This window comes from Erinaceus europaeus, chromosome 7 (genome assembly GCF_950295315.1).
Source record: "Erinaceus europaeus chromosome 7, mEriEur2.1, whole genome shotgun sequence".
NCBI lineage: Eukaryota > Metazoa > Chordata > Mammalia > Eulipotyphla > Erinaceidae > Erinaceus > Erinaceus europaeus.
The window spans coordinates 34235522-34523879 of NC_080168.1; the positions used below are offsets into that span (position 1 = coordinate 34235522).

Sequence of the window (288358 nt, forward strand, 5' to 3'; positions counted from 1 at the left end):
TGCGTCCAGCATTTTTTTAAGTCAATGTAAAACAAAAATTCAGTCATTCAAATCACTCTCTTACAAAACAGATCTCACCATGTAGTATCATGAGTCCCCAGAGGGAGTCCTAGTCCAAAAAGCTCCTCGAAATTCCATTTAGGGTGCTTCTGACTGTTCCTGCTGGATTGCTTCAGGCACCCATTTTTAAAAGTGTCTTCCCATCGAAGAAAGAATCCAATCAGGAGAGTAGAACTAACCACGTGTCTCCATTCTTGGGGACTGCCAGGGTACTCGAGAATGCTCCTCAAATTAAAGTAGTCCTTCTCCATGGAAAACATTTGAGAAGAAGTCCAGAAAGTCCCAGTGGAAATCCCCATGCATATCCCAAGGTCTACGATCACGGTCATAAAGAACCAAATTGTGGCCCAGAGCAAAATGTAGTCCTTTTCCTCAGGAAACATGGGAGAGGGAATCCAGAAAGTCCAAGGAGAAATCTCAGTGCATCTCCCAAGCTCTATGATTAGGGTCACAAGAAACCAAAGTTCCCGGTCAGGGAAACAAAGTGTGGCCCAGAGCAAAATGTTCCAGAGACAGAGTAACTGTTTCATGATGAAACAGTAGAGGCTTTGGCAAACCTCTTCATAAGTAGAAGAGAAGACCATAGTGCATAGGTAGGCAAAGTCTTCACTTATCTGGGAGTTGCGCAGGTCTGGTCCCACGTTGTAGGCACCATATGTTGTTTTCACCGGGCTGCTTCACGGGCGGGTAACAGACGACCTGGTGTTGTTAAAATTCGGAGGCTCCAGCTGGCCGGGCTAGCTTCACGGGCGGGTAACAGAGACGACCAGAGACATACGGCTGGGCAGGGAAGCTGTATTTCTTTATTCAGGAACAACGATTCATAAACTAAGACAAACTAATCACCAAACAGAACTCTGCTGTCTCTTCGTGGCGGCGCAAGCACTCTTTCTAACTCTCCAACTCTGGAACTCTGGAACTCTGGCGGGGTTCCTCGGGGCGGGGCCAAGCAGGCCCGCAAAACTAACAGGACTGATCCAATTCTCTTGGCGGGGTAGAACTAGAACCCAATGTAAAGCATACAACAATTCCCCCTTTTCTTTTTAACTAAATGACTACAGTATCAAGGGTGTGGGGTGAACAGAAACCTCTATCATACAGGCATTTTTAAAAAAGTAACTGGCACAAGCATGGAGAAACATGTAAGCAAGTAACAAGAACCAGTGTGCTGCCAAGGGAAGGCCTGAGGGGGCCATTTCTGCCTCTGTGGGCAAAACTTTATCAGCTTAAAAAAAAACATTTCTTGCCTCTGGGGGGTGGGGAACGGCCTAGAGTCCCAAAGGCAGCTGGCTGCAATTTACTTACTATGAAACAAAACTTGTTATTAGCATATTTCTAATAGAGAAGGAATTTGAGACTTTTACATATCAACAACGTCTTTTAACCTTTTGTTACACCCATTCAAGATGGAGTCAGGAAAGGAAACCTCAGGCATGAGAATAATTAGCATAGCCATTGTGGGATCTACCATTTCTAATAGAGAAGGTAATGGAGAGTTTTACATATCAACAAGTCTATTTAACCTTTTGTTTAGACCAACTTAGTTAAAATATATTGCTTGTTAACTAATTTTTACCTTAGACTTTAAATGTAAGTTAATTTTATCTTTATGAGAATTACGTTGAAAACCTTTTTCATTTAACTTTGTCTAGTAAGAATTTAGCCTTAAAGTTATTGTTTACCAAACTTTAAACATACACATAAACATGGTCATTAATACACAAGGAGAGAAACCTTTGTTACGAAGACATGTCATTTTAAACACGAATTTAGATATGTACTGTCTTAGTTGTTGTTGGGGGGGGTTCACCATCCGGAGGTGGCTTCCCGCAGCTTCACTTCTAGGAACTGCAGGTTGCAATCTCTGTACAAATCTCTGTGTACTCCAGCTTGTCTGCCTTCAGACTGGATTGGCAGCTGGAGATCTCGTGTGCCCAGTTTCGGCAGGGAGCCCCGGGGTCCGGGAGGTCCGGGATCGTTCCAGAATTTATAGCAAGAGGGCAGGTGGGCCAGCTTTGTAGAAGGCGTGGGCCTAGGTGCCCAGGGGTGGCGGCCATGATAGGCCGCCGCGGCCCTGCCATGTCTGCTGTCCTGCTCGCAGTGGCCGAGCAACATGGAGGGATCACGCGTCCAGTGCCCTGCGCCACGCAGTGGAGAGCTGGCTCCTGTGGGCTGGCCTTCATGCTGGCATTGGGCTCCTGCGTGTTGGCATCAGGCTCCTGCATGGTGGCATCGGGCTCCTGCGTGCTGGCATCAGGCTCTTGCGTGGTGGCATCGCGCTCCTGTGTGCTGGCGTCAGCCTCCTGCGGGCTGCGGGGCTGCGGGGCTGCGGGCGCGGTGCGCGGGGTTGTCTGGGCGCAGCCGGCTGGCTGGCTGTTTAACCAGGTGGAAACAACAGCTCTGCGCCTCGCTTCTCGCCCGCTGGCTATTCCCGCTGGCTGTTCTGAGTTCGCCCGAGCGAGTGGAAACCACAGAGTGGTCCAGAAATAAATGTTCCAGAAACAGCAAAACAGTCTCGTGAAGAAAGAGCAGAGGCCTTTGGAGATCTCTTCACAAGCAGAAGAGAAGGCCATAGTGCATAGGTAGCCAAATTGTCTTCACTTATCTGAGAGATGTGCAGGTCAGGTCCACGTGGGCGCCATTTGTTGTTAATATTCGGAGGCTCCAGCTGGCCGGGCTAGCTTCACGGGCGGGTAACAGAGACGACCAGAGACATACGGCTGGGCAGGGAAGCTGTATTTCTTTATTCAGGAACAACGATTCATAAACTAAGACAAACTAATCACCAAACAGAACTCCGCTGTCTCTTTGCTGGGTTGTACACAGTATCTCTTTATTCATGCAGGACACAGCGCAATCTATACCAAGCTAAGCTAAACTAAAAACTACAAACAATCTTGTCCTTATAAATATACTAGCCCAGTAGGGTGGTGCTTGTTAACAGAGGTTATGTAAATAGAATACAGTGTTATGTAAATAGAATGCAGGGGGGATTAAACCAAATGAAACAGAAGGGGGTTTTAAAGCATACCAACAGTCACCTTCCAAAAAAATGTACCATAGTCCTGTCTTTGTTTCTGAGAAAAATATCTTGCTGTCCTCACTTAGATGGGCAAAATGGAGGGGAGCGGACATTGGCACACCTGGCTGACCACCCCACTACAATGCTAAAGGACCTTCTTTTAGCCCCTGGTCCCCACCTGCAGGGGGGAAAGCTTTGGAAATGGTGATGAAGGGCTGCAGGTTCTTCTTCTTTTTCTAGCGTTTGCCCTTATTCCGTAGCCAGTCAACAGCGTCAGGTTGAGCCTGATGTAAAGTTTCGAGACCTCCTTTGAATCTGGAGAGGTGGCAGTTGTTGACTATGTGGGTTTCTCCCCCTCTCTGTTTCCCCCTTCCCTTTCAATTTTCCTCTGTCTCTATCCAATAAATAAATAAAATTTGTATAAATTCTAATAAAATAAAGAGCAAAATGTTCAACCTCAGTAGCTCTAAAGCACAATATTGTGCTTCTCTTAAGAACCAATTCCACGAAGGTAATGCTTTGCTAGTCACCCCAGGGTGCTGACTCAGCATCTATCAGGTGTTTTCCTACTTAAGAAACTAATACTCTCCCTGCTCACCACACTGAGACTGTATCCTAATATGCAGTAGTATACATTCCGAGGAGAGGGTGGGGGGAGGAGGAGGAAGAGGGAATGCACAATGTTACAACCCACAGACTACTTCTCTACATTCATTCACATACATACCAAGTACTCAACAAAAAAGAACTGTTGTGGTGATGATACCAAGGTATAGACTGCAGGTGACAAAGAGAGTTCACAGTTTTACTACAATGATACTTCTGTTATCTAAAAAGCACCAACAAATGCTAGAGGGGTGGGAGCCACTTCATGGAATTTGACAATGTAAAACAAAAAAAAAGGTAACCAAGGAGCAGGGGACCACAGGGTCATGAAATATAAACTGGAGCAAAACCCTGCAATCTCATAGGGAAGAAATGAGTGGAGACCAAGTGAGTGAAAGATTGAAGATGAACAAGTGGAAATGAGTCTAACGCCTCTCAAGTCGTATACCACATGCCACTAACCAGACTCATCACTTCTTCTTTTTCCACTTACTGTTATTCTTCTTCTCCTCCTCCTCCTTCTCCTCCTCCTCCTCCTCCTCCTCCTCCTCCTCCTTCTACTTCATGTGACTCTGTGATACTTGGTTTTCCTTGGCTTTTAATACCCCGTGTCCTCAGTTTTTGCCAAAATGCTGAAGCTTGGGAGGTCGGGCGGTAGCGCAGTGGGTTAAGCGCACGTGGTGCAAAGTGCAAAGACCAGCGTAAGGATCCGGGTTCAAGCCCCCGGCTCCCTACCCTCAGGGTAGTCACTTCACAGGCAGTGAAGCAGGTCTGCAGGTGTCTTATCTTTCTTCTCCCCACTCCCATCTTCCCCTCCTCTCTCGGTTTCTCTCTGTCCTATCCAACAACGAATGACATCAACAACAACAATAATAATCATAACAAGGCTACAGCAACAAAGGGCAACAAAAGGGAAAAAAGTGGCCTCCAGGAGCAGTGGATTCATGGTGCAGGCACAGAGGCCCAGCAATAACCCTGGAGGCAAAAATAAATAAATAAATAAAATAAAAAATGAATTTAAAAAATGCTGAAGCTTTTACTGCTGACTTGTTGAATCTATTGCTATTTTTCCTCTGTCCAAAACCCTAGGTTAGTACCTTCTGCAGCTCTAGTGTTGGATCTTAGTATCTTCATTCCTTTCACAGGGGTTGCTTGGTTCAACAAAAGATACTTCCCCAAGGAAGATAGCAAAACTATATGAAAAGAAGGCTATATATGTGAAGGAATCTTAATCATACAGGTTAAAAAAAATTCTACCACTTCTAAATGAAGGAGGACTAAAAAAAACATGTAAGACCCAAAAGTCAGAGGATTCAATGAGGATGATGATATCAAACTAGCCACAAAGTTTTATATGTGAAAGAATATTGGAGCGGGGTCAAGTGGTAGTAGACCTGGTTGAGCGAACACATTATTGCACAAGGACCCAGGTTCAAATCTTCAGCCCTTACCTGTAGGAGGAAAGCTTCATAAGAAGTAAAACATTGCTGCAGGTGTCTCTCTCTAGCTCACCTTTCTCTCTTGATTTCTGTCTTTGTCCAAAATAAAATAAATATTTTTTTAAAAAAAGAATAGACTTCCCTGGGCAGACAACCTCACCAGTGTGTCCCAAAGTCTCACCTCTTCAGAGCCCTAACCCAATAGGGAAAGTCAGAAACAGGCTGAGGATATGGGTTGAACTGCTAACAGAGGAGAAGCAATTACAGAAGCCAGACCTTCCACCTTCTGCACCCCATTAAGAATTTTGGTCCATACTTCCAGAAGGATAAAGAATAAGGAAGCTTCTGGGAGTCGGGCTGTAGCTCAGCGGGTTAAGCGCAGGTGGCGCAAAGCACAAGGACCGGCATAAGGATTCCGGTTCGAACCCCAGCTCCCCACCTGCAGGGGAGTCGCTTCACAGGCGGTGAAGCAGGTCTGCAGGTGTCTATCTTTCTCTCCTCCTCTCTGTCTTCCCCTCCTATCTCCATTTCTCTCTGTCCTATCCAACAACGACAACAATAATAATAACTACAACAATAAAACAACAAGGGCAACAAAAGGGAATAAATAAATAAAATAAATATTTTTTTTAAAAAAGAACTCTGTTTAAAAAAAAACTAAAAAAAAAGAATTAGGAAGCTTCCAATGGAGTGGATGGGACAAGGAACTCTGGGGGAGGGAACTGTATGGAATTGTATCCTTGTTATCTTAGAATCTTGTTAATCATTATTAAATCACTAATAAAAATTAACAAAAAAGAATATTGAGGAAGGATGGCTTTGGGTTCATAAGGAGAGAAAGAAATCAGTATTGAACATTGTTCTTTAGGTTTCTGAAAAGGCAAGAAAGGACAGAGCAATGGGGGACCTTCTCCCATTTGCCAGAAACTGTGAAAAAAAAAACATGGCATGCAATGCACAGGGGGCTCCCAGGAGTGAAATTCAGGGAATATAAGTGCAAATGTGGAACAGATAAGGAATGGGAGGGGTGTGTTTTACCCATAATCACCAAAGACTGAGAAGAGACATGAATGAATAAATGAAGTGGGGAGGGGGCAGAGGGTGTGAGGCAGTAGTGTTGAGTTGGTTAAGTACTTATTTTTGTAGAAAATGCAACAAAACATAAAATGTATCAAACAGGGCTCAGGAGACGGCAAACAACTCCCATGCCTGAGGCTCTTGGCAAACAACTCCCATGCCTGAGGCTCTTGGCAAACAACTCCCATGCCTGAGGCTCTCCCGCTCCTGGTTCAATCCCCAGCACCATCATAAACCAGAGCTGAGCAGTGCTCTGGTCTCACGCTCCCTCTCTGTATTTTTCTTTCTGTATCTCTTTCACCAAAAATAGATAAATGAAAGCATAAATAAATAATGTTTAAAAATGTTTCAGAGAACAAGTTGCTGCTCATTGATGATAGAGTAATAGTAACATGTCACAGAGAAAGCAGAACTGCCTTATTCGTACTTTGGCCCCCATACTTCTCAGCAGAAAAATGGTTGGAGAATTAAAAGCATCAGACAAGTATACTCACAGAAAGATTAACTAGTCAAGAGAGAGTTCACTTGTAGGGCACAAGTCTTGAGTGTGAGGTCCTGGGTGTGAACCCAGGGCACTATGCAGAACTGCCCTAGATGACGCCCAGGGAACTCCATGGGTAGTGGAGAGTCTTTGTGGTGTCTCTCTCCTCTCTCTCTCTCTCTTTCTCTCTCTCTCATGAAACAATGGGGCTGAATGGGGTCCTTAATGGTACATATATGAGGCTCTGGTTCTTTCCTCTGTGCTACAAACAGACAAAGAGAGAGAGCAACTTGAAACCCAAATTATGTCAAAATTTTGAGAGGTTACTTAATCCCTGTATGTTTGTTTAAGTGGTCAGATGAATCAAAGTGAATTATGTGCAGTGACCTTGAAATAACTGGTAGATAAAACCATGACCTATAATCCTTTGGTAAACAGGTAAACAGAGCTAGAGTGTCAGAGACAGATAATCACAGAATCTGGCTTTCAGAAAGATGGAGCCACGTGAGTCTGACTTCATTCTCAGGGAACTTTCTGGATCTACTCTGAAATGGACTGTTGATGAGATGCTAGGTACCTATTGATGAAGGACCAAGAGGTTCCTAAGAAGGAATTGAGTTCTCAAAAAAAACTAAGCTCATTCTCTTTTGAAATGAGATTGCTGGTCTGAGAATCTGACGAGTGCTATAAACAGAGAACAGGCCTTTCACAGGACACCATCTGTACTCCCTCTGTGGAACGGATGGAGAAGTATAAACACATGACAACACAGAAGAGAGTTTACTTGACTGAACAAAAGCCCAGTGAAAACGGTGTTGATTAATTTTTCTCCTAGTTTTCTGCTTGGCTTACTCTGTTCAATAGTTTAATCAATGATTTACATCAAAACAGATGCAATGTTTATCAGATTTGCAAATAATAAAAGAAATTATCTTAACAGGAATAGAGTGCATCCATAAAACTGAATAAGAATAACAAAATTTGCAAAAGGGTAAAAAAATAGTTAAGACCACTTTAAAAGTCATACAGCATTTCAACTGAGTGCTGGTCTATGAGTCATAAGTAATTTTTTTTTGTCCCCTTCTTTGTGTGTTAACATTTGGTACATCTCCCTTAGATAGCTTCTCAAATTACATAGTAATCATTTATTTATGCTTTTCTCCACTAATAGATTGTAAGTACCTCCAGATTGGGGGTCCACTGTCTTTTTTATCTATGCATCATCCATATTATATAACACTGAAGCAGTGCTTTCAGTGAATAACAAAGCATTTATTGAATCTATGAATGAACTAGATAGCAAATATCTAGTAGGTATCCACCTTCTTCACAGAAATGGAAAGTGTCTAGCATAATCATGGGATTTCAGTGGGAGATCTGATGAATGCCTTCCTGCAGTGTCTGTGATGAGTACTGAGACACAAATTCTAGAAATGTCCTTAAATGTCTTAAAATGCCTTAAGCTTGAGCCTGTCACATATTTTAAGACATTTAAGTCATAAGTAATTTTTGCTGATTCCTAAGAGTCTATGATTTCATAAGCATTAATAATTCTTAAATCACCCAACTGTGTGCCAGCAACAGCCACAACAAAAATAAAAACAAACCCAAAAGGTCACTTATCCTTTTGGCTAGCTGTAAATCCATAATGAAGAGATTTTTTTTTTTTAAGTCTGACTTCTTCTAAACATTGTTCCAGCAGTCTTGCAATTGCATCAAAGTTACCCATGTAGAGACTTTCAATAAACATATGCTACCCAAACATACATCACATTGACATGATCAAGAACAACTGTTATGGTGCCAAGGATAAAACAGTCATATGGAAAATTCACTTTTTTTTTTTTTGGCTGCCTGCCTCAGTTTCTCCTTCTGCTCCTTTGGAGGAAAATGCTCAAGCATTCTTGCATTTCTTGTTAAGGATCCTTCAGTATAAGAGGTGATGACACCAAGACTTCCACAAACTGTTCTGTGGATGGCTCTGGGTTCCTTATGAAAATATAGACCCAAATTCCCAGGTGCAGAAATGGCCCTGGGTGCTGTGACCTTTAGCAATCTTTTCCTAAAAGCAAAGAATAAGGTGTCTGTGTGGGGCCAGGTGGTGGTACAATGTGCAAGGACCCATGTTCAAGCTCCTGATCCCCACCTGCAGGGGGAACACTTAACGAGTGGTAAAGCAGGGCTGCAGGTGTCTCTCTGTCTCTCTACCTCTCTATCTCTTCCGGCCCTCTTCTATCCAATAAATAAAGATTCTTCTTCTTCTAGCGTTTGCCCTTCTTCCATAGCCAGTCAACAGCGTCAGGTTGAGCCTGACGTAAAGTTTCGAGACCTCCTTTGAATCTGGAGAGGTGGCAGTCGTTGACTATGTGGGTCATAGTCTGTCTGTAGCCGCAGGGGCAGTTCAGGTCGTCTCTGGCTCCCCAGTGGTGGAACATAGCGCCATAGCGCCGCACCGGCCATGGCCTGTTCGATAGCGATTGAGGAGGGCCCAATCATAACGTGCTAGGTCAAAGCCGGGTTGACGCTTGCAGGGGTCTGTGATGAGGTGTTTGTTCTTTACCTCAGCTGACTGCCAACTCTGTTTCCAAGAGTCTGGAACAGAGAAGTTCAGTGTAGGCGTAGGGGACCAGATTGGATGATGAGACGTCAAGCGTTGGACAGGGTGGGCGAAGATATCCGCGTATATTGGCAGGTCCGGTCGAGCGTAGACGTGGGAAATGAACTTAGATGATGCCGCATCCCGACGAATATCTGGTGGGACGATGTTGCTAAGAACTGGCAGCTATGGAACGGGGTGGAATGGATGGTTCCAGAAATTATCCTCATGGAGGAATATAATTTGGAATCGACCAAGTGGACATGGGGGCTACGGAACCATACTGGGGCACAGTATTCTGCAGTGGAATAGCATAATGCCAGAAATGATGATCGTAGTGTGGAAGCGCTCGCGCCCCATGAGGAGCTGGCCAGTCTTGCAATGATGTTATTCCTCGCGCCCACCTTTGCTGCAGTTTTTATGAGATGTTCGTGAAATGACAGGGTGCGATCGAGAGTAACGCCAAGATAGACTGGCTGGGCTTCATGCCGGATTCTCATATCGCCAAGCTGCACATTAAGCTCACACGAGGCCGAGGCATGGTGTAGATGGAAAACAGATAATACCGTTTTTGCAGTGCTAGGGATTAGTCGCCATTTTTTACAGTAATCAGATATCAGAGACATGTCTTTCGTGAGTGTTTCCTCGAGGATGTCAAACTTGGATGCCTGAGTTGCACAGCAGATGTCATCGGCGTAGATGAACTTCCTTGAAGAAGTTTCTGGAAGGTCATTGATGTAAATATTAAATAGTGTAGGAGCCAGAACAGAGCCCTGGGGGAGGCCACTTGAGACAAGTCTCCATCTGCTAGACTTGTCACCCAGATGCACCCAGAATCTTCTGTTTTGGAGAAGAAACGATACAGTGTTTGCCACCCATGGAGGCAGGCATCTTGAGATCTTGACTAGGAGACCACGGTGCCAGACCGTGTCATAGGCTGCTGTGAGATCAACAAAGACAGCACCCGTCTTTAAATTCTTTTGGAAACCATTTTCAATGTAAGTTGAGAGGGCCAGGGCTTGTTCGCAGGTAGATCTTCCTGGGCGGAAACCAGCTTGGGCGGGTGATAGGAATTTCTCTGTAAGAGGAGAAATACGTGACAGAAGCAGCCTCTCAAGGAGTTTGTAACACACGGAGAGGAGGCCAGTGTTGGTTCTTTCTTTGGTTTCAAAACTGCTATTATCTTCACACGATGCCAAATTCTGGGCATAGATTCAGATTCCAAGATGTGGGACAGGAATGTAGTGAGCCACTTTGCCGCGGGGCCCAAGTTAAGAATGAGTTCTGGGGTGATGTTATCACAGCCAGCAGCCATTCCCAGTTTAACCCTCTTCAAAGCGTCTTCCAGCTCAGACAGTGTAAAGGGAGAGAGTTTTGGAGATGGACAAGATAACTGGAAGTGGGATGACCACTCATGGGAAATTTCTCTTTTCCAGACTGGGTCGATCTTAGCACGTCCAACTTGAGTTAGGTGACTGGCCACTGAGTTAATAAAGATAATAAAAGACAATATAGGGGGTCCAACCTGTGGGCTGAGGGGTAGAAAATGTGCAGAAATTAAATAGGGGCTTTTAGGTGCCAGGCAATGGTGCACCTGGTTGAGTGCACAGGTTACCTTGTGCAAGGACCCTGGTTCAAGCCCCTGGTCACCACCTGCAGGGGGGAAGTTTCACAAGTAGTGAAGCAGGGCTGCAGATATATCTGTCCCCCTCCCCTCTCAATTTCTCTGTCCTATCTAAAAAAATAAAATAAAATATTAAAAAAGAAATGGGGCTTCTGATCATCATTTATTAACAGAAAGAGCTAAGGGAAGCTGTTAAGGTGCCAAGAGGGGGCCAGGTGGTAGCACACCTGTTGAGCATATACACATTACTATGTGCAAGGACCTGGGGTTGAGGCCCCGTTTCCCACCTGCAGGAAGGGAGCTTCACGAGAGGTGAAGCAGGTCTTCTGGTGTCTCTCTCTCTCTCCCTCTCTGTCTCTCCCTACTCTCTCAATTTATCTCTTTCTTATCAAATAAAATAGAAATTTTAAAAAGGAAAAAGATGGCTTCAGGGAGCAGTGGATTTGTAGTCTCAGCAATAGTCATGGTGGTAGCATAGGTAGGTAAGACAAGGAAAGCTTTCTTGGAAGAGATCCACTGAGGTAGCTGGGAGAAGAGGTTTTCTTCTTTTTAAAAAAATTTCTTTATTGGGGAGTCAGGCTGTAGCACTGCGGGTTAAGCGCACATGGCGCAAAGCGCAAGGGCCGGTGTAAGGATCCCGGTTAGAGGCCCCAGATTCCACCTGCAGGAGGTCGGTTCGCAAGTGGTGAAGCAGGTCTGTAGGTGTCTATCTTTCTATCCTCCTCTCTGTCTTCCCCTCCTCTCTCCATTTCTCTCTGTCTTATCCAACAACAACAACAGCTATGACAACAATAACAACTATAACAAGCACAACAAGGTTAACAAAATGGAAAAAATAGCCTCCAGGAGCAGTGGATTTGTAGTGCAGGCACTAAGCCCCAGCAATAACCCTGGAGGCAAAAAGAAATCTTTATTGGGGGAATTAATGGTTTACAGTTGACAGTAAACACAATATATTGTACATGTATAACATTTCCACATAGCAATACAACCCCCACTATCTTCTTCCTCTGCCATCATGTTCCAGGACCTGAACCCTACCCCCCCCCCAGACACACACACCAAAGAGTCTTTTACTTTGCTGCAATACACCAATGAGAGGAGGTCTTCTAGGGAATCCATGGCAGTACTTCCAGGACACAGATTGGACTCAGTGAAGATCACAGAAACTGAGACCATCTGTCAGCTTTCATTTCAACCTATCCCGCCCTCTGCCACTACTTGGGGAAGATAATTTGAGTTGGTAGAATTTGTTAGAAAGTCTTCTTCCATACAGAAAACTACAGATTTCTTATTATGTTCTGTTCTGACCTGGTGTTTCATTCACCTTTGGACAGATTTACTATTGTATCATGTATGTTGACTATGTACAAAAGTTTAATGTATCACATACAAATTTGGCCCTGAGACAAACATAACTTCCTGCAAGTGTCTGGTGGTGTAATGCTTCTGGTACAGAAGGACAAACTGACCACTCACGTCCTTCCTTCTGGCCTTTGGGCTGCTAGCTAACTTTATGGCACAGCAATTCTATATGGTATGGACAGGTATCTTTATTTATTACTGGGCAGAGACAGAGTAATTAAGAGGGGAGGGTAGATAGAGGGGGAAAGAGAGACACACCTTGAACCTTGATTTACCACTTGTGAAGCTTTATCCCTACAGGTGGGGACCAGGGGCTTAAACCTGGGTCCTTATGCACTGTAATGTGTGAGCTTAATCAGGCGCACCACCACTCGGCCCACGGGAAGTATCTTTAGAATAGTTCTTGCCTCCAAGAATTATAACTTAGCTTGGAAGGATAGTCAACATATATAATTTTAAGGCTGTTACATAGCAACGAATGTTAAGTTCAAATATCTAAATCATAGAATATTTTTTTTCTTGTTAGAATCAGCATAGCTTTTTGTATAGACTAACCATAGGGTTTATATTCTTTTTTTTTTTTTCCTATTTTACCATAGGAACCCAGACAAATGTGAATTGTTTCCTTTCTATGTTTTTGTATAAAGAGCCCAGAACATTATTGGAGGGAATTCTTCCTTGGGGCAGTGAGATGACTCCCAGTGATTCAGATAAGGAAACAGTAGGAGAAAAAAAAAAAAAAAGGAACTTAGGAAGGGTTACCAGCTCTCCTTGTAATGGGACAATGATATTAACTTGCCATCTTCCCCTCTCAAGCCAGAGGTGTGTCCTAGTGCATCACCACTTACCACTGCAAGCTACTTACCTTATTTACTTCTTGCCACCAAGGTCATCACCAGGGTTTACTGCCTGCATGGCTCCACCATTGCTGGCTGTAATTTATTCTCTATTATTTTTTTTAATAGAGAGAGAGGGTGGAAGAGGCAGAGAGAAAGATAGCACTGCTCCATGTTGGTATGCTTCTAATTCTGCTTCTAAAAACCCCTTCTGTTTCATTGGTTTAATCCCCCCTGCTTAACACTGTATTCTATTTACATAACCACTGTTAACTAAGCACTACCCTGCCTGCAGGGCATTGGTTTAATCCCCATTGGTTCATGATGTGTTTTTGCTCCGCCCCCTCTCCTAGTACACCCTGATTTGCACCAGTCACTTTTGGCTCCACCCACTCTACGTCACATCCTGCTTCAACCCTACTTGGCCAGTATATATATATATAAGGACAGGATTTGTGAATAGATGGTTTAGATTTTGCTGTGTTCTGCATGAATAAAGAGATACTGTGTACAGCTCAGCCATGAGTCTCTGGTCATCTGACTCCCACCTGCAAAGCTAGCCCGACAGCTCCACATCTCAGGAAGCTCCCTCTCCCCCTTGCAGGTGAAGACCTGGAGCTTGAAGCAGGGTCCCCAGGCTGGGTAAACCAGGCAAGCCACCGCTTGGCCCCATCACTTACTTTTTTAACTCCAACTCTATCTATAGCCAAAATGTTTGCAATGAAACCCGAAAGAAGGGGGCAATGTCTATAAAAGCATGAGAAAATTAAAATTGGGGCCAGGTGGTGGCGCATGGGGTTAGGTGCATGTAGTACAAAGTGCAAGGACCAGCACAAGGATCCTGGTTCTAGCCCCCAGCTCCCCATCTGTGGCGGGGGGCGGGGGGGGGGTCGTTTCTTAAGAAGTGAAACAGGACTGCAGGTCTCTCTCTCTCTCTTTCTTTCTCCACCTCTCTCAATCTCTGTCCACCAGGAATAATGGATTTATAGTGCAGGCATTAAGTTCCAGCAATAACATTGGAGGCAAAAAAAAAAAAAAAAGGAATAAAAGAAAGAAAGAAGGAAAGAGAAAAGTTTTGAGGTATCCTTATGTGTTTTGGTTTCTTAAAGAATATTTCCCCCCTCTGGAAGAATAATGCATTTACTTCAGAGTCTGAATTCCTCTCAGTGGCCTGTGGAGAGGCCTTGACTATACAGACTGGAGACACTTTCCTGTCTCTCATTATCTCTGAAAAGCAGGAGTGACTTCGGGCATGTTGTTTGTCTGACTTAACCCAACATCACTTTTTGCAATTATAAAATGATGTAACACCATATTTTGCCTGATTTCACTCTGAGAGGACAAATGTTTGGCTTTATCTCAGAGAATAACCAGCATTTTTGTAACAGATAGATTTTAAGAAAACACTAAAAATGTAACAAAAAATTAAGCAGTTACTAACTTAATTTCTTGAGTTCACATAGTTATGAAGAAAAAGATTTTCATCCTCACCCTGCATAAAATATAGTCTTTGTTCTTCCTTCATATTTGAGAGGTTAAATAAATAAGACCTTGGGAGGAGTAGAGAAATAGCATAATTTTAGCACTCACAGGAAAAGATTTGTACAGCTCACACCCATTTTCCTTCAGTGAAAGGATTCTAGAAGGCGCAGCCTGCTTAGGAGAGAACATGGCACAGGGCAAAGAGCACACACTGGGAGCAGAATGGCTGAAAAGTAAGATAGCTCTGACATCTTGTTGGCTGCATGGTCTTGGGCATGTTACATAACTGTGATGTCGCTCCTTTGCACAGACATCTGCAGAGTGGGAAGCTAACCAAACAGAGCTACCACACTGAGTGTCAACATTTTCAGGTTACAATTTGAGAAGCAAAGTAGCAGATAGACGAATGAATGGGTGGAAGTAATGGTACCTCCTGGGCAGAGGACAAAGGCAAAACCTCCAAGTTGAAAACTAAAGTGAGAAATCCAGTTGATGAGAGACAACACTGGAGAGAGAGGCAGGAGTCAGGGCATGAGGGCATGTGTGCTATTGTAGGGGTCTGGGACTTCATGGCAGGGGGTATTGTGAGTGTGAAACTATTGATGGACTTTAGTGAAAGTCATTACTTCTTTTAATTTATTTATTTGTTATTGGATAAAGACAGAGAAATTGAGAAGGGTGGGGGAAATAGAGAGGGAGAGAGACACCTCAAGTTCTACTTCACCACTTGTGAAGCTTTCTCCCTACAGGTGAGGATCATGGGATTGAACTTGGGTCCTTACGCACTGAATTGTATGCATTTAACCAGGTACACCACCACCTGGCCCCTAAAGTTCATTATTGTTATTACTCTTATTTTTTTCCAGAGCATTTCATGACTCTGGCTTATGGTGGTATGGGGGATTGATCCTGGGATTTTAGAGGCTCAGACATGAAAGTCTCTTTGCATAACCATTCTGCTATCTACCCCAACCCTGGTCATAACATCTTCGTATTATGTGTGTGTGTATATCCATGTCCCTACATTTGTATGAATATATGTGTGGCTTTGGCTTCAGCCTGGAGAATGGTTTGTAAAAGAAGCAAAATGAAAGTCACGAAGCTGCACGGTCAGGGCAGAACTAACAGCGGCTTATAACCAAGAGAGTAAGAGACAGCAGACTGAATAAACTCCCTCAAGTGGGAATGCCAGGATGTCATGCCAGCATGGACGATGGGGTATCTGCACTCACTACCCCATGTCTGGCTTAGCATCTTGCTATGACTAGACAGAGAAGGAGAACTATTAATGCATGTTACATATGAGGAGTCTTTGTCACATTGAAGTGGCAATAAAAAGTTAATGTCAGGCTTTCAGAACTGAACTATGGATAGAGCTCCCGTAGTCCCTATTGTAACAAGAGTGTAGTAGGTCAAGTCCTGGGAGGCTTAGACAAAGAGCATAAAGATAATTCAATTCTCTTGGCTATGTATCCAGGAATAATCAACCTCCTCCACCCCCCAACACCCAGTATTCCTACCATTTTTTTTAGATGAAGTTGAAGTATTTATTCACAGAAGCACATAGAATAGCCGTTTTTTGAAACTTATACATGTAAAGACACAGAAACTTACACACACACACACACACACACACACACACACACACCTCAGGAGAGCTGAGGAGGTCCCCCCCCCAAGTGCCAAAAGTGCCCCATCACTTGAGAGACCTGTTCCTAATCCCTAATTCCATTTTAATCTCCTCTCCCTCCCTGAGCAAACGTTTTCAAGATCTCAGCATCCCTGCAAACACTGTTAACTCCTCATTGAGATTATAGCCATTTCAGTGAAATGATTTCTCATCATAGTTTGGATTTGCATTTCCTGGACAATTAATGAGCTTGGAAATTTGTTCCTATTCTTATTGATCATTATTATGTCTTCTTTGGAGAAATATCTATTCATTTCCTTAGCCTATTAAAATTGGCAACATTGAGTTACTTATCTTTTTAAAAAATTTCTTTATTGGGAATTAATGTTTTACACTTGACAGTAAATACAATAGTTTGTACATGCATAACATTTCTCAGTTTTCCATATAACAATACAACCCCCACTAGGTCCTCTGTCATCCTTCTCTTTTAAAATGAGTTACAAATGAATTATCTAGATTTTTATGGTTGAGTTCTAAGAGTTTTTAAAATAGACTGTGCATACTAAATCTATATGAAATATGGGATTTGCAAATATTTCCTCCCATTTAGTGGTTTGTGTATATGCTTCTGCCCCTCCATTCCCCAGCTATCGGTGTCTTTTGGAACATAAATGCTTTCAGTTTTGATGAAGCCCAATTGATTCATCTTTATTAGACTTCTGATACAGTGCTTGGGTCTGTGCTGACAAGAATTGGAAGGTGATAACAATTGGAAATAAATGAGAAACTAACAACTCTATAATTTAGACCGCTAATAAAAATATTTAGAAAATCGCTTTTCATTTGACAGTATAATTTCTATTAGTAGAATATGAATCACATACAACTCATCCTCTGTTCCACTCAACTGAATGAATTTAACAGAACAGCAAAGGGCATCGTTCAAGAGGAAACCTATTAGTATTTATACCATGTGAAATATGACTTCTAATTTGCTTAAGCATGTCTATCAAAATCTAAATGGAACACTTAAAATCTGCAACATATAAAAGCAATACTCTGTGAAGTGATTCCTGAGCTGTGAAAATCAGTCTTTCAGCCCTAGTATCTTGAAGCACAAATACTGGATAGATTGCTAGGTTGAAGAAGTCATCCATTTTCTCCAGAAATTTGTATTTGATTCATATGCGTATATTCCAGGGAACATAGGATCCAGGTTTATCTCTTGGAATCTAGAATAAAATAATACATTTGGTTGCTTTCAACTTGAAAAATGCTTGTGACGGGTAAGAAACAGCAAAACAGAAAGTGGGATAAACTCCACCTGCAGGAAGCCTAGCAGGGTGTGGCCACTTGAGAAATGACTAAGGGGCAGGGCAGGGCAGGGCAGGGCAGTGAGGGGAGTCATCGTCTCCTGGCTGAGGAGAAAAAATCCAAAGTGGACTCAGTCTCAGTTCCCCCACAAGAGTCAAAAGGAGAGAAGTTGTAGGAGGGCACTTTCCAAGCAGGAATAATTTGCGTATAGTCAGAGACCTCATGCGTAGCATGACTGCTATCCACTATGAAGACATCACTGGAAACAACCAAGGGGCACTGAGGTGTTTTCTCAGCAGGTGTGCTGTTGGAAGAATGCCTGCTAGTGGAGGTTGGATCAGGAGGGGTTCTTCCCACTGTATGGCTCAAATTAGGAAGGTGCAGCATTACTAGGACCCACTAGGGTGTAGGGAGATACCATTAGAGCAAAGGGATGCATTGGATCGACCTTCTCGTGGTGCATCCTGTGAGTACCCATTCATTGGGGAAACTGAGGATCCTTCCTAGCCGACTGAATCCACATGGATCTCAGTCACTTTCAAAGCCAGCAACAAGCAGCTCCTGACAGCTTTCAACCTGACGCTGTTGACTGGCTACGGAAGAAAGGCAAACGCTAAAAGAAGAATTAGAGCAAAATCCATCTGTGTGGAGGCTTTAGGGCCAAGCAGCTTCTGAGATTCTGTTCTGAAATGAGGTATCCTGAGAAGAGAATTAAATCAGGGGTGTGTGCGTGTGTGTGGGGGGACAAACTGATATTGGAAGAATGAACTTAAAAATTTTTTTCCTGGTAGTGTAGAGCTGAACCAGCCAGCCACACCACCACAGGCCAGGTAGGATCAGGCTGGTAGAATCCAAAGGCTACTCTGCTCTTCTGCTCATGTGTCCTTGGGATTCCCATCACTGGTTATTTATTTATTTATTTATTTATCTATTTATTTATCTTAAAAGATTTTATTTATTTATTAATGAGAAAGATAGGAGAGAGAGAGAAAGAACCAGACATCACTCTGGTACATGTGCTGCTGGGGATTGAACTCAGGCCCTCATGCTTGAGAGTCTAGTGCTTTAGCCACTGCGCCACCTCCCAGACCACTTTATTTATTTTTGTTAAGGATTTTATTTTTCTTCCTTTATTGGATAGAGACAGAGAAAAAAACAGAGGGAAGGGAGAGATAGAGAGGGTGAGACCTGTAACATGGCTTCATCATTTTATGAAGCTGACCCCTTGAAGATGAGGGCCAGGGGCTTGAATGCAGGTCCGTGAATAACCGGATATACCACTGCCCAGCCCCATTGCCCATTACTTAATGGAGAAGTGCCATAGTGGGATAATGGGACTTAACCACAAGGATTCAGGACAGCAATTCAAAGCATAATGATTGGAACATACCATTGTTGTGAACTTGTCTTCACAGGCCATTCTAATCTTCTCAGGGGTCAGTGGACTGTTGAGCATAAACGGCCCACACAGGCCTCTCTCTTGTCTTGCAGCCTTCACTGCATCATGGATGGCAAAGAACACTGAGCATCCCAGGAACACACCCGGCTCTCCCAGACCCTGGAAAAGAAACAGGTCAGCTCTCTCATAAGGAAGCAGTGATATGTACATGTGAAATGTTATATATGTAACTTTCATTTAAAAAGTAAGCTTGAGGGGCCCGGTGGTGGTGTACCTGGCTAAGCACATACATTACAGTGAGCAAGGACCTGGGTTCAAGCCCCCACTTCCCACTGCTGTTGGGAACAGTGGTGAAATAGTACAGGCACCAAAACTCAGCAATAACCCTGGTGGCAAAATAAATGTGTAAATAAGTAAGTTAATATTTTTGATGTAGTGTTCCTACTCTTAGGACTCTTATGAAAGAAAATGATCCCAAATGGAGAAATCAGATATGGAGACAGATGAAGATGGTTAATGAAAAATCAAATGTAACCTGAGAGCAACAGTAATTCCTATCAGGTTCCAAAATTATATCAATTAAAAAATTTTAATGTTGCTTTTTTAATCTTTTTATTTTATCTTTTTAATTATTGATTGACCAGACACAGAAAGAAACCCAGACAGAAGAGAAAGATAGAAAAGGAGAGAAAAAGAGAGATAGCTGCAGCCCTGCTTCAACACTTGTGAAGCCTTCCCCCTGCGGGTGGGGACCAGAGGCTTGAACCTGGATCCTTGAGTTTGGTAAAACATATGCTTTACCAGGAGTACCACCACCTTTGCAAATTTCTTTGTGATAAAAGTGTTTAGTAGATTTTTAAAAACCATTTTATGTGGGGGAGACAGCGTAATGGTTATTGCATAAAGCTCGTACCTGAGGTTCCAAGGCCCCAGGGTCAATCCCCCATACCACAATAAACAAAAAATGAGCAGTGCTTGGTATAAAATTAATGCTAACAATTTACTTTAAAAATAAAGATAAAATATTTTATTTTCTTAGAGGCAGAGGGGGGAAGAGGGAGAGAGAGAGAGAGAAAAGGCCACAGCACCGAAGCTTTCTTCAATGCAGTAGGGCCTGGGATGAAGCCTGAGTTATGCACATGGCAGAAGAAAGCACAATCCAAGTGAGTTATTTCAGCAGCTGTAGTGGAACTTTTATTTCTACAATCCTCCTAAACCACTGCCAACAACCAAGAGTTGAATGTCACTTCCCCAAGCCCACACAGATAGCACGTCATCAGGCATTCAGCCAGAGAGCGTGACTCACCTTAGAAGAATACAAGGTGTTTGAATTTTGTGATGGAGGCAACAAAGAAATGTTCAGCTCTGTAGGGATGTCACAGATGGCGGGGATTTTATATTGGCTTGGACCGCGAGTGTACAGGACACCCTGAGGAGAATAATTCAGTTCCTCTGTTGTGTAAAGGCCCATGCCTTGGATAAATGCACCTTCAATCTGAGAGGATGAAGAAAAGCAATTTCCACATATGAGGGAATACAAACAACAGAAGCATTTCAACTTCACACTGTTGTGTGTTCAAGGTTTTAACAGAGAGTTGAAGTGGATTTTCAGTGTGCCTCAGAGCCTAGCTTACAAAATTTACTGAAAAAGCATTTCTACACATCTCATTTAGTGCTAATTTCAAAGTCTCAGGCCCTGAGCTTGAAGTTTAGTTTATTAAAATTTTAGCTTTATAAATGGGAGAAGATATTTGCATATTACACATCAGACAAGTGACTGACATCAAAAATCTATACAGAATTGGTACAGTTCTACAAAAGAAGTAAAAAAAAAAAAACAATAAAAAGTTGCAGATGAGGGGTCGGGCGGTGGCGCAGTGGGTTAAGCGCATGTGGCGCAAAGCGCAGGGACCGGCGTAAGGATCCCGGTTCGAGCCCCCGGCTCCCCACCTGCAGGGGAGTCGCTTCACAGGTGGTGAAGCAGGTCTGCAGGTGTCTATCTTTCTCTCCCCTTCTCTGTCTTCCCCTCCTCTCTCCATTTCTCTCTGTCCTATCCAACAACGAATTGCGTCAACAAGGGCAATAGTAATAACCACAACGAAGCTACAACAAGGGCAACAAAAAGGGGGAAAAAAAAATGGCCTCCAGGAGCGGTGGATTCATGGTGCAGGCACCGAGCCCAGCAATAACCCTGGAAGAGGAAAAAAAAAAAAGAAAAAAAAAAAAAAGTTGCAGATGCTACCATGATGCCAATGTGAATTCCCTGGGCAGATGACCTCACCAAAATGTCCCAGACCCTCACCTCCCCAGAACCCTGCTCCACTAGGGAAAGACAGAAACAGGCTGGGAATATGGATCAACCTGCCAATACTCAAGTCCAGCAGAGAAGCAATTACAGAAGCCAGAACTTCCACCTTCTGCAACCCATAAAGATCCTGGGTGCATACTCCCAGAGGGATAAAGAATAGGAAAGTTTCCAATGGAGAGGATGGGATACGGAACTCTGGTGGTGGGAATTATGTAGAATTTTAACCCTCTTATCCAACAGACTTGTTGATCATAATTAAGTCAAAAAATTAAACAGAAAGGTTTCTAAAGAAGAGGTACACATGGCTTATAGACACATGAAGAAACAGTCCACTTCACTAATCATTAGAGAAATGCAAATTAAAATTACACTGAGATACCATCTCACACCTGAGAGAATGACTTCCATCAACAAACCAGGAAATGACAGGTGTTGGAGAGGTTGTGGAGAAAAGGGAACTCTGCTTCACTGCTGGTGGGAATGCAGACTAGGGCAGCCCCTTTGGAAGACTGTATGGAGAGTCCTTAAACAATGAAAGTACGTTATGATAAAGCAATACTATTTTAGGCACTTACCCAGTGGACACTCAAAGACTAATTTGAAGGGACATATGCACCTCTATGTTCATAGAATTATTCAAAATATCCAAAGAATGAAAGGAGCTTAAAGGCCCATCAACAAATGATTAACTAAACAAATTTGGGATAAATACTGCATGGAATATTACTCTGCAATCAAAAAAGATGATATTGTGTCCTTTGGGACAATAAAGATGCAACTAGAGGTGATTATGCTTAGTGAAATAAGTAAAGAGATGATAGACAACTATCAGATGGCTTCACTCATATGTGAAATCTAGAAATCTGATTACATGAACTTCTCAAAACAGAAAAAATCCAAACAAAACAGAAGCAAGTAAACTGTAAGACCTGTGAGAACTCTGGGGTTCTCTTTGAGAGGTTAGAGGGTGGACACAGAACTTTGGTGGTGGGCGTGGTGTGGAACAACACATTGTAATCTTACAGTCTTGTACAAACTATTAATAAACAAATTATTTATATAAAGCTGGGTTGTTTTTAGCTCTAAAAGAGACCTCCAAGCTCCTGTTGCCAAGTAGCCTCCTTGTTTTTGCCCACAAGTAGACGAAAGCCTCTCTGCACAGTCTGTGGCCAGCCAGCCAAGAGAGGTCCCCAAGACCGGAGAGTCCCCAAATCCCATCCCATCATTTCCTCTCCAAGAGCTGGATGGTTTCACATTTCTGGACTCATTTATCTCACTTCTTTTTTTTTTTTTAATTACTGACTCTAGTTTGTTTTTATTTTTTGATAGAGTCAGACATTTGCTGAAGTTTATGTCTTCCTATAGGCAGATTTCTCTGGTCTCTTCCTACCCAGAAGGCCATTTTCTTTCCTTTCCTTGGCTCACTCACTCACACCCACACTATCCCTAAAGTGCACTATGTGGGAGCTACTTTCTGCCCTAATCCAGCTTTCTAGTCCTAGTCTCAACTCTGATACTATCTTCTCAGACAATACTTACAGTCTACCTACATATTAGCTGTCAGGCTCAGGAAAAAAATTATTAAAGTCATGAATCACAAGGAACATACCTAAAATAGACCTCCTAGCTTGTTTTCACATGAAGACCCTTAATTTTATATGCTCTGTTCCTACCTTTGGGTTCCTGTTTATTAAAATTAGTCCTGTTTTATATCTTTCCGCCTCTCAGCCACCAAGTTGCAAATACTACCATAATGCCAACCTGATCCCTCTGGGCAGACAACCTCACCAATGTGTTCCAAAGCCTCGCCTCCCCAGAGCCCTATCCCACTAGAGAAAAAGAGAAACAGGCTGGGGGTATGGATCCACCTGTCAAAGTCCATGTCCAGTACAGAAGCGATTACAAAAGCCAGACCTCCCATCTTGTGCACTCAATAAAGAATTTTGGTCCACACTCCCAGAGGGATTAAGAATAGGGAAACTTCCAATGGAAGGCATGAGATACAAAAATCTGGTGGTGAGAACTGTATGGGATACAGGGATATACCCTGTTATCTTACAAAAATAAAATAAAATAAAATAAAATTTGCTTTGACTTCCCCAACCTATTCATTATTTTCATTCTCCAATCAATGTCATAATAGTACAGAACTTCAAGTTATTAATATGTGCTCAATTTGAGGATGTGAGTGGAACCACCTAAAGAAAGTGAGGAAAGGTAAAGAAAGTGAGGAAAGGTTCCAGGTGGGTCCTGTATTCTACAGGTAGGAAGAGAGAGAGACTCCCTAAAGAGGATGTCACCTCACTTTCCTTGTAGAAATATAGCCCTGGTATAGGTAATCTTTGCTTCTGAGAGATGCTAGACACTCAGAATATTTATGAAAAATAGCACTTTTTTTTTTAACCAGAGCACTGCTCATCTCTGGCTTATGTTGGTGCAGGAGATTGAACCTGGGACTCTCAGGCAAGAGAGTTTCTTTGCATAATCATTATGCTATCTCCCCCAATCTCTTGCCATTATTTTTAACTTAACTAAATGTCTGTGGGCAAAATGGGCTACCTGTCAACAGGTCCAGCTATAGTTATTAGACATTTGCTATCCCAACCCAATTTCAAATCCTCTGATGCTAAAGCCCACCAGCACCCAAAGCTTAGCACCCACCACTGTGCTCTACTACCCCAGAGGTGTGGGCTCTGATTTGTTACCACTGGGATTCTCCTTGGCTCATTCAAGCTCCCCTATTACAGAGACTGTGTGCTTCTTCAAAAACAACCAAAACTGGTGGCCAGGTGGTGGTGCACCAGCTTAAGCACACATAGTCCAAAGCACGAGGACCCGAGCAAGGATCCTGGTTTGACCTGTAGGGGGGTCAGGGGTCACTTCACAGGCAGTGAAGAAGATCTGCAGGTGTCTATCTTTCTCTCCTCCTCTCTGTCTTCCCCACCTCTCTCAATTTCTGTCTGTCCTATCCAACAACAACAAATGGAAAAATGGCCTCCAGGAGCAGTGGATTCATAGCATACACACCAACCCCAGCGATAACCCTGGGGAAAAAAATACCTTTGCTTCTTTTCTGTTTTTTTTTTTTTTTTTTGCTTTGTTTTGTTTTTTTGTTTTATTTTAAACACAAGAGTTGAGTTTTATGGTTGACCTGAATAGAAATATTCTGATAGAAACAAGGTGATGAATAAGCTGAGTGGAATGTACTTCCTGTAGTTCTTGGCTTTTACAGACAGGAAGCAAGGGGAATCAGCTATACATACCTGGCCTTTGTCAAGGGCAGGATTTAGACTGTAGCCAATATCCATGACAATGTCTGTTCTGACGTTCTAGCAATAAAAAAGAAGAGAAAATTTGTTAATTTTAATAAATGAAACTTAGAGGGAGCTGAGAGTTCCTTGGACAGGATGGTGTAGGTATAGACCTCTCTTGGGACTGTGTTCTATTTCAGGATGAATAAGCAAGGAAGAATTTCACGATGTCACAAAGTTGATTACGGTTAACTTCAAAGTTGTACAAGTGCTCTTAATCCATTTAAGCACTGCTGTGGTTTTTCTTGGAGATAGTTGGAGAGCAAAAGTATTTACTTGACTTTCATTCTGGCTGACTTATGTAACATGTTGAGTTTAATCTGACAAAACAGACATGACACAGAAACAGTGCCTACTGCCCTCCTGATCCTGCTTGCAACCCTGTATGGTTACCACACAATCTATTAAGCAGAACCCAAAATGAATGGATGATGTTTGCTGAAACATAGAACTCAGGGTGCAACAACAACAAGAAATCTGTCATATGCTGTTTTAGATTTTTTTTTTTTTAAGAACAGAAAGTCAGTCAATCTAGTTTCACTGTCTCATGGCCAAAGATCATCTGACAGTCTGCAAACGAGGAGTAGAGCAGGCAGCATAAGGGGTTGTGACACCTCTGCTCTCCATCAGACCTGCGTCTTTTTTTATGTGACACAGTGGTGTCTGCCACAGCAAGCAGACCTGCTCATAATTATTGATGGAATGAAGGGAACCCTTTGTTTGATCTGAGACTTTCTTCTAATATTTTTTTCTTAAGAAAATTAGGTGCCTTCTAACTGACTATAGACACTTACAAAATTGTTCCAGACTAGTATAGAGATATTGAATTCCATTTAAGTGGTCAGGTGTCACCCAGGAGGTGGCACCATGGCTAGAACTTTGGACACTTATTAAAAGCATGAGTTCCCAAGCTCAATTCCTGGCATTAAATGTGCCAAAGTGATGTTTTGGTTCCACTACCTCCTCAATAAAGTATAGATAGTTAGATAGGTGATAGGTAGGTAGGTAGGTAGGTAGGTAGATAGATAAATAGATGGAGGTCAGGACTGTAGGTTGTGTCAATGGCTTCTATGAAGGCTTTCTATAGGCTACACTTCTTCCTTGAAGTGGTTTCCTTCCTGAATCCACGTAAAAAGAACAAGGAAATAAAGAAGAGGCCACCAGTTGTCTTCCAAGGATGAATCCATATCACTGATGCCATTGCTAAATTTTCATTTTCCTTTGTTATTATTTTCCTGGGGCCAAATGCTCCTGTAGTTTTCTGAGAGATGGTGAATACGGAAATGCTAAGTGCAAGTAGAAGACTTTCCCCACTGTTACTGACCTTATGGTCACCTGTTAGGCAGTCTACTTCAACCTCAGAACAGGCAGCTCCATAGACAAAATATTCAAAAGGATGGCCTTCCCCAGTCTCCCAGTTCATGTCTGACTCATAACCCCTGGAAGAAAGAGAATTCTTGAGAAATGTTATGAATTCAAGTCTCCTAATTACAAGCCCATTAGAAGCTGTACACAATCTGTATGCACAGCAGACCAAAGAAGTTCACTTGTATAATGATGTGTCAGCACATAATGCCTGCAACAAATCTGTTGAATAAATATCTACTTCTTATTCACTTTGTTTTATCTGATGAAAGAAAAAAACACACCCAGCTGCTCCTTACCAATTATTCCTTATCCCTAGAAGTTAGGGACTGTCTGCACAATTATTTTTGTCTTTGTCTATTGTCTTTGGCTAGTATTGGATCACACAACCCCAGTATCATCAGATTTGAGGGATTCAGTCTGCATTTTACACCACACACTGTTTTCTGGTCTATAGGTGACTATTGGTTTCTTTCTGATTCCATGATTCTGTTTTCTACATGAGGAATAAGGTCCCTTGGTTTTTTTGTTCCTTGCTGCTATTCTGCCCTCCATGGCTTGGAAGGTTCCCTGCATGTCTTTAAGGACTTGGAATGAAAGCTACTACAAAAGAGAATTATGAGCCAACAGCTTGCTAGGACTTTGCATCCTTCTCTCCTCTGCTACCCCAGCCATTCAATGGAGGTGGCATTTAGTTCCTAAGTCAGTTACTCCTAAGTCAGTCCTGATGGATTTCACCTGAAAATAGTTTGATAAATTGTGTTCCAATGCAAATGAATTTTAGTTCCACATCTTGTCAGCATATGGTTATCGACAAATTTCTTAGTTTGGGGCAATCTAGGAAATGTGAAATAATTCTTTCTCTATTTTGTCTTTAATTTATATACAGTTGCCTCCCAGAGGGATAGACAGTGTATTCAACAGAGTCCAACGCTGTGGTGAGGTCCAAGCATTAACCCGAGGGGACCCTTTAGTGCTCACTAGTATCAGAAGCAATTCAGCTGGGTTTTATTCACATGTCTAAATGAGCCTCTCTGAACTATTGGTTGAGTATTTCTAATAACAGTGGGTTAATAGAAGGCACAGCATCAACTTCCAGCAAAATTGCAAACAGAAGTGATACTCTTCCTCAGGATAGCAACTGCTGCTGGTTTTCATATTGTGTGATTGAAAGGACTATTTACCTGAAGTATCCAGTGGCGGAAAGACTGATGCTTTCATTAAAAGCAGCTTGAGCCTGCGAAGGAAGAGGACCAGAGGATGCATCGAGGGTGTTTGAAACATCTCTTGAGACTTGGATTTTAATTTTACAATGTGTTAAATAAAGCAAAGATCAGGATTCATTTATTCCTTTCACCGTTCTCTATCTCCCCAGGCATTTGTGGTCACTTCCTGTGGCAACACCATTTAGCCAATGCTTCCGAGCATAACGAATGACAGTCATGATCAGTTAAATGTACAGGCAGGAATATCTGGGCAAATGCATGTTCTGTTTATGGGGACATCCACTCACTAACCGGGGAAGGTTTAGCCTATTAATATGGAACATATGGAACTGGGTGCTTGGAGGTTGCTGGGTTCTCAGTTCCCCACAGGAGGTTTGATTTGAATATCAAGTTATCCATGTGAGTCTTGGGGGGGGGGATAGTTTTGCTGACATTAACACCAAAAATTCTCCTGACTCTGCAGTACTCACATTGACTAATACAGTGAAAAATAGAGGGGTGGTTGGGGCTGGTTGGCAACACGCCAGGTTGAACACACATGTTACCATGCAGAAGGACCTAGGTTCATGCCCTCCACTTCTCTCTTGTAGGAGAGACACTTCATGATTGGTGAAGCAGGTCTGTAGGTGTCTCTTTCTCTCTATCTCTTCCTTTCCTCTCAATGTTTCTCTTTCCTATCAAATAAAGTAGGAAAAAAGTGTAAGACAATTTAAATAAAAATAGAAGTGGGGTTCAACTCCCTAAGTCTGAGAAGAAAAAGGTGAGAAGTGACACAATTACAGAATGAAGTGGGCTGGACAACAGCATTCACAGAGGTAGAGGACTGAGTTTCTGAGCACTTTCTCAATAGCTTTTTCTACTCAGACTCTCTCAGGTGTCACAGAGCAGAGGGCAGAAATAAGTATGCCCAGAAATGACCGAGAAGTTCCATAAACATGACTTACAGAACCAGTCCTAGGTGAAGTAGGACTCTCCAAGTGCCATTTCCCCCAGATTGATGTTCTTCATGGGCCCTTCTGGGACAGTCAGCATAGTACATTGTCCCAGTCTCAACATCCCACCCTACAACACTTAACTATTCTCTGACCCAATACTTAGAAATTTTACTAGTTGGCTTTAGGGTGGGTATCTTCTAACTAGATTACAGGTGGGTCAAAGGAGGCAGTTCTTCTCATTCTAACCGATCCATACTACTAGTTGAAAACATACATTCAGTGGTTCAGTCTGCTCTGTCTAATCCAGTGTTCATGTGATTTTCACTTTTATTGAAAGAAGTTAGTGTCTTTTTCATTTAGGAATAGTAAAACATGAAGAAGGCTGGACAGCGGTGCACATGATTAAGTGCACATAGTACTAAGCACAAGAAATCTGCACAAGGATCCCGATTCAAGCCCCCAGCTCCCCACATGCAGGGACGTTGCTTCACAAGAGGTGAAGCAGGTCTGCAAGTGTCTGTCTTTCTCTCTTCCTTTCCATCTCCCCCTCCTCCCTCAATTTCTCTCTATCAAATAAAAATTGAAGGAAAAAACGCACACCAACCACCAGCAATTGGAGGCAAAAACCAAACAAAAACCACTATAGGGGCCAGGTAGTGTTACATCTGGTTAAGTGCACGTACTACAATGTGCAAAGACCCAGGTTCAAGCCCCCGGTCCCTACCTGCAGGGGGAAACATTCACAAGTGGTGAAGCAGGGTTGCAGGTGTCTCTCTATCTCTCTCCTCTATCCCCCTCCTCTCTATCTCCCCCTTCAGTTTCTCTGTCTTTATCCAATAATAAATAAATAAGACAAAATAAGATTAAAAATAATTTTACAAAAGCAGTATGAATTAAATCTTACTTAAACAAGAATTCTGTGTAAAAGAATAACCTTTTTTAAAAAAATTATTTATTTATTTTGCCTTTTGTTGCCTTTTTAATGTTGTTGTAGTTATTATTGTTGTTATTGATGTCGCTAGTTGTTGGATAGGACAGAGAGAAGTGGAGAGAGGAGGGGAAGACAGAGAGGGGGAGAGAAAGATATACACCTGCAGACCTGCTTCACTGCCTGTGGAGCAACTCCCCTGCAGGTGGGGAGCCAGGGGCTCGAACCGGGATCCTTCTGCTGGTCCTTGTGCTTTGCGCCACGTGTGCTTAACCTGCTGCACTACTGCCAGACTCCCAAGAATCACCTTTCTAACAGGGAGTTTGCCCAAAGTCTGCACTGAGATCGGATTTCCATGTGTTGAGCCAAAGGACCTGTAGACCTGTAATATGATAGAACCTTCTGATACTGGAGTCACACACCTCCTCCTCACCTTCCCCTCCCTTTGTTTTCCTAACAAAAAGTCCATAAAAACAATAGTTCTTACCCAGTCCTCCCAAGTGCCTTGAGGATTCTTGCTGATGATGGGTTCAAGGCGCTTCAGCAGAGTTTGACAAGCATTCTAGGGATGATTTTGCTTGAATTAAAAGTATGATCATAATTTGTGCACACCAATTTCAAAATCACACAATATGTGCTGTTCACAGACTTTACTTAAGAGCCCCACAGAGGAAATAAAGAGACCAGATCTTTAAGAAGGTGATGGTGAAGAGTGACGAGTGAGCCAGAATTAAAGATAAAGCACCCTGGTAAGCCAGGTCCAGAGGTGAGGGCTTCACCAGAAAAACTACTGGTAGACTACCAGTCAGTGCTTTAAACATAGTGTGTTCAGACTGGCTCTATAAGAAAACTCATTCCAACGGTATGAAACCAGAGTGAAGGGAAATGAAATAGCCTCAAGACAGAAGCTTGGGATGGCCAAGGCAACCAGTGTGAGCCTGGGTGACCAGAGCCTGGAACTAGAAAACAAGAAAGAGGCCCATTTTGAGAAGAATTGCAATAACTGCTGGCCATAGGCCTATGAGAATCAAGGATGGCTGGGAGGTGGCATTCCCAGCATGGGAGAGAGACCTGGAAAGGGTCTGAGACCTGGAGAGGATCCAGCAGGTGTGGGAAGGAGGTAACAACTGGATTAATTGTTGACATTTTCTGAGTTCCCTCCATAGAGCTGTGACGATGTCGGCCTTAATGGGGTACATGATTTGGGTGCATGGCAATGACTTTTACCTTGACTGCTAACCCATTGAGATCTGCCACCACGGAACCCCCGGATGCATTCGTATTAGGAATGGTTTCTGTGCTAGTTCCACGCAGATGGACATTGGACATCGGCATCCTTAGTTCACGGCTGACCACCTGTATTTCAGAACAGTGTTTCTTTTCAGAGAGTTTGACAAGACCTTGAAGCTTTTGCATGCTTGCATGGTAGCACATGTGTGAGACCTTCATGCAACAGGGACAGATAATAAAACCATGAGTTCTCCAGCTACAGATGTTTCCCTGTTCTCTCTTCTCTCTCTCTCTCTCTCTCCCCCTTATTACTGAGGCTTTACCACTCCAAAATGACTTTTACAGAGAGAGAGAGAGAGAGAAAGAACATAGCACCAAAGCTTTCTCTAATGCAGAGGGGACCGAACTTGAACCTGGGTCACCCACATAGCAAAATAGCCCAACTATCCAAATAAGCTATTTTGCTAGCCCCCAAATGTTTCTTTTATGTATGTATTTATTTATTTATTTTGTATAGAGACAGAGAGAAATTGAGAGGGAGAGGGGAGATAGGCACCTGCAGCCCTGCTTTACCACTTGTGAAAATTACCCCTGCAGGTGGGGACCAGGGGCTTGAACCTGGGTCCTTGTACACTGTAATGTGAGCCCTCAAGTGCACCACTACCTGGCCCCTTCAAATATTTCTCTTTTCAAAAATTAATTAGTTAATTAAAGCTGTAGCTGGTCTGGATTCCAAGCCCTGAATACAACTTTCACTTTGATTTTTCCAAGAACAATGAAGAGGAGGTGAAGATCCAAGCCAAGGGAGGGAGAAATGCTGAAATGTCTTTAGATAATGAAACTGATACGCTTGGGGCCTCTCCTCACACTCCAGGCTTAATCTGCTAGCGGTGGCTGCAACCGCACCCCTGGAGATGCTCAGGAACAGCGTGCTTCTTGTGAGAGAGGGCAATGATGAGGGAAAACAGCAGCACTAAGATGCCACCACTGAGGAGGGTGCCAGGCCCCTGACCCTTTGTTTTAGGAAACCAAAGAAGGTTTTTTTTTTCTTTCTGTAATGCAAAATCACATTAATTATGTCAGATAATTCAAGGTTCTCCTCTTTGCTGCAAAGCAGTAAGACTCAGTAGAGTTTTCCAAACAGCAATTAGAACACAGCCCTGCACATGGTGGGGTTTCAGAAGGCCATCCACACTAAGTGTGCAGGTTCAGAGAGTAAGGTCTCTGGTGGTCCACTAAGGAAATGACCCCCATGAAGGGAAAGGTCTGACCAGATAATTCTCAGGGGCCTGGTGGCATGAAAGGAAATGCATATCCATCATCTCTCTGATCAGAAATACATGGATGTAAGGAATAAAGAAGTGCTATGATTCACCTACCTAAATTTTTTTTCCACCAAAGTTACTGGGACTCAGTACCTGCACCATTTTGCTATTCTTGGCAGCCATTTTTTTTTATCTGCCTCTTTCTTCCTTTTTTCTTTATTCCTTTTTTCCATTCTTTCTTTCTTTCTTCATTTCTTTCTTTCTCTTTCTTTTCACAGAAGTGAGAGACAGAGGAAGAAAGATACCTGCAGCACTTCTCAACCTGGGGGCTGGGGGCTAAAACTCAGGCCCTCTCACATAATAATATAATATATAATTATATAATATATATTGTATATGCATTCTGTCAGGTGAGTCCCACCCCAAATTGTCTAATTTTTAAAACATGAAATGTTATAGTATTGTAATGAGATGATTTTCCTGAGAAGCAATTTGGTAATATGCACCAAATTTGAGATATGCTCTGTGACTGTTAAGTACATTTCTGGGAATCTGTTTTAAGAAAATAATTATGGACATGATCATAGGCTTGTGCACAGAAGTATTCGTTGAAGTGTTGATAATTGAGTACGGTTAACATTTTTTAAATTTTTACTTTGTTTTGCCTTTGGATAGAGGCAGTGTGGAGGGAGGGAGGGAGGAAAGGAGGGAGGGAGGGAGGGAGAGAGAGAGAGACTATAACACCGAAGCTTCCTTCAATGTAATACGGGCTGGGCTAGAACCTGGGTTTCAAAAATGGCAACGCAGGTGCCCTAATCCAGTGAACTATTTCACTGGCCCTGGTTAGGTAAGTTATATATACAACAACAAGCAAAATTTTAAAATCAGAACTGCAAAGAATTTTTGTTGACGGGAGGAAGTGCTCACTTTACATGGTGAAAAAAAAACTTAAAAAATCATATAAACATCTTATGCATATACAAACTATTGTATTTACTGTCGAATATAAAACATTAATCTCCCAATAAAGAAATTTTTTAAATTATATAAACATCATATTGTCATTTTCATTGTTTAAGAAAATACAAAATCAAAAGCCCTCAAAACAATGACTATTACAGGGCTGGTTAAGCACACATGTTACAATGCGTCAAGACTCAAGTTCGAGCCCCCAGTCTCCACTTGCAGGGGGAAAGCTTCACGAATAGTGATGCAGGGCTGCAGGTGCCTCTTTGTCTCTTTCCCCCTTCCTTCTTGATTTCTGACTGTCTGTCTATATCCAATAAATATATAAAGATAATAATAATAAAACAATGACTATTACAAGGTGGTGAACTTCTGATTGATTTTGATCAGAAAATTATTTGTCTCTATCCAATAAATAAGTAAAGATAATAATAAACAATGACTATTACAAGGTGGTGAACTGTGTAGGATCTTTAAACTATTTTTCTTTTTCTTTCCTCTTCCAGTTTTTATTTTGTCATTACTGGGACTTCATTGCTCTGAGTCAGCATTTTCAGATGGAAAAAGAGAGACAGAAGGAGAGAGAGAAATACACATAGCACTGAGACTTTTTCGAGCACAGTGGAGGCTGGGCTCGAATCTGGGCCACATATGATTAAATACATCAAGTGAGGGTTCTAAAAATGATGGACCACATCAAAATTTGCAATATGTTTACATCTAGCAAAGGATAAAAAACCTACCTTGTCATTTTCTTCTAGAGCCAAAGAGAAATAGCAAATAACCCCACAAACTTCTTTAGCAATAAGGTGACCTGAGACTCCCCGGTCACATTCTTCCAGGAGGCTCAGTCACCAAAATGGCTTGTTTTCTGAATTTCTGATAACAGTTCAATGGCTCAAGATTCAAACCTCCTTTTACCTTTTTTTTCTCCTCGGAACAGAAAATGTACGTTCATAGGTTCTCCCTCATAGGCATGCCTACGAGATTACACATGCACCTTAGTCTAATATTTACATTCCTACCTGAATCATTTTAGTGTGGACCCCTTGCCCCATTTCAATCCCACCATGAGTCACCAGCACAGAGCCATCCAGGTAAACATGAATCAGGGCAGCGGCCTAAGAGGAAGAACAGAAGATGAAAACAGTAATCATAATGTGTTTTTACTGATGTTCTCACAGGTCATGTGAATTAAAATATCTCCCCTGGAAGTCAATTCCTCATTTCCACTTTGTACTCAAATATACACAGATACTTCTCTCTCCCTAAAAGCACTGAGCAGAGACAGGGCAAGGTAGGGGTAAGGAAAGACTGGCCCCCACCCCTGGCCCCCTACTCCCAAAGGCCAGTATGTTACCATGTGTCACTGGATGGCTTAGCATCTATGACAGACTGCATCTGCTCTCTTTTTTTTAAATGATATTTTTAGATTTTTTATTATCTTTATTTATTGGATACAGACAGAGAGAAATTGAGAGGAGAGGGGAAATAAAGAGGGAGAGAGACAGAAAGACACCTGCAGCCCTGCTTCACCACCCACAAAGTTTCCTCCTGCAGGTGGGAAGCAGGGGCTTGAATGTGAATCCTTGCGCATAGCAATATGTGTGTTTAACCAGGTGTGCCACCACCTGGCCCCCTATGCTAAGTGACTATTTCCTCACTGGGACCTGTGAGTATACTGTGAGATGCCTTCACAGATTCTTCAATTTAGGGTGTGTGTGTGTTTTCTTTTCCAAGGGGGACAATTTTATCTATTTGATTTATTTTACCACTAGGGTTTCTTGTTTGTTTTGTTTTGCTGAGCCAGCATGGCCATACTGCTTCCTGCAGACGAGTAAGAGGGAGAGAGTCACCACAGCACTGTCCCACCATTCAAGAAGCTTCCCCTGTGCTTGGTGCTCCTGTGAGGTGGTAAGGGGCTCTTAACCATTGCCCTCTCAAATGGGGAAGCATGTATTCTACCAAGTGAATTATCTCCTGGCTCCTGGGGGGGGGCAGTTTTGAAGTAAAAAGTTGACATCACTAGAAATTCAAATAAGATGGAACTGATAAACTTTTTTGTTTTGCCACCAGGGTTATTGATGGGGCTTGGTGTCGGCACTACTAATCCACTGCTCTCTGCCACCTTTTTTCCCATTTTTCTTCTTTCTATTTTTATTTGATATGACAGAGAGAAAGTGAGAGAGGAGGGGGAGGTAGTGAGAGATAAAGACAGACACCTGCAGACCAGCTTCACCACTCAGGAAGCATTCCCTCTGCAGATGAGGAGCAGGGGCTTGAACCCAGATCCTTAAACTTGGTGATAGATGCACTTAACCAGGAACGCCACTGCCTGGCCCCAACCTTTTTTTTTTTTTTTCCTTTGCTATAAAATGAGCTAAGTGAACTTTCTAAGTTACCCTAACAGAGAATTCTAGAACTTTAGCTGGGAAGGAACTTAGAACTTAACCTTATTTATACCACCCCATGAAGGGATCTGAAGATACAAAGTACCGACAGAGAACTAAAGGCTGCAATGATCAGAAATATTCAAGCCTTTAAGCTACACATGTTTTAGAGTGAACAGGAAGGTACCTTCTTGCTACAAAACAGCCTGTGCTAAATTAGGGGATATGGAGATGTCCTAGCGGGCTGCAGAAGACCAAGAAAGCTTCTTCTGTTTGCACCGCCGGTATAATGACAACATTCCCACACACAGTCCTGGAGAAGACGTTTCTAAGGTTTCACTGGCAAATGGCAACCTCAGTTTTGGCCTGGGCCTATCAAAAAAGTTCTGTCATCTGGGATAGATTGTATAATAGTTATGCAAAGAGATTATCATGCCTTGGGCTCCCAAGTCCCAGGTTCAAACCCCTGCACCACCATAAACCAGAATTGATCAGTGCCCTGGTTAAAAAAAAAAATCTACATTTCTGTGCACAGTGATATATTTATTTTGATTTCATAGGGTCTTCAGAAAACTTGATAACATGCTAATTCCCACCTAATGAAGCTCAAATTTCTATGAGTCTGCTCATCAGTAGCTGTCAATAGAATGGCATGTCGGTCTCTAGAGATGCCCAAGAGAGGACTATATTCCAATACAGATTCCCTACCTGCTAGAATACACTTCATAGCTCTTCTGTCTTCTCTCCTCTCTCCCTTCCCCCATATCTCCTCCCCTCCCCTCTTCCCTCCCTTCTCCCCTCTCTTCCACTCTCTACTCCTCTCCTCCCTTCTCCCCTCTCTTCTCTCCCCTCCCTTCTCTTCCCCCTTCCCTTCCCCCCGTCCTCTCCTCTCCTCTTCCTGGTCAATTAGGAATATCAAAGGAGATCACCTGAGATAGCAACAAGACAGGTCTAGAACAACTTTAGGAACCCACCAAATCACCAGTGAGTGCAAACAAATGTGGCTCGTGGACAGAGAGGAGCGTAAGGAGAGATTCCTGGGGCTAAAGCCCATATCTACCCCCATATCTACTGGTAACAGTCCAGCAGTTTACGGGTTGAGGAGCCACCTCCAGTATGTTTTACCAGCAAAAAGACTGCTGTAGGTAGAGGACCTGCCTAAAACTAACCAAGTGTAACTGTGAGTCTTTCTTGATACTGCCCTCGGAGGCTGGAGCAGCAGGGAGGAGGCCCTGTGCTGACATGGGGGGCGCAGGGAACTGGCCAGAAAACTTAGGAGAATATCTATACTCCAGTGGTCTAGAGGTGGAGCTGTATAGTAGAAGTCTTTCCATATTGTTCTCCTGATGAGAACACGGTGAATAATTGCTGCAGAATCCACACATACTATAAAACGGTACTTGTATAGAAAGTCACAGGGCCCAGCAGTGCTGCCCACCTGGCATCTGGCAGAGCAGCTGAATTGAGCCCAGGGCTTTGGACCCTTGGGGCATGGGAGTCTCTGTGCATAACCACTGTGCTATCTCTCCCCCCAGCCTGATTTATCTCTTGGTCAGAAGTGAGTGATTAAGCTAAAAAGCCTGCTTGCAAAATATACTTCATAGTTTCTTTATGCTATCCATAGGTGCACAGTGCCCTATCAAGTGTCTGAGTGGGAAACAACCACTCCACATAAGCTGCTTGGCAGTAAAGAAGAACTCCGCCTACCTGTTCAGCAGGTATGAACTAGTTAGTGACATGCTGCAGCATTTTTTTTTTATCTCCAAGGTTATCGTTGGTGCCTGGTGCCTGTACTATGAATCCAAGGCTCATGTGGACATTTTTTTTTTAATTTTTGATTTTTTATAGGACAGAGAGATATTGAGAGAGGAGAGGAAAATAGAGAGGAGGAGAGAAAGATAGACACCTACAGACCTGCTTCACTGCTTGTGAAGCGACTCCCTACAGGTGGGGAGCTGGGGGCTCAAACCGGGATCCTTACACCGGTCTTTAGGCTTCATACTATATGTGCACCACTGTCTGGTCCCTGAATAATTCTTCTTCTTTTTTAAGTATTTATTCTTTTTTGTTGACCTTGTTGTTTTATTGTTGTAGTTATTATTGTTGTTGTCATTAATGGATAGGACAGAGAGAAATGGAGAGATGAGGGGAAGACTGCCGGGAGCCAAAACCTTAGCTAAGTCTCTCACATAACCGGTGAGCAGACATTCTGATCATTGGAACTGAGATTACCATCTAACTGTTTGGAAAGTTGTTCACCCACCTCCCTCCCCCCACTACCTTAGCAGAACTTCCTCATGGTGTGTGCTTAAAATGCGGCTGCAAAATAAAATTTTCAGAGCTTGATCAGAAACCTGTCTTGCTTTCGTTCTTCGTGTCTCTTGTCCCCTCCATTCTCTCGCCCCCTACCCTAGGTTTCCATCAATAACCCCTCAGGCCGGGGCACCTGGCACCCGACGTGGGACCTTTTTGGGTCTGGGGTCCGAGAGAACGTCGCTCCCCGATGGTTGACCAAGGAGCATAGGACCGCCACTTCAGAGAAGGAGTGAGTGAAGGTTCGCATTGGATCGCCGCTCTAGCCCAGAGTGAGTGAAGATCTGTGTGGTGATCGCCGCAGATTCGCCCGTCTGTGAGATTGATCCATTTTGAGGTAAGAAAGAGCGACGCAATTATGGGACAAGCATTGAGTAAACATGATTTGTTGCTTAAGGGCCTCAAAGAGTCCCTCAAGACATGAGGAGTAAGGGTTAAGAAAAAGGATCTCAAGAAGTTTTTTTTATTTTGTGAGTGATGTTTATCCATGGTTCCCCTTAGAAGGGATTATTGATGAAAAAAGATGGGCTAGAGTAGGAAACTGTTTAAGAGAGTTTTATGAGACTTTTGGTCCAGAAAAGGTTCCAGTCCAGGCTTTTTATTATTGGAATTTAGTAAATGATATACTCAAAGTCCATAAACATTGTCCTGATGTACAGGGAGTCATGAGAGAGGGAGAAAAAGTCTTACAATGACACTCCCGGCCACCTTCTGTTTGTGAGTCTGTCTCTATTCCCATGCCTAATTCAGGAGACCCCACCCCTGAGGCTGCCAAGATCAAAACGGCTCCTGCTAAGACCCCTCCTGTTAAGATTTACCCCTCTTTGACAACCTTAAGACCCCCTGCCAAAGATGGGCCTAATGATAGTCTTTCTCCTAAAGAGGCCTTATCCCTTGATGAAGAGATGGCCAAATATCATAGTCCTGACCGGCCACCGCTAGGCTCTTCTTTGTCCAGACCGCCTCCCTATGCCACCACCCCTCCATTTTGTGCTCCGGTCCTCGACTTGGCCGACACCACCAAGGCTAAAACTCAACTAGCACAAAAAAAAGCTTCCCTTAGAAAATTAGTAGAAGAAAAACAAGACCATTTACAATTAGTTAAAGAACTGTGGGCTCTTGATTTGGCATTATCTTAAAACTAGCCAGCAAAAAAAAAAAAAAAAAAGATCCAGGTTTTTCCCTCTGGCTACCACCAGAGCTCTCAGAAAGTGTTAAACCAGTTCTGAGTGAGATCTTATCTGGCTAGCAAGCTATTCTCTAAAGAAAAAAGAAATCAATCAAACAAGACATTCTCTCTAACTTAAAAACTATTAATCAGAGAACCAGCACACACTTTTGATAGAAATTTAATGAACTATTTCTTTAAAACTGTAAAATGTACCTTAGCCCAGAAAAAGAATTTCAAAGATTTTTCTCTGCACGCAGTAAACTAAGCCCGTCTGTTCCATCCGTGCAGCCAATCACGGCACAGAGCTACTGCTCCACAGATTGGCAAAGACTGCAGTGAATCATTCCCTAGACACAAACGCCCCTCCTGGGGGGGGGGGGGGTAGAGAGTCTGTGAATTAGGAATCCAAAAACCAGAGCGGTTTTTCAAAGGGAAAATTTTTCTTTTCACCAAGAATGTCTGTTTTAAGTCTGTACCTTGTCTCCATTAATGTGTGTTAACCCCTAAGTAACTAAAGGTTGTTTTAAGTTTTAAATAAGATTTAGTTAAGCTAAATGTGGTTTTAAAGATCCCGACTCACAGAGTTGGCACACCTTTACCAGAGTAAAATTTAGGACAGTTTTGTCCTTCTGATAGCTAATATCAGCCTCAATTCATTAGTTAAAAGATTTTCTGAGATCTCTAGGCATGGTAAAATGCCCCTGCAGTCTCTCTCCCTCTTGTGAGAATTGTAAACCTTAACAGCACCCCAATACCAACTGCCTCTGTTTGTTAATTTGTTAATTCCATGCTTGAATTGGCTTTCTAGTAACCCAGTCAGTGTAGAGCAGTGGCCTTGCCAGGAAAAAAGGGTTAAATGTGGTATTCCTGGCCTGATAAAAATTTTTCATTTGGCAGATGTGATTCAACAAAATTATTTAGAGTAAAATGGTCATCTAAAAGAAATGTTAACAGTAAAAATTTATTTTGAACATTTCAGCTATGAGGTTTATCTTAGCTTTTTAAGTTACTATCCAAATCAAAGTGAAAGATCAATTAAGTTGTGTACCCACCCTTGTTCATAGCTGCCCAAAGGGTGTAATAGCTTTGTGATAAGCAAAGATCCTAACAAACAAAGTTTAACATTTTACTTAAAATTGTTTAAGTGATTTAAAAAAAAAAAAGTTTTTAAAATAGTTTCTCAACTAAACAGGCAAAACTGGCTTGGGTTGGTAAAAGATAACACAATGGTTATGTTAATTATTTACATTCCAGAGGCTTTTGCTCTGATAAATGAGGTTTAATTTAAATAAGATATGTAAAATAAATAAATAATTTTTTTCCAAATAAAACTTATCAAATAAATATGGGGCGGCCTAATATAGAGCTGTATAGATGTTTTAGCTAACCTTTTTACATTTTATTCAAGAAGTATGGCCCTGGTTTCCCTAAAAAAGAACTCTAGATATTAAAACATGAGAGACTAGGTAAAAAGTTAAGAGAGTTTTATGTCTGATATAGAAAAAAATGTTCCAGTTAAAACTTTTATTTTAAAACTTGTTAAGAGATTTTTGGATCTTACTCATGAGTTAGTTACTTTTGCTTTTACAGTGACTTACTCCTTCTAATAAAGTTGTTGCTGAGATAACTCCCCTATTAAAAAAAAACTACAAAAATTATTATCAAATAATTGGCTTTTGAGAGTACAGATTCTACATGTCAAACTTTAATCAGTTCTTTTAGAGAGTAAAAAAAAATTATCTGGTTTGTTTTAAGACACTGTCAGAGGTTTATTCTTGATAAATTAAGGTAATACATGGTGCTTCTGGTCTGATAGATTTGTTTTGGCAAATCCTGATTTAACAAAATTAGTACTTTGAACAATTAAGCTATGAGGTTTTATTTTAGCCTTTTAAGTTGCATATTAGAGTTCTAAAGAGCAAAATCTATTAAGAGTTTTATATCTATGCTTACTCATGATAGCTTTGTGATGAGTAAAGATCTTAGTAAACTAAGTTATAATAGTGTGCTTAAACTGTCTAATCAGTTTAAAATAATGCTAAAAAATGGTAAACATTTTATCATGTCAACACATTAGGTATTGACTTTCTATAACATACTGGTATATTTTAATAAAGAGCCTTCTAAAATCATATACAAAAACTCAAGCCAATTCTAACCATTAGGTCATCAATTAACTTGGTACAAGTTCTCTCCCTAAGTAAATAATTATAGGTACATCTGCACATGAAGAACTGACTGCTCATATGGTAAGATTTAAAACTAAACATTTTTCGTTTTTTATTTATGGGTGTGTGATGACTCCTAAAGTCACACACATCCTAAAATTTTTTCTCATTTTTTTACAAGCCTCTTAAAATTTTAATGCTTGACCTGCCATAGTGAGGGCACTTTACTGGCTCCTTCATTGTTTAATTAAGATCCTGCTATTCAGACTTTTAAGATTAATCCCCATTGATAAAAGCCAATGCTCTCTGGCAGATTGATGTAATTCACCTGCCCATGTTTAGTAAACAAAAACATTTTTTTTTTCTCAGTTGATACTTTTTCTAAATTTATGTGGGCTACAGCTCAAACAAGAAAAAGCTCAAAAACCTTAGGAGTCATATGCTCTATTTTGCTTCAATAGACATCCAATCCATGTATTTTTGTTTCCTTTAGAACATTAAAAGCTCAAAAAATAAATTAAAAAAGAAGGGGAATGCACCTTTAGTTGGCTAAAGAGTCAATGAAGTAATTATACTAAGCCTTTTTAATATTTACAAAAATTTGAATTGTCCATTTGTTATATCTCATTGACAAAGCCACCCACTCTCCCAGCCATAGAGACATATTCTTTTTCTTCTGTTTTTCAACACTGGATGTCCATGTTTTGTTTTCCTTTTATTATGGTGGATGACATTATTGCTCTTGCAAAATCCACAGAGTCCCTGTTGGCAAGTCCTTACCACAAAGGACGCCATGGCAGTATATAGTCCAGCTAACTTGACCAGCCTATCCAAGTCTTCTCTTTCTGCTAACCTACCACTGCTGACTTCATCCTTACATGTTTATTGACTGCTCACTTTTCTCAAAATATTCCTCATGTTCAAGGAACCTCACCTTGACTTCTAATGTGTATGCACCTCCTCTGTGTTTTGGTACAACACCACCCTATATTTTCATGTCAATTCTTCTCTACCTGGTCCTTGCCTCCTAGTTTTGCTTGTTCCACAGCTGACCCTCTATGAAGAAGAAAAATTTCATCAGCTGGCGCTGACCAGACCAGACGTGCTGTTTCTTCCCCTGGACATCACATCCACTGACTACTTCCCTTAGACTTGCTGGTGGCGCGCTAGGACACTTTGATGCCCCTTATGGGACCCCTGATTAGTATTTTGTTAATGATTACCTTGGGACCCTTTATTTTTAATAAGATTATTGGCTTTATAAAACAACAAATTGACTCCTTGGCATCGAAACCCTTACAAATATATTACCACAGACTTGATTTGGCTGACAGAGGCTTGGCTGAACCTGAGGGTGACAGACCTCTTTTAGGAGCTGCATAAAACTCTCAGACTTATGCATGCCAGCCTTGGCGTGGCATGGGCACCGGTAAGGGGTGCAAGGCAAAGCACTGCAGGGGGAGGACCCTATAGTCTGCCTCTGACTCCCCCGTGAAGCAAACCTGATTTGCATGGAGGTTGGTGTCAGTCATTAGAACTCTTCGCCGTGAGTTTTCCTCACCTTAGAAACAGTGGCTCTTCCTCCTCTCCCCAAAAAAGACACCAAGAGCCGTATAAGATGTGGGAACATCAGTTCTATATTTACCCCGCAGGAGAAATCAGGTCAATACTTCTCCCCTCTGGTTAATGCCTGATTATCTCTTGATAAGATTCCTAGCCTGATTATCTCTTGATAAGATTCCTAGCTTTTACCCTCAATTGCCGCCTCACTTAAATTGTAAAAAGGGAGGACATGCCGGGAGCCAAAACCTTAGCTAAGTCTCTCACATAACCGGTGAGCAGACATTCTGATCATTGGAACTGAGATTACCATCTAACTGTTTGGAAAGTTGTTCACCCACCTCCCTCCCCCCACTACCTTAGCAGAACTTCCTCATGGTGTGTGCTTAAAATGCGGCTGCAAAATAAAATTTTCAGAGCTTGATCAGAAACCTGTCTTGCTTTCGTTCTTCGTGTCTCTTGTCCCCTCCATTCTCTCGCCCCCTACCCTAGGTTTCCATCGATAACCCCGCAGGCCGGGGCAGAAGACAGAGAGGGGGAGAGAAAGAGAGACACCTGCAAACCTGCTTCACCGCCTGTGAAGTGACTCCCCTGCAGGTGGGGAGCTGGGAGCTCAAACCAGGATCCTTGTGCTTTGTACCACCTGTGCTTAATGCGCTATGCTACCACCCGACTCCCTCTTCTTCTTTTTTAAATTTTTATTTATTTAATGGATAGAGATAGCCAGAAATTGAAAGGGAAGAGGGATATAGAGAAGAAGAGAGACAGAGAGACACCTGCAGCCCTGCTTCACCATTCACAAGGTTTTGCCTCTGCAGGTGGGGACAGCAGATTTGAACCTGGGTCCTTGAACACTGTAACATGTGCACTCAACCAGGTGGGCCACCACCTGGCCCCGAACTAGTGATATACTGGGGAAATGGGGACATACACGTGTCTTTTCTGAGGACAAAGGCACATATATTCATAGTCCAAAATAGAATGTGAGAACCTTGAGGAAGCTATCTTAGCCATGGTGATCACATGCAGGAGACCTGGATACATGCAGCAGAGTGTGTTTTGCTGTCTACTGGCATGTCACTACTGGAAACATTATTTTGTGTTCCTGGTTGCTCGTTCTCAAACAATGCACATAAGGAATAGCATACTCTACAAAGATTCCAGAGCTGGTAGTGCCTGGGGTGCACAGCAATGCCAAGTGATACTCATTGCATTGCCCTTTGCTAGAATGTGGGTCCTCTGGAAGTAAGGACCATGTACTAAGGCATCTTTTGAAATACAGCATAGCAAGTATCAATGAAAGTTTGATAAATAACTTTGCTATGGCTTAGCTATTTTATCCGTTTCTCAAACTTGAAGATCCTGTCTTTGACCTCCTGAGTTCTTGCATGCAATTTCGAAGTGGCCGCTGAGTGACATTCACAGTTGACATGTGTGACTGAGTCACCAGGAGAGGGGACTGTGTGCCTTCTGCATTGTGTGGCCCTGCTGGTAGCAGCAGTCTGCCCACGTCTCCAGGGCAGAGTTTCTATTAGAGGTAGCTGAGTGATTTGTCCTTTGTTCTGCTGCCATTCTTCCTGGGCCACTGAAAATGTCAAATTTGGTTCAGTTAAGTGGCACCACCGGATGGCTCATTGTTAGTACCACAAAGGATAGTTTCACAAAGCTTGATCTACAAAATCTGCACAACTGTAACATAGGAACAGATGGTTTTTCTAGAGGCTTGGGGGCTTAGGCTGTGAAACTTAAATCTTCAGGCAGTGATTCTGGGTAGGTATTGGAGAGGAATTTGCTTTAGAGGCTTCAGTATCTCAGCTGTTCAAACATCTGGGTTCATACTTGGTGCCAGTGGCCAGACCAAGGCACCAGAAATAAACATGTTAAATGGATACTCTGTGCCTTTCTGTGTTACTAGTCTCAGAAGTCAACAGAACCCAGGGGAGGCCTGTCTGATCCTCTCAGTTGGTGGAAGCACGAGGGCTGGAGTGAGGACACTCAGCTAGACCAGCCTGCCATCGGGGCCTTGTGCTGCCACCCCTCGCTAAATGTTCTCGGGCAAGGGAGCAGACCTCGAGATGGTCATCATGCTGTAATACCACTCAAACACAAACAGAAACAACAGTGAACTCATGTTGTCCACCTGTGAGAATGGCTCTCAAAGACAAGGAACAGCGAGAGTTAGACAAGGTGCAAGAAAGGAAGACGTGTACACGGCAAGTGGGAACACAGACCTCTACAACTACTATAAAAATCATTATGGAGAGTTGTCAAAAATTTAAAATAGGAATTATTGGGGGCTGGGTGGTGGTGCACTGGGTTAAGCACAGATAGTACGAAGTACAATGACCCCCTCAAGGATCCCAGTTTGAGCCCCCTGCTCCCTACCTGCAAGGGGGGGTCACTTCACAAGTGGTGAAGCAGGTTTGCAAGTATCTTTCTCTCTCCCTTTCTAGTTTCCCCTCCTTTCTCAATTTCTCTGTCCTATCCAAAAAATTTAAAAAATTACCACAGGATCAGTGGATTTGTAGTGTAGGTACCGAGCCCTAGCAATAACCTTGAAGGTAAAATAAAATAAAATAAAAATTCTATATAATTCATTTACCCTACCCATTTGGGTATGGACACATACCCAAAGACCATGCAAGCACTACTTTAAAATGACTTATGCATCCCTATGCTCCTGCCAACATTATTTTCAATAACAAGAGTTAAAAGCAACCTGGTATGTACAAATAATACACACTATAAGTCTCTGATCTAATCACAAACAACACAACTCAGTTTTAAAATATGAAATACAGCTATTTGCAATAACACAGGTGAAGCTAGAGTCCATATGCTGGTGAGATAACTTGAGAAAGACAAACACTATGTTATTTCACTCCTAAGTGATACATAGAGAAATAAATGCATGAACAAGATAGAACAAAGGATAAACTTGTAGACTGTAAAAGTTATCAGCAAGGAAGGGCAAAAGGGGGTGGGTGGATCTGGCAAAAGGAACCAATTATAAACTTGAAATCCCCATGAATGTTGTATATAATTCAATATTACTTCCAATGCTGCTGTGTGAATTAGACAACCACATAGAAAAACGAAACTAGACCACTTAGCACCACGGACCAAAGTTATCTCAAATTGGATCAAAGATCTGGATTAGTCCTGAAGCTATAAAGTGCATAGAAAACATATTGGTGAAAAACATTTTAGGACCTTGACACTAAAGATGTATTTGGAGACTTCACCCCATGGCCCAGAAACAAAAGTAAGATTGAACAAATGGGAATACATCAAACTGAGGAGCTTCTATACATCAAAAGGAAACTCCAAAAGGATAAACATGAAAACCAGCAAATGGGAAAAGATATCAGCACACTACACTTCAGACAAGCAGTTGATATCAAATATCTATAAAGAACTCATACAGCAATAACAAAAGAACAGCCCAATATAAAAGTGGGCAGAAGATATGAGTAGAAGGTTCTCTAAAGAAGAGATGCACATGGCCCACAGACATATGCATAAATGTTCAATTTACTCGTCATCAGAGAAATGAAAATTAAAACCACGCTGAGATTCCATCTTGCACCTGTGAGAATGGGCTCCATCAACAAAACAAGAGAAGGTCAGAGAGAAGGTTGGAGAGGATGTGGAGAGAGAGGAGCTCTACTGCACTGCTGGTGGAAGTGCAGACTGGTGCAACCACTCTGGAGAACAGCGTGGAGAATCCTTAAACAAGTACAGATGGAGATGCCATAGTACCCAATGATTCCACTGCTAGGCATTTACCCAAAAGATACAATAACACTGATTGGAAGGGATAAGTGCACCCCCATGTTCACAGCAATTCTATTCACAGTAGCAACAATTTAGAAAGAACCAAAATGCCTTTCAACAGATAACCTGATAAAAAAGCTATGGGACATATACTCAGTGGAGTGTTATTCAGCAGTAAGATAGATGATATTGTGTCCTTTGAGATAAAATGAGTACAACTGGAGATAATGCTTAGTAAAAGTTAAGTAAGAAGGTGAAGGACAACTACAGAATGGTTTCATTCATACACAGAATATAGAGAACACATGAATGTTAAAAAAAAAAAAAGAAAAAAAGGCAACCCATATTCTAAGACTGTGGGAGAACTATAGTGGTTGTCTAAGGGAGAGGGGTGAGGGGTGGGGACACAGACCTTTGGTGACAGGAGAGGTGAGAAACTATATTCCTAATGAAAAAGAAAGAAAGAAAGAAAGAAAGAAAGAAAGAAAGAAAGAAAGAAAGAAAGGAAGAAAGGAAGAAAGGAAGGAGGAAAGAAAGTAAGAAAGAAAGAAAGAAGAAAAAAGAAAGAAAGAAAGAAAGAAAGAAAAAAAAAAGAAAGAAAGAAAGAAAGAAAGAAAGAAAGAAAGAAAGAGAGAGAGAAAAAGAACTGAGAGGGACCAGGTGGTGGCACACCTGGTTGAGTGCACATGTTTCAGTGCACAAGGACCAGGGTTCAAGCCCCCGGTCCCCACCTGCAGAAGGAAAGCTTTGCAAGTGGTGAAGCAGGGCTGCAGGTGTCTCTCTTTCTCTCTCCCTCTCTATCTCCCCTACCCTCTTGATTTCTGACTGACTCTATCCAATAAATAAAAATAATAAAAAAATTAAAAAGAAAGAAAACTGAGAAATGTTATACATGTATCAACAATTGTATTATTGTAAAGCATTAATTTAAAAAGCAATGTTTCTTAGCCCTACCCCACTAGGGAAAGATAGAAACAAGCTGGCGGTATGGATTGACCTGCCAATGCCCAAATCCAGCAGAGAAGCAATTAAAGAAGCCAGACCTTCCACCTTTTATTCCAGGTCCAGTCCTCTCTTCCCCTCCAAGCCACACATAACCCTATTACTACATCCAAATATATTTCCCCTTTCTGTCCTCTATCTCTGGGTGCTGATGGAGCTGGAGTTCAGAGCCCTCTTATCGTCTTCATCCTATTATTTCTCTGCCCCCCACCCCCAGCCAACACACACACTGAGAGAGAGAGAGACAGAGAGAGGTGGAGGGAGAGGGAAAGAGAGAGAGAGATGTAAGAACATAGTTACGATACACAGGCATATGTATACATTAAAAACATAGGTCGTGGGAGCCGGGCGGTAGTGCAGCGGGTTAAGCACAGGTGGCACAAAGCACAAGGACCTGTGGAAGAATCCTGGTTTGAGCCCCCGGCTACCCACCTGCAGGGGCATCGCTTCACAAGCGGTGAAGCTGGTCTGCAGGTGTCTATCTTTCTCTCCCCCTCTGTGTTCCCTCCTCTCTCCATTTCTCTCTGTCCTGTCCAACAACAACAATAATTACAACAATAAAAAACAACAAGGGCAACAAAAGGGAAAAAATAAATATTAAAAAAAACATAGGTCATAGGCAATCAGGATGTTAAACTACAGGAACATATTCAGATTCTCCTCACAATTTCAATAGTTATGGAGTGACTGAACTAAAATTGTGGTTTTTAAAAATTACTTAAGTTACCATGCACAAGGACCCAGGTTTAAGCCACTGGTTCCCATCTGCAGGAGAGAAACTTTATGAGTAGTGAAGCAGGGCTGCAGTGTCTTTCTGTCTCTCTCTATATATCCCTCCCTCTTCTCAATTTCTATCCTATCAAATTAAAAAAAATAAGAAGAAGAAAGAAATGGCTGCTGGGAGTGGTAGAGTCATCATACAGAGACGGAACCCCAGCGATAACCCTGGTGGCAATAAAAGCAAACAAACAAACAAATCACAAAATGCCTCCAACTTTCTATTTCTATCTCACAGCCAGCAACACAGAATCATGGGGCTGTTGGTGGAGGGGTCTTGGTCACAGCAGTCCGACCATCTTACTTCATACCTGAGTGATCTGAGGCCTGGAGCGGGTTCAGTTAGCCAACTGATTACAGGGCTGGGAGAAGGCCCCAGTTCTGACCACCCTGGAAAATGCTTTTCACCAACCCTTGAGGTCTGGGTGCCTTGGACAAAGGATCTCTTTCTCACTCCCTCAAAAATAAAGCAAACATAAAAACAAACAAATACAAACAACAATAGTAAGCACCAACTAGCTTGACCAAGCACAATTTTGGTGAAAGTTAACAGGCTTTACAACCATGTAATGAGAGTTTTCTTCACACCTTTGATTTGCTTATGGAACTGACCTGACCAGCAGCGAGGGACAAAAGACCCACAGGAAACTTGAGGGGGACCACAGCCAGTCCTTTCTTCTTCCAGTAGTTCTCTGCATTGAACTTTTCCACAGCTGTTTTCCTCAGGGAGTAAGAAGACATGGCCAGGCATTCTTTCCAACACTGGATCAGATTCTCAGCATTAATCTCTTGTTTGTAAGGTGTCTGATCAATTTCCTTGTACATGTTTATTGTTCGAACCTATAAAAGAAAAAATATATATTAAAGGAGGGGAGAGGAACCCTATGACCTAGTCTCTTCCATCCACTGTTTTCCTAGTCCCACTATGTTCACACAATAAGATCCATACTGAGTTCTTACTCCTTAGCTCACATACTGACTTCTTACCCCTTAGCAAAGTCTTTGTCAGCACATGATGCCTTCTTCTTCCTTCCCTCAGTGCTTTTATCAAATATGATAGCACTTAAATGCTTCCTATGCTTTACTGCATTAAAAGTTTACAAGAAGTAATCCTTTGTTTATGTCATAGACAACTCAGCCTAGGCCAAGTAGTTGTGCTTTGTTTTGTTTTGCTTTCCTTGATTATTTGCTTGTTTTGCCAAAGCACTGCTCAGCTCTGGCCTATGGTGTTGCTGGGGATTGAACCTGGGAGTTCAACACCAACATTGCCTGTCATGGCATCTCCCCAGCCCTACTCCAGGTCTTTGTTAAGTCTACATTGTAAACTGTTATTTCTAGTTGTATTTGTGAATATTTGTTGAGAGGTAACTCTGAATTTGGATTTTAAGCAACATGCTTTGCATTATTCAACTGTTGTGGCAAGGTAGGACCACACACTTACAAAGAGGGAGACAAAAGTTTGTAAACAGAACTGATGATTAGATTGAAGAATGAATGAAAAAGATTCTATCCCAGAATGGATAATCTTTGTGTGAAATACTTCCTGAATTCTTTGAATTATTCATTAATACCCCCAGATGAGACCAAAAGGTGCAAAGTACTGAATGGCATTCCCCATTAAGAACACTCTCAGGGGGCCGGGCAGTAGCACAGTGGGTCAAGCTCAAGTGGCGCAAGGCGCAAGGACTGGCGCAGGGATCCCGGTTCGAGCCTCCACTCCCCACCTGCAGGGGAGTCGCTTCACAGGTAGTGAAGCAGGTCTACAGGTATCTCTCTTTTTCTCCCCGTCTCTGTCTTCCCCTCCTCTCTCCATTTCTCTCTGTCCTATCCAACAACAATGGCATCAATAACAATAATAATAATCACAACAACAATAATAACTACAACAACAACGACAAACAACAAGGGCAACAAAAGGGGAAAAATGGCCAGAGCAGTGGGTTCATAGTGCAGGCACCGAACCCCAGTGATAACCCTGGAGAAAGAAAAAAAAAACAGAAAAGAAAGGAAGAGGGTGTGGAAGGAAAGAGGGAAAATATTACTACTGGAAGTGCTAGATTTATCATGCTGGCACAAAGCCCCAGTGTATAGCGCTGGTGGTGAGAGAGAGATACGAGAGAAAAGAGAGAGAGATGAGAGAGAAAGAGAGGAAGAGAGAAGAAGGAGGAAGAGGAGGGGGAGGAGGGAAGAAGAAGAGGAAAAAGAAGGAGGAGAAGAGGAAGAAGAATGTAGGTGTGTTAGGGGTTCAGACTTTCCCAAGGACTACTGCAACGCAAGACAAAGGGAGGCATGGCACGGAAGAAGCTGCATGAGCAGCCAACAGAAAGGTCACTGACGCTTTCACCTGCTCTCACAGAAAGCCATGGAGTTCTGGAGTTGCTAACAGACACAGAACCCATAGACACTGTCCCTGAGTAGTGGCCACACCTGGTAAGCAGAGGACAGACAACCCACTGGGAGAAACCACTGTAACTCTCTGCCTCTCCTGCTTTCCCATATCTCAGCGGAAGGCACAGAGGACAGTATCTCCACTCCAGAATTCTAGGTGGAAAAGATACAGGGAAGGGAACAGAGCTTCATAAGGTATAAAGGTGGGGCTGAGCTCTTAAAAAATTTGAATGGAGATAATGTTAGTAACAACTGCAACTTTATGGCAGATGCCTGGGCATGAAGGCAGCAGAGGTAAAAATAATAATAAAATAAAATAAAAGGTTTGACAAAACTTGTTAGCAGCACTTTTTTAAAAATGCAGACTAGTTTTTAAAAAAGTATTATTTATTAATTTTAATGAGAGAGCTTATAGAGAGAAAGACACAGAAGAACTAGAGCACTGCTCAGCTTTGCCATATGGTGGTGCTGGGAATTGAACCTGGTGCCTTGGAGTCTCAGGCATGAAAGTCTTTTGCATAACCATTATGCTGTCTCCCCTGCCCAGCAGTAGTAGTTATATCTCCAGCCAAGAGTCTTCTCACTAAATAAGTTAGAATCCAATGTCCACTTGTCATATCTGATATCTCATTACCTTCTTCAGGAATTTTGAGGCAGATAAGGATCTTTGAATGTTGGGGTCCTAGTTCTATGTTAACTAGCTTGCTGATACCTTGGGCAAACTTTGGATTTCAAATTCCTCCACCACAATCACTGCCATATATATATATATATATATATATATATATATATATATATATCATATATGCAATGGTCGGAATTCTGTGCCACTGCCATCTTTCAGGACGAGGTCAGAAAGGCTGCTGAACTTCCTACGATGTACAGCTCAGCCCCCAGCAGGCTTATCCAGTCTAAAGTAGCAATAGGGCTGGGTTTGTGGTCTATATATGATTTATTATTGGATACAGACAAAGAAATTGTGAGGAGTGGGGAAGATTGAGAGGGAGAGAGAAACACAGTCAGCCCTACTTCACCACTCGTGAAGATTTCCTCCTGCAGGTGGGGTCCAGGGGCTTGAACCTGGGTCCTTGCACCTGTGATGTATGCACTTAATCAGGTGGGTCACTGCCTGCCCTCCCCCACCATCTCTACAATCCCTCTCTATAGGCGACCCCCCCACACACCGCCTTCAAAAGTCAACTCTCTTGTGTACATGGGAATCAGTTGGCATTACCTCCTCAGGAGACAAGCCACACCTGGCAGCAACTTCTGTGAGACAGGCCTCAGTGATCAGCCCTGACTGAGGAAAGCCAAAGCCACGCAGAGCTGTGTTGGACGGCAGGTTGGTTTTGCAGGCCCATCCCCGGCAGCGCAGGTTAGGGAACTTGTAAGCGTTCTCCATCTTCAGGATTCCGAGTTCAATTACCTGGGAGAAATCCAGAGCAGATGTCAACAACCCCCTTGCCTGTCCTCAGATCTCAGACCAGTCCAGGGATGACCCACACCCTCTCCAACACATCAAGTTGGTGAAAATAATGCCCATGTCCTAAATTCAATGCATTCTGATGTGGAATAATTTGCAATGATTTGAATAATTTTCCTTTTGAAGTCACTCCTTTTATCCCTATGTTTTGGAGCTAATGCATTTGTCTCAATTTTCAAATACTTTCAAAGACCTTGGAGGCATTCATAAAACCTGCACAGGGTCTTCAGAATGTAATGAATTTTTTAAAAAAGTCTGGAAAACAGAGAAAAATAATAATTTGGTATTTTATTGAAGGCATTGATTCTCAACCAAGGAACATTTTGCATCCCTCTCTCCTGGCGCATTTGGCAATCCCTGGAGACACTGCAATGGTCAGAATTCTGTGCCACTGCCATCTGCCAGGATGAGGTCAGAGAGGCTGCTATGATGTACAGCTCAGCCCCCAACAGGCTTATCTAGTCTAAAGTAGCAGTAGGGCTGAGTTTGTAGTCTAATAATTGTATTAGGGAAAGAGAGCTCCAAGTACTGGAAACAGGTCTCTCTCTCTCTCTCTCTCTCACACACACACTCACACACTCATACACACACACACACACACACACACACACACACACACACACACACACATCCAACATCTCTGGGTTCCCTCTGAGGGCTCTAGTAAGTAACTTGTGGCCATTCCTGTAGTAAGGGTCTTTCTGGTTTTATAATCAAATATTATTTACCTATTGAACTTTTTTTTAACTAAACACTTCTAGTTTTCCCCAGAATGTGAACTTGCTTCATAAAACACTTACAAATAATGACTCATCCAAGGTGGCACCACCATTGCTGTAATGCTCCATATCCAAGGCCAAGATTCTGCCATCATTCATGAAGCCAGCCTGGACAACAAAACAGAATTCTGGTGCTGGAGTGGAGGTGGGGGTGCTCTAATATTGTTACAAGTGAACCCTCTACATCCAGATGAAATAACTCATTGCCTCGAATCTGGAAACAGTTTCTTTTTATTTTTTATTTTAATTAAAATGTGATCATTTTAGTATTCTTGTAGAATATCTTAATTTTTTAAAGTTTTTTAATTTTTATTTATAAAATGGAAATACTGACAAGACTATAGGATAAGAGAGGTATAACTCCACACAATTCCCACCACCAGAACTCCGTATCCCACCCCCTCCCCTGATAGCTTTCCTATTCTTTAATCCTCTGGGAGCATCCCAGGGTCATTATGGGATGCAGAAGGTGGAAGGTCTGGCTTCTGTAATTGCTTCCCCACTGACATGGGCATCTGGCAACAGTTTCTTTTCTTTTAAAAAAAATTTTTTTAAATATTTATTTTCTCTTTTGTTGCCCTTGTTTTCTTTTCTTTTCTTTTCTTTTCTTTTTTTTTTTTTTTTTTCTGTTACCAGAGCACTACTCAGCTCTGGCTTATGGTGGTGCCGGGGATTGAACCTGGAACTTGACGAAGCCTCAGGCATGAGAGTCTGTTTGCATAACCATTATGCTATCTACCCCCAGGGGATATAGAATTTTTTTTCTCCTTGTTTTCTTTTTATTATTGTTGTTGATGTTGTTGTTGGATAGGACAGAGAGAAATGGAGAGAGGAGAAGACAGAGAGGGGAAGAGAAAGATAGACACCTGCAGACCTGCCCCACCGCCTGTGAAGCAACTCCCCTGCAGGTGGGGAGCCGGGGGCTCAAACCGGGATTCCCTACTCCAGTCCTTGCACTTTGCGCCACATGCGTTTAGCCCGCTGCGCTACCGCCCAACTCCCAGCAGTTTCTTAAATATAACATCAAAAGCACAGGCAGCAACAAAATTGTAAATGGTCTGATATATTATCCAGTAATACATAAAAACGTCAAGACTTCCATGTGTCAAAGGACATAATCAATAAAGTGAAATCCAGAGAATGGAAGAAGCTATTTGCAAACCATTTTCACTTAAGGGGCTAAGGCCCAGAATCTAGGAAGAACTACTGACTTCCATTCATCTCCACACCCCACATAAGTCCACTCTGTGTGTCCCATCTTTTAACCTGAGATTCTTGCATTTTTCCAGTGCCTTCACATGTGTAAGTCTTCAATCTCAGGCAGAACAAAGTTCACTTGAATAAATCTTTCTTAAACTAAACCAAACTCAAAATAGAGCTCAGTGGGAATGCAAACTGAAATAACATTCGTCATCTTCTAAAGCATGTGCTGCAAATATTTCTGTTCTGATAGAGGTAAGAGATCTGGTGTGCTCAACCAGATCTGTCATCTCTCACCCTGGACACGTTTCCCAACTGCTCCTGCAATTAGGAGGCAAAGTACTGACCAGGAATCTAGTTAGAACTAAGGCCATGGAGCAGACACACCTCTTAAACATGTGTCATGCTCCCTCTTCCTCTGCAAAAGACAGAGTAAGGAACTCTGTGTCCTTAATGTGGTGATGGCCAACGGAAGTTTCTATTTCTGCATGTTCAACATGGAAGCCACTAGGCACAGCTGATGACAGAAAGTGAAGTGTTATACAATTATGGAAGTAAACATTTTAATGTGTTAAAATTAAATTTAAATAGCTATATGTTCCCTAGTGAGTTCTTGTCTTTTTTTTTTTTGTTTTCCTCCAGGGTTATTGCTGGGGCTCAGTGCCTGCACCATGAATCTACTGTTCCTGGAGGCTATTTTTTCCCCTTCTGTTGCCCTTGTTGTTTTTTTATTGTTATTGTGGTTATTATTGCTGTTGATGATGTCACTGTTGTTGGAATGTCACAGACAGAAATGGAGAGAGGAGGGGAAGACAGAGAAGGGGAGAGAAAGTAGACCCCTGTGGACCTGTTTCACCACTTGTGAAGCAATCCCCCTGCAAGTAGGGAGCTGGGGGCTTCAACTGGGATCCTTAGGCCGGTTCTTGCGCTTCATACCATGTGTGCTTAACCCACTGCACTACCACCCGACCCACCTCTAGTGAATTCTTTTAAAAAATATATTTATTTATTTATTTATTTATTCTCTTTTGTTGTTCTTGTTGTTTTATTGTTGTAGTTATTGTTGTTGTGGTTATTGATGTTGTCGTTGTTGGACAGGACAGAGAGAAATGGAGAGAGGAGGGAAAGATGGGGGGAGAGAAAGATAGACACCTGCAGACCTGCTTCACCACCTGTGAAGTGACTCCCCTGCAGGTGGGAAGCCGGGGGCTCAAACCGGGATCCTTACGCTGGTCCTTGTGCTTTGTTCCACCTGAGCTTAACCCACTGTGCTACCGCCTGGCTCCCCTCTAGTGAATTCTATCATGGACTGTGCAGTCTGAGAAAATGAGGTAGCATTACTAATGGAAGAAACCTGAGTTCTTGAATGATCCTCAGTCCTCCCTGGGCTGTCAACTTTGACAACAAATAGCAAAAGAAATGTCTCAGAGTCTGAGAGATTCCAGTTGTTTACTGCAGCATTCATTTCAATCTGACAAGCAAATCTAGTTCTGGTAAAGCAAATAGTAGAGACTGTGGTGATGCACCAGGTCCCCAGTCCCCACCTTCAGGGGGAAGCTTCACAAGTGGTGAAGCAGGGCTACAACTATCTCTCTCTCTCCATCTGTCTCTCTCTTCCCTCTAAATTTCTCTCTGTCCTATCAAATTAAGTTTAAAATAAATTAAAAAGAAAAGAAAAAGGCAGGCAACCTGAAGCATGGGATTCATCGTGCTGCCACCAAGCCGTATTGATGATCTTGATGGCAATAAAAGAACAATTATTATTATTACTATTATTTTCTGCTGTGGAAAATTTTCTAAGAACTTCTGGATCAGAATCACCTAAAAACTACTTGTGAATCCCGGCTTGAGCCCCAGGCTCCCCACCTGCAGGGAAGTCATTTCACAGGCGGTGAAGCAGGTCTGCAGGTGTCTATCTTTCTCTCACCCTCTCTGTCTTCCCCTCCTCTCTCCATTTCTCTCTGTTCTATCCAACAACATCATCAATAATAACTACAAAAAAAAACCTACTCTTGATAATTTGAAACATGAGGGAGAGAGTGGCAAAAAAAATGTGATTTTTACATACACTATTTTTATGGGAGTTATTCTGTTTTTTCCCTCTTTCATACAAGGGGATACTATGTTTATTAGACCTCCTTTCATGGACTTGTATAATCCCATATATGTTTCCCAGTTTCTACTCTGTGGCACCAGCAAGTGGTAACTAGCACTTGTCCAAACTGACATTTTTAAACAAGGGAGAAAGTGTCCATTGAAGTCTGTAAGCAAACAAGACAAGGAAGGGAGGTAAATAGAAACACAGTTTGCTGGCTTGCCAATTGTTATTCCCACTGCTGCCCTCTGCGTTTGTAATAGTCTGTTTACAGCATATGTTCTTCTCCATCACATTCTCCAACTTACCCTGTACTTTGCAAAGTAAGGGTGCCGGCCTCCAGTTATTAACATGTCTTCTCCTCGTTCCAGAATGCAGCGGACTGGCCGGCCATGTCTGTTAGAAAGGAGGGAAGCAACAGAGAGACATGTTACAAAGCTACTGAGCCAGGAGCCTTGGCCTCAGGTGCCCACACAGCCTCTCTTCTCTCTGAGCCAGACTTGATTTATTTATTTTTATTTCTTTATTGGAGGATTAGTGGTTTAAAGTTTGGGCCAGACTTTAATGACAGCAGGTGCTTTAATGACAGAGGTGCCAGAGGACCTGAGGCATTGTTTGGGGGGGCAAAAGGGGGGTGGTATTTTGGAGCCTCAGGCATGAATCTTTTGCATAACCATTATGCTGCCTTTCCAGCGGGGTATTTTTACTTTGATAACAACCTCCACTATATGCAAACAACTCCCAAGCCATGTTATAGACTATTAATACACAGAGGAATTCTGAGGATATCTGATTGCCAAGTATAGCCTGATAGGGGATTAGGAACCAAGTCATTTTTACTTCATGGGTTAGAAGAATTGGGCTACATAATTCACCATCCAAGTTAAGTCTTTTTTTGTCTCCAGGGTTATTGCTGGGGCTCGGTGCCTGCATCATAAATCCACTGCTCTTGGAGGCCATTTTTTCCCATCTTTGTTGCTCTTGTTGTTGTTATTGTTGCTATTGCTGTTGTTGTTGTTAGATAGGAAAGAGAGGGGGTCAACTAGGAATACCAAAGGAGACCACCTGGGACCGCAACAAGACAGAACTGGAATGACTTTAGGAACCCACCAAATCACCATTGAGTGCAAACACGTGTGGCTCTTGGACAGAGAGGAGCCTAGGGAGAGATTAAGTGGCTGGTAACAGTCCAGCAGTTTACCAGTTGAGATTCCACCTCCAGTCTGTTTCACCAAAAAAAAGATGGCTGAAGGGAGGAAAGAACTCCCCTGAGACTCACCAAATGCAACTGTGAGTCTCCATTGCTACTGCCCTCAGAACCTGGAGCAACAGCAGGGAGGCCCTGTCCTGACATGAGGGAACAGGGAACTAACCAGGAAACTCAGGAGAAGATCTCTACTTCAGTGGCCTAGCAGTGGGGCTGTGAGAGTCTCTTTGCATAACCACTGGATTATCTCTGCCCCACCCTGCTTTATCTCTTGGTCAGTAGTCAGTAATTAAGCTAAAAAGCCTATGTATAGCTTAAAAGCCCTCAGGCTCCCATGGGGAAGAAAAAGCACAAAAGAGGCTTTTAAGCCACTGAGCTCCAACTCAGGGATTAAAATACTATTGAAACAACTGTCAACTTCCACCACTGTAAACCCTTTAATTACCTTACTTAGACACAAGTCAATCCAGGCAAGAGTGATCAGTAATTTGAGAAGTACTGAGAGAGGGACCTCATAACATAATATATAAAATGGTTAAACCAACAAGAAGAAATATTGGAGAAATGAACAAGGACAAGTGTCTAGATAAAAGCCCCCCAAAGGGTGAAGCACAAAATAATGAGGTCAACATGTAAACACTAGTTAAGGAGATAGCACAGAGGGAAATGGAGAGAGGAGGGGAAAACAGAGAGAGGGAGAGAAAGATAGACACATGCTGACCTGCTTCACAGCTTGCAACCCCCATCCCCACCCTTGCAGGTAGGGAGATGGGGTTTCACACCGGGATCCTTATTCTGGTCCTTGTGCTTTGCACCATGAGTTTAACCCACTGTGCTACCCCCTCCCAAGTTAAGTCTTCTAAATGTACCTGCACCAGAGACAATTAATTCCCTATGTTAATGATTTGAGATGTTCAAGGAATAATGGATATGCATATGCAAAGGTAAGCAAAATGAAAAAAAAAAATCTCCACTTAAGCCAGAAATAGATGATAGATAGATAGATTTTTTTTATTTTTATTTTTAGTCTGTCCTTACTTGTTTGCAACAAATGCAGTGATAGCTGCCATGATGCCAGTTTTGGTCACCTTCCCCCCGAATGCCCCTCCGACACGCTTAACATGACACATGACCTTGTTAGCTGGGAGTTTCAAGGTGGAGGCCACTATGTCCTGTGAATGAGAACAGTTGTCATTAAGCTGGTCCTTCTTCAGCCAAGGTGGGACAACCCTCACACGTCTTGCTACCATGTAGCATATGATACACAAACTAGGTGGTTAGAGGGTACAAGTGGTGGCACACCTGGTTAAGTGCTCACATTACAGTGTGCAAGGACCCAGGTTCAAGCCCCTGGTCCCCACCTGCAGGGGGGAAACTTCACAAGTGGTAAAGCAGGGCTGGAGGTGTCTCTCTTTGTCTCTTCCCTTCTCTATCTTCTTCTCCCTTCTAAAAATTTCTGTCTCTATTCAATAATAAAAAAATATAAAAAAGAAGAAATTAATACAGAAAGTACAGAAGTGGTAACACCAACGTGAGTATAGCTACTAGTACTCCAGAACCCTTTAGTTTCTAAAATGACATTTCTGTCTCTAATGGTTTTCAGTATATTTTGTTGACAGAAACTATTTAGGCTACATACCCACCCCACCCCCAGAGTGATACCACATTACCTGTATGTATTTGGGAAACTGTGTGGACACATAGACGTCTATTTCTTGATCCTCCCCTTTGGGGGAAACAAGCATGCTCTGAGTTTCCATATAAAAATGTTCTTGTCCTCCCATGTGTATCTCACCTGTCAGAGGAAAAGATGCCAGTCAAGGAGGCTATGGGATATGGCAGGTAGTGTTCTCTGGCTGTTCTCCCATTACAGAGAAGGGCCACTGACGGTGATTCTCTTGGGGTAGCAGGTTACATGGTTAAAGTTGACCAAGAGCAGCATTCGACTTTCATTACACCTGCAGAATTGAAGTAAACTTCTGTGGAGGGCATCTGTCATGTCTGCCCAGTCAGTAGGTTACAGCGTCTTAGGGGAAGATGTCTGATTTTCTAGAGGTAAAATGCTATGGTAGTGAGACTCCCAGTTCCATGACTAGATGGAATAGATGAACTTCTCCCTACTCCTCCTACTAAGTGTAGCCAACAATCTTGGACACTATATTTTCACAAAACACAAAAAGATTCTGGAAGATGTCAAAAAGAAGGCAGACCAGATAGGAACTTTGGGACCCAAGGAAAGACATAATGGAAAGTCATGGGGCAGTAGTACAACTATTTACTTTTATTGCTTTCTTCATAGTTTCCTGACTAGGAAAGCCAATAATACAAAAGTACCAACAGGCAAAGATGGGGGGGGGGGTGCGGCGGGGGCAGGGGGAAGTAGCCCGTATGAGAATCTGCACTCACTTGTTGATGATAACTGTCCTGTAAGTCAATGTTTCCCCGGTGGAATGATTTGGAGAAAAGTAAAAAACATAAACAACACACTTCTCATTTCTTTGTATGGTTGTACGTTTAGGTTTTGACCGTGTGGGAGAATTCTCTCACTTCCCTTTAACTAAAGATATTATCAGTGTTAAAAAAGAAAGAAAGAAAGAAAGAAAGAAAGAAAGAAAGAAAGAAAGAAAGAAAGGAAGGAAGGAAGGAAGGAAGAAAGGAAGGATGGGAAAATAAAAGAAAGAAAAAAGAAGGGGTGGGTGGTGGTACGCCCGGTTAAAACACATGTAGTAGTAATGCAAGGACACGTTCAAGGATCTGGGTTCAAGCCCCTGCTCCCCACTTGCAGTGGGGACACTTCACAAGTGGTGAAGCATGCCTACAGGTGTCTTTCTCCCCTTCCCATCTCAATTTCTCTCTGTCTTACTAAATAAAAAAGGAGGAGGAAGAGGTAAAGGAGGAGGAGAAAGAGAAGGAGGAGAAGGAGGGAGAGAGAAGTCTGTTCTCTCAGACTGAAACCATAAAGGGGAAACCTAACAAGACAGAAACTTTTTTTTAGTTTATTGTATTTTATTTATTATTGGATCAATAAAGAGAGAAATTGAGAGGGGAGGGGGGGAAAGGGAAGGAGACAAGAGGGATACCTACAGCTCTACTTCACTATTGGTGAAGATTTCCCACTGTAGATGGGGACCAGGGGCTTGAACCTGGGTCCTGTGTACTGTGGTGTGTTCACTTAACCAAGTGCACCACACCCTGGCCCCCAGACAGAAACTTCTATACAATAACCACTCCAGCCAAGCACTATAGAAAACAGCAGCCTCATTACTATATGTAAAAGTTAAGTTGGCAACATAGACATTTTAGGAATTCAGTTACTTTTTTTTTCATTTTTTTTTTGGTTAGTGATGTAAGATTGTTTCACAAAATTAAGAGATTTTTGGTTTATAACTTCATACCATTCAAAAAACTTCTGACTCCCAATAGCCACAAAACCCAATAGACAGTGTGGATGCTTTCTCTCCTAATTCTCTTCCTCCTCCTCCTCCTTGTTATTATTTTTATTATTTTGTTTTAGTCATCTATCTTCCACACATGAAGGAACTATAGTGGTTACTGGGGGAGGGGAATACATAGAGCTATGGTGGTGGATGCTGGGTAATATATGTACCTATAACCTTCTAAACCATTATTAAGCCACTAATAAAATTATATTAATTTCTTAATGTTTTTAAAAATCTTCCTGAATCATTCTTGTGCTTATCAGTAAGGTCTACGGCAGGTCACAGGTTAAAATTCAAGAGACAGATCAACAAAATTCTCAATATAGTAGTTTAATTCTCACCCACTTATTATGGCAAGAACTGAGGTAAGAATATATTTTGGCTGAAGGGGAGGAATCCTCTCAAGCACAGATATTTCCAACAGGCTCACACCCATGAACTCTCAACACTAAAAATTCTCCTTCTACTCCCCAAACAAATTCATTCCCACTCAGAATTGTCGAAAAGCAGATTCCTGGTTCCTCTTGGGAATTTCAAAGAAATCCATAGGCAAGCATCTATCTTATCATGAGAAAATCTAAAAAACACTTGATTTGACAAATGATAGTATGTTGTCTCTATAATAGATAACCCTTCTAGAAACAACAAAACCATCTAAGCCTAGTGACAGTATTACACACAGTAACAGATCTCTATGTGCCACACACAGAGATAAATGCCAAATGCCCATGGATTTATTTCTGATAATCCGTATAGCAGATTCATATAGTAGATCAGCATTCTTCTAGGCACATGACTTTAGAATCAGTAGACTGTTGAAGAGTAATGGTGATAGTGGACAGCCCTGTCTAGTCCCTGGTCTGAGGGGAAATGCCTTCAGCTTCTGACTTTTCAAAGTTAACCCAATCACCAAATAATGTGATGATAACAATAACTATCCATTGTCTTCTTGAACCTTAAGACAGCAGCAACCTCACATTTCCACTATAGAGCCTATATTTCCCCCAACCCTGGAACCTTAGGGTGGGGCCCACTTTCCTGCATGCTTCTCTCAATTCAAATCAAATAATATTGCATCTGCGGATCGCAACCCAATCAATGCAACGAGTGCCACCTCAGCATGCTTCACTTCAGACTGTGTCCAGAGACTTCAGGTGTGGAATGACAACCTTTCAGTTTCATCACTCGGGTGACACCTTTCCTTTCATAGTATTCTCTAATTCCATTCCAGGTGGTCCACTCCCCAATAAAGTCCCCAAACCTAAATATAGTCCAGGTCCCCTGAGATAGAGCATATGTTCACATGTGCCCATAAACTAGGGAAAATATATACCTGAAAGCTGAAGTACACAAGAGCCTGCATGGAATACCCCCCCCCCAACACTTCATCTGCATTATTCCGGTCTTTAGGTCTATGGTTGTTCAACAATTTGTTTGGCTTTGTATATTAACTCACTTTTCAGCCACCAGGTTCCAGATGCCAGCGCAATGCCGACCAGACTTCCCTGGACAGACGACCCCACCAATGTGTACTGGAGCTCCACTTCCCTAGAGCCCCACCCTACTAGGGAAAAAGAGAGGCAAACTGGAAGTATGGATCGACCAGTCAATGCCCATGTTCAGCGGGGAAGCAATTACAGAAGCCAGACCTTCCACCTTCTGCAACCCATAACGACCCTGGGTCCATACTTGCAGAGGGATAGAGAATGGGAAAGCTATTGGGGAGGGGATGGGATATGGAGATTGGGTGGCGGGAACTGTGTGGAACTGTACCCCTCTTATCCTATGGTTTTGCTGTCTCCTTTCTTAAATAAAAAAAAATTTAAATTTTAAAAAAATATCAGTAGACTGAGCCCTGAGATGTATCCTGCCAAGTCACAGAACCAAGAAGACAGTGTGCGGAAGAATGCTGGCTAAGAGACTGCATGAGGTCTCTTTTCTGTAGCTTCCAGATGACTTTAGTCAGCCAGTTCCTAGCCAGATTCAGGTGGAACACAGCTAAGGCATTAAGACACAGGATGAGCTCGTGTGGTGACCCCAGCAGGAGTCTGGCGATATTAACATGCAAATGACGTCACCCTGAGGCGGTACTTCAGAGAAGGGAATGTATAAAAGCAAGGGACTTTGAGCACATTGCTCTTTTTGGCTGCTGCTTCTTCTCCTGGTAAGAAGCATCTCGGCAGAGGTGTGCCGTGGCTACTTCTCCTGGGAACTGAACACGTGTGACTCTGCTAGCCCGTAAACTCTTAGCCCCCTCTACAGCCATGAGCAACTTTTACCAGAATTGATAATTGTTTATCTTATGGGACTAAACTTTTGATAACTATATTCAGACTTTATAGACCTAGAGTGCTCTTAACCCTTGATGATAAGTGCTTTTTTTTTTTTTTGCCTTCTACTTGTTTCAACCTAATAAACCTTGTATTGTTTAAACCAGTTCCCAGCTTCCACTGAGAATTCTTTTATGCGTCACAGGCAGCCACCAGCACCCCAAAACTCCTTTTTTAAGTTAAATAACAACACTCTAGTGTTTGGACAGAGCTCTGGTTGGAAGTTCAGGGATAGTTTGTCTTAAGACAGATTGATTCTTCCTTTGCTTGGAACCAGGGCTGGAGGAAAAAGTATGGAAAAAATATGCAATGCAAACATGCACTAGAAGGCAGTATCTTGGAAATTCTCTTAACAACAGATAATGTCAGATAACTTATTCTCTGCTCTGAGATAGGGTACAGACAGCTCAACCCCACCTCACAGAAATATCTGGACAAGTTGTACTTTGCAAGGCAGGTATTAGGCACAGCTTTCACAAGTTGGATCACAGCAGAGCATAGCAGTGTGTATGGAGACATTTAAGACCCTTGACAGTCTAAATTTTGTAAAAAGTTAATCATTGGGCAAAGCAGACTAAGGACAAATGGGAGATTCCTTAATGTTTCTGCAAGTTTTTGGTACACTGAAAATTATTTCAGAATAAAAAGTTACTTTGATCGGCAAGATATAGTTGAATATTATCTAAGAGGGAAAGGAAGGGAAACTCAGCCTTTTTTTTTTTTTTTTTTTGGAAACGCAGTCTTAATCAGATGCATATGTAGTGGAAGAAAGCCTGGAAAGGAGAAAGATGAAAATAAAGGATGAAGAAAGCAGAGAAGGAAGAAAGAAAGATGGAGTAAAGGAGAAAGAAGTTAAAGAGAAAAGATGAAAGAGAAGGAAACAAAAGCGTTGAAATTTTTCCTTTTGCAATCAAGCAGCCCAAGAGGCTGTGTTGTGGCACACCCGGTAGAGTGAACACATTATAATGCACATGGTCCTGGTTCAAGACTTGGTCTCCATCTGCAGGGGGGACACTTCACAAGTGCTGAAACAGTACTAACAGTGCTGAGTTGGTCTCTCTCTCTCTCTCCCTTCCTCTCTCTCCCTCCCCCTTCCCTTTCAATTTCTTTCTGTCTCTATCCAAAAATAAAGAAGCAAAAAAGTTTTTTTTAAATAAAATAAAAGCAACCAAGCCCATTACTACTTTTGTTACTTAGGAACTATTGTATGACCATATTCAAGTTTCTCAACCACTCTGGGCCTCAAGTTTCCAGACCTGTAGGGTAGCCATGAACAGAAAGAGTCAGTATAGACAGGTAGACAATACACAGGTTAAACGGGCCAGTGCTAGGGGCTCCCACTTTGCCTCCCTCCACCCTCCTGCCAGAGGAAACACCTGTGAATGAGGAGTCTGTTGCCAAGAGAGACACCCACCAGAGCTGACAGTCAATGTCTAGAAGGTGCAAAACTCAACACACGTGGAAGGCTCCTAGGGTTGCTTCCCCTTTGCACTCTTACCATTTTTGTTCAGATATTTTTACCTTCAAGAATTTGATCAACTACTTTAAATGCTTCATCGACATTTCCATATTCCAGTTTCCTCTCCTCTTCCAGGAAGGAGTTGTGTTGTATGGCCTCCTAGAAAAAGAACAGAAGAGTGAAACAGCCTGGACAAGACCCCCAACATCTGGCATTAGCCACACACAGTGATGCATCACCTGAGGTTGGGTGGCATTTCTCCTCAGGTCCCGGGATCCCAAAGACTTTCTGTTGGGCCATGAACATGATGAGTGGAATTGTTGGGACACGAATGTAATTAGCACATGGCTGACATCAGCCTGATGAGCATACAAGGGACTTACACAAACCCACAAGGCATTGTGGGTATATAGGAAGTTTATTTAATCGACTTTCTGCCGGAAGTCGCTCCCTGTTCCTGCTGCCCTTGTTGCTCTCCTCCCCAGGACTGCCATGTCACTTCCCTGTAGCCATGCCCTGGTAACATGGCTCTTGGCCATCATGACTAGCTTGTCTCTGCATCTTTGCCTATTCTGCTGTACCTAAATAACTGCAATATAAAAATGCTAACTTTTAAGCTGATAAGTCTGTATGTCCCGTGAATGATAGTATAAACATTCAAATGGCCCTTGGCAGAAAAATGACCCTCTACCCTCGCCGTAGAGCAGAGGTATCCACTGAGGCACAAGAAACAGAATATGCTTCAGAAAGTCCTGGAATTCATATTTTGTAGGTAGATTATGTCCTTGATTCTAAAATTAATTTTAAAAGGTCTTTTTATTTATTATTGATGTGCACAGCAGAGAGGATGGAAGTCAGAGCATCACTCTTGCACATGCAGTACTGGGGATTGAACTCAGGACCTCGTGCTTACACGTTTGTCACTTTAGCCCCTATACCACCTTTGGGGATGTTCTACAACATGTTTTATACAGCTGAGGCCACATAATACAGGGATTTAGAAATTGGGGGTAGGGGAGATAGCATTATGGTCATACAAACAGATTCTCATGCATGTGACTCTGAGGTCCCAGTTTCAATCCCCAGCACCATCAGAAGCCAGAACTAAGCAGTGATCTAGTAAAGGAAAAAAACAACACAGAACAGTAATAGCAAAAAGCAAAACATCAGGCACTGGACCCTGGCTGAGCTGTGGCCATCTTCCCCATTTATAGACTACTTGACCATGGGCTGATCGATTCACCTCTCTGAGCCACACCTATGAGCTGGAGTTATTAGCTGTATATACAGTTCCAACAGAGTTCTGGTAAGGGCAAAATGTAACAAGGCTTGAAATATGCCACACAAGTACTCATTAATGTTAGCTGAAGACATTCTAGTGATAAGGATTATGGAACCCCTGCCTGTCAGTTCCAGACCCCTTTGAGGGGAGCACAGTGTTTGCATAGGTCAGTGAGCACCTGAGACCTCCCACCCGACCTAGAAGGAAGATTTCATTGAAGACACAATCTGGGTACCACAGATTCACTTATACAATGGTTCTTATCAGCTACCTCAAAGTACCCACTAAAAAGAGACAATGCTGTATACACACAACAAGGGATGTATCTACAATCATCAAGAGTGATTTTTCAGGGTGGGGGTAGACAGCATAATGGTTATGCAAAGAGTCTCTCATGCCTGAGGCTCTGAAGTCCCAGGTTCAATCCCCCACACCACCATAAGCCAGAGCTGAGCAGTGCTCTGGTATTTCTCTCTGTGTCTTTCTCTGCATCTCTCTCAGAAATAAAATAAATAAAATACTTTTTTAAAAAAGTGATTTTCAGAGGCCAGGCGGTGGCACACCTGGTTGAACATACATGTTACAATGCACAAGGACCCAGATTCGAGCCCCTGGTCTCCACCTGCAGGAGGAAAGCTTTGCAAGTGGTGGAGCAGGGCTACAGGTGTCTCTCTGTCTCTCCCTCTCTATCACCCCCTTCCCTTTCTATTTCTGTCTGTCCCTATCCAATAAATAAAATAAAGATAATTTTTTAAAAAGTGATTTTTCTTACCTAGCCTTAGGAATTTTGTTAATATATTTTATTTGAGAAGGAGAGGGAAAGGGAGAGGGAGAGGGAGAGAGAGAGAAACAGAGAGAGAGAGAGAAACACTACTCAGGTTTGGCTTTTGGTGGTACTGGGGGATTGAGCTTGGAACTTCAGTCTCAAACATGAAAATCTTGTTGCATTACCATGATGTGACTCCCTCCAGTTCCCTAGCCTTAGAGATTAATCCGGCTATAATCCCTGACACATATGACATGACACAACAGATCTTGCTGGCATTATCTATCATGAGCTATTTGTAAAAATCCCACTCTGCTGTAGGTTAGAGATTCTCCTAACTCTAGTTCTCTCTGGCCACCGCTGGGTGTCTACACCTAGCAGCACACGTTGTAAGCAAATGCCACTGGATCCTACCATTCTGTCTTTCAACACATGTATGGCCGTTGCCACCATGGAACTCAGGTTCTTAGATAAAGTGTCTGCTGATTACTCCTATTATTAACTAGCTGTGTGACCTCAGAAAACCCTTTTTAAGACTGCTCACCAGAATAGGACAACAAACCTCATCAGATTGTTATTAACATTGAGTTAATTAACGTATGAAGCATGCCGAGAACTGTGTGACCCCACAGTAAGCTCTGTTTAGTGTTAGTTAATGTTGCTATTCATAATAGTTGATGAGAAAGTCTGGTTGGGAGTGTATTTTTTGTTGCCCTTTTGTTGCCTTATGTTGCCTTGTTGTTTTTTATTGTTGTAGTTATTATTGTTGCTGTTATTGATGTCATTGTTGCTGGATCAGACAGAAAGAAATGGAGAGAGGAGGGGAAACAGAGAGGGGGAGAGAAGGATAGACCTGAAGACCTGTTTCACCACCTGTGAAGCGACTCCCCTGCAGGTGGGGAGCCAGGGGCTCGAACCGGGATCCTTACGCCGGTCCTTACGCTTCATGCCACATGTGCTTAACCCGCTGTGGTACTGCCTGACTCCTGGGAGCATATTTTTCTTACCATGGTCACCAACTTGATCCCAGAAACCAAGAATTTTGACAAGACTTTCTTCATTCAAACTATTAAAAACTGTAAACAGTATGAGCTAGCTTAAGCCTTAGAGATAGTGACAGGAATATATCTGTGTCCATCTTACTTTGATTGATAACATACTTCTTATTGGAACCAACTCCTATGACTTTTCTTATTAATCAAAGCTCTAGATATTCAAGGTTGAAGTTGTATAAATTCTAGCTTTGAAATATTCATCTTTTTCAACATCACTTGTTACCTGCTCTTTGAGTCAGTTTGAGGCAAGACCGTGAGTATTTCTCAGACTGGAAAACAACATGCAAGCACATTTCCCTGCTATAAATAGACGGAGTCCACTCTGATCTATTTGACTGACCTTATGCTCTGGCAGTAGTGTGATGTTGTTATTCTCCATAAAATCCAAGTTTGGTATTTGATGCCAGTTTTTTTTTTCAAATTTTTTATTTTTATTTTTATTTATTTACTGGATAGAGACAACTAGAAATGAGAGGTAATGGGGGAGGTAGAGAGGGAGAGAGACAGAGAGACACCTGTAGCCTTGCTTAACCACTTGCAAAGCTTTCCCTCTGCAGGTGGGGACCGAGGCTCAAACCTGAATCCTTGTGCTTTTTAACAGGTACTCTCAAGCAGGTGCGCCACCACCCAGTCCCAGCAGCAGTCTTTTCTAGCAGACAGTAAGAGATCTGCTATTTGGAGTTGGGGAGGGCTGGGAGATAGTGACATCTATTGGTTTGCTTATGTTTTTATCTGGCTGCAAAGTGGAGGGAGAGAAGGAAAGGGATTCAGCCACTAGCATTGAATAAAGTATTAGAAACAAAATTTTGATGACGCTTAATGTAAATGATTGCTTATTAAGAAACAATTCTAACTCAGAAACAAAATGTTGTGAAGGGTTATATAAAACCATCATAGTAGGCAATGTATGAATGAAAAGAGTTTATGGAATGAAGACAGTAACTGAATTTGAAACTGTAAGGAGAAAACGCATGCTTGGGCTTGAAACTGACCAGGAAAACTTGGAAGAAACGATCACTCTTTGACTTCAACTAAACTTCTATATTTTGGTCATCTTAAAATGATTCTATTTTGGGAGTCGGGCGGTAGCACAGCGGGTTAAGCGCAGGTGGCGCTAAGCACAAGGACCAGCGGAAGGATCCCGGTTCGAGCCCCCGGCTCCTCACCTGCAGGGGAGTCACTTCACAGGCGGTGAAGCAGGTCTGTAGGTGTCTGTCTTTCTCTCCCCCTCTCTGTCTTCACCTCCTCTCTCCATTTCTCTCTGTCCTATACAACAACGATGACATCAATAATAACTACAACAACAAAACAACAAGGGCAACAAAAGGAATAAATAAATAAATAAATAAATTTTTAAAAAAAGAAAAAAAATGATTCTATTTTAATTTTAAACCACTGAGAACCCTATCCAGAGGGGTCGAGGTGGTGGCACATTGGGTTAAGTGCACATAAGCGTAAAGACCTGCTCAAGAATCCTGGTTCCGCACCTGCAGGGAGGTTGATTCACAAGTGGTGAAGCAGGGCTGCTGGTGTCTCTCTGTCTCTCTCCCTCTCTATCTCCCCCTCCCCTCTCAATTTCTCTCTGTCCTATCCAACTAAAAGAGGGAGGGAAAGAGAGAGAGATGGGGGAGGAGGGAAAGAAGGAGGACCCTATCTAGACACAAACTCTGTTCCTAGACATAAAACAGCATAATGGAAAACACAAACAAGGCAAAGTTCTCCTGGAGACACTAAGTTAGGCTGCCTCCTCATTATCTCACTGAAAAAATTCTGACCACTTAGAAATCAACTTATCCATTGCATTGTGACAAAAAGGGGGAGGGGCTCCCAGATTCCCAGAGTACATGAAGTCTGTACGTACTTCATCTAATTGATTCATGTTTTTATCAGAATTATCCAATTTTCAGTTTTTATTAGAACCAACAAAATCTATGCAGAAGACCCTATCATTCCATGAAGATGAATCTTAGACTGTTTATACATCTTTATACATCTCCTGTCTTCAAAGTGGGGTAAGAAATGCAGCCCTCCAACTTGTTTAAGTTGCTAAGATCCTCATAGGCATGGTAGGATCGACTCCTTATGCTCATGAAAGCACCTAAAAATAATGTCTCCAGTGTCAGCAACTACACAGAGCATCTTGTTGGCTGCCACCATGTGCGTGAAGGGCTTGGCTGAAGGTGAAGACAGAGCCGTGGGGCTCTCCTCCTCCCAGGGACATTGCTGGCTGCCCATCCTGCATTCCTCTCACCTGCTTACCACCAAGCAGGTTCCACATTTCTGTTTGGGTCTCTTCCATTGCCCCCATATAGCATGTACACTTTATTTTTAAAATTTTTTCCCTTCCATTGCCCTTGTTGTTTATCATTGTTATCATTGCTGTCATTGCTATTGGATAAGACAGAGTGGAGAGAGGAGGGGAAGACAGAGAGGGAGAGAGAAAGATAGACATCTGCAGACCTGCTTCACTGCCCGTGAAGCAAATCCCCTGCAGGTGGGGAGCCGGGGCTGGGACCATGATCCTTACTCTGGTCCTTGTGCTGTGTACCAAGTGTGCTTAACCAATTGCGCTACCACCCGACCCCCCAGCAGGTGCAATTTAATACACTGATCTTCTCCCAGTAGCAGTCCACAGCTCTCCATTCCTGTGCTCAGTCATGAGTCCAGAGGTGGACATGGGACTTAAATGGGATGATGAGGCCGCCTGTCAGGACTCGTGCTTACAATGCTGGGACTGTAGTGCTGTCTCCTGCTCTGGGACAGGAGCAGGAAGCTCCAGCTGTCCACCCAGGACAGGTCACAGGGACAGAAGCCTGTACTGTGGGCAGCAGTGAGGAGAAACAGGAAATCTGGTTTCTTGAACACTGATACAGTTTGAGTCTAATAGAAACCTTGCACATGGGATGCCACCAGGAGTCAGATTTTCTTTCCTGTGACTTCAGCCAAAAGCATTTTAATAACTGCATCACACTCTTAAAAATCAATATTTAGTTAATATGAGAGGGGAATAATAGAATGAATGTCTCGAGATTTTTAATGCAGAGGCTTCAGTTCAAAGATACATTCCTTCCATCTAAGCACTTAAGGTATCAGATTAGTCAACTGAATTTTAACACTGGGCTAAAATTACTAATGCACTTTTAATAATAACTTTTTAAAATATTAAATCACCTATAATCTTAGACCAGGTAGACCAGAAGCAACTGGTCTTGTCAGTATATAAGATACAGTTATTTGTAAATAGCATTAAATGACCTAAACCATGGTAATGTCTTATATGATACCGTAAATCCTAACCATATTATTTTCAAAGTCAACCAAGTTCTCAAATATCTTGACTATAATAATAATTATCTTTTGCCTTTTTAAACTCTAAGATATCGGGGAACCTTCCTCATTCTCTGTAAAAAATCTGTATTTCCCCTAGTCCTGGGACATCTGTAGCTTTGCTTATTTTCCTTTATCCTTCGATCCATACCATTTAGTATTGTACCTGTTGAGCTCAACCAATCAATACAACCAGGGCCATATCAACATATTTTTTTATTTTAATGAGATAAAAAAGACAGAGAGAGGAAAGCCAGAGCACTGCTCAGCTCTGGCCTATAGTAGTGCTGGGGATTGAACCTGGGACCATGGAGCCTCAGGCATGAAAGTCTTTTGCAGAACCATTATGCTGTTTCCCCAGCCCACCCTTGAATTCTTTACCTCGATTGTCAGAATCAGTGGCTTCAGATCTTGGTAGACAATCTTCACTTTCTTCGCAGCCTGCTTTGCCTGAACCTCAGATTCTGCAATCACTGCACAGACCAGCTGTCCCACGCAAGACACCTGCAGCCCAGAAAAAGCTTTGTTCTCAAGGAGGGCAAGGCCGGGTCCTCTCCTTTCATACAATGTCCTCCTCCCTCCATGGTGTTAGACATACAGAAGTTAATAACCCCTGTGCATGGGCTGGAACTGCAGCACAGCAGGTAACCAGATGTGGGAAGGGAAGTGTGCTTGTCAGAGGTGGCCCTGGGGGAAGTTCAGGGCTTGGTGCCATAGAGGTTGAAGAGGGGAGAGAGAATGCTGCCAACTCCAGTCCCTGACCAATCCAGTGGGGTTGCTGAGGGCCAGCTGGTCTGGGAGAGTCAGTCCCAGCATGGCCTATGGTTACATCTTGATCAGGGCCATTTTGAGAGGCAGCTTCTACCTTCAAGGAGAAGGAGGACCAGGAGTTCAGCAGAGCCCATTTCACACAAAAGCCTCAGATGGTAGCCAAGGGACAGCCTAGCAGAGAAGGCCCTTCCTCACTTCACCTGGAGGTGACCCCAGGAGTTCACACAGTGACCAGGGTAGACAGTGGATGGAAATAGAGAGGGAAAAGAACAGGTTGGTGAAGGGTGTGGTGTGTTGACACCTCTCATGCAGAGATGTGAACTTGTACACTTGTGACAGCAATCATCTTATAAATCAACATTTCCCCAATAAGATGAGTCATTTAGAAAGGAAAACAAAAAACACTGCAGCTTGGTAACTGGACTCACTGTGTCTGTCACACTCTTTCTCCCTCTTTTGTCATGACACAGTGTGAATGGCTGTCAAGATTTTTTCTGGGATGAACACATAGTTGTATCCTCAGAAAAAAATGGCAGCAAGATGTTAAATATTACTTAAGCAACCACACACGTGGTTTGGGTGTGGGTGAGTGGAGGAAAAGAGAGATAAACAAAACAAAAATATGGCGGCATGTTGAACCTCTCAGCTTCAGCAATAATGAGCAGTGCAACGGTGAAGCTAGGAAGAATTGTATAATTCTGTTTTCATATATGTTCAAAATTCGGATGAATAGATTTTTAAAAATTTTTGCCAGGACTGGGCACAAGTACATAAATGATTTAGCTGCTCATATCACTATTTTTTTCTCCATTGGGGAGGTGGGTAAAAGAGAAGAGAGAAGTGTCACAGAATAAGAGCTTCCTCCAGTGGCATAGCACCTGTCAGGTGTTGCCAGGGCTCAAACCTGAGGTAAAAGATTATTAAAAGATGTGCTATACATACACAGTTGAAAAGGACTTCAGGGAGTCGGGCTGAAGCCCAGCGGGTTAAGCGCATGTGGCGCAAAGCACAAGGACCGGCATAAGGATCCCGGTTCGAACCCCGGCTCCCCCCCTGCAGGGAGTCGCTTCACAGGCAGTGAAGCAGGTCTGCAGGTGTCTATCTTTCTCTCCTCCTCTCTGTCTTCCCCTCCTCTCTCCATTTCTCTCTGTCCTATCCAACAACGACAACAACAATAATAACTACAACAATAAAAAAAACAACAAGGGCAACAAAAGGGAATAAATAAATAAAATTTAAAAATAAATAAAAAATAAAAAGAAAAGGACTTCAGTGAACAGGGGCTATCATTCAAAGCAGCTCTGTTCTGTGCTTGGTTTTGCCCTCTGACCCAGCACACAGACACGCCCCTGGGACACCCGGCTGAAGCACGCCCACCTCACAGAGCAGGCACACTTGGGCAGCCTGGGCTCACTCATCTAGTTGAGGGCTCGCTCATCTAGTTGACATCTGTACAGAGGTCATCATTTTCACTGTTTTCAGTCGGTGCCTCACACTGCAACCTGTCTTTGGGGCAGTTTCATCCTTGGCTTCAGAATCTCATTCACCATCTTTCAGCTTGATCAGTTCAGTCTATCAGAGTCGGGGGGAGGACTGTTTGAGACTGAGAAGCATCTTGGGGCAAACGCGTGAGGCATGCAGAAAAAGTATCAAACGCTGCCATTTCTGGTGACTGACCACACAGTCGCGTGGTTTTAAACATCTGAAACTGTCACTTTGGCATCAATGGTCTATCATTGTGCCTCTGCTCTTGACTCTGTTCTGTGGGAAAAAATGTGAAGGATTTGCAGGGAACCAGATGGGGAAGTTTACACACACACACACACACACACACACACACACACACACACACACCTTAACGCATAGTAAAAAGTACATTCAAGGACAATTGTGTCCAGTGCTCTAGACTTTGACTCATGTGGACAAGGAACATTTCAGTAACAATGACCAGTCACAGTAGGTGCTCACTTTAATAATGTCTGCTGTCTCCTCTGCACCCTTTTGAGGGAAATATGTGGAATGAGATGAGTCAAAAAGAAAAGGACAAATACCAAATGTTCTCTTATTAGTGGGACTTAATAGAGGACAGGGAGAGAGAGCACAAAGTGAAACATGGACTGGACATGGGGTATTGCACCAGAGCAGACAACTCTGGGGAAGGGGGGCAAGGAAGAGAGGGAGAGAACTTTGGGGGCCTATTACATAATAAAATTGCATGCATATGTCAATGACTGCACTGTAAAGCATTACCTTCCTCAATAAAAAATAACAAGGAGTTGGGTGGTAGTGCAGTGGGTTAAGCACATGTGGCACAAAGCACAAGGACCAGCTTAAGGATCCCAGTTCAAGCCTCCAGCTCCCCACCTGCAGGAGAGTTGCTTTACAGGCTGTGAAGCAGGTCTGCAGGTGTCTGTCTTTCTCTCCCCCTCTGTCTTTCTCTCCTCCATTTCTCTCTGTCCTATCTAACAATGATGACATCAATAACAACAACAACAATAGAAAACAGCAAGGGCAACAAAAAGGGAAAATAAAATAAATATATATATATAAAGAATTTTAAAAATGTTTAAATAACAAATAAATAAATATGCCTGTTGAGAGATCAGTAAGATAGCTCATCTGTGAGGGTGCCTGCTTTGCTGTGTGAATAACCTGGGTTCAAGCTTACAGTCTGGACAGCAGTAGAGTAATTTCTTTTTTCTTTTTTCTTTCTTTTTTTGCCTCCAGGGTTATCGCTGGGGCTCGGTGCCTGCACTAAGAATCCACTGCTTCTGGAGGCCATTTTTTCTATTTTGTTGTCCTTGTTGTTTATTGTTGTTATTATTGATGCCGTCATTGATGGATAGGACAGAGAGAAATGGAGAGAGAGGAGGGGAAGACAGAGAGGGGGATAGAAAGATAGACACCTGCAAACCTGCTTCACCACTTATAGAGCGACTCCCCTGCAGGTGGGGAGTCAGGGGCTCGAACCGAGTTCCTTACACCGGTCCTTGCGTTTTGTGCCATGTATGCTTAACCCACTGCGCTACCGCCCAGCCCCCAAGTCATTTTTATGTGGTGATCTCTCTCTCTCTCTTTCTCAGTCTCTATCTGAAAAAGTGACTTCGGAGAAGTGAAGCTATGGTGATAGGGGAAATGCCTGTTGAGTATATGGAAATGAATGAATGAGCAAGTCAGAGCAGGTCCTAGATTAAAAGGTAAAGGGAGGTCTCATGGGAGAGCAGCACCTGAACTTGGACTTGGGCTTTGAGCACACTAGACTGGGAAGATGGTGAAGGATTAGCAAACCAACTTTCTCATTGTTCTTTCCTTATTTACCTTTTCATTCTTGTTAACAACTTTCTATCTTAATATTAGAAAATATAAAATATCAGCGTATCATTTGTTCCCTTATAAGTGATCATCTTCTTTAATATGAAAGTGTCTATATTTTCCTTCATTCAATATTAAAATATAGTGTTTAAAATACTGTGCACCAAATGAAAGCACCAAGGATGGGGATGATGGTGGAGCAGCACTTTGACCTCTCTCTCTCTTTCCCTCTCTAAAAATATAAAATTAAAAAGATTGGGTCAGGGTTTTCAACAGGAAAGCAATTACAGAAGCCATAACTCCCACCTTCTGCTCCCTATAAAGATCTTTGGCCCATGCTCCCAGCAGGGAAGAAATGACAGAGGGAAGATGACCAGAGGGCTCTGAACTCCAGCTCCATCAGGGCCCCAGAGAGAGAAAAGGAAATAGAGACATTTGGATGTAGTAATAAGTGTATGTGTGACTTGGAAAGAAAGAGAAGAAGAGATCTTTAAAACATGGACAAAGGTATACAAATATAGACTAAGAGTTGTAGAAATAAGTTAACCAATATCTGCAACCTTAGGAGAACTGCTGTAGCTTCCAGTGGAGAGACTGGGGATTCAGAACTCTTGTGGTGGGGATGGTGTGGAGTTATACCCTAGTTGTCTTGTAATTTTGTAAATCAATATTAAATCAGTAATAATAACAATAATAATAAAAGACTGGGTGAGGGAGGCAGCTCAGTGGAATCACAATAAGCGATCCCACAAGTTACCTTGTATGTGTCCAGAAGTTTCTCAGGTTTGGTTAAAAGGCAGAAGGAGTTAACTCCATGAAGGTGGTCCTCCGTCACAATGTCCACCACACCTGGCAGGCTGAGAGCTTCTGACAGATCAATAAACCTAGAAAGAAAAAGAAAAAAAAAGATGGAGCAGGGTTCCTCAGAGCAGCCATGCAGCCTGGAGATGAAGAGGAAAGCTTAGCTGGAGAACAGGTCATGGAAGAGCTGAGTGAGGTTTTAAAGAGCCCTCTCACAGTGCTCTGCTGGACAGCTGGGGAGAGTGGAGAGGGACACTTTCTGGGACAACGCAATTAGATGGAGCAACTTGCTGGAGCAAATCCTCTATCCACATCCTGGCTCACCTCTAATCTGCACTGGGTACTACTGCCTGTCTCAGTTTACCTAAAATAGCTAACTGTCTTCACTTTTTTCTACCCATGTAACTTAGATATAAACTAATGGTTGGGTGTCGGGTGGTAGTGCAGCAGGTTAAGCCCACATGGCAGCACAAAGTGCAAGGAGCGGTGTAAGGATCCTAGTTTGAGCCCCCAGCTCCCCACCTGCAGGGGAGTCACTTTACAAGCAGTGAAGCAGGTCTGCAGGTGTCTATCTTTCTCTCCCCCTCTCAGTCTTCCCCTCCTCTCTCCATTTCTCTATGTCCTGTCTAACAACGATGACATTTATAACAACAATAATAATAACCACAACAAGGGTAACAAAAGGGGAATAAAATAGCCTCCAGGAGTAGTGGATTCATGGTGCAGGCACCTACCCCCAGCAATAATCCTGGAGGAAAAATAAATAAATAAATAAAATGATTACTACCCATTGAGTAAAAATTATAAAAACAGTCCCATTTTTTAAATTTATTTACATTGGATAGAAAGAGTAATTGAGAGGGAAGTGGGAGATAGAGAAGGAGAAAGACAAAGTGACATCTGCAGCACTGCTTCACCACTTATGAAGCTTCCCCACTGCAGGTGGGGACCTGGGTCTTGAACTGGAGTCCTTGCACACTGTCATGTATGTACTTAACCAGGTGTGCCATCGTCTGGCCCTGGTTAAGAACTTGTACCACTCACATGATCTTAGCATGGGCTCTTGAACTTGTTACGAAGGTCAAGAAGAGTTCCTGGTCCAGCTTTGGCATGTCATCACAGTAGATGGCTTCCCCCGTGGCATGTTTGATGCCAGACAAATGCATGACAGGACGGCCAACTGAATCTTGAGGAGGCTGCTTTGCATCTGCAGTCTGTTCAGTCAATAACCAATATGTCATTTTTTATAACCACATTCTACACATCTCCCAGAAGAGGGTGAGCATATAACTTATGTGAAAACCAGAGCACTTAGAAAATGAAGGGAAAATTATCATAGTTAGTAATGACACCAGGACACAAGCCTATTTCAATAATTGAGTAGACAAACTAGAATGTACAGCCATGGTGTTACTTATACTTTTCAAACTTTTAAATGGTATGCCACAGATTAATGTCATTTTCATTTGTATAAGTAAATGAATGTATCTTTTTCCTGACAAAGTAAAATCATGTTCTTCTGCTAATGCCCATGTGTTCATTAACATGCTATCATCAAACTTATTTATTGTTTGTATCTAAGTATGGCACAGATATTTTGCAGAAGAGAATGAATATACTGTTATGTTTCTAGAAAATATCAAAGACATGATTGGTACCAGAAAACCGTTTTTATTCTACTTGAATGAGGACAACAAAGAAAGAACTGTAAGATGGAACTTTTCTATAATGGCGATAAAGAATAATTGAGTTGACCCATTAACGAGACTTTTTCTCAGAGTCCACATCAGTGATCCTGGTGATACCTTAAACACGTTAACCGAAGTGAAAATAAAGAGATGTAGTGTTTCTTCCAGTATTTTAAATACAAGAGAGTCTTTAGCTTTCCCACTCAGCCCTTTACTGGGAGAAGAGAACTGGAGATATGAATAAAGGCTTGAGAGACGATAAAGAATAGGAAAGCCTCCAAAGGAGGGGATGGGAATCAGAACTCTGGTGGTGCGAGTTGTATGGAATTGTACCACTCTTATCCTATGGTCTTGTTGGTCATTATTAAATCAATAAAAATTTTTAATAAACATTTTTTATAATGCCATTGAATTCATATTACACTATTTAAGTTTTAACAATCTCTCATTATAAATCAACACAGGCATTTAACACATTAAGTTCACAGCTAAAAGCCCGGTTATACCCTTCACCTCCTAATTGGCCTTCATTATCTAATTAGCCTCTCTCCCTCTCCTCTTCCCTTCTGTTAACCAGTAATTTAGACTTAGAACCTAACTGTTTATTTTCATTTACCTTAGACCATTTGTTTGTTTTGTCTCTTTGTGTACACTGCTTCAAAACTTTGTCTTGTAACAATATCCTTTTAAGTATATCAATGATATAAAGAGTATTACTTTTGTTGGGATGATTCAAACTAATTCATTGTGCTTCCTCTCTTGAGTTTATTGCACTGTCAAGACATTATGGTAGTTACAAGAGGAAAGTTGCAGCTGCTGGATTGTGTGGGACACCGAGGAAGATATCAGCTGCTTTTCACTTTGAAAATTATTACTATTAATGGAACTTCGTTTATTTGAATTCTTGTACATATTAAATCTAAAACCTCAAGGCTTATCGACCAGTATCAATGTTAAGTACAACAAACTGTAAGATTTAATAACTAAATCCAACAATAGATTCCACAAAGTGTTGCTTAAAAAAAAAATCTCTTTATGTTACTAAAACTCTTAAGTTAATAATTCCAAGGAAAAACACAAAGTTTACCATAGAGGTGACTTCAGGAAATAATTTTATGATGTTGAAGCAGAAAATCCCACTTGAAAGTTATGAGAAATTTTTTCCCCTCTAATTACTGAGGCTTAAAAATAGCTCTTGGAACTCATATCTAACTCAATTAAAAAATGTAACACACAATCAGCTTAGGAGCCTGTGTGACCTCTGCATCCCTCTAGATCTGAGCTCACATTCTGTGTTCATGAGTAGGAACATTCCAGGCTGCCCCAATATTGACCCATCTTCCTCAAGTATAGCATAGAGTATGCTGATCTAGAGAGATGCAGAGGTCACATAGGCTCCTCAGCTGATTATGGGCCCCAGATCACATCAAATCGATGGGGTTTACAGTCAACAATATTTATACCCCTTTCCCATGTTTGGGAGCTACTCTCTTCCCTGATCCAGCTTTCTGGTCCTTTTTCCAGCCATGATATCATCTCCCCAGACAATAACTTGGATCCACTGGCATATCAGATTTCAGGCTCAGGGGAAAAAAGAAAAAGAAAAAAAAACAATATAGCCAGAGGCCCTTTGGAATATAACTAAAATATGCCTACTAACTATCTACAAAATGGAGGAAACCCCCCCCCAACTCTTCATCTGCACTATTCCAGCCTTTAGGTCCATGATTGGTCAACAATTTGTTTGGATTTGTATGCTAACTCTCTTTTCAACCACCAGGTTCCAGATGCTAGCATGATGCCGACCAGACTTCCCTGGACAGACATCCCCACCAGTGTGTCCTGGAGCTCCAATTCCCCAGGACCCTACCTCCACTAGAGAAAGAGAGAGGCAGGCTGGAAGTATGGATCAACCTTTCAACACCCGTGTACAGTGGGGAAGCAATTACAGAAGCCAAACATTCAACCTTCTGCATCCCACAATGACCTTGGGTCCATACTCCCAGAGGGTTAAAGAATAGGAAAGTTATCAGGGGAGGGGATGGGATACAGAGTTCTGGTGGTGAGAATTGTGTGAAGTTGTACCCCTCTTATGGTTTAGTCAATGTTTCCTTTTTATAAATAAAATTTAAAAAAAAAATATAACACAACAAAAGCCACATGGAGAACAGGGGCTGGGGAGCAAGCACAATAAATTCAATTCAAGCACAATAAATCAGAAGGTGTTTTTAAAAGAATTATTGTATTCTCACCAGCCTCTGGGGGTTGTGTTTTCTAACTCTTCTGAAAACAAAATCAAAGCAGTCCCATAGTCTGACACAAAGTGTGTCTGTAGCTGTGCTCTGACTTCCATGGTGCCAAGGGCATTCGACATGGTGTTTGCACAAGGCCACCACACAGAAGACACAGCCTTCAAGTCCAAAACAGACATTGTTTAAATTGCTGTTGCTAGCTTTATTTTTGGTCACAATTCTCCACTGATTCTGAGAGTCTGATTAACACTGACAGAGGTCATGTGTTCACCGGAAGGGAAGTTCAGGTTTATCAAGAAAACTGTGAAGAGATAGGTGGCATATCTAGGTGCAGGAGATATTGCTCACACCCTTTCAATCAAAGGGGGGAAAAGCCACTAACCTGATACTTGAATGCACTCCAGTACTGCCTGGAAGAAAGGTCTTCTAACATATTCTCATAGTTGTCAGCAAAGCCAGGAGAATGAACAGGGGCCTGCAAAGCAGAACCGTCATAGATATCAGAAATGTGGCCAATGGCCTTAACCATTGGAAGGGAGTCTTAGCTGGGCACTCAGCAAATGGATCTTCTTCAAAGTCTAACATCTAGCTGAAGAATATCCCTTCAAAGGTATGTACGTGCACCTATGTGAACCATGGCACTGTCTGTAAAGTTGAAGGTTTGGAAACAACTTCAATGTCTAACAATAGCCAAGTGGACAAAGAAGCTGCAGTGTATATGCATGCAGTGGAATTCTATTCAACTGTTAGAAATGGCCAGAGCTTCCCATTTGTTACAACATGGATGGAATCATGCTAAGTGAAATAAATCAGGAGAAAGAAGAATGTCATAATGATCCTGGGTCCATACTCCCAGAGGGGTAAAGAGTAGGAAAGCTTCCAGTGGAAGGGATGGAATGCAGAAGTCTGGTGGTGGGAGTTGTGTGGAAATGTATCCCCCTTATCCTATGGTCTTGTCGATCATTATTAAATCAATAATAGTAATTATAAGAGAATGTCTGATAACGTTACTCATAGGTGGGGAGTAAGAAACAAAACAAGGAAAATAGGAAAATACAATGTAAACAAATTTAATAAAATGTGACCTATTTCAGCAGGTCCAAGGACTCTAAAGGGGGGGTGGGGGAGGTTTGGAATGGGGTAGAAGGGGGCGGGAGGTCCAGCACCCTACAGTGGAGGGAGAAGAGAATTTGGTGGAGGGTGAGGAAAGTTGACTCAAGATGTTAAATGGTGGTCTGTGACAACAACAGCACTGTAAGTCACCATTTACTCACTAAACTGGTTTTTAAAATATAAAAATAAAGAAATCAAGTGTGGGGGCAGGGTAGTGGTGCCCCTGGTTGAGTACACATATTACGGTGTGCAAGGGCACAGGTTCGAGCTTCCGGTCCCCACCTTCAGGGAGAAAGCTTCATGAGTGGTGAAGTAGTGTTGCAGGTGTCTCTCTGTCTCTTTCCCTATCACTCCCTTTCCTCTCAATTTCTGGCTGTTTCTATCCAATAAATAAGTAATAATAATTTTAAAAAGAAATAAAGTATAATATTTGTTAAGTATTCATTCAACTCAACCCTGAGTTGCTCAGCCACTCATCTGTTGTTGGACACCTGGGTTGCTTCTAGGTTTTGGCTATTACAAATTGTGCTGCCAAGAACATATGTGTACACAGATCTTTCTGGATGCATGTGTTGGGTGTGGGGTCAAAGGAACCCTCCTACACTACTGGTGGGAATGTCAGTTGGTCCAACCTCTGTGGAGAACAGTCTGGAGAACTCTCAGAAGGCTAGAAATGGACCTATCCTATGACCCTGCAATTCCTCTCCTGGGGATATATCCTAAGGAACCCAACATATCCATCCAAAAAGACCTGTGTACACATATGTTCTTGGCAGCACAATTTGTAATAGCCAAAACCTGGAAGCCATCCAGGTGTCCAACAACAGATGAGTGGCTGAGCAAGTTGTAGTATATATACACAATGGAATACTACTCAGCTGTAAAAAATGGTGACTTCACCGTTTTCAGCTGATCTTGGATGGACCTTGAAAAAATCATGTTGAGTGAAATAAGTCAGATACAAAATGATGAGTATGGGATGATCTCACTCTCAGGCCGAAGTTGAAAAACAAGATCAGAAAAGAAAACACAAGTAGAACCTGAAATGGAATTGGCGTATCGCACCAAAGTAGAAGACCCTGGGGCGGGTGGGTGGGGAGAATACAGGTCCAAGAAGTATTCAGAGGACCTGGTGGCGGTTGTATTGTTATATGGGAAACTGGGGAATCTTATGCATGTACAAACTATTGTACTTACTGTTGAATGTAAAACACTAATTCCCCAATAAAAAAATAAAAATAAAAATAAATAAATAAATGGGGGTTCTCGGTCAGGTGCTTTGTAATATTGTGGCAACTTTTCCGTAAGGCTGGAATTTCCCCAAGATAAATATACACAGTTGGACAAAGATGTAAATATAGATACAAATACAAGTAGTAATAAAGAGGTAAGTGTGACATATTCCCTTTTTCCCTCCTACTCATTTGATCTGGGGATCATTGAGAACAAAGTCTGCCCTTAAATGTCTTTAGAAAGAACTATACTAGATCCATCTCACTATCCAGATGGCAGTCAAGCTTTTAGGTATTTGAATCTTGAGTCCTATATATAGATGCTAGGAACTGTACACCAGCTGGAAATTTAAAATTAAATTGAGTAATGTGTCTGTGGGTGGTTTGGGGGATAGGGGGTGGTTTAGCAGCTGGAACACAGAGCTTGCATGTGTGAAGCCCTGGAGTTCAATTCCCAGCATCACCTATGCAAAAGTGATATTCTGGTCTCTCTCTCAAATAAATAAATTTAAATAAAATACATAAGTAAATGTTAAATTGATGAGGAAGGTCCATCCCAAGAAGCTGATGGACATACTGAGCTTGACATGACAATGACAGTTTCCAGTAATCACATTACATTTCTAACTTACATGTTCTAGGTGGAAGGAAATACTTATGCTAGTACTGGTACACTGCATGTATAGATATTAGTTCCCTATGTTTTTTTAAATTTATATATGTGTTTATTCTCTTTTGTTGCCTTTGTTGTTTTATTGTTGTAGTAATTATTATTGATGTCACTGTTGTTGGATAGGACAGAGACATGGAGAGGAGGGAAAGACAGAGAGGGGGAGAGAAAGACACCTGCAGACCTGCTTCACAGCTTGTGAAGCAACTCTCCTGCAGGTGGGGAGCTGGTGGCTCAATAGTTCCCTATGTTTTATACTGAGCTGGTTCCTGTTTGAATTTTAAAGCCTACAATTTTGAAGGCCTCACACATGTTTCTGCCCTGGGAAAGCTGGCAAGATAAACATGCTACAAAGGAACTCTCCCTTTGGAGCAGATGTTTCTATGGTTGGGAAGTTGGATAAAGACCCAAGTAGGAGGGACCCGATGGTGGTGTACCTGGTTGAGCGCACATGTGATATGTGTGCTGAATCAGGTACGCCACCACCTAGTCCCGTTGAGCGCAAATGTTACATTGCACAGGGACCCAGATTCAAGCCCCCAGACCCTGCTTGCAGGGGAAAAATAAAATAAAATAAAATAAAAAGCCAAATAACTATAATAGATCATTGGCTTCTAACATTGTTATGCTTTTTATGATTCTTGCACATTCTCTTAGTAACTAAGGAGATACCAACCATTAAAACAAGAAATACATGTTAAGAAATAAATAGAACAGAAGATATTGCTTAAACCAGACAAAAATCAGGACAAGGAACACCATTGTGGATGAGCATAAAAATGATCTTTAGCAGCTGGCTGGTCAACCCAGAAAGGAGAGCCCAGAGACACAGGAGGACTATATATGTGTAATTTAAAAATGCACCTAGTGGGCCTTTACATTAAAATAATGGGAAATTAAAGACAACAAAGGTCTTTTCTCCAATAACAAAGGAATTTCAAATAGAGCAAGTTGAACTGAAGCCACAAGATGATAAGGTGGAAGCTTTAAGTAATGTAATTTAATTAACCATCCAAGTTATATTAGTTTCCTATCAACTGGAGGATTCTAAGTTGTTTTTTTTTTTAGTTATTTTTTATTTATTTTTTATTGGATATAGACAGAAATTGAGAGGGGGAGGAGAGAGACACCTGCAGCCCTGTTTCACCACTTTTGAAGCTTTCCCCCTGAGGATGGATTTGAACCTGGGCCCTTGCTCACTGTAATGTGTGTCCTTAACCAGGTTTGCCACCACCTGGCCCCTCTTTTTACTTTTTCTTTTGATTGTCTAATTACAATAGCTCATTTACATATGAGTTTAAATTTTCACTATCAAAAATTTGATATGAACCTTAATTGGAGTTGGTGTATTGCACCAAAGTGAAAGACTCTGGGGTGGGGGGTGGGGGAGAGTACAGGTCCTGGAACAGGATGATAGAGGACCTAGTGGGGGTTGTATAGTTGTGTGGAAAACTGAGAAATGTTGTGCATGTATTATATTTACTGTCAAATGTAAAACATTAATCTCCCAGTAAAGGAAAAAAATTTAATATGTCTTTTCAAGTTAATAACTTTTCTGCACGTCATCTAGACATACAACAGGTCAGAGATAAAAACAACTAGGAGGCATTAAACTGAACCCTGCAATGACTCTGTGCTCTCCTCACAATTCCCCAAACTCACACCACAGCAAAAGACAGGCTTCTGCTTGACCAGCAAGGCCAGCTGTTTCTGTTCTATTCTAGCCTGTTCTATTCTAGTGAATTCTGTTCTGTTGTTCTCAATTTTATTCCATTCTATTCCATTCCATTCTATTCTATTTGATTCTTTTGTATCCTCTTCTCATATTCTATTCTACTGCTACTTGGCAAAAGGCTGTTACCTGAGGTAAGCCAGGGAGGGCCAGGGAAGCTCACACATGGCAAGAACTATTTACCATTCTCTTCAAAATCTGTGATACTTCCAGGTAGAATTTGAAGAGGAAACTGATGATGAGAGTCCTCTTAAACTCCACCTTCCCACCAGGAGCTGAGCCTGGCAGGGAGACTTCCTCCAAAATCAGCCTGCAGGCTGTCTCTAGCATCTCTTCATTCCAGGGCCTGTGAGAGTAAAAAGAGAAGACTCAGAGCCTGGCAGGACCCCTGACCTCAAGGTCTCAGCTAGTGGACAAAGCAAAGTGTCACAGTTTGACAACAGGAAGCCTGAATATAGGCTCTGGAACTAGTATACCACCCTTATGATATCTGATCCACATGGGGTAATAGCAGACCTCACTTTGGGTCAGGCCATTAGAAAGGAGATAACCTTGGTGAAGATCTCAGCCCAGGAGTCCCCCAGCCCTATGACATTTACTGCATGAACAGGTTCTGCTCTAAGTACCTTGTACATGTCCATTCACTTAATCCTCTCAACTACCCTATGACTATGACATCAGGACAATCACCCCCCTCTGTCATATAACCGAGGTACTGAGAAATGAGGGCCATAAGGTTAAGTAAACTGACTTAGATCATGTGAGTGATGAGATCTGAACTGAAAATTGTTCAGTCAGGTGCATGTTTTAAGATCCATGTTATTTTTTTTGAAATGGTAACAGAAGCCTAATTAATTGCTCAGGAAATAATGACTATTTGTACTGTCTATGGAAATAAAAGGTCAGGGAAGTAAAGGAAATTAGCAATTTATTACAAAACAAACTCTGATAGTTTTTTTTTTCCACAATGAATTTTTTCTTTCATGATAGAGAATGCAAGTATATTCATTTTTCTTATTGTGTCTATGTACTATTGGAAGATAGGCTCTCACTCACACGCACACACAGGCTATATAACTATATGATGTCGATGTCAGAATTCACTAAAATCAAAACATAAGGAGTAAATATGAAAGTGGGCTTGGTGGTGGCATACTCAGTTAAACACAAGGATGTGGGTTTAAGGCCCATTCCCCACCTGCAGGGGGAATGCCTCATGGAAGGTGAAGCAGGTTGGCAGGTGTCTATCCTTCTCTCTCCTTGTCTATTTCCCCTCCTCTCTCAATTTCCCTCTGTTCTGTCAAATAAAAATGAAATAGAAAGGGGGGATAGGAAGGGGGGATGGCCTCCAGGAGCAGTGGATTTGTAGTGCTAGCACAGAGCCCCATTGATAACTCTGGAAGCAATTAAAAAAAAAAAGAGTGAACATGAAATTTCATGCCACTAGTCAAAAAAAAGATGGCAGTCATTTATTCTTCTTTTAACAGTGTGTCACCACAGAAAGAGCTGATCCATTCCTGGGAAACTAAGAATATGCGGCCATACCTTCCAATGAGTTTCTGGCAAGAATTCTTTGCACAGACGGTGGTTGGACCAACACCTCCATAGAAAATGGACAACTCTCTAATGATGCCGTCCCCTCCTCCAAAACAGACTCTCATTCCTGAGTTGACTATAGCAAGTGCATTTCGTTGGCGCTGGGCTTGTCGAAAAGCTGACACAAATTCCCACTAGAAGCAAAAGTAAAGTGCCACATGTGAAAACACACTGAGTGACAACTACATAGGAGCAGTTTACGTCAATATATGTTGCCTCCTCTGGCCCTTGTTGCACTCTTGGGGACTTAATTGTGAACCCCCAAATTGGTGTGTGGAAGTCCTAATCCCATAATGGGATGTCCTAAGAAGGGTAAACAGAGAGAGAACCACAGAAGGCCCACGCAGAAGGTCGTCATCTACAAGCCAAGGAAAGAAGTCTTGAGAGAAACCAACATTGGCAATGCCCTGATATCAGACTTCCAGTTGCTAGGAATTCAGAGGCTAGCCTGTGAGTAGGTAAATGTTCTTTGAGTCACCAAGGCTTTGGTTCTCTACTGGCAGCACTAGCGAAAAATTACAATGTCCAAGGCAGACTTCAGTCTTCCCACTTTTTAGATGAGGACAGCAAAACTCAGAGGGATTCAGAAATTCAGAGTTACAGCAAATGTTAAAACCAGGATTCAATCATGAGTTTGATTCCAAAATCTTTATTCTTTCCACTAAGCTCTATTGCAATATTTTTTCCAGTCTTTTTCAAATCCCCAAGACACAGGCAAATATATGTTTTTAAAATCATCTTTAGGGTTAAACGTTCTATGAAACAGATGTTTTTAATCTACAAGAAAGTAACTTCAGAATCTGGGAGAGAGAATGAGTCTGATAGAGTCAAAGGACTCCTGAGTCTAGGAATAGTAGGAGAGAGCATAAAGTCCATGGTAGGAGAGCACATAAAGTCCTTGGTAGGAGAGCATAAGTCCTTGTCATCTCCCCTGTACATACACCCAACATCTTCTCTTAACCCACTCTGAGCTGGAATTAACAAACCATAAGCTCACAAACAAAATTCAAGAATTTAAAAGAAGGGTATAAAGCATCCTCACCTTCCTGGAATAAGGGATGTTCACTGAAATCAAGATTTCTTCAGGTTTAAGATCTGCTGTCGGGCATTTTTTGAGAAATTGCTCATTTAAAGGAATCTGTCGTTCTCCCTCTGTGAAAAGAAGTGGCACATTCCCTTGGATCTGTTCTATCAGACAATCCAACTTCTAAAACTTGGGAAAGAATTCTACCAAATTCTTATAGGCCAGATGGCGGCACAACTGATTGAGTAGACATGTTACAATGCTCAGGGAGTTAGGTTTGAGTCCCTGGTTTCCACCTGCAGAGGGAAAGCTTCGTGAGTGGTGAAGCACTGTTGCAGCTCTCTCTCTCTCTCTCTCTCTCTCTTCCTTCAATTTCTGGCTTCCTCTATTCAATAAATGAAGATTAAAAAATGAATTCTACCAAATACCCAAGTAAACCAGGTGTTTGGGAAAAGAAGTGTTCTTCCTGTGTTTACTACATCTTTCACCCCACAATGGTCTCCTGTAATGTTTCTCTCAGACTAGGCCCCAATATTTTTGTTTGTTTTTTTCCCCTTCTTCATGTGCATATAAAATGATAAAGTAATAGGGCTTTCAGACTAAGTTAAACGTTATATTTATATACACAAAACCTGTTTCTCATTATATGATTTTTAAAAGCATGCTACTTGGCTGGGGAAAAATAACATAATGGTTATGCAAAATGTTTTCATGCCTGAAATTTCAGAGTCTCAGGTTCAAATCCATACACCATCATAAACCAGAGCTGAGCAATGTTCTAGCAAAATAATAATAGTAATAATAATAATAATAATGTAAAGGGATGATATTTCATTTGAATACCATGAGTACAAATTTTCCTCTTAAAGAAGGGTGAATATGGGATGATCTCACTCATAGACAGAAGTTGAAAAATACTACCATGACGCCAACCCGATGTCCCTTAGCAGACAACCTCACCAGTGTGTCCTGGAGCCCCACTTCCTCAGAGCCCTGACCCACTAGGGAAAGACAGAAAAAGGATGGGGGGTGTGGATCACCCTGTCATGGCTGATGTCCAGAGAAGAAGCAATTACAGAAGCCACACCTTCCACCTTCTGCTCCTCATGAGAGATCTTTAGTCCATGTTCCTGGAGGGATAAAGAATAAGGAAGCTTCCAAAGGAGTGGATGGGATATGATGCTCTGATGGTGGGAATTGTGTGGAATTGTATCCCTCTTATCCCATAATTTTGTTGATCACTATTAAATCACTAATAATAAAAAAGAAGTTGGAAAAAATGAAAAAAATTCCTCTGTAAGATAAATTTTGTGGTTTAGATGATATAAAAAAGGGTATTTAACAATGCTAGTAATAGAGCTAGCCCATATATTTCTCTTATTTTAATTTTATTAGTGTTTTATTGGATAGGACAGAGAAGAGGGGAAGAGAAAGAGGGGAGAGAGAAAGATAGACCCCTGCAGACCTGTTTCACTGCCTGTGAAGCACCCCCCCCTCTCCTGCAGGTGGGCCAGGGGCTCAAACCAGGATCCTTGTGCTGCTGTCCTTGTGCTTTGCGCCATGTGTGCTTAACCCAGTGCGCCACCACCCAGCCTCAAGTTTAATGATCTCCATCAAGAAACTGTCACTTACCCTTTGACAGCAAGTTTAGGGTACAGTTGCCCACAGCCAGGAGGGGATTCACATCTGAGTCAAGATGCCTGCTGACGATGTGACCTCCTAAAGACTTTTTTTAAAATAGTGAGTTACTTTCATGTCAGTTTTGTAATTATATTTTTAAAATGAGTCCTACATATTTCAGCAAAGCAAAGGTCTCTTGGGACAGGATGGAGTCCTGGTACATCTAAGTTGGGGGTGAAAGATCTAAGTTGGGGGTGAAAGTATTCTGTGGACACCTATCACAAAGAGATAAGAAATTGTGCCCGTGTATCAACAGGAACTGTACTGCTAACCATTAATGTCTCAGTACAATGATTTTTAAGTGCTAAAATAAGGATCAAGCACAGCTCTGGAGAACGCTTCTAATTGTCTTTTAAAAGGAATTAAAAGGCCATGATTTCCCAGAAACAGTCATCCAAAGACCAACTACCACAGTTTACTATCATCAATTACAAACCGCCATGTTTCTGATCTGAGATCCAGCCAGAGTCCCCAAATGCTTCAAGAGCACGTGGTACAGTTGTGTCTTCTCACTGGGGAGCTTCAGAGTCATGTCAGCCAGGATGTCCTTCACCTGAGCCAGGCTGAGTCCAGCACCTAATGTCAGCCCTGAGATTAAATCAGTTCTAAGTAAATGCCATGTGATCACTGTGGACCTGGAGCCATCTATTAGACCTGAGCTGAAGACCTGGGATCTTTATGCAGGATACATGTAATTCTCCAGAACTTTGATGGTGCTAGTGGCGGTGCTGACAGAAGCAGTGGAGACAGAATCTTGTTCTGTTTTGTTTAACTTTATTTATTTGATTTAATAGAACAGAGAGAAATTGAGAGGGAGTGGAGATAGAAAGGAAGAGAGAGATAAAGAGATACCTGCAGCCCTGCTTCGCCACTTATGAAGCTTTCCCCCTGTAGGAGGGGGCCGGAAGCTTGAACCTGGGTCCTATGCATGGTAATACATGCACTTAACTAGGTGCACCACCACCTGGGCCCCAGGGAGCTGCATTTATTTTTTTCGGTACTCACTGTGTGGAGTGTTGTGTGGAATGCCTCACTGAATGCTTAAACAGTATCATATATTTGAGATACTAACAGTCCTGACTACGTAAATGAAGACTCTGAAATTTAGTTACGTAAGTTGGCTAAGTTCTTACAGCCAAGATTTGACAGTGCCAAGAATTGGACTTGTAAGCCACGTTCTAAGTTCACGTTGATATTGCTCCCCATTGTGCCATTCTATCAAGTCCCTTTATGGGAACAGAAAAGTCACTCTACAAGCTACTTAGTATATAACATCCTTTTGTTTCTGCTGTGCTTCAGAGAGTAAAGGCTGTGCTTTGTTCATCTTTAACTTCTACTAGTAGTTGAACAGGGCTCTTCATTGGGTAGTTGTAGCATTTCTTTGATATGGCAGACACAAAAGTTTCTTCAATAACAATCAGACTGGTCAGGCAAGTATCATCTCTATAATTATGGAGAAGCTTTCCCTGAGCCCCTTCCAGAAGGGTACGATTCTTGTGAGAATGTCTATGTGTAAGTAGGAAGATTTACTTTTTATGCTTCTCCATCAATCAGTGGAAATACATTAATTAATTCATTTCAATTAAGAAAACAAGGGCCTTAATAACTCACCATTACATGAATAGCTCACAACATTCAGTTCTTCAATTCTGTCAGGAGAAATTATAACTGGGTGAAAGACTCCTTTAAATTTCATTTGAGGCCCTACAATATTATAAAAAAGAAAAAAATAAGACTAAGATGGAAGAGGGACCATTAACATTTAAAAGTGTGGCTAAAACTGGTGTCTCTAAAGATGTGAAAATTATATATCTTTCTCCTTATTGGCAAACCACACTGACTAAGGCTGGCTGGGTCTACTGCTTCTCAGTGAAGAAGCTGACCTCTTGGATGCAATTCTGTGCACTGCTCCAATTTGGAAGAATAGAAATTGCTTATGTAATGGAAGTGGTGAACATCTCTTGAGTAATGCTGGGGAAGTCAAGTCTAAATTATTCTAAATGCTATGTTAGGGAGTTGGGCAGTAGTACAGTGGGTTAAGCACACATGGTACAAAGCGCAAGGACTGGTGTAAGGATCCCAGTTCAAGCCCCTGGTTCCCCACCTGCAGGGGAGTCGCTTCACAGGCGGTGAAGCAGGTCTGCAGGTGTCTTTCTCTCCCCCTGTCTTCTCTTCCCCTTCTCTCTCCATTTCTCTCTGTCCTATCCAACAACATCTATAACAACAACAATATCTACAACAACAAAAAAATAAATATTTTTTTAAAAAATGCTATGTTAGACCACTTTTCCTGAAAACATGCATATGTGAGACTCTCTCTAAGCACTTTTCCTTATAAGAAATACCCGAAATTCTACATACCCACAGAGGTGTTCCCCATGACAACAGGGGCCTGAGGATACTTGGCTTTAGCTTCTAAAAGATCCTTCAGACTCACTGGGGAGATCCACATCATTCTGTCACCACCAAACACCCTGGTCCTTAGTGGTTGTTTCTCAGCCATCATCTGTTGAGGAAGTAATCGGCATTTGAGATTACTCATGACAACATTTCCACCTGTTTCTGCTCTGTCTTGCAGAAATAGAAAAAGGAAATATAGACAGGGGGCCAGGTGGTGGCGCACCTGGTTGAGCATACATGTTACAGTGCACAAGTATAGAGTTTTATTTTACAAACTCAAATTCAAATGACTGAAAATCAGAACTTCATTAGGAACGAGAGTTCAGGATAGAGTAAGGTACCATTGTTCTCCTTCTGGGGAAGGAGTTCCCACATGATTCTCTCTGGTGCTTTCATATTTCGAAGGAATTTATTTCAATATTTTTAAATGATTCAACACATTTAATTTTGTCAAACCACTCTATGGAAGAAAAAAATTCAGCAAAACTGATAGTAGAAAACACATCCATGTTAACAAATGTGTCTATGACATTGCTTTACAGAAAAGATATTTTACGTCAACAATGGTTTTTTATTGTATTTTTATGCTACAAAATTAAACAATATTTCTCTAAAAGAATATGAAAAACATACACCTCAAGAATGGAGGCCAAAGCCTACAAACTTTTTAAATAAATCCTTTTCTAGAAAATCCAGATTTGTTGTTTTAAAAACAATTGCCCAATTTCTTTGTTATATATCAAAGAATTGCTTCTTCTATTACGTGATATTTGTCAGGGGGTGGTGAGTTAGTGTATGAACAATATTATAAAATTACACTGCTGTGTCTACCAGTTCACTCTCCCCACGTTGCGACATCAACCCTAAATCCCCATGTCTGTCACAGTTAGTCACACACTATAATTTCAGATAATGATAGAAAGAAAATGCTTAGTGTATTGCAGCAAAGTAAAGGACTCTGGGGTAGGGGGGAGGGTTCAGGTCCTGGAACATGATGGCAGAGGAGGACCTAGTCGGGGTCATATTGTTATGTGGAAATGTTATGCCTATATAAACTACTGTGTTTTACTGTCCACTGTAAGCCATTAATCCCCAATAAAGAAATAAAAAAACTTGAAAAAAAGAAAATGCTACTTTTTAAAAATCAATAACCACATAAGAAGATCCATAAGAAAATATGCTTCTAGGAAGGAAGTTAGAGACAGGCTGGTGGTATGGATTGATCTGTCAATGCCCATGTCCAGTGAAGAAGCACTTATAGAAGCCAGAACTCCCACCTTCTGTATCCTGTAAAGATCTTTCGTCCATGCTCCCAGAGAGATAAAGAACAGGGAAACTTCCAGTGAAAAGGAAGGGGATATGGCAGTTTGGTGGTGGCACTGTCTGAATTGTACCCCTCTTACCTCACAATTTTGTTGATCATTATTAAATCAATAATAATAATAATAATAATGAAGTTGAAAAATAAGAAAGCACAAGGCAGAACTTGGACTGGTTTGGTGTATTGCACCAAAGTAAAGGACTTTGGGGTAGGGGGTGGGTCCAGGTCTAAGTACATCATGTCAGAAGAGGACCTAGAGGAGGTTCAACTGTTATGTGGAAAACGGAGAAATGTTACACATGTACAAACTACTTTTTTTTTTACTTTTGACTGTAAACCATTACTTCCCCCCAATAAAGAAAAGAAAAAGAAAATATTCTTACTCATATTCTACCAAATATTTCTCTAGAATGAGCTCAACTTTGTTTACTTACCATTAGCTCAGGAGGAAAGATCAATTCCTGAGTTGGATCCAATGGCAGAAATTCCTCTTCTGAGAACAGTTTTGGACTTGCCTTAAAAAGGGGAAGTAACACAAGTTATTGTCAAAAGGCATCTCTAGCTGCTCTAGACACTTTGTGGAATGACATTAGAAGAAGCTAGGCAGGCTGAAAGCAAAGTCGATTTGTCAACCACAATCATGGGTCTCTAGTATAGACCTTGGTATCACCTACATTAGAGACAGTGATGGTTCTCCAAAGCCTCACTCTGTGCATTCTCTCTGGAGTTTGGAGAAAGCAGAGGAGGCAGAAACAGCTGAGGACAAGAGGGCTTCCCTACATGCTGCCTCTTCTATGACTATTCCCTCTGGCTGTTCTTCCATTTCCCTAATATTCTTTGTTCTGACCCTTGAAAAAAGAGTTAAAAAGGGTTTTGTTGTTGTTATTGTTTAAGGAAAGATGTTAAGAAATCAGTGGCTCTCTGTCCTACAGTTGCTTGCATTTGAATGAAACTAGTATCTGGAGTGAAGGATGAGAGAGAAAAAGAAAGAGAGACAATGTGTGTGTGTGTGTGTGTGTGTGTATAGATGAAGTATGCTGACATAGCCAAACTTAGTCCATGTGTGCAGTCATTTATTCCTCCTGGAAGTAAGTTGGTCTCAGGATATAGCTCATCCACAGGGCATATACCTTATCAAGCACAAAATTCTGGGTTTGAAACTTGGAACCACATAGAAGCACCACAGATAATACAGGGAAAGTTCTGGTGATGGTGAAGCAGTACTGTGGAATCTCTCACTCTATTTCTTTCTAACTTGAGGAAGAAGAGTGAAAATGTTGCCCAATTGTTGGAAATGATGTGTGTAGCATATGTGCTTCCTCCCTCCCTCTCTCTCTCTCTCTCTCTCTCTTTCTCATGTGTGCACACACACACACACACACACACACACACACACACACTTTACTGCATGTGTACACAGCAAGTTGGTCTCTACTCATGTTCTAGGAAAACCTTACACAGAATTTATACTTCACTGACTTTATTTTCTTCCTCAGGTTCTTGTGATTCATTTATTCCTTGATCCAAACAGCAAGTCCCATTTTCTTTACTTTGACAGCAACCAGAAGTCTAATAGAAAAAAACAAGAAGATATTGCTGAATCTACTGAGAATTTTCTCACTTTTTTTTGCAGTATAGCTGACAAATGAAATTGTAATATTTAAAGTGTTTAGCATGATGGCTTGAAACACATATATTTTGTTAAATCATCACCACAGTCAGCTTAATTAAGTCATCATTCCACACGACTATTGCCTATGTGTGATTTTAATACTGTTAATTCTTTATATCCATGACTATGTGATATCTTTCCATTTACTGGTGTCTTTATTCACAGGACATACCAACAAGCATTATTCTCTTTCTGTTCTTAGTTACAGTGTACTGATCTCATAGTGTACATTCCAAAGGACAACCTTATGCCCTTCATTTCAAGGTTGTTTGTTCATTATTATGACAATAAATACAGCTAAAATAAATACTCAGACAGAGCCTGGTAGGCAGGTCTGCAGATGCACAGTCTCTGATTACAAGTGGTCCACTGTCTGGTGGAGAGATGGAGGGGCAAGTGGGTCCAGCATAGTGATAGGGACACACCCGGTGCTCAGAGCCCCAGGGCAGGGTACCCAGCCCAGTCATACAGCTCAAGAAAGACCTCATAGAACAATGACCCACAGTCAATGGAAAGAGCCTGTGTGGAGGACAGGTGGTGGTTCAGCTGGTGGAGCGCACATGTCACCATGGATAAGAACCCAAGCTCAAGCCCCTGGGCCCCACCTGCAGGAGGGAAGCTTCAGGAGCAGTGGAGAGTGCTAAGGTGTTTCTCCTTCTCTTTACCTTTCTCTTGCTCTCTATCTCTCACCCTCAATTAGAAAAAATATGGCCACTGGGAGTGATGGCATGTGCACACTCCAAGTCCCAGTGATGACCCTAGTGGCAAATAAAAAAGAACTTGTGTATTCATGGGCAAGCCCAGTGTGTGAGAGTAAGTGTGCTGCCCAGGATCAAAATAACAAACAGAAGGGACTAGGCGGGTGTGCAAAGACCCACACAAGGATCGTGGTTCGAGCCCCCGGCTCCTCACCTGCAGAGGGTTCACTTTGCATACAGTGAAGCAAGTTTTCAGGTGTCTGTCTTTCTCTCCCTCTCTCTGTCTTCCCCCCCCTCTCCATTTCTCTCTGTCTTATCGAATAAAAAATGGCCACAGGAGCAGTGGATTCGTAGTGCAGGCACCAAGCCCTAGTGATAAGCCCTAGAGGCAAAAATTAAGTTAAATAAAGTAAAATTAAAAATAAATAACAGGGAGAGTCAGGCAGTAGCACAGCGGGTAAGTGCAGGTGGCGCAAAGAACAAGGACCGGTGTCAGGATGCCAGTTCGAGCCCCCGGCTTCCCATCTGTAAGGGAGTCGCTTCACAAGCAGTGAAGCATGTCTGCAGGTGTCTATCTTTCTCTCCCCTCTCTATTTTCCCCTCCTTACTCTATTTCTCTCTGTACTATCCAACAGCAACAAGAATAATAACTACAACAATAAAACAACAAGGGGAACAAAAAGGAATAAATAAATAAATATAAAAATAAATAACAGTAACCAAAGACCTTGAGATAAGAGGTAACCCATCTTAGCAACAACTCTCTCCCCTAATTAGTAACCCCTGTTTCCACATCACACCTGGAAACCCCTACTGCTTTGTTGTTTCACAGGGGATAAAAAAAAAATTCCTTAATGTGTTCCTTGCCACTTACTTTGCAGAAAGTCTTGCAGGCATCAATTATGGGCCTGTATCCAGTGCAACGACACAGGTTACCTAGAGGAGAAGATCCAACCATCACTCAAGTGCCATGGAGAGAGGCACAGTCTGTCACATGCAAGATGGAAACATGGACCCCATCCAAAAAGGATGTCCTGCTTAACAGTTTAGTCCAGCCAATCTATAGCCAGACTATCTTCATCAGCAGCTTGGGATATTTTGTTGAGAATCTTGAGGCAAAATAGCAAAGCAGCTATTTAGTTGCCTTCTCTGGAAGCAGTTCTTACGTCTTCTGTGTGTGATGAATATTCAAAGGACAATAATTTCAGGTGGAAAAAGAAGTCTCTTGATCCACAACCACTTTGTTTGTTTGTTTGTTTGTTTGTTTTTATCAGAGAGCTTCTCAGCTCTTGCTTATGGTGGCGCAGGGGATTGAACCTGCAACTTTGAAGCCTCAGGCAAGAGAGTCTCTTTGCATAACCAGTATGCTATCTACCCCACCCCACAATCGCTTTCAAGAACTAAACTGTAATGGATGGGATGGTCTAGAGCAGCTCGTGAGGGGGCACAGTTACTGGAGTGCTGGACTTAAAAGCAGAAAGTCCTGAGCTTGACCCATGTCACTCCATGTGCCAGACTGATACTCTGGTTCTCTTTCTCCCCCTTTCTCTTGTGTGAAAAAATATATGGATTTTTTTTTAAAAATCAAAGACTTTTAGCCGTGATGATCATTATTACACTTCAGAAGCAACCACACACTGTTTATTGACAATAAAACACTGGGCCATGTTTCACAGTGGCCCATACTCCACACTCTATCTCCATCCCCAAACCCTCAAAGCTGGGATAGTATTAGTATTAGTACTAGTATTAGTATTATTTTAAATGAAAGAGAATGTAACTCAGTGTTGAAGTGCATGCTTGACATGTACAAAGAACTGAATTCATGCCAGTGCCACAGAGAGAGAGAGAGAGAGAGACAGAGACACACAGATAAAAAGCAAAATCAGACAAGACACTGAAACAAGTTCTCTAGAGCTGAGTCCCAGGAATCTTCATTCTTTGAAAACTCCCCCAGGTAAGTAAATTACAGGACCCTTTGTGCCTGTCCACATCATCTTCATGAAATTAAACTCATAATAAGACACCAAGAGCAGCGGGCAGGAAACTGTCTGTGCACTGCCTCTCTCCTTTCTCTCTCCATGTGCTCTGATCTTCCCTGCAGCATTTTTGCAGAAGACCTGTACATAAGAGTTCTAGGCTCACATTTTCTAGAGGAGAAGTAAGGTCATCAGGAGGCAGGAGATAAAGTCAAGAGAGGCAGAGAGGATTTTGCCTAAAAGGACCTGAGAGGCTACCGTTTTATAAAATTGTTAAGAATCTTGCTACTAGAAACCGCCTTCATCTTTGCACTCTGAGCTGCTGAACTTAATAAAATAGCCCTAGATAAGATAGCTTTTGTGGGGTATGGGTGGTGGTGCACCCGGTTAAGCACACATAGTCCTAAGCGCACGGTCATGTGCAAGGATATGGGTTCAAGCCCCTGGCTCCCCACCTGCAGGGAGGATGCTCTATGAGTGGTGAAGCAGGTCTGCAGGTGTCTATCTTTCTCTCTCCCTCTCTTCAGTCTAACACTCTCCCAACTGAGCTATTTTGGCACATACATCTCTCTCCCTCGCTTTCTTCTCCTCTTCTCTCAATTTCTCTCTGTTCTAGCCAATAAAATAGAAAAACGGCCACCAGAAGCAGTGGACTGGCAATGCTGACACCGAGCCCCAGTGATAACCCTAGAGGCAAAAAAAAAAAAAAAAAGAGAGAGAGAGAGAAATCTTTCTGAGGGGACCAGCAGAGTGCACCCATTATAATGCAAACTGTGTTCAAGCCCTGTTCCCACATGCAGGAAGGGAAGCTTCACAAATAGTGGGTCAGCATTGCAGGTGTCTCTCTTTCTCCACTCTTCTCTGTTTCTCTCTGTCTCTATGGGAGAAAGACAATATACGGCCACTGGGAGCGGTAGAGGCATTGAGCCCCAGCCATAACCCTGGAGGCAAAATAAGTAAATAAATAAATAAATAAAGGCTTTTGAAGGGTTACCAGAATCTTTCAGTGTCTTTGTATTCAAGAGTGTCTACTCTGTGACACAATCCTAAGAGTGCCCACTCAACAAGGAAAAGTAAGGGGAAAGAGCTAAGTGTGACAATAACTGTATACTTTCCAAGGACAAAGAAATGAACTGGTTTTGTAATGATTATAAAAGTAAATTTAAAAAAAAGCTGTCAGATGCTCTATACAGAAGTTCAACTAGACACGGATAATTTGGAAATGAGAAAAATAGTTCTGGTCTCTCCTTTCATGAATATTATTATGGCCAAGGTTGCCTTAGTATTACCATTTATTATACAAATTTTCTGTCAATGAGAGATAGAGATGATGGTGACACAGCAAAACATTTTTTTAGCTTCTGGTGTGTGTGTGTGTTTCTGTTTCTATAGGATGCCTTAGGATCAAACTCAGGGTCTCACACATGGAAAGGTATTTATTTATTTACTCTACCGCCTTCCCACCGCCTCACCCCAGACAGTATTTTTTTTCCTGTAGCTATTGTCCCCTCACTTCCTTTTTTCCTAAAACATTTACTTTAATAATTTTCAGCTTGGGGCCAAGTAGACCTGGTTAAGTTCACACATTACAGTGCAGAAAAACCCGGGTTCAAGCCCTTGGTCCCCACCCGCAGGGGAAAAGCTTCATGAGTGGTGAAATAGGGCTATAGCTATCTTTCCCTCTATCTTCTCCTCCCCTCTTAATTTCTCTCTGTCTCTATCCAATAATGAATAAAAATATGTTTTAAAAAAGGGGGGGAAAGGACTTAGAGGAAGAGGGACAAAGGAACCCTAAAGCAACCAGAAGGACAGAAATCACTAAAGTTAGAGCAGAAATAAACAACATCGAAAATAAAAGAACCATACAAAAGATCAATGAAGCCAAATGTTGGTTCTTTGAAAGATTAAACAAAATTGACAAACCCCTAGCCAGACTCACCAAACAAAACAGAGAGAAGACTCAAATTAGTAGAATTGTAAACGATGGAGGAGATATCACAAATGACACCACAGAAATCCAGAGAATCCTGCGAAACTTCTATAAAGAACTATATGCCACCAAGCTAGAGAATCTAGAAGAAATGGAACAATTCCTAGAAACATATGCCCTTCCAAAACTGAACCAAGAAGAACTACAAAATCTAAATGCACCAATCACAGACAAAGAAATTGAAACCGTTATTAAGAATCTCCCCAACAACAAAAGTCCTGGACCAGATGGCTTCACAAACGAATTCTGCAAAACTCTCAGGAAACATTTAATACCCATACTTCTTAAGCTATTCCATAAGATTGAAGAAACAGGAATACTCCCTTCCACCTTCTATGAAGCCAACCTGATACCACCCTGATACCAAAAGCTGATACGGACAGAACAAAAAAGGAAAACTACATAACAATATCTCTGATGAACATTGATGCCAAAATATTAAACAAGATCTTGGCCAACCAGATACAGCAACATATCAAAAAGATTGTTCATCATGACCAAGTGGGATTCATCCCAGGAATGCAAGACTGGTTCAACATCTGTAAGTCAATCAATGTCATTCACCGCATCAATAAAAGCAAAGTCAAAAACCACATGATTATCTCAATAGATGCAGAGAAAGCCTTTGACAAAATCCAACACCCATTCATGCTCAAAACTCTACAAAAAATGGGAATAGATGGGAAATTCCTCAAGATAGTGGAGTCTATATATAGCAAACCTACAGCCAACATCATACTCAATGGACAGAAGCTGAAAGCATTCCCCCTCAGATCGGGGACTAGACAGGGCTGTCCACTGTCAACGTTACTCTTCAACATAGTATTGGAAGTTCTTGCCATAGCAATCAGGCAAGAGAAAGAAATCAAAGGAATACAGATTGGAAGGGAAGAAGTCAAGCTCTCACTATTTGCAGATGATATGATAGTATACATAGAAAGACCTAAAGAATCCAGCAGAAAATTACTGGAAGTTATTAGGCAATATAGCAAGGTATCAGGCTACAAAATCAATGTACAAAAATCAGTGGCTTTTCTTTATGCAAACACTAAATCTGAAGAAGAAGACATCCAGAAATCACTCCCATTTAATGTTTCAGCAAAATCAATCAAATACCTAGGAATAAAGTTGACCAAAGAAGTGAAAGACTTGTAGGCTGAAAACTATGAGTCGCTACTCAAGGAAATAGAAACTGATACCAAGAAATGGAAAGATATCCCATGCTCATGGATTGGAAGAATAAATATCATCAGAATGAATATTCTCCCCAGAGCCATATACAAATTTAATGCAATACCCATCAAAGTTCCACCAAGCTTCTTTAAGAGAATAGAACAAACACTACAATCATTTATCTGTAATCTGAAAACACCTAGAATTGCCAAAACCATCTTGAGGAAAAGAAACAGAAATGGAGGCATCACACTCCCAGACCTTAAACTATATTATAAAGTCATCATTGTCAAAACAGCATGGTACTGGAACAAAAATAGGCACACAGACCAGTGGAACAGAATTGAAAGTCCAGAAATAAATCCCCACACCTATGGGCATCTAATCTTTGATAAGGGGGCCCAAAGGATTAAATGGAAAAAGGAGGGTCTCTTCAATGAATGGTGCTGGGAAAACTGGGTTGTAACATGCAGAAGAATGAAATTGAACTACCTTATCTCACCAGAAACAAAAATCAACTCCAAATGGATCAAAGACCTAGATGTCAGACCAGAAACAATCAAATACTTAGAGGAAAACAATGGTAAAACACTTTCCCACCTACACCTCATGGACATCTTTGATGAATCAAACCCAATTGCAAGGAAGACTAAAGCAGAAACAAACCAATGGGACTACATCAAATTGAAAAGCTTCTGCACATCTAAAGAAACTATTAAACAAACAGAGAGACCCCTCACAGAATGGGAGAAGATCTTCACATGCCATACATCAGACAAGAAACTAATCACCAAAATATATAAAGAGCTCAGCAAACTTAGCACCAAAAAAGCAAATGACCCCATCCAAAAATGGGCAGAGGATATGAACAAAACATTCACTACAGAGGAGATCCAAAAGGCTAACAAACATATGAAAAACTGCTCTAGGTCACTGATTGTTAGAGAAATGCAAATTAAGACAACACTAAGATACCACCTCACTCCTGTAAGAATGGCATACATCAAAAAGGACAGCAGCAACAAATGCTGGAGAGGATGTGGGGACAGAGGAACCCTTTTACATTGCTGGTGGGAATGTAAATTGGTCCAGCCTCTGTGGAGAGCAGTCTGGAAAACTCTCAGAAGGCTAGACATGGACCTTCCATATGATCCAATAATTCCTCTCCTGGGGTTATACCCCAAGGACTCCATAACACCCAACCAAATAGAGGTGTGTACTCCTATGTTCATAGCAGCACAATTCATAATAGCTAAAAACCTGGAAGCAACCCAGGTGCCCAACAACAGATGAGTGGCTGAGAAAGCTGTGGTATATGTACACAATGGAATACTATGCAGCTATCAAGAACAATGAACCCACCTTCTCTGACACATCTTGGACAGAGATAGAAGGAATTATGTTAAGTGAACTAAGTCAGAAAGATAAAGATGAGTATGGGATGATCCCATCAACAGAAGTTGAGTAAGAAGATTTGAAAGGGAAACTAAAAGCAGGACCTGATCAAATTGTAAGTAGGGTACCAAAGTAAAAACCCTGTGGTGAGGGGTAGACATGCAGCTTCCTTGGACAGTAGGGGGTGGGAGTGGGTGGGAGGGATGGGTCACAGTCTTTTGGTGGTGGGAATGGTGTTTATGTACACTCCTAGCAAAATGTAGACATATAAATCACTAGTTAATTAATATGAGAGGGGGAAAATCAATTGTATGTCTCAAAGTTTTTCAAAACACAAACTGAATCTTTTTAATATATAGGCTGTGTATTAGATATGCGGACTCTCTCAAAAGCCTAGACCAAGTAGATCAGAAGCATCCAATAGCACAGCTATATACAAGATACTGGGTACTGTACAGCAAACCCTAACAAAAGGACTTTTCAAAGTTAACCCAATTACCAATTAATGTGATGATAACATTAACTATCGATTGTCTTTTTGAACCCTAAGACAGCAGGAACCTCACATCTCCACTATAGAGCCCCTACTTCCCCCAGTCCTGGAACCCTTGGATAGGGCCCACTTTCCCATATGCCTCTCCCAATCCATACCAAATAATATTGCATCCACCGATCACAACCTAACCAACGCAACGATTGCCACCTCAACAAGCTTCACCTCAGACTGTGTCCAGAGACTTCACGTGTGGAATGACAACCCTTCAGCTTCATTACTCAGGTGAGACCTTTTCTTTTATAGTACACGCTAATTTCATCTCAGGTGGTTCACTTTCTAACAAAGTCCCATAACCTAGATATACACCAGTTTCTGTGAGAGAGAGCTTATGTTCACACGTATCCATAAACTACTGCAAAATATATACCTGAAAGCAGAAGTACACTAGAGTTTGCAGTGAGTACCTCCCTAACACTTCCTCTCCACTATTCCACGCTTTGGGTCCATGATTGCTCAACAATTTCTTTGGCCTCGTATGTTAACTCTCTTTTCAATCACCAGGTTCCAGATGCCACCAAGATGCTGGCCAGGCTTCCCTGGATTGAAGACCCTACCAATGTGTCCTGGAGCTCAGCTTCCCCAGAGACACACCCTACTAGGGAAAGAGAGAGGCAAACTGGGAGTATGGACCGACCAGTCAATGCCCATGTTCAGCGGGGAAGCAATTACAGAAGCCAGACCTTCTACCTTCTGCAACCCACAATGACCCTGGGTCCATGCTCCCAGAGGGATAGAGAATGGGAAAGCTATCAAGGGAGGGGGTGGGTTATGGAGCTTGGGTGGTGGGAATTGTGTGGAGTTGTACCCCTCCTACCTTATGGTTTTGTTAATTAATCCTTTATTAAATAAAAAAATTTAAAAAATTAAAAAGGGGGGAGTAAGAAAGCAAAAAAAAAATGACATCCTTATAGATTAAGAGGGACTTGTGAAATTTATCAGCCATTTCTGATGTGACAAAATTAACTCTTCCACTTAACAGTGGCATAGCTTTGAATAAATTACTCTCTAAACCTCAGTTTCTCCAACTATGAAATGAAGCTAAGAATAATGCCTAGTGGGAGCCAGGTGGTAGCACAGCAAGTTAAGCACACATGGCGCGAAGCGCAAGGACCGGTGTAAGGATCCTGGTTGGAGCCCCTGGATCCCCACCTGCAGGGGAGTCACTTCACAGGCGGTGAAGCAGGTGTATCTTTCTCTTTCCCTCTCTGTCTCCCCTCCCTCTCAATTTCTTTCTGTCCTATCCAACAGCAACAACATCAATGGCAACAGTAGCAATAACTACAACAACCAGAAGGGTAACAGGTATAAAATGGTTTCCAGGAGCAGTGGATTCGTGGTGCAGGCACTGAGCCCCAGGAATAATTCTCAAGTTGCAATAACCAGCCAATACAAGAACTATTAGGTCATACTGAAAGCAGCATGTGGAACATGTAAGTATCCAATACTTTTGCTCATCAACACCCACAGGACTCACCATCAAGGGCTTCAGTTAACTGACTCAGAGTGGGCTCCGGGTTGTTCCTCAGCAGCGTGTAGATGGACATCACCATCCCAGGGGTGCAGAAGCCACACTGAGTGCCATGACACTTGGCAATCCTCTCCTGGAAGCAGAGGAAAGTTAGCAGGGAAGAATCTTGGGACCTGCTTCAGATCTTCTACATGGGAGACAACTTCATTCCCCTGCACTGTGAACCATGCCTGACACCAAAAAATGTTTTGTGAATGGTAAAGCAGTACTATGGTTTCTTTTATATTTCAGATAGAAGAGAAGGAATTCCTGTTTTTCACAACCATTGATTGCATCCCTGAGATGAACTGAGCAATTAATGCTGTGAAGAACAGGAACTCTGAGGAAGAGGCACATGCTCACCTGGACGGGATGAATCCTGGTCTTGGTGCTTCCTATCCCTTCAACTGTGGTGACAGCAGCCCCATACAGAGAGCAAATGGGGGTCAGACAGGCGTTTGCTGGAAAATGCCTTCAGAAGCAAAAGAGGAAACAGAGTGTTCACTGAGGGCCCAGGTGATAGTACACCTGGTTAAGTGCGCATTACAGTGCACGAGGACCCAGGTTCAAGCCCCTGGTCCTCACACGCTTCACGGGTAAGCTTCCCAAGTGGTGAAACAGGGCTGCAGGTGACTCTGTCTCTTTCCCTCTCTGTCTCTCCCTTCCTTCTCAATTTCTCTCTGTATCTATCCAATTCTTCTTCTTCTTCTAGTGTTTGCCCTTCTTCCGTAGCCAGTCAACAGCGTCAGGTTGAGCCTGATGTAAAGTTTCGAGACCTCCTTTGAATCTATCCAATAATAAAAATAAACTAAAATATTTTTTTTAAAAAAAGCATTCACTGACACCTCCAGTAGGGCAGGTTTTACATATACAATTTGTGTCCTTAGCTTGTGCCCATTTTACAGATGTAGAAACTGAGGGTGAGAACAATTTTCTTAGGTCACAACTAGAGTATCAAGAGACAGATTCAAATTAAGTCTAACTCCAAAAGGGTGTCTTGTAATTTTTTTCCCCTTGTAGTGAGGGGTTGACATTCTTTCTGGTCACACGTAACCAGTTATTCAGAGTGTAATCCAGCTTTCAAGCAGCTGCAGTAGGGCAATAAAGGAATCTGATATTGTGCTTCAGAAGAAATAAGTTGCAGGATACAAAATTTCTCAATGTCACAAACATACGGAAAACATCCAACTCAAAACAACTCCTAAAATGTTCTCATTCCCCAAACAGAGCTACAAAAGGTCATTAAGTTCACGAAGCAAATGTTCACTTTCAAAAATATCCACAAGAGATCCAAATTAAATAACACCATAAGAGAAATATAACTGCTATCAAAGAAATCTAGATATATTTTTAATTGTAGCACTGGTTATTAGAAGAGGTTTGGGGAAGTGGAGTGTGTGTAGTACTGATAAGAATATGACTTGATAGAACTCTTCTGCAAGGTATTTCACTGAAAGGCATACACACTTGTAAGATGAATACACTTTTACCCTGCAATTCTATCCCTAAATAGTCATGTACACAACATAAACATATACATAGATACATGAATGCTTACTGGCTTGTTGCTTATAACAATGACATTTGGTTGAAAATACACATTACAGTGGGCAAGGACCTGAATTCAAGTCCTTCGTCGGCACTTGCAGGGAGGAAGCTTCCTATATGGTGAAGCAGGGCTGCACGTATCTCTCTCACTCTCTATTGCCTCCTTCTCTGTCTCTAGACAAAATAAATAAAATAATTTTTAAAATATTAATTTGAAAAAAGCGATCCAAGTGATCTGTATCTGGGAGTTGGTTTTGATATACCCAAATAATGAAGCATATACAGTCATTAAAACTACATGTATCTAAGGCTAGGGAGATAGTATAAGTTTATTGTTTAGGGTTGTCCTACATTCATAACTGCATTATTCATAATGGCTGAGGAGCAAAAACAACCTAGATGTTCACTGGCAGTTATCTAGGTAAGGAAGCTATGGGATATATAACCAATGGAATACTACTGTACTGAGAACATTGTTTCCTTTGAGACAAAATGAATGGACCTGGAGGCAATGTGTTTAGTGAAGTGAATAAGGAAGTGAAAGACAAGTGTCAGATGTTTTTTTCTCAGTGAAATATAGAGAACCAACACACATACATTTGGGGATAAAAAATAATAACCAAACTACCTCTCAGACTTTGTGAAAATAATGGTAGTTATCACAAAGAAGTGGGGCACAGAGCTTTAGAGGTGGGTGCAATGTGAAGCTATACCACTGAAATCTAACTCTGAACTATTATTAAATCACTAATACAAAGACTATCTTTAAAATACATACTCTCGTTTTTAAAAATCCAGACAAGTTCTGTTAGTTACTTGATCATAGCATTTAAAAACTCCATCAGGGGTGGGGGTATAGCATAATGGTTATGCAAAGAGACTTTCATGTCTGAGGCTCTCAAATCCCAGGTTCAATCCCCCACACAGCCATAAGCCAGAGCTGAGCAGTGCTCTGGTAAAAATTAAAAAATTTAAAAAAACTAAAAGAGAAAAAAAACATCATCAGATAAAGAATATGTGAAGAAATTTAAATGAACCTTAAAAAGCTCCATTGGGGCATGGGGGTGGAGGGTGGATAGCATAATGATTATGCAAAAAGCCTCTCAGGCCTGAGGCACCAAAGGGCCCTGGTTCAATTTCTAGAGTTGAGCAGTGCTCTACAGAGAGAGGAAAAGGAGGTGGGGAGGGGAGGGAGTGGGAGAAGAGGAGAAAAAGAAGAAGAGGAGGAGGAAGAGGAAGAAGAAGAAGAAAATACTAAGAACAGCCATTCATGGGGCCAGTGCTGGCCCACCTGGTTGTGTGCACGTTACAATGAACAGTGACCCAGGTTCAAGCCCCTCCCCCAGTCCCCACCTGCAGGGGAAAAGCTTCACAAGTGGTGAAGCAGGGCTGCAGGTGCCTCTCTATCTCCCCTTATCTCTTGATATCTCACTGTCTCTACTCAACAAATAAAGAATTAAGAAATTAAAAAAAAAAAAGAATGGCCACTCATAAGAAGCAATATAGTTGTTCTCAATCCAACTGGAATAAAAAGAGAGGGGGAAATCTGTCTCAGACAGAGGAATAAGAAGCCAGACCAACTCTGAAAAGAAGGCAGTCTGTAAAGCAAAGAGATTTCTAACAGAAATCAGTTAGTAGGTGGTTTATCTATGCCACACAGACAGATCTCCAAACTCTCACCAGCACACTAGTTTCTTAACTCACATCTGAGCTGTCTGGACTGGTGTAAACTGGCATAACAACACACACATTATTGCAGTACCAGAAGGAGAGGAGAAAGAAAGAGACAGAGATGGGGGAGGACGAGAGTAAAGTGCAAAATGCATATTTGAAGAGACAGGCAATGGCTTGAGAAGTATCCAGAGCTGATTGAAGGTATCAGTCTATACAACCAAGAAACTCAGCAACCTCAAGGAAGGATACATACTAATCATGAAGAGAAGATGCTAAATATGAGGGTTTATTTGACCACTCTCTTTTTATAGTTGGTACCTTCTCTCTAGCCCATTCATACCTTTGCCATCTTGCTCATCAAACATGGCCAGTGCTTGCCTTAGTCCCTCTCATCACTCAGTGCTCTGTTTACACAGTGATGGAATGAAACAAGTTCAAAATGACAAACAGCCACATCTGGGTCTTCCTGCACAGTACCTTATCTTCTTGGTGATGGGGTTGTAGCGTGATATCATCACAGTGCAGGCACCACAGCCTCCCCCGCCACAGCCATATTTCGTTCCTGTGAGTCGGACTGGAGAAAGCAGTTAAAGATCATGTGTCTGGGGGTTATGCGGTAGCACAGTGGGTTAACCAGACATGGCGTGAAGCGCAGGGCCAGTGTGAGGATCCTGGTTAGAGTCCCCAGCTCCCCACCTGCAGGGGGGTCACCTCACAAGCAGTGAAGCAGGTCTGCAGATGTCTATCTTTCTCTTTCCCTCTCTGTCTTCCCCTCCTCTCTCCATTTCTCTCAGTCCTATTCAACAACAATGACAGCAGCAACAACAATAATAATAACAACAACGATGATAAACAACAAGGGCAACAAAGGGGGAAAAATAGCCTCCAGGAGCAATGGATTTTTAGTGCAAGCACTGAGTCCCAGCAATAATTCAAGAGGTAAATAAAAAAAAAAAAAAGATAGTGTGTCTCCCAAAATGGTCTTCCTAGAATAGGTCTGACCTGAGAAGAGAACACCAGAAGACTTTCAAATGCTTAGTTACACCCCATGCCCATTGATCAAATGATAGATGGATGCTTTAACTGCTCTTCAGAATCTTAGGTTCTACTTATGTGTCATATGTAGTCTTCTTCCTCAGAATAACCAAACCAAAAGTTGCTAAAAACAGGGCCACATTCTTGAAGAGAAATCAATTTAGATATGCACACAGATATTTGTCTATACGTATTGGCTTGAGAAATGGAGTGCTGAATATTCTGCACACTGGTTTTCAACCTCATCTCTATCTTCAATATCACACAAAGTAACATGTTAAATTGCAAATCATTCTTGGAAGATTTGTGACCTATTATGCATACTTGTCATATTTCTCTGCTTGTCAGTGGTAGGAGTTATTCCTCAATATCTGCCCCCCCCCTCTTTCTGAGTAATCTAAACCCAAATTTTTAGGTACAAACATCACTTTCTTTTTTTTTTTCCTTCCAGAGTTATTGCTGGGGCTCGGTGCCTGCACTATGAATCCACTGCTCTTGGAAAAACACTCTTTCCCCATTTTTGTTGCCCTTGTTGTTGTTATTATTGTTATTGTTGTTATTGCTGTTGTTGTTGGATAGGACAGACAGAATATGAGAGAGGAGGGGGAGAAAAAGAGGGGGAGAGAAAGACACCTGCAGACCTGTTTCACTGCTTATGAAGCAACTCCCCTGAAGGTGGGGAGCCGAGGACTTGAACTGGCATCCTTAGGCCAGCCCTTACTCTTTGTGCCATGTGTGCTTAACCCACTGTGCTACTGCTTGACCCCCTACATACATCATTTTCCACAATTAAAAAATACTTTTCCCAGCCTCTTTAGCATGGAGGTGGCATCATTAATAATGATGATTGATGTGAGTCTAAGTGATAACTATGTCCTCAAAAGGAGAGTCATGCTCCCTTCTTCCTCCCTTATTTCTCCCTAGTTTCTGGAATTGAGATGTGACCATAAAGAGAATGTTGCATGTGGAGGAGGCCAGAACCACAAGACATAAGGAGTTTCTTCCTTCCTTCCTTCCTTCCTTCCTTCCTTCCTTCCTTCCTTCCTTCCTCCTTCCCTCCCATCCTTCCTTCCTTCCTCCTTCCCTCCCATCCTTCCTTCCTTTCTATTTAAATTTTTAAATTACCTTTATTCATTTATTGAATAGTGACAGCCAGAAATCGAGGGGGGAGGGGGTGATACAAAGGGAGAGAGACACCTGCAGCCCTGCTTCACCACTCGCAAAGCTTTCCCCCTGCAGGTGGGGACTGGGGGCTTGAACCTGGGTCCTTGCACACTGTAACATGTGCGCTCACCCAAGTGCGCTGCCTACCAACTGGCCCCTATGAGAAGTTCCTATTCCTTGCTAATATTATAATAGTGCTTTGTGAACTCTAACCTTAGCTAGATTAAGACTACTTTGACTATAACTGGTATGAAAATGTGCCTCCTTAAACAGGTAAAGTAGTTGTCCAAGTAGTTGTCTAGTGGCTTCCCTTTGCCATCTGCCATCCCAACTTTCATTAAGGCTTTGCTTCCCATGAGATACTCCTTGCCACCAGTTCAGTGCCATGGAGAGAGTCCTTGGTATTGACAAGAGTCCTTGTCAATCTCGGCCATCTCCAGGGATGCCTTCCTCCTTCTCTTCCTATAGGGGAGATTTGCATTGTGATATGAGGGCTTCCGGCTCCTCCGGTTCCCTTCCTCGTCCCTTCCCTCCTACAATTTATCCTAACAAAACTCTTCCACATACAATTACACTTCTTTAGTGTCTTCTCCTTGGGAAGCCTAAACTAACACAAGAAAGAAATTTCTGTCTTGGGGGCTGGACAGTAGCACAGTGGGTTAAGCGCATGCACAAGGAGTAACTTAAGGATCCAGGTTCCATCCCCCCCGCCCCCCCGCTGGGGTAGGGGGTCCGCTTCACAAGCAATGAAACAGGTCTGCAGATGTCTATCTTTCTCTCCCTATCTCTGTCTTCCTTTCCTCTCTCCATTTCTCTCTGTCCTGTCCAACAACAATGACAGCAATAGCAACAATAATAATAAATAATAGCAATGATGAACAGAAGCCAGACCTTCCACCTTCTGCAACCCACAAAGACCCTGGGTCCATGCTCCCAGAGGGATAGAGAATGGGAAAGCTATCAGGGGAGGGGATGGGATATGGAGATTGGGTGGTGGGAACTGTGTGGAGTCATACCCCGCCTACCCTATGGTTTTGTTAATTTATCCTTTCTTAAATAAATATATATATATATATATATATATATATATATATATATATATATATATTTTAAAAAGGGCAACAAAAGGGGAAAAAATGGCCTCCAGGAGCAGTGGATTCGCAGTGCAGGCACCACGCCCCAGCAATAACCCTTGAGGCAAAACAAAAAAAAAGGGAAAGAAAAGAAATCTGTATCTTCCACCTTGTTTAGTAGCCTTTGGGATTTTCTGTCATCCATCAGCAAGCCAGTTCCTAAGCCCTACATTGGTACCACAGGTCATCCGGAGAACAATGTTCACTGTTTTTTATGCTCCAAGATCATAAATATAATTGTTGATGCTTTTTGAGTTGTATTCTCATGGGAATTTCACTCTCTTCAGGATAAATTAATGTGTAAAATCATATCATCACATATAATTTTTACATGTGTTTTAGTAGTTTACAGAGTCCTGGGCACCAGTTAGAGCTTATGTATTTATGTATGCAGGTTAAAAATCCATTTTCTTCAGGAAGGTTTTCCAGTGTAACATTTTTGAGGTTTAGTCACTTTATTTTTATTCCAGAAAACTTCAGTGCTCTCTTTTTAAATGGACTTGATAACTAGTCTTTGAAGACAGAACGCCAATATTGTGACTCTTAATTCTAAAAGATGTTTAATTAAGTCCTTTTTAACATCCACTACTTTAATTTCTATTGCTAGTTTCTCCATTTTATACAATCTATTTAGTAACAAAACACAGACTGGAAATAACTTGAATCTTCTGATGGCTACAATAGTGCACAGCCTACAAAACTATGGTGTAAGACTTTCTCAGAGGTGAACTCATGTTCATCCTAGTAATATGAAGATGAGTTAGTGTGACTTTTTAAAATGATAATCACCTGATAGAGGTATCTGAGTTACACACACACACACACACACACACACACACACACACACACAGCTAAGGATACGCTTCTTCCTTAGATATGGTAACAGCATTGTTTCAGGATCCACATTTTTTTCTGTCACCTGTGACAGAAGGAAAGTAAGAATTAGATACACACAAAATTGAGAGGCCTAGTGAGACGTTTATATTAGCGAACTTGTCTAATTTGGTGGAAATGGACATTCACTGACTTTCTCCCCCTTTATGGGGCGAGGGGCTAGTGGCTTATAGTCAAAAGTAAAATACAGTATTTGATCCATGTGTAACATTTCTCAGTTCTCCACATAACACTCTAACCTCCCACCTAGATCTTCCTCCTCCTCCATCATGTTCCAGGACATGAACACTCCCCATACCTCAGAGTCTTTACTTTGCTGCAAACACCCATTGATTCTTTACACATTTTCAACTTGAGGTTGTAATGTTTATTTTTTTTAATATTTATTTATATGTCTAAGGGGTGCATGGAGAGAGAGAATTTTAGCATCACTCTGGTACATGCAGTGCCAGTGACTGAATTTGGGACCCCTCTGCTTTTCACCCACTGCGCCAGCTCTCAGCTCCCATCACCTTGAATTAATGTTAATGGAACATTTGTGCTTCACAAACTGCCTCTAATTGTAAAATCTAAAATCTTGAATCCCACCAAGATTTTGCCACTATCCTTGGCCTGGAGTCCTTATTGTGGTAAACCATTGCTAAGGCAGTGGCTGCTTCTATAAACAAAAACACTAGCGAATCTTGTTCATCCTCCAGAAAGTTTAAATCTGGTGAAGGGAAAGCAGAAGAGATAGATAGATGATAGATAGATAGATAGATAGATAGATAGATAGATAGATTAGATAAGATAAATAGGTAGATATGTTATAAGTAGATAGGATGGCCACTGAAAAATATTACATTAAATACTCCTGGGGGCCAAAGCAGTAGCACAGTGTGTTAAGCACACACAGTAGAAGTGCAAGGACCCACACAAGGATCCCTTTTTGAGATCCAAGCTCCCCACCTGCAGGGGGTCACCTTACAAGAGTTGAAGCAGGTATGCAGGTTGTCTTTCTTTCTCTCCCCCTCTCTGTCTTCCCCTCCCCACTCAATTTCTCTATTCTGTCCTATTTTTAAAATGGGGGGGGGAAATGGCCTCCAGGAGTAGTGGATTCATAGTGCCAGCACAGAGTCAGCAATAACTTTGGAGGCAAAAAAAAAAAAAGACCTCTTTGGTTTATCATGGCCAAAGAACTACAGTTTCCATAAGGAGGTCACACCCAGCCCTGGCCCCTACAAATTATAGGATGGAGAAGCTGTCCAGAACAAGGGTGGCATGGCCAGAGCCTCAGAAGCTGTCATGGACCACAAGACAATAGCACACTAGCACAGGTCAAAGAAAGAAGAACCTTGGTTCCAGATGGTGCCACCAACTTGTGACCAAACCCATGATGTTTATTCCCAGACAGCCTGCATGCACTGGTTAAAGAAGAAAAAGGATTAGGTTGAGATAGGCGAATGCAATATTATTTGATATGAATTGGGAGAAGCATGCAGGAAAGTGGCGCCACCCTAAGGTTCCAGGACTGGGGGAAATATAGGCTCTATAGTGGAAATATGAGGTTCCTACTGTCTTAGGGTTCAAGAAGACAATGGATAGTTATTGTTATCATCACATTATTTGGTAATTGGGTTAACTTTGAAAAGTCCCTTTGTTAGGGTTTGCTGTATAATACCCAGCATCTTGTATATAGCAGTGCCACCGGTTGCTTCTGTTCTCCCTAGTCTAGGCTTTTGAGAGAGTCAACATATCAAAGACTCAGCCTATGTATTAAAAAGACAGTCTGTGTTTTGAAAAGTTCTAGATGTATGATCAATTTTTCCCCTCTCATATTAATTGAATAGTGGTTTATATGACTACACTTTAATAGGAGTGTACATAAACACCATTCCCACCACCAAAAGACTGTTTCCCATCCCACCCACCCCACCCACCCCACCCCCACCACCCAGGAAGCTGAATATCCACCCTCCCCCTCACCACAGGGTTTTTACTTTGTTGCCCTATTCTCAATTTAATCAGATCCTGTTTTAGTTTCCCTTTCTGTTCTTCTTTCTCAACTTCTGTTGATGAGTGAGATCATCCCACACTCATCTTTGTCTTTCTGACTTAATTCACTTAACATAATTCCTTCTAGCTCCATCCAAGATGGGTCAGATAAGGTGGGTTCGTTGTTCTTAATAGCTGCATAGTATTCCATTGTGTATATATACAGCAGATTTCTCAGCCACTCATCTGTTGTTGGGCACCTGGGTTCCTTCCAGGTTTTAGCTATTATGAATTGTGCTGCTATGAACATAGGTGTACACATATCTTTTAGATTGGGCATTATGGAATCCTTGGGGTATATCCCCAGGAGAGGAATTACTGGGTCATATGGAAGGTCTATGTCTAGCCTTGTGAGAGTTCTCCAGAATTTACATTCCCTCACAACAAGTGCCACCCCAACATCCTTCACTTCAGACTGTGTCCAGAGACTTCAGGTGTGGAATGACAACCCTTCAGCTTCATCACTCAGGTGACACCTTTCCTTTCATAGTATTCTCTAATTCCATTCCAGGTGTTCCACTCCACAATAAAGTCCCCAAACCTAGATATAGACCAGGACCCCTGAGATAGAGCATATGTTCACACGTGTCCATAAACCAGGGAAAATATATATACCTGAAAGCAGAAGTACACAAAAGTCTGCAGAGAGTACCACCCCAACACTTCATCCGCACTATTCCAGCATTTAGGTACATGATTGTTGAACAATTTGTTTGGCTTTGTACGTTAACTCTCTTTTCATCCATCAGGTTCTGGATGCCAGCATAATGCCAACCAGACTTCCCTGGACAGATGACCCCACCAATATATTCTGGAGCTCCACTTCCCCAGAGGCCCACTCTACTAGGAAAAGAGTGAGGCAGACTGGGAGTATAGATCGACCAGTCAATGCCCATGTCCATTGGGGAAGCAATTACAGAAGCCAGACCTTGCACCTTCTGCAACCCACAATGACCCTGGGTCCATACTCCCAGAGGGATAGAGAATGGGAAAGCTATCAGGGGAGGAGATGGGATACAGAGACTGGGTGGTGGGAATTGTGTGGAGATGTATCCCTCCTATCCTACAGTTTTGTTAATATCTCCTTTCTTAAATAAATAATTTTTAAAAATGGAAAAAAAAAAAACAAGTATCTTCTCAGACCACAGTGGAATAAAACTAACATTTAACAACAAACAGAAAATTATTAAAAGTCACAGAATTTGGAAACTAAACAACATACTCCTTAAGAACCACTGGGTCAGAGACTCACTCAAGCAGGAAATTCAAATGTTCCTGGAAACAAATGAAAATGAAGACACAACCTATCAAAATATTTGGGACACAGCTAAAGCAGTACTGAGAGGGAAACTTATAGCCATACAATCACATATTAAACACCAAGAAGAAGCCCAAATGAAGGACCTTACTGCACACCTCAAGGACTTAGAGGAAGAGGAACAAAGGAACCCTAAAGCAACCAGAAGGACAGAAATCACTAAAGTTAGAGCAGAAATAAACAACATCGAAAATAAAAGAACCATACAAAAGATCAATGAAGCCAAATGTTGGTTCTTTGAAAGATTAAACAAAATTGACAAACCCCTAGCCAGACTCACCAAACAAAACAGAGAGAAGACTCAAATTAGTAGAATTGTAAACGATGGAGGAGATATCACAAATGACACCACAGAAATCCAGAGAATCCTGCGAAACTTCTATAAAGAACTATATGCCACCAAGCTAGAGAATCTAGAAGAAATGGAACAATTCCTAGAAACATATGCCCTTCCAAAACTGAACCAAGAAGAACTACAAAATCTAAATGCACCAATCACAGACAAAGAAATTGAAACCGTTATTAAGAATCTCCCCAACAACAAAAGTCCTGGACCAGATGGCTTCACAAACGAATTCTGCAAAACTCTCAGGAAACATTTAATACCCATACTTCTTAAGCTATTCCATAAGATTGAAGAAACAGGAATACTCCCTTCCACCTTCTATGAAGCCAACCTGATACCACCCTGATACCAAAAGCTGATACGGACAGAACAAAAAAGGAAAACTACATAACAATATCTCTGATGAACATTGATGCCAAAATATTAAACAAGATCTTGGCCAACCAGATACAGCAACATATCAAAAAGATTGTTCATCATGACCAAGTGGGATTCATCCCAGGAATGCAAGACTGGTTCAACATCTGTAAGTCAATCAATGTCATTCACCGCATCAATAAAAGCAAAGTCAAAAACCACATGATTATCTCAATAGATGCAGAGAAAGCCTTTGACAAAATCCAACACCCATTCATGCTCAAAACTCTACAAAAAATGGGAATAGATGGGAAATTCCTCAAGATAGTGGAGTCTATATATAGCAAACCTACAGCCAACATCATACTCAATGGACAGAAGCTGAAAGCATTCCCCCTCAGATCGGGGACTAGACAGGGCTGTCCACTGTCAACGTTACTCTTCAACATAGTATTGGAAGTTCTTGCCATAGCAATCAGGCAAGAGAAAGAAATCAAAGGAATACAGATTGGAAGGGAAGAAGTCAAGCTCTCACTATTTGCAGATGATATGATAGTATACATAGAAAGACCTAAAGAATCCAGCAGAAAATTACTGGAAGTTATTAGGCAATATAGCAAGGTATCAGGCTACAAAATCAATGTACAAAAATCAGTGGCTTTTCTTTATGCAAACACTAAATCTGAAGAAGAAGACATCCAGAAATCACTCCCATTTAATGTTTCAGCAAAATCAATCAAATACCTAGGAATAAAGTTGACCAAAGAAGTGAAAGACTTGTAGGCTGAAAACTATGAGTCGCTACTCAAGGAAATAGAAACTGATACCAAGAAATGGAAAGATATCCCATGCTCATGGATTGGAAGAATAAATATCATCAGAATGAATATTCTCCCCAGAGCCATATACAAATTTAATGCAATACCCATCAAAGTTCCACCAAGCTTCTTTAAGAGAATAGAACAAACACTACAATCATTTATCTGTAATCTGAAAACACCTAGAATTGCCAAAACCATCTTGAGGAAAAGAAACAGAAATGGAGGCATCACACTCCCAGACCTTAAACTATATTATAAAGCCATCATCATCAAAACAGCATGGTACTGGATCAAAAATGGGCACACAGACCAGTGGAACAGAATTGAAAGTCCAGAAATAAATCCCCACACCTATGGGCATCTAAACTTTGATTAAATGGGCCCAAAGGATTAAATGGAAAAAGGAGGCTCTCTTCAATAAATGGTGCTGGGAAAACTGGGATGTAATATGCAGAAGAATGAAATTGAACCACTTTATCTCACCAGAAACAAAAATCAACTCCAAATGGATCAAAGACCTAGATGTCAGACCAGAAACAATCAAATACTTAGAGGAAATCATTGGTAAAACACTTTCCCACCTACACCTCAAGGACATCTTTGATGAATCAAACCCAATTGCAAGGAAGACTAAAGCAGAAACAAACCTATGGGACTACATCAAATTGAAAAGCTTCTGCACATCCAAAGAAACTATTAAACAAACAGAGAGACCCCTCACAGAATGGGAGAAGATCTTCACATGCCATACATCAGACAAGAAACTAATCACCAAAATATATAAAGAGCTCAGCAAACTTAGCACCAAAAAAGCAAATGACCCCATCCAAAAATGGGCAGAGGATATGAACAAAACATTCACTACAGAGGAGATCCAAAAGGCTAACAAACATATGAAAAACTGCTCTAGGTCACTGATTGTTAGGGAAATGCAAATTAAGACAACACTAAGATACCACCTCACTCCTGTAAGAATGGCATACATCAAAAAGGACAGCAGCAACAAATGCTGGAGAGGATGTGGGGACTGAGGAACCCTTTTACATTGCTGGTGGGAATGTAAATTGGTCCAGCCTCTGTGGAGAGCAGTCTGGAAAACTCTCAGAAGGCTAGACATGGACCTTCCATATGATCCAGTAATTCCTCTCCTGGGGTTATACCCCAAGGACTCCATAACACCCAACCAAAAAGAGGTGTGTACTCCTATGTTCATAGCAGCACAATTCATAATAGCTAAAACCTGGAAGCAACCCAGGTGCCCAACACCAGATGAGTGGCTGAGAAAGCTGTGGTATATATACACAATGGAATACTATACAGCTATCAAGAACAATGAACCCACCTTCTCTGACAGACAGAGATCATCTTGGACAGAGATAGAAGGAATTATGTTAAGTGAGCTAAGTCAGAAAGATAAAGATGTGTATGGGATGATCCCACTCATCAACAGAAGTTGAGTAAGAAGATCTGAAAGGGAAACGAAAAGCAGGACCTGACCAAATTGTAAGTAGGGCACCAAAGTAAAAACCCTGTGGTGAGGGGTAGACATGCAGCTTCCTGGGCCAGTGGGGGGTGGAAGTGGGTGGGAGGGATGGGACACAGTCTTTTGGTGGTGGGAATGGTGTTTATGTACACTCCTAGCAAAATGTAGACATATAAATCACTAGTTAATTAATTTGAGAGGGGGAAAATCAATTGTATGTCTCAAAGTTTTTCAAAACACAAACTGTATCTTTTTAATATATAGGCTGTGTATTTGATATGCGGACTCTCTCAAAAGCCTAGACCAAGTAGATCAGAAGCATCCAATAGCACAGCTATATACAAGATACTGGGTACTGTACAGCAAACCCTAACAAAAGGACTTTTCAAAGTTAACCCAATTACCAAATAATGTGATGATAACATTAACTAATAATCATCTTTTTGAGCCCTAAAACAGCAGGAACCTCACATCTCCACTATAGAGCCCCTACTTCCCCCAGTCCTGGAACCCTTGGATAGGGCCCACTTTCCCATATGCCTCTCCCAATCCATATCAAATAATATTGCATCTGCCGATGACAACCTAGCCAATGCAATGATTGCCACCTCAACATGCTTCACTTCAGACTGTGTCCAGAGACTTCACATATGGAATGACAACCCTTCAGCTTCATTACTCGGGTGAAACCTTTCCTTTCATATATACTCTAATTCTATCTCAGGTGGTTCACTTTCTAACAAAATCCCAAAACCCAGATATACACCAGTTTCTGTGAGAGAGAGCATATCTTCACACGTATCCATAAACTACTGCAAAATATATACCTGAAAGCAGAAGTACACTAGAGTTTGCAGTGAGTACCTCCCTAACACTTCCTCTCCACTATCCCAAGCTTTGGGTCCATGATTGCTCAACAATTTGTTTGGCTTCGTATGTTAACTCTCTTTTCAATCACCAGGTTCCAGATGCCACCAAGATGCTGGCCAGGCTTCCCTGGATTGAAGACACCACCAATGTGTCCTGGAGCTCAGCTTCCCCAGAGACACACCCTACTAGGGAAAGAGAGAGGCAAACTGGGAGTATGGACCGACCAGTCAACGCCCATGTTCAGCGGGGAAGCAATTACAGAAGCCAGACCTTCTACCTTCTGCAACCCTCAATGACCCTGGGTCCATGCTTCCAGAGAGATAGAGAATGGGAAAGCTATCAGGGGAGGGGGTGGGTTATGGAGATTGGGTGGTGGGAATTGTGTGGAGTTGTGCCCCTCCTACCCTATGGTTTTGTTAATTAATCCTTTCTTAAATAAAAAAAAGAAAAGAAAAAAATGGGAAAAAAAGAAAAAAGAAAAAATGCCTGTGCTTTGTTTATAACACTGTTAGTGTTTGTGCTATTTGCAGTGAAATGAATCCAATTGAATACACCTGGTGGCAAATCTACAGAAGCCCTGTTTTTTATTGTTTCTTTTAAATTTTTTTTATTTATAAAAAGGAAACATTGACAAAACCATAGGATATGAAAGGTACAGCTTCGTATAAATCCCACCACCAGAACTCTGTTTCGCCTCCCCTCCCCTGATAGTTTTCCTATTCTTTAACCCTCTGGGAGTATGGACCCAAGGTCATTGTGGGATGCAGAAGGTGGAAGGTCTGGCTTCTGTAATTGCTTCCCCGCTGAACATGGGTGTTGAAAGGTCCATACTCCCAGCCTGCCTCTCTCTTTCCCTACTGGGGAAGGGAGAAGCCCTGTTTTAATAGCGAGGCTTTTGGGTAGTCTAAGTACTGAAAAACAATATCTCTTGGGAGAAAGGAATGGAAAACACACACTTTGTTTTGATATCTCCTCTTGTTCTGGGAACTACAAGAAGTTAGGCTTTGGCTCAAGGTACACTGGCTTGAAATTAATTTGTTTTACTTGGTTTGGTGGGTGGAATTTTCAGGCAAAGGAACTGGGAACAAGAATCTCGTGTGCAATCTCTCCTGGTAGGTCTTGGGGTGAAACTGGGAGGTCAGGATAAAAACATAGTGAGTGAGCCAGCCAGGATAAAAACATGGTGAGTGAGCCAGTGAGTGAGGAGAGTGAGGAGCAGACTAGGCATTTTCACTCTCCTTGGCTTGGAGAGAGAACACGAGCTCTCAGGTCAAGGCCATAGCATGTTCCATCTCAGCATAGCCTTGGGGGTTGCCAGGGCTGAGTCTGTCTTTCTGGATCTCCACTGGCCCTTTGGGGGAGTTTCATTTCATATTACACAAGGTTGAGAAAGAACTTTCTCTGAGGAGAACTGGTGGCTAGGAGCCTGCTGGAACCTTATCAACTCCATAGTGGGGGCAGAAAGAAGAAAGAGAAATAGCAGATAGAAAAGGGTGAAGGAAAGAAAATGAAGGTGAAAGAGGTCTGTGAGACAAGACCAAGAAACATAAGAGGTAAGAAAGGGGTACATGTAGTGGGGTTCACTAAATGTATAGAGAACACTAACTTACAGCTGTGAGCAGAGGAGGAGGTCTGAGGAGACAGCCAGTGAAGGCAACTCCTGCCTAAGCATCAGTTTGTCTTTTAAATTCATTTAAACCAGGGCCCATGGTAGCTTAGTTCATAGAGCACACATGTTACCATGAATGAGGACCCAGGTTCAAGCCCCTGGTCCCCACCCGCAGGAGAGAAGCTTCACAAGTAGTGGAGCAGTGCTGCAGGTGTCTCTCCTTCTCTCCATTCCCTCTCTACTGCTCTCTGTTTCACCCACTAGAGAAAGAGAAAAGAAGGGTGGAGTTGTGTGGACAATAGCCCTGCTGCTAAATAAATAAATAAAAAAGTTTAAATTACTGATTCTTCCTACTGATGACATTTGCAACGCCTCCACATCTCCCCAAGATCATTCTAGTCTTCCTTACAAGCCAGATTTCTACTTTCTGCCCTGCAAGTCAAGGGACTCAGTAAACAGTCATAATGAACAACTTTCCCCTCCAATAATACTCATAAAGATCTATGTTTCATTGAGCAAATAATGATTGATGACTACTTTTTTTTTTTTTGCCTCCAGGATTATTGCTGGGGCTTGGTGCCTGCACCACGAATCCACTGCTCCTGGAAGCTATAACAAAGCTATAACCCTTTGTTGCCCTTGCTGTTTAATATTATTGTGGTTATTATTGTTGTTGTTACTAATGTCGTTATTATTGGATAGGACAGAAATGGAAAGAGGAGGGGAAGACAGGGGGCGAGGAGAAAGAGAGACACCTGCAGACCTGTTTCACCGCCTGTGAAGCAACCCCACTGCAGGTGGAGAGCCGGGGGATCGAACCGGGATCCTTACGCTGGTCCTTGTGTTTAATGCCATGTGCACTTAACCCGCTGTGCTACCACCCAACCCCCGATGACTACTTTTTATTTAGCCTCTTTGACACACCCAGGAAGATTCTGGAACTACACATAACATCGACTGTTTTCCAGCCCAGTTTGTAATAGTCATGCCTGCATATGAAGCTCTTCCTATAAGCCATCATCCTGTGAACTGCACTCCATGGGACTTAGGATTCACATCCATTTCACAGAAGAAGGTACAATCATCAATTCCATTTGGCAAAGGGGAAGCCGAGGGTTAGAGATGCTAAGCACAGCCCCTGAGGTCCCCGAGTGGGTGAGAGGCAGAGCTGAGAGTGAGGCCTTCCAACCTGCACCTAATGTGGCCAAAGCCCATGCACACATCAGCATCCCTCAGCTGCTGGATGAGGCCTGACAATGACATCTAGGGTCTAACTGATTTCTGGATTCTTTTTTCTCCAAAATCCTTGTCAATTGGGTCACTTGTTCTTCCAGTGGGCCCTGGTGGAGCATGTAAGATGCCAAAAATTTCTCTGTACCTAGCTCTCTGACCAATGTGCATTGTTCTTCCCTTTGCATGGCCTTAGCTCCAGCCTGATGAAACCTGTTGGTGACCGGAGAAGGTTCACATAAAACACGGACAGAGACAGATGACACTGCCTATAATTTCTTGACAAGCTTCAAAGCTTCCTTTCCAAAGGCATGGTTTTAGCCCAGAGATCACGGTGGACTTCCTGACCTTTTTGCCCCCACCCCCTCACTTTTCTTAAGAACTCCTTGCCCTCTGAAAGAGGCCTCATCCTCATTTTATCTACTGTGGCAATCGGACATGCTTGCCAAGACTAAAGTATATACCTACCAGCCTTTGGAAAGGGAGGAGATGAAACTGGAAAGGATGGCCTGATTGCTTTTAATAGGATAATTGCAAAAGCAGAACCGACAGCCCTAGAGTGTACTTTCCAAAGGATCATGGGACTCTTGGCACATAGATCAAGTGATCTCATAGATAAGAACCAACTTATCTATTTAAAAAATCAATAGAGCACAGAGTATTATGCTAAATAGTTCCCTTCAGCTTGTTTTGGCGTCAGGGGGAGGAGGAGGAGAACTACAAGCACCTGTGTCCTCATTTAACTAAAATCATCACTTATAGGACCTCAGTCATCGGGGCGCTGGCCGCATCTCCAGTCCCACCAACCTCTTTGTTCTCTAAGGTCAGAGGATCCTCATGTCTGGGAGCCTCACACAGGCCATTCCCTCTGTCTGAATGCTCTTCCCCGTGTTGCCACTGCTGCTCCTGACATCCTACCAGTCACTGCTTGGAATGGTGTCTTCTTAGAGAGGCCTCAAATATACCCACCTACAGTTATCAGCTTCTGCTCACTCTCTGTCCCCTCACTTGGCTTTATCTTTCATCCTAGTATTTATCACTACCTGGCATTATCCACTTCACTTATTTTATTATATTTATTTGTGCCACCAGAGTTATTACTTGAGCCTGATATCTACATCACTTCACTGCTTCCAGTGGCCATCCCCCCACCTCACCTTTTTTGTTCTTTGATAGGGCTAAGCAACAGATAGAGAGAGGGAGCAATAGACAGAGAGAGAAAGAGAGAGAGAGAGAGAGGGAGAGAGAGAGAGAAAGCAGACACCTGCAGCACTGCTCCACAGCTTGTGAAGCTTCTTCCCCCTGTGGGTAGGCTTGAAGCCAGGTACAATTAATTGCCTGGTGATGTGTGTGCTCTACGGGTCTCACCACCACCATCACCCCCATTTCATGTATTAATGTGCTTGTCTTCTGTTTCTCTGACACAATGTAACCTCCGTGCAAGTTGGGACTTGACCATCTCAGTGCTCCTCTGTGTCTCCGAGAGCACTGAAGCCCTGCCTGGCAATGGGGCAGCCCTCACTGTGCTGACAGATGGAAGACTCATCATCGCTCTCTGTGGGGGAGGTGGGACTGTCCTCTCCTAACAGGGAAATCAAGGCTCCGTGAGGTTAGCTGCTCTCAGTTAAGAGTTTGGATTAAACCCTGTTTTGACTAAAGGAAAAGGTCAGTGTTGGGGTCAGGGAGCTAGCTGAACGTCACTGTGCAAGGCCTGCATTCCTGAGATCCTGCAGCCTCAGGCTCAACCTATTTTCCCTCCGCTTTTCCCACTCTATCCTTCAAAAAATATTCAAAATGAATATTTTAAAAGATGCCAGTCTGCCTTTACTGTGCTATTTAGTAATGCAATAGAAGAAAAGTAATGTGCTGTGAGTTCTTTATCATGCTTACACTTATAGCAGTCCAGTGAAGGGATCTGAACAGCCCCAAATACAGATGAGGGACAGAGGGAGGGTGATTAGGTCTGTGCTATGGGAAGTGTCCTTCTGAAGAAAGACAACAGAACACCACCAGTGGGAAATGAGGCTCAAGACCTTAAAAAGACACAAGTGAGAGCCAGGCGATGTCTCCTCTGGTAGAGTTGACAATTTGCCACTTGAGAGGACATGGGTTCAAATCCCTGGCACCACAAGGGGGCTCCTGCTTGGGGAATTTGCACAGGAAGTGGAGCAGGGATGGGTGCTTTCTCTTTCTCTCTCACACACACTCTCTCTCTCCTTTTCTCTCACCCTCTGTCTGGAAAAAAACAACAAATGTCCTCCAAGAGCAGTCACATTTTACAGTATTAGAGACCCACAATAACTCTAGTCATGGTGGTGGCAATGGGTGGAGGGTGGGGGATAGAAAAGAAAAGAGAAAGAGACAGGTGCAGGGAGAGGTTCCTGAAGTTAACTTTCATTATCTTCCTGAAGAGTCCCTGTGCCAAGCGAGGGCTCGGCAATGGCCATCACAAGCAACTCTGATTCTTCTTCTAGCGTTTGCCCTTCTCCTGTAGCCAGTCAACAGCGTCAGCTTGAGCCTGATGTAAAGTTTCGAGACCTCCTTTGAATCTGGAGAACTCTGATGGTTCTGGGTCACAGCCCTAGTCCATTGTCAGGTATTTATTTTTTACCTTTTTGTTATTTTTTTTTCTTTTCCTTCCCCCCCGTTTTTTTCCCTTGTTGTTTTGTCATTGTTGATGTTATTATTGTTGTTATGGATGTCATCATTAGATAGGACAGAGAGAAATAGAGAGAGGAGGAGAAGACAGAGGGGGAGAGAAAGACAGACACCTGCAGACCTGCTTCACCACCTGTGAAGCGACCCCCCTGCAGGTGGGGAGCTGGGGGCTCGAACTGGGGTCCTTAAGCCAGTCCTTGCGCTTTGCAACATGTACGCTTAGCCCGCTGCGCTACAGCCCAACCCCTGGTGTTTTGTTTTGTTTTGTTTTGTTTTGAATTGCTCCTGGATTATCCTGGGACTTGGTGCCCACATGATGAATCCTCCACTCCTGACAGGTTTTTCCAATGTTGATTTTTTTTTTCTTTTAACTAGACATTGAGAAGGGAGGTGGAGAACATTGAGAGAGAGAGAGAGAGAGAGAGAGAGACCTGTAGCACTGCTGTACTGCTCAAAAAGCTTTCCCTGTACTGGTGGGAACTGAGGACTTGAACCCAGGTCCCTGTGCATAGTAATGTGCATATTCTGGAGGGCACACCACTACCCTATCTTCCAACAAGAGCTCTGAGGAAGCCTTGTGACGTCCCTGCTCTGAAAGTTTCTCCCTTGCAGCTGGTGGTGACATCAAGGAACAAAGGAACTTATGGTCACATCTAAGCTACTCTTTTTTCTTTTTTTTCCTCCCACCCCCCACCCCTCAAACCCCAGCTCACTGCTCAGTTGTGGCTAGTGGTGATGTTGGGGATCAAACCTGGAGTTTTAGGCCCTTGGGCATGACAATCCTTTTGCATAAGCATATGGTGTCTCCTCATCTTTACACTGGTGGGTCAAAGGTTGTCCCCCGGACATCACACACCACCCAGAACTGTTTCACAGGTGCTACAGGCTGAGCAGGGCTTCAGAGCAGGTGGGCAGCCTGCTAGCTAGAGACCCAGCACCATCAGCTTGCGGTGACTGGAGTCAGAAATGATGCAGGTGGCTGGAATTAACTCCTCTCCAAGGTCCTGTTCTGACTCTGGAGAATTCTCTGTTCACACAAACACAGCCCCAGAGTCTGGGTCTGGACATCTAAAGACTGTTCTATAGAAAGTCAGGCCTGGGGAGTTGGGCGGTAGTGCAGCGGGTTAAGCACATGTGGCACAAAGTGCAAGGACCGGCAGAAGGATCCCATTTCGAGCCCCCGGCTCCCCCCCTGCAGGGGAGTTGCTTCACAGGTGGTGAAGCAGGTCTGTAGGTGTCTATCTTTCTCTCCCCCTCTCTGTCATCCCCTCCTTTCTTCATTTCTCTCTGTCCCATCCAACAACAATGACATCAGCAACAACAACAATAGCTACAACAACAATGAAAAGCAACAAGGGCAACAAAAGGGAAAATAAATATTTAAAAATTTAAATATATATATTAAAAAAATAATAATAAAGTCAGGTCTATTGGCGGTGGGGTTAGAAGAAGTGAAGTTTTGGAAGCACTGACCCTAATGAGAAAAAAAAACAGTCATTTCTTATATAAGGAATGTGAAGGGGTGGGGGGTGGCACACCTGGTTGAGCGCACATGTCACAATGTGCAAGGACCCGAGTTCGAGTTCCTCGTCTCCACCTGCATGGGGAAAGCTTTGCGAGTGATGAAGCAGTGCTGTAAGTGTCTCTTTGTCTCTCTCCCTCTCTATCACCCCCTTCCCTCTTGATTTCTGGCTGTCTATCCAATAAATCAATAAAGATAATTTTTAAAAGAAAACATTAAAAAAAAGAAAAAGGAATGTGAAGGGGGAGGAAGTCAGCCACTACAGCCTTGGAAAGAGAGGAGAAGGGAACTTTAAGAAGGCTGGGGCATGGATCCAAGGCATTCTTTCCGTGCCTTGGAGGGGGGGGTGGGAGCTCACTTGCCAACCTGCTCCCCCAAACTAGAAGCAAATTCCAAACACCAGGAGCTGAGCCTGCGGCAGGTGCACTCACCTCACAGCCATTCACGTAGAAGAGCAGTTCACTGGCTCTTTCCATGCCAGTGCTCTGCTGTTTCTGTGGAGTAGTGGTTGGCATTTGGGACCTTGAGAAGCCGGTCAAGCTGCTAGAACAGAAAGTACAACCTCCAGCCTCAGTGGAAAAGGTCCTGATTAAGATCCCAAGTTTCCGGAGTTCCCTTCCAGGAAAGCACTTCCCCCAGATGTCTGGATGTCCCTGGAGGTCTGGACTGAACTCACTGGCAAAGTGAACTCACCTCCCTCCGTGGCTCTGTGCCACTATCCCGCCTTCCAGCAGTTACTGTGAGTTCTGGGACATCTAGACATCTCTTTTTAAGCCTTTCCAGCTAGAGTTGAAGTCCAGGAACAGTAATCTTCTGTTGCCTCTCCTCCCACCTCACCACTACAGTTTCAGACTTGGAACAAACATTTATTTCAACTTTGCAGGAAAGAAACTCAAAGACAAAGAGTGTGGTTTTTTGTGCTTACAATTTTACCTGAGTTTTAGAAATAATTAGTTAAGCTTTTTAAGCTCAAGAACGACCTTGATCTAAACTATTCCTGAGTGTTTTGGTCTCTGGTTTGTCCAATAAGTTCTGATAAACATCAACAGAGATTCAAAATAGCAGTGAAATATAACACTTGGAAAATACTGGAAGTCAGGGGCCAGGCAGTGGTGCAACTGGTTGAGCACATGTTACAAGAGCTCAGGGACCAAAGTTCAAGCTTCAGGCCCCCACCTGCAGGAAGAAATTTCATTAGTGGTGAAGCAGGGCTCCAGGTGTCTCTCTGTCTCTCTCCATCTCTATCTCTTCCCCCTTGCAATTTCTCTCTGTCGCTATCCAATAGTAAATAAACAAAAATATTTTTAGGGGCCAGATGGTAGCACACCTGGTTGAGTGCACATATTGCAATGTGCAATGACCCAGGTTCAAGCCCTGGTTTCCACCTGCAGGGGGAAGGCTTTGCAAGTAGTGAAGCAGTGTTGCAGGTGACTCTCTATCTCTCTCTCCCTCTATATCTCCCCCTTCCCTCTCGATTTCTGCCTGTCTCTATCAATAAATAAAGATAATTAAAAAACTTAAAATATATATTTTTTAATATTTATTTACTCCCTTTTGTTACCCTTGTTTTTATTGTTATAGTTATTATTGATGTTGTTGTTGTTGGATAGGACAGACAGAAATGGAGAGAGGAAGGAAGATAGAGAGCCGAGAGAAAGATAAACACCTGCAGACCTGCTTCACTGCCTATGAGGCAACCCCTCTGCAGGTGGGGAGCCTGGGGCTGAACCGGGATCCTTATGCCAGTCCTTGTGCTTTGTGCCACCTGCACTTAACCCGCTGCGCTACCACCTGACTCCCTTAAAAAATATTATTTAAGAAATACTGAAAATAAAAAGTAAAGATTTTCTGTACTCACAATTTAGAATTCACCAAGTCTGGAGAACTATCTTTAAATTTCTGAAATCAGTATGAAAAACTACAAATGAGACATAATAACCGCTTTCCAGATTTGTTTCCATGTAATTTAATTAAGATACTTTCCCAGGTTATTTATTTAATGTATGCACAGAATTTTATTATAGAAATACCCTGTAACAGTGGTCAATGGATTGCCATGCCTCCTTGTCCTATTTAATGCTCACAGCAATGCTGTGAGGAGGGAGGGCCCAGTAGGGAAAACTGTCTGGATATTATAATAATTCTGACAGGCCATATTACTCTGTCTGCATTGACAGAGTAGATGTATAGAATACACGATGATGCCAGATCATGAAAAGGCAGGGGCTGCCACTCAGAGCAGCACACCCCTGATGGAAAAAAAAGAAAAGAAAAGAAAAGAAAAAGAAAGAAAATGGGAGGGGGGTTTAGGGAGGGACTTACTACTCAAAAGCATTCCTTTGCTTATGAAGACATTGCAAAACGTGGGGCCAGGCGGTGGCACTCTGGCTTAAGGGCACATAGTATGAAGTGCAAGGACCTGCACAAGGATCCCCACCAGCAGCGAGGGGGTCGCTTCACAAGTGGTGAAGTAGGTCTGCAGGTGTCTTTCTTTCTCCCCCCTCTATCTCCTTTCCCTTCTCAATTTCTCTCTATCCTATCAAAAAAAAAAAAAAAAAAAAAAGGCCTCCAGGAGCAGTGGCTTCATAGTGCAGGCATCAAGCAAGAGAAACCCCAGTTATATTAAATTTGCAGATGGTCCTGACAACGTATGTCAGAAATAATTATAAGACTCCTCCTTTCTGTCGGACATCTTAACGCAACAGTGGTAGATTTTGCTGCTCTCCAAGCTTCCCGATGCCACCCAAAAACGACAAGAAGAAAAAAGATGCCAGAAAATCGGCCAAGAAAGACAAAGATCCAGTGAACAAGTCAGGGGGCAAGGCCAAAAAGAAGAAGTGGTCCAAAGACAAAGTTCGGGACAAGCTTAATAACCTCGCCTTGTTTGACAAAGCCACGTATGACAAGTTTTATAAAGAAGTTCCTAACTATAAGCTCATAAATCCAGCTGTTGTCTCAGAGACTGAAGATTCGTGGCTCGCTGGCCAGAGCTGCCCTTCAGGAGCGCCTCAGTAAAGGGCTTATTAATCTGGTATCAAAACACAGAGCTCAAGTAATCTACACCAGAAACACCAAGGGTGGAGATGCCCCAGCTGCCCCCAGCTGCTGGTGAAGATGCATGAACAAGTCCCACCTATTGTACATTTTGAAAAATAAAAACTTAATCAAAAAAAAAAAAAAAAGACTCTTGGACTCCACCCCTGGTCCAAAAGTCTTCATCATCCACAACTCCCAGAGACACTCACCAAGAAAAGGAACCCTCCCTCCTTGCAAATGAAAACCTGCTGTGAACTTCTGTTGCCACCTACCTCCTCTAGCAGCTGGTCTCAAAGTCTCCAGCATAATGAGTCCTTGTCCTCCATCCACCCATCACCACAATGCCCAGATTGTAACATGGACTCTGCCCAGTACAACCATACTGCAATATCTGCAGCAGACACCAGTTGCAAAATGAAATCTCCAGTAAAGGTTAGCACACTTAAGATGGAACTAGATGCTAAGGTATTTGAAAGTCAGTTTCAGACTCATTCTTTTATCTCTGTATACTTTATTTACTTATTTATTTAAGTACTATTCATTTTTTATTATTTTTATTTATTGGACAGACAGCCGGAAATCAAAAGGGTAGGGGAGAGATACAGAGGGAGACAGAGAGACACCTGAAGCCATGCTTCACCACTTGCAAAGCTTTCCCCCTGCAGGTGGGGAGTGGGGGCTTGAACCTGGGTCCTTGTGCACTGTAACTTGTGCTCTCAATCAGGTGCACTACCACCCGGCCCCTCCCTATATACTTTACATTTATTTATCTGTTTGTTTATTTTTACTTATTGCCACCAGGGTTTTTTGCTGGGGACTGGGGCTCGGTGCCAGTGGCCACTTCTATTTTATTTATTTATTTATTTATTTATTTATTGTCCCCGGGGTTATTACTGGGGCTCGGTGCCTACACTACGAATCCACTGCTCCTGGAAGCTATGTATTTTCCCCTTTTGGTGCCCTTGTTGTTTAACATTGTTGTGATTATTATTGTTGTTGTTATTGATGTCATTATTGGATAGGACAGAAATGGAGAGAGGAGGGGAAGACAGAGAGGAGGAGAGAAAGATAGACATCTGCAGACCTGCTTTATGCTTGTGAAGTGACCCTCCTACAAGTGGGGAAGCGGGGACTCCAACCCCGATCCTTACCCAGGTCCTTGTGCTTCACGCCATGTGCGCCTAACCCACTGCGCTACTGCCCGGACCCCTTATTTACTTTTAATAGCAGATAAATTGAGAGGAGTGGGAGATAGAGAGGGAGAAAGGATGACACATTTTGTTTGACCTGCTTCACCGCCAGTGAAACTTACCTCCTGAAGGTGGGAAGCCTAGGTCTGAACTGGGTTTTTGTGCTTGGAAATGTATTCACTTAACTAGGCCATCCCCTACCCCATGTGTTCTCTTTTCTCTCTTTTCTCTCTTCTCTCTTCTCCTCTCTTCTCTCTCTCTCTCTCTCTCTATATATATATATATATATATGAATGTCTCCATAAATACATATATATATATATATATATATATATATCGTAGCACTGCTCAGCTCTGGCTTATTATGCTTTGGGGAACAGAACTGAGAATTCTGGAGCTTCAGCATGAAAGCATTTTGCATGATTATTTTGCTATCTGTTCTACCAGCCTCATCCCCTTTTAAAAGTGTTGGATCACAACTCAGATAGACTATGAAATTGGCCCTGTACACAGAGAGCAAGGAGAAACCAAGAAAAAGACCACTTCTTATTGATAGGTGACCATTTTATTTATTTATCTATTTATTTTGCCTCCAGGCTTATTGCCAGGGCTCAGAGCCTGCACCACAAATCCACTGCTCCTGGAGGCCATTTTATTCCCCTTTTGTTGCCCTTGTTTTTCTAATCATTGTTGTGGTTATTATTATTGTTGTTGTTGTTGTTGCTGTTGTTGGATAGGACAGAGAGAAATGGAGAGAGGAAGGAAAGACAGAAAGAGGGGGAGAGAAAGATAGACACCTGCAGATCTGCTTTACCGCCTGTGAAGCAACTCCCCTACAGGTGGGGAGCCGGGGTTCGAACCCCGGGATCCTTCTGCTGGTCCTTGAGCCTCGCGCCACGTGCGCTTAACCTGCGGTGCTACCGCCCCGACTCCCGATAGGCGGCCATTTTAATAACCAAGGGGATTCTTTTTAAAAAAAAAATAAATAAATATTTATAAAATGGAAATATTGGGGGGAAATATTGGCCTCCAGGCTCCCCACCTGCAGGGGAGTCACTTCACAGGCAGGTGTCTCTCTTTCTCTTCCCCCTCTCTATCTTCCCCTCCTCTCTCCATTCCTCTCTGCCCTACCCAACAACGACATCAACAACAACAACAATAATAACTACAACAACAATTTTAAAAAATGGGCAACAAAAGGGAAAAATAAAAAATAAATAAAATGGAAATACTGACAGAACTATAGGACAAGGGGGGTGCATTGCCACACAATGGGATTCTTTTTTTTTTTTTTTGCTTCCAGGGGCTCAGTGCCTGCACTACAATCCACTGTTCCTGGAGGCTATTTTTTCCCTTTTGTTGCCCTTGTTGTTTATAGTTGTTGTTGTTCTTATTGCTGTCACTGTTGTTGGGTAGGACAGAGACAAATCTGAGAGAGGAAGATGGGGCGTGGTGGTGACCATAGAACGCTCACACTTGAACTCAACCTTCTGTACCCAAAAAAAAAGAAACACACAGGAACCTATTAATAAGAATCTTCACAAACGGATGTGTAAGTGCAGAGCTGAAAAAGTAGCCTAACATATCTAAATGAATTGAGTGCAGTAGGAATGTTAGCCCCAAATCCAGATGCAGCTGGTCTGGTCTGGTCCTGTGAAGAGGCTGCGTATGTAATCTCTGTTCTTCTTGACTTGCCAAGCAGAAAAGGGCCTTCAAGGCAAGGTGGAAGATTGACTGATGTCCCCCCCACCCCCATTCCAGGAAATATGGGTTAAAAGGGTAGATTAGAAAAAAATTAATTTAAAAACTATAAATAAATAAATAATGTGAGCTTGTTGGCCTGAATTAACATTGACTTGTGAAAAATACAGTTACTATCTCACTGATTCCTTAGATGTTCACTGTAAACTTTTTTTCCCTCTTATAACATACACATGGTGTATAAACATTTCTGTCCAGGGCTGGGAAGCTAGCATAGTGATTCTGCAAAAGACTTCCATGCCTGGGGCTCAGAGGTCCCAGGTTTAATCCTCTTCACCACCATCAGCCAGAACTGAGCCATGCACCCTCTCCCTCCTCTCCCTCCTCTCCCTCCTCTCCCTCCTCTCCCTCCTCTCCCTCCTCTCCCTCCTCTCCCTCTTCTCCCACCTCTCCCTCTCATTAAAATACAAATCTCTACCCCAGGACTCAGCGGTTGTTTTTCAGGGCTATTTGGAGGCTCTTACTGGGTTCTCTTCTTCAGTTTGATTACTTAATTCTAAATGTGTGTGTTTCCAGTGGACACCCCACATTTTAAACACTTACCTAGAGATTTTAACATGGTTTAATCATGTGCACTACGCACTACCTAGATGGTCTTAGCAACAAATTTTATCTCAGGGATATATCCTGGGGCAGTTTTGAAGAGCGAGGGGTGGTGGTGATGTAAACAAATAAAACACATTCAAGGGCTTAGGGGAGCTTCTTTTAAAAATTATTTTAAAAGATTTTATTCATTTATGAGAAAGATAGGAGGAGAGAGAAAGAACCAGACATCACTCTGGCACATGTGCTGCCAGGGATTGAACTTGGGACCTCATGCTTGAAAGTCCAAAGCTTTACCACTGTGCCATCTCCTGGACCACTAGGGGAGCTTCTAATTGCCCAGGTCAAACTCCTAGGTCACAAATGGCTACATTTCTTTGGATTGCCTTGCTCAACAAGGACAAAACCATTTCCTTTCTCAGACAAAATGCCATTAGTGGGTCTTAAAATGATTATTTTCTTGACAGCCTTGTATTTCCCAGTACCTGCCCTCCTTCAAAAAGAAAAAAAGAAAGAAGGAAAGAAAGAAAGAAAAAGAAAAAAAGAAAGAAAGATTTTCTAGGCCAGGGAACTAATTTAGTAGTAGAACACAGAACATACACATCGGAGGCCTTATAAGATTCTATCGCTGGCTGCCAGAGCTGAGCAGAGCTTTCTAGTCTCTGCCTCTTATAAAAATAAATGTTTTATAGTCCTTACTTTGTCTGAAAAGGTTAGCCTTGGAGTGATTGAGGGAAGTGTAATAGGAGGTAGGTGAGGAGGATATCTAGGTCTAAGTAGAAATTACTTGGTTAAGTACTTGTTGTTTTCTTATTGGGGTCTTTCTACTTGCTTGCTGCATTTATTGAGTCACTGCAAATTATTGCACACTTTTACTTTAAGGTATGTATTTTCTTCTAATTTATGATACATGTGCACTTGTGTCTCATGGGCCCTGGTCTATATCTACGTTCTGTGGCATTGTTAGGAAGTGCGCCACCTGAAATGGAATTAAGGAGTCCCTAGGAGTAAGGAAAGGTCTCACCAGAGTAATGAAGCTGGAGGGTTAACATTTCACACCCAGCATCTCTGGAGAAATGTGTCGAGGTGGCACTGGCTGCATTGATTTGGTTGAGCTCAGCAGATGCAGTATCAGTTGGTATGGATCAAGAGAAGCATAAAGGAAAATGAGCCCCTCCCCAGAGGCTCCAGGACTGGGAGAAATAAGGGCTTTATAAAGAAAGGGGAAGGTTCCTGCTGTCTTAGAGTTTAAGAAAGCAAGAGACAGTTGTTGTTATTATTATTATAACCAAATTAATTGGGAATCTGATTGACTTTGAAAATCTCATGACTAGGATTTGCTGTATCTTATAAGACCTCACCATGATAAGAGCAAGAGACCAGAACACTTTAATGATGGCACTTTTGGTCACTACCAGGCCACCCTATCATCTGGGGATATAGTCAAGGAATCCTGGGATTCCCACATAGACATGATGGGCCTAGACCGCTAACAGATCCCTCTATCCACTGTCACTGGTCATCTCTATCAGGAACAACATAGTGGACCCTCTTGTGGGCCTCTACAGGACCTTGCCCTCAGTGTGGATCAACAATGGTAGGGGCTGTTCCATTCTCTGAAGGGAGGTTGATCGACATACTATGCCACTCAAAGAAGACGGGTCCTGCAATGAGTGCAGCCTAGAATGTTCCTAGCTATGATGACAGAATTCGAGCTCAGAATGACAGAAATGCAGTAGTTACACAGGCTCCTGTGCTGACTATGGGCCCCAGATCAAATTGATGTAGTTTTCAGTTAATGACATTTATATACTTGCTCTGTATCTGGGAGCCACTCTCTTCCCTGATCCAGCTTTCTAGTCCTATTTCCAACACTGACACCAGCTCTCCAGACAATACCTTTAGCCTACCTGCATGTGAGCTGTCAGGCTCAGGCAAAAATTAGGCATGAATGTCTCTTTGCACAACCATTATGCTCTCTTGCCACAAGAATCATTTCATCTTGCACACTTAGGGCTCCAGAACTCAAACTGAGTTTTTGTTGAGAACTATCTCAGCTAGATGCCCTCTCCCCTGGCCCATAAGTGTATCTCTTTGATCTTATACCAGAAAAATCTTGGTTCTGAATTATTGTTATTACTGCTTTAAACTGACTTCTGGCTGATTTTAATAGGTCAGTCTTATGGTAGTCTTGTTCATGAAAATTTAGATTTCTCTAGCTTTGATCCTTAGAATGTACCTGAATAATGACATACATTGAACATGTTTCCTGGGGTTGATATCTGTGTTAGCAATTTAATAGTTATTTTCATTAATTTCAGGTGGCTTTTAAGTTTGGTATTCTCTAATGTTAATTAGGTTGTCTCCCCTTTTTTTTCCCCTTCTTTGTTCTTACAAAATGTGCCAGAGTAAAAAAAAAATTTTTTCAAGAAAAATTTTCAGTTTCCTTAAAATGAGATTGCTAGCCTAGATTTGTGACCTGGGCAGGTCACAAATCTAGGCCCAGGTAAGACCTTGTGACCTGCCCAAGTAAGACCCTGTGGCCTGCCCAGGTAAAAGCTGGTGACCACAGCCGGGTGGCTAACTGGATGTGCAGACCCCCCAGACATGCTGATGGGGCCAGTCCAGCCTGGAGCAGGGAGGTTGGAGAGGAGGCGAGGCCGCACCGCCAGGCCCAGCAGGGCAGAGAAGCCTGAATGCAGCCCAGGGCCTGCTCGCGCCCTCTGCCTCTAGGGCTGCTGCCCACCCTGCCCTCTGCGCTGGCAGGCCAGGTGGGCAGCTAGCCTAGATTTGTATGCATTTGTAATTTTGCTGGAATTTGTCAAAATTTTTTCCTATAATTTTTTTTACATATTTTTTTCCTAGAAATGGACAGGGTCAGTGAGGACTTTAAAAATAGACTGGGGTTATTAGGACCTACAAGGAAAACTCTGAGGGGGACTTATCAATCATTATTAAATCAATAAAAAAAAGTTGAGGAAAAAGCCTCAGGTCTCTGATGGCCTCTGGCAAGAGGCTCTTGGCCTGAGGACTCTTGAATAAACAGAGTCTGCCTAGTGCTTGTACCCGCCCCAGGGGCAAAATGAAGTTGGTCCTAGGAGTTCTGGGTCAACTAGTGACTGGAGCCAAATGCAGCCCCTGAGTGAAACAGCATGGCTAAGGTGGTACAGACAGGAAGTGAACAGATAAGGAGTAAGCCATTTCTCCTCTTTTCTGATTTTCAGGTTTTCACTTCTCTCTTGACAGTTGCTATCAAGGATTCAGTCAGTAAAGAAATGTAATTTGCAGAGTTCCAGCTTCACCTCCAGTGTAAGGAGGTAGATTTCAAATTGAGAGACAACAGCTGACACACATTTAAAAGAATTTGTTCCATGAAAACAAGAGTATATATGTACCAATCTATGATTAAACAATAGTTCATCACATCAATATATCCAAGGAAAGCTCTCATATATCATTTTGTGCTGATTAAGCTAGTGTATTTCAACTTTCAGATCTTTTTTTTTTTCACTCCAGGGTTATCGCTGGGGCTCAATGCTGGCAAATTCATTGCTCCTTGAGGCCATTTTTTCCCCATTTTAATGGCTAGTACAGAGATAAATTGAGAGAGAAGGGGAGGGAGAGAGGGAGAAAGACACCTGCAGACATGCTTCACAGCTCGTGAAGCATCCCCTTTGCAGTTGGTAAGTGGGGACTTGAACCCTGATCCTAGAATGGGTCCTTGTGCGTGGTACTATGTGTGCTTAACTGGGTGTGCCACTGCCCGGCCCTTCAGTGTCAGATCTTCACTTTGCAAATCACTTATGCCCTTTGTCAGGCCCTCTCCGTCTCCTTCCCCTCCCCCAAATACCTCTACCCTCCCCCCCCATCAGTGTGTAGGTTTCATTGTGAAGCTTTATTTGCTCCCTGAACTAATGACCTCTGTGGAGGCTTTTTACTGAAACAAGTACTGTTAAGGAACCCTATTAATAATCAAGATGACTGAAGCTGAGGTGGGTGGAGGAAGGAGCCTTTTATTTAAACCCAGGCCAGGAACTCAGATGGTTCTGATGAACAATACAGGTTTATATAGGGTACAGGTTTGAGAACCAAAGCATCATCAGAAGCAGAGGCTGCAAGGTTAAGGGCTGGGACTTGTACCCATTGCTCAGGGTCTGGTTGCCTTGGTTACTATTATATTTCCTGCATAGCTGTGTCTGGGAAAGTTTAGCCTCAGCATGAGGAGGAGAGGTATACCTTGTAGGAGGGCAGAGGCTAGCCAGGGTTACAGAAGCCTCCTCAGTAAAGGTTCAGTCTGACCTTCATCTCTACTAGTTATCACTTGTTCACCTGATGAGCCAGCCTGCACTAACCACTGCACCATCTCAGACTTTCTACATATTCTTAACCTTTTTTAAATATTTATTCCCTTTTGTTGCCCTTGTTTTATTGTTGTAGTTACTATTATTGTTGTTGGATAGGACAGAGAGAAATGGAGAGACGGGAAGACAGAGAGGTGGAGAGCAAGACAGACACCTGCAGACCTGCTTCACTGCCTTTGAAGACTCCCCTGCAGGAGGGTATAAAAGGCAGTAGCCTTGAAATTCCCTTTTTATGCAATTGTTTGTTAAGTGCTTTTAGTATGAGTTGCTTGTAGTATGAGGTGGAAAATTCCTTGCCCCTTCCCCCTTGAATAAACAGGACCTAATCAGTGAAGGCCACCCATTGTCTTGTAAGTTGTTCGAAGGACCCTGCATGGGGACAAGCCTTATCAGGACCTTTGCACAGACTTTGTGGTGTGCTGTCTACCGGATGGGTGGTCATAGCTGATGGCAGGAGGATGTGGCGACCCTGCCTGGTTGAATTCTATTGGTTGTGTGATCTTACTATATTTGAAACTAGCCCGTGCTTTGCTTTGAATGGATCATGCTTTTGCTAAGTTTGAAATGATTGGATTTTGTGTTTGCTATAGCCTGTTATTGGATGTAGGTTGACAAGGTGATGTGCTCCCCCTCCATGAGTGTAGTCTGAATTCCTATAAATTGTGTGGTTTGAGCCCTGTTCGGGGTCGAGCTTGGTAGACTAACATCAGTCACCATCTCGGCCCGGATTGAAATTTGTCAATAAACATCTTTGCTTCCTTGCAGTGGATGGTGGTTTGATTTATGCTCACTAACAGAGGGGAGCTGGGGGTTCGAACTCAGATCTTCACACCAGTCCTTGTGCTTTGTACCACCTGCACTTAACCTGCTGTGCTACCACTCGTCTCTCCATTCTTAATCTTTTATTACATTTTCAGTTTTCTGGTTCTGTATTGAGGCCTACTTACAAATACATCACAATCAGACTATAAGCAAATATTATAAGCGTATGCAGGGGCTAAATAAAGTCTGGAAATTCCCTATCAGCATCCTCCTCCTGATAGCAAGACTCCAGTGGTTAGCACCAGGGATTGTGACAGCAGTACAGAGACTTCCCAGGTAGACAGGATCCAGGGTGTGAACAAGTGTGGGTCCTGAAGGAGGTGTGCAGAGGATATACTGGGTGTCCCATAATGCCGAGCTAGCATGGGGGTGCCTCTTCCCAGGCACATACTCTCTGGGTTGGAGAGAACTTGACTAGAGCCAGCCTGGGTTGCTACTCACTCAGCAACGCAACACAACTGAGATGACTCAGGAACCAAATACATGGCAATGAGGCAATGCAAAATCTTTATTGATCAGAGAGCCAAGGCTTTTAAAGGGCAGACCTGGAAGTGGCAAATCAGAAACAGAAATGGTTAGGAAAGCGGCGGAGAAAGGCAAAGGGGATGGGAAGGTAGAAACTTCCTGAGCAACTGTTGCGAGGGTTTTAACTGGTAGGATTAATACTACCCTGCAGGAAGGGAGGGTCTTGAGGGTAGAAAGAAGATAGATCAAAGGAATGGAATGGGTGGGGATCTTTCAGGCAAAACAATGATTATGTAGATAGGCCATAGTATCAGGAATGCAGTGTGCTTTGTGAACCCTGCCGAGCTCAACCACAGCCTCACAATTTCCCGACATCTCCCCCTTTCTTTTTACCTAAAGGCCACAGTATTAGGAATGCAAGTTGCATTTGGTAGAGACTGACAGAATAGACGCACTCCTCAGGTCAAGCCCTGCCAAGCTCTACCACATCCTCAAAATTTCCCAACATCCCATGTATCAGTGGGTGCCAATAAAACAGGAGTCAGGTCTTGCTGGGTTGCCTTCGGTCTGTGGTAACACAAGGAGCCAGAGGTAAACCAGAAATATGCTGGGAGGAGGAAGAAGACTGATTTGCTCCTTCCTACTTCCTGTGCTGACAAGTCTCATTACAGAAATGCTGTTATACCAGGAAGAATTTGTTGTTATCGCCATGGCTGGCTTCACAGGCGGGTAACAGAGACAACCAGAGACACTCGGCTGAGCTGAGAATGCAGTTTAATCTTTATTCACGAGCAGGCAAACATGTGCTCTTCTGTCTTTCTCCTCCAGCAGCAGAGAGGGACTCTCAAACTAATCACCACACAGATCTGTCCTGCATCCTTCTCCTCTGGCCTCTGCGGCAGGAACTCAGGAAGTATGTAGGGTAGGGTGTGGGGAGAAGGGGAAGCGCGAAACTAGCAGGGGCTAAACCACAGTCTCCCAGAGGCGGGGGGGGGGGGTGGTGGTGGTGATGTGTGTGTGAGAGACCAAAACCAATGTGAAGCATACAACAATTCCCCCTTTTCTTTTTAACTAATTGAGCATAGTATCAGGAGTGTGGGGTGAATAGAAACCTATATCGTATAGGCATTTTTAAAAAAGAAACTGGCACAAACATGGAGGAACATGTAAGCGAGCAACAAGAACCAGTGTGCTGCCAAGGGAAGGCCTGAGGGGGGCGTTTTTGCCTCTGTGGGCAAGACTTTATCAGCCAAAGAACCTTTGCTGCCTCTGTGGGATTTTGCCTCGATGGGGATTTTTTTTTTCCCTGTGGGCATTACCTAGCATGGAGGGAGGGTATGGCCTAGAGTCTCAAGGCAGCTGGCTGCAGTCAGTCTTTGAGAAACCCAGCAGCATAAAGGGAAGCTGCTGTAGAGTTGTGTAGTGTCCAAGAGGTGTACCAGTAAGTCCGATAGAAGTGTCAGTCCAGAGCAGATGTCCGCTGAAGAATGCCAGGGGGTGGAATGTTGTATGAGGAAGGTTAGCTGTTGGAATTCTGCTTTTCTGTAGAGAACTTGACAGCTGCAATTCACTTACTTATGAAACAAAACTTGTAGCAGGTTAGAAGTTTACCACAATTGATAACTCTATTACAATTGGAAGTCCTTTTTAGTATGATTTTAAGGTTGTTTAAAGTTTAAACAATAAAATGTGGAAAGGTAAACAGAAGAACCATGGGGAAAAAAAAGCCTCAGGCATGAGAATCATTAGCATAACCATTTTGCTATCTACCATTTCTAATTGAGGAGGATTCGAGAGTTTTACATATCAACAAGTCTATTTAAACTTTTGTTACACCCATTGAAGATGGAGACACACCATAGGTGTGCACAGGTTTTTTTTTTTTTTTTGGACTTAGTTAAAATATATTGATTTTTAACTAATTGTTAACTCAGACTTTAAATGTAAGTTAATTTTACCTTTATGAGAACTATGTTGAAAACCTTTTTCATTTAACTCTGTCTGGTAAGAATATAGCCTTAAAGTTACATTTTTAACCTTAAAGTTAACGTTTACCAAACTTTACACACACGCGTAAACATGGTCTTCAATACACAAGGAGGAAAACTTTTGTTACCAAGACATGTCATTTTAAACACGAGTTTAGATCTATACTGTCTTAGCCATTTGGGAAGTGCATTGTCCAGTGGTGGCTTCATGCGCAACTTCAGTTCCAGGAATTGTAGGTAGCGATCTCTACAGGAATCTCTGTGTATTCTAGCTTTTCTGACTTTAGAGCCAAGTTGGGGATCTCGGCCAGGGGGCCCAGTTTCGGCAGGGAGCCCGCAGTCTCCAGGTGGTCCAGGATCTGTCCAGACTTCATAGCAGGAGGGCGGGCCGTGCAGAAGGCGTGGGCTGAGGAGCCCCAGGGTGGCCGCCAGGATGGGCTGCAGCCCTGCCCGCCATGTCTGCTGCCCTGCTCTCGGCATCCGAGCAGCATGGGGGGAGCCCATACCCAATGCCCCATGCCACGCAGCGGAAAGCCAGCTCATGCCAGCTGGCTTCACAGCAGTTGGGCTCCTGCAGGCTGGCGTTGGGTGGAAACCACAGAGTGGTCCAGAGATAAATGTTCCAGAAACGGCGAAACAGTCTCATGAAGAAAGGGCAGAGGCCTTTGGAGATCTCTTCACAAGCAGAAGAGAAGGCCATAGTGCATAGATAGCCAAATTGTCACTTATCTGGGGGATGGGCAGTTCACGTCCCACGTTGTAGGCACCATATGTTTTTAACCAGGGCTAGCTTCATGGGCGGGTAACAGAGACAACCAGAGACACTCGGCTGAGCTGAGAATGCAGTTTAATCTTTATTCACGAGCGGGCAAACATGTGCTCTTCTGTCTTTCTCCTCCAGCGGCAGAGAGGGACTCTCAAACTAATCACCACACAGATCTGTCCTGCATCCTTCTCCTCTGGCCTCTGCGGCAGGAACTCAGGAAGTACGTAGGGTAGGGTGTGGGGAGAAGGGGAAGCGCGAAACTAGCAGGGGCTAAACCACAATCTCCCAGAGGCGGGGGTGGTGGTGGTGGTGGTGTGTGTGTGTGAGATCAAAACCAATGTGAAGTATACAACAAGAATTGACTTCATTAGAAACAGTAGGCTTCAGTCTGCAGCCTTTTCACACCACCTAGCCATGTCGTAATGCTTCTGGAAGTAACCAGCCCACTGCCTGTCTTCACAAAGTTCTGCATTTCCCTCCCCACCCCAGTCTTAAGTTTCAATAATCCTATCCCCCACTAGACTTCAAAGGTGGTGGGTGCTTCCTATAGTTACTGCCTCCATGCTATCCCGGTCATTCCTTTTGCCTTTCCATTCTTAACAGTTTTCTAGTAGATGGATAAAACATTAAATAACTGTTGTTTCTCTTGGTTGGGAATCTAATACAATTTCCCTCAATGTCAGAAGTCATTTGAGAAAAACTCCATACCCATTTTTGAAAAAGCATTCAACATGTGATTGGTAAGTGATACTTTAATGTGATTATAAATATGTGTAACAAGCCCAAAAACCAGCATTTCAGTGTGGATAAAACAGGAGGCATTCTTGTGAAAATCAGGGACAAGACAAAGGAACTCACCACGCCCACTATCTTTATCACTTTACTGCTATTCCGTAAGAGAAAGCTACGAAAGGCATAAGAAGTGGAAACAGGAGAGTGCAGGGGCAGGGGAGCAGGGTTTCAGCTCAGGGCACCTGCACAACAGTGCCTGCAGGGAGAAAGAGTCCTGCAGAAGGAGTGCTGCAGTTTCTCTCCTCTCTCTCTCCCCCTTTCTATTTGTCTCTGTCTCACCCTCTATCTAGAGGAATGGAGAAAGAAAAAGTCATCAGATTCCACATAGTAGAAGTGGTATACAGTAAGATAATCTAACAGCATCTAGAATTCATTCTATTGGTTAAAAGTTAACAAGTATTGTTTAATTGCATGTTTAAATAAACATGAAGTTACAGGATTACCAGAATGATATTACAGAGCAGCTATTTTATACATACACACACACATACACATATGTAAGAATGGATAAATCTATAGCCCGTGAAGTCAGATAACCGACACTTTTCATTTTGCATTTTGCTTTCTTGATCCTAGGTATGTCCTGTTTTGATGTGATGTCTTGAGAATTCAGAACCAGTGTGTGAATTCACCTCATCTTCTCATCTTCCTGCAAAGTAGAAAAAAAAAACAACAATAATAAAAACCCCAAACCAGTGCACATGCTTTGAAGCACGGGGAAGATGGCTGTATCACAGCAGGTGGGGTCCGCAAACCACATCTCTGCTGTGTATCTGACAGGCTACAAATGTGAGCAATGTAAAGAAGCTTTAAGAGAGATTCATCAATGTAGATTTTATACTTTACACGTTCTGTCTCTCTGCACTAGAAAACTTAGCAGATGATGTGCAAATATATGAAAATGCAGTTTAAAAATAAGTAAGTGCTGAAGTGTCTTGGAGACAGTTGAAAAAAATAAAAGTTCGGCATGCCTCAGGAGTCTGCAAGGCTTTCTTTGTAATCACATTTCTCTTAGTTCCCAAGAAGTAACCACTATACTCATCTGTGCAAGTCACTCCTTTCCTGTTCTTCTTAGCTTTTTTAAAATGTATATTTCTGCTCAGAAGTAGCAATAGATGTAGGCATGACTTTGGAAGGAAGAGAAGGGAGCACCATAGAAAAAATGAGCAAAGAAAAAAAAATATATATGGATATAGATATATATGTAGAAATAATAGACCATTTTTATGATCTTGGGAGAACTACTCAGTTTCCGACGGAGGGAACGGGGATGCAGAACTCTGGTGGTGGGGGACCGGGTGGTGATGCATCTGGTTAAGTGCACGTTACAGAACTCTAGTGGTGGGAACAGTGTAGATTATATCCTTATCTTATGATTTTGTAAATCAATACTAAATCACTAATAAAATATATATGTATGTATATATTTCTGGTGCTATCTATACTGGGTCTACACACCAATGGAATTAGTTTACATTTTCTTTTTTGAAACTGGCTTTTAAAGAAAAATAGCTTTACTCATTTTTAAGTTTCTTGATTAAAACGTCAAAGCATTCTTTATATTCTAACAGATTCTTTTCTCAGCAGTTCTGCTGGAAACATGCTCTCCCTTATGTGTGTAGTGCTTTTCTTTTTAAAAAATCTTATTTAATTTAATTAATTTTGTTTTAACCAGAGCACTACTCAGCTCTTGCTTATGTGGGGGGGGGGGGGATTGAACCTGGCACTCTGGAGACTCAGGCATGAGAGTCTCTTTCCAGAACCATTATGCTTCTCCCCGCCTATGTGGTACTTTTCTTTACTGTGAGCAAATTAGTTCATTTTCCTTGGAGCTTTATCAGCGGAAAATGTATTGCAGACTGATACAAAGAGAGGCTTCACTACAAGATGTCTGCGTGTGCTGGAGGAGATAGCAGGGGACATCACAAATCAGGAGCTCACACAATCCTCAGCTTGATGGTTTCTGTGGCTTCCAGATATTATTGATTCCAAGCACAACACACAAGGGCTTTGACTTTAGTTATACATTCTCAAAAGAATTGATTTTTGCTCAATTCTGTACCAGAGTTATTTCCTGGGACTAAGAAAGCTGGTTGGAAGGTTACTTTTAGTTTGTTCTTCCACAAAGAGAGTAGTTCGACTCTATCAAAAGAAATTTACTATCAGACTGTTTGTTTCAACTAAAGCCTAGAACTCTTGTCTCCTATCCCTAGTGGTTGTGAATCCAAGGCAGAGGTTCACCTAGTAAGGCAAATGCCTTCAGGTAAAACCCATTTTCTGGTTTCACTCAACCTCTCTAGGCTCCTGCTCTCCGTCAGTCAGCTAGTTCTACTTTTCCAATAGCTATATAGATGCACTCAAGGTTTCTGAAATGTTTTTATATTTACCATGTAATTTTAATAGCTATTTTAAGTAAGGGGAAAAAAATTCAAATGCCTACCAGGGAAAGAAAGCTTAAATAGAACAGTGTTCATAAGAGTGTTACTAAGGAATGATGTATGCCACAAAGTGCCAAATCCAGGTAGTTTCAGAAGGAAAATCCCTTTCCCTCTCCATTTCTAACAGACCAGACCCTCTCTGCTGCAGGTATAAACAAGCACCATTCCCACCTTCTGCTGAGACACTGGGAGATCCAAAGATAAGCATTTAAATGAATACCATATCTCCTAAGGCCCAAGGGGACAATCACAACTAGCATTGCTAATTATTTTCATTTGTTTATTTATCTATCAAATTTACTCAAGGTAATTATTGTCACATTGGTTAAGATCTCATCTGGGCACACAGGCTGCTGGACAGGCTGGTCTCCTGGTCCCCCAATACTGACTGCAGTACAGACTCCCCTGGGGAGATAGCCTGCCATCTCACTGCTTCCCTGTGTTTGAACACAGGCACCTAAAAAGGTCTTGTCTGGGAATTAACTCACCTTTTGCCAGTTTCTGTTGCATGAAAGGTTTAATGTTATTTAAAAAAATCCAGCACGACCATGAAAGATATGTGAGATATATTCTTTTTTTAAATTTTTTTAAATTTTATCTTTATTTATTGGATAGACACAGCCAGAAACTGAGAGGGAAGGGAGTGATAGAGAGGAGGAGAGACAGAGAGACACCTGCAGTACTGCTTCACCACTCGAAAAGCTTTCCCCCTGCAGGTGGGGACCGGGGGCTCGAACCTGGGTCCTTGAGCACTGTAACATGTGCACTCAACCAGGTGCACCACCACCTTGCCCCATGAGAGATTTATTCTAGGAACGCAAGTTGGTTCACTAATAGAGAACCGATCACCCTATACTATATCAATAAATCTAAGCAAATAAGGCATGATTATCTCCACAGGTGAGAAAAAAATAAGTCTTCAGCAAAATACCATACTCATTCAGGACTAAACCATTCAATAGACACCAAAGGACACTTCCTTACTTGGAAAAATTACATATATATATATATATATCTTAATTTTTAAAGACAGCACCTTGTTTAGTGGGGAGATAATAGAGGGGTTTCCACTCATATTAGAAATATCTTCATGTGTTGCTACTTAACTGAATTCTAGTCTGTATCTCACTGAATCTCTGAGCTAATTTTAGATACCTAGGGGATAGTCTTACTTGCTTAACATCTGTATGCATCTAGCTGATTTCTCTTCCCTCACTGTATTGACTAACACCTCAAGTACACTGAGGAATAAGAGGTGGCTGTGGAGAAGCAGTGCCACATGTGGACAGCTGGGATGCAAAACAGATGCCAGCCCTCCTGGAAGACGTGTGCCAGTGCCTAATAAAATCGTGTGTACTCAAGTTTCAGCCCTTCAACCCCACATTTTGGAATCAACAATTTACCCTGAAGATACATCCCCAACAATAGGAAAAGATATCAACACACAGTTACTCAATATAGTATTATTTCTTATTGCAAAATACTGGAAACAACCTGAATGTGAGTGAAAGAACTGTAGTATTATTCACACAGTTAAATGGCATTCAACTATAAAACAGGAACAACAAAAATTCCATGAATTTATGTGGGGAGATTTCCAAAACATATCATTAAGTGGAAATGCAAAGCTTTTTGTTTGTTTGTTCTTATGATTTTATTTATTTATTCATGAAAAAGTTATACAGCAGCAAATGCTGGAGAGGATGTGGGGTCAAAGGAACCCTCCTGCACTGCTGGTGGGAATGTCAATTGGTCCAACCTCTGTGGAGAACAGTCTGGAGAACTCTCAGAAGGCTAGAAATGGACCTACCCTATGACCCTGCAATTCCCCTCCTGGGGATATATCCTAAGGAACCCAACACATCCATCCAAAAAGATCTGTGTACACATATGTTCTTGGCAGCACAATTTGTAATAGCCAAAACCTGGAAGCAACCCAGGTGTCCAACAACAGATGAGTGGCTGAGCAAGTTGTGGTATATATACACAATGGAATACTACTCAGCTGTAAAAAATGGTGACTTCACCGTTTTCAGCCGATCTTGGATGGACCTTGAAAAAATCATGTTGAGTGAAATAAGTCAGAAACAGAAGGATGAATATGGGATGATCTCACTCTCAGGCCGAAGTTGAAAAACAAGATTAGAAAAGAAAACACAGTCGAACCTGAAATGGAATTGGAGTATTACACCAAAGTAAAAGACTCTGGGGTGGGTGGGTGGGTGGGGAGAATACAGGTCCATGAAAAATGATGAATGAAATAGTGGGGGTTGTATTGCTAAATGGGAATCTGGGGAACGTTATGCATGTAAAAAAAAAAAATAAAAAAAAAAGAAGTAGAAACGCAAAGCAGAAAATGACTGAGTTTGGAGTATGGCACCAAAGTAAGAAAGCAGAAGTATACTAGAGTTTGCAGTGAGTACCTCCCTAATACTTCCTCTCCACTTTTCCAAGCTTTGGGTCCATGATTGCTCAACAATTTGTTTGGCTTTGTATGTTAACTCTCTTTTCAGTCACCAGGTTCCAGGTGTCATCAGGATGCCGGCCAGACTTCCCTGGATTGAAGACACCACCAATGTGTCCTGGAGCTCAGCTTCCCCAGAGACCCATCCTACTAGGGAAAGAGAGAGGCAGACTGGGAGTATGGACCGACCAGTCAACGCCCATGTTCAGCGAGGAAGCAATTACAGAAGCCAGACCTTCTACCTTCTGCAACCCTCAATGACTCTGGGTCCATGCTCCCAGAGGGATAGAGAATGGGGAAGCTATCGGGGGAGGGGGTGGGATATGGAGATTGGGCAGTGGGAATTGTGTGGAGTTGTACCCCTCCTACCCTATGGTTTTGTTAATTAATCCTTTCTTAAATTAAAAAAAAAAAAAAAGTTAGGAGGAGAGAGAGAAAGAACCAGACATCACTCTGGTACATGTGCTGCCAGGGATTAAACTCAGGAACTCATGCTTGAGATTCCAATGCTTTATCCACTGTGCTACCTCCTGGACCACCTTTTGTTTGTTTTTTAAAGCTCTTGGCCTTTATTTTTAAATTTCCCTTTTTTACCCTGTTTTATATTGCTACTATTTGCTGGATACTACTTTAAAATACCATCACAACTAGTATATTTTGTTGAATAAAACTGCAAAAAAATGCAAAGTTAGGGGACTTCCGGAGGCAGAGCTACGAGCAACAGATTGCTTTCGCTCCTCTTCTCTCCTCTCCTCTCCCGGATCAACTAGGAATACCAAAGGAGACCACCCGGGACTGAAACATGACAGGACTAGAATGACCACAGGAACCCAGTAAATCACCGGTGAGTACAAACACGTGTGGCTGGTAACAGAGAGGAGAGAGGAGCCTAAGGAGAGATTAAGTGACTGCTAACAGTTCAGCAGTTTATCAGTTGAGACACCACCTCCAGTCTGCTCCACCAACAAAGGGACAGTTTAAGGGAGGAGAGGACTCACCAAGTGCAACTCTGAGTCTCCATTGCTACTACCCTCAGAATCTGGAGCAGTGGCAGGGAGGGACACGAGGGGACAGAGATCTAACCAGGAAACACAGGAGAAGACCTATACATTGGTGGCATAGCTGAGGGGCTGTGAAAGTCTCTTTGCATAACCACTGGATTATCTCTGCCACACCCTGCTTTATCTCTTGGTCAGGAGTCAGTGATTAAGCTGAAGCCTATTGATAGTTTAAAAGCCCTCAGGCTACCATATCCTACAGGGAAGAAAAAAAAGAGGCTTTTAAACCACTGAGCTCCAACTCAGGGATGAAAATACTATTGAAACAACTGTTAACTTCCACCACTGTGAACCCTTTAATTAACTTACTTAGACACAAGTCATTCCAAGCAATAGCAATCAGTAATTTGAAAAATACTGATAAAGGGAACTCATAACATAATATATAAAATTGTTAAAACAACAAGAAAAAATATTGGAGAATCGAACCAGGACAAGAGTCCAGCTAAAAATCCACCAGAGGGTGAAGCACAAAATAACGAGTTCAACATCCAAACATTAGCTAAGGAAATAACAACAGGAGTGAGTAAAGAATTTGAAAAAATTGTAATCAGAAATACAGGAACAACAAATGAAAATATGGAAGAAAATAATAATTATCTAATGGTTATTAGACAACTGAAAGCTGAAATCGCTGAGCTAAGAACGCAACTAGTTGAACAAGCTAAAACAGTATCAGAGCAGGGCAACAAAATAGATGAACTCCAGAGAACAGTAGAGGGCAGACAGAATAGAATCAATGAGGCTGAAGACAGAATTAGCAAGATAGAGGATGAATTAGAGACAACTAAAAAAGAAGTAACAGATCTCAAAAAGTGATTAAGAGATGCTGAAAACAACAACAGAGTCCTATGGGATGATTTCAAAAGAAACAATGTATGCATTATTGGCATACCAGAGGAAGAAAAAGAAGGAGAGGAAGAAAGCATTTTCCAGGCCATAATAGCTGAAAACTTCTCAAGTCTAGACAACATCAAAGACATAAAGATTCAAGAAGCCCAAGAGTGTCAAGAGTGTCCCAAACAGAATTAACCCAGACCTAAAAACACCAAGACATATCATACTTAGAATGGAAAGGAATAAGGATAAAGAAAGGATCCTCAAGGCTGCAAGAGAAAAACAAAGAGTCACCTACAAAGGAAAACCCATAAGATTAGCAGCAGACTTCTCCATACAAACACTAAAGGCCAGAAAAGAATGGCAAGATATCTATCGAATGCTCAATGAGAAAGGCTTTCAGCCAAGAATACTATATGCTGCTAGACTGTCATTCAGACTAGATGGAGGCATCAAAACCTTCTCAGACAAGCAACAGTTGAAGAAATCAACCATCACCAAGCCTGCCCTGAAAGGTCTCCTATAAACAGACCACCACAAATAGGACATATAACAAAACACTCTAAAACTCTACAAGAATGGCGTTAAAATATCTTCAATCTTTGATATCAATAAATGTCAATGGCCTGAATTCACCCATTAAAAGACACAGAGTAGGAAGATGGATCAGAAAACACAACCCAACAATATGCTGTCTACAAGAAACCCACCTAACTCAACAAGACAAACACAGACTTAAAGTGAAAGGATGGAAAACTATCATACAAGCCAATGGCCCACAAAAAAGGGCAGGAACAGCTATTCTCATATCTGACATGATAGACTTTAAAATAGATAAGATTAAAAAAGATAGGAAGGGACACTACTTATTGCTCAGAGGATCAGTCAATCAAGAGGACTTAACAATTATTAACATCTATGCACCCAATGAGAAGCCATCTAAATACATCACACTTCTACTGAAAGAGCTATAGCAATATATTAACAGTAACACAATCATCGTAGGGGACTTCAACACCCCACTCTCTCAACTTGACAGATCATCCAGGCAGAAAATCAATAAAGACACAAGGGAGCTAAATGAAGAGATAGATAAACTAGAACTATTGGACATTTTCAGAGTCATTCATCCCAAGAAACTGGAATACACATTTTACTCAAATCCACATGGGTCATTCTCAAGGATAGACCATATCTTAGGCCACAAAGACAGCATCAACCAATTCAAGAGCACTGAAATCATCCCAAGCATCTTCTCAGACCACAGTGGATTAAACTAACACTTAACAATCAACAAAAGATTAGTAACAGTCCCAAAATGGGGAAGCTCAACAGTACACTTCTTAACAACTTCTGGGTCAAAGAGGAAATCAAGGAAGAAATCAAAATGTTTCGAGAGTTCCATGAAAATGAAGACACAAGCTATCAAAATATTTGGGAAACAGCTAAAGCAGTCCTAAGAGGGAAGTTCATAGCTATTCAAGCACACATTAGGAAACAAGAGAAAGCACAAATAAACAGCCTGATTGCACATCTTAAAGACCTAGAAGAAGAACAACAAAGGAATCCTAAAACAACCATAAGGTCAGAAATCACTAAAGTTAGGGCAGAAATAAATAACATTGAGATTAGGAAAACCACACAAAAGATCAATGAAAGTAAATGTTGGTTCTTCGAAAGAGTGAACAAAATCGACAAACCTTTAGCCAGACTCACAAAACAAAAAAGGGAGAAGACCCAAATAAATCGGATAGTAAATGAAAGAGGAGATATCACAACAGAAACCGCAGAAATTCAACATATCATGCGAGGCTTCTATGAACAACTATATGCCACCAAGCTAGAGAACCTGGGAGAAATGGACGATTTCCTAGATACCTACCAACTTCCAAAACTAAGTAAAGAGGAAGTGGATAACATGAACAGGCCCGTCACAGCTAATGAAATTGAAACAGTTATCAAAAATCTCCCCCAAAATAAAAGTCCTGGACCAGATGGTTTTACAAATGAATTCGACAAAACCTTCAAAGAAGAACTAATACCTCTACTTTTAAAAGTCTCCCAGAAGATTGAAGACACTGGAATACTCCCTTCCAGCTTCTATGAAGCCAACATCACCCTGATACCAAAAGCAGACAGGGACACAACCAAAAAAGAAAACTACAGACCAATATCTCTGATGAACATAGATGCGAAAATATTGAACAAAATTCTAGCCAACCGGATATAGCAGTATATCAAAAAGATTGTTCATCATGACCAAGTGGGGTTTATCCCAGGCATGCAAGGTTGGTTTAATATATGTAAATCAATCAATGTGATCCACCACATCAACAATAGCAAGACCAAAAACCACATGGTCATATCAATAGATGCAGAGAAAGCCTTTGACAAAATACAACATCCCTTTATGATCAAAAGACTACAAAAAATGGGAATAGATGGAAAATTACTGAAGATAGTGGAGTCTATATATAGCAAACCTACAGCCAACATCATACTCAATGGTGAAAAACTGGAAGCATTTCCCCTCAGATCAGGTACTAGACAGGGCTGCCCACTATCACCATTACTATTCAACATAGTGTTAGAAGTTCTTGCCATAGCAATCAGGCAGGAGCAAGGAATTAAAGGCATACAGATTGGAAGAGAAGAAGTCAAACTCTCCTTATTTGCAGATGACATGATAGTATACATGGAAAAACCTAAGGAATCCAGCAAGAAGCTTTTGGAAATTATCAGGCAATACAGTAATGTGTCAGGCTATAAAATTAACATTCAAAAGTCAGTGGCATTCCTCTATGCAAACACTAAGTTAGAAGAAATTGAAATCCAGAAATCAGTTCCTTTTTCTATAGCAACAAAAACAATAAAATATCTAGGAGTAAATCTAACCAAGGAAGTGAAAGAATTATATACTGAAAATTATGAGTCACTACTCAAAGAAAATGAAAAAGACACAAAGAAGTGGAAAGATATTCCATGTTCATGGGTTGGCAGAATTAACATCATCAAAATGAATATATTACCCAGAGCCATCTACAAATTTAATGCTATCCCCATCAAGATCCCAAGCACATTTTTTAGCAGAATAGAACAAATGCTAAAAATGTTTATCTGGAACCAGAAAAGACCTAGAATTGCCAAAACAATCTTGAGAAAAAAGAACAGAACCGGAGGCATCACACTCCCAGATCTCAAACTATATTATAGGGCTATTGTAATCAAAACTGCTTGGTACTGGAACATGAATAGACACACTGGCCAGTGGAATAGAACTGAGAGTCCAGAAGTGAGCCCCCACTCCTATGGACATCTAATCTTTGACAAAGGGGCTCAGACTATTACATGGGGAAAGCAGAGTCTCTTCAACAAATGGTGTTGGAAACAATAGGTTGAAACATGCAGAAGAATGAAACTGAACCACTGTATTTCACCAAATACAAAAGTAAATTCCAAGTGGATCAAGGACTTGGATGTTAGACCACAAACTATCAAATACTTAGAAGAAAATATTGGCAGAGCTGTTTTCCACATAAATTTTAAAGACATCTTCAATGAAATGAATCTAATTACAAAGAAGACTAAGGCAAGTTTAAACTTATGGGACTACATCAAATTAAAAAGCTTCTTCACAGCAAAAGAAACTACTACCCAAACCAAGAGACCCCTCACAGAACGGGAGAAAATCTTTACATGCCATACATCAGATAAGAGCTTAATAACCAACATATATAAAGAGCTTGCCAGACTCAACAACAAGACAACAAATAACCCCATCCAAAAATGGGGGGAGGACTTGGACAGAATATTCACCACAGAAGAGATCCAAAAGGCTGAGAAACACATGAAAAAATGCTCCAAGTCTCTGATTGTCAGAGAAATGCAAATAAAGACAACAATGAGATACTACTTCACTACTGTGAGAATGTCATACATCAGAAAAGGTAACAGCAGCAAATGCTGGAGAGGGTGTGGGGTCAAAGGAACCCTCCTACACTGCTGGTGGGAATGTCAATTGGTCCAGCCTCTGTGGAGAACAGTCTACAGAACTCTCAGAAGGCTAGAAATGGACCTACCCTATGACCCTGCAATTCCTCTCCTGGGGATATATCCTAAGGAACCCAACACATCCATCCAAAAAGATCTGTGTACACATATGTTCTTGGCAGCACAATTTGTAATAGCCAAAACCTGGAAGCAACCCAGGTGTCCAACAACAGATGAATGGCTGAGCAAGTTGTGGTATATATACACAATGGAATACTACTCAGCTGTAAAAAATGGTAGCTTCACCGTTTTCAGCTGATCTTGGATGGACCTTGAAAAAATCATGTTGAGTGAAATAAGTCAGAAACAGAAGGATGAATATGGGATGATCTCACTCTCAGGCAGAAGTTGAAAAACAAGATCAGAAAAGAAAACACAAGTAGAACCTCAAATGGAATTGGTGTATTGCACCAAAGTAAAAGACTCTGGAGACTCTGGGGTGGGTGGGTGGGGAGAATACAGGTCCATGAAGGATGATAAATGACATAGTGGGGGTTGTATTGTTAAATGGGAAACTGGGGAATGTTATGCATGTACAAACTATTGTATTTACTGTTGAATGTAAAACATTAATTCCCCATTAAAGAAATAAATTTTTAAAAAAATGCAAAGTTAGAGATATTTTTCTCTATCTTTCTCAAAACAACCTCTCAGATATGATATAAATTACTCTCTGAGTATGAATGGGGACGTTAACTGCATCGAGCCTAATGAAATATAGCCAGAGAGCTTTATTTCTTATTTCTGAGACTATACATGATGAGGTTAAGAGTTGATCTTGCTGGAAGCTTTGGAGAGGCCTGGGAGTAAGCGGCCATATTGGCACAGAGCTGAAGGCACCCTCGAGGACCTGAAGACAGCCTCCAGTCAACAACAGTTAAGTTGGGCCTATCTGTCCTTGATGCATAAGGAAATCAATTCTGCCCATAAGCAGTGTGACACTGAAGCATATTCTTCCCCAGTAGGATCTGCTAGATGAGAATCAAAGGTGTGTGACACCTTGATTGTAGTTTTGAAAGACAATAAGCCAAGATTCTTGGCCTACAGAGACAGAGATAAGAAATGTTTGGATTTTTTTTTTTAAGGCACCAGCTTGATGGTAATATTCTTAGGCAGCAATAGACAGTGACTATAATACAGTATAAGCAGGGAGAATATCTTTGCCCAGATCATAGTTTCTAAACAAATTTCTTCAAAGAATAAACAAACTCCTTAAAGAAGTACTTATTTTAGAACCAGTTGGTTAAGTGCACATGTTACCATGCACAAAAACCCAGGTTCAAGCCCATGGCCCCACCTTCAGGGGGGAGGTTTCACAAGTGGTGAAGCAGGGTTGCATCTCTCTCTCTCTCTCTCTCTCCCTCCCTCACTCACTCATTCCTTCCCTCTCAATTTCTCATGGTCTCTATCCTAAATAAAGAAAAAGAAGTACTTGTTTTGAAAGCTGGGATAGTGGACAGGGTTCTAAAACAGGAAGTTATTAGAAGTATAATTCTATCAATGCAATTTTCTAGTTTTGAGAATTGTACTATAGGTATTTAAGATGTAACCATTAGGGAAAACTGAGGAAACTAAGTGATTTTTACAACTTTTTGCTAAATCCAAATTTAGTTTATAATAAAATTTAATTTACAACTCAGTAATAGAAAACTAAGACAAATGGAGAGAAAAAAAGGGGGGACAGAGGATAAAAACTGACATTTCTCCAAAGATGCTCAATGTCACTAGTCATCAGGGAACAGCAAGTCAGAACCGAAATACAACAGACACCACTTCACACCCGTCACCAAAGCTAGAATCAGCAAAATTCCTAAAAGGTGCTGCCCAGCATATGAGAAATCAGAATCCTCACATGTTTAATCCCCTCTGTTGATAGGAAGATAAAACAGTTCAGCAGTTTTGGAAAACAGCCTAGCAGCTCCTCAAATGACTGAATATGAAGTTATAATATGACTTAACAATGCCCAGTCACATAATCAAGAAAAGTGAAAAATATATACACAAAAGCTTACACATGAATATTTATAGCAGCATAATCTATAACAGCCAAAGGGTAACAACCACCAAATATCCATAAACAGACAAACAGATAAACCAAATGTGGTATATTTATATAATGAATACATATTATTTACTCAGAAGAAGGAATGAAATATTGATATTTACTGTAACAAGGATAGACCCTGAAAAGATTCAAAATGAAAGAAGTCAAACACAAAACCATATATGATATGATATATATGATATGAATCCAGCCACATGTAGCACCAGAACCGGAAGATCTGTGGAGAGAGGAGTCAGAGGAGAGGCTAAAGAGCCGGGAACCTCTTTCTGGGTGACTACCTGAGTATGACTGTCAATATCAATAGAGTTGTTTTTTAAGGAAGTTCTGGGTTACTTATTTAATTATAAATTTGCTTTTTTCACCCAGCCTTGCATTGCTGCTGTCTGCTGGCTACTATTTTAAAATACCATCAGAGCCGGTAGATTATTTTTTTATTTATTTATTTTTAATATTTATTCCCTTTTGTTGCCCTTGTTTTATTGTTGTAGTTATTATTATTATTGTCATCATTGCTGGATAGGACAGAGAGAAATGGAGAGAGAAGGGGAAGACAGAGGGGGGAGAGAAAGATAGACACCTGCAGAACTGCTTCACTGCTTGTGAAGCAACTACCTTGCAGGTGGGGAGCTGGGGGCTTGAACTGAGATCCTTATGCCGGTCCTACGCTTCACACCATGTGAGCTTAACCTGCTCCACTACCACCAGACTCCCAGAGAGCCGGTAGATTTTGTAAAGCCAAACTCTATAAAATAAATGCAAATAAAAGCAAATTTAGTGATGCTTTTCTCTATCCTTCTACACACACCTCAAATACGATCAGGTTCTCCAAATGGGCTATGTATCTTTAAAATTGAGATTTCTGAATGAGGTTGAGATGGTCTAGCTGGGAGATGCTGAGTTTACCTCCTCCCACAATAACAACAAAGCTGCATGTAGACATGCTCACTCTGTACAGAAACAGGCTGCAGCTCAGAGGGACAATCGTCCACAGTAAGGGACAAAGAACAGCATACAGACAGTGAGAATATGTGAAGATGTTGTCAAACAACACAGCACAAAAACAATCACATGACAAGCTGCAAACCAAGAGGTCACTGCATGACAAGTTGCAAATGAAGAGATCTCTATGATCTGGGGAGCAGGGAGGTGGGTTGTGCTCAACTCCCAGCACCTGTTTTATTATGACCCTAGACTTGTAACACTGTGGTGGGAGGCAAGAAACTGTAGGCTACAGCATGACAAGATCTGGCATAAGCACTGTCCTGATGGCCGCTGGGATCCTGCTGACAGCAATGCTGGTGGGTAACATGCTGGAATCCATCTCCCTAATAACAGACCCTGGGGGCAAATTTCATGAGAAGAGCTTTCCCTGCCCCAGAAAAGCAGCTGAGAGACATTTGCTAATAGTGCTGACTCCAGTCAGGCAAACAGATCATCGGCCTACAGTCAGCTGATAAGACACAAGGCAAGCACCCTGAGAACTCCACAAAGCAAAGCCAGGGACCCCTATGCCTGCTGTGCTTCCTTGCTGGCTCACAACCTGCCAGTCTGATTCCTGTCAGACTTGAGTCTTGGTGCTCTGTCATTACCTGGGACTGAGCCTCTAGTCTCGTTTCAGATCAGATCCTGTGCCTGACAGAGTCTAGTGGCTTCCAGGAATGTGTGGCCTTGAACTCCTGGTTGCTGCCCAAGCATGTTCCAGCTGGGGTCCTCATGGGGCAGCAAACATAATGAGAAGACAGGAAATCAACAGCACTGATGAATCAAGACAAAAATCTGGGAGAGGAACAAGATAGCTATGTAAAGTTCCTAAAGATAAGTTTTCAAAGCAATGGTAGTGAGGATGCTGACTGAAAATAAGAAGATGAAAGACGGGAGTTGGGCGGTAGCACAATGGGTTAAGCGCATGTGGCACCAAGTGCAAGGACCAGCGTAAGGATACCAGTATGAGCCCTTGGCTCCCCACCTGCAGGGGAGTCGCTTCACAGGCAGTGAAGCCAGTCTGCAGGTGTCTCTCTTTCTCTCCCCCTCTGTCTTCCCCTCCCCTCTCCATTTCTCTCTGTCCTATCCAACAATAACAACATTAATAACAACAATAATAACTACAACAATAAAACAAGGGCTACAAAAGGGAATAAATAAATATTTTTTAAAAAGATGAAAGAAAACCTCAACAAAGTCAGAGGAAGCATAAGAAAAATGCCCATGTTCAGTAGAGAAGCAATTACAGAGGCCAGAACTTCTATCTTCTGCACCCCACAATGACCCTGGGTCCATGCTCCCAGAGGGTAAAAGAATAAGAAAGCTATCAAGATACGGGATGGGATATGGAGTTCTGGTGGTGGGCAAAGTGTGGAAATGTACTCCCCTTATCCTATAGTCTTGTCAGTATTTCTACTTTATAAATAATAATAAAAAATTAATTACAGAAATCAGAGAGAAATAAAATCCAGTAGCTACAGTGGAGGATAAAAGGTTGGTGGAGGGTAAGGAGTACTGACATCTAGCTTGGGAAAACGTGGCAAAAACTACTCTGCAAATAAAAGAAATACTAAAAGAACCTTTCCAAAAAGGAAATTCCCAAAGATCTCACTTATATGTAATATATAAAGCACCAAAATAAAAGCAAAAGAAAACAAACCCTTAGACTCAAACTGCAGAACTGAGGTTAACCAACAGGGAGAGAAGAGAGATGAAAGAGCAGAGATTGAATACTTGACTCTGGTGCAAAGATATTGGGACTCTAGTAGGGTAACATATTTTGAAAAGATATGAAACTGTACTTTAAAAAAAACAACTTTATTTTATTTAATAGAAACAGAAAGAAACTGAGATGGGAGAGATAGGGAGAGAGAGAGAGACAGACAGACAGACACACCTGCAGCACTACTTCACCACTTCTGAAGCTTTTCTTCTGCAGTTGAGGAACCAGAGGCTTGAACCCGGGTCCTTCTGCATGCTAATTAATATGCGCACTTAACCAGGTGTGTCACCACCCAGCCTGCAAAACTGTACTTCTAAAAGACAGTCTTATAAATTGACACTACCCCAATAAAGAAAAACACACACAGAGAAACTTTAAATACATGTGAAAGGCACTGTCTAGATACTTTTGAGATAGTCACAGAATGTCATGGGGTTGGCTAGCAGCCAGCAGTCACACTGCATCACTGAAATACTTACTTCCGGAGGCTCGGCTCTTTTAATGACAGAGGGGCACACCTCCTTCTTCGACTTGGAAGCTCGGACAGATCTTCTGATAGGTTTTCAGATTGAATCGAGTTATTTGAAACAAAGCTGAGATTTGTCAGGTCTTGTAGTGCTCCATCATCTGCAAAAATCATTTTCAGAAATATTTATAAAAATACAGAGATACGGAAATAGATGTGGAATATATGATATGCCAGTTATGGATAGAGAACTTTATAGTCTAGATTCAAGTTACTACTTTAAATATCAGAAAAGTAACAATGAAAATATACTGAAAGAGACTCAAACTTTGAAACTATCAAAGTAGTCTGCACATTTTAGTCTGAAATCACAATGCTTACAGGCAAATAAACCTCCTTCAGCCCTTCTGGAAGAATCAAAGTACTGCACACTGACTCAACATATCTGCAAGTGGCCTCAGGACAAGTATGGAGATGCAAAGACTTTCCATCCACTACCTGCAACCCCAGACCTTTGTACTTCTTTTATTTCGGTATTCATTCTGCCCAGAATAGCCTTACTCATCAAAATCCTAGTGTTCTACACACACTATCAGACCCATCTAGATATTTTTAATTCAAGTGGAAAAGTCTAATAATTTCTAATAATAACGGGACATCCTTAGGAGCCACTGTTATTGGGGGGTGGGGTGGACGGATAAATAGTATTTCCTATAGACTGATTCCAAGTGTCTCTTCATAGATTCAGATCTGCATGCATATGCCACATTGTTGACTACTGTTCCAGGTTGCTTTCTTTGTTTTTAATTTTCTGCAGTGAGTATTGATATAGTAACCAGGGAAAAGAAAAACAATAGAATAAAAAAAAAATTCTTATTCACTAGGGGGTAAAATGCTGTCATGTTCATGCTGCTTTTGGAGCTCCCTCTAGTCAAGATTACTCCCCAATTATAGTTTTTAGCAAAATATTATTTCTTTTAAATATTTTTATTTATTATTGGATAGAGACAGAGAGAGAGACCGAGAGGGAAGAAGGAGAGAAAGAAAAAGACAGAGACCCCTGCAACCCTGCCTCACCACTTGTAAAGCTTTCCCCTGCAGGTGGCGTCCAGGGGTTTGAATTTGGGTCTTCGTGCACTGTAATGTGTGTGTTAAACCAGGTGCACTACCGCTTGGCCCCTTATGCGCTTTCAATGCATACCATCATTACATTGACTTTGATATACATGTATTATGTAGAAAGAGAGTTAATGTTTATTAGTCAATTTCCTAAAACATTTACTGATAGAATAATGCTCTGGTCATATTAAATATACACTGTTCAACATATTTTCACCCTTAAGAAATATGTAATTGTCCTGGGTAAAATCAAACAAGGGCAATTAAAATGCTTAAGTTCCCTTAAATATATGGATATATGGATAAAAAAAATTATCTAGCTAACGCCACTACGGAAAGGCTAAATCAACAAATTAATGTTTTAGGTTATAAATGGCCAAGAACCCTTATGGCAGTCTTCCCAAAGTGTTAAACTTCCTTTAAATTCCTCCACATTGCGGATAGATTGTTACATGGATGCATTCTGTGTTCAAACCCAATAGAAACTAGCAAAAGTACACAATAGTCTGCACTGAGTCAGTATAAAGTTTATAATGAAATAGTGTCAACTTAGACCTAGATAACGTCCTCACCTACTTCCTATTACACTTCCCTCACTCACTCCAAAGCTAACCTTATCAAAGCAAGGACTGCAAAAGTTGAATAAGGGCAAGAGACTGGCATACTTTAACGATGACTCTTTAGTCACTATCAGGTCACCCCATCAGCTAGGGCCCTATTTAGGGAGTCCTGAGATTCCCAAACAGACTTGATGGGCCTAGACTGCAAATAAATCCCTCTCTCCATTGTTACCAGTCATCTCTATCAGGAACAACAAAACAGACTCCTTTGTGGGCCCCCATAGGATATTGCCCTCAACTTGGATCAATAATGGTAGAGAATGTTCCATCCTCCAAACGGAGGATGGACAACATACTCTATGCTACACCTGAGGAAGATGAGTCAATACTGGGGCAGCTTGGAATGTTCCTACTCATGACCACAGAATGTGAGCTCAGATCTAGAGGGATGCAGAGGTCACACAGGCTCCTAAGTTGATTATGGGCCCAGATCACATCAAATCGATGAGATTTACAGTCAACATTTGTACCCCTTTCCCATATTAGGTCCTTTTTCCAGCCATGATATCATCTCCCCAGACAATAACTTACATCTACCTCAGATTTCAGGCTCAGGCAAAAAACAAAACAACAACAACAACAAAAAAAAACAACTAGTATATCCACAGGCCCTTTGGAATATAACTAAAACATGCTTACTAGCTATCTATAAAATGGAGACCCCAAACTTTTATCTGTACTACTCCAGCCTTTAGGTTCATGATTAGTCAACAACTTTGGCTTTATATGTTAACTTTCTTTTCAACCACCAGGTTCCAATTGCTAGCATGATGCCGACCAGACTTCCCTGGAATGACGCCACCAGTGTGTCCTGGAGCTCCAATTCCCCAGGACCCCACCTCCACTAGAGAGAGAGAGAGACAAGCTGGGAGTATGGATCAACTTTTCAATGCCCATGTTCAGTGGGGAAGCAATTACAGAAGCCAAACCTTCAACCTTCTGCATCCCACAATGACCTTGGGTTCATACTCCCAGAGGGTTAAATAGGAAAGCTACCAGGGGAAGGGATGGGATATGGAGTTCCGGTGGTGGGAATTGTGTGGAGTTGTACCCCCATTATCCTATAGTTTTGTCAATGTTTCCTTTTTATAAATAATAAAAAAAATAATAAAAGAGACATTGGTTATAACAGGTCATCCATCACTGGGTACCGTGAACGCACACACAAGCAGGTCTCCCCAGGTACAGACCTACCTCTGCCTGACTTCTGTGTTCTCCAGTTGAATTTCCTCTTTTCGCATGAATCACCACTTAATTGAAAGATTGGTGAGCTTTCTGGGACTATATTTTCTTTCATTATCAGATTTTCACTGGAAGAAATTCTCAAAGGTACAGAACTCTCACGTACCCTGCTAAAGGGAGAGTCTTGTATGTTAGATGCATATACCTCAGACAGACATGTGAACACCGTTTTGTACGATACCGACTTGAGTTTTGCACTCTTCTCATCCTCCAAGCTTATTGCCTTTTCAGTTTGCTGAGATTCAACTGCTGTTCCCTGAATGGAGTCAGATGCTATCTCCTCCAAGGCACAGCGATCTGGAGAAGATTCTATGAAGATCTTCCTCTTCTTCGCTTTGGATTTTATTTTTGGGGCTTTGCATTCTCCTTTTTTCACATCCACCGTGGGGATGTTTGTTTTATTTAGAGTTGTCATGGTTTGCTTTAGATTCTTATGTGACTTCATCTGGTTTCCAGGATTAGGATCTGCTACACTATGTTTTAAACCCGATTCCAAGGAGATAAATGTTTGTGGAGAATCTGCTAGGTACAAAAGAGGTTTGTTTTTATCTTCTGTCAAAATGGTCTTGCTGTTGCCTGGTGATTCTTTCTCAATATTTTTATCCAGTTTGTAGCCATCTGAAAATCGATCATAAACTTCCTTTTCATTACTGTTGGTTTCTGTATTGTATCCACTCATCCCACCTTGGCATTCGAGTCTCTGTTTAGAATGAGTTATTTTAACGTCAAGGTCTTCTATGCTGTCTTCTTTAGCATTGTCTCCATACGTTTGGCTCATTTCAGAAATAATTTCTGTCTTCTGACGTGCTTTCTGCCCAAGCTTTTTAGGCCCACTTTTGTCATCATTCTCATGTATTTGGTTCATTTCAGAAATAATTTCTGTCTTCTTTCGTTTAATCTTCTTTTGCCTAATCTTCTCTGTTTTTGATTGATTTTGACAAGGAGGTTGCAGATCATGGACATTTCTACTGAACTCCCAAACACCTTGCGTCTCATAATCAAGGATGTCTCCATGATCTCTGGTAGAAAGAGGAGGTGTCTGTAGCTCCCTTGGGTCTTCTGGATTTCCTGGGATGACTTCTTCCTCACTCTGTGTTAAAGAGAAAGTGCGATCTTTTTCAGGGCAATACATGTTTTTGTCATTACCTAAATGATTCATTTCGGAAATTATTTCTGTCTTCCGATTTAGTTTTTGCCTGTGCTTCTTATTAACTTTTAGTTCATCTTGCTGAACAGGGAACATGTCAATGAGGTGCTTTTGCAAACCCAAAACATTCAGAGCCCCACTATCACATAGGTTTCCACAACTGCTGGTAAAAAGAGGTTTTTGACACTCCACTGAAGCTTTTAGGTTTTTAGAGATGCCATCTTTCTCCTGCTGTGTTTGGAGAGAGATGCTACCTCTTGCAGAGCCATAAACATCCTCAACATTATCTCCACATGTTTGGTTTCTTTCAGAAAGTATTTCGGTCTTGCGATTTACTTTTTGCTTAAGCCTCTTACTAGCTTTTATTTCACTTTGCTGAGCAGGCTGCATATCAGTGACTTGTGTTTTCAAATCCAATCTATTCTGGGTTTTACCATCACATAGGTTTCCACTACTGCTGGTGAAAAAAGTTGGCTTTTGAAGTTCATCTGAATAAACTTCTAAGTTTCTAGAGACTGTTTCTTTAGTCTCCTGGATTTGGAGGAGAAAGTTACCTTTCTCTGAGCTGTCAACATCTTGATCACTGTCCCTATATGTATGGTTCATTTCAGAAATGATTTCTGTCTTCCGGTTTACCTTCTGCCTAAGCTGCTTCTTTAGTTTTGATTCATTTTTTTGAATAGTTTGAGTATCAGTGACATGCTTTCCAAAATCCAACACATTATGGGCCTCATAATCACATACTTTTCCATTACCTTTGCTGGAAAAATCATCTCCTTGAAATTCATTTGTGACTGCTAGGTTTTCAGAAATGGTTTCTTTGTTCTGTTGGTTTGGAAATAAGTTATCACTTTCTAACTTATGAATTACAAATGTCTGTCTAGAAGTCTTATTTTTATTGTAAGCCAGAGAACGCTGATCTGTATCAAATTTGCTTTTCTGCTGTAATTTATCTGAACTATAGGAGAAAGAGTATGTTTTCTCATGTCCACTTGGTACATATATTCTCCTATTACATTGCTTACTTTCTCCACTGTCTTGATCAAAGTCGTCATGATGGGATATTTTATTCATCTCCTGCAACTGATTTTGCTGCTCAAGACTGAAAATTAACTCTGGACCTTCTAAGTCCTCTTGGTCATCCAGGATAATACATCTTATTTTTGATTCATTCTTAATTTTTTCCTCAATATCCTCAACCAAACTATTTTTTAATGGTCTCTTCGATCTTTCTCTCTTTGTATGAGAGTTTGAAGTTCTTACTTTTCTGGACACTTTCATTTCACAATTACTTGGTTGCTGGTTACTTTTCTGCTTGGTGCCAGTTGAAACTACAACAATGTTGCTTACTTCAGGAGCAGTTAAGTCCATGTCAGCCGTATCATACACCGTTTTCTGCAACTGAAAGTCATCCCTGTCAGGAACTTGATCCTTGGATTCTGCAGCAGGTTCACTTGTAGCCTCAGAAGAGGAGTCAGGAAGACACTGTGTGTCTCTTTGCCCTTTAGTAGTCGTTTCATCAGCGCAATCACTCCTGCTATTGTTCCCCCCTAATTGTGGGCTTGAAATCTGTTCATCTAAACCAGTCCCACAGGAAGGAGCTGCAGAAGGGTTACTGGATTCCCGGGATGATGCCCGTTTCTTCCTTTCAGTCACATTACTAACAGAGGGTTTTTCCTTTCTGTGGCTGATGGACTGTGCATTTTTCATCTTACTTACTGGAGAACTCTTGGAATTTAGGTTCGAGTGTGAATGGCTTTCTATGAAATAAAGGAAAGAAAAAAACAAACATAAGTGATGACAAGGAATTCATTATCTAAAATTAACTTAGAAATCAAGCTTTTGCACCAAGAATTTCTGACAATATGCTTTTCTCACATAGTGATATTGCAAGGTGATAAAAATAAATTAGAAATGATCAGAATATTCATGTCATAATTTTTCATTTGCATCTATGGGAAACACATACTGAAAGTTTAATTGAGAAGGGGCTAGAAAATAAACCCCCAAACAGTGATCACTCTGACAAGGACTCCCATCAGAAAGAAGGTTATGGGCGGGCAGTTTACATAAATTATCCACACACACATTTTTAGAAAGAGAAATTCTACAGTTTTAACTCTCCATTGTTCCATATCCCAGTCTGAAGATCTGTAACATATCTATAAGCCAGAACATAACACAGAATTATTACTTTGAAATACCATGGAAATAAAATGTAAGAGCCATTATATTCTCCAGGCTCCGTGTTTCACCACTAATTGAGTAAGTTCTTTTTTCTTTTCTTTTTTTAAATATTTTATTTATTTACTGGATAGTGACAGAGAGAAATTGAGGGGGGAGGGAAAGTAAGAGACACATCTGCTGCCCTGATTCATCTCCCATGAAGCTTTTTCCCTGAAGGTCAGGACTGAGGGCTTGAATCCAGGTCCTTGCACATTGTAACATGTGCATTCAACCAGGTGAGGCACCGCCTAGCCCTTAATTGGCTAAATTGTTGAAAGGGTCATTACACCTACATGGGACTCTAATTTTTGCTTCTGAGAAAGAGAAGAAACTAAATATATGTAAAGACATATGATGTCTTTCAATTATTAAGCTAAGATACCAAGAAAACTCTTTAGACTAGGTCGCTTCTAAATAGTCCTTCCAGATAAGAGTACTAGGTCACTGTAGATCTGACACTGGTCAGCATATCTATTTTTCTTTTAAATATATTTTATTTATTTAATGAGAGAAGAGAGATACAGAAAGGTAGACAGACAGACAGACAGACAGACAGATAGGTAGATAGAAAGAAGATAGTTTCTAGTCCACTACTTAGCTCTGGCTTATTGTGGTATAGGGAATTGAACCTGAACTTTGGAGCCTCAGGCATAACGGTCCTTTTGCATAACCATTATACTACCTCCCCCCACCTTAGAATATTTACTTTTCAATTAAAACGTTTTACCAGAAAATTTAAATGGTAGAAGTTATTAGCAAACCTGTAATATGATATCTAACTCATTAACTTATACCTACCACTGGCTTAAAAAAAAAAAAAAATCTGGTCAATGTAAATATTTCACACCATAACCAGAATTTTTACAAAGTAGCTATATCTTACCTTTGGGAAATAGATCAACAATAGAAGAGATGTGCTCTGAATCATTCTTATTTTCCTTAAGCTGTGAAAGCCCCAGACGCTGTGGAGTTAATAAAGCCTGTCGTATCGATACTGAAGAGGAACTGTCAGGAGATGCCTTTAACAGAATGCTGTCACAGCCTATCTGCTCTGCACCATCCTCCTCGTCGTCATCATTGGAACTTAATGGAACCCTGAAAACAAGTGGGGATGAAAGAGTTTCGTGTTTTACAAAAATCATTTAGAAAACTACATGGATAGTTCTATGTTCCATTTTCTTTTAAGATTAAAACATGTATCTACCCTGGCTCCCTTTTGTATTGAGGAAGACAATTATAGGTAGTTTCTAGTGATACAGAACTTAAGAACAAAATAGGAATGTTTCTTACCTCCATAAGCCCAGTGGCTACAAAGTGCGGTAACTGACTCAATCCCTGGATGAACTATTTTATATGACAGTACTAATCAGGTAGACAAAATTCAAAACACACTTATACTCACATATACTGTTTCTAGATTTCTTATATCAAAGTCTATAGAGTGGCTAAAATTCTTTTTCTAGTTATGAGTGAAATAAAGTTTTCAAAGTTAAAAATATTGTGTGAATTAAATTTTAGAGTTATTAAATCTATGTAGGAAAAAAGACAAAATAGGAAAAATTTCACAAACTGTCTTTGAATTCAAAGAATGATGAATGACCCAAATGCTACGAATGCTAGAGGTATGGCTCTGCATGCCACACAGATATTCTAAGTCACTTATTTGTAAAACAGCCTGCAGGCAGACATTTCTTTAAAGAAACAGGCAGACAAAAATAAAAGGACAGTTCTGCTTCTGGTAATGACCAAATTGCTACTATTGGATAAGCCTTATCAAGTGACTAAAAATTTTGTACAACATATCAACTTAGGTGACCTGTATGCTTGAGAGCTTACATTTAATTTCTTTCTTTCTTTGAGAGCTTATATTTAACTTCTGGTATCACTGTATGTCAGAGCTGAGCAGTGGTCTGGTGTCTCTCTCAAAGGAAAAGCAAAAATGAACGTTACTCAATAAGATATGGCAAAAGGGCCAAAAACCACTAGATGAGGAAGAGAAGGCCTCTTCATCAAATGATGCTGGGAAAAGAAAACAGCTACATATAGAAAGATCGAGCTAGGCCACCACTTAACACCATGCACCAAAACTAGCTCAGAATGGATGGAAGACCTGACCTGAAAGTATAAAATACACAGAAGAAAACATTGGTAAGACACTGCAGGACTTTAATATCAAAGATGAATTCTGAGACTCGTCCCCATAGGTGTGTAAAATGAAAACATAGGTCAGGGGAGATAACATTATGGTGATGCAAACAGACCCTCGTGCCTAGGATTCTCAGTTCACTTCTCCTGAACTGCCATCCACCAGAGCTGAGTCATGCTCTGGTGGTGTTGATGGTAGTAAGGTAGTAATAGTTGTAGTAGTAGCAGTAATATTAAAAAAGAAAATAAGATTAAATAAATGGGTCTACATTATACTAAAAAAAAAAAGAAAAAGAAAAAAACTCGACATCAAAAACAAACTACAAAAGGATAAACAGGAAACTATGTCAACAGACAAATGTAGGCTGATGACCCCAAGACAATGCACACAAATAAAATGTGTCATGTAAAACTGTCTAGTCTGGGTAACTCAGACTCACATGACTAACAAGTCAGCTTGTTCCTCCTTTTCTGGAATCTAATAGAAAAGCTGAGTATTTTTCAAAGTTCAAAACTGAACTCCATTAAATTATGAATTCTGGGAGGCAGGCAGTAGCGCAGCAGGTTAAGTGCACATGGCGGAAGTGCAAGGACCTTCATAAGGATCCTGGGTCAAGCCCTGGCTCCCCACCTGCAGGGGGGTCGCTTCACAAGCAGTGAAGATCTGCAGGTGTCTATCTTTCTCTCCTCCTCTCTGTCTTCCCCTCCTCTCTCAACTTCTCTCTGTCCTATCCAACAACAATGACAGCAATAACAACAATAACCACAACAATATAAAAATAACAACAAGGGCAACAAAAAGGGGAAAAATAGCCTCCAGGAGCAGTGAACTCATAGTGCAGACAGCAAGCCCCAGCAATAACCCTGGAGGCAAAAAAAAAAAATTATGATTTCTGTTTTAACCAGTATTTTCTTAATTTACCTAGGTGATTTTTTTTTTCGTTTTGTTTTGTTTTTAATGTTTCAAAGAAAGCAAACCCACATAAAAACCATTCAAAGTTCCCACAGGTGAACAGCACAAGTCAGTATTTAGTGAGGTTTGGAGCACTCACCTTGCAAATGGAAGACGCATCATGGCCCCCTGCCTACTAGCCCGTTTCTTCTTGCTCGCTGGCAGCATAAAGGAACTCTGATGGAACAGGTTTTAAAAGAATACAAAAAGCAACTCAATTTCAAACTTGTAAATTGTCCTTGTCATTAAAGTCCTAAATTATGTAAGGAGACAAGTAGTAGTAGAAAAATTCTTGCTTTAGAGAATGAGAATGTGATAAAATTAAACACAGTTCATCATGTCATCCAAAGAAAACCCAAACTATTTTCAAACATATTTCTAGGCATAGGAATAAATATAAATAGACACACAGTATCTGCAAATGCACATGCTCACTCACTGTCCATAATGTATTGTTATGCATTACAAGATTTTATAATACCTACTTTTAAATGTTTTTTTAGTTCAAAATCTAGGTTTAATACATTATTTTAAATTTTTGTTCATGGAATGATCTTATTCATAGGTAGAAGTTGAGAAAAAAAAGATCAGAAAGGAAAACACTAAGCAGAACATGCACTGGAATTGGCTTTGGCATACTGCACAAAAGTAAATGACTCTGGGGTAGGGGAAGGGTTCTGGTCCTGGAACAGGATGGCAGAGGAGGGCTTAGTGGGGGTTGAATTGTTATGTGGAAAACTGGGAAGTGGTATGCATGTACAAACTATGGTATTTACTGTTGACTGTAAGACATTAATCCCCCAATAAAGAAATTTTTTTTAAAAAAAGAAAATATATAAATTTTTGTTCACTTAAGTTTTTTGAAACCGTTTCTGAAAATGTTTTAGTTTTTTATTAAAGATCATAAAAGTAGGTACCATGGTCAGTAACAAAAATACTGCAAGTTAAGTCTGTTCCTCGCTCTGGAAAAAATCATTCTAAATGGAGTAACACTACTCAACATTTCACAAACACTTACTGCATTCTGTGTAAGGTACTCTCAGTGGTGTCCTGGCACAGACGGAGAGGGAGGGCACCATGGTACAAAAGCTGGCACGGCACTGGAGTCTCCCCAGGTAGTGCCAGAGTTTAGACACGGTCAATATGCAAGGTTAGGGCAGGCCCTTCTTGCTAACCACCTCCACTCCCAAAGATCACCATCATCTTTCTTTTCTTTTGGAAAAAGTTTCAAATTTGAATTTCTAATTGTGATAATATTTAATTAATCTCAATCAACTTCAGTAATATTTAAGAGAGAGGCCGGGTGGTGGTACACCTAGTTGGGCACATGTTACAGTGTGCAAGGACACGGGTTTGAGTCCCCACCTGCAGAGGGAAAGCTTTATGAGTGGTGAAGCAGGGCTGTGGGTGTCTCTCTCCGTCCCTATCACCCCTTTCCCTCTAGATTTCTGGCTGTCTCTACCCAATAAATAAAGACAGTAAAGTTTAAGAAAGTGTACCACTCACACATGAACTCTACTTACCTCACAGATTGTGCTCATTTCAATTGCAGTTAGCAAGTTATTGCTCATGAGTGCTTCTATTTCTATGAGTTTCTTATTCTGCATATGCAAAATAAAGAGCCTTTTCAATCAGGTAAGATTGGAAGTTAAGCCACACATTTACGAATATCAACAACTAAGAAGACTTAGGAAAGAGTTGACACCTCGGTGAGCTAATTGTGGGGCTGCACTGTCTGGGTCTCAGTTCCTCCACACAACACTGGAGTGCTGTTGAGCTGTCAACCATAAAATTGCCTAGAAATATTCCATCTTCTCATAGTAAAATACATCACAGCATTAAGTGAGAAGTCTGCCAGACACAAGAAATTAATATCACAGTGGTTACTTATCCATTCTAATTAATTTTCGCTATTTGAGAGTTACATCGTTTCAGCCCAGTCACTGTTTTTTTTGTTGTTGTTGGTTTTTTTTTTTTTTTTTTCCTCTTTCTGTGAACAGAACTAGAAGTCAAGAATGCAACCTTCATTTTATTTGGCCTACAGTCACAGAACAGAACACAGGGATTAAAGGACAAAAGAATTCTGGGAGCTTTTCTCCTTTCAATCTACCAAAGAGATGGTGTTCATCTATTTTTTTTTTTTTTTATTGCTGGGGCTCAGTGTCTGCACTACGAATCCACTACTCCTGGAGGCCATTTTTTTTGGACAGAGAAAATTGAGAAAGGAGGGGAAGAGGGGAAAGATAGACACCTGCAGACCTGCTTGACTACTTGTGAAGCGATGCCCCCTGCAGGTGGGGAGCCGGGGAATCAAATCAGGATCCTTGCGCAGGTCCTTCTGCTTCATACTATTTGCACTTAACCCGGTGTGCCACTGCCCGACCCCATGTTCATCTTTTCATAATGCCTTCAGGCACCAATCTGACAAGTATCACATGTTGATCAACGCATTATGCTGGCTTGCAAAGCCACAAGTACACAAGAGTGCAGGACTACACCTTTCAAATGTAAACGTAAGACACCTATTTTATCAATTACTAATAGTTTGTCCATTCACATGACATACTTGGAACAATTTTATATGACTGAGAAAATTCAAAAATAATCCTAGAATCTACAGTATAATTTCAATTATAATCTTGAATTCAGGGACACTCTGTCTTCCGTACCAAATTATTTAGCTTTAGACGGAGAAAGGTATTCTCAAAGTTTAATTTTTCCACTTCTTTTTGCAACAGCATCTTTTCAGTCGTAATTTTTCGGGAATTTTCTTTTTCTCTACTAAGAGCTTGAGCTAATGCTCTGTTGTTGTGCTTTAAGGAAATTTTGAAAATAGAAGAATTGTCTGTAAAAGAAAATATATATGAAAAGAGTTAATACTGAGATACCTTATAAATTTTCATACTCCTTAACAGAACTATTCTACACAAAACATAGTTTTATTTACATAGTTGCAGAAGCTTTAATGAAAGGTTGAGGATATATATATGATTGAGATAAAGAGTTATGGAAATTTCTTATCTAGAATTTCGAGTCAAAGATTAAAAATAGCTAGACAGACAGGGAACATAAAATCTAGGATGTTTGTGAATGCAGTAGGGAATGTCATGATGTATTTTCCAATGCAAAAAAGCATCAGGACTTTTCCGACAATCTAATACTTTAGAAGAAACACAGTATGGTAGACAATTAGATCAGAAACAAAAAAATTAAATCTTTGTTTTTGTTTTTATTTTCCCAAGATACCGATCAGCTCTAGATTATGGTAGTGTTGGGAATTGAACCTGGGAATATGACGCCTCGAGCATGAGAGTTTTTTACAGAATCAGTATACTATCTTCGTATCCTATAAAGACTAGATCTTGATACCTGCTTTACTTTCCTTCTACCTTCTGAATAGTAGGTTGAATATATAAGGTTTAAAACCTAGTTCCTGTGGCTTCAGAATAGAGCAAATCGTTCACATTCCCGTTTTGTTTTTCAAAGAGAAAGGGAACATTATCTCCAATGGTGGACATACTGTGTGAGCCACATGGGGACTACTAACTCCACCTTCACCCCAAACATGCTACTTTTTATTTCTATACATCAATTATCAATTCTAATTTGGTCTTTTTTCTTTACAAGTTTTCTATAAGTATAACTTAGGTGTGGTTTTTCTGTTGGTAGCAGAGAATTTTATTGTGAAGTTTATTATCAAGTTCACTCTACATTTAATATGTTCACTTAGGATATTAAGTTTTCATTATTTTTATGTAAATGGCACTACTGAGTAACATATCTCACTAAATAAAAGTATAGTGTAGGGGAAAACTATGTTTTTATTCAGTAAAGTTTGAGGATTTAAAAAAATTAGTCCGCTTCTCGCCCTTTTGGCTAAGATCAAGTATAGTATCTGTTCTTATCAGTTTGAGGATTTAAAAAAATAAGTCCAAAAAAAAAAAGGTACTTCATCTTTAGGACAGAGAAAATAGTTACAGACCTTTGGCATAGCAAATGGACAGATTAGGACCAATCAGATAATAGCAGCATTTTCCTGCTGCCCTCCTCAAAAGCCAATATATTCCTCCAGTAGCCCATATACAATGTTTGTGTTAAGGAAAATAGTACTTAATCATTCTAGGAGGGGGGTCTACAACGGACAGGAAGGAGCCTGGAGATATGGGTGGGAGCAACGTCATACTCGGGAGACAACTATCTCATAGTACACACGCTTCACAGGGGTGAACCTCACAGTGGAAAACTGCTGAGAAGGAATGCTTCAGAATTCAAGAAAATATATCTCATGAATGTTTTTGCTCTGCTGACATCTTAGCATCTGAATTCCTATCTGGGCTCCCCAGGACTGAGGAGATCTCACAGCAGTGGTAAGCAGACTGTCACACTCAAGGCCCACAGCTGGGCGGGACTCTGGCCAACTTCTCTCCTGTCTCTCCCACATTACAATAAAATACATAAATTAAAAAAAGAAAAAAAATTCCCACAGTGTCCAGTTCTGCTACAGCTGTCTTCAAATATATATATATTACATAATATGACACCCTGTTGAGACATCCACCTCTGCATGACCCATCACTCAATCGCTGTAGAATGTCAGGAGATGAATCTTTCACATTTTTCTAGCTCTTTTCCACAAAAGCCACACTGGCATCACCACCACCACAAATATATCTATATTCATCTATCAATAGGAGCTGAAGGAGACAGGAAAGTCTGAGGGGGGGAGTGAGTACCAGTCAACAAAAACATCGTTTTCTATACTTGATACAAGAAAATAACATTAGAGCAGTTCTCCAGGAAAAACTGAAAATGTGAACCAATTTTCTTTTAAAGCAATGACACTTACTTATTATTTTTGTTTTAATTTTTGAAGCAAGAGAAACATTCAACTTAGCAGTCTTTGAAATTCTTTTGTCTCTCACATGCTTCTTCATTCCTGAGGTGGAAAGTGAGCTTGTTTCCATGGCTGGGTATTCCATTGCTAAAATAAAATAAAATACAATAAAAACAGGAGGGAGAAAAAAACCCTAATATTAATAAAAGGAAAAGGGTCACTAATTAATACATCCTAAAAAGAAATGATTATGGCTTTTGCACATAAGCATGTTTTAAACCTTCTATAATGAAGCCTGCAGACACACACTGAGGAGATGGCACAGCCTGTTAGAACACTGGCTGATGGAGCTACGAGCAGCAGATCGCTTTCTCTCCTCTTCTCTCCTGGATCAACTAGGAGACCACCTGGGACTGAAACAAGACAGGACTAGAATGACCACAGGAACCCAGTAAATCACCGGTGAGTACAAACACGTGTGGCTGGTAACAGAGAGGAGAGGTTAAGTGACTGCTAACAGTTCAGCAGTTTATCAGTTGAGACACCACCTCCAGTCTGCTCCACCAACAAGGGGACAGCTTAAGTGAGGAGAGGACTCCCCAGAGACTCACCAAGTGCAACTCTGAGTCTCCACTGCTACTACCCTCAGAATCTGGAACAGCAACAGGGAGGGACACCATGGGACAGAGATCTAACCAGGAAACTCAGGAGAAGACCTATACCTTGGTGGCATAGCTGAGGGGCTGTGAAAGTCTCTTTGCATAACCACTGGATTATCTCTGCCACACCCTGCTTTATTTCTTGGTCAGGAGTCAGTGATTAAGCTAAGAAGCCTATTGATAGTTTGAAAGCCCTCAGGCTCCCATAGCCTACAGGGAAGAAAAAAAAAAGAGGCTTTTAAACCACTGAGCTCCAACTCAGGGATTGAAATAACTGTTAACTTCCACCAGTGTGAACCCTTTAATTAACTTACTTAGACACAAGTCAATCCAGGCAATAGTGATCAATAATAGGAAAAGTACTGATAAAGGGAACTCATAACATAATATATAAAATGGTTAAAACAACAAGAAAAAATATTAGAGAATCGAACCAAGACAAGAGTCCAGCTAAAAGTCCTCCAGAGGGTGAAGCACAAAATAACGAGTTCAACATCCAAACATTAGCTAAGGAAATAATAAAAGGAGTGAGTAAAGAATTTGAAAAAATTGTAATCAGAAATGCAGGAACAACAAATGAGATTATGGAAGAAAATACTAATTATCTCATGGTTATTAGACAGCTGAAAGCTGAAATCGCTGAGTTAAGAACGCAACTAGTTGAACAAGCTAAAACAGTATCAGAGCAGGGCAACAAAATAGATGACTCCAGAAAACAGAGGGCAGACAGAATAGAATCAATGAGGCTGAAGACAGAATTAGCAAGATCGAGGATGAATTAGAGACAACTAAAAAAGAAGTAACAGATCTCAAAAAGAGATTAAGAGATGCTGAAAACAACAACAGAGTCCTATGGGATGACTTCAAAAGAAACAATATATGCATTATTGGCATACCAGAGGAAGAAAGAGAAGGAGAGGAAGAAAGCATTTTCCAGGCCATAATAGCTGAAAACTTCTCTAGTCTAGACAACATCAAAGACATAAAGATTCAAGAAGCCCAGAGGGTCCCAAACAGAATTAACCCAGACCTAAAAACACCAAGACATATCATACTTAGAATGGAAAGGAATAAGGATAAAGAAAGGATCCTCAAGGCTGCAAGAGAAAAACAAAGAGTCACCTACAAAGGAAAACCCATAAGATTAGCAGCAGACTTCTCCATACAAACACTACAGGCCAGAAGAGAATGGCAAGATATCTATCGAGTGCTCAATGAGAAAGGCTTTCAGCCAAGAATACTATATGCTGCTAGACTGTCATTCAGACTAGATGGAGGCATCAAAACCTTCTCAGACAAGCAACAGTTGAAGGAATCAACCATCACCAAGCCTGCCCTGAAAGAAGTTCTGAAAGGTCTCCTATAAACAGACCACCAAAAATAGGACATATAACAAAACACTCTAAAACTCTACAAGAATGGCGTTAAAATATCTTCAATCTTTGATATCAATAAATGTCAATGGCCTGAATTCACCCATTAAAAGACACAGAGTAGGAAGATGGATCAGAAAACACAACTCAACAATATGCTGTCTACAGGAAAAGTACCTAACTCAACAAGACAAACACAGACTGCTGGGAAATTGTGCAGTCACATCTGCCACGTTGTCCCCTCAGGCTATTGCTACTTCTATTGGGACATTCTCGGAGCGCCTGTTCCACCATGTTGTGCCCTCAGGGCATTGTCTATTTCCCCGCCATAGCTGAAGTGCTTTGGTTACTCCTCCCACTTCCCATTCTCACGAGAGTTATTATCCTATCCTGGGGTGCTATGGTTACTCCTCCCCCTTCTCATTCTCACAAGAGTTATCCTATCCTGGAGTGCTATGGTTACTCCTCCCCCTTCCCATTCTCACGAAAGCTACTACTAAAAAAGCCCTTCTTCTTCCGCACCTCGCTCTCTTGCCAGCGTTTCACTTCGGTGTTCAGACGCAGGAAAGGTTACTGCGTGAGGCGGCCATTTTCGCTACCTCCACGTAGCCCAACCAGTTTCCCTAGCACTCAACTCTGAGGTGTCAACGCAAATAAAGATTTGTGTTCCCTCTTCGCATCGGACCTCCTCTCTCTCTTCTCCGTGGCGCAAAACAACAACAGACTTAAAGAGAAAGGATGGAAAGCTATCATACAAGCCAATGGCCCACAAAAAAAGGCAGGAACAGCCATTCTCATATCTGACATGATAGACTTTAAAATAGATAAGATTTAAAAAGATAGGAAGGGACACTACTTATTGCTCAGAGGATCAGTCAATCAAGAGGACTTAACAATTATTAACATCTATGCACCCAATGAGAAGTCATCTAAATACATCAAACTTCTACGGAAAGAGCTACAGCAATATATTAACAGTAACACAATCATCGTAGGGGACTTCAACACCCCACTCTCTCAACTTGACAGATCATCCAGGCAGAAAATCAATAAAGACACAAGGGAGCTAAATGAAGAGATAGATAAACTAGAACTATTGAACATTTTCAGAGTCATTCATCCCAAGAAACTGGAATACACATTTTACTCAAATCCACATGGGTCATTCTCAAAGATGGACCATATCTTAGGCCACAATGACAGCATCAGTCAATTCAAGAGCATTGAAATCATCCCAAGCATCTTCTCAGACCACAGTGGAATTAAACTAACACTTAACAATCAACAAAAGATTAGTAACAGTCCCAAAATGTGGAAGCTCAACAGTACACTTCTTAACAACTTCTGGGTCAAAGAGGAAAAATCAAAGAAGAAATCAAAATGTTTCGAGAGTTCCAAGAAAATGAAGACACAAGCTATCAAAATATTTGGGACACAGCTAAAGCAGTCCTAAGAGGGAAGTTCATAGCTATAAAAGCACACATTAGGAGACAAGAAAAAGCACAAATAAACAGCCTGATTGCACATCTTAGACCTAGAAGAACAAGAAAGGAACCCTAACGCAACGAGAAGGTCAGAAATCACTAAAGTTAGGGCAGAAATTAATAACATTGAGAATAGGAAAACCACACAAAAGATCAATGAAAGTAAATGTTGATTCTTCAAAAGAGTGAACAAAATCGACAAACCTTTAGCCAGACTCACAAAACAAAAAGGGAGAAGACCCAAATAAATCGGATAGTAAATGAAAGAGGAGCTATCACAACAGACACCGCAGAAATTCAACATATCATGCGAGGCTTCTATGAACAACTATATACCACCAAGCTAGAGAACCTGGGAGAAATGGACGATTTCCTGATACCTACCAACTTCCAAAACTAAGTAAAGAGGAAGTGGATAACATGAACAGGCCCATCACAGCTAATGAAATTGAAACAGTTATCAAAAATCTCCCCCAAAATAAAAGTCCTGGGCCAGATGGTTTTACAAATGAATTCGACAAAACCTTCAAAGAAGAACTAATACCTCTACTTTTAAAAGTCTTCCAGAAGACTGAAGACACTGAAATACTCCCTTCCAGCTTCTATGAAGCTAACATCACCCTGATACCAAAAGCAGACAGGGACACAACCAAAAAGAAAACTACAGACCAATTATCTCTGATGAACATAGATGCGAAAACATTGAACAAAATTCTAGCCAACCGGATACAGCAGTATATCAAAAAGATTGTTCATCATGACCAAGTGGGGTTTATCCCAGGCATGCAAGGTTGGTTTAATATACTAAAGCAATCAATGTGATCCACCACATCAACAAAAGCAAGACCAAAGACCACATGGTCTTATCAATAGTTGCAGAGAAAGCCTTTGACAAAATCCAACATCCCTTTATGATCAAAACACTACAAAAAATGGGAACACATGGAAAATTCCTGAAGATAGTGGAGCCTATATATAGCAAACCTATAGCCAACATCATACTCAATGGTGAAAAACTGGAAGCATTTCCACTCAGATTAGGTACTAGACAGGGCTGCCCTCTATCACCATTACTATTCAACATAGTGTTGGAAGGTCTTGCCATAGCAATCAGGCAGGAGCAAGGAATTAAAGGGATACAGATTGGAAGAGAAGAAGTCAAACTCTCCCTATTTGCAGATGACATGATAGTATACATGGAAAAACCTAAGGAATCCAGCAAGAAGTTTTTAGAAACCATCAGGCAATACAGGTGTCAGGCTACAAAATTAACATTCATCCCTCTATGCAAACACTAAGTTAGAAGAAATTGAAATCCAGAAATCAATTACTTTTACTATAGCAACAAAAACAATAAAATATCTAGGAGTAAATCTAACCAAGGAAGTGAAAGAATTGTATACTGAAAATTATGAGTCACTACTCAAAGAAATTGAAAAAGACACAAAGAAGTGGAAAGATATTCTATGTTCATGGGTTGGCAGAATTAACATCATCAAAATGAATATACTACCCAGAGCCATCTACAAATTTAATGCTATCCCCATCAAGATCCCAAGCACATTTTTTAGGAGAATAGAACAAATGCTACAAATGTTTATCTGGAACCAGAAAAGACCTAGAATTGCCAAAACAATCTTGAGAAAAAAGAACAGAACTGGAGGCATCACACTCCCAGATCTCAAACTGTATTATAGGGCCACTGTCATCAAAACTGCTTGGTACTGGAACATGAATAGACACACTGGCCAGTGGAATAGAATTGAGAGCCCAGAAATGAGTCCCCACACCTATGGACATCTAATCTTTGACAAAGGGGCTCAGACTATTACATGGGGAAAGCAGAGTCTCTTCAACAAATGGTGTTGGAAACAATAGGTTGAAACATGCAGAAGAATGAAACTGAACCACTGTATTTCACCAAATACAAAAGTAAATTCCAAGTGGATCAAGGACTTGGATGTTAGACCACAAACTATCAAATACTTAGAGGAAAATATTGGCAGAACTCTTTTCCGCATAAATTTTAAAGACATCTTCAATGAAACGAATCCAATTACAAAGACTAAGGCAAGTATAAACCTATGGGACTACATCAAATTAAAAAGCTTCTTCACAGCAAAAGAAACCACTACCCAAACCAAGAGACCCCTCACAGAACGGGAGAAAATCTTTACATGCTATACATCAGATAAGAGCTTAATAACCAACATATATAAAGAGCTTGCCAGACTCAACAACAAGACAACAAATAACCCCATCCAAAAATGGGGGGAGGACTTGGACAGAATATTCACCAAAGAGATCCAAAAGGCTGAGAAACACATGAAAAAATGCTCCAAGTCTCTGTCAGAGAAATGCAAATAAAGACAACAGTGAGATATCACCTCACTCCTGTGAGAATCATACAACAGAAAAGGTAACAGCCGCAAATGCTGGAGAGGGTGTGGGGTCAAAGGAACCCTCCTACACTGCTGGTGGGAATGTCAATTGGTCCAACCTCTGTGGAGAACAGTCTGGAGAACTCTCAGAAGGCTAGAAATGGACCTACTCTATGACCCTGCAATTCCTCTCCTGGGGATATATCCTAAGGAACACAACATATCCAACCAAAAAGATCTGTGTACACATATGTTCTTGGCTGCACAATTTGTAATAGCCAAAACCTGGAAGCAACCCAGGTGTCCAACAAGAGATGAGTGGCTGAGCAAGTTGTGGTATATATACACAATGGAATACTACTCAGCTGTAAAAAATGGTGGCTTCACTGTTTTCAGCCAATCTTGGATGGACCTTGAAAAAATCACGTTGAGTGAAATAAGTCAGAAACAGAAGGATGAATATGGGATGATCTCACTCTCAGGCAGAAGTTGAAAAACAAGACCAGAAAAGAAAACACAAGTAGAATCTGAAATGGAATTGGTGTATTGCACCAAAGTAAAAGACTCTGGGGTGGGTGGGTGGGGAGAATACATGTCCAAGAAGTATTCAGAGGACCTGGTGGGGGTTGTATTGTTAAATGGGAAACTGGGGAACGTTATGCATGTACAAACTATTGTATTTACTGTTGAATGTAAAACATTAATTCCCCAATAAAGAAATAAATTTAAAAAAAAAAAGAACACTGGCTGACAGGGCTGAGGCCCCAAACGCTGCTGATCCGACGGACAGCACCATCAAATGCCAGCCCCGAGCTCTGCTCCTTTACTCTTTCATCTTCTCTCTCTCACAATAAGTATTTCAAAAAATTTTTTTCTTAAAAAATACAAATGTAAACAAAAGTGGTCTAAACAGGAATCTAAAGAGGCTGAATTTTTATTCAAAGTTACATTATTTCATCTATGTGATAAAACAATCAGGCCAGGGGAGCCAGGTGGTGGTGCACCTGGTTAATCGCTCACATTACAGTGCACAAGGATCCAGCCAGGTTCGATACCGCCCCCCTACATCTGCTGGGGGAAGGCTTCACAAGTGGTGGAGCAGGGCTGCGGTGTCTCTCTGTCTCTCTCCCTCTCTATCTCTCACACCCTTATCAATTTCTCTCTGTCTCTATCCAATAATAAATAAAAATATATTTAAAAAACAATCAGGCTAGGCACTGGAGACATAAAACAGGGCATAGCTGTGTAGACATTCTTTTGATACAACATAAAGAGTGTGACTCTAGAGACAGGCATAAAACAGCTATATTAAGTCTATGTAGGGAGGGAGAATTAAGAGAGGGAGCAGAAAATTTTAACTTTTATCTATTTATTTGTATGTAAGATTCATACAGTATAAGAGTAAAAATGCAAATAATCTTATTATAACATGACAAAAATCATGTCTATAACAAAATGCACAGATGTGATTAACTCTACCTGGGGAAAGTAGCAGGAAAGGTTTTCTAGAAAAGGTACAGCTGGTGTGGAGCCGTCACATACCTGGATAAGATCGCATTGGCTTCCCACACCTCTGTGCCCTATCTGCAAGAGCCTAGAAAAACCTGTCACCTGGACATGCCCAGCCGCCTCCAACACCCAGCTTCTCCATGCCTATATCTATCTTGAAGCCTCTGAACTCATTGCCTGGTTTCTTAGGTCAATCATCTCAGAATCCTCTACTTTCCAGGCAACCTGGTCCTTCCTGAACTTCCCTACTCTGATTCCCCTCTAGTCCTGCCTGCCCCCTATCTGGTCCTGCAATAGGCTGAAAACTGACCAGTCCCCTAAGACATCAGGTACTAATCCCTGTCATTTCAAACCTTATATAGAATACGTTCTTAAGGGAGTCGGGTGGTAGTGCAGCAGGTTAAGCACATGTGGCACAAAGCTCAAGGACTGGCATAAGGATCCCGGTTCGAGCCCCTGGCTCCCCACCTGCAGGGGAGTCGCTTCACAAGTGGTGAAGCAGATCTGCAGGTGTCTCTCTTTCTCTCCACCTCTCTGTCTTCCCCTCTTTTCTCCATTTCTCTCTGTCCTATCCAACAACAACATCAATGTGTTAAACAACAGTGTTAAACAAGGGCAACAAAATAGAATAAATAAATATATATAATAAAAAAAAGAATATGTTCTTAAATAAAAGTTACTATATGGTGGCCAGGAGACGGCACTCCTAGTTGAGCACACATGTTGCAGTGCACAGGACAATGGTTCAAGCCCCAGGCCCCTGCCCACAGGGGGGTAGTTTCACAAGTAGTGGAGCAGGATTACAGGTGTCTCTTTTTCTAATTTCCTCTTCCCTCTCAATTTCTGTCTCTATCCAACAAATAAATGTCAAAAATAAAGCTATTAAATTGAGGTGGGGAGTGGGGTACGGTGGAAGACTATGTTGTAGGTGAAAGGCCCAGAGTTCAATCCAGGGGGGAAAAAATGTAATTAAGTTGAGACTCCTGTGATAAGGACATTTTCCTCAATGTTCTGAACAGTTCCCTAAATGTCAGCAATGATGTCCCTATTGGATAAAGGCAGAGTTGGTGTAGTCAGAAGCCTAACATTGCCAGAAGCTACAAGATGGTCAAAGAGGCTTCCTGAAGAGTCTTAGAGAAGGGGAAGCCCTGACTCTCTAGACACTAAAGGACAAGACAGAAAACAAATGGTCTCTGTACTACACTACATTACATTATACACTTCAATGCTACAAAAAAATGAAAAATAAACATAACATATACTGGGAAAAGGAGGTATAGTTCTAACTGTCCTCACTGAGGTGACATAGGAACTTGAAGAAGGAGAATGAGTAACTTACTGGGGTAAAAAGGGAGAGGTTGTTTCTGTTTTGTTTTAGAGACACAGAATAACCAGTACAAAGAACCCAAGATGGAAGAAATCCAAGGAGAGATGCTATTACAGGCTAGAAGAATATATATATAAATGGAGGAGGAGGAGCTAGTTAGTAAACACCTTGAGGAGGGGCATTCAGATTTAGCAGTTTAGAAGTCACTAGATATCTTGGAGTGAAAGGCTGTGTCCCCAGAAACACTGGCAGAAAATCAGAGTGAAAGAAATCTCAGCACGTAACCTTCCTTCCATGTGGTAGGAGGCAGACTACCGACTGATGGCTCATGCGTGGAAAAGCAGCACACTTTCCAAATAAGCTATTGCACTGGTGCTAAAGTGGGTTTATAAGAGAATTCTTTCAAGGGGTTTTGCAGTAACGAGTTGCAGAAAAATGGAATGATACTCTGAAGGTGAAGTGGGAACCAGAGGATTTGTTTTGTATGTTTTGAGATAAAGGGAAAAAGGGGGCAGGGTGGTGGTGCACCAGGTTGAATGCTCACATTACAGTGCACAAGGACCCAGGTTCAAGTCCCTGGTCTCCACCCACAGGGGGGAAGCTTCATGAGTGAAGCAGGGCTGCAGGTGTCTCTCATACAGACATCTCTCAATTTCTCTTTGTCTCTATGCAATAGTATATATATGAAATAGGCGTGGGGGGGGAGGGCGCACAAAGCAGTGCAGAAGGAAAAAAACTGAAGATATAGAGAAGGGAACTACCTGCCTTTGAGAAGACAGGAAGGCTTGGGATCCAGCACAAGTAAGACAAGCTCGACAGAGACATAGATAACCAGAACACACCAAGACAAGAGCTTGGATACGTAATGAGGGAAGACAGCTGATTATGATGGGGAGTTTTCAGAAAGTTCATTATTGCTCTCAGCTGAGAGTGAGCCAGGATAGCACAAGGGTCTGGTGCCGAAGAACCTACTGGACAAACATTTTTGAAGAACCAACCATAGCTAAGTGGAAGAAAATTCAAGTAGTAAAAAGTGCTCAATACTGGAATGAGGCTCTTTTGACTGCACTGAGCAGATGCTGGGAGATCTCGAGCAAATAAGAAAATGGTCTTAGAGGGAGTTGGGTGGTAGCGCAGCGGGTTAAGCGCATGTGGCACAAAGCGCAAGGACTGACGTAAGAATGCCGGTTCGAGCCCCCGGCTCCCCACCTACAGGGGAGTCGCTTCACAGGCGGTGAAGCAGGTCTGCGGGTGTCTATCTTTCTCTCCCCCTCTCTATCTACCCCTCCTCTCTCCATTTCTCCCCGTCCTATCCAGCAATGATGACAACAATAAAAACAAGGGCAGCAAAAGGAAATGAATATATAAAATTAAAAAAAAAGGAAAAAAAAGAAAATGGTCTTAGAATATTCTAATTTTTGCAGTGGGGGAGAACTTGAACTAGAAATCTCAATACTTCTAAAACTTTTGCCAAAAAGAACCCTTTAAAGGAAACCATCCCTAGACCAGGTGTTATAGCACACTTGTCACAATGCTCAAGGACCCAGGTTCAATCCCCCAGTCCCCATTTGAAGGGAGAACGTTTTGCAGTGGTGATGCAGGGCTGCAGCTGTCTGTTTCTCTCCAACTTTATCTCCCCCTACTCTCTCAATTTCTGGCTGTCTCTATCCAATAAAGATGATGACAATAATAATCAGAATAATCACGGGAGCCAGGCAGTGGCGCAGTGGGTTAGGTGCACGTGGCGCAAAGCGCAAGGACCGGCATAAGAATCCCCGTTTGAGCCCCTGGCTCCCCACCTGCAGGGGAGTCACTTCACAAGCGGTGAAGCAAGTCTGCACATGTCAAAAAAAATAATAATCATAATCATATGAAGGAAAGAAAGAAAGAAACAGAGAAAGAAAGAAAAAAAGACCACCCTCTGGTCCAGCAATGGAGCACAAGCACACACAGAAATCCCATGCAAATCACTGCATCTCCCACATCTGAGAGATCCTCTTAAGAGAGCTGGCTCACCGCCCAAAAAATTCATCTGGAAGACCACACTTCATTTTACTTGTTTCGGAAACAGAGAGGAAACTGTCCTCCCCAAGAATTTGATCCCTGTAAGTCACCCAACTGCTCATGCAGAGTATCAAAATCTTCCTTAACACAGCTGGGTCAGCTCCTCATTCACAGCGACTTCAGAAACCCAAACCAGGCCCTGGGAATAACCACTGGGAATGACAGAGACTTGGGTGCTGTAGTGGCAGGGGCAGTGGCAGGCCCCGCTCCACTACTTCACAGCATCTCCAGTCTCAGTCTAGAAATTTTAGAAGGCTCCGACCTATGCTTACTGCCTGAAAATGCACCGGCATCGAGGCCGTCCTCCCCAATCACCTGGTTTTATTATCTGGAGCTCTTGTTTGACCAGCACCTCTGCTATATATTGTATATATTGGAGGCTATGTCTAGAAAAATAAATTCTCCTCCTCTTCCTCCTCCTCCCCTTTTGCTGGTGGAAATCCTATGTATACTCAACTGCCAGGTCAAGTTCTAAATCTTTTCCTGTCGTCCATCACCTCTTTGCCTTCAAAGGGTCTCCCTTCTCACGTTTTTAAAAATGCTGTTTATTAGGGGGACGAGTGGTGGCGTACCCCGCTAAGCACACAAAGTACTATTTGCAAGCACCCGGGTTCAGCCCCCGCACCCCACCTGCAGGGGAGATTCCTCACAAGCAGCGAAGCAGGTCTACAGGTGTCTCCCCTGCCCCGCCCCTCAATTTCTCTATCCTATCCAATAAAATGGGGGTAGGAAGGGGGTACATGTTATTTATTTATTATTAGAGACAGAAATTGAGAAGGGAGGGAAAGGCAGAGACACCTGCCGCCCTGCTTCACCACTTGTGAAGCTTCTCCCCTGCAGGTGGGGAGCGGGGACTCAAACCAGGGCCCTTGTGCACTGTAACACGTGTGCTTTCCTGAATACACCAGCGCCTGACCCCCAAGTCCATTGGCTTGTGATCCATCCACCGGAGTCTGAAGATAACAACCAGAACAACGGCCAAGAACATCGCTGTTTATTATTATTACTTATTACAGGCTAGAGACGATTTATTATTGGATAGAGACAGAGAGACATCGAGAGAGGAGGGGGAGATAGAGAGGGAGAGACACAGAGAGACCCCTGCAGCCCTGCTCCGCCACTCGTGAAGCCTTCCCCCTGCAGGTGGGGACCGGGGGCTCGAACCCGGGTTCTTGCGCGCTGTGATGTAAGCGCTCAGGCAGGTGCGCCACCACCCGCCCCCTCGGTCCCCAGGGGCTCAGTCATCAGGTCAAGCCCTCTCCAGACCTGCTGCCTGAACGTCCAGGCAAGGTACCCAGCGCCCAGCACCCAGCACGCCCCGGAAGCCGCGGGGAGGAGGCAGGACAGCGGCCCCGCGGGTCGCCAGGAAGGACGCCTCGGGCACCGGTGGGCAAGTCTCGCCGGACAAGCGGCCAGGGCAGGAGCCGGGCCCCTACTTACCGCCTCGCCAGCCCGGAGGCCACCAGCAGCTGCCTCAGCCGCTTGTCGGCCGCTCGGATCTCGGTTTAAACTACGTCCGTTGGCGGTTGCCGCACCAACCAATCAGCTCCCGAGAAAGGCGGTGCCGAGGAGCGTGGTTACCAGGAAGTGGGAGGGGCGGGACTTTGTAGCCAAGGGTAGAGGGGGCGTGTCCAATCGACCCGGGAGGACCCCCTGCTTGCCGGTATAAAAGGCATCCCTGTGGCTTGGACTCCCTGGTGGCTGTGCTATTTCCTGACGCTTTGGTAAAAGGGCAAATGCACTTCTGTTATTAATACGTAACTTTCTTTGTCAAGAAGATGTCAAGAGAAAGGTTTAAGCGTCACTCAAAGCCTTGGGACATTTTTCTTGTTGTTTATAACATTGCTGTGAAATGAAATCCATTGCATGAACATTATGCTATTTCCCCAGCTTTCACAATTAATGCTAATAATCTACACAAAGAACTTGGAAAAACGCCTCAGAACGCAACTCTCTCTGTGTGCTATTATACATTTAACAAATGTAGTTTGTGAAATCTAGGTTTTAATAATTGATTACACAGTAGGCGGGGGAGATAGCACAATGGTTATGCAAACAGATTCTCTTGCCTGAGGCTTGCTGGTCTCAGATTCAGTCCTCCTATCACCAGCGGCCACAGCTGAGCAGTGCACTGGTGAAAATAAATAAGTAAATTTCTGCACATTTGGGGACATTTGAGAAACATAACCTTCCATTTTGAGAATTTAGATAAATGATGCAGAACATGCTCTAGGGGTGGACCTTTAAGTCCAATGTACTTCAAGGCAACTCTGGAGTGAGATACAGCTCCGCGGATCTGTCCAAGTAGGAAAGTTGTTATTGATTAGCCAGTTGCAGAAAGTACAATAAAAACTTGCATCACACTGGTTTAGAAAGTTATATATTTTTCTAGAATTTTCTGGTTATGTGGGGATTAACTAGCACTGTATCTTGCTAATCTTACCCTAACACATTTAATATTCAATCGATATATATATATTTGACACCAGGGTTTTTTCTGGGGCTTCGTGCCTGTATGATCCCATCACTTGGATTTTTTTTTTTAGATAGAGGGTGAGAGAAGTGAGAGACACAGAAAAGGAGAGATACCATAGCACTGTGTGTGCACGCATGCACATGCATACACACACACACACACACACACACACACACCGTAAAACTTCTCTGTGCAGTTGTTACCTAGCTTGTGCACTGAACAAGGGGGGGGGGGGGGAGTCTCCTGGCCCATATATGTTATATGTTTTATTTTAAAAAATGAACCACAAGGAGTCAGGCGGTAGCGCAGCGGGTTAAGTGCACATGGCACAAAGCTCAAGGACCGGCTTGAGGATCCTGGTTCGAGCCCCGGGATCCCCACCTGCAGGGAAGTCGCTTCACAGGTGGTGAAGCAGGTCTGCAGGTGTCTTTCTCTCCCCCTCTCTGTCTTCCCCTCCTCTCTCAGTTTCTCCCTGTCCTATCCAACAGCAACAATATCAATAATTACAACAATAAAATAACAAGGACAAAAGGGAATAAATATTTTAAAAACTTTTAAAAAAAAAGAACCATACCAATACTGTGATATTTAGTGGTTCAAATCAAGTCATCCTTCTGAGCTTCTTTTTTTTTCTCATTTGTAAAATGTCGGTTAATAACAACACTCAGTATATTTTATAGCATTTTCGATCAGTAGGCCCTGTTGTTATGATCTTCCTGACTCTTGGCTGCACTTTCAAAACCAAAAGCACATAGAAAAAGGAGAACAGCGTAGTCAGAGGTAGGAGAGACGTTTAAAAATGTATCAAGACATGAGTCCTACCAACATCTCCTTTTTTAACAAAGGCTGATTATTTTTTTCTTAGAGGAGTAAAAAGGATTTAATGAACCAAGTGCCTTGTAAGCTGCCAAAAGCTTTTGAAAATGTAATTACTTTTTTTTTTTTACATTTAAAAAATATTCTGTATTTATTTTAATTGCCGCCAGGGTTATTGCTGGGGACTGGGGACAGAACTATAAATCTACCACTCCCAGTAGCTATTTTGTTTTCAAAGAAAAAATTGAGAGAAAAGTGGGGGACAGAAATGGAGAGAGACAGAGAGAGAGAGATGCTTCACTACTAAGTATCCCCCTATGCGTGGAGAGTAGGGTTTCAAACCCCGGTCTCTGTTCATGGTAATGGGTGCACTTAACCAGGCATGTCATTGCTTGGCACTCAAATTTGTATTTAATGAGAGATGGATCAAGGAACACACACACATGGCAGAGAGAGAGAGAGAGAAAGAGAGAGGGGAGAAAGAGACCAGAGCACTGATCAGCTTTGCTTATGATGGTGATGGGGACTGAATTTGTGATCTCAGAGCCTCAGGCATAATCATTATGCTACATCCCCAGCCCTGAAAATATAGTTTCTTTCTTTAAAATAATTTATTTATTCATTCATTCATGAGAATGATAGGAGAGAGAGAAAGAACTAGATATTGCTCTGGTCGTCCTGCCAGGGATTGAACTTAGGACCTCATGGTTGAGAATCCAATGCTTTAGCTACTGCATCACCTCCCGGACTATGAAAATATAATTTTTTATCACATAATCACAAACCTAAAAAATATGATTGTGTTGAACTTAGCCTGATTTTAACTTGCTTTCTAGTTACTTGCCTCTCAGTAGAAGCAAGGGAGACAGGAGCCTTGGGCAAGGAGTGTGAAGATGCAGTTAACTCTTTAGCATACTTAGCTGTGCTTTTTTTGTTAGCTTCTTATCTGTAAAACAAAACCATTAAATGGAGTGAGCTCACAGTTCGTTTGTGCTACTCTCTTGCACAAGGAACTGAGTTTTCCTCTTCTTACATTCATTCATCATTTGATTTTTCTTCAGATGAGGATAAATTCCTGTAAACTTAAACGACTGCCTTCCTTTACATGCCTCACACCAGGAAATGAGACAGGGAGAAAGGGAGACGGCTTTATTTTATTTTTGTATTACCTTTATTTATTTATTTATTTTCAGTTCTGATTTTTTTTTTTTTTTACTGATTTAATAGTGATTGACAAGACCATAGGATAATGGGGGTACAATTCCACATAATTTTCATCACCAGAGCTTCTCCTCTCATCCTCTCCACTGGAAGCTTCCTTATTCTTTATCCTCCTGGGAATATGGACCCAGTATCATTATGGGGTGCAGAAGGTCGAAGGTCTGACTTCTGTAATTGCTTCTCCACTGGTCATGGGCCTTGGCAGTTTGATCCATACTCCCATCCTATCTTTCCCTGGTGGGGCCTGACTCTGGTGAGGTGGGGTTCCAGGACACAGTTGTGAGGTAATCTGTAAGGCTGGTATCATGGTAGCATCTGCAACTTGGTTGCTGAAAAGCTTTAAGATAGAAAGCATAACAAATTGTTTAATAATCATGAACCTACAAGTAAGAATATAGCAAATGAGAATTGGATACCCCAACTTTTTAAAGTCACATATACTTAACTATAACAGACAATCTCTGTGATGTTATCACAGAGATATTTGCAATCTATTGTTACTAAATTTAGATGGTGACAACATAATAGTATAATTCCATCTGCTCCTTTCATACCTGCTTTTATTTTTTAAATATTTTTTTACTGAAGTGATGTCTTATAAATATGCTGTTATCTCAATGGTTAGGCCATATCAGCTGCTTTAACTATCGACTGCTCCTACCCTCTTCTTTTTTTTTTTTCCTTTTTATTTAAGAAAGGATTAATTAACAAAACCATAGGGTAGGAGGGGTACAATTCCACACAATTCCCACCACCCAATCTCCATATCCCACCCCCTCCCCTGATAGCTTTCCCATTCTCTATCCCTCTGGGAGCATGGACCCAGGGTCATTGTGGGTTGCAGAAGGTAGAAGGTCTGGCTTCTGTGATTGCTTCCCTGCTGAACATGGGCGTTGACTGGTCGGTCCATACTCCCAGTCTGCCTCTCTCTTTCCCTAGTAGGGTGGGTCTCTGGGGAAACGGAGCTCCAGGACACATTGGTGGGGTCTTCAGTCCAGGGAAGCCTGGCCAGCATCCTGATGACATCTGGAACCTGATGACTAAAAAGAGAGTTAACATACGAAGCCAAACAAATTGTTGAGCAATCATGGAATCTTTATTTATTGGGTAGAGACAGCCAGAAATCAAGAGGCAAGGGGGTGGTAGAGAAGGGAGAGAGACAGAGAGACACCTGTCACACTGCTTCACCACTCACAAAGCTTTCCCCCTGTAGGTGGGGACTGGGGCTTAAACCTGGATCCTTGTGCATTGTGATATGTGTGCTCAACCAGGTGCGCCACTACCCGGTCCCAAACAAAAAATTTATTCAACTACCAGCATTGCTAAAAAAAAAAAAAAAAAAAAAATCAGGGAGTTGGGTGGTAGTGAGTGTAGCTGGTTGAGCGCACATGGCGTGTTGTTTTTGATGGGCTGGCTTCACGGGCGGGTAACAGATGACCCGGGACTCATGGCTGGGTTGTATGCAGTATCTCTTTATTCATGCAGGACACAGCGCAATCTATACTAAGCTAAACTAAACTAAAAACTACAAACAATCTTGTCCTTATAAATATACTAGCCCAGTAGGGTGGGAACAGGATGCCGACGCAGAGAGGGTGGAGAGAAAAGTGACTGGTGAAAATCAGGGTATGACAAGGAGAGGGGGCGGAGCAGGCGAGAATTCTATCACTAAACCACCAATGCCCTGGAGGGAGGGTGGTGCCCACCAACAGAGGTTATGTAAATAGAATACAGTGGTTATGTAAATAGAATGCAGTGTTAAGCAGGGGGGATTTAAACCAAATGAAACAGAAGGGGTTTTTAGAAGCATACCAACAATGGCGCAAAGTGCAAGGATGGGAGTAAGGATCCTGGTTCGAACCCCGGCTCCCCACCTGCAGGGGAGTCGCTTCACAGGTGGTGAAGCAGGTCTGCAGGTGTCTCTCTTTCTCTCTCCCTCTCTGTCTTCCCCCTCCTCTCTCCATTTCTCTCTGTCCTCTACGACAATAACAACATCAACAACAATAATAACTACAAGGGCAACAAAAAGGGAATAAATATTTTTAAAAAATCAACGAGGGGGGGACAGAAACGGTCCCTGAACAGGAGCCAAGTAGAAAACACATCAAAGTTGAAACAGAGTACAGATTACTGAACCACCTGATCTGATCACCTGTGTCAGTCTAGCAGTTTGACTTGTACCACCAACAAAGCTAAGCCAGGATGATAAGAGTGGAAAAGGACTTTGGGTGATTTAAAGTATTTCTGGAAAGGATAAAGACTTGAAAGGGAAAAAAGATTAAGAACATGTCATTGGCAGTAGACAAGAGGCTAGTCACAGTCATGCTAGCAGCATATCCTGTGAGAGGCTGTTGCTAATCTTGCAAATGTCACAGAGGTCCTAATTGCTGCCACTGTCTACCTCCTCAATTCCCCGCCCCTCTATACAGGTGCTGCCTCTGGAGAAAGGAAGTGGGCAGCACCAGGCAGCAGTTCCAGTATCTGCACTGCTTGGCACCACCAGCCAGTTCAGCTGCTAGTTCCTTGGGTCTGATCATTTACCCCTGAATCATTAGCTGTGAAGGAATCGTGAACCTTAAGTCTCTGTCTGACTCTCTCTTTCTCTTTCCTCCCCTTCTCCACTAGACTCAGAGAGGGCTTTTTGACCTGGCAGCTTTAAGAATAGCAAACATTCATTTCAGTATTTTTAAATAATTTTTTATTCCCTTTTGTTGCCCTAGTTGTTTTATTGTTGTAGTTATTATTGTCGTCACCATTGTTGGATAGGATAGAGAGAAATGGAGAGAGGAGGGGAAGACAGAGAGGGGGAGAAAAAGATAGACACCTAAAGACCTGCTTCACCGCCTGTGAAGAGACTGCCCTGCAAGTGGGGAGCCGGGGGCTCGAACCAGGATCCTTACTCCGATCCTCGTGCTTTGCACCACATGTGCTTTCATTTCAGTATTTTTAAAAAATATTTATTTATTTCCTTTTGTTACCCTTGTTGTTTTATTGTTGTTGTAGTTATTTTTGTTGTTGTTATTGATGTCATCATTGTTGGATAGGACAGAGAGAAATGGAGAGACGAGGGGAAGACAGAGACGATGAGAAAAAGATAAACACCAGCAGACCTGCTTCACCACTTGTGAAGTGGCCCCCCTGCAGGTGGGGAGCTGGGGGCTGGAACCTGGATCCTTACACTGGTCCTTGTGCTTTGTGCCACCTGTACTTAACACACTGTGTGTGGCACAATAAAACAACAAGGGCAACAAAAGGGAATAAATAAATAAAATAAATATAAAAAAATATTTAAAAAAAAAGATTCTGTCCATTTCCTCTCGACATTTTTAAATGTTTTGTTTGTTTTTTCTGAGCTTAGTGACTTCTTTCTATACTTTGGTGATTAGTCTTTTACCTTATATATGATGTGTAAAAATCTTCTTGAATTTTTATTATGGTTCCTTTTGCTATTCAGAAGCTTTTCAGGTTGATGCAGTCCTATTAATTAATTAATTTTGGTCTTCCTTGATGTTGGACTTGAATCTTTGAAGCCATTTTTTTTCTGTTGTCAGTAGGGTTGTCATTGGGGTTTGTGCCAGCACAATCCACAGTTTCTGGTGGCCATTTTTTTTCCTTCTTTCTATATTTTTAAAAATACTTATTTATTAATTCCTTTTCGTTGCCCTTGCTGTTTTATTGTTGTAGTCATTATTGATGTCGTTGTTGTTGGATAGGACAGAGAAAAATGGAGAGAGGAGGGGAAGACAGAGAGGGGGAGAGAAAGATAGACATCTGCAAATCTGCTTCACCGCTTGTGAAGCGACTCCCCTGCTGGTGGGGAACCGGGGGCTCAAACCAGGGTCCTTACACTGGTCCTTGAGCTTTGTGCCACCTGCGCTTAACCCGCTGCACTACAGCCCAACTCCCCCTTCTTTCTATTTTTATTTGTTAGGGCACAGACAAATTGAGAGGGGAGGGAAAGATAGTGAGGGAGAAAAATACAAAGAGACACTTGCTTCACCATTTATAAAGCTTTGTCCCTGAAGATGGGGAGAGGGGGCTTGAACCTGGGTCTTTGAGAAAATGTACTCAACAGGGTGCATCACTGCCCAGCCTGGAGTCTTTGTTGTTTTTTTTTTTTTCTTTTTAAATTTTTTTTTAAATATTTATTTTATTTATTTATTCCCTTTTGTTGCCCTTGTTTTATTGTTGTAGTTATTATTGTTGTTGTCGTTGTTGGATAGGACAGAGAGAAATGGAGAGAGGAGGGGAAGACAGACACATGCAGACCTGCTTCACCGCCTGTGAAGCGACTCCCCTGCAGGTGGGGAGCCGGGGTTCAAACCGGGATCCTTATGTCGGTCCTTGTGCTTTGCGCCACCTGCGCTTAACCCGCTGCGCTACAGCCCGACTCCCACCAGCCTGGAGTCTTTGAAGTCATTTCTGAAGCATAGGCCATGAAGTGTTTTGTCAATATTTTCTTCTATAGTTTCTGGTCTAATGCCCATGTCTTTGATCCATTTGGAACTGACTTTTGTGCATGGTGATATGTGGTGATCCAGTTTTATTCTTCTGCATGTTTCCATCCAATTTTCCCAACACCATTGTTGAAGAGACTCTTTCTCCATTAAATTTCTGAGCTCCTTGTCAAAAATTAGTTGTCTGTATTAGGACTACTTTAAGCTTTCTAAACATTTATTTATTTATGAGACAAACAGTGGAGGAAGAGAATTAATATCAAATAGTGATCTTTCTAATTTTATAATTTCACATTTATTGGTGACAGCAATAGTCTCTACCTCTTTTGACTGTTTTGTCTCTATCTATCATATCAGTATGGATTTAAGGAGCCTAATTCTACTGATGAGGTTATAATCTATTATTATCAGAATTTTAATGAGTAGATTGTCCTATTTTTGGCTGGTGTTAGTCCCTTCAAGATGATTCCTATGTCCCTTTAGTTTCCAACACCATCTGGCTCCTGTCTTTATTTTCAGTGTCATCTCAAATCATTTAACCCTGTGTCTTACTAATCTTACTAATCTTACTAACCTTACTAATCTCCAGATAGACAGCTGTCTTTTTTTTCTTTCTACAAACTGTCCTTTCCTACCTTAGGACCTTCCCTTTTCTTCTCAAAATACTCATAACTAATCTCTTCAGGCAGTGAAGCCATTCTAATCCTTAGTGCTCAGCTTGGACGTCCTCTCAGTAGGGAGACCTCCCTCCCCCTAAGTTATCATTCTTACTCTACATTATTTTAATTGCATAGTTCTTTCCAGCTACTTGGCACTATCTGTAGCAATTGTATTTAGTGTTTACTCCTCCCATCTGAGCAGAAGTAGGAAAATTACAAATCATGGATAGCCACATGTTTTTGTATAGTCCATGATCAAGAAACAGTTTTTACATACTTAAGTGTTTGAAAAAAAATAGAGAATATTCTAGTTTCAGTGTTCATAAATCTAGTCATTTTGTTAATCTCATTTCAGTCGGTGACATTTTCATGACAAAGTTGCCTAAGATATTTCTTAGGCTATATCAGAGTTATTAGATGAAATATGGTTACAAAATGGAAACACACTCATTTTCACTTGTCTAGGCATACCAGAGTAGTTATATATTCCATATGTGGAACCTAAAATAGTTCCAGAAGAAGCTTTCTGACTGCTACACTGGAATATAACTTTCAAAGGTCAGGGACATTGATCATCTTTTTAGTTTTTCATTTCTGGTGCCTGGTTCATTGCTATTGCTCAAGAATTAGAGCGGCCTAGAAGTCCATGCAATGCATAAAGTGTTGAACTCTCAAGCATGAGATCCTGAATTCAATCCCCAGCAACACATGTGCTAGAGTGATGCTCTGATTCTCTCTCATAAACAAATAAATAAAATGTAAATAGAATTATGGATAGAATGAACCATCCCTCCCCTGGTACTACTAGCTTCTGAATGGGTAGGTGGGCATAAGTTTCATTAGTTTCTTCCCATCTAAGACCAAGCTAGAAGAAATAGGAACCAATTAGTATTGACTCTGGAGAAGCATCTTGAAAACAAGAATGTTTCAATCATCTTGAAAGACCTAATACAGTCTCTTATACAAAGAAGGGTATGGCTAGAAACCAGAATAATTCTTTAATGATTTTGTTATGAGGAGAGTAAATCCTGTGTGCAATGAACTTTAACCGAATATCAGGAGTGTAGAAAGGTTCAATACACGTTTATTCCTACCTCAGTTGTTTCTATAGTAAAGAGGACACAAATATAAGCTTGTAGGGAGTAGATAGCATAGTGGTTATGCAAAAAGACTTTCATGCCTGAGGCTCCAACATCCCAGGTTTAATCCCCCACACCCCACACCACCATAAGCCAGAGCTGAGCAGTGCTCTGGTGTTTCTTTTTGTGTCTTTCTCAATAAATAAATAAATAAATAAATTAATTAATTAAATAACAAATATAAGCTTGTCACACAGACTAAATGAAACCAACCAGACGTTCTGTGCCAAGCTCCTTTGTAAACCACAAACATTCCAGTGGGCTTTATCCAAGTGCATTATACTCATAAATCTTAGAATTGAACAGTGCAGTTTGAAGGGAAGGGACTAACCTATAGATGCTATGTTAATTCGTTCCACTTTAATAAATTAACACTGAAATTAACTCCCCACCTGCAGGGGAGTCGCTTCACAGGTGGTGAAGCAGGTCTGCAGGTGTCTATCTTTCTCTCCTTCTCTCTGTCTTCCCCTCCTCTCTCCATTTCTCTCTGTCCTATCCAACGACAACAACAATAATAACTACAACAATAAAAAAAACAAGGGCAACAAAAGGGAATAAATAAATAAAATAAATATTAAAAAAAATAAATTAACACTGACTCCTGACAATAGCAATTTCAGTATTGCCTGTTTCTTCATCCTGTTGAAGACAGCCTGTAAACTGACTTTGGGGGTTCAACCATCACTTCTCTGCTGAATCTTTTTTACTTTTTTGATATTTCTTCTTTACTGGGCGAATTAATGTTTTACAGTCGACAGTAAATACAATAGTTTGTACATGCATAACACTTCCCAGTTTTCCACATAACAATACATCCCCCACTGGATCCTCTGCCATCATGTTCCTGAACCTAAAACTTTAATTTTTTTTTTTTTTTAGTGATTCAACATTAATTTACAAAATTACATGTCAACAGGGGTACAATTTCACACTGTTCCCACCACCAAAGTTCTGAAGCCCACGTCCCTCCATTGCAGTCCACCGCGGTTCTCCCAAGGTTGCAGACATGGGTTAACCATCATCTCTACAACTCTCTGTCTATACTTGTACATAATTGCCCCTTTTGCTTCCAGGTCCAATCGTCTTTTCTCCTCCAAGTCACACATCACCCTATTACTACATCCAAATCTCTCTCCCTTAGGCGTCCTCTCTCTCCCTGGGTCCTGATAGAGCTGGAGTTCAGAGCCCTCTTATCCTCTTCCTCCTGTCACTTCTCCCCCACTGCGAATATGGATCAGTTGTTTTTTGTTTTTGGGGTGCAGAAAGTAGGAGTTCTGGCTTCTGCAATTGCTTCTCCGCTGGACTTCGGCGTTGGCAGGTCGACCCACACCCCCTCTGCTGGATCTTTTTCTTGCAAGCACAAGGCCCCATCCTCTCTTCCCGCCCAGCAGACGCAGACAGGGCGGGGCCACAACAGGGGCGGGGCCAGAATGGGGGCGTGGCCGGACGTAGCCCCAACGGGACCGAGAGCCGGGCCACAGGGGAGCGTGGCCACACCGGGGACGTGCCCAAAAGGGGGCGTGGTTGGGCGTAGCCTCCGTCGCTCGGTGGGGCCGAGCCGGGCCGCACGGGGGCGCCGCTGGGGCCGTGCAGCTCCTGGAGTTGCCAAGCGGCCCGGGAGGCACTCACTTCCGCGTCGGGCCCATAGCGTCGGGCGGCCGGGCCCAGGGCCTGGCGGGCCGCAGGTCAGTCGGGGTGGCCGCCCACCTGGCCCCGCCGGCGCGGAGGGCGGGGTGGGCCGCGGCCCGGGAGGCGGAGGGCGCGAGCAGGCCCCGGGCTGCATTCAGGCTTCTCGGCCCTGCCGGGCCTGGCGGCGCCGCCTCCTCCCTCCGCCCTCCCTGCTCCCGGCTTTCCCTCGCTGCCTTTCTCGGGCCGGGCCTCCCTCGGTCTGGATTGGCCCGGTCGGCATGGCCGGGGGTCTGCACGTCCAGTTAGCCGCCCGGCTGCGGGGGCAGGTGGTCTCCGGCTCTTACCTGGGGCAGGCCATGGGGTCTTACCTGAGCAGGTCACGGGGTCTTAACTGGGCAGGTCACAGGGTCTCCCTGGGCAGGCCACGGGGTCTTACTTGAACAGGTCACGGGATCTTATCTGGGGGCAGGTCACAGGCTCTTAACTGGGCAGGTCAGGGGTCTTACTTGGGGCAGCTTGTGGGGTCTTACCTGGGGGCAGGTCACAGGCTCTTACCTGGGCAGGCCACGGGGTCTTACCTGGGGACAGGTCACGAGGTCTTACCTGGGCAGGTCACAAGGTCTTACCTGGGCGGGTCATGAGGTCTTACCTGGGCAGATCACGGGTTCTTATCTGGGGCAGGAGGCCACAGGCTTTTACCTGGGGGCAGGTCACCAAAGGGCTGATGAGTACAGGGCAGGGGCACAGAGGGTAACTTTGAGGATGGGACTTGGGCTGGCCTTGAGGGGCCGCTCTGCCTGAGGAGGAACCCAACCAACGGGGCACCTGTGCTTAAGACAGCTGCTGTGTTCTAGCTGTCACCAAAAGCCCTGTTAGCTGGACAGATGTTTAGTGAGGCAGGTTCCTGGGTCAGAAACCGGGTCTTGCTGACTGTAATGTGTGTGCTCAACCAGGTGCGCCACCGCTTGGCCCATAGGATAGGGCTTTTGTCAGTACTATGTGATGCTTGCCAAGTGTTTCCTGTAGAGATTGGCACATAACAAGTGGGAGTAGAGCCCTCCCTTCCTGGGCTTTTTGGGCACCCCAAACTAGGGATTAAACAAGATAGCACAAAATATGCGCAGAGGGTCAGCGTATATTTAGAGAGCTGTGTGAGTGTTCCCAGCACTTCTTGGCTGCACAAAAAGGTGCATCAATAAAGTTTTTTTCAATTGCTGATTTAATAAATAATAAGACAATAGGGTTATGATTTGATATGGTTCCCACCACTAGAGTTCTGTGTACCTTAGGTCACAATTTTGGGATGATTATATAATTATATCTGTATGTGTGTCTATATATGATAATTTTTGTACTTTTTTTTTTTTTTTATAGCCCTCTCTTCACTTCCTTTCCAGGTCACCCCTTACACCTATTACCTACCGAGTGTCTTTCCTTTTTTTCCTCTTTCAGATCAAAGAAACAGTGCCTGGCTTCCTCTGGTGTGATAAGTGGTTTTTGAAAGCTGGACTCATGGTTCCTAGTGGTTGCCTTCTGCTGGCCATCTTCTGACACAGATGATCTTCCTCAAATTGTAAACTGCCATGGCCTTTAGACAGCCATTTTACCCTTATGAGGAAAGATGCACTGGGGCTGGGCGGTGGTGACTTGGTAGATTGATTGCCAAGCCCCAGGGCCCCGCCTGCAGGGAGAAAGCTTCACTAGGTGAAGCAGTGTTGCAGGTATCTCTCCCTCTTTACCCACTCTCTCTTGATTTCTCTCTGTCTCTGTCTAATTACTTAAATATTAAAAAAAGAAAGATACAGATACCATGGCTTTCCACAGTGGGAGCACCACTTTAATCCAGGTATTCTTTGAGGTTTATAGAGAAGCCCTCGTTATGTGTGACACGTCCCTCTCCAGGACAGGCTCAGAAATCATATCCTGAAAACTCAGGTGCTTCATGAGGGATGAGATTTACAGCTTTAGAGACCTACAGGTGTTGTCTGTTGTTCTGGTCTAACTCCTGGTCTACATAGAATTCTAATCTGTTGATAAATTACATACTCTGGCTTATGGTGGGGCTGGGGATTGAACCTGGGACTCTGGAGCCTCAGGCATGAGAGTCTGTTTGCATAACCATTATGCTATCTTTTCATACCCCCCAAATCCCTTAGTTACCTGAGAATTATGATTACTGTTGTTAATTCTGCTCTTTTGTGTCTTTAAGTCTCCCAACCCAAAATCAAGTCTCTCACTGTTCACTTTATGATCAACTTTATGTCCTTGTGGATAATACTTCTCATTTACTTAGTACAGAATCTGAGACAGACTGTTCCATGTACTTTTTAATGTTTGCTGCTTATTCCTGATAGTTTTTTTGACTCAGGCATAATTACTACTTGCACTTTAGATTCATTAATTATTACTGTTATTTTTATTACCATTACCAGACCACTGCTCAGCTCTGGCTTATAGTAGTGGTGGTGGTGGTGGTGATTGAACTTGGAACTTTGAAGCCTAAGGCATGAGAGTCTCTTTGTATAACCATTATGCTATCTCCACTGCCCACCACTATTATTTTATAAATGAGAAAGTGGGCTTAGGAAGGTAAATATTTGCAAGGTCCCTGAGCTGATAACAGGTGGAGTCTAGCAATCATATTTTCCTGTTCCACACAGATTCCCTGTAGTGTAGACAGCTCATATATTTGTAACTTACAAAGATATGTGAAAACCACAGAGCACAAGCACACCTCACATCTGCTTTATGTGCGACAGGCCACGCGTTATCTTGTTTAATTGTTAGTCATTTTAATAGCTGTAATTTGGTGGGTAATAGTTTGTTATCATTTTCAAATCCTCTGAGCCAAAGTGTTCCAGCTGCTCAGCACAATCAAACTTCTTTGCTATCATTTATAGCATCTTTCAGTGTTGCCAGTATGGAGGGATTCATTTCAAACCATATTACAGTGTAATTGTTTTACTATCTACTGAGTATAGTGTTGGAAATGCTAGTGGTGATTCTCTTTTGTTTTTACAGAGGTGAGCAGGACCACTGTTGTTTTCCAGCTCCTGAAAGTGCTTTCAGGGCAGGAAATTCAGGTGTCAGTGGGAGCGATGGAAGGTCACAAAGAAGAAGCCCTGCTAGAAATTCTCCGCCTGAACGTGGGCGGCTGTGTTTATACAGCCAGGCGCGAGTCCTTGTGTCGCTTTAAGGACTCCATGCTGGCATCCATGTTCAGTGGCCGGTTCCCTCTAAAAACAGATGAGTCAGGTAAATGCCTAGAGTTTATAAGCATGATCAGAAATATTAAAGTAGGCTAGTTGAAAATTCCTTTGACAAGAGAATGTACTAGATCATTACATTAATTACTAAAATCATTAGAACTGTATGGAGAGTCATTAAGTACATGAGAAATCAAATAGTTTCTGAAGTATGTGATGCTGTCACTAAAAGTCGACAAAAAGTGAGAATGAGTAAAGACTAAATTAGTCGTGAACTAATTTTGGGAATCAATTATATTTTGATTATTGCATTCCTGTAACTTCAAGGGTAAAGATACTGAGGTTGATTAGACAGACTGGCTTATGTCCATATTATTTTTTAAACATTGTTTATTCATTTTTTGGATAGAGACAGAGATAAACATGATCCAGGAGGTGGCACAGTGGATAAGGCATTGGACTCTAAAGCATGAGGTCCTAAGTTCAATCCCTGGCAGCACATGTACCAGAGTAAAGTCTGGTTCTTTCTCTCCTAATTTCTCATGAATCAATAAATAAAATCTTAAAAAAAAAAAGACAGAGATAAACTGAGAGGGAAGAGGGACAGAGACAGAGAGATACCTGCAGCACTATTCACTTCAAATAAGTCAACTTATTTGAAGCTTCACCCCTGTGGGTAGGAACTGGGGGCTTGCTCCTTGGCCCTTGCACACTGTACAGTGCATCACTGTCTGCCGCCTTCCTTCTCCTCCCCCTCCTCTTCCTTCTTCTTCTTGTCTTCTTCTTCCTCCACCCCTCCTCCTTTTCCTTTTCCCTCCCTCTCACCACCCTCCTTTTTGCCTAAAGTACTGCTCAGCTCTGGCTTACGGTGGTGTCAAAGACTGAACCTGAGACATGAGAGCCTCCAGCATGAAGGTCTTCCTAGTCTGCATTCTTAAATGTACTATGTGCCTTTCTCCAGAGAAAGAACAGCCTCCATGGTGCCACTCCTGTGTAGAACTAGTGTTAATCTCGCCACCTCTCTCAGCTATGCAGCCTTATGTGTGCTCATTGTATCCTTGAGAACATCTAACTGCATTGGGGAGGAGGCTGTTGAACACTGGGGAAAAAAAATAAGAAAATTTCAATGGACCCGATGGCAAAAGACTAAAAACGGGGGTTTCAGAAGAAACTAAAGCACAGGGCCAGGGTTCCAGGGCTTTCCTCTCTGCTTTTGAACCCAGGCTTCACAGAACCTGCTACTAACCTGTTAAGAAAACCCAGCATCTGTGAGAGTTTTAGCAGTTCTGAAGCTTATAGAACCCACTCTTTATTTCTGTGTTAGGAGAAGTATTGTGGAGTCTTGGTTTAGTAATTCCTAGTCTTGAAAAACCGCTTTACCAGTTGAAAGAAAACTCACCAGAGACTGGCACCTGGAACTTTGTTGTCCACTTGGGCCGAAAAGTTACTGGTGAAAAGTTGGTAAGCAGAGATTGATTTTTTTCTCTACCCCCCTTTTTACCTTGATCCCTTCTTTTTCTGAACTAGGCAAAAGAGAAAAGGAATAACTGAGTAACTTCATACACATTTTTTTTTTTTCTGCTAAATTGTTTGGGAAATCTTTTCTCATAGGGCTGGGTGGTGGTGCACCTGGCTGAGTGCACACATTACAGTGCTCTAGGACTCTGGCTCAAGCCCTCAGACCCCACTGGCGGGAGGGAGCTTCATGTGTGATGGAACAGCGCTGCAGGTGTCTCTGCCTCTCTAGCTCCTTCTTCCCTCTCAATTTCTCTATCTCTATCCAAAATAAATAAGAATAAGGAAGAAAAATCTTTTATCACAAAGTGATACAAGCACAATATATATATTTTATTGGGGAGGGATTAATGGTTTACAGTTAATACAGCTGTTGATAAAAGTTTAGGATCTCACAGTACAAACAGACTAACTTCTCAGGTCCCACTGAAATGGCTTCTCTGGAGCTAGGAATCCCAGGTTTATGTGTCAGTGACACAACTCTAGACAACGTGTCAGCACCTCTTAAGCCCTCATTAGGGAGCACTACATCTAACTGTTGTGACCTACTCAGGCTGGGGACAGAAAGGAGCTTCCTTTTCTGCTAGTAGTCAGAGGTAGGTCTTCTTGGCTTTTTCAGCAGTGGTAGTAGGTTATGGTCATTGCATCCAAAATGCAGAACAGAATTCTAAGTACATTTTCCTATATGGTAGGTGAGAGTACCAAACTTGAGTCAGCTTATTTGAGCACTAGATGCAAATGTTTCTTGCCAGAAAGAAACATTTCTGATTGTAGAGGTGTTCAGTCTGATTTGAGGTTGACACCATGAAACTTCATTAATTTCATGCTGGACAAATCATTTTTAAACTGATTGTCTTCTAGGGGCCTGCGTTATTGACCGTGATGGACACCTATTCAAATACCTTTTGGATTATCTTCATGGAGAAGTTCACATTCCCACAGATGAGCAAACTCGCCTTGCTCTGCAGGAAGAGGCTGATTACTTTGGCATTCCTTATCCATACAGCCTTTCTGACCACTTGGCCAATGAAATGGAGACATACTCTTTAAGGTCAAATATAGAACTTAAAAAGGTCTTGGCATTTTCTTAAGTTTTAATACGTGTGTGTGTGTGTGTGTGTGTGTGTACACATATATATTCATTTCCTATGCAGAATGTGTATGTTATTTTGCATAGTTGTACACAATCCAAATATGAGTTGGTTTTACTTTTTAGAATTCTCGAAGACACATTTCTGTCTTACTAATTATTTACTACTGCAACTCATCTTTTTAATGCAAAAATTGTAGGAAGAGCATGTTACATTGTCACTCAAAGGCTTATGGAGTTTTTATTCCTCATTGAAGATTTAACAGTTTTTAAAAGAACTGTTTGCTCTTGAATTTTTTTTTTTTTTGCCTCTAGGGTTATTGCTGGGGCTCGGTGCCTGCACCACGAATCCACTGCTCCTGGAAGCCATTTTTTTCCTTTTGTTGCCCTTGTTGTTTTATCGTTGTGGTTATTATTATTGCTATTATTGTTGTTGGATAGGACAGAGAGAAATGGAGAGAGGAAGGGAAGACAGAAAGGGGGAGAGAAAGACACCTGCAGACCTGCTTCACTGCCTGTGAAGCGACTCCCCTGCAGGTGAGGAACTGGGCACTTGAACCGGGATCCTTACGCTGGTCCTTGCTCTTTGCGCCAGGTGCGCTTAACCCGCTGCGCGACTGCCTGACCCCCTTGAAATTCTTTTTTTTTTAAATTTTTCAATTTAATTTTATTTATTTTCCTTTTTGTTGTCCTTGTTTTTTTAACTGTTGTTGTTGTTATCATTATTGTTGTTGTTATTGATGTCGTCATTGTTCGATAGGACAGAGATAAATGGAGAGAGGAGGGGAGGACAAAGTAGGGGAGAGAAAGACAGACACCTGCAGACCTGCTTCATTGCCTGTGAAGCGATGGGAGCTGGGAGCTCGAGCTGAGGGCTTGAACTAGGACCCTTACTCGGGTACTTGTGCTTCGCACCATGTGTGCTTAACCCACTGAGTTACTACCCAACTCCCTGAAATTCTTTTTAAACTAAGGGCAACACTGTCATACAGTCAGTATGTGAGGGCATGGTAGTAACATTTTGTTTACTGAAATGATTATTTTAACGAAAGGTTATTTAAAATTGCTCACCCTATTCAGTAATTGTGGTAACTCATTACTAAATGGCAACATCAGTTTGACTAGTTTAATTTGAGAGTAATACTTCTCTTGTTAAAAAAAATATTTCTTTCTTCATCTATTCCCTTTTGTTGCCCTTGTTACACTTATTGATGTTATCACTGTTAGGTAGGACAGAGAGAAATGAAGAGAGTAGGGGAAGACAGAGACAAGGAGAGAAAGACAGACACCTGCAGATCTGCTTCACCATTTGTGAAGCAACTCCCCTGCAGGTGGGGAGCCAGGGGCTTGAACCTGGATCCTTACACTGGTCCTTGTGCTTTGCACCACCTGTGCTTAACCTGCTGTACTACTGCCCAACTCCCACACTTCTCTTTTTTCATGGAGCACTTAACAAAACAAACGCACTTGTCATCCTTGTACAAGGCCCTTGCTAATCTTCTCCATACTGTTCACATTCAATATATGTTATGCCAAAGCAGGTGTAGGAATTCATTGTTCAAGGGCTCTTGTGTTATACCATATTTGTTATTGTCACCAAGGCTTCGATGCTCTGAGTCAAGTCAACATTATTATATTATTAGTATTATTATTAGTAGTATTTTTTATATTTATTTATTTCCTTTTTGTTGCCCTTGTTGTTTTTATTGTTGTTGTAGTTATTATTGTTGATGTTGTCATTGTTGGATAGGATAGAGAGAAATGGAGAGAGGAGGGGAAGACAGAGAAGGGGAGAGAAAGAGAGACACCTGCAGACCTGCTTCACCACCTGTGAAGTGACTCCCCTGCAGGTGGGGAGCCGGGGGCACGAACCAGGATCCCTATTCCAGTCCTTGTGCTTTGCGCCACGTGCGCTTAACCCGCTGCGCTATCGCCTGACTCCCAGTAGTAGTATTTTAATAGATATAGAGAGGGAGAAGGAAAAGAGAAATAGACCACAAAACTGAAGCTTCCTTTAACATGGTAGGGGCTGGGCTTGAACCTGAGTTGCACATGTGGCACAGTAGGACACTGTCCAGATGAACTGTTTAGACTCACCAGCCCTCACCAGGCTTCCCACATGGGGTGGATGCCTGACTTGAACCTGGTTGGTATACATGGCAAAGCAGGTTCACCACATACATGAATTGTCTTGCCAGCCCTTTCCACCACGTCTTCTTATGACTTGAAATATTTCATGTGTGCTTTTGGCTTATTGATAAGTATATTACTTACTGTTAATTAGCGCCTTCGGATATTGAAGAACCTTTTCCCCTCTGACCACAATGCCAGTAGTGAAAAGTGGTATGGATTCAGTTGATTTCAATTCTTTGATTTAGATCTCCTTGTTTAGGAGAGCAAGTTGATGAGGGGTTATTAGGAGTGCAGCCTGAAGAGAAAGTTGATTTGATTCCAGATTCCTAGCAGGCATTTGCGTAGCTTTATGAATTTTGCTACTAAATCTGTTTGTAAATTGAATTATTTAGAAATAAGAAGTGTTTTGATGGTGTTTGAACATCTGCAGAATGGGGCTGAAAACGTCTGATCAGAAGCTTGAACACTAGGTGAGACACTGCACTGTCTAGGATGCAGGAGAATAAATACCACGTCCCCTCCTTGTCCTGAGACAGTGAGGTGTAGTAGGACAAGTCCAGAACATTTCAGAAGGCAGCAGGGCACATGGTATCAGTGAGTATGAAGCAGCTCTCATGAGGTACCACTTTAGGTACTTGCTTTTATTTTTATTTTTAAGATGGAGGCAGAGAGGAAAAGTAGAGAGATGTACAGAGCAAAGGAGCCCACAGCACCGAAGCTTCCTGGAGTGCAGTGAGGTCTGGATTTGAGCCTGGGTCATGTGCCTGGCCAAGCAGCACATTAACCAAGTGAACATTTCACCCACCTACTGTCTCAGGTGCTTGGGTTACAGGACGGACGAAAGTTCCTGTCCACGGGAGGCTGGCAGTATGAAGGGCCATTTTCCCCAGCGAAGGCCCGGCTGCTCCACCAAAGAAAGCCCTCTTTTCATTCCTCTACCCCTCAGTGGCTGACACGATGTGCTTATGCTACATGCTAGTGGCTTGTTAGATACCTTTCTTTTGCAGCAGGGATAAACTTTCAGGGGGGCGTTGTGCCCACCCTTGTATCTATGTGGCTATAGTGCTCAGTGCACAGTAGCTATTCAAGACTCACGTGAACGAGTACAGTGTATGCTGAGTCCAGACAGTCAGGTGTCTCTGTGTAAAAGAACACATTTGGGGGTCGGGTGGTAGTACAGTGGGTTAAGCGCACGTGGTGCAGAGAGCAAGGACCAGCATAAGGATCCCTGTTTGAGCCCCCGGCTCCCCACCTGCAGGGGAATCGCTTCACAGGCAGTGAAGCAGGTCTGCAGGTGTTTATCTTTCTCTCCCCTTCTCTGTCTTCCCCTCCCCATTCGATTTCTCGCTGACCTATCCAACAACGAACGACATCAACAACAATAGTAATAACCACAACAAGGGCAACAAAAAGGGGAGAAAATGGCCTTCAGCAGAAGTGGATTCATGGTGCAGGCACTGAGCCCCAGCAATAACCCTGGAGGCATAAATAAATAAATAAATAAATAAATAAACAAACAAACAAGCACATTCAGCTGGTCGATTCATTATTGGATTTGGAATTGAAAACAAACGACCCATGTACCATCTGCCCTGGGACTAGTCAGTAGAAAGTGAATGAAAGATCGAATTAAATTGGACATTTGGGGACAATAGTGTCTTCGTCCCTGGTACTTTTTTTGGTGCCTCTCCTTTCTCCTCAGTGGATTCTTTCTCCTCAGTGGATTCAACAAATGTGTGATTGATTTGCAGAGGCACACAGTCCAGGCTGACATCTATGATCTCTTAGGCCCCATAGGTCTGACTGGAAGCATAGCTGTACAGGAGTGCATCCCACCTACCTGAGCAAGTTCCATTTGACTTTATTCCAGAATTAAATTATTATTTTTTTTTTACTCCAGGCTTTAATAGACTTTTGTGATTCTTATGGCTTAGTTTGCAATAAACCCACAGTGTGGGCTCTCCACTATCTGAACACATCTGGTGCAAGCTGTGAGAGTAGAATTATTGGTGTATATGCTACAAAAACCGATGGGACAGATGCTATTGAGAAGCAGCTGGGCAGAAGAATTCACAGTAAAAGCATTTTTAAGAGGTATGTTTGTATTTAGATATTTAAATGTGGTGGCACTAGGAAGAAAACTCAAGTCTTGATCTCTTCTAAGAGGTGTTGGTAAAGAGACGATATACATGACTAGGAAGATGTTTCAGCAGGTAGAGGGAATCCTGGTAGCTGTGGAGATTGGTTATAAAGAGATTATGATTAAGACGATTTCATGTGTGTGAAAGTTGAAGACCATGTAGTGCAGTGTTCTCAACTGGAGGTGGACTTCAGAATCCACTGAGAGACTGTCAGAGGCTTCTCCTTTGGTCTGGAAGTCCATGGAATGAGAAATGACAAAAGACTTCCTTGACTGCCCCAGCTTTAAAATTCTATGACTTGGACAGGTCGTATTTTTAAAATTTATCTCTTATTAGTGATTTATTAGTGGTTTGCAAGATTGTGAGATTAAGGGGCCAAGTGGTGGCGCACCTGATTGAGTACACATGTTACAATGCTCAGCAAATGATCCAGGTTCAAGCCCCCGGTCCCCACCTGTAGGGGAGAAGCTTCACGAGTGGTGAAGCAGGGCTGCAGATGTCTCTCTGTCTTTCTTCCACTCTATCTCCCCTTTCCCTTTTGATACCTGTCCATCTCTATCAAATAAATATAGTAAAAATTAAAAAAAAATTTGCTGAGTGTGCTAGATACACACACACACACGCACATGCACATGCACACATAACACATATGTATGAACACACACACCTTCGTGTCCATGTGGTACATTCTCACTACCTTTTGTAATGTTTCTAGGGAGGCAGGGAATAACATTCAGTACATTTGGAGCTACTATTCTGTAGCAGAGCTGAAGAAAATGATGGATGCCTTTGATGACTGGGAAGGGAAAGGTACAGTACAGTTCTTTTATTTCATGACATCAGGTAGACTATTCCTTAATAAAATAAAGTGGTCTTGAGTATTATAATTCTTTCTCTATTTATTTTTTATTATTTATTTATTTATTTATTTATTTATTTTTCTCCAGGGTTATTGCCGGGGTTCTCCAGGTTATATGCCTGCACCATGAATACACTAATCCTGGAGACCATTTTCCCCCCTTTTTGTTGCTCTTGTTGTTTTATCATTGTTGTGGCTATTATTGTTGTTGTTGCTGTTATTGGATAGGACAGAGAGAAATCGAGAGGGGGGAGAGAAAGACACCTGCAGACCTGCTTCACTGCCTGTGAAGTGACTCCCCTGCAGGTGGGGAGCCAGGGGCTTATTTTCTTTTTTAAGACAGTGTTTGTTGTTGTTTTTTTTTTATGTGGGTCAAGGAACTTGTCACTTTCTACTAACAGTGGGGCAGTGTATGTAGAAATTTTTACCCCTCCCTAGCTGCTCGATATTGGTGAATTTTTACAATTCCTTGATCAGTGTACACTTTTGCTATTCATGCCTACTAGTTTGAGTAAACAAAAATTTAGTTGGCATCTACTATGTTAGTAAAGATTGTCCCATTCAGCATGCTTCCAAATGTATAACTTAAAAAAAGATAAATGGAAAATAATGCTGAAGAAGATGTGTATATAGCTCTTATAAAACAATTAAGATAATCATTAATATGGAGTAATCTTCCAAACATCAAACTAAAGAAGCCAGGCACAAAAGGCTACGTATTGTATGATTCCATTTATGTGACCCTCTGGAAAGGCAGAATGGAAGAGAAGGCATTGATCGCCAGGGGGAGCAAGGGCACTTTGGGGGGGGTCTGTTGGTGGTGCACCAGGTCGAGCACATATGTTACCATGCACAAGAACCCTGGTTTGAGCTCCCATTCCCCATCTGCAGGGGTGATGTTTCACAAGTGCTAACACAGGTCTGCAGGTGTCTGTCTTTCTCTCTTCCTCTCTAACCCTCCTCCTCCCATCTCAATTTCTCTGTCCTACCAAATAAAATAGGAGGAAAAAATGGCCACCAGGAGCAGTGCATTTGTCATTTCAGGCACTGAGCCCCAGCAATAACCCTGGTGGGAAAAAGAAGTGAAATAGAAGTGGTTTACATCTTGATTGTGTAATTATGATTACATAAATGTATACATTTATCAAAGCTCATTGAGATAAACATTTTAAGTGATTTTTATTTTATATAAATTGTTTCTTAATAAACCTGGTTTTAAAAAAAAAACATTGGATGAGGTTTGGGAACCTTTCTTTCTGTAGCATAGAGAGGTTTGGGAGCATCATTGGACAGTTGAAGTTACTGTATATATAGATTTAGATTTATTTGTTTACTTATTGATGGGAGGGGAAGGAGGAGAGAAAGAGAGAGCCAGAACATCACTCTGGCACTTGTGATGCCAGGGATCGAACCCAGGACCTCATGGCTGTAAATCTGATGCTTTCTCTGCTACACAACCTCCCAGGCCAGAAGTTAACTATCTTAAGATGAGATCCCAAGAGTCCCTAGAGAAGTAGACATCATATTTGTTATGTGCAATAGATTATATTCCCTGATTGCTAGGTTTGTTCTATTGCTAGATCTTGAATGATACAAAAGAAAATACTGGGGACTGGGTTAAGTGTACATGGTGCAAAGCTCAAGGGGTCCGGTGCAGTGATCCTGTCTCAAGCCCCAGCTCCCCACCTGCAGGGGAGTCACTTCCCAGGCGGTGAAGCAGTTCTTCAAGTGTCTATCTTTCTCTCCCCCTCTCTGCCTTCTTCTCCTCTCTCAATTTCTCTCTGTCTTATCCAGCAACACAGCATTAATAACAGCAACAACAAAAGGAAAAAAAAAAAAAGGCTGCCAGGAGCAGTGGATACGTAGTGCAGGCACTGAGCTCCAGCGATAACCCTGGAGGCAAAACAAAACAAATCAAAACAAAAAACTAACCAACTCCATTCTTGAGACTTAAAGTTCTTCTTTTTTAAATTCCAGAACATTATCAACATATTCAGCATTATCCTTTAAGTCTCTTTATATAATTTTTAAAAATATTTATTCCCTTTTGTTACCCCTGTTGTTTTATTGTTGTAGTTATTATTGATGTCGTTGTTGTTGGATAGGACAGAGAGAAATGGAGAGAGGAGGGGAAGACAGAGGGGGAGAGAAAGATAGACACCTGCAGACCTGCTTCACCGCCTGTGAAGTGACTCCCCTGCAGGTGGGGAGCCGGGGGCTCGAACCAGGATCCCTATGCCGGTCCTTGCGCTTTGCGCCATGTGCACTTAACCCGCTGTGCTACCACCAAACTCCCTCTTTATGTGATTTTTTATGGTTCTTCTAAGAAATTGAGGTGGAATTCATGATGCACAGAATAAATTACAGTATACATTTCTTTAGCATTTACTCCATTGCATTGACAACAGTGTAGTGAAGTCACTGCCTCTGCCTGGTTGTCAAACCCTTTCGCCACCCCAGAAGGAAGCCAGAGTGCCCAGTAAACAGCCACCTTTCCCCTTTCCCTCCCTTGAGCTGTTAGCCTCTGACAGTTACCATTCTGCTCTTTGTCTCAGTGAATTTTTTTGTTCTGGATATTTCATAGATTCTCAAAATATTATTTATTTATGGCAAAGATGGTGAGAAACTGAGAGGGGAAAGGGAGACAGAAAGGGAGAGAGACAGAGAGACACCTGCAACCCTGCTCCATGGCTTATGAAGGTTCCTTCCACCCTGCAGGTGGGGACTGGAGGCCTGAAGGAGGGCCTGTCCTGTGTGCCCCCAACCCTGCGCCACCGCTTGGCCCGCTTCATATAATCTGAAGCATTTATCAGGTCACCTCTTGTGTATGCCCTTTGATATTCAGCATGATGGTTTCAGGGTTTGTAAAAATAAATTTTTCAGGGAGTTGGGGACTGGCATAAGGATCCCAGTTCAAGCGCCCAGCTCCCCACCTGCAGGGGAGTCACTTCACAAGCAGTGAAGCAGCTCTGCAGGTGTCTTTCTCTCCCTCTCTCAGACTTCCCCTCCTCTCTCCATTTCTCTCTGTCCTATCCAGCAACAATGACATCAGTAACAACCACAATAATAACTACAACAATAAAACAACAAGGGCAACAAAAGGGAAAATAAATTAAAAATAAATATTAAAAAATTATAGATAAATTTTTCAGTTTCAGTCAGGAACATAACACAGACATTAAATTTGACTAGAATCTTGGCCTAACACATTAACTGAGATTATTCTTGTTTGAAAAGGTTCTCTTAGGATAGTGATCTCTCATATTCATGTAACTGTTGCCTCTTACAGAGTAGTTCACAGACTTTACTCAGCTTAACGGTTGTGACAGCTCAGTGAGGTAACAGGGCAGTCTCTTGTCTAATCCTCGACATGCTAAAACATCTCAACTTCTAACAAAGGCACTTGTCACCTCTTGGGCCCTGAAGTTTTTATATTTATATGCTTGTGTCATCATTTTAGCAGTCCCGTATGTCCTGTCATTGTCATCACTTCACAGATGGGACCACTTTGGCACAGAAAAGTAACTTCCCCAAAGCCACTTGATGGATGACGAGTGAGTAACAGTGGGCTCAGACCCGTTCAGTCTTTTTTTTTTTTTTTTTGCCTCCAGGGTTATTGTTGGGGCTAAGTGCCTGTACTACGAATCCACAGGCCATTTTTTCCCTTTTGTTGCCCTTCCTTGTTGTTTATTGGTGTTGTTACTATTATTGTTGTCATTGTTGGATAGGACAGAGAGAAATGGAGAGAGGAGGGGAATACAGAGAGGGGGAGAGAAAGACAGATGCCTGCAGACCTGTTTCACTGCCTGTGAAGTGACTTCCCTGCAGGTGGTGAACCGGGCAGGACCCAGCACCAGGGCTGATAGCAGCTCTTAAACCCGGGTCATAGGCTGAGCCACTAGCACCCCACTGGTCCCTAAAGCGCTGCCAGTCATGCCATGGACACCTCCCTGTGTCACATGGACCTCACACTACTACTTCTGGTTTTCCATGCTACTGAACATTGTACCGTGAGCAGTAGGCCCTTCCTCATGGGTTTGCCGCTTTTGTTTTTGTCTTGCAGGTGTCAGCTACTGGCGGGTGCCTCATGAGCTGATAGAATGCTGGACTCTGGAAGAGCAGCCATTGCTGGGAAGCCTGCGGCACGTGGCCCCAGTTAGAAAGAGGTGCATTACGTTTGGCTGATGATGATTAGTGATTCCAGTGTACCTGTGATCTACTTGTTACTGACTCTTTGAAGGGAAAGTAAATACTAGTTCTTGCCCTTAGCTAGATTTATTGTAACCTCCTAGATGGTTGTATTATTATCATTCTGTCAAACACAATAAATGTAGCTACCAAAACGATATAAAAACAGAATAATTCTGCAAAATGGAGTGTATAGAATATTCTTCTGGGGAGAGTTTTTTTTATTTTAAAGATTTTTTAAATTTATTAATGAGAAAGATAGGAAGAGATACAGAAAGAACCAGACATAATGTGCTGCAAGGGCTTGAACTAAGGACCTCATACTTGAGAGTACGGTGCTTTATCCACTGCACCATCTCCCAGACCATAAGAGTGGGGTTTCAATAATAATAGGATATGCAGTGCTAAGCTATGCTGAAGATTTTTTCCTGACAGAGATGGAATCCTAGGTTTTATTTATAGTAGTAAAGAATGTAGTAATTAGAGCTAATATTTGACTTATTTGACTTTGAATTTCTCTTTTTTTCTTTTTTGTATTATCCTTATTGATTGGATAGAGAGAGGTAGAAATCTAGAGGGGAGGGGAGACAGAGAGGGACAGAGACAGAAAGACACTTGCAGACCTGCTTCACCACTCATGAAGCTTTCCCCCCTGTAGGTGGGGACCGGGGACTTGAACCTGGTTCCTTGTAACATGTGCTCTCAACCAGGTGTGCCACCACCTGGCCCCGACTTTGAATTCTTTCTCCCACTAATTGCCACAGATAGCACTTCTGTTTAGTGGCATTCCCTTATGCTCAGTGAAATTACTAGCATTCGTTTCACTTCATACCTGTCTTTCACAATACTTTAAAACCATATTTCTTTCTTAGTGTCATAGCTTTCAGATATTGTGACTCTCAGTAATCTATTTTAGAATTTGATTCAACACCCTTATCAAATTTCAGACTACTATCTTAATTTTGATGTCTGAATCTTTTACAGAAGTACAAAGAAGTTTGTTCAGTTTGCAGTAGTTAATCATCTCTCATTACAATAGATCTTTTTTTTTTTTTTCCTTACAGGTCTTCATTTTAGTATCTTTATTTTTTCCTTCTGAACTTACTGTCAGCAAATACTATTTGGGTTCAGAGCTGTGGTTCGCAACTGGAAATGGGTTATTTTTTTGTCTCCCCAGGGAATACTTCTAGACTTTTTGGTTGTCATCCAGTGGGCTTGGAGATGTGACTGGCATCAGATGGGATGAGGCCAGTGATAATTGCTAAACCAGAATGTACAGGGAGGCCCCACCACAAACAGCTACCCAGCCCCGACTGGCAGGAGGGCCAGGGTCACTGTGACCTAGAGTCTAATGGAAGATGTGGATAGAAACTGATGCTAGCAGGAATAGTTTTACGGGGAACTTTCTGTGTTGCTTGCCCTTTGCAATTTTATTCAACATTCATTTCCATGCATCAAGAGGATAATGATGACTTAGGAGTCCTTGCTAGAAAGCTTTTGAGGAACCATCTCACCTGAGAACATTTATAACAGATATGCTTTGGGGTTCATATTACTATGCCATGCTGCTATGGTGCCATCTCAGCTCTGCAGACATACCAGTGTTGTGTGGGAGAGAGAAGACTTGGAGGTGGGGATCTTATGCAAGTTTTGAGGTTTATCAACTACGCTGTGTCCCATGTCAGCAGCCAGGTGGCCTTTGTGAAGTAAAACTGGCGGGAATAGCAGGCAGACTTTTTGACACTAGTTACTTCCAAGTTTTAACATCATTCAAAGCAGCGCTGACCCATTTTATAATGGGTCATGGGATCAGCTTAGGAATCTTTGAAGGGCTGTTCAGTTCACAGATGCAAAAAGCATCTAACTGTACCATAGGCATCACTGTTCCACCAGTTCTCAAGCATATCCCATGGAATGCTAGTTGTATTTGGTGACATAGAGAAGATTTCACTACAGAATGAGTAGGCACTAAGAATATAGTAATATTAAACCAGTGCACTTACTACATGCCTTCTCAGAACCTTTAATTAACAGATTTTAAGTCTTCTAGAGAAGATTAAAATATTATATCAGTCTTCCTCACACTTAACTGAAACCCTTTACCTCAGTAAATCCCTTGCAGTTTTGGGGAAAGAAGTTTGGGATATTCCTGGCTGTCCTCTGGGTCACATCAGGACTCTTCTTGGACTGCGTATTGTAGTCCAGTTCCCGTGCACACTTCGAATGTTGGCTTGTTAGTGCTGGTAGCAGCAGCATTATATCTGGTTTTGAAAGAGCTTATTGTAACAGTGAAACCCTTATTTTGTGAAGTTGCTAATGTTCTTACTGTTCTTGCTGGGAAATAAAAGATGAGGTGGACTGATGCCTATAAGCCTCTCACTGCACATTCTTGATAAAAACCTTTTTGCTCACCCTGAAGGCAGACTCTGGCGAGTTTTCATTAGTTGCTAATGCTGTAAATGTTGACAGTGGCATGCTTTGTATTTGCAGGAGACTGATAGCATTCAGTGAAGAGGAAGAAGAGAATGTGAACTGTAAGCCTGGTCCAAAGCCCGTCAGGTTTTTGGGTCCTTCCACCAGCACCCAAATTAAAGTCAGGAACTCAGCTTCATTCAAAGTGTCACCAGCCAGTACCCTCCAGGCCGGGTCACAGGCAACAGCCAACCGGTCTCCAAGCTCCAAGGCAGCTCAGCGCCCTGCCCCATCCAAAGTTCCGCCTATGGTGGGTACAGGCAGTCCTGGGTCCTGTGGTACAGAAAACGGAACCATACGCCCACCTCCAGCCAAGATCCTCCTCTCAGACAAGAAGACCACTCCCCATCGAGTGATAAAACTGAAGCGGACTCCACTGTGTGCCTCTGGGCCCTCCCCACCCACCTGCACGGCCATGAGGGCTGAAGCCCTGGAGCTGCCACCAGAAGGCCCTGGCAGCTTAGACCTGCAGACTGAAAATGGGGAGGTCCAGACTGACTAGACAGAGGCTGCGGGTGTGTTGCTTGACTCCCACTGCTTCCATCAAGTCTGATGTGCTAACTGGGACCATTCGTTGATGTCATAGAAGTGAAAACTCTTGCTGTGGTCTTTGTAGGATAACTGGGGGAAGGAGTGGTGTGGTGTCAAGGCAGGAGGGAGGCTTTCAGGTGGCTGGGGTCATATTTCCTCACTTGTCTCACTTTTAAATGTTATCAATGTGAAGTGTGGATTCAGGCCTTGAGAAAAATTTGAGTGACTAATTGGTGTTACCACAGCCAAACAGTGCAGGGGCTAGGAGACGGCTCCCCTAGATTGTCCCCCTCATCATGTGTGAAGACTTGGATTTGAGTCTGAACTCCATGAAGGGCACCAGAGGAGCTCCATGTGTGGTAAAGCCATGCTGTGGTGTCTCTCTGTGACTCTGTTTTGTTCTCTCTCTCACCCCCCCTTTCCTCCCCGTTCCCTTCTCTCTCTCTCTCCCTCTCTCTTTCTCAAATGAAACAAAATGGAAAATTGGCCAAGAGAGGCCATTCAGTGGTGCCACCTGCCCCTGTATTTTCTCCTAGAGTAAAATTTTCCCCAGAGAAGTCCACTCAGTCACTGAAATAACATACAGCTGCTTTCAGGCACCTTCACATTGTTGTGGCCCAGGCAACAATAAGGTTTGGGCTTAGCAGTTACTGTCTGGTGAAGCAGAGAGTGCTGCTCTATGCTCTAGGAGAGCCACAGGAGGGCTGAGAGAGCTGAGAGAAAGGCAGATCAAGGTGAACTCACTACACATCACCCTAAGACAATGTAAAGAAAAGTGATGTGGAGGGAAAAAAGAGAGATAGTATTCTATCACACATGCAATTTGGTTCACTTCAACTGTTGTCCTTCCTAGATTGGCTGCTTTTTTTTTTTAATTTAAATGCCTTTTCCTGTTTGTTGGTTTATTTATACATTGCAAAAAGATTTCTTGGGATATGGACTACATAACATTATATTGAGTTGTCCAGATATTTTATTTTAATTTGAACCGTGATTTTTTTTTTAGAGCATGTTCAGCTGTGTTTTAGTGGTGCTGGGGACTGAACCTGAGATGTTGGAGCCTCAGGTACTAAACTCTTCTTTGCACAACTAATATGCTATCTTCTTGGCCCTTTCAAGTGAAATCTTGAAATTTTTGAAAGTACTTTACAAAAGAGAAGTGAAAAGTTTAACTTTTTAACCAAAGCTACTATTTGGTTTTATAGAACTGACCATTGAAGTGTCATTTCTGATTACATAATATGGTTTTTTTTAATGCATAAAATTCTACACAAATTGAATTTAGTATTTTTCAATAGTATTTTGATTAATCTTCTATTTTCACAGTTGTTCAGTCGTGGCTGTTTTCTCTTACATGCTGTGTTTTATAATTGGGTAACATATTTCTGTCATCAGTGAGCAGTATACTTTCATTGTGTTAAAGTCAGTTCATAAAGCGGGGGTACTTTTTACTCAGTGCTTACTATTCTATTTGCATTACCTAAGTATATGCTCAAAGTACTATGTTTTGCAAAATAAAGTAATTTTTTTCTATTAAAAGTAACATTTCCTGTGACTACTTCTTTTTAAGCCCTAGAACGCTTTAGTAGTTTGTGCGCTTTTTAATTCACTGGCAGACTACTTGTTTCTGCTTAAAAATTACTTTCTTATCTCATTCAAGTATGAAATAATTAAATAGTTCTGGACAACTGAAATTCCAGTAGCCTTTTAAAATATGTAAACTTATTCGGCTTGAAAAAGCGACTATCTTTAAAGTCATAAATGACATTCCCCTACTAAGTACATCAAATATTTAATTACTTTTGAAAATAAAGACCATTAACAGAGATCTCAGGTGCTCTGAAAATTCAAGACCACGGTTAATTTTCAGAACTTCCAAATTTTAAGACATTATTACTATTGTAGTAGAACATTTCATGTAAGAAAAAAAGCTCTACTAGTAAACATGTTCTGTGCATTTTATATACAGCATTTATCTGGTAAGGAAACGTTAAAAACACGGGCTGTTCAGTTAACAGTCTGCATTATTTTGCATCAGGAAGTTGATGGGAAAGCCATTCAGCACCTTTAGACACGATAGCAAGAGTCTACTGCACAATGACTGGAGCCTGGAGCAGCTAGGGTGGGAAGGGAGGAAGAATTACGCTCTCGGGAATCAGTGTTCAATTCAGACTGTTCCAGTAACGTGAATATTGCTTTCTTTAGGCATGGTTCCCTGGGGGACTAGGTGATTTTCCTGTGAAAATACATATTTTCTCCTACCAGACTGGAAAAAGATAAAAGAGTCAGTAATACAGATTACTCTATTGTTCTTCCTAGGGATTAAAGAAGAAAAATGTGCTTTACAAATAGTGGTCTGGGAGCATCACTCTGATATATATATATTTTTACCAGAGCCCTGCTCAGCTCTGCTTGTGGTGGCAAACCTGGAACTTTGGAGCCTCAGGCACCAAGAATCTCTTTGCGTAACCATTATGCTATCTATCCTCACCTGTAGCATCACTTCAAAGAAGGAGGTTTTACACAGTTGCTGTTGGATCAAGGGAACAACAGAAATTAATAGCAGATAGGGTAATTAGACATTGTTAATTAAAATATTTTTTAAAAAGATTGATTGGATAATCGGCCTGTTTAAAATTGGCTCCTCTTGACTCTTAACTAGTTGGTTACGTTATAGAGAGCCTAACTCTGGAAATGGAAGCCTGTCGAAGAATCTGTTTATATCGCCAGATAAATTTTTTCTTTCAATACTGTTTTACATTACAGTTTTAAAAGTAATTCCATATGTTTTGTTTCATAGTGGTCTTTTTGCACCTGTGTTACAGAACAACATCCTAATTAGTCTTTCTCCATGCTTCAAGGTCAAGAAGATGAATTCATCAGAGCTAAAGCTGGGTAGCAGTGAGCCCTCCCACCCCCACCTCTACACACAGTTTAGTTCCATCATCTGATTTCTGCAGAATGACATGTACCACTCTGGCCCAAAGGGAGGCTCAAGGGAGGAAATAGAAGTCAAAGTGAATTTTTTAACATGTTAAATGTTGCATCAGTAAGAAATTAAAATGCAGGCATTCTTAGGGCTGGGTGTTGGCGTACCTGGTTGCATGCAAACATCACAGTGTACAAGGACCTGAGTTCAGTGGGGAAGCTTCATGAGTGCTGAAGCAGGGCTGCAGCTTTTGTTCTGTCTTTCTTCCTCTCTATCCTCCTCTTCCCTCTAGATTTCTGTCTTTATCCAATCAGCCAGTAAATAAAATATTTAAGAATATGAAACACATATATTCCTTTTCAAAAAATTGCATGACACTACTTCACTTTTTGAAAGACATCTGTTAGTAGCTGTTTTCACCAAGTATAAGGAGTGGGGGGGGAATGCATTGGATCGACCTTCTCGTGGTGCATCCGTGAGTACCCATTTGTCGTATGCTTTACATTGGCTTGTTCTAGCCCTCCCCCTCCAAGAGAATTGGATGAGTCCTGTTAATTTCGCGGGCCTGCTTGGCCCCGCCCCAAGGGACCCTGGGAGAGGGTTCCGGAGTCCGAGAGTTCTTGAGTTCCCCAGTGACCGAGTTCCTGAGTTCCGGAGTTCGAGAGTGCGAGGGTGCGAGAGTTTCTGAGTTCGAGAGTAAGGGAGAGGGTTCCTGAGTTCCAGAGTAAAAGAAAGAGTGCTTGCGCCGCCGCAAAGAGACAGCAGAGTTCTGTTTGGTGATTAGTTTGTCTTAGTTTGTGAATCGTTGTTCCTGAATAAAGAAATACAGCTGCCCTGCCCAGCCGTTGTCTCCGCGTCTGTTCACCACCGTGAAGCTAGCCGGCCCGGCAAGAGCATCCGAAATTTTAACAACACCCATTCATTGGGGAAACTGACGATCCTTCCTAGCCGACTGAATCCACATGGATCCCAGTCACTTTCAAAGCCAGCAACAAGCAGCTCCTGACAGCTTTCAACCTGACCTGTTGACTGGCTACAGAAGAAGGGCAAACGCAAGAAGAAGAAGAAGGAGTGTGGGGGGCTGGGTCATAGCACAGTGGGTTAAGAGTACATAGTACAAGGCATAAGGACTGGTGCAAGGATCCCAGTTCAAGCCCCCAGCTCCCCAACTGCAGAAGGGTTGCTTCACAAGTGGAGAAGCAGGTCTGCAGGTGTTTATCTTTCTCTCCCTCTATCTTTACCTCCCCTCTCAATTTCTCTCTGTCCTATCCAACAACAAAAATAGCCTCCAGGAGCAGTGGATTCAAAGTGCAGGCACTGAATCCCAGCGATAACCCTGGAGACAAAAAACAAGAACCTGAAGAGGATTTTCAGATTATGAAGGGTGCTCAGTGTTTATTTTGTTGTGAGCCATCATGGCTGCACTGTTACCAATGACAACTCTAGAAGGAACAGTTGCACCATGAAGCTCCTTCTTCCAGGAACTTCCCGCAGGAGGCTGTGTGTTTATCCAGTCAGTCCTGCTTGCCTGACGGTGGTAAGTGTGTTTATCCAGTCAGTCCTGCTTGCCTGACTCACATGTTATCTGGTAGGTGTTTTTTTTAGGAATCACAAAATGTTAACATTTTTCCCTATATAAACTGATGACAATTGCTTAATTGCTTTACACCATTGCAGTTTATAAAATGTTTCAGACGCAAGCCCTATTTTTAGATAGTGAGCAACCAGAATCGGCTTACATGAATCCCATGGTAAACAGGCCTTTAATACTAATTTCCAACCAGTTAGAATAGATCCCTGCCACCTAAATATTTTAGAAAGTGTATCTGAGAGCAATCTTTAAGGGAGAAAGAGAAACTAAATGCAGCATGTATTCTGTCAGGAGAAAAAAGAAAATGCCTGTGGAACTTAGTATAATGATTGTTACCAATGACCACAGTTACTATTGGTAATGACCGTAACAATTATAACCTGTCAAGTTGTTGAAAGTAATGCAGAGACATGGATCACAAGTTCCCACAGAAGTGAATACTTCCTGATTGGAAAAAGGAAAAAGGCAATTTGGTGTCTTCATGCCAGTCTCCTTACGCTAGTCTGCCAGTCCACCAGTCCTTGCGCTTTGTCTGCTTAACCTGATGCGCTAATGTCCGGCCACGTGTCTCCTGTTAACATTGCCAACACAACTTCATTTTCTTTCACTGATAGATCCCTTAGCAAGTGGTAACACTGGAGAAGCTGTACAGCTAAAGGGGCCCAGGTGGTGGTTCATCTAGTTGAGTGCACACATTACAGTGCACAAGGACCCAGGTTCAAGGCCCTGGTCCCCATCTGCAGGGGGAAATCTGTCAAGTGGTAAAGCAGGGATGCCAGTCTCTCTCTTCCTCTCTCTTTTCCTCTCTCCTCATTTCCCCCTTCCCTCATAAGTTTTCTCTACCTCTATCCAAAATAAATAATACATAAATAAAATATTTTTAAAAGTTGTATAGCTGATGGGTTAATGTTAGCATACATGAGGACATGGTTCAATACCCCAGTACCCGATGCATAGGGGAAGTTTCATGAGTAGTGAAGCTGTGTTGCAGGTGTCTCTTCTTTCTTCCCTTCCTCTCAATTTTTTTAAGAAAAAGATTTTTAAAATTTACTTATTTATTTATTTATTTTCCCTTTTGTTGCCCTTGTTGTTTTTCACTGTTGTTATTATTGATGTTGTCGTTGTTGGATAGGACAGAGAGAAATGGAGAGAGGAGAGGAAGACAAAAAGGGTGAGAGAAAGATAGATACTTGCAGACCTGCTTCAACGCTTGTGAAGCGACTCCCCCTGCAGGTGGGGAGCTGGGGGATGGAACCAGGATCCTTGCATTTCATACTATGTGCACTTAATCCAGTGTGCTACTGCCCAGCCCCCTACACCTTGATTTTTAAAGAAAGAGTCAACATGCAAGCATACTTGGCGTTACATGAGAAAAGATTTTATAAGTTGTTCTGTAACGGGAATAATATCGATACACATATGAACATACAGATTTTATTTATAAAGAATTAGCTTTCACCTGCAATATATTTGAATAGCTTGGGAAGAGGTTAGTTAGATGCTAAGTAGAAACTACAATAGTAGAAATTGATAAAAGGGAAGGAAAAAATCTTTCATGATAGCAAGTGAAAAGTATTTTGCAAATGATTTACATCTTTCTGTTCCTAAACTAAGAGCTTTCAATTATGGAAAATGTCATTTTCCCAAGTGCTGACATTCTCTCTTGAAAACTGTCACGTTTCCTTAGTTGGAAAAGGGGGGGAGTGATTCTTTGTTGAGGGCTGCAGGATTTCTAGGCTGTAGTACAGGGGGTGGGGGGGAGAAGGAATGAAGGAAGGAATGGAGAGAGGGAGGAAGGGAGGAAGGAAAGAAAGAAAGAATCGTGTATTTTACCAAAGTAAAAGACTCTGGGGTGGGGGTGGGGTATTCAGGTCCCGGAACATGATGGAGGGAAGAGGAGGACCTTGGTGGAGAGTTAAATTGTTATGTGGAAAACTGGGAAATGTTACAAATGTACAAACTACTGTACTTTACTGTTGACTGTAAATCATTAATCCCCCCAATAAAGAAAGAAAAAAAGGAAAAGGAATTATCATAAATAGCAAATTGAAAAACAACTGGTTTACTCTTGTTTTCTGAATATCATTTCTGGAATTTGGTTGGTGTTGTGCAGTCCTGTCAGCTTCATAACACACTTAGAGGAAAGCTCTTCCTTCTTTTTTTTTTTTTTTTAAATATATTTATTTATTTATTTATTGGATAGAGAGAGCCAGAAATTGGGAGGGGGTGGAGATAGTGAGGGAGATAGAGAGACACCTACAGCTCTGCTTTACCACTCACAAAGCTTCCGCCTGCAAGTGGGGACCAGGATCTTGAACCTGGGTTCTTGTACATTGTAACATGTGTGTTCAACCATGTGCATCACCACCCAGCTACCCTTCCTTTTTTAAAAAATTAATTAATTAATTTTTTAACCAGAGCTCAGCTTTGGCTTATGGTGGTGCTGGGGATTGAACCTGGCTTCTTAAAACCTCAGGCATGAATGTCTTTTGCATGACCACTATGCTGTCTCTCCAGTTCAAGCTCATCTTGTTTTTCATGTATGTTGCCCCAGACAATCCATCACATTGTTTTTTAACACATCACATTTTATATTAGCTAGATGGCCTCTGATTTGGGCTGTGGCTAAGACATAATTTTTATAGTATCTTTCAGGACTGTCAGCATTCTGCTCTGATTATTTTTCATACCATTTAATTAATTAATTAATTTTTTGCCTCTAGGATTATTGCTGGGGCTCGGTGCCTACACTACGAATCCACTGCTCCTGGAGGTCATATTTTTTTATTGTTGTTGTTGCTGTTATAGTTGCTGTTATTGTTGTTGGATAGGACAGAGATAAATTGAGAGAAGAGGGGGAGATATTAAGGGAGAGAGAAAGAGAGACAGTTGCAGACCTGCTACACCACTTGTGAAGGATCCCCCCTTGCAGATGGGGAATAGTGGCTCAAACCCGGGTCCTTGTGCGTAGTATTATGTGCACTTAACTGGGTGCCCTGTACCTTTTCATTTTATAATGTTGCTTCTCAAACTTTTTATTCCCTTCTTTCACCCCAAAGCTCTCATTACCTTAGTCAAGCTTTTCAATGCTGCAGGTTTGAACTTGGAGGCCTGGGGCTTTGAACACTTGTTCTAATCAGAGAGCATTTTCTAGAAAGAGAAAGCTGGGTTGGAAAAAGGTAAATATTTCCTTCTGCCAAGACTTTTCAAAATTTTGTACATTCTTTTTCAACAGCAGCCCTTTCAAGAACTCATTTCCTAGTTCCTTGGTCTGAAATACTTGGCGACTCAAATTCTATGTAGATCCTGAGGGCATCAGAAATGGTGAACTTAGGGGCTGGGTGGTAGGGCACCTGGTTGAGTGCACAAGTTACAGTGCACAAGGACCCAGACTCAAGCCCCCATCCCCAGCTGCAGGGGAAAGCTTTGCAAGTGGTGAAGCAGTGCTGCAGGTGTCTCTCCATCTATCTCTCCCTTTCCTCTTGACTTCTGTCTCCAGCCATCCAATAAATAAATAAATAAATAAAATACATTTTAAAAAAGATAACTGAATTTAGATGCCAGTTGTGGGCAAGAGTCTGGATTAGGTTACCTAGACTGAACAAAGTAAGAATTCAGTATACTCCTTATTCACTTGCTCTGTTTTCCTTCCTTTCTTTAAATCCTTTATTCTTGAAGAATCTTTCCACTAAGAGAACGTTGGTGCTATGTTAGGCAGGAATGGAGCTCTGGGGACTGAGGGGAGGATGATGTCCAAGAAAGGATCTCTGAGGCCCAGCAATAAAATAATCTATCCTATCAGCTCACATTTACACTTATGACTTTAGTATAATATTAAAGTCACATTTGTTTACTGTTCTGACCAAGCAACTACCTGACAACAACTAAGACGCACATTTCTAAGTCCTTTACACATTGTCTTAGTGCATCAACTCTGAGCTGATAGTATATTTTTATTATAATCCCTATGGGAACTGTCTTCGTATCATTCTGAGAGAACTGTCCCATAGATGGAATTTTTCTGGAGATGTTATGTGCTGTGAATACAGGAGAGGAGTTTATAACTGGTACCTAGGGAATCCTACAACCTTGTATTGAGCAGTTAGACCACATCATTCCACTAATTAGACTCAGTGTCATCACTGCATAGAGACAATCAGAGAGGTCATTTTATTTTCTTTTTGTATCCAATCAGTGAGGTCATTTTATTTTCTTTTTGTATCCACACCATTCACCTATTTTTCTGGGAACTTGGGCTGTGCCTGGTGTGTGTGTGTGTGTGTGTGTGTGTGTGTGTGTGTGTGTGTGTGTATTTTAACTAAGTTGGTCTAAAAAAAAACCTGTGCACACCTAGGGTGTGTCTCCATCTTGAATGGATGTAACAAAAGGTTAAAAAAGATGGTATTGATATGTAAACCTCTCAAATACCTTCTCAATCAGGAACGGTAGATTGTACAATAGTTATGCTAATGATTCTCATGCCTGAGGCTCTAACAGTGGCTCTTTGCCTCACCACATTTTATTGAGCTTAAATTGGTTAAGCAGCCTTAAAATGAAACGAGAAAGACCTTCCAAGTTTATAAGATACTTAAACCAATTATAATCATCGAGGTATCAACTATAGTAAACCTCTAACTTGTTACAAGTTTTTTTTTTTTCACAAGTGAGTGATTACAGCTATCAAGCCTTCATATGAAGAATCATCTGTTCATATGGTAAGGTATTAAACTATAAAAAGTTCTTCCATATACAACTTATGTGAATTAACAACATTCACATATTCTTCTACACTTAACTGATGTATCTCATCCCCCAATACTCAGTTGGCTAAGGCACCAAACCTCTTATATATATATAAAATATATATAAAATATAATATATATTATATAATATATATTATATATAATATATTTTATATATATATATATATATATAATCAGATGCCCTGCTAACCACGAGAAGCAGATTGTTTGCGTTTCTTTCACAGGAATCCTGGGAAAAAAACATCTGAACCCCTGCACACCCTGACGCCACCCACTAGACGGCACGACTACAGTGGCACACCCCCCGAAACCCTAGATGTCACCTGAGGCGATCTGAAGAATCTGATACACAGACTCCAAGGACAGAGCTTTCTTAATGCCTGCTTGCCTGTCCTGCTTCTGCTTTGTCTGTCACATTTTGGCAGTTCTAGCTCGTTTCCTACAGAAAAGCAGAATTCCCGCCTGCTTGCCTTTCCTGCTTCTGTTTGTCTGTCAGGTTTTGCCGGTTCCAGCTCGCTCTCTACAGAAAAACAGAATTCTAGCAGCTGACCTTCCTCATGCAGTGTTTCACCCCTGCCATTTCTTTCCCTAGCCATCTACTTTGGACTGAGACATCTATCGGACTTGCTGGTATACCCTTTGGACACTTTACACAATTTTAAAGCAGCTTCTTTCCCTTCATGCTGCTGGTTTTTCATAGACTGACCCTGAGTAGTTCATAGACTTTACAGACTGTTGCCTTGAGGACTATACAATGCCAAATAGCCCATCTGCTTGGTGGGTCATGCCCTCCCGCCTCTCCCTCATTATGTACCCTTGCCCCCCCAAACAGGGAATGTTCCTTTACACACCAATCCTTCCCTTGACATCACACTGGCTTTTACTACTCCCCTACTTGTCCCTTCCTGTTTTGTTATATCATTTAAGTTTATGCCCAAAAGGTTCCTGCTCACCCTTACACTACTATTCCTCTGTCATAGACAGTCTTTTACAGACTTTGAACCATCTTAATGCGATGACTAGATAGAAAGATAGAAAAAGATGTAGAGATATTGTGAGGAGATGGTTGAGCAGGCAGCGCTTAACCTATGAGATGAGTCTCTCTAGGTAAGTCTCTCTCTCTAAACAGGGGTTGAGCACAGGGGGACACATAAATCTCACAAGGTTGGCGGCCATGTAAGCCTTCCCTCCCCCACAGAAACGTCCTACATCTTCCCACCGGAGAACGGCATTCCTTAAAAACATTTAAGCCTGCTCCATTCCATATTTCCTTACTGTGTCCATTTAGATATAAAGGAAAAGGAGGAGATGATGTTGAGGAATTATTTAGATGCAGTCTATGCCCCCAGGTTTTACCACTCCCTGCGATATTCTTGCAGTGCCCTTTTCAACCAATCCTGTCCCGACACGTCACCCCTGGTTGTTGCCCAATAAAAGCCCTTCCACTTCCCCCCCTGACCTCTCTCTCTCTCTCTCGGTGCCCGCCCTCTCGCTCTCTAGCTCTCTCTCCCCCGGGTGGTGAGGTATCGAGGACGGCCATTTTCAGCTGACTCCACGTGGCCTGAGACACCCCCTCCTGATCCAATAATAAAGATTTGTGTACCCCATTTGTTCCGGACCTCCTCTCTCCTCCATGGCGCAGCCCGACAAATAACAACAAGGGCAACAAAAATGGGAAAAAAAATGGCTTCCAGGAGCAGTGGATTCACAGTGCCGGCACCAAGCCCCAGCAATAACCCTGGAGACAAAAAATAAAAAAAGAAAAAAGAAAAGAAATGTCTGCAGGGAGCAGTGGATTCGTAGTGCTAGTACTAAGCCCCAGTGGTAACTGGTGGCAATAAATAATAATAAAAAGGAATAACAGCGATTGCATGATGATTTTTTTAACCATGTATGGTCCCTTAAACAGATAAAATTCACAGAAAGCCTGTGCTTTCTGAAAATATCGAGGATAATGAAACTAAAATCTAATTATCTTAAGGTAAAAATAGAGTAGCTTTGTTTTGAAGTACTTTTTACATTGTTGTTTTCTATAGAAATCATTTGGTCATTGCTGCAGCTGTATTTCTGAAATACATTTGGGGGGTAAATAGATATATTTCCTCTGGTAGGTAACCAAATTCGTTCTAGGATGTATCTCCTCTTCAGACTGGGATTATGGTTAGGGTTAGGGTTAGCTCAGTGGTAGAACACTGGCCTTGCATGTGTGAGGTCTGGGGTCCTGTTCCCAGTACTGGAGTTCTGGTCTCCTTGCTTCTTTTATTAAAAAAGGATTTACTTGTCCTTCAGAAACTGTGTGTGGGAGTTTCTCTTGTGAGACTTGCAAGCGGTAGCACTGGCTCTTCTGACTGATGGAAGGAGGCAATAAAGTGGCTTCTGAATATCAATCACCCGAAGTAATTTGTATGAACTCTGAATATGGGAGCAACACTGTGAGTCTTCAAATCACAGGACAGTGTCCTGACATAGCACCTTTGCCGAAGGGACTGCTGTGAGGAGACTAGAACTGGTTTGGTCTGATCTGTCTCCAAGGATCAGGCTTTGCTTCTTTGAAACTAAGAGTAAGCAGAAAAGGAGAAAAGCAAAAGGATGAAAAATGCCTTGTCATACTTTGCAACAAATAGTGCTGAAATTTGTGTTTAAAAATTCGGAGGTAACAAAAAAAAGTATTCTTCATTTTTTTTCCTCCCCCAAATTAGAACAGTTAAGATTATTAACTTAATTATAATAGTTAATATAATTTAAGATTATTTCCTGAAAAATGGTGGAACAATGGATTGGACAGTTAAATTATCTGGATTATAATGATCTTTGTCTTTGAATATTTTGTAGTTTGCTTAGGAAATCTGGGAGCAAGTTAGCGCACCTGTGTTCTGGCATGACTTCTGAAATACATGCATGTGTTCTGGCATGGCTTCTGAAATACACCCATGTGTGTGTGTGCATATGCTTTTAAAGGTCTCTTTATTCATCTCTTGCAATTTGGAGAATGTGTACTAAGAAATGAAAATCTTAGCATCTCTGAACACAAGAGGGCACTCCAAACAGTGTAGAACACAGTGTCAAAAGGGAGGGTTGAGAGGAATTTCTAATTCAAGATGGTGTTGCTTTTAAACTTCTCCCTCTCTGGTTGTTATCTCTGCACTCTCCCCACCCCCAAAGAAGTATGTCCCACTCTACCCTCCACCACCATGCAAAAGAAGTGTCCTCACTCTAGATTCCCTCTTTACAAGGTTAAGTTGTGACTGAGGGTCAGCCCTAGGCATTCAGTTGGCAATCCTAAGTCTCTCATTTGGCACAAGCCTGAATTTTGCTTTCTGTCTGGGGTTGCTTTCCATTAACCTCATTTGGTGTCCTGTCCCATTAGAATTTTTAATGGCTGCAGAACTGCCCTGCTTGTCAACAGGCCCTTAAAGTGAATGCTATGCCTCTAGCCCCCACACCCCAGCCAAACTCATGGATAGCTTTTATTAAGGATGACTTTTGTATTGATTTGTGCTTCACTTTCTGAATCTTGCTTTTCTCAGCACCTCTTGAATACACTCAACAGGACAGAGATAGAGTATGTAGCAGTTGTCAAAAGAAATATAAATTCAGGATGTCATTGGGACCCTGGTAGGGAAATCTGAATTTCACAGGTGGAGTCTTGGTGATGTAGTGCAGGGGAATCTTGAAGTTATTCAATTTTTGTGAACTTTGAAATGGTTTAGCCTCGACCAGAGAGAGAGAACAATCTATTCTTGTAGCCCATTTATGTGTTAAATACTGAGATTGGAGTATTCATAGCTTTTGGATTTTTGAAAGGAGTTCAAAACATTTGAAAAGTAGGACAGAATTTTACCCAGATCTCTGGGGTCATACCAATGGACTGGTTCCTCCAGGAAGATGAACACATGCAATACAGCATTTAAGTGACCTGACCTTAGCACTAAAGTACTGAAGTTATCACTTCAAAAAGGCAAATTCGAAATGCTCAAATGCCCAGGATCTACAAGAAAGGCGGAAATGTGGGGCAACATCTCAGGCCTGAACATGTTTTAGCATCACTCTTCTCCTCCTCTTTTTTTTTTTAACTTCTTTATTGGGGGATTAATGTTTTACATTTGACAGTGAATACAATAGTTTGTTCATGCATAACATTTCTCAGTTTTTCACATAACAGTACAACCCACACTAGGTCCTTTGTCATCATTTTCCAGGACCTGTACTCTCTCTTTTTATTATTTTTTTCTTAGTTTTTTTTTCTTTGCAAAGATTTCAAGGCATCTTCTTTCCCTCTCTCTCTTTTTCTTTTTCTTTTTTCGTTGTTGTTGTTGTTGTTGCCACCAGGATTATCACTGGGGCTGTCTGTACTACGAATCCACTGCTCCTAGTGGCCATTTTTTTTTTTTTTTTTTGGACAGGACAGAGAAATAGAGGAGGGAAGACAGAAAGGAGGAAAGACACTTGCAGACCTGCTTCATTGCTTGTGAAGCAACCAACCCCCCTGCGGGTGGGGAGCTGGGGACTCAAACTGGGATCCTTACAGGGGTTCTTGCACTTTGTATTATGTGTCCTTTGTCTGGAGTGCCACTGCCCAATCCCTGGCATTTTCTCTGTACTTAGGAAATGTGTTGAGTTTTCATAAGCCAGAGCAACATGGGTGAGTGAGTCAAGACTGACAGCGCTGGATCCAGCTCTGCCAAAGTCAGGTTTCCTCCTGACCAGGTGAGTCCATTCTTTCCATGTTGCAAGAGTTCTCTGATTTATCTTTAAAGTGGTCATATAGCAGCAGACATTTTTTTCCAAGGCAAGACAAATCGTGCTCACAACATTTGTGTAAAGTCCTTCTGCCTTATGAATTCAGGATCTCAGCTGGGGTGAGTGAGGTTAGCAGTCCGGAACATTTATTTTTCTTATTTGAACTTCCAACTCTTCGCTTCCTTCCTGGAATGTGACTTAACATTCCAAATTCCTACTAAATCTCTGGGTAAACCTACAGACCTCAGAAAGTGCTCTAGAGAGACAGCAAACATCACTGTGCAACTGGCAAAAGAAGAAAGGATGCTTACGTGGCCTGCAGGCTCAGCTGCTCAGGAAGAGAAGCATTTTCTCTGGGTTGCCAGAGAAAATGTTGATACTGAGCTGAAAGTAAAGCATTTGCACTTGAAAAGGGCCAACAAATCTGCAAGACACATGGAAGTTTGATGGAAACAGGGTCCCAACAGAGCAGCCTTACAGATAGAGAGACTTGGGGCTCTTTGAAGTTCGGGCCACCCTGTGTGCACTCTTCCACCCTCTGCCACATGACCCATGTGTTCCTGGGGCCAGCCAGCCACACACCAAACGGGGGACTCTTACAAGTCTGTTCTAATTTTACCTCTTGCTTGCTACTTTCTCTCAATCTGATGATTGATTTGAGGATAAGTCTAGCAGCAATCTGGGCCAATGATATGCAAGACCCTGGCTGAGATTTCTCAAACAGACCCTTGCTCCATGCGGATGTTATCTGGGGAACTTCCCTCTTCCTTTGCAGGATTGGGGGTGCACTTGAATCTCATGAGTGAGGTGGCTGGCTGGCTGTCACTATTCTGAATGCAGCATCATCTTGAGGAAGCAGAAAGCTGAGATAGTGGAGCTAAAGCTCTGATCAAATTGGACCAAAGACATACTCTGATGCTGAGCTTTCTAGTCATGAAACTAAGTCTCTTTATTGTGTAAGCTTGGCTGAGCTGACTCTTCTGTTTGCTACTTGTGATCAAGATCTCCAGACTACATTAAAGACTATCTGGTCTTTACTGTCCTTGGGGTGTATGTCCATCTCTGTGTGTATAATTATTGGCAGGGGTCATCTGAGGAGCGTTGTATTTCTCTGAAAGGATCCTTGTGCCAAGAGAAGCAGGGAGCTCTGTACCATGACTTCTATTCTCCTTGTTAAATTTTATTTATTTGTTTATTTATTATTGGATGAGATATAGAGAAATTGAGAGGGGAGGGGAAGATGAAGAGGGAGAGTGACAAGAGAGATAGATGCAGTCCTGCTTCAATAGTCGTGAAGCTTTCCCCCCGCAGGTGGGACCAGGGGCTTGAAACTGAGTCCTTGTGCACTTTAGTGTGTGCACTTAGCCAGGTGTGCCACTGCCTGGCCCCAACCTCTAGTCTCTAACACCACTTCAAGTACTGCATGGTATATTTAACAATGAGTTGGGCGTCAATCAAAGAAACAAGCCAGGTGTCAAATGCAGCATATTTTAATTTGTTTCAAATAAAGGAATATATGTATATATATTTTTTTTTCCAGAAAAACACGAGATGTTAAAGTCTACAAAAGCACACGTGTCTTCAGCAGATCATGTTTGTCTGATCAGTAAGAATTTTTTTTTCAACATTAACTCTCTAAAGACAATCAATGGACTGACATCACAGCTACAACATAGGTCGCTACTGAGCCTCTGGTCCTTGGCCACATCTTGGTTTGCCTAACACTTGGGTAAATATTGCCTGGCTAAAATACTGCAATGTCTCGATGAGAAAAGCATCAACAGATCAAGCAAAGCCATGAAAGTGATGAAGCAAGCTAGAGCTGATTATCAGAATTAGTAAAAATGATTAAGAGAGGATGACACAACCATATAGGGTTTGTATATGCTGATTGACTCTCTTTTGGCAGCGAATTGGGTCAGCACCTTGGACAGGTAACCAAAACCAAGTGGAAACTGCTTTTTATTTCTTTCCTTTCTAGCTCAGGCCACCAATGTCACAGCTGGGACTGAGAGGACAGTGGTATCTGTGGACACTTCTATTCTCGTGGGGCAGAGATTGCACTGGGATACCCTGGAGACGCTGCCCCGCAGAGGCCTGGCCTCTGAGTTGTCTGCAGTGTGCTGCCTTCGCCGGGGCTTTTCAGGATGGGCTGATGCTTCGGGGGTCTTTGTCCCCAGAGTAGCCTCTTGATTCTTGCCACCACCTTTGTTTTTGGGGCGGAAGCCATTGTGTGGTGGTCTTCTGTGTTCATGGCGGTTGTTGCCTTTTCCCATTGGGTCACCTTCATTACCACTGCCCTGTGGTTTGGTGGCTCCATTTAGCCTGTTATGGTACTGTGGATTAAATCTTCGTCTTTGGCTAGAAGACCCATTCTATGAAAAAATAGATAAATAAGAATGGGAAGTATTAGATACCAATCGACTGTAGAAGACATCAATTGACTTCTGGCAAATCAGACCCTGAGGCCACAGGTGAACATTTCTGGCCCCTACATGAGTATGGCAACATGCAAACGAGGTCAAGCTGATAAGATCCTCAGCTTTAAAAGAACAGTGTCTTGTACCAAAGTAAAAGACTCTTGGGTGGGTTCAGGTCCTGGAACATGATGACAGAGGAGGACTTAGTGGGGGTTGAACTGTTGTATGGAAAACTGAGAAATGCTACACATCTATAAACTATTATACTTTACTGTTGACTGTAAACCATTAATCCTCCAATAAAGAAATTAAAAAAAAAAAGAACCGTGTCTTGTAAATGAAACCTCACTCAACTTGATGTTCCAAGAGAAGTCATAGAAACAGAAGATGGAATTAAACAAGTAGACCAAATAAAAATCTTAAAACATACATATATAAGATATCAAAAGAAAGAAATATAACGCCATACCACCCTGAACATGCCTGATCTTGTCTGATCTCGGAAGTTAAGCAGGGTCGGGCCTGGTTAGTACTCGGATGGGAGAAACATAACACAGAAGCAGGACAATGATAATTCTCAAGCACAGCAATCTGGGGCGACTCTATATGATATATACTGACTGCAATGCTTCATGTGAGGAAAGGTGTACAGTTATATTTTATTTCAGAAAAGCAATCTTATCACAGTTCAGAAACATATCTTGAATACGTAGAGGGATGATGTGTTTCTAGTAAACCCGGTGGGATCTAGAGATAATGAGTATTTTCTTCTTTTTTTAAAATCATTTTTTAAAATTTTATTTTTCTGTCTTTTGTTGCTCTTGTTATTGTTGTCATTGTTGTTGTTGTTATGACTATCGTTATTGCTGCCGTTGTTGTTGGATAGGACAGAGAGAAATTGAGAGAGGAGGGGGAAGACAGAGAGGGGAAGAGAAAGACACCTGCAGACCTGTTTCACTGCCTGTGAAGTGACTCCCCTGCAGGTGGGGAGCCGGGGGTTTGAACCAGGATCGTTACGCCAGCCCTTGCCATGTGTGCTTAACCCTCTGTGCCACCGCCTGGCTCCCGATAATGAGTATTTTCATAGAGGTAATCTTTTTTTTTTAACTCATTGTTTTCATTGAGTTTCAGAACATTACACTGGAAAGTCTTCCCTTCAAGAATTCATCAGCCAAGAGCACAAATGGACAAGCAGAGAGGAAGCAATGTCTGTTGCTGTATGTGGGGAAGACTTCTGAACTCCTATGCCAACAACAGCCAATGTTCACAGAGCGCCTATGGTGTTCAGGCACCAAGCAACACACTTAATCATGTGCTACTTCACTTCTCAGCACACAGCAACCCTTCAAGATAGTTGCTGCTATAGGCTTCACTTCATAGGGGAGGACAAAGGGTTTGAGTGATTTGACCAAGATCTACAGCGAGACAAAGATGGAACCTTTTCCACTTCAAATATGGCTTCCTGATGCAATTCCTAAGTAGGCTGTGATATGAACACATACTTTTTTTAGTTAAGTCTCACTTGTTAGAATGTATAATTTTATGAGTTGCAAAAATGGAAAGTTCTTAATTTGTGCATTGTGACTGAGTAGTATAGGCATAGGGGAGACCCATTCCAAGTTGATCTGGACCCAAGGAAAGAGGACACGTGTGGGCCCTCATACTGAATACTGTTGTTCTCTTCTGCCAGCACCAGTCCAAACTGTAAGGGGCCTTGCACACGTGAATGTGGTCACTCTGTGCTGCACACCTAGCCTTTCTTGTCATCCCTGCAAATAATCCCACTTAGGGCCCAGGGTTGTACAAAGTGGTTTTATTATTCTTTCTTTAAGATGATGCATCTAGCTAGACACGTCATCAAGTAGAGTGGAAGTGGCCCAAACAGACTGAGGGCAGCCTCTGGGCCACTAGAGGATAGAATCTCAGGACCCCAAGTCCCTGGGGCCCTTTCGAGAAAGGAGAGTACAGATTCTGAGCAGCTGTGCCCCTTGATCTTGCTTATAGGAAGGAGGGCCATGGCTGGGCACAGGTCAAAAGGGGTCATTCTACATGGGGCCTGCACAGGGGCCCTTCTGGCCCGGATTTTTAGGTATATAATTCAATTCAAACCAGCTTTGTTGAAAATAAGAGAGTGGGCTGAAAAAGCATGTAGGCAAGTACCACTTAATCTAGCCTCTATTTTTTATTTTTAAAGATACACTGAAAGGAAAACTCAGACTAAATTGTAGACTTATTTTTATAACAGTGTTTAGTAAGGAGCAAAGGATAAAGGTGGTGAAAAGGTATTAAGACTACAAGTAAGACTGACTTGATTGTGTGACCATAAACCTATCACCATATGAGATGTTCCTTGTCAAAGTGCTACTGCAAAAGTTCAGGAAGATATCTGGGACCTGTCAGTGTCACTAATGAGAATTCTAAAAGACCAAGACCAGAGTGCTTGCAAGAAAACTAGCATTTTGTAATGCTTAAAAAGTCTCTTTATTTGAGTTTGCTTTCATGAAAGATGTCTTCATAGGATGCTTGACTTCTCACATCTCGTCTTGTTCATTCTTTAACCATCAGGGGGAAGTCACTTGCAAAAGACAGAGTGAAAGCAGGATGAGAGAAGGTTCTTGACAATTTGTATTTTTAGAGGTCAAAGGAGAATTGAAAAATGTCACTTAAAAATATAATCTCTGTAGTGAAAACCCATGAGGAGAGACTTGTTTGCATTGGTAAGCTTAACATACAAGGGTGTTAGATAATTTTTAAAGTTAAATGGTGTAAGCTGGGGAAATAACTCAGCAGCAGAGCACATGCCTTGTCTATACAAGGTCTGGGGTCTGATGCTTGGCACCACACAAATAAACAAACAAATAAAAGCCAATGTCAGCTTTCCTCTTGCTAACAGGGTCAGTGGCTAGGTTTTCAATCTTCTCCCCACATCTCTCCAAGTCCAGGGTCTAGCTGGGATGGTAGTTCTCAAAAGGATGTAAAGAACTCTCTTGCTTACGGAACCCCTCACTTAGTGGATTTGATGCTGTTAAGAGTGGACAATAGGAATCAGGAGGTGACCCACCTGGCTGAGTGCTCACATTATAGTACACAGGGGGCCAGGTTCAAGCCCCTGATCCCTGCCTGCAGGGGGAGAGCTTCACGAACAGTGATGGAGTCGTGAAGGTATTCCTTTTTCTCTCTTCTCTCTTTCCCTGCCCCTCTTAACTTCTATGTTCATCCAAAATAAATACATAAAAAATATTAAAAAAACAGTGCACAATGGGTGGCTCCTTTCTCCACCAGGGAGAACACCATGAAGTGTGAAGCAGGTGACCAGGGGTTGTGTGAGGTCAGTGAGGCAGATGGATGTCATGTGATTGGGCCATGCTAGGGACGGAGGAGCCTGGGTCCAGTCCCATGGTGCTCAGCGGTTAGCAGCTACTGTTTTCTTCCCTTGCAAAGAGAGTTTCTTCCCACGTCCTACGCACCAGGGCCTGCAGGGCCCCTGAAGGCTGTGCAGGGTGACCTCTCTAGAGTAGCTTACCTGCTTGTTGACCGGCATGGCCTGGTGAGAGGTGTCGGCAGTGTTGGGAAGATTGTTTGCCATCTTAGGGTTCGCTGCTTTGCCTTCAGAGGGCTTAGTGTGGCTGGATGATTTCCGGGGAAAGTTACCCTGCTTCCCAGAGCTCGCTGGGTGAGCATTCAGCAAGGGCAGCAGGGAGGTGCATGGAGTTCGTGATGAGTAGCTGTTCTTTGGATGTGTAACTGCAATGAGAAGGTGCGAGGTGTTAGGGGCTATGTCACGAACACTGCTGCCTCAGTGACTCAAGAGGATATGGATAAACTGGCAGAAACTTCATAAAAACCTTAAGAAAAGTTGACTTTTAAAATGTGTCACTTGAAAGGCTACTCTGGTGCTTAGAGACCCCCCCCCCCCCCCAGATTCCTTCTACGAAAGTCACTGAACTGTGATTACAGCATAAGCACCGAGGTGGGAGACATATGTAGGAAGTAAGACCTATCTGAGCCACTTTGATGTTACCCTTTAGGACAAGAACCATCAGGGGAAGACGGAGAAGGGACTTTGGAAGGGCCCTAGGGGTCCTGTCCACAGTGCAATTGATTACTTGGGTGCACCATCACCAAGCTTGCTCCTGAACTTATCAGTTCTCTAGCACTCTTGGTACTGCAGGGATGCAGACAGACTGGGAGGTGTGTGGACACTTGGTCCACACAGGTCACCTTGTTTGAGCGCGTGAGACTGGGGTGACACTGCGCATGAGCGATCTGATCACACAGAGTTCAGGCATCTCCTCTGACCACAGGACCAGGCCTGCCAGCACCTGGAAGCACCTTCCCTGATCCATCAGACTTCCGCTATCTAATCTTTCATCAGTCCCAATTTCTACAGCTCTACTGCAAATCTGTACCAGTTTTAAAGCTAAAGTTGAAGCTGGCTCATCAGTGAGATCCCCGGCAGGCACAGGCAGGTCTGTTCAATGTTTATCATCATCATTCCCGCTGGTTTTGAAAGAAGTGGGTTTTGATGGGATGATTTCTGTGTGATTATGCTGACTCGAGGCTGGAGAGAATCAATTCAAGGATAAAGTCATCATCCCCTCTCGCAGTTCACCGGAATTGGACTGCCAGGTTAGTCAGCAAGACCTTTGAATTTTAAGACTGTCACCAATTTTTAAAAGCAATTTTCTCTGCTACCTGTGTTGGATCAGACTTAATCTCAGGGTTCTTTGAGAGGATTAGGTGTGAATGGACGGGATCACAGAACATTAGACATGGAAAGGACAGGGATGTCTTCCAAACCCCTGCATTTTAAAGAGAATGTGTGCTAGCATGCTGGGGGGAGTTCAGACATGACCAGGCGTTTCTGTGCCTCTAGTGCTCACTACGTTCAGTTCTCTGGAGACTGAACTCTTTCTGCTTCAGAAGCTGTGGGATATCCATTGGCTGTCCACACAACTGAGAAGAACAGGGCCTCCTAAGGACCTTTTGTTTCATACACATGAGGGCCTCTTTCATGGGCAACACTGGGCACTGGGTGCCCACTGGGTGGTTTCTCCCAGTAGAGGGAGCTTGAAGTACTTAGGGGAAAAGCAGGTGCAGGTACCCAGAGACAGGCCTCCCCTCCTCAGATCAGTCACAGGGCAGCAGGCAGGGTCTCCCTCCTCACCAGGTCACCCTGGAAACTAGGCCAGGCAGTTAATTTCCAGCTATGAACCAGAGTTTTTTTTTTTTTTCCTAAGAGTGGCAAAGATAGAGAATGACAACTTATTTCTTTCATAGGGGAGGGAATATTGAAAAAAAAAAAGATTTTGAAAGAAATGCAGTCGGGAAATCAGGTAATTGAGCAAGGATACTCACAACAGTGCACATTTAATAATGAAAAATGGGAAACCACCTGAATGTCCACCGGCTGTGCCAATGATTGGTTGAAGTGTCTGCTCAATTATTTATTTTAAAGACTAAAACTGTTTAATATTATCAGTTCAATCTATTGACAGAGAAAAATCTCCACCATACATTGTTACATGATAAAAGGAAATCATATTACTATGAATGTGGATGATTTAGTTTATTAGACTATGAGCTATAGTATATTTATAAAACATGATTTACACAGCAGATTACAAGTGTGCGTACATAAAAAGTGTAATGGACACATGAAAGTAATGTCATTTTATTTAATATAGTTCTGTAATTTTGAGATGATGAAAATCTTTTTAAAATCTTTTATTTATTTATTATTGGATAGACAGAGAGAGAGAGAGAAATTGAGAGGGGAGACAGAGGGAGAGAGACAGAGAGACACCTGGAGCCCTGCTTCACCACTCGCAAAGCTGTCCCTCTGCAGGTGGGGACCAGGGGCTTGAACTCAGATCCTTGTGCACTATAATGTGTGCGCTTAGCCAGGTGCGCCACCACCTGGCCCCAAAATATTATTGTCTTAAAGAATGAATTTCGATTTTGGAAAAAAAATGCAGCCAAATCTCTACTTTTTAATTTTTAAAGGTTTATTTTTAATTTATTTTATATGAGATAGTTTCATGTGAGGGGTGGGATGGGGAGAGAGCTTGAGCAGGAGCTAACAGAGCTCCACTCTGGTATCTGTGGTGCTGGGGATCAAACCAGCAGACCCAGGCCCCCAAGCAGCTATACAACTGGCAGATTTGCCAGCTGCCAAGGTCAGTTCTTCAGCTGACTAGGTGTTATGGTGATCCCACAGGCCCCACTAGTCCCTTCCTCTTTGTGCCTGTCCTCAGTGCCACTCTGGTACTCATTCTCACTCCCCTTGGTGGGTGGGCTGGAGTAGGGAAAATTGCATCATCCAATCTCTCACTGCACATTAGCTGCTCTAATTAAGACTTAATAGGCAAGGAGACTTAAGCTAATGGCTGGCGTGAAGTCTTTCATTATCCACAGGCTTCACTCAGCATGCAGACATGGGCACTATGGAACAGCACCCACAACAGCTGGGCCCTTCACAGCAGTCTCTTGTCTCCCACTTACTACGGAGACTCACTCTCCCTGTGACAGATCTCTCTGTCGGACCACGGTGTTTGAAATCAGAGAGGCCGTTTATTTGGCTGTGCTTCAGCAAAGTCTGCAAAAGGTCTAAAGCGGTTCTGTTCTGCTGAATAAATCCTGGGGGTGTCCTGATGGCAGTGGCATTTGGAGACTCTAAGTTCACATCTTGACATTTGCAGGGACTTGTGTCATGACCTTAGATCAGGAAATATCTTTCGGTCTTACTTCAGTCCCCTGTGGGGGACTGCCTAACTGACATTTCCATGATCAATTACAAAGAGCAGCAAGTTTACTCACACAGAATTACTTAGTAGGGGTGCAAAAACTCACTTTCTCCGCAGAGCATGATTTGGGCCTTTAGCTGTTCAATGTCACAGGAGAACCGGGCAGCTTTTCCAAGCTCTTCATCATATTTACGCTCGCTGACAAAGTGCTGGTGGAAAGAGAGAACAGGGGCCCTGTGATTACAGAAACGACACAGGCAACTGTGGGTTTCGGTGGCATTTCCTTCACTCTGCTCTTCTGCTGCCACTGGTGGTGGGAACGAGGTGGAGCTCCTCCCAGTTCTGGCTGGGAGGCTCCCCGAGTGAGCCTTGGCTCAGACCTGCCCAGAGCCTGATGACCTCCTTGCTCTAGAACATGCGTACATCCAGGTCTGTCCTGGACGTAGGTCAGACGTGTGTCTAGAAACATCTGTGTAGCCTCTCTGCGCTCTCCTAGGGCTTCCCATCCTGCTGCAATTTTCTGGGTTGCTTTCCAGAAGGGTCTTCATAATGCGGTTTTCTTAAATTTACTTTTATTCTTTTTTGATATTATCTTTATTTATTTATTGGATAGAGACAGTCAGAAATTGAGAAGGAAGGGGTGATAGAGAGGGAGAGAGGGGAGCTGGGTGGTGGTGCACCGGCTGAATGCATGTCACAATGTTCAAGGACCCGGGTTCAAGCCCCCATGTCCCACCTGCAAGGGGAAAGCTTCACAAGTGGTGAACAGGGCTGCAGGTGTCTCTCAGTCTCTCTCCCTTCCTCTTGATTTCTGGCTGTCTCCATCCAATAAATAAATAAAGATAATGAAGAGAATTACCTTCACTTAAAAAAAAAAAACGGGTTGGGTGGTAGCGCAACAGGTTAAGCGCACGTGGTGTAAAGCGTAAGGATCCTGGTTAGAGCCCCCAGCTCCCCACTTGCAGGGGGGCTGCTTCACAGGTAGTGAAGCAGGTCTGCAGGTGTCTGTCTTTCTCTTCCCCTCTCCGTCTTCCCCTCCTCTCTCGATTTTTCTCTGTCCTGTCCAACAACCACAGTAACAATCACAATAAGGACAACAAAATGGGGAAAATGGACTCCAGGAGCAGTGGATTCGTAGTGCTGGCATCGAGCCCCAGAAATAACCCTGGAGGAAAAAAAAAAAAAGAAATATAACTAAAATAGGCCTACTAACTATATAAAAAAGACGGAGAGAGAAAAAGAGAGACACCTGCAACAGTGCTTCACTACTCACAAAGCTTTCCTCCTGCAGGTGGGAACTGGGGGTTCTAACCTGGGTCCTTCACATTGTAACATGTGTGCTCAACCACATGCAGCACTACCACGACCTGGCCCCCATAAGGCAGTTTTCTAATGGTCTGCTGAAGTTCTAGCCCTCAAGAAAAAACATCCTTCTTAGATACCCAACTTTCTCAGGGGACCAGGAATTCCAAAAAGCTTCGTAGCATCTATCTAGAAAAGCTGACCTTGGATAGTGAAACTTTGAGTGTTGGTGAAGGAAGTGGGGGGGGAGGGGGAGATGATATTAAAATTCATTTAAAATTAAGATCTCTGGGTAGATGACAGAGTGAAAACTACAGAAATAACCATGACTCAGTCCCTTCTTGAGTCTGTCACATGGCAAAGAAAACAGATGCCATAAATACAATTAGGTGGAATGTGGTAGGTGCTTTAGCAAAACCAGGGAGAAAGAACTCATTTGCCACTGAAGGAAGGGTACAGGAAAAAGTTTTAAGAGAGAAAGTATCTGAATAGAAGCTTTACAATGAAGTTATTGAACACTTACCAGACAAGGGCCAAATTCCTCACAGATAATTTCATTTTCATTTGGTCACATTATTATGAAGTCAGTTCTATCATCATCTCTATTTCAGAGAGGAAGAATCAAGGTTCTAAGAATCTAAGCGAATATGTAATTTACCCAAGGTCACAGGCAATTGACTGCTTTGTTCCAAAGCCCATATGATTAACCATTAGATGGTAAGTAGGAATTTGATAGACAGATAGACAGGAGTCTTAGAATCTGAGTTGACTACTGCCAATGCCCATATCTAGCAAGAAACAACTACAGAAGCCAGACCTTCCGTCTTCTGCACCCAAAAAAGAATTTTAGTCCATCCTCCCAGAGGGGTAAATGTTAGGGGAAGATGACCAGAGGGCTCTAAACTCCAATTCCATCAGGAACCCAGAGAGAGAAGAGGAAAAAAAAAAAAAAAGAAAAAGGAAGGACATTCAGAAGTTGTAGGCATTACTTAGAAAGGAAGAGAAGGCAGGACCACAGGGGGGAAAAAGGACAAATATATATATAAATGTAGATAGATACAGAAATGATAGTCTACCCAATACCTCTGATCTTGGGAGAACTACTGCAGTTTCCAGTGGGGGGAATGGGGACACAGAATTCCAGTGGTGGGAAAGGTGTGTGGAATTATACCCCTGATAGCTTATGATTTTGTAAATCAATACTCATTAAAAAAAAAAGAATATGACTTGATTTCAAAAGAAAGCCGGCATGTTCCCACACCTCATTTAATACTCTAAGAGGCAGTATACAGGTGAAAGCTGGGCCAGGTATGTTCTAGAGTCTGTAGTGGATTTTAATCTGGAGGAGAGTAGACAACACTGGAGAAGACCAGATCTGCTTGGGGATGGGGATGGTGGGCTAGCTCTGGTCTTCTGGCAGATGACCAGGGTGGAGGGAGGCAGAAGACACATAGGAAGTTAGGAGGTTATTGCATCTGACCGAGTGGGAAGTAACAAGGGGCAGAAAAGGAGGAAGGATTTCTAGGATGTCTCAGGACCCTCACAGAGGGGTCTTCATCCCCCTAAGGCTCCTTTTCATAAGCAGAGTGGAGGGGAATGAAAAGTCACTTGCTACTTTCTACTGTGGCAATCTTACTTAAAGAGTCAGGCTGGGAAGACAGCATAATGGTTCTGTAAAAGACTCATGCCTCAGGCACTGAAGACCAAGGTTGGATCCCCAGCACCACCATAAGCCAGAGCTGAGCAGTATTCTGGTCTCTTTTTCTCTGTATCTCTTTCATTAAACTAAAACATACAAACAAACAAACAAAAAACCCAAACCAAACAAAAAGAAAACCAAACCAACCAACCAACCAAACAAACAAACAAACAAAAACCAACCAAAACAAAAAGACTAGCAACAGTGGTATCTTGTAAAGAATTTTTAGTTTCAGAGATTTCTCTGGGTCAAATGGATATGCTCCAAGGAGAGGCTGATCAGAATCTCTCTCTGTGGGATCTGAATCAGATGGGATGGCCCAAAGGCCGGGGTCTTCTGGCAGTGACTCCTTCCAGTGGTGCCTGGAAGAGTAGCTGCTGATTGTGACCACCTCCATCAGCCAGGGGGGGGGGGCTGCCTGGACTTCCATTTGACTGTGGCCATAAATCTTCAGATCATACTGTGCTTTGGGGAGCTCTGCTCACTTACTTTCAAATTCTGCTTGCCCTGGATGCCAGCCAGGGCCCATTTCTATTGCTTACAACTGATCAGATGCAATGAACATATATCAGTGTGTGGTGTTATATATATATATATAGTCAGAGCACTGCTCAGCTCTGGCTTATGGTAGTGTGGGGGATTGAACCTGGGATGGGACTCTGGAGCCTCAGGCATGAGAGTCTCTTTGCCTAACCATTATGCTATCTCCCCTACCCTGTGTGTGGTGTTTTTTTTTTAATTTTTATTATTTTTATTTAGTGGCTACAGAAAGCAAGAAAACAAGATGGAAGAGGGTTATAGAGAGGGAGAGAGACAGACAGACACCTGCAGCCCTGCTTCACCACTAGCAAAGCTTTCCCCTTGCAGGTGGGGACTGGGGGCTCAAACCTTGGTCCTAGTGCACTGTAATGTGTGAGCCTCACCAGGTGTGCCACCATCCGGTCCCGTCTGTGGTTTTTAAATAAAAATATAGCTAAGCTAGAAAAGTCAAAAGCCAAAGGGAAGAAGTCTCCACATATTGTGCTTTCTTCAGCATCCCTCCTACTCTTCTCTGTTCACACTTAGTGTGTTCCTGTGTGTATGTTTCTATACATACCCATGAGTTACACGTCTACTGAACATAATTACCCTCACCCCAATACAAGTCACGGTTGGACTTTATTTAGGTCAGTCTCCACTGGCTAAGAAAATGCCACCTTTCTGACAGAAGTCCTAGTGAGGGTTGCATTGTTATGTGGAAAACTGAGAAATGTTATGCATGTACAAACTGTTGACTGTAAAATATTAATCCCCCAATAAATAAATTATTTAAAAGAGAAAGAAAATGCACCTCTGCAATAATATATCTTTTCAAACCACATGGCACTTAAATACAGTGATAAGGTGATTTTTCACCCTTCTGTATCCTCTGTCTGAACCATGTGAAAGAGGGTTGGCTGTAGAATGTGAGATCCTCCAAGAGCAGTGGTCTCTGAGTACAGAACAAACACAACGGGGCTCAGATCTCTGGCTCAGGGTTCAGGCTAGGGTATTTTGGAACTGACCTTAATTTCTGCCCTGAGTTCGGCCAGCTGCATCTCGGCCATCTGACTGGCTAGATCGGTTAGTTTCTTCAGTTCTTCTGCTTTCTTCTGGCGAGCCGTCAGGATCTCCACTGCCAGATGAAAAGGCATAATGTGTTAGTAGCTTAGAAGGCCTCACCCCTCCCTGTCAGTTCTTTCTCCACAGGCTGGGTGCTTTGTGGGGCCAGGACTCTGCTCTCTGAATTGGTCACTGGGTTGAACTTGCCTTTGGTGCTCAATACCAGTCACTCACGTCTTAGTGTCCTTACCTACCAATCCCCAAACCACACAAAGTCCCTTCTGATTCACGCTACACCCACAAGCTTCATCATTTTCCTCACTGGCATCAGATCTCACTTAATTTTTTTTAAATTTATGCATTACTCAGAACTATCTTCCAAAAGGACATTTAATTAAAATCCTGTCTGGTGACACTGCAGAGAGAGGGAGTCCACTAAGAGGAAACCTTTTTTTTTTTTTCCAGCTGAATTATATTTATTAAGTCAAAGGTTAAGAACTACTCTTGCAGTGATATTACTAAGAAAACATTTTGAATTAATAATCATGTGTCAAGTGTAGAACTTTATTGGGTAGGGTGGAGGTGGGGAGGGTTCAAGTCCTGGAACATGATGGCAGAGGAGGACCAAGTGGGGGTTGTTGTGTCACGTGGAAAACTGGGAAATGTTTTGCATGTCCAAACTACTATATTTTACTGTCGACTGTAAACCATTAATCCCCCAACAAGGAATTTTTTTTTTCATGATTAGTCAACAATTTATTTGGCTTTATATGTTTTCTTTAATTTCTTTATTTGGGGGCCAGGTGGTGGCGCACCTGGTTGAGCGCACATATTACAGTGCAAAAGGACCCAGGTTTGAGCCCCTGGTCCCCACCTGCAGGTGGTGAAGCAGGGATGCAGGTGTTTCTCTGTCTCTCTCCCTCTCTATCTTACCCTCCCCTCTCAATTTCTGGCTGTCTCTATTCAATAAATAAAGCTAATATAAATTTTTAAAAAAATTTCTTTATTTGGGGAGTTAATGTTTTACATTCGTCAGTAAATACAATAGTCTGTACATGCATAACATTTGCTAACCCTCCACACAACAATACAACTCCCACTAGGTCCTCTGTCATCCTTTTTGGACCTGTATCTCTCCCCCCCCCCCCCCCCCCCCCCCCGCCCTCCAAAGTCTTTTACTTTGGCACAATACGCCAATTCCAGTTCAGTTTCTACTTGTGTTTTCTCTTCTGATCTTGCTTTTCAACTTCTGCCTGAGAGTGAGATCATCCCATATTCATCCTAGCAGAAACCACTTTTCTGAATGAGCTGCATCATTCAATTCTTCATCTTTTAAAAATATTTATTTATTCCCTTTTGTTGCCCTTGTTAAAGGTTTTTTATTGTTGTAGTTATTATTATTGTTATTGATGTTGTCCATTGTTGGGTAATGGCGCAGATACCCTCAGGGTATTACCCATTCCCGCGAGAGCTGAAACCCTAGCTTCCCCGGGAGTGCCTTGTTTTCTCCAAACACACCCCCCCCCTCCCCCGTTTTTTCCCATTCCCATGAGAGCTGAAACTCTATTACCGGAGTGCCTTGTTTCCTAGCCAATCCCATCCCGACTTGCCACTTCCGGTTTTTATCCTATAAAGCCTGCTGCTGCGGGTTTGCCCCTTTTGCTCCTCTCCTCTCCTGCACTAGGAGACCTAGAGAAGGGCTGGTATGCTTAGTGGGAAGTGGCCATTTTGCTAGCTCCACATTGCCTGAACTACACTGCTCTTGCCCATTTCTGGGGTGCTCGCGTGAATAAAGATTTGTGTTCCCGCTCCGGTCTGGTCTCCTCTCTCCCCCGCGACGCAACCTGACAGTCCTTGGATAGGACAGAGAGAAATGGAGAAAGGAGGGGAAGACAGAGGTGGGAGAGAAAGATAGACACCTGCAGACCTGCTTCACCGCCTTTGAAGCGACTCCCCTAGAGGTGGGGAGCCAGGGGCTCGAACAGGGATCCTTAAGTGGGTCATTGCACTTTGTGCCACGTGCACTTAACCTGCTGTGCTACCACCCGACTCCCCCTACCCCCCTTTTTTAACCTCCAGGGTTATTGCTGGGGCTTGGTACCAGCACTACGAATCCACTGCTCCTGGTGGCCATTTTTTCCCATTTTATAGAATAGGACAGAGAGAAATTAAGAGGACAAGGGGAGGAAGAGAGGGGGAGAGAAGGAGAGACACCTGAAGACCTGCTTCACCTCTTGTAAAGCGACCCCCCTCCCCCCCGCAGGTGGGGAGTGGAGGGATGGAACCGGGGTCCTTGTGCTTCTTACTATGTGCGGTTAACCCTGTGCAATACCGCTGGCCCCTGCACTATTTAGTTCTAACACTTTTGGGACTTTAACGCAAACACTCATTTAGGGCAGCTAGCTGTGCTATTATTAAAATACAACAATCTTTTATTTTTTTTTTTTACCTTGACTAGCCTTTGACACTTTGCAGATAACTTTCCATTTTGCAAACAGAGAGGAGTTCCAGACTAGAAATATCTAGTCTTTCTTCGAAGTGTCCCCAGTGGAAAAATTTCAAGGGTGAGTCAAAGCCAGCTTGAAGTGAATTCATGTTGTACTCTTCAGCAGCTGCTCACTCAGAGGAAACACCAGGGAGTTCTCTGGCACCATACCTCACACATCTGTCAGATGAACTCAAGGTTCAAGTGGATGTTATAGCCCACAGGTTATTGTGTGTGTGTATGTGTGTTTTCTGAAAGACCGTGATGCTCAGAAGCAACGAATACTAACACATAGGGTGAGATGTAAATGTGACCTTTGATTTGCTAATAGACCTGAAGTTCTCTAATTCATGTCACAGATGAATTGCCTTTGCTTCTCTGAGACAAGTGTTTTTGGGTTAAGGCCTGTTCTTGACTAAATAAGGATCAATTGCTTTGTTAGGTCAGATTCATAATGCACATGCAGAATCAAACAATCTCACTTCTGACAGCAGCTCTTCATTTGTATATTGTCAAGAAATAGCTCAAACACACAAAAAGAGGCTCTCAATCAAGAGCTAAGAGTTCCTGTAAACCATAAATGCCGCTTCAGACAGACTAGAGAAATATCTTATGTGGAAACCAAAGTTGATATGTCAGCAAAAGTGCTAATCTATAACTCATAAAGGTGAATCCACCACTCAGTTACTATGGTCCTGCTCTGATCAGTGACTAGGACTTCCCCTGCCTCCCTTTTGCAGTGTCATGTAGTTAGTTATGTGTACCTTTTAGAACACAGAGGAGGTGGTGGTAGAGAAACTAGCCAGGAGGGAAAGGACGACAGGGACATAGTATCACTAAATGATAGCCTGGGTTACCCAGCTAGAGCAGTGGTCAGAAACAAGCAGCAGGCCTTTACTTATAGTCACAGATGACACGTATTATGTTTGGTCCACAGGTTACTTTCTACAAATGAATTTTCTACATTTGACAATTAGGAGATTCCACTTGAAAGTTGGATTTCTTCTCTTAAAACTATCCCTGGTCACATCCAGCAGGAACATCATCATAAGCCCTCTTGCGGGCTTCTCTAATACCTCACCCTCACTATAGAGCAGCAATGGTGGGGACTGCCCCACTTCCTGAAGGGAGGCTGCATCAGCCTACTCTGCCACTTAAGGGTCCTGAAATGAGTGCAGCCTAGAATGTTCCCAGCTGTGACCATGGGCTGTGAGCTCAGACTGACAGGCACTCAGGGGTTACACAGGCTCCTGTGCTAAATAAGAATAGACATGGGCCCTAGGTCAGGTTGATGCAGTTAACAGTAATTATATATTTTCCTCATATTAGGGAGCTACTTTCTACCCTAATCCAACTTTTTAGCCCTATTCTCAACTCTGACATCATCTTACCACACAATTAAAAATTTATTTATTTATTTACTTTTAGCCAGAGCTCTGTCTTATGGTGATGTGGGGACTGAAACGGGGACTTCAGTGCCTCAGGCATGACAGTCTCTTTGCATAACCATTATGCTATCTCCCCCTGTGTACCAGATAATATTTTTAGTCCACCTGCATGTTAGCTATCAGGCTCAGGGAAAAATTACTAAAGCCATGGGCCCCTTGGAACATACTTAAAATAGACTTCTTAGCTTCTTCTCACATGGAGACCCCTAATTTCATTTGCTCTATTCCTACTTTTGGGTTTCTGTTTATTGAACAATTTGCTTTATGTCGTACCACCTTCCAGCCACCAAAGTGCAGATGCTACTATGATGCTGTTCTGACTTCCCTGGACAGATGATCTCACCAATGTGTCCTGGAATGTCACCTCTCCAAAGCCCTGCTCCATTAGGGAGAGATAGAAACAGGCTGGGAGAATGGATCCACCTGCCAATATCCATGTCCAGAGGAGAAGCAATTACAGAAGCCAAACCTTCCACCTTCTGCATCTCAAAGAATTTGGGTTCATAACTCCCAAAGGGATAAACAACGGGGAAGTTTCTAATGGAGGGGATGGGACATGGAACTCTGATGGTGGGAACTGTATGGGATTATACCCTTGTGATCTTACAATCTTGTTAATCATTATTAAATCACTAATAAAAAAGTAAAAATAATAATGGAATCTCTGGTCACAGCTGGCCAGCCATAACTGGCTGGAGCTGAGGAGTCACTGTTCTTTTTTGGATGGAGCAACTTCCCAGAGTGCCAAGGACCCCTCCTGCCCTGCTTTATTCAGTAATAAAATGTGTTTGACCACTGGAAGCTTCTCCAGCCACGACAGAAATGACAATTGAGTTATTTCTCTATATCCACAAAAACTAGGGTGTGGTAGACATTAGGGGCCCCATGTGTTTGTTCAATGGAAGATTCAATGACTGGATCAACCCACTGTTTAAAAGGAATATGCAGAGAAGGATAGGATAAGGGGCCCACTTAAAATGTCTAGGATACTTTGATTATTTAGTATTATAATTCAATCTGTGGATGGGACTGATGTCTGGATCATGAGAAAAGGTTTTGAGTAGGAAGCTAAAATGAAGTACTATTCCTTTTGCAAAGATATAAAAAGGAAATTCTGAAGGCCTAGATTTGACAAACAGCTAGAATAGGTGTTCACAGACCCTGAGTGACAATACAGTTAAGTGGATGTTTTTTAAAGAATCATTTGTGGAAAGAGGGACAATTTAGATGATTGTTCTTTTTGATTAAGTAGAATTTGGGCATTCACAGCAAACAAAACCTTTTTTTTTTAAAGAGATATAAACAGGGCCCTAAAATAGGATTGCATGTGTCAGATCGCTAATAAATTCAGAGTTTATACTCATGCAAATGTGCATGGAAATGAATGCATTACATCAGCAAGTGCAGGGCCGAGTTTTACATAGTCTCCTTAACACTTCAAAGCCTAACACCTGAGCGCTACAGTCAGTGTTCTTTGGTAGGAGCCAATATTTTAACCTTATAACAGCAATTCCAGAAACAAAAAGCAAAAACAAAGCAGATCAGACCTTCAGATTCACTGATCCTAATTTAAAATAGAATAATAATAAGTATGTTTTGAAAGCAACGCTCTTCCAGTAATCTATGGAGAGGACGGTTCCATATAGCTTTGGAGTCTCATGCATTCAGGACTTGATTAATATTATGATTATGTACTTTTATAAGTAGTATTTGCTATGCTGAAATCCATTTTCTTAAAAGGATTTACGAATTCCTTCAAGCTTCTGGAACACATTGGGAGCATGCTCATATCCCTTGAGCTATGGAAAATTTTAGAGTCGCTCAAAAAAAAAAATGCTACTTAGCTGAGAGTGTGCTTGGAATGCCTGGTGCTGGCAACTGTTTCTTTCTTCCTTCCTTCCTTCCTTCCTCCCTCCCTCCCTCCCCCTCCCTCCCTTCCTTCCTTCTTTCCTTCCTTTCTTCTTTTTTTTTAGAGACAGAGGGAAATTTAGAGGGGAGGAGAAGATGGAGAAGGAGAAAGACACCTGCAGCCCTGCTTCACCACTCCTGAAGCATTCTCCCTGCAGGTGGGAACTGGGAGTTTGAACCTGAGTCCTTGCACATGGTAATATGAGCGCTTAACCAGGTGTGCCACCACCTGGCTCCAGGGACAAAAATCCTTTAAGGAATCCTTTTTATTCCTTAAAGGTTCTTGGGAATTCTGTGTTTTACTTCATAATGTATGTGTGGTTGTTAATATAAAATGTCATCTAGAAAGTTTGACACCCCAAGAACATGCCAACCAGCAGGCAGATAAAGTTTGCTATCATGGCGCTATATCTGTAACATGTGCATTCAACCAGGTGCACCACCACCCAGCCCCTCATGGCGCTATATCTGTAAAATGAAACAACCAGCTCTTTTTTAAGGGTTACTGTGGAAGTAAAAGAAACAGCCTATGTGAAATATTCGCTATCACAGTTAAAAATGTTAACTGCAGGGGGGCCGGGCAGTAGCGCAGCAGGTTAAGCTCACATGGCTTGAAGCACAATGACCAGCTCAAGGATCCTAGTTCAAACCCCTGGATCCCCACCTGCAGGGGAGTTGCTTCACAGGTAGTGAAGCAGGTCTGCAGGTGTCTTTCTCTTCCCCTCTCTGTCTTCCCTATCTCTCTTGATTTCTCTCTGTCTTATCCAACAAATGACAGTAATAACAACAACAATAATAACAACAATGATAAACAACAAGGGCAACAAAAGGAAAAAATGGCCTCCAGGAGCAGTGAGTTCATAGTGTAGGTACTGAGCCCCAGTGATAACCTTGGAGAAAAAAAAAAAGCTAACTGAAAAGAGAATTATAAAGAGTGAGACATATTATCTAAAGTATACTTCCATTTGCAATAACAGTGTTCACTAATACTGGAGACTGCAGACTAGATACACTTGAATTAACTACACCTCACTTGTTGAGCAAATATTATAAAACCTCTTTGGCTTTGTGTTAGCTACCATGTGGAATACAGAAACTTTAGTCACAAGTGGAAATATAGTTTATACCATGTGTGGAAATGGAAAAGGGACCAGAGATAAGCAGGGTCAAGATGTGGTTGCATTTACACATCATCACTTTGTGGGGAGGAATTCAGTGATGTCTTCTATGTGTGGAGGAGGGATACAGTGACAGCTCTATCACCTGAGAGAGCACTGTCCTTTGAGAAGCTGAACAACCCTTCTTACTAATGAACTTTCTTTATTGTTCACATTCCATGTTGGGTACTGTGCTAGGAACTAGTACATCTTTTCACAGTTATCTCTACAGTAACTATTTGAAATAGTCTTCCTATCCCCACCTCGCTGATAAGGAACCTTTTCACTTTGAGAATTCAGAAAAAAATAAATAAAAAAATAAAAAATAAAGGTTCACAGTTATACAGTAAATGAGTAGAATCTGGATTTGGATTCAGCTCTATCTGCCTTCAAGGCCTGAAAGTGACTTTCCTGGGAGTCGGGCAGTAGCACAGTGGGCTAAGTGCATGTGGCGCAAAGCGCAAGGACTGGCATAAGGATCCTGGTTCAAGCCCCCGGATCCCCACCTATAGGGGAAGTTGCTCTACAGGCAGTGAAGCAGGTCTGCAGGTGTCTATCTTTCTCTCCCTCTCTCTGTCTTCCCCTCCTCTTTCCATTTTTCTCTGTCCTCTCCAACAACGACGACATCAATAACAACAATAACTACAACAACAATATATATAAGACAACAAGGGTAACAAAAGAGAAAAATAAATACATAAAATTAAAAAAAACTAAAAAAAAAAAAAAAAGTGATTTTCCTATAGTACAGGGCAGTTTTAAAAGCATTAACCACAGGACCAATGATTGGAGGTAGGCAAATGCTGTAAACCAACTTAGTGGTTTCAGCAAGCCTGAAGGCTCCATGAGTGAAGGCTTCATGCTTATCTATTGGCTGCTTTTTTTTTTTTCCCTCCTAGTCTCTAAAAATGTGCTTAGCCAAGAAGAAACATGTTGTAAATATTTATTGACCGGATGAGTTTCTTTCTTTTTTTTTAATGGGGATGCTCTCCAGGAAGGCTCCACATTCCAAAGGTCTTGGCACCTACTGTAATTGTCCCAAGGAGAATGGGATGTACTAAAAACAAAACGGAAGTGTTTTAAGCAAACTTCATTTAGTATAGTATCTCCAAGGAACACATGAAATCTGAGGTTGTTTGTTAACCTCTTAGAAAGTTTTGTACTGGGAGTTGCCGGTAGCACAGCAGGTTAAGCGCCCATGGCGCAAAGCACAGGGGCTGGCGTAAGGATCCCTGTTTGAGCCCTGGCTCCCCACCTGGAGTCGCTTCACAGGCGGTAAAGCAGGTCTGCAGGTGTCTATCTTTCTCTCCCCCCTCTGTCTTCCCCTCCTTTCTCTATTTCTCTCTGTCCTATCAAACAACAACATCAATAACAATAATAATAACTATGACAATAAAAAACGACTAGGGCAACAAAAAAGGAAAAATAAATAAATATATATATGTATATATATAAAAGTGATGTACTTCTTTTTTCTTTCATCTTTGAGAAAAATTATATTTAGTGTTGATGGCATTTTTTAATCAACAGAATATTAAAATGAAAAGAAAAATAAAGAGGGGCCAAGCGGTGGCGCATCTGGTTAAGCGCACACATCACTGTGCAAAGATCCAGGTTGAAGCCCCTGGTTCCCACCTGCAGGGGGAAAGCTTCACAAGTGGTGAAGCAGGGCTTCAGGGTCTCTCTGTCTCTCTCCTTCTCACTCCACTCTCAATTTCTCTGTCTCTATCCAACAATAAATAAAGATATTAAAAAATATCTAAGAAAAAAAGCTACATCTGAGAAACAGAAAAAGCCCAATTCACATGGTGATCTACTTTTTATTGGAGAAATCAACAGATTTTCAAATTAAAAAAAGAAATCACAACAAAAGGAACTGTATACCTAATTATTCCAGAACTTAATTCTGGATAACATTTTGTTTCATCAGTAAAACCTGTTCAAGTTTAGATTCTAAAATGCTGTTTAAAACCATTTAGAAAAGTTGTGTAACAAGAATAATGATAGTTATTTTCCATATGATGATTCCTGGGTGGACTGTGACCGAAGACTAGGCAAGAAAAGGATGAAACAAATAAAGAACCAGGCTAGGCCCATCTCTCTGGTAAAAAAAAAAAGGCATAAGAATGAAAGGTAAAGGAATTATGCTGAAGCCAGGGAGAGGTACAGACTGTCATTTTTCTAGTTCATGCGATAAAGTCTGAGAAAGGATAAAAAATTCTAAATGCCCAGGAGATAAGGATTGTAAAACTAAATCCAAGAAATAGGGTTCCTATTAACATAGCAGTCTGAATTCAGTTATGAGAGAGTTCAGCATGGTGACAAGACTGAATCTAACTGAACAATCTTCTAACCTGTGCGCCCCAGTCTATTTGAGCTGGCAACTCTGCCCAGCCAGCTGCTGAGAATCTTTACAACAGCGGAAAGGGGAGGGGGGTATAAAAGGTATTGCAACAAAGCAAACCCAGACTCTTAATGCTTTGTGTTAAGTTCAGGAAAAGTTCCACACTAAATAAAGAGAATCTGGGTGTGTTCACTCATTAAACAGAGTATTTGGCCGGTTAAGACCATCTCGTTTATGATTTCCATTTAGACATGGAGTTGATTCCTTTTCTCGAGGGGTAAGTGGGACTGTGTCAATAAATGTGACTAAACTTTTCAACAGAGTTGGAGTGTTTTAAGAACCTTCATTTAACATATCTCCACATCTGAATTGTCAATATTACAAGGTTTTTTCTTTTTGGCACTTAGTAGGCATCCATTAGGTTTGACAGTTTATCTTGGCAGACATGTAGCTGAAGTATTCAGGAAAAAAATAGATATTTTAATTTTATTGATGTAACTCTAAATTGCAGTTTTTTTTAAATTTGCATTTTAACAAAAAATACTTCAATATATTCATATAGCTCTAAAAGATAAGGACTTTGGGAGAGGGAAATATATGTTAAGGGAAATTCAGGTGTCAAACAGGATTAATTTTATATGTGAATTTAATTTGCTAAATTTAGATAAAATTCTTAAACTATGAAAAATCAAGTAGAATGATAATGTATATACAATTATGAAAGCTTGAAAACTTACGTTCTGAAATTCAATCCTGAACTCACTGATCACGTTAAACCCAATTAACTCTAAGTAGCCATTATGTGCACAAAACTACCTTGATCTTTTTTTTAAAAATAGTTTACTAATTTATTCATTTGGATCGAGACAGAGATATCGAGTGCCAGGAGCCATTTCTCTGCTTTGATAGATGATTAGCTTTGAAACAATGGAAGCCCTCGAGACAAGTTTCATTTCCCCCTGGGCAGGCCATTTTCCCCTCAGGTAGACCATTTATCAGAAACAGTGACACAACACATAGTTGTGGTAGCAAACATGATTTCATCCATTGTATGTTGCAAGGAACATTCCCCCTTTGAAGATTGCTCCCCCTCCTCCTCCTCCAGCACTTCCCCCTCCTTCCCCAAAGCCTTATAATGCCTGTGTTCACAATAAAATTTAGAGCTTGATCAGAAACTTGACTTGCTCTCGTTCTTCGCGTCTCTTGTCCCTATCATTTCAGGTCTCATTGGGTTGCTAGCCCCTGCTCACCGCCCTGCTGGCCAGGGCATAATGGCGCCCGAGCGTGGGGCAAAGAAGCCTTCTGAACCTAGAAACTCCGCTGATCGAGGGGGTAGGCCTACCCGAATTCACAGAGTCACCGCAGCCCGAGGGGGGTAACGCAAAGACTCGCAGAGATCGCCACGGAAATACCCGCCCGTGAGTCGCATCTGGGGAAGAGTGTCACAGCGGCTGAGGTAAGCAAAACCATGGGACATGAATTCAGCAAACTATTTATTCATTAAAGGACTCAAGGAGTCACTCAAGACACGAAGAAATAGGGTTAAAAAAAAAAAAAAAGAAAGAATTAAAGAAGTTTTTAGATTATATTGGAAATATTTGCCCCTGGTTCCCCCAGGAAGGCACTATAGATGAGAAGCGTTGGAGGAGAATTGTTGATTGTCTTAATGATTACTATCAGTCTTTTGGTCCTGAACGTGTACCTGTTTCTGCCTTTTGTTACTGGAATTTAATTAATGATATCTTAAAAATCTATAATAATCACCCTGATATTAAAAACCTTATTACAGAGGGTGAAAAGGTCCTCCGGCAACTTTCTCGTCCGCCGTCCAGGACAAAGACCCCATCTCCATGCCCTTCTGTGGTTATTGATCTTGATCCCCCGGTACCCAGTCAAAATAAAAGCCTCCCAGCACCTGATGAAAGTAAAAGCCCTGTTTCCCTCCCTACAGGTCCCTCCTCACTTACTAAAGTTCCCTCCATTGACTCTCCTATTGCTAATTCACATGAGAGTGAAACCCAGCATTCTTTCCCCCGCCTCTATCCAGTTTTACAAAACCTCCCACAAAACCCCCCCTCTCCTGAAGCACTTCCCGCAGAGGATGAGGCTTTGCTAGAAAAAGAGGCTGTCAAATATCACAATCCTGATTGGTATCCTCCTCCCTTTAATCTCCCTCCCTATATCCATGCTCCCACTCTCCAGCCTGACCCTCTCCTTGACAACCCCTCAGTCAGGAGGGCACGCTCAGGAGCCCTTACAGGAATTTCCACCCTCCGCAAGGTCCTTGCTGACCGGAGAGAGCAGCTTCAATTAATGAAAGAAATAGCTGCAGTTACAGAAGAGTTTACATTTTTAGCCTCACCAAAAAACCTAAGCCCAATCCCTAAAACTAAAACTAAAGCATCCAAATCAAACCCGGTTTTGGCTTTCCCTGTTACTCGGAGCCAGGCTCAAACTGGCTAACCCTAATCCCTAGGCTCTTCCTTGTCCAGACTGCCTCCCTAAACCACCGTCCCTCCGTTTTGTGCTCCGGTCCTTGACTTGGCCAATAATACTGATTAGACCACTTTCTTTAAAACTGTAAAATGTACCTTAGCCACAAACGCCCCTCCTGGATAGATAGGCTGTGAGTTAGGAATCCAAAAACCAAAAGCGGTTTTTCAAAGGGAAAATTTTCCTTTCACCAAGAATGTATGTTTTAAGTCTGTGCTAACCTTGTTTTCATTAATGTGTGTTAACCCCTAAGTAACTAAAGTTTGTTTTAAGTTTTAAATTAAGATTTAGTTAAGCTAAATGTGGTTTTAAAGATCCAGACTCATAGAGTTGGCACACCTTTACCAGAGTAAAATATAAGACAATTTCGTCCTTCTGATAGCTAATATCAACATCAATTCATTAGTTAAAAAGATTTTCTGAGATATCTATGCATGGTAAAATGCCTCTGTAGTCTCTCTCACTCTTGTGAAAATTGTAGATATTACCAGCACCTCAATATCAACTGCCACTGTTTGTTAATTTAATTCCATCCTTGAACTGACTTTCTAATAACCCAGTCAGTGTAGAGCAGTGGCCTTGCCAGGAAAAAAAGGGTTAAACGTGCTATTCCTGGCCTGATAAAAAAAAAAATTTTTTTTCAACAGATGTGATTCAACAAAATTATTTAGTGTAAAATGGTCATCTAAAAGAAATGTTAACAGTAAAAATTTATTTTAACATTTCAGCTTTAAGGTTTATCTTAGCTTTTTAAGTTACCTATCTAAATCAAAGTGAAAGATCAATTAAGTTGTGTACCCACCCTTGTTCATAGCTGCCCTAAGGGTGTGATAGCTTTGTGATAAACAAAGGTCCTTAACAAACAAAGTTTAACATTTTACTCAAAATTGTTTAAGTGATTTCAAAAAAAAAAAAAAAAAAAAAAAGCTTTTAAAATACTTTCTCAACTAAACAGGCAAAACTGGCTTGGGTTAGTAAAAGATAACACAATGGTTATGTTAATTATTTACATGCCAGAGGCTCTTGTGCTGGTTTTCCTCTTTATATCTTTCTGCTTTTAAAAATTATCTGGTTTGTTTTAAGACACTGCCAGAGGTTTATTCTTGATAAATTAAGGTAATACATTGTGTTTTTGGTCTGATAGAAGATTTGTTTTGGCAAATCCTGATTTAACAAAATTAATATTTTGAACATTTAAACTATGAGGTTTTATTTTAGCCTTTTAAGTTGCCATATTAGAGTTCTAAGGAACAAAATCTATTAAGAGTTTTATATCTATGCTTACTCATGATAGCCTTGTGATGAGTAAAGATCTTAGTAAACTAAAGGCATAATAGTGTGCTTAAACTGTCTAATCAGTTTAAAATAATGCTAAAATGGTAAACATTTTATCATGTCAACACATTAGGTATTTACTTTCTATAACATATTGGTTTATTTTAATAAAGAGCCTTCTAAAATCATATTAAAAAAAAAAAAAAAAAAAAACCTCAAGCCAATTAACCATTAGATCATCAATTAACTTGGTACATGTACTCTCCCTAAGTAAATAATTATAGGTACATCTGCACATGAAGAACTGACTGCTCATATGGTAAGATTTAAAACTAAACATTTTTAATTTTTATTTATGGGTGTGTGATGACTCCTAAAGTCACTCATATCCTAAAATTTTTTATCATTTTTTTTACAAGCCTCTTAAAAATTATAATGCTAGACCTGCCATAGTGAGAGCACTTTACTGGCTCCTGCATTGTTTAATTAAGATCTTGCTATTCAGACTTTTAAGATTAATCTCCATTGATAAAAGCCAATGCTCTCTGACAGATTGATGTAATTCACCTGCCCATGTTTAGTAAACAAAAAAAACTTTTTTTTCTCAGTTGATATTTTTTCTAAATTTATGTGGGCTACAGCTCAAACAAGAAAAACTAAAACCCTTAAGCTTAATTAATAATAAAAAAAGGAAGGGTAATGCACCCTCCAGTATTCAGTTGGCTAAAGTGTCAATGAAGTAACATACTAAATCTTTTTAATATTTACAAAAATTCAAATTGTCCATTTATTATATCTCATTGACAAAGCCACACACTTTTCCAGTCATAGAGACATATTCTTTTTCTCTTTTTTCAACACTGGATGTCCATGTTTGTTTTCCTTTTATTATGGTGGATGACATTGCTCTTGCAAAATCCAGAGTCCCTGTTGGCAAGTCCTTACCACAAAGGACGCCATGGCAGTATATACTCCAGCTAACCTCACCAGCTTATCCAAGTCTTCTCTTTTTGCTGACCTGCCACTGCTGACTTCATCTTTGCATGCTTATTGACTGCTCACTTTTCTCAAAATATTCCTCAATGTTCAAGGAACCTCACCTTGACTTCTAATGTGTATGCACCTCCTCTGTGTTTTGGTAAACACCATCCTATATTTTCATGTCAATTCTTCTCTACCTGGTCCTTGCCTCCTAGTTTTGCTTGTTCCACAGCTGACCCTCTATGAAGAAGAATTTCATCAGCTGGCGCTGACCCACCAGAAGACCAGACGTGCTGTTTCTTCCCCTGGACATCACATCCACTGACTGCTTCCCTTAGACTTGCTGGTGGCATGCTAGGACACTCTATATATTCCTCCCATAAATTTTTTGACAAATTACAACAGGTTATAGACTCCACCACAAATAGTCTTGAGTCACTACAGAGCCCCTTATGAGACCCTTATTAGTCTTTTGTTAATGATTACCTTAAGGACCCTTTATTTTTAATAAGATTACTGATTTTATAAAACGGCAGATTGACTCTTTGGCATCAAAACCTTTGCAAATCCATTATCACAGACTTGATTTGGCTGATAGAGGCCTGGCTGAACCTGAAGATGACTGACCTCCCTTTTGGATGGCATAAAACTCAGAATTATGCACGGAAGCATCCAACCTTGGCAGGGAAAGGACACCAGTAAGGGGTGCAAGGCAAAGCACTGCAGGGGGAGGACCCTATTGTCCGCCTCTGAGTCCCCCGTGAAGCAAACCTGATTTGCATGGAGGTTGGTGTCAGCAACAAAAAATCATTTCTCTGGAAACTGTGGCTCTGCCTCCCCTCCCCAAAAAGACACCGAGAGCCTTATAAGATGCGGGAAGGTGGGTTTCTGCACCCACCCCTCGGGAGGAATCGGGTCAATACTTCCCCCCTCTGGTTAAACCTGCTGTCAGGGTCTCTGCTCCTCACCCACATTGCCTGCCTCAATTTTAAAATTATAACGAAGGGATGAGATGCCAGGAGCCATTTCTCTGCTTTGATAGATGATTAGCTTTGAAACAATGGAAGCCCTCGAGACAAGTTTCATTTCCCCCTGGGCAGGCCATTTTCCCCTCAGGTAGACCATTTATCAGAAACAGTGACACAACACATAGTTGTGGTAGCAAACATGATTTCATCCATTGTATGTTGCAAGGAACATTCCCCCTTTGAAGATTGCTCCCCCTCCTCCTCCTCCAGCACTTCCCCCTCCTTCCCCAAAGCCTTATAATGCCTGTGTTCACAATAAAATTTAGAGCTTGATCAGAAACTTGACTTGCTCTCGTTCTTCGCGTCTCTTGTCCCTATCATTTCAGGTCTCATTGGGTTGCTAGCCCCTGCTCACCGCCCTGCTGGCCGGGGCAATCGAGAGTGGAATGGGGAAAATAGTGAGGGAGAGAGACAGACACCTGCAGCACTGCTTTACCACTAGTGACGCTTTCCCCCTGTAGGTAAGGGCTTGGGGCTTGAACCTGGGTTCTTGTGCATGGGCACTCAACCAGGTACAACACCACCTGTCCCCCCAATCTTGATTATTTATTTTGCCTCCATGGGGCTTGGTGGGTGCCTGCACCATGAAGCCACTGCTCCTAGAGGTCATTTTTTCCATTTTTGTTGCCCTTGTTGTGGTTGTAGGATAGGACAGAGAGAAATGGAGAGAGGAGGGGAAGACAGAGGGGGAGAGAAAGACAGACACCTGCAGACCTGCTTCACCACTTGTGAGGTGACCCCCCTTGCAGGTGGGGAGCCCAGGGCTTGAACCAGGATCTTTACGTTGGTTCTTGCACTTTGCGCCGTGTGCACTTAACCCACTGTGCTACCTCCCAGCCCACCATCTTGATCTTTAAATAACTCAGCTGGCACACACCTTTTATTTGCAGAGTACCTTGTCTGTCCTGCACTGGATGGCTTGTATTTCTCCTTCCCTTTGCCACATGAGTATATAAGGGCCACATGATCTACTGGGGCTTACAATTCCTTGTCCAAGGTTACTGGGATTACTAGGCAGGTGCTAATGTGAATTCTGGACCCTCATTCAAGAGCCACAGCACCACCAGTCTGATCTCTGTTTGCTTCTGGAAAGGAGGACTCTAATCACCCAGCCATGCTGTACTTACTGGCTTCTTCTTTAACTTTATCCATTTCTGCCATTAGTGACACTTCTTTGTCGATGATGCTGGAGAAAGAAAAAGGAAAAGAAAAAATACTTTATCAAAGATACACTTTTAATAAGCACTTGGAAGGAAGGAAAAAATATTTTCATTAAACAAAACACAAAATTACCATAAATATTTCTATGTTACAATGCCAGCAGCACACTCTGCCTTTCCAAAAATGAGGCAACAGAGAAGGGAAGCTCCCAAGTCTTACACAGTGACATCTGCTTATTGAGTCATTGTCAGCAAATCTAAAATACAGAAGTCTTCTCAGACTTCCAGAATCGTGCTGCTGGATTTGGTAGTACTTTGCCCAATAAAGTCCCAAAGCAGTAAGTATCTTCCAAGCTGGCACCCAGGCCAACGGGTACTGAGCATACCAGTGTTCACCCTCCCTGATTCTGGCTGTGAGGAAGTAGAGAGGCACACCACTTGGAGCAGCATGGGCCATCTGGCCACACACTCTGTCACAGGAGTCTATGATGCCTTCTCATCCCTCCTGAGCATTTCTGTCTCTTCCCATGGTATTTCATGTACGTTTTGGTTGATCCTTGAAGAGGAACTACTTGCGTAAAGTGATGATTTGTACAGAAGTTTGCTTTTCTCCCACCCTATTTTCAGTTTCCTAGTTCTCTTCCCAGAAGTAGCACATCACCACACATCACTTACATGGCTTCTCAGATATTCATGCATACATGAACACAAATTTCATATGCATGTATGTATTTTTGCCAACAATGTTCTCACTGAGGTTTGGTATGTGTACAATGACTCCACTAGGAGGGGAAGGGAGAGAGATGGAGAGAGAGAGAGAGAGAGAGAGAGAGAGAGGAGAAAGAGAAGAGGACCCTTCAGCACTGTTCCACCACTCATGAAGTTCCCGGCAGCGATTGGGGACCAGTGGCTTGAACCCAGGACCTTGTGCTCAATAAAGTGTGCACTCTACATAGTGTACCACTACGTGGTCTCTAAAATGCAGTTTTTAAAAAATATTTTATTTATTTATTAATGAGAAGGATTAATAAATAAATAAAGGAGAGAAATAAATAAATAAGAAAGAGAAGGAGAGAGAGAAGGAACCAGACATCACTCTGGTATATGTGCTGCCAGGGACTGAACTCAGGACCTCATGCCTGAGAGACCAACGTTTTATCCACTGTGCCACCTCCCGGACCACTAAACTGCAGTTTTAAAAAAATTTGCATTTTAACCATAAATACTTTAATATATTGATATAGCTCTAAAAGATAAGGACTTTGGGGGAGGGAAATGTAATATTATCATATGACTTAAAAACAAATGAAATGCTTTCAGATTGCTGAAGTTACCAAATTTCTCCAGTTGCCACGGCTTCATATAGGCAAAGCATACACTTTACTACTAAACTACAGCGTTGGCTTTGTCCTTCAAAATTTTAACATGTTTAATATATACATATTTATTATCTCATGAGCTAGACAGAGAGACCCGAGTACTACCCAGTTCTCACAAATGTGATGCCAGAGCTCGAACCTGGGATCTCTGGCTTGCAAGTCATGGACTTTACATTTTTGTCAGAACCCCGGCCCCTTAACAAGATCTAAATAAGACCTCCTCACTACATCTAGTTGATTGTCTCCTAGATCTGTTTTAGATTGCAGGTTCTCTCCCACTTTTTTTTCTCTCTCTCTTCTCCCCGCCACCATACAATTTATTTACTGAAGAAAAGAAGTTGTCCTGTAGAGTGGTCCAAGGTTTGAACTTTATCGGTTGTATCTCCTTGGCACTGAACTTATTCATTTTTATTTCCTGTGAATTTATTTTTAGATGTGGAAATTTTATTAGCCTCATCTTTTTTTTTTAAATTTCAGTAGAAGACTTTATGTTAGACAGTTCAATCAGTAGACACATGGACACAATGAAACAGTCCCTCTTAAAAGAGCTTACTATATTCAGATTTCTTTTCTTTTTTATAATTTATTTCTTTATTGGGTATATTCAGATTTATATTCTGATTAAAATTTCATAGGAAATACAGAGAACAGCTCTACTTTTCATATTAATAGTCCTTGATGATCACCATTTCGATAATAGGGTTTGCAAAATAGCAATATTTAAACTGTTATCATTCCTTCATTTATTTACTAGAGTTTTTTCATAAGAATTTCTCATTTCAACAATTTGGTTATCATGAAGTAGTGTATACAGATAATGATGGAAAGGGGAAATTTTTTTTTTTTTTTTTAAATCAGAGCATTGCTCATCTCTGGTTTATGGTGGTGCAAGATTGAACCTGGGATTTCAGAGCCTCAGGCAGGAGAGTCTCTTTGCATAATCATTATGCTATCTACCACCCCCCCACCTGATCAATTCTTCATTCTCCTTTTATTTATCAGTTTTTAAAGTGATAGTTGTCTCCTTAGAATCCTCTAAAAGTAACCAGTGAAAAATTTTTGCTTGCCTCAATTTTAATACCTTTCAATGTGTTAGTTATTGAGAATCTCTTTGTATAACAATATGCTACCTACCTCGGTATTTTTTTTTTCTATGTCAGATATACGTTAAAAAAATGTATTAAAAGTCTATATGTCCTTAGGAGGGGATAATTTACATTTGTCAAGATAAGAAGTGGTAGAACATGTCCGGAAATTTTAGGGACCCTCAGCCTGATATAACCTAAACACTTGGAGAGTAAGGGCTGTGTGTCGAGGATATCAATTCTTTTCAACCAAGAAATCCGAATGCAAAGAACTGACATGTTCCAGTGAGCAGCACAGTCTCCAGAATTGGCTAAGAGCCTAATTCATCAAGTGCAGACGATAGATAGCTTCTAGACACATATAGCTTTTAGGTCACTGGCTACAGTCACTTTGGCAGAACTAGAATACCACTGCCTAGATTTGATCCGGTGTGCTTTAAATACAGGAAACATATGATGCAGAAAGTTGTTTGGTGAGAGAGAAGTTACTATTTTATATCTGTTCTAACTCTCAGTTCCCCTTCCTATAGGCCTCCACTGTGATCAGTTTCCAGAAATGCAGGAAACAGCAGACACTTGCTAACTGTGTGAAGTGCCGAGCTGAATCAATAGGTTGGCACTCCTGTGAGGAAGAGGGTAAATGTAGCTTCACTGTCAAATTTACATATGTATTTGCAATGGATGTCAAATAATGCTTTGCTTTTGCTTTTAAAGTTTTTAAAAAATCATCTTTATTTATTGAATAGAGACAGCTGAAATCAAGAGAGGAGGGGGAGCTACAAAGGGAGAGAGAGACAGAGAGACACCTGCAACACTGCTCCACCACTAGCAAAGCTTTCCCCCTGCAGGCAGGGACCGGAGGCTTGAACCCTGGTCCTTGTACATTGTAACATGTGCTCTCAAGCAGGTGCGCCACCACTAGCCCCCTTTGTTTTTGACTCTAACAGCCCTCTTTTAAAAATATTTATTTATTTATTGGATAGAGACAGAGAAAAATTGAGAAGGAAGAGGGGGTGGGGGAAAGAGGGAGGGAAGGAGGGAGGGATCTGCAGGTAGGGACTACGGGCTTGAACATGGGTCCCTGTGCATGGTTGTCTGCTAGGTGTGCCATATATTGTCTGCCTGGTGTGTCATCACCTGGTCAAACAACATTCTTATGGAGAACAATTGCATATTGTTTTAGGCAAACAAAGCTAATGGTTTTGTCATTAGATCTGACAAGAATCTGGCAGTCTAGAGCCCTGAAATCACAAATGTATAGTTAAGCTGCTCTGGCTGAGAAAATATCTCAAACATTTATGCACTATAAAATGGAGAAGAGAGGAGAGACAATACTTAACAAGAAGGCTGAGGGTGTTCTTGTGGAGAGCTGTGAATTACCAGCAGCAGGGTCTACAGAACAGCTCCAGGGTCCAGAACATCAAATCTACTGTAGGAAGGTGTATAATTTCAGTCTTGTTGGAAGCCTGTAGATTGTCACTCATCATGCTTAGTGTGAGTAGTCTGAAAGTGTGTGGTTGGACATACAGACATGGAGGCAGCAGCTGGGCTTTGCACTAAGGTCAAAGCAAGGTGGAACAGATGGAGAGAGGACAATCTGGTAGCTGAGTGAGTCTGAGGATGCTGAGATCCGCCTTGACCTCCAGAACTAACACAGATTGTGGAGAGGGCTTTGGACTTCCCCAAGATATGGAACAGGAATATTGGACAGTCTCTTTGGAAGCTTAAGAACGGGGATACTTCAGTAGACTTCAGAGCTATAGGACATGTAGGATTTGCAGGTAACCTGTGCTCCATTCCTCTCCCCTGTGGTTGCTAAGGTCTGGGATGTCTAGACAGCAATTTACATCAGAGGACACAGATGAAACAGCCTTTCACTTGACAACCATTTGCTGTGTTCTTGTCAGGTGTCATGTCAAAGTTTGGGGCTGGGAATGCAAGTATGAGTTCCTGAAAAAAAAAAAAGGGAGAAAGAGAGAAAGAAAGGAAGGAAGGAAGAAAGGAAGGAAGGAAGAAAGAAAGAGAAAGAAAGAAAGAAAGAAAGAAAAGAAAAGAAAAGAAAAGAAAAGAAAAGGAAAGGAAAGAAAAGAAAAAGGGAAAGAAACAGAGCTAAGGGTCTGGGCAGTGGTGTACCCGGTTGAGGGTATGTGTTACAATGAATAAAGACTGGGGTTCAAGCTCTTAGTCCCCACCTGTAGGAAGAAAGTGTCACAAATGTTGAAGCAGTGCTGCAGGTGTTTCTCTCACCCTTTCTAACTTCCCTCCCCTTTCAATTTCTCTGTATCTATCAGATAAACAAACAAATAAATGTGTCTCTTCATCCTCGGGAAGGCTGCAATCTCTTGAAGGAGGCAGTCAAGAGGAAGAAGGTGAAGGGACCTATTGGGGGAAGGGCAGAAAGAAGAAGAAGAAAAAAAACGAAAACAAAAAATGGAGGGGGAAGAAAATGGTGAAGGTAAGAAGTAATCAGAAGCTGTCCACTGGTAAGTCAACCAGAAGTCTTCTAAATAGGGCCTTCCAGCTTTGAGAGCAAGCAAGGTGCACCACTCAAGGAGAAACATGCATGTGATCTAAGACTAGCTCTGGGTAGGAGAGGAGTAGACTGCTGTGAAGGTTCCAAGACAGCCCTACATAGTCTTCTCAATCTCTAGCCCCAAGAAGGGACTCTGAATCTGAAGGCTGGCAACCTGTAGTCTCTGTGTGTGCGCTCAGAAATGTGCTGGAAGGCCCTTTGCTCATTTCTTTACCAACTATGAAACCAAGGCACACTTTTTGCTGATTACATTTCTTAGCCTGATTACGTGCCCAGAGAGTTTGCAAGATGGCCGTGTGGGGTATAATACATAACCTCAGGCCCAGCACATATTATACAAAGCTGAATAGTCACACAGTGGTGAGTTCAGGCCTCCTGGGCTAGCAAAAGGAGAGATAAAGGTTATAGGCAATAAATTGTTAATCTGCTTAATGCCCACTTGAAGATGGAAAAAATTCTGTGAAGTTGGCATCAAACCATACTTCCATTCCTCTGGGCATTTCAACAGAAGACTGTCCTCCAGCATCTCAGTAATTCAAGCATTATGTCTGACTGCTTTCCAGTCTCAGAAGCAGAATGGCAAGAAGTCTATGCTGACTCAGGACCCTGCTCTGAATTGATGACCCGAATGCAAACTACTTTGGTGCCAGCTGTAGGCACTCTGCCCATTCTCCCTCAGACTCTCAATAAGAAATACCTGAGGGTTTCCTCAAATTTCTGCTTTTGAGGCAGCAGGCTTGTGAAGAGGAAGAATTACTGTGGGGAGCGGGTGGAGAGGGTGAGGCAGCAAGGGCTGGGCTGTCCTGTCCTCTGTGGTTCAGGAAGAGTATGCTGGGCTAAGGAGAGACGGTGTCTGACATCTTCCTCATGACCACAAGTTCTGGAGCCATAGCCAGCTTCCTAAGGAGCTTTATCAGTACCATTTGCAAGCCCTGCCGAATCTTCCAGAGGCACCAGGGACCATGCACTGAGGTGTTGTCTGATGAAAGTAACTCAGTAAGCTGCACAAGGGCAGTGAGCTGGGCAAACCTTCTGGGCATGGAGTGAACTCTTATGGAGGGTAGGAAGGAGAGCCTTTGAGAGGAGTAAAATCGGAAAGACAATGAGTTGTAGGAAAGCCAGTGTCACAAGACCATGTTGCTGTGGGGAAGCAGAAAGTTTACATGCTTGCTCTCAAGGTACAGCTGTATGGATAGATTATGAGCCCCATGTTGCCTCAAAAGGGCTGAACACAACTCATATACCATGAGTGTTTAGTGCATGCCAGACACAGTAGGACAACACCAGTGCCTGGTTGGCATTATTTTAGCTCCACAGCAACTGAGCATGAAGGAGCTCTGTTCTTTCCTCACCACAGGGCCTTGGCACCTGTCCTTCCCTCAGCTATCAGACTCTCTCTCTTCCTCTCCCTCTCTCTCTCCAATCCTCTCCCTTCCAGTAACTTTGCCTCAACCTTTAGGTCTCCACTTAATCATCACTTCTTCAGGAATCCCTGGCTAAGTTTTATAAAACTTCTGCTCAGCTCTGTGGTGTTAGATTACTGTGAACTGTTGGACAGAAGTTTTCTGACAGTACTGAGTTTGGTGCGGAGTTATCATACTCGTTTTTCTAGGACCTAACAGTAATGGATCTTCTTCACTGGTGTAGCGTGTGGTACTTGCACACACACAAAGCTTATGTGGAAATTTACATGATTTCTGTAGCTAGTGACATATAAGGCTCAACAGTACCCATCAAAAGATGGTGGATTTGGTTCAGAATTGAGATTTCTGTTTGAAAAATGGGAGTGCTAATTATAATCATTGTGATTTGTACTTCCCCAAACTAATCATCTGAAATTCTAAGTTGTGAACATTTTTTTGGTTTTGTTTTTCAACAAAAATGTGCAGAAATACTAACTTCTTAACTTGATTTCTCACCTGCCACTATAAGTTCTCTAAATAGCCAAGCACAGCTGTCTTGAGGACCCTAGGTGTGGGGCACAATGAACATCTGCTATAAAGACAGACTCACCGAACACCCATAAACTGTCCTCACTTGCTTCAGATGTGCCCTCTCTCCATTCCAAAAACACATCTTCTCATTTTATCTAAACTCCATGGGTAGTAAAATTTTACTCTTTTGTGATAAAAAAGCTTTTATTAGCAAAGCAATAAGGTGTAAGGAGAAAGAGCTCACTATGGAAAAGCCTTTATGGTTTATTACATAGTTAATCACAAAGATAAAGTATCATTTGATAAAAATGTTTCCACTGTCTCAGTTCCTTTCTACAGAGGACTAATCATAACACTAATAAAAAGAATCAGAAAAGGCTGCATTCGCAGTCTTCCTGCTCTGTGGAAGACTCTTTGAATGTGGAGGCCAAGACTTTGAATGACAATGTGGCTTCCTTTGGAATCCTGAACAAGCCATGTCAAGCACAGTGTTCTTCATAAATAAAAATGCTCTGATGGGCACAGCCACAGGACTCTCTGTGGTTGACAGACGGGAGATCAGAAGCTGCTGGTGGGTACTGAGGGCTGAAAGCTGAGTTGCAAAGGGAATTTGAAGAAATCAAGCTGCAGCTGCCAAAGTTAAGATGCTAAAGAGTTAAAATCAGGTCACATTTCTTCTCCCCAGAGTTTGCCTCAGGGAGACTAGAGTGAGAGAAATTGCCTGGGACCATCTTATCTTTGGTTTTGCTTCAGGACTTTGTTGAAGAGGAAGTGCTTCCTTTTTGGACTTATTTCCTCAGTTGCAAAGCACAGTGAAGCAGGACAGTCTCTACTGTCAGAATGGAGGACAGAGGTTGGAGTGAGGTGGGGTGGGCAAGGTGACCACACAGAAGAGCCTCCTACTCCCAACCTCATTAGGGAGGAAAAAAATGTGGATTCTAATGAATGATAAGGGGATGTGTCAGCTTCCCTTGTCTCCAATAGAGAGCACTGAATATGCTTATCTGTGCTATGTCATAAAAGGTCTTATTTCTTTCACTAAATAGAAAGTCACTGCATACCACCACTCTCCGTAAGCCACTATCACTTTAGGCCTGTGAAAGCCAAGAGGAATGCCAGGTAAGATCCTGGCAGCCTACAGCCCCCAATGGCCCCTTGTAGCTACTATGTGGACCTGGAGTTGGCACAGACAGAAGAGCCACAACCTGGTTCCTTCCTGAAGGTGAGATTTTGCCCACCAGGTAGTGAAGAGGGAACTTCCTGTATACATTTAAGGTGTACTGCATTGTCACCATGGACACTATTTCCTGTACAACCTTTCAAGTATTTTGAGCTGTAGGAACTTTAAGAACAGCAAATGTGGGGCCAGGTGGAGGCTCACCTGATTAAGGGCACACATTGCAGTGATCAAGGACCCAGGTTCAAGCCCCTGATCCCCACCTGCAGGGGGAAAGCTTCACGAGTGGTAAAGCAGGGCTGCAGGTGTCTCTCTGTCTTTTTCCCTCTCTACCTCCCCCTCTCAACTTTCTCTCTGTCTCTATCCAGTAATAAATAAAAAGATTAAGAAATACATAAAAGAATAGCAAAAAAGGAGAGATTGTCTCTGAACTTCCTCTGTCTAAAGACAGATCTTCCAAGATATCAGTGGTCATAAATCCTCTCCATACATAGCAGGAAGCTCACCAATTTGGGGTGATCACCCAGCAGAGGAGATAGGAAAGATATTCACCCAGTCAAACTGTCACAAGTTTCTACACCTCTCATCTAGTCTTCCAAGGGGATAGTAATCATTCTTAAAAACCATTTTCTCTACTCAAAGAGGTTTATGTCAACCTCTCCACTTTCCACATGAAGGTGGTTTTAATCATGAATTCTATTTAATTTTTTTTTTAATCAGACACAAAGAACTAGAGCATCCCTCTGGTATATGGCAGTGCCAACCATCAAACTCTGCAAGCCCTAAGTCCCATCATTTAGCCACTTTCCCAGGTGCAAAATATTTGAGGGAAGTCATTTAAAAAAAGAGATTTGGGGCTCGGGCAATAGCGCAGTGGGTTAAGTGCATGTGGCGCAAAGCGCAAGGACTGGCCTAAGGATCCTGGCTCAAGCCTTCGGCTCCCCACCTGCAGGGGTGTCACTTCATAGGCACTGAAGCAAGTCTGCAGGTGTCTCTCTTTCTCTCCCCCTCTCGGTCTTTCCCTCCTCTCTCCATTTCTCTCTATCCTATCCAACAACGACATCAATAACAACAACAATAACAATTGCAATAATAAAACAACAAGAGCAACAAAAGAGAATAAATAAATAAATATTAAAAAAACAAGATTTATCTGATGAGACAGAGTTCAGAGAACCATTTTAGGGGCTGGACTCAGTGTCTCAGGTTTGCAAAGCATGTATGCACCACCCACTTAACTATCTTCAGACCTAATCCTGACTCTAAAACCAGCTTGGAAAAGTCCTGTTTTCATTGGGCACTTCTATGATTATGTGAAGTGTATCTGTTTATATTTCCTTTGTTATTCCACTTTATAATTATAGGGGGTTCCAAGGAAGAATTCAGATGGTAGGTAGAGGGGGAACACTTTTTCATCCCCTACATTTTCTTGTCCTCTCTCTCCTACACTTTGCACACTGGTATCATCAGTCACCCTGCTTCCAGGTGACCTGGCTTCGTTCCCTTTACTTCCCAGGTGATCAAGTTCTTTGAAGTCTACCGAAAAGGACTCTCCCACCCTCCTTTCCACTTGCACTGTTGCTGAGTTAACCTATGTTCTCAGTAAAGAGCTGGCTGTTTTTATTTATTTATTTATTTATTGGGGGGAGGTAGAGGTCCTGGTTCTGTCATCTTCTACTCTGTACTTTTTTTTCTTTTGCACTTAGATTTTATAACAATCTGCACTGTTTTTTATAACTGGAAAAAAAAAGAATTCTCTTACCCCAATGTAGCAATGACGACAAACTGATCTTTTTAAAGATCTCTTACATCCAGTGTAATGTGGTGGCAACAAGACAAAATTCAACATAAATGTCCACAGCATGTCGAGTGGGAATGAAATTCAGCCTGTAGGAAAGCTTCCTCAGAATCGTGACTGCCAGGGACTTCCATTAACTGTGCTCTTAAACACGAGTCGTGCTCAGTATACCAGGCAAAGCAAACACCCTCCTGACTGGCAATGAATGTTGATAGCCATGCTCAATTTGCCAGTCAGGCTGAGCCCATTTTATTTCTGTTGCTTTTATCATAAATAATATCAACTGTTAATGTTAATATCTCTTACTCTGCAAGGACTGGCGGAAGGATCCCGGTTCTGGCTCCCGGCTCCCCACCTGCAGGGGAGTCTCTTCACAGGTGGTGAAGCAGGTCTGCAGGTGTCTATCCTTTTCTTCCTGTCTCTGTCTCCCCCTCCCTCTCCATTTCTCTCTGTCCTATCCAACAATGACGACATCAATAAAAACAATAATTACAACAACAACAAAAAATTCTACAAATCTACATTCCATGTATACCTCTATTATTCAACATATGACTTTGCTTAATAGTCTGATTTCTCATCCTTGCTTATTAATAGCTTAATTTTGTTTCTTGCCATGGGACACACTGTCCAGGGAAAGTAACAACCATATTTTCAATTTCTAAAGCTACAGAAATATGATCTACCACCCCTTTTCAAAAAGAGAACTAAACTGAATCTTCAGAAGAATTTTTTTGCCTTTAAAATGTTTCTAATATTTTAAACATTTCTTTATTGGGGGACTAATGGCTTACAGTTGACAGTAAAATACAATAGGTTTTACATGCATAACATTTCCCAGTTTTCCACATAACAACACAATCCCCACTAGATCCTCCTCTGCCATCATGTTCCAGGACCTGAGCCCTCCCCTCATCCTAGAGTCTTTTACTTTGATGCAAGACATCATCTTTTTTTTTTTTTTAATGTTGATAAGATTGGGAGAAGTTGAGGAGAGAGGTGGATATAGAGAGGGAGAGACAGAGAGAGAGACATGTGGAGTACTGTTTCAACCCTTGTGAAGTTTTTCCACTCCCTCCTGCAGGTGGGGACCTGGAACTTGAACCTGGGTCCTTACACATAGTAATGTGTGTGCTCAACCACATGCACCACTGGCTGGCCCCCGGAAAAGCAAGCACACTCCTGCCTGCAGATGTTATTATCTAGCAGCAGCACGGCACCATTTGAGGCACTGAGTTGATATTCTCTTTATGTTCTTAAACTCATTTTATGTGCTTACTTGAAAACGCCCTGGGGAATGAAGCAATCAGGAGAAAACAAGCCACGTTTTGTAGTAAAAACAAACCAGAGTGAAAAATTCTCTATCTCATGCCCCAGACAGAGTCAGCTTCGCTGAGCACAGTCACACTTCTTGCCCCAGTTGTCTTTAGGGAGTGGTGTCAATGCACGAGCCACCGCGGGGGCTGAGCACAAATCATTTAGGAACAGGGACCACATGTGGCACAACAAGTCTCAAAAGCATCACTTCCTATTCAAGCCAAGGCAGCCCAGCCTCGCATCTGGAGCTTCTGGTCTCCCGAGCTGGGGGCAGGAGGTAATAAGCGCTCCTGGGTTTGGGCAGTAGGGCTCTCACCACCAGCACCTCCTATCTCATGCTGTTCTTCAGCACCTGCTCTCACCCACTGATTTCCCAAGCCGGGGCACAAGTCAAATGTTCGACTCCAACCTGATCTTGGTGAATTATTCTCTAGATAAACATTTTTAATTCTTCCATTAGTGATTTAATAGTGATTAAAAAGATGAAAAGATTGGGAGTCGGGTGGTAGCTCAGCGGGTTAAGAGCACATGGCGCAAAGCGCAAGGACTGGTTAGGATCCGGGTTTGAGCCCCCGGCTCCCCACCTGCTGGGGAGTCACTTCACGGGTGGTGAAGCAGGTTTGCAGGTGTCTCTCTGTCTCTCTATCTCTCCCTTCTCTCACAATTTCTCTCTGTCTCTATCCAATAACAAAAAAAAAAAAAAAAGAAGAAGAAAAGATCACAGGGGTATAATTCCACACAGTTCTTACCACCAGAGTTCCATGTTCCATCTTTTATTAGATTTACCAGGATTTTGTTCAGGATCTTTGCACAAAAGCAAGCAAACTGTCCCTTAGACTTGTGAGAGTTATGGTGGTTCTCTTTGGTGGGGACAGAGAACTTGGGTGGTGCTCCTCTCCTCTCCTCTCCCCTCCCCTCCCCTCCCCTCCCCCTCCCCTCCCCTCCCCTCCCCTCCTCTCCTCTCCTCTCCTCTCCTGGATCAACTAGGAATAACAAAGGAGACCACCTGGGACTGAAACAAGACAGGACTAGAACGACTACAGGAACCCACCAAATCACCGGTGAGTGCAAACACACGTGGCTGGTGACAGAGAGGACCCTAGGGAGAGACTAAGTGGCTGGTAACAGTCCGACAGTCTATCAGTTGAGACACCACCTCCAGTCTGTTCCACCAACAAGGGGACAGCTGAAGGGAGGAGAGGATTCCCCGGGAACTCACCAAGTGCAACCCTGAGTCTACATTGCTACTGCCCTCAGAATCTGGAGCAGCGACAGGGAGGGACACCAGGGGACCAATCCAGGCAAGAGTGATCAGTAATTTGAAAAGTACTGAGAGAGGGACCTCATAAGGCAGGGTGTGGCAGAGATAGTCCGGTGGTTATGCAAAGAGATTTTCACAGCCCCACAGCTATGCCACTGAGGTATAGGTCTTCTCCTGAATTTCTGGTTAGATCTAACCACACCCTGCCTTATCTATTGGTCAGGAGTCAGTGATTTAGTTAAGAAGCCTACTTATAGTTAGAAGCCCTCAGGCTTCCATAGCCTACAGAGAAGAAAAATAAAAATAAAAGAGGCTTTTAAATCACTGAGCTCCAACTCAGGGATTAAAATACTATTGAAACAACTGTTAACCACTGTGAACCCTTTAATAACCTTACTTAGACACAAGTCAAACCAGGAAGTAGTGATCAGTAATTTGAAAAGTAGTAAGAGATGGAACATATAACATAATATATAAAATGGGTAAACCAACAAGAAGAAATATTGGAGAAACTAACCAGGACAACAGTCCAGCTAAAAACTCCCCAAAGGGTGAAACACAAAATAACGAGTTCAACATCCAAACATTAGCTAAGGAAATAATCACAGGAATGAATAAAGAGTTTGAAAGAATTGTAATCAGAAATACAGGAACAACAAATGAGACTCTGGAAGAAAACACTAACTATCTCAAGGTTACTAGAGAGTTGAAAGCTGAAATAGCTGAGCTAAGAACACAACTAGCCCAACAAGCTAAAACAGTATCAGAACAGGGAAACAAAATAGATGAACTCCAGAGAACAGTAGAGGGCAGAGAGAATAGAATCAATGAGGCTGAAGACAGAATTAGCAAGATTGAGGACGAATTAGAGACAACTAAAAAAGAAGTAAGAGATCTCAAAAAGAGATTAACAGATGCTGAAAACAACAACAGAGACCTATGGGATGACTTCAAAAGAAACAATATATGCATTATTGGCTTACCAGAGGAAGAAAGAGAGGGAGAGGAAGAAGGCATTCTTCAGGCCATAATAGCTGAAAACTTCTCTAGTCTAGACAACATCAAAGACATAAAGATTCAAGAAGCCCAGAGGGTCCCAAACAGAATTAACCCAGACTTAAAGACACATCCTATTTAGAATGGGAAGGAATAAGGATAAAGAAAGGATCCTGAAGGCTGCAAGAGAAAAACAAAGAGTCACTTACAGAGGAAAACCCATAAGATTAGCAGCAGACTTCTCCACACAAACACTACAGGCCAGAAGAGAATGACAAGGTATCTATCAAGTGCTCAATGAGAAAGACTTTCAACCAAGAATACTATATCCTTCTAGACTGTCATTCAGACTAGATGGAGGCATCAAAACCTTCTCAGACAAGCAACAGTTGAAGGAAACAACTATCACCAAGCCTGCCCTGAAAGAAGTTCTGAAAGGTCTTCTATAAACAGTCAGACCATCCTAAATAGGACATATATCAGAACACTATAAAACTCTACAAGAATGGCGTTAAAATATCTTCAATCTTTGATATCAATAAATGTCAATGGCCTGAATTCACCTATTAAAAGAAACAGAGTAGGAAGATGGATCAGAAAATACAACCCAACAATATGCTGTCTACAGGAAACCCACCTAACTCAAAAAGACAAACACAGACTTAAAGTGAAACGATGGAAAACTACCATACAAGCCAATGGCCCAATAAAAAGGCAGGAACAGCTATTCTCATATCTGACATGATAAGACTTTAAAATAGATAATATTAAAAAAGATAGGAATAGACCCTACTTAATGCTCAGAGGATCAGTCAATCAAGAGGACTTAAGAATTATTAACATCTATGCACCCAATGAGAAGCCATCTAAATACATCAAACGTCTACTGAAAGAGCTACAGCAATATATTAACAGCAACACAGTCATAGTAGGGGACATCAACACCCCACTCTCTCAACTTGACAGATCATCCAGGCAGAAAATCAATAAAGACACAAGGGAGCTAAATGAAGAGATAGATAAACTAGAACTATTGGACATTTTCAGAGTCATTCATCCCAAGAAACTGGAATACACATTTTACTCAAATCCACATGGGTCATTCTCAAGGATAGACCATATGTTAGGCCACAAAGACAGCATCAGCAAATTCAAGAGCATTGAAATCATCCCAAGCATCTTCTCAGACCACAGTGGAATTAAACTAACACTTAACAATCAACAATAGATTAGTAATAGTCCGAAAATGTGGAAGCCCAACAGTACACTTCTTAACAACCTCTGAGTCAAAGAGAAACTCAAGGAAGAAATCAAAATGTTTCGAGACTTCAATGAAAATGAAGACACAAGCTATGAAAATATTTGGGACACAGCTAAGGCAGTACTGAGAGGGAAGTTCATAGCTATACAAGCACACATTAGGAAACAAGAAAAAGCACAAATAAAAAGCCTGATTGCACATCTTAAAGACCTAGAAGAAGAACAACAAAGGAACCCTAAAGCAACCAGAAGGACAGAAATCAATAAAGTTCGGGCAGAAATAAATAACATTGAGAATAAGAAAACCATACAAAAGATCAACAAAAGTAAATGTTGGTTCTTCGAAAGAGTGAACAAAATCGACAAACATTTAGCCAGACTCACAAAAAAAAAAAAAAAAGGGAGAAGACCCAAAAAAATCGGATCCTAAATTAAAGAGGAGATATCACAACAGACACCACAGAAATTCAACATATCATGTGAGGCTTCTATGAACAACTATATGCCACCAAGCTAGAGAACCTGGAAGAAACAGATGATTTCCTAGATACCTACCAACTTCCAAAACTAAGTAAAGAGGAAGTGGATAACATGAACAGGCCCATCACAGCTAATGAAATTGAAACAGTTATCAAAAATCTCCCCCAAAATAAAAGTCCTGGGCCAGATGGTTTTACAAATGAATTCGACAAAACCTTCAAAGAAGAACTAATACGTCTACTTTTAAAAGTCTTCCAGAAGATTGAAGACACTGGAATACTCCCTGCCAGCTTCTATGAAGCCAACATTACTCTGATACCAAAATCAGACAGGGACACAACCAAAAAAGAAAACTACAGACCAATATCTCTGATGAACATAGATGCAAAAATATTGAACAAAATTCTAGCCAACCGGATACAGCAGTATATCAAAAAGATTGTTCATCATGACCAAGTGGGGTTTATCCCAGTCATGCAAGGTTGGTTTAATGTATGTAAATCAGTCAATGTGATCCACCACATCAACAAAAGACCAAAAACCATATGGTCATATCCAACATCCCTTTATGATCAAAACACTACAAAAAATGGGAATAGATGGAAAATTCCTGAAGATAGTGGAGTCTATATATAGCAAACCTACAGCCAACATCATACTCAATGGTGAAAAACTGGAAGCATTTCCACTTATATCAGGTACTAGACAGGATGCCCACTATCACCATTACTATTCAACATAGTGTTGGAAGTTCTTGCCATAGCAATCAGGCAGGAGCAAGGAATTAAAGGGATACAGATTGGAAGAGAAGAAGTCAAACTCTCCCTATTTGCAAATGACATGATAGTATACACAGAAAAACCTAAGGATTCCAGCAAGAAGCTTTTGGAAATCATCAGGCAATACAGTAAGGTGTCAGGCTACAAAATTAACATTCAAAAGTCAGTGGCATTCCTCTAAGCAAACATTAAGCTAGAAGAAATTGAAATCCAGAAATCAATTACTTTTACTATAGCAACTAAAACAATAAAATATCTAGGAGTAAACCTAACCAAGGAAGTGAAAGACTTGTATACTGAAAATTCCGAGTCATTACTCAAGGAAATTGAAAAAGACACAAAGAAGTGGAAAGATATTCCATGTTCATGGGTTGGCAGAATTAACATCATCAAAATGAATATACTACCCAGAGCCATCTACAAATTTAATGCTATCCCCATCAAGATCCCAAGCACATTTTTTAGGAGAATAGAACAAATGCTACAAATGTTTATCTGGAACCAGAAAAGACCTAGAATTGCCAAAACAATCTTGAGAAAAAAGAACAGAACCGGAGGCGTCACACTCTCAGATCTCAAATTGTATTATATGGCCATTGTCATCAAAACTGCTTGGTACTGGAACAGGAATAGACACACTGGCCAGTGGAATAGAATTGAAAGCCCAGAAGTGAACCCCCACACCTATGGACATCTAATCTTTGATAAAGAGGCTCAGACTATTAAATAGGGAAAGCAGAGTCTCTTCAACAAATGGTGTTGGAAACAATGGGTTGAAACATGCAGAAGAATGAAACTGAGCCACTATATTTCACCAAATACAAAAGTAAATTCCAAGTGGATCAAGGACTTGGATGTTAGAACACAAACTATCAGACACTTAGAGGAAAATATTGGCAGAACTCTTTTCCGCATAAATTTGAAAGACATCTTCAATGAAATGAATCCAATTACAAAGAAGACTAAGGTAAGTATAAACCTATGGGACTACATCAAATTAAAAAGCCTCTGCACAGCAAAAGAAACCGCCACACAAACCAAGAGACCCCTTCCAGAATGGGAGAAGATCTTTATATGCCATACATCAGATAAGAGTTTAATAACCAACATATATAAAGAGCTTGCCAAACTCAACAACAAGACAACAAATAACCCCACCCAAAAATGGGGGGAGGACATGGACTGAATATTCACCACAGAAGAGATCCAAAAGGCTGAGAAACACATGAAAAAATGCTCCAAGTCTCTGATTGTCAGAGAAATGCAAATAAAGACAACAATGAGATACCACTTCACTCCTGTGAGAATGTCATACATCAGAAAAGGTAACAGCAGCAAATGCTGGAGAGGGTGTGGGGTCAAAGGAACCTTCCTGCCCTGCTTCTGGGAATGTCAATTGGTCCAACCTCTGTGGAGAACAGTCTGGAGAACTCTCAGAAGGCTAGAAATGGACCTACCCTATGATCCTGCAATTCCTCTCCTGGGGATATATCCTAAGGAACACAACATATCCATCCAAAAAGATCTGTGTACACATATGTTCTTGGCTGCACAATTTGTAATAGCCAAAACCTGGAAGCAACCCAGGTGTCCAACAACAGATGAGTGGCTGAGCAAGTTGTAGTATATATACACAATGGAATACTACTCAGCTGTTAAAAATGGTGACTTCACCGTTTTCTGCTGATCTTGGATGGACCTTGAAAAAAAATCACGTTGAGTGAAATAAGTCAGAAACAGAAGGATGAATATGGGATGATCTCACTCTCAGGCAGAAGTTGAAAAACAAGATCAGAAAAGAAAACAGAAGTAGAACCTGAAATGGAACTTGCGTATCACACCAAAGTAAAAGACTCTGGGGTGGGTGGGTGGGGAGAATACAGGTTCAAGAAGGATGACGGAGGACCTAGTGTGGGTTGTATTGTTATATGGGAATCTGGGGAATGTTATGCATGTACAAACTATTGTACTTACTGTTGAATGTAAAACATTAATTCCCCAATAAAAAAAAAGTGGAAAAAAAAAAAGAACTTGGGTGGTGGGTATGGTGTGGAACTGTACCCTGCAAATCTTACAATCAAGTAACTCACTATTAATCACAAGTAAAAAAATAGAAAAATAATTATATTCCACATACTTCTATTTTACCCTGAGGTAGACCACCCCAACCTTTAGCATATATAGGTCAACAACAGCATCTGTACATATATGACTGACTAGTGTATGTTCTGGTTTAAGAGGAATCTGCTCAAATTCTCTTATCAATGGAGAGTCCTAGCTACCATACTCCTCTATCATGGTCTGCCTTGGTCTTTTTTGCTTTTGGCTCCTTATATTGTTTTCTCCTTTCTCAGTGTGGCAAATTCCTTGTCTTCCTTCAAGAGCCACCAGCAGTGTCACTTCTGGTAGGGTTTTTTTCCTCAGGAGGCTAGCAATGCAGGGCTTTACCTCCCCCATGCACAGCTCCATTCCAATAGCTGCCACACTGATTCCACAGCTGTTTCTGCTGACTCCCACTGGGCCCCAGCTTTCTTAGCAAAGAGATTATTATTATTACTATTATTTTACTCAGTTTTCACTGGTACCCACTGTGCTCATTAAATACAGATTCCTGTACCTCTGGAAATGAGGTTCCTGATATTCTAAAACTGGAGAAGCCTCAGACTGTTATACCAACAGATGGATGAAGGAAGAAGAAAAGAGATAAGAAAGGCAGAGAAGGCAGGTTGAGAGAGGGGAGGGCCATTGTGGAGGCTAAATGTGGCTATTAGGGATGAGAAGTCCTTCTACCTGACCCCTCTCCTCCTCAGATAGTCAGTAGTGAAAAGCTGTGATGAAATAGCTGCATCTCATTGCTGGGGTCCACAGCAAGCTTAGTAAAGAGAAGGTGGCTTGGCATACAAAAGTTTAATACAACTTTACCTGGCAGGAAAGAGGACCAACCCAGACCACTCGTCTATCCTGGCCCAGTTAAGAGAATTACCAGAATGACCTAAGAGCTGCATCTCTTGTACAAGGACTTTCATAAAAATCTCTATAAACTGACAGAAGAAGCACCATTTTGTAGCTGAGGTAAAATCAACAAACTCAGCTGCTTTCAGAACTAAAATATGAAGAGATGAGATTTATGCCCTATTTTGTACACCTCAGTCTTCTTAATTAAATTGTTAATAAGCCTCAGAACACATGGCTTTGTTAGTATACAGCATCCTAAAAAAAAGGTTTACAGCTACTGGAAGAAAAAAAACAGTTTACAAATAAGGAATTCTATTTTGCTATACCCAGGCTTAGCCTTTTATAGGGTTTGTTGCTGTCTTAGGTGACCAATGGCCACCAATTACTCCTGAATCTCACTCTGTACCAGGCTTAATACACAGAAGCCAGTGCCAAGATCTATTCTGAAACTGTGGCCCAGGACAGCCCCCTTTAAGAATATGTATTTTCTATGTCATACTAAAAACAGATTCATATGATTCTCCCAGTGAAAATGAATTATACTGTAAATTTAATACACACACACACACACACACACACACACACACACACACACACAGTTCATACTTTCCCTCTGGGATTGTGTAGACAGAAGAATCTGCTTAATTTCTTTTTATATTTCTATTCTACCATGACAGGAGCATGTCACCAAGCTGGTTGATTGGTAGCCTTCATTTGCTGAAAAGAGTCAGAAATCGTTTCAGATTTCAAGCTGAAATCAGAAGCAACTTCTTGTCCTCCAGCTCTTATTGTGGGCCTATTATTCTGCAGAGAAGGCTGCAGTGAAAAGAAGCTGACTTTCAGTGTAAGTGTGCAGCTGACATAATGGATGGAGGTAATCACACAAGGAACTCGGAAGGCTATTAATACAAGGCTCTATTTATGCCAGCTTCCTGGGGACTAGACACAACTGAAAAGGCCAGTTTTGTACTTTTTGTAATTATCAACCTGCACTCCTTTCATGTGGACAGATTCACTCAGTCCTTGCAGTGGCCCTGGGGAAACATCTCATGCAGAGAAAAACCTCGAGGAGGAAAGAAACCATTCACCTCCAAAGTGTGAGCTCTCCCTATTTAGAATGACACTGTTCATAGACAAGGCAAGATCGGCAATACATTATGCCCTGGGGGCCTGCCTCTGCTACAAAGTCAAGGGAACCTTGAGTTCCTCCATGCTAGTTGCTATTTACTCTGTTTTACAACATCAGATTGAATCCTGTAGCTTATTTCTGTTTATTGGACTGGGGCAGAGGAAGGAAAAGGAGTCATTCTGGGCAATTTGTCAGCTAGGACAGAAACAAAACCGAAGCACAAGGCTCTCCTGAAGCAGAAACCCACCCATTAGCCTACTCTGTCGTTGTCCACGTTTCTGTAGCCTGGCATTATCTCTAACGTCAGGTGTGGGGAGAAGGGACAAGTTGGTTTAATTTATGTTGGACAGTGTTTTACATGAGTCACAAGCATGTGGGCATTCTGAAAAGAGCCAGCTATGAGAAGGAAAGAGATTAGTCCACATCTTGTTTGCACAAGTTCTGATCAATGGGCAGATGGCATTCACTTCCAGAGCTGGAGGACATGGAGACCTTTTATTAAACCCCTCTTCACAAAACCATCAACAAGATACAACCCAAAGGCCTGATTCTGTCTTCATTAAATGTTTAGTCTCTGAAGCTGACAGGATATGCTAAGTAGTTAACACACTAGTTGAGACATTTAATAGAGCACTGAAGACTGCTGCACAGTTATGATCCTGCTAAGTGTCTGGGATGCTCCCTCATGCCAGCTGTCCTCCTGGGCTTTCCCTGATGGGTGTCCCTCTCTGAAGGTTTCTCTAGAGCAAGGCTTTTTACTACTGTGCAGCTCACTGCTCAGACACTGCAGATGATAGTGAAGCTGCTAGGGAGGTTTTCTACGTCAGTCACACAGTGCTAAACTCAAATCTCAAATGGCTGGGAAAGCTGTGGGAAAACACTATGGAATACAATGCAGCTATGAAGAACACTGAACCTGCCTTCTCTGACCCATCTTGGATGCAGCTTGAAGAAATTATGTGAAGTGAGCTAAGTCAGAAAGACAAAAATGAGTCTGGGATGACCCCACTTAGAAACAGAAGTTGAGAAAGAACAGAAAGGGAAACACAAAGCAGAATCTGACCGAGTTTGGAGTAGCGCACCAAAGTAAAAATCTCTGGGTGGAGGATGAGGGATCACGTTCAGCTTCACTGTGGGGGTTGGGGGTGAAGACACAGGCCTTTGGTGGTGGGAATGGTGTTATTATACACTCCTATTAACCTATAGTCTTATAAATCACTATCTAATCAATATAAGAGGGGAAAAATAGACTGAATGTTTCAAACCTTTTCTCTTTTTAATTGCCTCCAGTGTTATCTCTGGGGCTCTGTGCCAGCACTACAAATCCACTGCTCCTGGAGGCCATTTTTCAGATTTTGTTGCCCTTGCTGTGGTTGCTATTGTTATTGTTGTTATAGCTGTTGTTGCTGTTGGATAGGACAGAGAGAAATGGAGAGAGGAGGGGAAGACAGAGAGGGGGAGAGAAAGACGGACACCTGCAGACCTGTTTCACTGCCTGTGAAGTGACCCCCCCCCCCGCAGGTGGGAAGCCGGGGGCTCGAACCGGATCCTTACACCAGTCCTTGCTCTTTGCACCATGTGTGCTTAACCCACTGTGCTACCACCCAGCCCCCAATGTTTCAAGCCTTTTGATGCATAGACCCCTCTTTAAAAAATAAAAAAATCTGTCTTTTTAAATTTTATTAGTGATTTAATAAAGTCACTTACAAATCTTATGATTTACAAGATCATAAGATAAGAGAGGTATACTTCTGCATCATTCTCCAGAGTTCTGGATCTCTAGTCCCTCCACTGTAAGCTACAGCAGCTCTTCTTTCTTGCAGACATGGGTTACCTATTATTTCTACAGCTACATGTCTATATCTATATTTGTATATATTTGCCCATTTTTTCCTATGATCCCATCTTTTCTTCCTTTCCAAGTCACACCTACACCTATTACTACTACTAAATATCCTTCCTTTTTTTTTTTTTTTCCTTCTCTCTCTCCAGGTCCTGATGGAGTTAAGAGTTCAGAGCCTTCTGGTCATCTTCCCTTATAATTTCTCCCCTGCTAGGAGTGTGGATTAAAATTCTTTATGGGGAGCAGAAGGTGGGAGGTCTGGCTTCTGTAATTGCTTCTCCGCTGGACATGAGCATTGGCAGGTCGATCCACACCCCCAGTCTGCTCAGATGAAATCTCTATTTCACCCAAGCTGCTCTCCACTTCCTCCTCGGTGTGACTGAACTCAGAACTCAAGTTTGCTGGTCACACCATTTATGTATACTCTGTGATGAATATCTGACTATAGAACCTCTTTTTCCATAAATATCTATCTTATACTTCTCTGTCAGCATATCCAGACAGGCAAATTCTATCAGTTCTTCTCAGAGGGGATAAATAGATGGTCAACAAGTATCTGTGCGACCACTGCGATACCATGTGAAATGCAGAAAGACCTTCTGTTTTCACTCAGTTTAAACAGCAAAAGGCTGGCACCCTCAAAGATGTCACTGGCTCTGCAAAGCTGAACGCATGCCACGTGTGCCCAGGAATATCAAGGCATAGTTCTGCCTGGCTGAAGCCAAAGAAAAATAATAATCCCCAAACAGTCATTTAACGCAACGATTCCCTCCTGCATTTATCTCCAAACGCCTCAACTCTTCATCCTAATCCTAGTCCCTAATGAGATATTTCGTCTTATTGCAAAATGAGCAAAGGACTTGGGTCAAGGCAGAATGGCTAAAGAAAGTGCCTGCTTGTCACTAGCCACAAGCTTCAGTTCATAACTGTTCTGTTTTCTCTCACTCAAGAACTGAGTTAAGTACTACAAAGGAAAACAGACAAAAAAAAAAAAAACCCTCTCAATTTCATTGTCCCCTACCCACCTCACCCCCACACACTTCTGGCCTAAAGGAGGCAGTGTTGTAATTTGACCTTTAAAATGTGTGGCTAGATGGTTTGCATTTTAGGCAGTGTGAAAAAAAATTTTTTTCCTTTGCACTAATATAAGAGAGAGAGAGGGAGAGGAGGTTGTTTTTTGAGCATGTAAATGATTGGAAAGGCAATTTCCTCTCTTACATCTCTGATGAGGGAAGCTGGGGGGAGGGGCAGAGTTACTCAGGTGTTGCACAGGGAAGAATAACCTTCCTTCCCTCAAGCATCTGCAGCTGGACATGACAAAGACGGATGTTCCCCTCCCCTCTTCTCCCAGATCTTCTCAATATTATTGATATTTGGGGCTGGACAGCTTTTTTTTCCCTATTTTTAAATTTTATTAGTGATCTGGTATTAATTTACAAAATTACAAGATAATAGGGGTACAACTTGACACCATTCTCATCTAAATTGCCAATCCTTCCATTGTAGCTACAGCAGTTCTCTCTCTCTCTCTCTCTTACTGGCAAATCTCATTTATTAATTTATTTTTTTATATTTATTTATTCCCTTTTGTTGTCCTTGTTGTTTTATTGTTGTAGTTATTATTGATGTCGTTGTTGTTGAATAGGACAGAGAGAAATGGAGAGAGGAGGGGAAGACAGAGAAGGGGAGAGAAAGATAGACACCTGCAGACCTGCTTCACTGCCTGTGAAGCAACTCCCCTGCAGGTGAGGAGCCGGGGCTCCAACAGGGATCCTTATACCAGTCCTTGCGCTTTGCACCACATGTGCTTAACCCACTGTTTTACTGCCCGACTCCCTATTAATTTATTTTTTATGTGTGCGGGTAGGAGAGAGGTGACTGCATTCTAGTACATTTAGCAGTGGGCCTGGACTCTTCCTGTTGAGATGGCAGGAACACTCCCTTCTCAGCAATTTTGACAGTCAAGAATATTTCTTTTTTCCTTTCTCTTAATTGTTTTTTATTTATTTACTGATGGATAGAGACAGAGAGAAATTGGGGGGGGGGAGAACGAGGGAGAGAGACAGAGAGACACCCGAAGCCTTGCTTCACCACTCGTGAAGCTTTCCCCCTGCAGGTGGGGACCAGGGGCTTGAACCTGGGTCCTTGCACACCGAAATGTGAGTGCTTAACCAGGTGCCCCATCACCTGGCCCAACAGTCAAGAATATTTCAAAATTAAACACAAAAAGGTAACAGAAACACTGTAAAAAAAAGATTGCTAAAAACACACTTTTGTTTTTACACATTGAAAAATATTTCCTGAAAGATGCTGTCTCCTCAGATGGGAAGAGGGGTTCGTCCTCTTGAGACGACTGCCCTTGTCTCAGACTTACCACTACATCTGCAGGACTGTCCATGAGTGTTTTTCAACCACAAATGCACAAAAGAGTCACCTGGGGTTGTCAAAAAAAAAATAAATCTCACTCCTGGTCTGGATCAGACCAATTCCATCAGCATTTCTGGAGGTGGTGCCAGGAGAAAGGATGACCTCAGAACTCTAAGAATTTTTAATTACTGTTTTCCTCCATACTTTGGTATCAGTGGGAGTGGACAGTATAATGGTTATGCAAAGAGACTGTCATGTTTGAGGCTCTGTAGTCCCAGGTTCAGTCCCTGTACCAGCATAAGCCAGAGCTGATCAGTGCTCTGGAAAAAAAAAAATAATGATAATACTTTGGCATGGTGGAAAGAAAATATTCATTTGAAGGCATCATTTTTTCAGTCAAGTTCTTCAGCAAGATAATTAAAAAAAAACAAAAACAAAACAAAAGAGCAACTTTCAGCGCTATATAGAAAGCCAGGCCTTATACTTTGGCAGCTAAGAGCCTGGGGGACGTGGAGGGAAGGAAACCAGCCAAAGAGGAGAGAAGGCTATTATGTCAAACCTGCAGAAGAAGAAAAACGGTCTCATCTGAACTCCAACTAAAGCAGTTCCAAGGCTCTAACAATCCTATTTTATTACCTGGGCATCCAAAGAGCAGCAAGCTGGGAGTATGAGACAGACTGCTGCAAAGGTTGTTCTGGCAGCGGCCCCACTGCCAATTTCCTCTCTGAGAGGCCTTCCGCTTTCCATCCCAGAATCAGGAGGCAGTATTTTAAACCGCCACAGCCTTGCTTGTGTGTAGGGTCAGGCTGCTGACCGTCCTGGTGGTCTGTGTGTGGTTGTGCTTGGCTACCAAGGGCTTTTGCAACCGATGAGAGGCCTTCTTTTTTTGGGTGGGCTTTGTGGGAGGCCCAAAGAAAGGTATCCTTCTTTCAGGATCGCTTTATCTTACCTCCAGGGTTATTCCTTTGAGCCATGGAGGGAGTCTCCACAGAATCTCTTAGCGTTTGTCGACATGCAAAAGACGGCGCCTTCGGAGGGTGGATACACAGTAATCAAAAGGATGAGGGTATCAGTAACACCAGAAAAGGAAAGGGGTATGAGGACCCTTGTAACAAGATCCTGTCTCGAAAGGGGGGGAAGCCAGAGAGGAGCTCCAGATTTGTAGGGAAAAGCAGGGAGTTGTCTCTGTCCCAAGATGGAGAGGAAGCCGGCAGAGAAATGGGCGAGAGCTGAGGGCCACAGCATCGAGACTCTTGACCTACCTGTGATCTCATGGCACTGATTCAAGGAGCCAAACCAAACCCAACAACAACAATCAACACGCTATAGCATCTTTTCTGCCCACTTTAGATGGAACAAACACTCTGGCTGATTTCTCTTTCCCATTTGAAAGTACAGCTCCCTAAAAATAGTGACCCCACTCTGGATCCCCACCTCCTAGACTACCCCACCCCAGCATTCACTCTGTCTTCTGGGCTTGTTATCCTTTCCCATCTTCTTCAGGAGGGCTGTTAATCAGATGCTAAACCGACAGCCTCACCTAATAATCTTTACAGTTCTATGCTGGCAGTTCTATACTCTTTCAACCCTCAGCATATGGCAGAACTATCAAACTCTACTCTCCTCAGTCTTTTCTGAATTTCGTGTTTTCTTGCTCATTTTATGCCTTCAGCATCAACTTGTACAGGCACACATAGAGATCTGTGATGAAAAGCTAGAGTAGTTTGCACACCAAGCAATGAAGGCTGTCAGCTATGACTCTAGAGGACAACTATTTTCCAGTTATGGTGGGAGGGGGACAGTCATATAGGAAAGCTACCAGCTGCTTCATGTCAGTTCCTGATGTGACTCTTCATACAGATGCTCATCTTGCAAAATTGATTTCCTGTTAAGACATACTGTGAGAACACTGTGTCATTGTTGCTTCCCTTTCTACCCCCCTTCTTTGCGGGGAAAGGAGAATGATCTACGCACTGTTCGTCTAGCCCTGTGTAACTGCGTCCTCATTCAACTGTGAAGTAACTTAGAGACCTAATGGTTCTCTTCAATAATGGCACTGAGCAGAGTATTCTTCACAGTCAGTCAGTTCTTTCCAGATACGTGTTCACTAGGCCTTAGGTACGCACAAGTAAGACCTTTCTCCCAGTCTCACAAGACCTCTACTCCCATGAACTCTAGTAGTACGTTCAGGGATCTATTTAAACATGATTTCTCTCCCCAAGTTGGCTCTTTGGTGGCAAAGTGAATGTTGAGGATTTTTTTTTTTTTTTACATAGTTTCTATTTATCTCTAAATTGTATGCAGCCTCTGTGTGGCCTGAGAGATAGGAAGTACTGACGAGGAATCTAGTGATGCCAGGAGGTAATGTCTACCTCAGAACTAGCACTCTTTCCAGAAATTTCCAGGGGACCTGTCACATATCCCCCACATCTGGACTTGCCTTACAATGCTAACCTGATGTTTCAAGTGTGTTTAATCAATGGTGCTGCATGCAGAACTCTCTCTCATATGTCTAGTTCATCATTTCACCAATTAAACAAAATGGAGCTACCTTCTTAAATTCTGAGACCTGCTATTTTTTAACAGCACCTTTCCCACAAGCCCCTCCTCTAGAATATCCTTTTCTCCCATCTCAGAAAATGAGAGGAAAATGTTGTTCAAGTTGGCTGGGCTACAGGCGTCCTTGGAAGACAGGCAGCTTTTCTGTTTGGCAGAAGTACATGCATATCACTGGTTGATTAAAAAAAAACAACAACAAAACTTTGGTTTTATTTTTAAGTTAATGTTTACGTAATTATTTTGGGAACATTTTTATTGAGGGCTAGACCAGAAAACGAGTGCTGGTGTTTACTCATTTTATGGCATTAGCATAGAGAAAGCAGGATCTAATAATTTTTCATCATCTGTTTGGAGGAAAAGTGCCATTTTGCCAAGGAGGTGATTTTGAAACAGCAGAATTGCTTGGCAGAACTCATTCAGAAGTGATACTTCCCATCAGTTTAAAAGTAAAGCATAAGCAAAGAAAAGATATACAACTTCCCCGGGTGCTGAATTTCCTGGCCCCAAGCATTCAGCTCCTGAATGGGAAAACACTCAAAGAATCTGTTATAAATCTCCAGATGCTTCATGACCCATGTGATGCTCATTTTACTAAGGAAATACAGTAATAATAATAATAATAATAATAATAAATACTCTGAGCAGCTGGAGGAGAAAGGTCATCTGAGGTCATCACGACACTTTGTCAGTTAGTGTGTGATCCACTCAGATGGAAGGTATCCTGCACAAGCCTCAGAGGAAGAGTTTATTCTAAAAGGATATGCAAAAGGATAAGACAGAGTGGTCTTCTCTGAGCAGCTAGGTAATGGCTCCAGACAGAGACTGGTAAAGGATGATCCCAGGAGCCATATCTGGCCCACTGCTGTTTCATATGATCTCTGGCTGCTTATCACACACAACAGCTGAGCTGGGTAGTCAACTGCATGAAGACTTTATGGCTATAACACTTAAAATATTTACTAGCTGGCCCTTTACACATAAAGTTTGCTGGCTCTGGTTCTACTGCACAGGCCTGGAAGCTGAGTGGGCTTGCACATATTGGTGTAATTTAAGAATAGGTTATGGGCATCTGGTTTTTGACAAGAGGGTCCAAACTATTAAATGGGGAAAGCAGAGTCTCTTCAACAAATAGTTTGGGAAATTGGGTCGAAACCTGCAGAAGAATGAAACTGAACCGCTACATTTCACCACACACAAAAGTCAACTCCAAATGGATTAAGGACTTGGAAGCGAGGCCAGAAACTATCAGGCACTTAGAGAAAAATATTGGCAGGACTCTTTTCCATCTAAGTTTTATAGGCATCTTCAATGACTCAAGTCCAGTTGCAAGGAAGACAAAAAACAAAAATAAACCAATAGGACTACATCAAATTAAAAAGCTTCTGCACAGCAAAAGAAACCACCACACAAACAAAGAGACCCCTCACAGAATGGGAGAAGATCTTTACATTCCATACATCAGACAAGAGGCTAATAAATAAAGTATATAAAGAGCTCACTAAACTCAGCAACAAGTAAACAAATGACCCCATCCAAAAATGGGGAGAGACATATTCTCCACAGAATAGATCCAAAAGGCCAACAAACATAAAAAAAATGTTCCAAGTCACTGATTGTTAGAGAAATGCAAATAAAGACAACAATGAGATACCACTTCACTCCTGTGGGAATGTCATACATCAGGAGAGGTAACAGTAACAAATGCTGGAGAAGTTGTGGGGTAAAAGAAACTCTCCTGCACTGCTGGTGGGAATGTCAATTGGTCCAACCTCTGTGGAGAACAGTCTGGAGAACTCTCAGAAGGCTAGAAATGGACCTACCCTATGACCCTGCAATTCCTCTCCTGGGGATATATCCTAAGGAACACAACACACCCATCCAAAAAGATCTGTGTACACATATGTTCTTGGCTGCTCAATTTGTAATAGCCAAAACCTGGAAGCAACCCAGGTGTCCAACAACAGATGAGTGGCTGAGCAAGTTGTGGTCTATATACACAATGGAATACTACTCAGCTATCAAGAATGAAGAAGTCACCTTCTTCACCTCATCTCAGATGGTGCTTAAAGGAATTATGTTAAGTGAGATCAGCCAAAAATAGAAGGATAAACATGGAATGATGTCACTTATGGATAGAAGTTGAGAAATAAGAACAGAAGAAGAAATACAAAGTAGAACTTGGACTGGGTTTTGGTGTATTGCCCCAAAGCAAAGGACTGGGGTAGGAGAGGCTTTCAGGTCCTGGAGCATGGTGATGGAGGAGGACCTAGGTGGGGGGTAAGAGTGTTTTGCAGAAAACTGAAAACCTTTGTGTATGTACCAACAATGGCATTTATTATAAGCCACTCATTTCTTCTGACTGAAAAAGAATAGGTTGGAAAAGTCACATAGGTATAAAATTCAGAAACCAGCAATGACGTGAACCAGTCTTCATAATATACCATCTTTACTTTCTCTAAGTACAGTCAAACATATTCTTGGAGTTTGTGTTGAAGAATTAGATTATAATCTGATAAAAACATAAACAAGTTCTCCTGAGTGGAATGTTAGCTGATGTAGATGGATTTTCTTGCAAGTCTCTATTGTCTTACGAACACTGAGGATGCTTTACATAGCTCGTAATTTAAAATCTGAGAAGTTTCAATTAGGTTGGTGTGTGGTTTTTATACAACTCAATAACAAGAGTTAAAAGCAAGGATTTTGAATGAGGAAAACTACACAGAAGATGTGATCAAATTCTGGAATTAGTAGCAGCTAAGGATACAGAGGGAAAGTGTTAAGTGCACTTGGTGATTCTGGACATATGTTCTCTTGACCTTTTATTTTTCTTCTTTTTAAAAATTTTTTTATTTATAAAATAGGAGTATTTTTATTATCTTTATTTATTGATAGAGATAGAAAATGAGAGGGAAGGGAGAGATAGAGAAGAAGAGAGACAGAAAGACATCTGCAGCATTGCTTCACCACTCACATAGCTTTCCCTCTGCAGGTGGGGACCGGGGGCTTGAACCTGGGTCCTTGTGCACTGTAACATGTGCAGTCAATCAGGTGAGTCACCACCTGGCTCCTTTTATTTTTCTTCTTTAACAACCATATTTTTTCTCTTAGGAACCACATTTTTAAAAATTCTCCTGCTACAGGGATCAGGGGGGGAATTCACCTCATTGCTAACTTTGTGGTTGGCATATAACTCCAGCCTAGGTAGTGGAAAGATTTCTAGCCACAGGCTAGCTTAGGCACAGATGCATAAGCCAATCCAGCCAATGGGAATTTAGCTCTTGGAATTCTGTTGGAACTATTGGAAACAAAGTCCTGTCTCATATCATAGGTGCTAAGAATTATGTAGGCCTAGAGATTCCAGGGTTTCATCTTTGCTGCTATGAAGCCAAGAATGAACTTTAGTTGGAGATTGTTGGGGGAGAAGTGAAGGATAGGAAAGAGAGAGGGAGAGAAAACGGGCCCGGCTGCAGCAGGGGTAGGGGCTGAGTTTGGATAACACAATTTGAGTTCAGAACCAAATTTATTCTAACAGAATTTTTATGTACATCCACCAATATATTCTCTTGTGTCTTTAAGTAGTGTGATTTGGGCTTCTGTTATTTGAAACAGACAGTCTGGAGGGATGCATAGACTGTATTTTTCTACTATTATTTCCTACTAACATGTCCTATTATAAATAAATTTACTAAAGGTAATCCATTCCACTGTGTACATGAGCAAACTTACAGGGTTCAAAAATATCTTTCACGGGCAGGAGAGATAGCATAATGTCTATGCAAAAAGATTTTCATGCCTGAGTCTCTAAAGTCCTAGGTTCAGCCAGAGCTGAGCAGTGCCCTGGTCTTTCTGTCATTAAAATTATATAAATAATATTAAAGAAAAAGAAATATCTCTCATTAAAATCAGTTGTAAAGCAGGGTAGAACCCCAACCAGACCACTCTAGACTCCTTTTCTTTTCTTTTAGATAGACTCCTTTTCTTTTCTTTTTGAGAAACTGGAGAGATAGAGGAGAGAGATACCACACAGTTTTCCTTCAGCATTGATGGAAATGTCCCTCCTGTAGGTGCTTCTCATGTGGTGGCTCAGGCCTTGAACTTGGGTCTTCACACATGGTAATGTATGCAGTCTACTGGTGAGCCAATCCTGCCCCCTTAAATCCAGTTTTAAACATACCTAAGAATAAGACCCAATCATAAACTTATATGTTTCTGAGTTTTGTTAAAAGAAGTTTTTATTTTATAGTGATCAGGCAGGAACACATTTTAGGCCCACATATGCTGACTCCATGAAGCAGTACTCATGAAATTAGTTTTCCAGGATTTTGTCAAAAATCTCACTCACACAGGTTCTGGACTTTGAGGGTGGACTACTGTACACCATTCACAGACATTTGGATAAATTTCGTACTCTGATGATCATGGGGACTACTTTTATTTTTAAAGATTAAGTTAGAGAGAGAGAGAGAGAGAGATCAAAACACAGTTTCCTGGCATAAGGCAGTGCTGGGGGGATTTCTCTGGGGCCTCAGGCTTATAAGCTGCTGTTCTAACAAGCTGACCTATCTCCCCAGTCTTTATATTTATTTTATTTTGTTGAAAGAGACCAAAGCACTGCTCAGCTCTGGCTTATGGTGGTGCTGGGGACTGAATTTGAGACCTTGGAGCCTCAGCTGTGAGAGTCTTTTGCAGAACCACTATGCTATCTCCCTAGCCCACTCTCCTTTTTTTTTTTTTTTTTTTTTTGGTTGTTGTTTCTTTCCGACAGGTTTCCATGCCCGTGTGACTCTAATATTCCTGGCAGACATTTTCCCCCCCTCCTTCCCCCTAGATAGTCAGTGAAAGGCATCGAGGGAGAGAGGGGAGATATCACAGTAGCAGTCCACCACTGCTGAAGTTTCCCGTGTGCATGACATGACACGCCTGTGTTGTGACCAGGGCAGACTGTGGGCTCTGTTACACGAGCTATCTCCCAGTGCCCTCAGCTTTCTTTTCATTCAAACACTGTCTCTTCTTTTGCATTCCCAAGATATATGCCTCTGCCTGCAGGCTTAGAAAAAATCTGTTGAGCTGTTCTGTGATGTTTATGTATTAAGTCAACCACACTTACCAGCGGATGCTATTACCCACAGGGACAGCCCAGCATCATACATCTATCATCTCTAAGTTCATTACTCACCAGTTGTGTAACTCAGCAAAGGCAGCTTTGATTTTCTTCACAGAGCTATCCACTTCCTCCTTGATCATGACACGGTATCTAGTCAGAGACACGGTGCAGCGCTGCAGATCCTTTACTGATTTCTCAATGTTGGGGCCTAAAATGAACGCCACCAAAGTTAAATTG

The 288358-nt window shown here is 42.0% G+C and overlaps 4 protein-coding genes and 2 pseudogenes across 19 annotated transcripts in view; 3 read left to right on the forward strand and 3 right to left on the reverse strand.

Annotated features, from left to right (window-relative positions):
• Positions 1–16564: 16564 nt before the first annotated feature.
• On the reverse strand, positions 16565–125382 carry LOC103121601 (aldehyde oxidase). 4 transcript variants are annotated; one of them, XM_007532126.3, is made up of 35 exons: positions 125127–125377; positions 110415–110472; positions 106699–106795; positions 103363–103471; positions 102967–103093; positions 95274–95335; positions 93509–93598; positions 92464–92544; positions 90670–90814; positions 89920–90012; positions 88745–88896; positions 88261–88354; positions 86647–86756; positions 85554–85738; positions 84192–84354; positions 79644–79736; positions 76366–76535; positions 75278–75404; positions 70819–70941; positions 64070–64166; positions 58449–58573; positions 57817–57950; positions 55880–55967; positions 52298–52384; positions 51249–51440; positions 48239–48466; positions 33494–33589; positions 30235–30363; positions 29495–29569; positions 27103–27155; positions 25878–25992; positions 24506–24571; positions 20241–20429; positions 18926–19093; positions 16565–17453 (listed from the first exon to the last, which is right to left on the reverse strand). In XM_007532126.3, the coding sequence occupies exons 1-35, from the start codon at positions 125208–125210 to the stop codon at positions 17403–17405; spliced, it is 4056 nt and encodes a 1351-aa protein (XP_007532188.1). In that variant the 5' UTR covers positions 125211–125377; the 3' UTR covers positions 16565–17402. The 4 variants fall into 4 exon arrangements, 3 of the variants coding, with proteins under 3 accessions (XP_007532188.1, XP_060050158.1, XP_060050156.1); XR_009550667.1 differs by lacking the exons at positions 16565–17453; positions 18926–19093 and adding an exon at positions 21632–21765 and having other exon boundaries at positions 20307–20429; positions 125127–125381; XM_060194175.1 differs by lacking the exons at positions 16565–17453; positions 18926–19093; positions 20241–20429; ... (1 more) ...; positions 25878–25992; positions 27103–27155 and adding an exon at positions 28113–28160 and having other exon boundaries at positions 125127–125382.
• A 1970-nt stretch (positions 125383–127352) lies between these two features.
• Positions 127353–127822, forward strand: LOC103121602 (small ribosomal subunit protein eS25-like; annotated as a pseudogene).
• A 12944-nt stretch (positions 127823–140766) lies between these two features.
• On the reverse strand, positions 140767–183108 carry SGO2 (shugoshin 2). Of its 3 annotated transcripts, XR_009550668.1 has the most exons (10): positions 183024–183108; positions 170799–170933; positions 168622–168797; positions 167476–167553; positions 166053–166129; positions 163739–163950; positions 159435–162389; positions 156515–156662; positions 154921–155107; positions 140767–141068 (listed from the first exon to the last, which is right to left on the reverse strand). XR_009550668.1 is itself a non-coding variant. In XM_060194177.1 (9 exons), the coding sequence occupies exons 2-9, from the start codon at positions 170929–170931 to the stop codon at positions 141053–141055; spliced, it is 3795 nt and encodes a 1264-aa protein (XP_060050160.1). In that variant the 5' UTR covers positions 170932–170933; positions 183024–183108; the 3' UTR covers positions 140767–141052. The 3 variants fall into 3 exon arrangements, 2 of the variants coding, with proteins under 2 accessions (XP_060050160.1, XP_060050159.1); XM_060194177.1 differs by lacking the exon at positions 154921–155107; XM_060194176.1 differs by lacking the exons at positions 140767–141068; positions 154921–155107 and adding an exon at positions 151960–152307.
• On the forward strand, positions 169809–169906 carry LOC132539560 (U2 spliceosomal RNA; annotated as a pseudogene).
• A 10789-nt stretch (positions 183109–193897) lies between the features above and the next one.
• KCTD18 (potassium channel tetramerization domain containing 18) lies at positions 193898–213654 on the forward strand. 5 transcript variants are annotated; one of them, XM_060194178.1, is made up of 8 exons: positions 193898–194036; positions 197002–197235; positions 199563–199752; positions 203713–203768; positions 203859–204018; positions 204781–204875; positions 208988–209090; positions 211603–213654. In XM_060194178.1, the coding sequence occupies exons 2-8, from the start codon at positions 197079–197081 to the stop codon at positions 212084–212086; spliced, it is 1245 nt and encodes a 414-aa protein (XP_060050161.1). In that variant the 5' UTR covers positions 193898–194036; positions 197002–197078; the 3' UTR covers positions 212087–213654. The 5 variants fall into 5 exon arrangements, with proteins under 5 accessions (XP_060050161.1, XP_007532191.1, XP_060050162.1 ...); XM_007532129.3 differs by lacking the exon at positions 203713–203768 and having other exon boundaries at positions 193899–194036; positions 199563–199774; positions 203825–204018; XM_060194179.1 differs by lacking the exons at positions 203713–203768; positions 203859–204018 and having other exon boundaries at positions 193900–194036.
• Positions 213655–227612: 13958 nt separating this feature from the next.
• The window catches only part of SPATS2L (spermatogenesis associated serine rich 2 like), a 233839-nt gene continuing 173093 nt past the window's right edge, over positions 227613–288358 (reverse strand). For all 7 annotated transcript variants that reach the window (XM_060194186.1, XM_060194184.1, XM_060194188.1 and 4 more), the window contains 6 exons: positions 288194–288329; positions 256133–256191; positions 239850–239959; positions 235411–235513; positions 232082–232302; positions 227613–228513 (listed from right to left, as the gene is read on the reverse strand). In XM_060194186.1, coding sequence (XP_060050169.1) covers positions 228121–228513; positions 232082–232302; positions 235411–235513; positions 239850–239959; positions 256133–256191; positions 288194–288329 — 1022 coding nt within the window. In that variant the 3' untranslated portion in view covers positions 227613–228120. The remainder of the gene's footprint in view (positions 228514–232081; positions 232303–235410; positions 235514–239849; positions 239960–256132; positions 256192–288193; positions 288330–288358) is intronic.

What these genes read in the sequence shown, in the direction of transcription:
- LOC103121601 (XM_007532126.3), bottom strand. Translation starts at nt 125,210, where the DNA reads ATGCCAACCACTACTCCACAGAAACAGCAGAGCACTGGCATGGAAAGA. An exon ending in CCTAAACTTGCTGTCAAAGG is followed by an intron (nt 86,757 to 88,260) that starts GTAAGTGACAGT and finishes TTCTTTTCACAG; the next exon opens with AGGGAGAACGACAGATTCCT. An exon ending in ACTGCATTTGTTGCAAACAA is followed by an intron (nt 55,968 to 57,816) that starts GTAAGGACAGAC and finishes CCTTTCTAACAG; the next exon opens with ACATGGCCGGCCAGTCCGCT.
- SGO2 (XM_060194176.1), bottom strand. Translation starts at nt 170,931, where the DNA reads ATGGAATACCCAGCCATGGAAACAAGCTCACTTTCCACCTCAGGAATG. An exon ending in AATTAAAACAAAAATAATAA is followed by an intron (nt 168,798 to 170,798) that starts GTAAGTGTCATT and finishes TTTCTTTTACAG; the next exon opens with ACAATTCTTCTATTTTCAAA. An exon ending in AAATGAGCACAATCTGTGAG is followed by an intron (nt 166,130 to 167,475) that starts GTAAGTAGAGTT and finishes CTGTTCCATCAG; the next exon opens with AGTTCCTTTATGCTGCCAGC.
- KCTD18 (XM_060194178.1), top strand. Translation starts at nt 197,079, where the DNA reads ATGGAAGGTCACAAAGAAGAAGCCCTGCTAGAAATTCTCCGCCTGAAC. An exon ending in TCTAAAAACAGATGAGTCAG is followed by an intron (nt 197,236 to 199,562) that starts GTAAATGCCTAG and finishes ATTGTCTTCTAG; the next exon opens with GGGCCTGCGTTATTGACCGT. An exon ending in GTGGCCCCAGTTAGAAAGAG is followed by an intron (nt 209,091 to 211,602) that starts GTGCATTACGTT and finishes TTGTATTTGCAG; the next exon opens with GAGACTGATAGCATTCAGTG.